We start from the raw sequence: 268077 nt of genomic DNA on the forward strand, positions 1-268077 counted from the left end.
ACGTAGCCCTAGTTGGCTAGGTCTCCGGATGCATCTGTATTTTATTGTGAAGCGCAAATAAAGACGTCTGATTTTGGGAGTAAAAGTAACAATAATAAACGTAAACCACAATAATAAAGCAGTTCTCATGAAAGAGCTAAAAGACGATAATAATGAATCGTTATGAGTCAGCTGATTATTTTCTGAGTCTCATGTTTTACATTCAGTTTCAATTTAATCTCAGTTTAATTCAATTCAGTTTTGTTTATATAGCACCAAATCACAATAGCGGCCATCTGCTGCAACCAGTTGGGGGTGACTGGAGGAAAACTGGATAAAAGTTACAATTAAAGTCATTTTTATTTGCAGAATACAGATTTCAGCAGCTTTAAGATTAGATTTTCTCATTAAATGATTAATTAATATTGGTGGTCCTGAATTCAAACAACTGCCAAAACAATTGGCAGGACAGCATTAATTGGACAGCTGCATTAAAAAATGGCATTTTTGTTTGAAGTCCACATCACACTGTTAGTCTGCTACTTGTACTCTGTTGTCTCTGACAGGGCTTTGGTTCCCACAGTTATTGATCTGCCAGCTTCACTTTCCATCGGCGGTGCTTTCCTCCCCTTCCATTGTCAAACTACACGGACTCTCTTCATCACTGTGCTTCATCACATGCATTTAGTTTTCCTCTCTTTCCCCACCTTCACAGACAAAAAACAAACCCCAGCAATGTTCACGCATGTCTGGCATGTCAAACGACAGCCCAGCTGAATTCCCACCCTGCTTTTCCTGAGCCCGTTGGTCCGTTTTGACAGGGATCTAGTCTTTGCTGGCGCTCACCTCGATGTGCGGTTTTAGCGAAGACGAAAAGCTTGAAACTTCAAACACCGCCCGTCTCTGACGCAGCGATAAAACCAGGCTGATGAAAGAGTAGCGCTTCAGAGAAGGAGGAGGTGAGGAGCTTAACTTGGGGGATTTAGCAGCTCTGTCTCTCACTTCCTGCGTTTTGTCGAACACGGTGTAGACTTCACGGCTGATTGTTGAGGGAAAGTAATGACACTTGTCTTTGATCAGTGGAAAACGTTAATGCAGATGTGAATAAAGGTGAGTTAGAAGTGGAAACATTTATTTAAACCTCATTAGATTACCAAAGAATGCTTTCAGTAAATAAATAAATGAATAAAACACGAACTAAATAAAAAGTCGATTCTGCTGTACAATGTGAAAGAGGTGTCTGCTGTCCCCATCTGAGCTACATATAAAAGTGTTTACTACCACCATCTACTGTTCACATGGAGGAGCTGACTTTCAACCACCGCATCCACGTGGCTCAACCAGGAATATGAACTTTGATTGAGGGCACAACATTATGTTCAGAGCGGGAAAAAAAACATTAGATCCAAAATGAATTCACTGTAAACACACAAAGTAACACAACAGTACACAGTTAAAATGGAGTCCTCAGCATTTTCTACTTTTAACTCAATATTTATAGTCAAATGTATGGTTTGAATGTTTGCACCATTAACCAGAATCCTGCATTTAAATTGTTTTCTTTCAGTCGACTCCAGCTTGGTGCTTTGCAGTGACTTGGTGCCGTGATAGAGCAGGACCGGTTACAGAGCTGTCTGCAGGGAGTGGATGCTATTTTCTTGTGAGGGAGTGCTATGTTTCCAGGAGCATCCGCTCAGAAAGTTCTCATCATTTAAAGACAAAGTAAATAGTTAGTCCATTACAACAGTGCCTTATAAAGTGCTGTTCTTAAAAGTTTAGGCAGACACACTTTGGATCCTGCATGGAGGGTGTGTTATTTAAAGGTGCTATTTGTAGCATCCAGCAGATGCAGAAACCGTGCTGTTGAGGCTTCATTGGCTGCTTGCTGTTTTTAATCACCATGTTCTCTTACTGTATATAGAATGCAGAAAGCTGCAAGCTTGCACAAAAGATAGCAAATGCAGCACTTGAAATGATCTTTGTAGCAGGAATTGTGAGGTTAGTAGTATTTTCTTACTAGAAAGACTTTTTTATGTGTTACTGTGCATTTGCATTCACTAAAAGTTATTTTTTTATTTGAAACAAATGTGTTGCAAAATTGAATTAATTAATTTAAAAAGACAGACAGAGCAGATAGATGCTCAGCAGCACTCACTATATTCATTTCAGTGAGTCACTGCTGCTCAGAGGATCTCTTTGTCATGGCCTCCCGTCCCCTGAGAGCCCTTTAACTCTGGCCTCATCAGAGTCCCACAGAGACCTCTCTGTCAGTCACCCAGACACCGACCTCTGATTGGATCAAAGATTGATTACATCCTATTCATGCACCGGCATCGTTGGAGGACAGAAACGCATGCACCCCTGGTCAATGGGGCCTTGTAATCAGTGCCAATGCAGCGATAACATGATGCCGTTGTGGTTGAAAATGGAAAAAAAAAATCACTCAGCTGTTTCCCGCAAAGTCAAGATCAAAATCTGCCACGTCCTCAGCGCATACAAAGTTAATTGCCGAGGGAGGATTTGGTTTCTGAGAGCTTTTTGTGACTTCCAATCAGCCTTTGATTCATCTCTTGCAAATGCAGTGAAAAGCGTCCCATAACCCTAATCCTCATTAATCTTAAAACACATAATATTTCATGTGCACGCCACAAGATCGATGCTCATTTAGTCAAAAACTCACTGATTTCATTTGACTACTTAAAGTCTTATTTTCATGAAAGCAGAGACTCGAAAGTGACAATGTGTTTAATGTCAGCGGTGACGAAGCGCTGCGAGCCTGATAACTTTGACAATATGAAAAAGATTCAGCAGGAGGATATTTTAATGGTAAAATCCCTGCAGCCATCTGTTGGAGTAATGAAATGGCCGGCGCTGGCAGAAGATCTGGATGACCTCTCACCAACCACACCCAGCATATGCTGCGCTGTCGAGTCGAAGTCACAACCTCTCCGCTGCTGATGACCATCAGCAACCTCATAATCATCAAAACCTCATCTGTTACATTCATAAATCCCACAATGATCTGGATTTTCAAGGATTTGCGAAACAGAGCGCACCATATGCTGCCATTGTGCACAAGCACGGTCTCGTGAACAAAAACGGGAGGGGGGAATTAATTAAAACTGCGCTTTGCTGGTGGGATTTTTTTAAGACCTGCAAATATCACAGGAAAAAAACAAATGTGCCCTGCCTGATCTCGGTTTTTATTCCAGGAGGTATTAGAGTTGGCCATCCTCAAGTGCTTAGACTTGCTGTACCCGAGCTTCTAATTCTGCTTGCATTGTGAGATTAACAAACTCAATTCCTTGCCGAATAATGTGAGCAAAGCGTGATCGTCACTTACCAAACCTCCTACCACTCTCACAACTGCGACTCTGCGATACTACAAACGCATGCAAGACTTTAAGTAATTCTGAATGCTAGCTTTAAAGTGCTAATGAGGCGGATATTAGTGATGTAGTGCAAATCTGTTTGCAATTTTAAGGGAGGGTTTGTTTGACTTTTTCTGGTGGCATCCTTGGTCTGTGTGAGAAGCACCAAGTTAGGCCGAGACGCTGTTGCACCAAGCAGAGGCAGTTTCAAGGATTACTGTCGGGGTGGAAAAGAGGCAATTAATCTCTGTCTTCAAAATGGAATACAGCTGAGCTTCAAGGCCTTTAGGATCTCTTGGAAAACGATAAGCCTCTGTTTACTAATTTTCCCTTGCGGTGATGTCAATGCTTTGTGCAACTCTGCGGCAGATTTCCAACTGTGCATGTGCAAGTGTGCAATTGTGAGTTAGTTAAAAGCAGGTTTAGTGAATCATTTTTAAAATCAGACATGCATGAGAGCATCGGTGTTTGTTTGATTTTCTTTTGCTCATTTTCAGTTACAGCCAGTTCCCGAGCGGCTGCAGCATCCAGGCTGCTATCAGTTTGAACAGGATGTTTGATCAGAACTAAGCTCTGCTGACATTTGATTTTTTTTTCCCCAAACATACATCCCTGTCCCCCTCTTGGTTGTCAGGTCAAAGCCAGAACACCTCATAATGTCTGCATGAGGTGTTAAACAAACACAGTGCCTGGAAAACTGTGCTACGCATGTCCACAACAGAGCTTTAGAGGGCTGTTTTTTTATTTCACAGATTGTGGTCTGTACTTGAAATCTGCCGTCAGGGAGGTCAGGGGAGTTTCCAGAAATTTACCTGCCTGACGCCAATGAGCAAAAAAAAAAGAAAGAAAAAGAAACAACAAAAACAAATGTAGCTGTACATCATTTCCCTTCTGGCTGCAGAATTCAGCCTGATCAGACCTGGCACAACAAGCATCTTTACCTTCAGGAACTCTACAGCAGCTTTCTCCATCTGTCTGTGCAGATATCACTCTCCATCTGCCTGAAAACACCAGTGACAACAGGAACAAACATGAAAATATGTAGCTTGAGCTTAAACTTGTTTTTCTTGTCTCAATAAGAACAATAATATTGTTTTTAAACAAAACAACACTATACAATGTACTCATTTTAATGAGACTGAAATCAGACAATAAAATCCTGCAGCATATCTATGGAAACACTTCCAAGGGCTAACACATTTGCAAAGTGTTAATTGCAAATATAGCTCATTTGCAATTAACTGAGGTAAAAATTGGAAAATACAGGCAAAATTAATAAAAGGCCTACAGTCAACTAAACACTGGAAATACACTTTAGCTAAGTGGGAACAGGTTTATGGAGACACTACTCAGAGATACTGCTTACAAGAAATGTAGTCAGGTTTAAGTGATGTTGTCTGAAATTAAAGAGTTAGAGGCAGGAAAAAGGAAACTAGTCAAACTGGATGAATGACTAACGGAAAAAGTAAGAAAATTGAGAAACATATGAATGGTTCATTCCATTTATTCAATTTATTTTTATTTATATAGTGACAAATCACAACAACAGTCGCCTCAAGGCGCTTTATTTTGTAAGGTAGACCCTACAATAATGCATACAGAGAAAAACCCAACAATCATACGACCTCCTATGAGCAAGCGCTCTGGCGACAGTGGGAAGGAAAAACTCCCTTTAAACAGGAAGAAACCTCCAGCAGAACCAGGCTCAGGGAGGGGCGGGGCCATCTGCTGCAACCGGTTGGGGTGAGAGAAGGAAGAGAGGATGAAAGACCTGCTGTGGAAGAGAGACAGAGATGAATAACAAGTATGATTCAGTGCAGAGAGGTCTATTAACACATAGTGAGTTATTATCATTATTATTATTATTATTATTATTATAAGTAGCAAATTTGGGGGATTTGTCACTTCGTGGGCGTGTACTGTGCTATTATTATTATTGCTGTTGTTCCATAGTATAGTGGTTAACACATTTCCCTCATACAGAACAAAATTCCTGAATCACGACCAGGAGAAAGTCTTCATGCAATCTGTTGTGGTGACCCCTCCCTTGTGAATAAAGAAGCAGGCAAAATCAGGGTTTTATTTTATTACTTGTATTAATTATGATGTTATTATTAAAATCTAACGAGTGGTTTCCAAACTCCAGTTTTTAAGCCTCAGGTTTAGCGTTTCACTCTCAGTATTGTTTTTTCTATTTATTTATTTTAACCAAAGATTATTGGTGCCGGTTGGCTCTGACTAAAAAAGTGTGGACACTGCAAATTTATAAAAGCATGATTAAAAAAATAACATCACACTGTATTGAAGAAGACTAAACTGAACTCATAAGGAAAGCCTTTGCTGTGGTTATATATCAAGTGTAGAGGATGGTCATTTTCTTGATTATTTCTATGTGCTTGGAGCTTTTTGACTGTTTGCTGGCTGTTAGAAAGAATGCACATTCATTCCCATGAGGGACTTCCTCATTTGCCTTCACTTTTAAGACCCAGAAACCACATCCATATTGTAAATGCAGTGCAGCAGCACTAAAGTCCTACAAACCAAGAGATGAGAAAAGCAGCTTCTTATGAGTACAAAGTTAAACTGTCAGTTGAAACACTAAGCAGAGGTAGAAAATGAACTTTCTTACCTTACAGCCAATAATGATAGGTAGCTACCCTGAGAAGATATATTTTTTTAATTATTTTATTCAATATTCTTATTAAAAGCAACATCAAACAATGAATAATTAAAGTGTGAATAAATTGTGCAGGCTCAGTCTCTCACATCTAGATTAATAATGGATGTTTCACAGTGGCGAACAAATAAACTGAGTCCTTTGTGGATCTAATCTAAGTAAATCGATGTGATGAATTTAAACTTTGCATGACAATAAAAAATGCACGACACCACGCTTAGAAAAGTCAGAGCAACCAGCGACACATGTACAGATATCTTTGCAAGAAAATTATTTTAATTTTGGTTGAACAAGGTGTCCTAATCCCGCACTGTAAGTAACTCTCCATTGCAAATCAGAGATCAAATTTACTTTTATTCCGTTCATTTCCTCCGTCCCTTTCTCCTTTGCTGTCTTTCACTGATAAGCTCCCCTCACCGCTGAACACAATGGCTCCATTGTACCAAACCACAGAGCTGATAATGTTTCGTGACATTAAGGGCAATGATTTTAGTTCTTATTCAGAGAGACGTTTTGATTGGAATGTAGACTCACAAAGAGCGCCATAATATTCAATGCTTTCAGAAATTAAGGAATCCAATATTAAAGACAATCGCCACTGACTCCCAGAGTATTTTATTAGCCTATATGTCAGGATATGTTTGGTTTCCAGATAGCAAAAATAGAGACTAAGTAATACAGCCGTAACATTAGAGAAGACTCCTTTAATGATGAGCTCTTTGCGCTCATATATTTGGGGAGCACATATTAAATCAATACGCGGAGCTTTCTGAAAACTTGAATTTGAATCCTACCCCGGCAATCTATCTATAGCAGCAGAAAGTCTGAGAATTCCCAATGTCATTTACTTCCTCTGAAGTAAAAACTCAATTGTTTTCTCCCTCTTTTTATGTATAATAATATTCATATTCCCCCGAACGCTGACCCGCGAAAAAGGGGCCATTTCAGAGCTGTCAGTGCAATGTCTTTATCTTCACTCTCCAAATGCTGGGGTCAGCCAAGACTTGACGCTCTGCAGACAATTCTTCCAAAGACCTAATGTGATTAATGGGTGTCACTTAAGAAGGGTGGGGTGAGGTTTGGGGGGGAAGAAAGTAATTCAAAAGAGATTGTTGCTGAAGAAAAGGTGCAGTGCCGGCAGTTCATCAGCGAGAATTTAGCCCCCCTGGCTGTAGCCGTGTGCTGTTAAACGAAATGTTCAATGTCACTTTCAGATGTTTAATATAGTTGTTTAAAATAACCTTGAAACGAGGTGTGGCCTAACAGTTTGCCACGAGCGATAGGCATGTTTGACAGTATTTACCTGGTCGCATGCATTCTTGTGCAATGTGTTACCTGCATTTGCTGGTGTGCTTGAAGCCGGTGGGAAGACTTGTAAAAGCTGTGGAGTCAGTTTCCTGTGACTGCTACCTGTCCTCGTGCTCCTCGTTCATTCTGCTGACTTTTCCATTAACGTCTCTGGAAACTGAAAGTGTAAAGTGGGACATCCAAAGGCCTGCTTGACACATGCTGTTAAGCATTTGTTTATCTCGTTTCTACATAAAGTCAGATCATATTCACAGCTGGAGCTGGATTTCTTAGTCAGTTGTTTAAAAAAAGCAGCTTGTGACAAATGTCAGTTCCTCTCCTCCTGTTGTCATCACTTGAAACTTGTTTTCTGAAGTATGTAGCTTATCAAAATGCCCACCTGTTTCATGCATCTGTTTCTTGGTGGGATCTGCATGCAGAAGCTTATGTGTGCTTAGGCAGATCTTTTGTGGAGATAAAAACATCAGATGCGACTGGTCTTCAATGCAGATTCTTCAATATGAATCGGGGTGTTACTTAGTGCATGTTAATATCAGTCAGAGCCATTTTTCAGCATAGGCAAGCTTTCCTATGCCAAAGAATTGTTTCGTATTTAGTTTCAGATGAGTGTTCTGTCGCATTCAAATGAAAAAGGGAACACTATTGATACCTGATATAATGTAATACTAGTACAGGGTGGGCCATTTCTATGGATACACCGTAATAACGTGGGAATGGTAATATTAAAGTCCTGTTTGTGGCACATTAGTATATGTGAGGGGGCAAACTCCTCAAGATGGGTGGTGACCATGGTGGCCAGTTAGAAGTCGGCCATCTTGGATACAACTTTTGTTTTTTCAGTAGGAAGAGGGCCATGTGACACATCAAACTTATTGGTAATGTCACAAGAAAAACAATGGTGTGCTTGGTTTCAACGTAACTTTATTCTTTCATGAGTTATTTACAAGTTTCTGACCACTTATAAAATGTGTTCAATGTGCAGCCCATTGTGTTGGATTGTCAATGCAACCCTCTTCTCCCACTCTTCACACTCTGATAGCAACACCGCAGGAGAAATGCCAGCACAGGCATCCAGTATCCGTAGTTTCAGGTGCTGCACATCTCGTATCTTCACACCATAGACAATTGCCTTCAGATGACCCCAAAGATAAAAGTCTAAGGGGGTCAGATCGGGAGACCCTCGGGGCCATTCAACTGGCCCACGACGACCAATCCACTTTCCAGGAAACTGTTCATCTAGGAATGCTCGGACCTGGCACCCATAATGTGGTGGTGCACCATCTTGCTGGAAAAACTCAGGGAACGTGCCAGCTTCAGTGCATAAAGAGGGAAACACATCATCATGTAGCAATTTCACATATCCAGTGGCCTTGAGGTTTCCATTGATGAAGAATGGACCCACTATCGTTGTACCCCATATACCACACCAAACCATCACTTCTGTTGTTCCAACAGTCTTGGAGGGATCCATCCAATGTGGGTTAGTGTCAGACCAATAGCGGTGGTTTTGTTTGTTAACTTCACCATTCACATAAAAGTTTGCCTCATCACTGAACAAAATCTTCCAATTTTTGTTTTGCCCATTCTGCAAATTCTGTGCGCCGATCTGGGTCATCCTCGTTGAGATGCTGCAGTAGCTGGAGTTTGTAAGGGTCTTGCTGAATGAAGCTAGGACAGCCACTGATGTTTCTTCATTAGTGACAGTTTTCTTGCATCCACATTTTGGCAAATCCAACACTGAACCAGTTTCATGAAACTTAGCAAGCAGGTTGCTGACTGTAGCATGGGAGATGGGTGGTCTCGTAGGGGGTCTTGCATTGAAATCTGCTCCAATGACCCGGTTACTGCGTTCACCAGATATCAACATGATTTCGATCCGCTCCTCACGTGTTAACCTCTTCGACATGTCAATAGCTGTGAACAAAGAGAAACTTGTAAATAACTCACGAAAGAACAAAGCTACGTTGAAACCAAGCACACCATTGTTTTTCTTGTGACATTACTAATAAGTTTGATGTGTCACATGGCCCTCTTGTATCCAAGATGGCCGACTTTTAAATGGCCATCATGGTCACCACCCATCTTGAGGAGTTTGCCCCTCACATATACTAATGTGCCACAAACAGGACTTTAATATCACCAACCGTTCCCATGTTATTACGGTGTATCCATATAAATGGCCCACCCTGTATATAAGTTAGTACAATTGTCATTCCAATCTAAATTGTAATTCTTACCTTGAATCTGTTATTTAGGACACATGCAGTAAAAATAATAACATTGTAGTGGGTGACTTTGTCTCCACACCTAAACAGAATAATGAAAATAGTCAAGGGTTAAAGTGAGACCCAGTTGCAATAGCTCAGCATAGAGAAAGTATCACAACAATATTTTCTAATGTGAGCTCCGTCTTTCTGGATTTACACAGCTGAATTCAACAACATGTAAGCAGATGTTTCACACGCTACCTTGGCTGATTTCCATCCCCTACACTGACAGTGTATTATACTGTCTTTATACTAGACACAATAAAGTCGGTATAAAGGCTGAACTTAATCTTTGCTACACTTGATGTAACCTAACTGTGATCACAGTACTGCAAGCTAACTGCCCAGAATTTTGATGCAACATTTGATCACTGGATTTTTGGTCAGTGTTCACTGGAACCTAAAAACACAGTTCAAAGAATTTTAAGAATTGTTGCTTTGCCACAGAATATGTTTCAAAAACGGATTTTACTTGTTAGATTCAGATGATGCAGGCACGCACTTTAACAACTTGTGAACTGCTGAAACAGTTAGGAACCACTTACTGTGCACATGTGTCAACACAACAACAAGATGGGCTAATATATTTCCCCTTTTTTAATGCTGATTGGCTCTATGGGGGCAGTACTACTACTCCATCTTTCAGATTTAAGCATTCTCATACAAATTTTTATTCAGATTTCTTGGAGTGCCCTGTTGATTTGACATTTAATTGGTTGCTATCCTTTTCTTGTGTTTGCACTCTTGTGTTTTTGGTCTTTTTGGAAGCTTAGAAATTTAATATCATTGGCATTGTTACTCCTGAAATGTCCTTCCCACCATTATATGTGCTTTTTAATATCTTCTTTGTGGCAATTCTTGGATGTTAATGCTATTATGTAGATGAAAGGACAATTCGGGTAACTTAACACATGGTTAAATGTGCTGAATCACCTTGTTGGGGTTGGTATCACCTTCCGGTTTTGGAGGGCTGATCTCACATATTTGTGAGCATCTTTTAAGAAACTTTGAATTTTAAAACATGTTTCAAGGCTTTAATAATCTTACTGTAATGGTCGTAGCATATGTATGTGTGTCTATTCCCTACTAGACACAAAAAAACCTAAAACTGCCGCCATGATTGTCAACATCTATGAGATTTGAGAATTATTTTTCCAGCATTCAGATCCTTACAAATTATATTATGTGTAGTACCTGAAATTCACCCGTGCATTCCTGCGAATCTGTCAGTTATCTTCGCATTTGACGTCCGTTTAACGTACGTGCTTTTAGCTCATGTTATGTTTTACAATGACCAAAGATTTATAATTTGTCAAGAATGTGTGAACTTGTATTTGTTATTGATTTCACTGATAACGCTGCTTAATCACCATGCATGTTTCCAAGGAAAATAACAGACAACAATTGCACACACAGGCTTGGCACAGCAATTGCACTGTACACAGTGATCACATGGCAGTTCAGGCAGCTTTAAAATTTGCAGTTTGCGGGTGGAGCTGTCTCACAAGGTATGATTCTGGATACAGGATTTGATTTGTTTTTCTTTTTCTTGTTGTAATCAAAATGGCAAAAGCAATAAAATGTTTATGTTTCATGGTTTGCATAGCATCTCTTATTAAAAAATTCAGTACCCTTACTGTTGGGGGTGACTAGAATATGTGTCATGCATCTCTAATAACTGTTCAACAAACAGTGACGCTAATAGTGACCGTAATGCTACCTTTGTCTTATCCAATAAATATGTAGCTTGCAAAGATGTAGAAAAAAATATATGTGTAATATATATACACATACATATGTGTATATGAACAGCTATTTCTGGCAGCTGACTATATAAAGTGATATAATGAAGATGAAAAGAATAACAAGGTAAATTTACATACATGTCTGTTTTCATAGATGAGCAAAGTGAATAAGTGCCACAGGCCTGCAAAACTACATGCAGGGTAATGAAACTAAAGAGTGTGTAAAGCTCCCTGCAACAGAACACATTGCAGGATAAATATGGAAGCTAAGCAGTTGTATTTTCTTAATGCTGTAAAATACAGATGTCATAAAGTTTGTCCCTAAATTGCCAAATTTATCTGTAGATCTAAAAGTTAGAAAAGATAAGAGGTACTGCGATTCTCTATCACAGCAAACCTACTTTGCATTTGCAACATAAAAGCAGAAATGCATATCTTACACATTACAGCCTGTTTACACGCTCTCACATGCTCATTATTTGCACAGTGCGGATGCGACACACAATACGCGAGTGCAGCCTGACTTATAAGTGCTGCTGGATTAGAGTCTGAGGAGCAAACCGGCTGTGGAAGGGAGATGAAGGTGTGTGTGAGTCTCCCAGTCGCTCGCCTTGTGAGGAGCCTGAGCACCTGATAAGGCCACAGCCACCTAATCCTCCCCACCTTCACTACTACCATCCCATGCCTGTAAAAAACATCAGTAAAGCTTAAAGTCAATACTCACCCTGAGACTGATGATAGGCCTCCCTAGGCTTCCAGTTCCACTATGTCAACTGGGAGGGTTGATAAGCTGGTTAACTTGGTCTCACTAAATTCCTGCTATTTCCATCAAGCAGCATCATTGTTTAATGCGACACATTTAAAACCACAATATTCTGGGTCCTGTTTGTTTCCTCTTTTTGAAAAGCCATCGAAGGGTGTGAGATTGAGACGAAAAATGTCACAACTTGAAGGCAACAATGCAAAGTGAACGCTCCAAACAATGCTCGAAAAACTGGTAACACATAAAAGCATGCACTGAAAAAAACGGCACATATTTTTCAGACAGGGCTGTTGTACCGTGGGCTGAAGACTTCCTGAGAGCCGTAGCAGCTTTCATTTCTCCTGCAGAGATGTCTCAAGGCTAAAACACTCCTCAATGTTGACACAAACTGTTTCTCAACTGAGAGTTAAGAAAAACAACTGGTAATTACAGCATTTTGATTAGAGCACAACACATGTATTACCATGGAGACAACCTTACCTGAACACCGAGCGAGTGTGCTATATTAATTATTCTAATAATGAATACAGCTACAAAAAAAGAGAGAGAAGGCAATCACAGGTGGTGGATGAGAAGAACTCAACTGTCTCTTAATTGTAAGACAGTCATATTCCAGCAAATATTCATATACATATATATACACACACAAATCAAAAGTGCAGAAAATGAATGTGTCTGAGCAATGTACTGATTGGCCTCCTTATCTTAGATTGCAGGTGCCTGATTTGATGATGGAAAAAAGAGGAGCCGTTGCCACGTGTTTGCTGTAATCACAATTTAAATCTAACTCTTTAATCCATAGATATGACATCAAACTAATGCCAAGTGTTTGGCAAAATACGTCTCATAAGTAAACACAGAAATACTGGAACATTCCATTATATGTTTGGTGTGATTTTTTTACGTAAGCAGATATTTTTTGTGCCCTGATTTAACCTTGACTTACATGTCATGAATGGGTTTTTTTTTTCCTTTGCAGTAGTCAGTCTTAAGTTTCCTGTATTTTGGATATATAGCAATTATACCCCCATCACCTCTGTGGACTCATTCCGCTTCCTGGGTACCACCATCACCCAGGACCTGAAGTGGGAGCCCACCATCACCTCCGTCATCAAGAAAGCCCAGCAGAGGATGTACTTCCTGAGGCAGCTGAAGAAATTCAACCTGCCAACACGGACGATGATGCAATTCTACACTGCAATCATCGAGTCCATCCTCACCTCCTCCATCACCGTGTGGTACGCTGGAGCCACTATCAGGGACAAACAGAGACTGCAGCGTGTTGTGCGCTCTGCTGAGAAGGTGATTGGCTGCAGACTCCCATCTCTGCAGGACCTGTACACCTCCAGGACACTGCGGCGTGCAGCCCGGATCTCAGCTGACCCTTCTCACCCTGGACACAGTCTGTTTGACCTGCTCCCCTCAGGCAGGAGGCTCCGGTCCATTCGCACCAGAACCTCTCGCCATAAGAACAGTTTCTTCCCCTCTGCTGTTGGACACATGAACAATAACCACATGATTGTCCCCGCCACTAACACATGACCCTACGCTGTGTCACTGCATCATTTCATGTTTGGCACTGATCACCACCTGCACTCATGTATATATCTTTCTACGTAGCACTCATAATTCTTATTCTCATGTATATATCTCATGTATATCTCATGCACATATCTTTCTTTCTACATAGCACTTTAATTCTTATTGTCTGCACTGAAGCACCGCAGCAATTTCCTAATGTTGTAAACCTCAACATCTGGCAATAAACCCATTCTGATTCTCTGATTCTGATTCTGATCTGATAAAACTGAATTGAATTAAATTAACATTTAGAAAAACTGGATGTTCTCCAGGCATGGAGGGTGATCTAAGATGCATTATGGGAAATGTATTTTGGATAATTCGTCTACCAAAAAAAATATCAAGATATCTAAGCTTCCTCTACTTCCCCCATCTTTTAAAAAATTGTCTAAGAGAGGAAGTTTAATCTCAAAACCATTGTGAGTGCCCTTTGAGTGAATTATAGTTATTACATGTTTTTATAAACCTTATTAGGCCAGCTCTTGAGATTGATATGAGTAAATCTGAGGTAATTAATTAAACATGTTCTCAGCTTATTTCCACTTAAGTTTAAAATTAATTAATGGCTTAGTTGACAGAAACAAATATTTCTTCCTAGTAGCTTCTTTAAAAAGAACCGTGTTTTATAATACTATAAATTTAGCTTTACTTTTAAGTTCACTTTCAAGCAAAAAGGTACAGTCTGTAAAATCTCACGACCAGAGATGGGCAGTAACGCGTTACTTGTAACGCGTTACTTGTAACGCGTTACTGTAATCCGATTACTTTTTTCAAGTAACGAGTAAAGTAAGGGATTACTATTGTAAAAACGGTAATTAGATTACCGTTACTTTCCCGTAGGAACGCTGCGTTACTGCGTTACTAAAACCGTGATTTTTTTGCGAGAACGTCTCATGACAGTGACAAGCGAGTGCCACGTTGGTGACAACAGCTGTGTGCAGATCAACAATGGATAATATACCGAGTGCGGGAGAGAGTATGAGCGTGCAGCGTTTAAATCGTGGAAGTACTGACCTTACTTTGAGTTTGATTGCATAAAAAGTGACAAAAACATTAGCGTCCATTGTGCGTGGGAAGAAAACTTCTTTTTACAGCGAAGAAAAACCCCTAAACTTCCGAGCAAGCACCGAGTGCGCTACGACGTAATGGGAAACTCACAGAGAAACTCGTGGATTCTTCCACTGACCGCTGCGGCACACCTGCACCAGGGTAAACCTCCGCCTACCCTGCTCCTGCTTTACAGGTGAAAATAGAGCAAAAGGACTGCTAGTCTTTGATGTTATTTATTTTCTGCTGTGTTTTACTTGCATCTGTTTGAAAGAGTGAGTGTAAACACACACAAAAAAATTATGTGCTGGAATGTGCAGAAAATAGGTTTAAATGTTAAACTAATTTATTCAAGTCAGAGAATGTTGCATATAATTAAATTTTTGCTTGATGCATAAAGTTAAAAGATTAAAACTAATAAAACAAGTTTTAAAAGGGGACCTTTCCATTTGATTACATTTTGTATGATGGATTATGTAGAAAAAGTAGAATTGGGCAGAAAGAGCTATCGCTTTATTACTTATTCAGGTTGTAAATCGTGTTTTTAAAAAGTAACTAAGTAACTAAGTAACTATGAGAGGTAAAACTTGAGGGGGTAGGGACAAATAAGTAAATACTTCAGCCTACTCCTTTTCAAACAAATAATGGAATGATATTTTGTAATGATTGTGAAGGCACATGTTTGAAATGTTTGAAATAAAAATGAACTGAACTGAACTGAACTGAACTAGGTAATTAATTACTTTTTTCAAGTAACTTGACCAACACTGCTCACGACTAGATAGACTCAATACTTGAAATGTGCAATTCACTTGTATTTTTATTTTTATTCCTATTTATTCTATTTATCCCCTTCGTATATTTTATTTATATTGTCTCTGTATTTATATATATATATAATTCAAATTCAAATTCAAATTTTATTTGTCACGTACACAGTCATACACAGTACGATATGTAGTGAAATGCTTGGACAACTGCTCGTGACCTAAAGAAAACAAAAAAGGAAAAGGCTATGAATAAGATAGGAAATAAATATGAAAAATTAAAAAGGGTAAATTTAACTAGGAAGGAATAGAATATAAATTAAGGTTAAAAATGAAATAACTGTACAACACAAATTAGAATGAAGGGTAAATTTAACTGGGAAGAATAAGATAAAGATAAATATATAAATTAAAGTTGAAAATAAAATAACTGTACAACAAAATACACAATACACAATATAGAACTATATAAGAATGTATGAAGAAATCTAAATATAAATAAATATATACACAATAACAGCAGCTGTACAAGTATTAACCGGAAATGAAGAATATAGTGACCAGTGTTGTGCAAAACCAAAGTCCAGAAAGTCCAGTGTGTGTGTAAGAACTGTATGTGTGGGTCAGTACTGTGTGGTGGTGTGATTGAGAGACCGTATCGCCTGCGGGAAGAAGCTCCTCCTCAGTCTCTCTGTGTTGGTCTTCAGGGAGCGGAATCGCTTTCCTGACCTCAACAGAGAGAACAGTCTGTTGTTGGGATGGCTGAGGTCCTTCACGATCTTCCTGGCCTTGGTCCAGCACCGCCTGCTGTAGATTGAGTGCAGGTCAGGGAGCTCGGAGCGGATGGTGCGCTCAGCTGACCGCACAACCCTCTGTAGAGCTCGTCTGTCCTGCATGGTGCTGTTCCCGAACCAGGTTAAGATGTTTCCCGCCAGGATGCTCTCTATGGTGCACGAGTAAAAGTTCCTGAGCACCTTGGAGGGCAGTTGGAAGTCTCTCAAGCGTCTGAGGTGGTAGAGACGCTGTCGGGCCTTTTTCACCACGGTGTTGATGTGACAGGACCATGACAGGTCCTGCGTGATGTGAACTCCGAGGTATTTGAAGCTGTCCACTCTCTCCACTGGGCACTCGTTGATGACGGGGGTCTGGTAGTTCCTCTCCTGCTTAGTGCTGAAGTCCACTATCAGCTCCTTTGTCTTACTGACGTTTAGAAGGAGGTTGTTCCTCTGGCACCAGTTCTCCAGATTCCTAATCTCCTTCAGGTAGGCCGTCTCGTTGTTATCAGAGATCAGGCCCACCACGACGGTGTCGTCAGCAAACTTGATGATGGTGGTGGAGCTGGTAGTGGCCACACAGTCATATGTGTACAAAGAGTACAGCAGGGGGCTCAGAACACACCCCTGGGGGGCTCCAGTGCTGAGAGTGGTGGAGGCTGAGACATGTCCGCCCATCCTTACTGCCTGTGGTCTGCCAGTTAGGAAGTTGGAGATCCACTGACACATAGATGAGCTGAGTCCCAGATGCTCCAGCTTGGTGGTGAGTGTGGCGGGAATTATGGTATTAAATGCAGAGCTATAGTCTATGAAGAGCATTTTAACATAATTCCCCCTTCTAGTGTCCAAGTGAGTGAGTGATGTGTGGAGGAGATGAGAGATGGCATCGTCTGTGGAACGATTTGGACGGTAAGCGAACTGTAGTGGGTCCAGTGTGTCTGGTAGTGAAGAAATGATGAAGTCTCTGACCAGGCGTTCAAAGCACTTCATCACTACTGAGGTGAGGGCTACAGGGCGATAGTCATTGAGAGAAGCAGGGTGGGGTTTCTTCGGGACAGGAACAATGATGGACTCTTTGAAGCATGTGGGGATCACCGACTGAGATAAAGAGATGTTGAATATCTCAGTGAACACAGGAGCTAGCTGGTATGCGCAGTCTCTTAGGATACGACCTGGGATGCCGTCTGGTCCTGCTGCTTTCCTGGTGTTCACTCTCTTGAAGGCTCTCCTTACTTCATGCTCGGAGATGACGAGCACGTTTCCGGTGCTGGCAGTATCTTCCTGTCTGCAGCCGTTAGCGCCGCTAACACTAGCATTGTTGGAGACCTTAGCTGCAGCCTCGAAGCGAGCATAGAAAGTGTTCAGCTCATCTGCCAGAGTCACGGCCGCGTTCGTCATACCGGTTGTTGGTGCTTTATAGTCCGTTATTGTCCTTAGTCCCCGCCACAGGCTCCTAGAGTCACTCTGTTGGAGTTGTGACTCTAGTTTCCTCCCGTAGCGCTGCTTCGCCTCTTTCACCGCCCTCCGCACGTTATATGACGCGGCTTTGTACGGGTCCATGTCCCCTGTCATGAGTCCCGTGTTGTAGGCAGCGGTGCGGGATCTCAGAGCGTCGCGGATGGTTTTATCCACCCACGGCTTCTGGTTGGGAAACGTTGTGATAGTCTTTGTCTCCACGGTATCATCCGCTAGTTTCCCGATGAATCCCACAACCGCTTCCGTAAACACGTTGACGTCATCGTCGGAGCTGTTTCTGAACATGCCCCAGTCTGCGTCATCGAGTGCGTCCTGTAACGCGGCCACCGATTGATCCGTCCAGCGCGCGACCTTCCTCTGAACCGGAACTTCCTGTTTCAGCCTTTGTTTGTATTTTGGCATGAGGAAGATGGCGGCGTGATCAGATTTGCCAAACGGGGGGCGGGATTGTGCCTTGTAGCCGTCCTTGACCGTAGTGTAGCAGTGGTCCAGTGTCCTTTCACCCCTGGTGGGGCAGGTGATGTGTTGATAAAAGTTCGGCGCTGCGCGTTTGAGGTTGGCGCTATTAAAGTCCCCCGTCACAATAAGCGCAGCGTCCCGGTGTTGTGTCTGGTGCTGTGTGAGTGCCTCATGCAGCTCGCATAAGGCGGTGACCGTGTCCGCTTGTGGTGGAATATAAACGGCACTTACAATGACCGATGTAAATTCCCGAGGTAGATAAAAAGGACGACACATGATGGACAGTAGTTCCAGATTTGGTGTGCAGGAGCGTGTGAGAGGAACAACGTTCGCACTGTTGCACCAGTTGTTGTTCACCATTAAACACACGCCGCCTCCCCTTGACTTCCCCGAGTCCCGTGTCCTGTCCATGCGGTGAACCGAGAAGAACTCGGCCGGCTGGATGGCGTGGTCCGGCACCGCTGGGTTCAGCCATGTCTCGGTGAAGCAGAGGAGATTGCAGTCCCGAATGTCTCTCTGGAACTTTATCCTGGCCCTGAGGTCGTCAAGCTTGTTCTCCAGTGACTGGACGTTGGCGAGCAGGATGCTAGGCAGAGGTGTGCGGTGTGCACGAGCTCTCAGCCTGTTCCTGACGCCGGCTCGCTTCCCTCTAGGCCGCCGCCGCTTCCCTTTGTTCTCCCTCGAGATCTCACTCGGCCAGCTCGGATCCGGAGTTAAAAACTTCGAATTGTGAGTACATTGTATACCAATAGAAACAAGAGTGTCACTGTCATACCTAATGTACCCAATGGTGATGATTTTGCCGATTTAGAAACGCTGAAAACTAACTTAAAAAACAAAGACAAAGAAAAAGTGGTCGGAGCAGTCGTGACGGCAGCCGACCTCACCGGCGCCATCTTATATGTGTGTGTGTGTGTGTATTATATATATATATATATATATATATATATATATATATATATATATATATATATATATATATATATATATATAATATTCTGTAACTCTGTAACTTCTGTCGGTGCTGTGCTGTGCTTTTTTGGAAATCGAATTTCCCAGAGGAACCCACCCGAGGGATTAATAAAGTTCTATCTAATCTAATCTAATCTAGATGTCAGTAGATTGTAGATTGTAGTCAACTGAGCTGTGTACCCCTCCCAATTCAAGTGCATAATCCTAGTTATAGTGCCTACTGCAGAACAAACAACTCTGGGCGCCATTCATCTTTAGTGAGTGTAAGCTGTCAGTTCACTGTTAACATCAGCTGTAAGTATGTTTCCACGCCTATTTGCTCTGAACGAGGCTGTAAATCTTTGTGAAAGGACTCTGATACCAGTTGAAAACTCAGTGAAGAACACTTCTGTTCTATAGCAAAACTGAGGTGATTTTTAAAGGATAACCTTGCCAAAATTAGGAACTGTTAGGCTTTTTAAGCTGCTGTTAGCAACTGTTAGTTGCAGTGTTATCAGAGCTAGCCTCTGTTAGCTGCTGTTTTTGTTCATGTTAGCCTCTTTTAGCTGCTGTTTATGTTCATGTTAGCCTCTTTTAGCTGCTGTTTTTGTTTATGTTAGCCTCTATTAGCTGCTGTTTTTGTTCATGTTAGCCTCTTTTAGCTGCTGTTTATGTTCATTTTAGCCTCTTTTAGCTGCTGTTTTTGTTCATGTTAGCCTCTTTTAGCTACTGTTTATGTTAATGTTAGCCTCTTTTAGCTACTGTTTATGTTAATGTTAGCCTCTTTTAGCTGCTGTTTTTGTTCATGATAGCCTATTTTAGCTGATGTTTTTGTTCATGTTAGCCTCTGTTAGCTGCTATTTTTGTTCACGTTAGCCTCTTTTAGATGCTGTTTTTGCCAGTGTTAGCCTCTGTTAGCCATTGTTTGTGAAACTGTAAAGTGGCTCTAACATTGCTGAACTCAGATACTTGGTGAATAAACTCATATGAGTATGTAATTAACCTATTTAATTAACCTATCAGAGAGAAAGTGTGATTTTTAGGACACTCAAGCCCAACATTAGGTGAGATAATATTAGCTTATAACCAACTGTTGTGGTTCTTTAGCTGGATTGCTGTCAGCTATTCAGAGATGGAGAGGTCACTGACAAGAAGTAATTCTTGCAATATTAAGAATAAATAAATATGTTTTTGCGTGTTTTTGTGTGTTAGAGACTGACTTCAGTTCAAGAGGTGAGGCTTAAGGTGAGTAGGAAATTAAATACCCTTAAAAGAAGGATTTCCTGTACCTTTAAAATTTCTCCTGAATATCTGGGAACATGTGTGTGTGTGTGTGTGTGTGTGTGTGTGTGTGTGTGTGTGTGTGTGTGTGTGCGCGCGTGTTTCAATAGAACAGTGTAAACAGTTTTATAGATACAGAACAGTCAATTAATGGAGATAAATAATCAGATAAATTTAATAATATTGTCTCCTGCTGCTTGTATTTTAACATTTATGTCATAGATACAACCTTTAAAAAAGTAATTGTTACTGATATCTAACGGATTTTATCTTTTTTACAATCTATCGGGCTCAATTCTCACCAATCAAGTAGACTACAGTTAAAGAAACATGTTGCTATATAGTGTTTGTAGAGCACTGAGGTAGTACAGCCATAGGTACTGTTGAACATAAAGATAACCAGGTTAGTTAGTGGTTCTTTGCATCCATCACTTACTGACCTTGCTGTGCATGTGTGTCTGTGCACACACACTTTCCTCTAACCTGTACCTCCACCCCACTCAGCCAGTTTGCTGTTATCTGTGTATTTTCCAGCCCCCCCGCCAGCACACCTTCATTACTGCCCCAGATAGTGGCATTGGCAACTTGTCACTTATATTGATTTCTCTTAAACTGCAATTTACATGGATATTTGTGGGCGTCCTGAGGGCAGACTGCAGCCTGGCGGACGGCCCCGGCACCCTCGCTCTCGTTCTTTCTCTCTCTCTCTTTCTCCCTGCCCCTGAGGCTGGGAGGAAATGTTTCCACCCAACAACAAAGCCTCAAAGTGACTTTTCAATCTGACATCAGCAAACGTGTCATGCTGGTTCTTCAGCAAAAGCACTGCTTTTTCTTTTTCTTATCATAAAAACTAAAACGGCTGGGGCCCTGTGAAGGTAAAGGGGGTCTTTTGGGGGGAAAAATCAAGGCAACAGCAGGCTATGTTTTGTTAGGTATTAAATATCACTCTCTTTTATTTATTCACCAACTGTAAAAAAAAAAAAAAAGAAAAGAAAAAAGAAACAGCTGTACAAGCTTAATGCATTCTTGATTAGGGCTTAACAAACCTGCATTTATTCCGAGCTCCTGAATGTGTCTGGCAGTACCATAGCGCCTCCTCCCAACGCACACCTGACCTTCTGCTGCAGAGGCCGGGGGAATAAAACAATTACCTGCAGCTAGGTAAACCACAAATGCTTTGTGAAAGCCTTCACACCGCGCTTTCACACAATAATGCCAAAATGTCACAATCTTCAAACTTTACGAATACAACACACCGTTAAGAGTTTTTGCCATGTGTGATGAAGGTCACCTGCAAAAGTCAAAACAGGATTTTCAGAATAAAATACGTTTCGTAAGACCTACGTGAAAAAAAAAAAGTCCGTTAAAGATGCCTTTGAAAAGACAGCTGAGCAATGCGTCTGAGAATAATCTTCCTCCATGGACATCTATGACTTCAGACCACAGAGAGGGAATTTATTTCAGAACATTAATCCCACAAGAAGATTGCAAATCCTAAATCCTGCAAGACAAACACAACTGTACAAGGAGAGAAAGGAGAAGCACTCATCTCATTCTGCATCCCTGTCTCTCCTTTGAGCCTCAAGTTAGTGGTGACTGGGTTTGCAGCAGGCAGTATATGAAGCAGAAGACCACATTTGGTACTTTGGTGATGGTAAACGTCCTATCCTTGCCTGACCTTTGACCCCTTCCCCTCCCTGAGAAGAACACAGTTCCCCTGCCATGTAAAAAAAAAAGTGAAGTAAAAAAGTGGAATGAGACGAAACGTTTTTAAAACAGCACTGGGTGAAGAAGGGGTGTGAGCTGGTGGGTGTCGCTGGTGATGTCACACCTCCCAGACAGCCAGGATTGGACCCTAATTAGAAAACTCGGCAGCAAATAGATAGGCGTCCTGCATGATTGAATTCAAAGTGGCTGATGCCAAAATTTCTGCAGAGGCGCGGCAAAAACTGGCTGAGAGGAGCGAAGCAGCCGGGATCAGTGCTGCTGAGAGCTGCCACGCTGCGCTGCGAACACAGTCTCTCTATGAGCTGGAGGCGAGCTGGAGTTTCTGAGGTGATACAGGAACAGCGAGACGCGAAGCTCCTCTCCCTGGTTTGAAGGGATAAAAAAGAAGAAGAGCCGAAAATATAGTCCGAGTGTTCGTCAAAGCCGAGGACGCAGCGCAATCAGAGAGCAACGGAGGCTGACGCCAGACAAGTACAAAGGAGAATCGAGCCGCCGAGTTCAAGTTATCCCTGCGCCTCGCTCCAAAGGTCTGCGCTGATGGCATCCGTACTTGGAAACAACAGCCGCGCGTCGGGGGCTCAGGGCGGCCAGGTGAAATGCAAGCTGAGAAGGAGGAGGAGGAGGCGATCCAAGAGAAAAGGTAAAAGCAAACAGAAAGAACGGAAAAGAAACTTTAGACCACTTGTTTCCTTTTTCCTTTTTTCTTCTTTTTTTGGCTTTCTCTCCAGAGGTCGTGCGCACCTTGGCGGAGCATCGGAGCGCACAGGCGGCAGCCCGGTGGAGCCTGCACCTCGCTGCTGCTCCTGCTCCGATAACGGCGGCTTTGGATAATAGTGCATATTTGAAATGTGACTGAAGAAAAAAAAAACGTGATCTCTGTTTAGGAGGAGACGGCGGCTTTAAATCGCCTTTCTCGTGTAAAGTTTAGTTGCCGCTGCGTGCGTCGTCCTCGCAGAGCCTTCGTTGTGTCTTATACCTAATGAATGAAAGTATTATTTCGCTCTTATGGAGCTTTAAACGTGCTCTCCGGTAGACAGAACGGCTGCTGTCAATATTTAACACTGATTTCTTCATTTGTTTGTTTTTTTAAGCAGCGCATACACATGAATCCTGTCCTCACTGATTTCTTCCATAATTTCAGTTAGATTGCCACATCAGTTCTTGTCAGTAAGTTTAAATATTCAAAATGTAGCATAATTAAAGAGCATCCTCCTCCACGCTGGAAAACACTGCAAAATCCCAATAATTCACATTTTTTTTGTCCTTTTCCTTTTTTTCCCCTGTTGTCTCATCTAAACAGAATTTTCACCCATTAGAGGCTTAAAACTGCACTGCTGTACTGCTACACAGAGAAGCCTCAAGTTTAGGACTCAGTTATGGGCCTGCAACAGGGAGACAAAAGGAGCAGGGACCTACAATTATTTTATCTGGCCCTTCAAAATAATATTTCTTTGTTTTTTTTGTCTTGATATTTTTTATTTGTGCCTGTTTCTAATTCTAAGCTTCCAGCCTCCTTTTTTGGAGCTTCTAATGAAGAAATCAGTGGATTAACAATTGGAGACAAACTGTAAAACAGCCAATTATATGTGTAATGAAAACAGAAAAGCATGCTGATTTCCAGTGACTGAAACATAATAACAGTGAGGATTTTTTTTCCTAAGGCTCAGCGCCTGTCCCTGCAGCCGTGCTGTAATGGATGCTGACGGGGGTTCATGGTAAACAAATCCCTTGTGTGTTTTAAATGCCCTGCATCCTCTCTGCCAGTGACACTCTTACCTTTGTGAAATATTATGTATATGATGCAAAAAAATTAAATAAATAAAAATAATACAATTCACAGCACTCTGGCTGATGAAACATTTCCACCTCAGCACCTCTCACTTTGAGACTTTGCATTCCTGCTTTTTTAAAAAAAGAAAAAAAACAAGAAAAGTGGTCACAAGTGAAAACGCAGCATTGCTCGCTGCTAAAATTAATCCGTGATTGCTGAGTAATTTTATCCCAACTTCCTTCATGCTGCACTTCACAGAGGGAAAAGAGCTGCAAAGTGACATTTTGAAAGATCAAGAAAGGAGCTATTATTGATATGTCAGGGAATGCTTTGATTCTTTAGAAGAAGAAAAATAAAAACCTCGCCGGTTATTTCCTCAGGTATTCTTATTTGGCTAATTAATACTGAACTGAATCACCGAGCACTTGTTTGCTCTGGCACAGGCCTCAAACTCTTTGCTTTTTGTTCACCTCCTCTTTTTCTGCCATCTCCATAAAAAAGGAGGAGGAAGATTTAAGCAATATTTATTTTTATTTATTTATACGCATAACAGATGATAACACGACCGTTTGTGTTGTTTATGCTTGAAGACACTGACGTGCCACCCCATTGCATTGTGGAATATGGATGAACGCTCGGAGCGTGTTGACGTATCCGACTGCAATTGAATGCATAACGAGCTTTCATAAACACTTTGCACTTGTCATCAAACTACAAAACAGACAACTGCATCTCATTTCCATAACCTCTTGATTTTTAATAGCCCAAGTAATTGAGACAAGGGAGACAATACATAAAATATAGTGCTGAGGCAAATGTATTTACATAATGGAAAACGACAGAATTGGTTCCACAACATTAAGCATTGCATATGAGTATCACACAAGCGCGCGCGCACATTAGCTGACAGGCCCTCGCTGCGTGTATTTCCGAGCAGCTAATTTATCAGCTCTGCTGATTCATTCTGATAACACGGGACATTAGGGGCCAGTTCAGGGGCCGGCTGTAAATGAACTGTGGCTTCGGGACGCGCTGATGGCCGCTGACTCTTCTGCTCTTCCTGTCTTGACGCTTGTATTCAAATTTAAACGTTTCATAAAACTGTCAAAATAAAAGCCCAGTGTCAGACTGAAGGGTTCCAGCTTCCATTTTTTTTTAACCGATCATCGTCATCTTTCATCTCAAATGCCAGCCGAGCATCATCTCGAGATTTCCACACAATTATGTGTATAGACTTTAAGGAAAATAAATCAATAAATCAATAAATCACTGAGGGATTATTTGGTTGCATTTGTGGCTTAATCCCTTGAAAAGGCTGCAGATTATTTGTAGATGGACTAAAACCTGCGTGTGTATTCAAAAGGTTCTAAGCAGATTCAGCAACTTCGATTAATTTCTTTTTCCATCAGACTCCTTTTTTTGTTTTTCTTTTTTGGGTGTGTTTGCTCATTTCTTTTGGATGGGCAGGATAAATAAGTAAAGAGTGAAGATTACAGCCTGGGGATGTATTTGCTAACATCTTTTTAGCAGGCGGCCCTCACTGCTCCTGCTCAGATTTCCTAAAAATCACACACCTTACTGAATCCATCAGCTGCTTTTTCAGCTGCTGTTTGACAGCCGCCGCCTCCTCAGAGTGTTCTGGTTCCAGCACTCCTGTCAGCTCGGTGTTGTGCAGATGTACACCTCACTCGCTGTTTTTTTTTGTTTTTTTTGCTGTTCTTTAAGCACAGTGTGAGCAGAGTTATCCCCCTCAGATGGACTCGTGGACACACAGAGGATCTGCCTCTTAATTAGTCACAGCCGTGAGCTCTGTGTCCCTAAAGGGACGTCAGTTGCACAAATACAGTCGTGCACATCTGGGTGAATGATGCACTCCCCTGATTTTTGACAAATCTGCCTGTAGATTCCCGCCTGTCAGTCATCTGTACGACGTGACCTTGTTAAACCGCGGCATATGTGCAGCATATTCTTGCTCTTTTATCCACAGTGTGCCTTTCTTACAGACAAAAATAAGCACCGCCGAGATTTATTGGCCAACATTATTTTTTTTTACAGCCACACTTATCACCCTGCACTCTCAGTACAGTATATCAGCGTATCATCAAGAGCGCCGAGGGGGGAAATGTGAAAAACACAGAGTGTAACATAATTTATATAGCAATTACTGCTTACGCTCTGCTTCCTGGTGAGCTGGCGACGGCGACAGACGGGTCGAGTGTGGGCTGCCGTGGCGGCGGTGAAAGTTGAGGTGGAGGGATGCGAGGGTTTACACGCATTTGAACATCTCCGTTCTGGAGAGGCGCAAGTAAACATTAGCTCGGCGGCTGGGTCAATCAACATAAAACACCCTCTCCCCCCACTCTCCCACCCACCCAGTGATCCTCTGTGACTATCTGACATCTCACCAAGCAGAGGGAGGGAAGAGTGAGTGGAATTCCTGGCTGTACCGTATCATCCCGCTTCCCTCTCAGCGCTAACGGTGGTGATAGAGGCGCCGCTGAGTTGAGGGGCAGAGGTCAAGAAGAGGGGGCACAGACTCAGAGCAGACTGTCCTTTACGATTTCACAAATTTGAAGAACTTTGCATCTGCACTGGTTTAATCAGCCAGGTATCTGTGCAGACCAGTAATATTACTGTCTGCTAGTGCTAGTCACTGATGCTACTGGAAGAAAACCAAACATTCTTGTATTGGAATGTATTTCGGAATGACCAAAATAGCTCTGAGATTAAAGAAGATGTGTTGCAGCCTGTCGGAGAGAACAAGCTGTGTTTTCACAGTTGTGATAGAAGCGTTAGCAGTATTTGAAGATTCATAGACGGTATACAAAATGCACACAAAACAGCCTTTGCTTTAATTGAATTACGTAACCACACTAGCCCACTGTCTGTCAGTGTTGTTTGTCTTAGATATAGTACCTTTACCTGTTTTGCCTTTATTGCTTTGTAGGAAACACGATTCTTCGTAGCTGTTATTTGCTGCACTGTCCTTTAAGGTCTTTACTGCTTATGACTGATCACTTGGAGCTTTTTTGTTGACTTGTGTTCATGCTAAACCTCGTACACCTTGCAAATCTTCCAGATTTGGCTTTGAACTTCATATACTTTGGAGACTCTGTTTGCAACTCTTCATTTTTTATGCGTTGTTTACATCTTGCCGCTAATTCCAGCTGCACGGACACGTGTTGAATGTCATGTCCATTTTTCTCCTGTCATTTGCTGTTTGCCTCCCTACCAACATCTGTCAAATAAGCCCCACCCCTTCCACCCCCACCCATAACAAAACTGCAAGTTTTTTCTTTTTTAAGCAGCATATAAATTATAGAAAAAGCAAGTATATATAAATCGAAGGTTCCTTTTAAATAGAATCCAGGATGCTCATGCTGTCTTTGAGAATAAAAAATAAAAAAGCTCAATGTGAGTAATAATAGAAGAAAAAGAAAAAACAGTCGTAATGCTCAATAGTAAATCTGGCTAAAAAAATGATTACATTTAAGTTGGAATAGTGAAAGTGGTCCAAGCATGCCGAGTCTGCAGTGATGTGTGAGAGACCTTTAAGGACGATGACAGTGTTTTAATCAGCATTCATTCAGATCATTGTTTAATGTTAGCGTAACTGTCCCCGTCATGCACACATGCATTGTAACAGTTGCAGTATGGTCTCTGCATTGGCCTACATTCACATGCAGAATCCACTGATAAATAAACTCACTCTGCGGTAACACAGAGAGGACCTGAGCCAATGCACACCTTGCACCAGTTTCCTGGTGTAGGGTCATTGTCATCAGGAGTGGGAAGGTTTCTGGTTGAGGAATGCAGTTATTGGTGCTTGGTTTCCATGTTGGGATAGCCCAATGTCACACAGTGTGTGTGTGTGTGTGCGTGTGTGTGTGTGTGTGTGTGTGTGTGTGTGTGTGTGTGTGTGTGTGTGAAAGAGAGAGAGAGAGGTTTGTTTCACAGATGAAAAGCACTAGTTTTATTCCTGAAACACTTCTGTCACATTTGTTTGTGTTTGTGCTGATAACTGCATTAAGAGCTGCAACAGAAACACCGCTGGCATTTATGAGGTTAATGAAGGTCAGTGCCGATGGAAGCGGCGCCGTGTTCTGCGGTGTGCGCACGCATGGCTCTGTGAATTTACAGGCACTTCCTGATTAAGGGTAGCGGCGGAGGAGTCTGCGGTTTAGGACACGGCGTCCTCTAGCTGACTGAGCGTTTAGCTGGTGGGCGGAGGAGGGGGCTGGGGAAAAAAAAGGTTATTACTACTCATTGTGGTCTCTTGAGGACAGCTGATAAAATGACCAAGGAAAAGGAATAGCACAACTTTAGCACATTAGCATAATTAGTAATTATCTGGTAATAGTCCCTGTTGGCTTTTTTGGAGCTCGGCAGTGAGAAATTGTACTTAAAGTTCAGGGCCAGAAAACAAATTTCATGGCGAAATGTCTCAATAACACGCGGAGTGCAAGAGCTGCCTCAGTCAGCCTGCGGAGAGAATGAATCAGAACAAGTATCAAAAGCACAGATGCAGATTTAAAAAATGCAGAAGGTGACACTTAAGTTAATTAGCCTGTTGTTTGATGACTCCCACAGTTGGAAAGATAAGGGTATTACTCATTGCAAATACCTTGTTGCACTTGTTGCCATGACAACAAAAACACAGTTTAATTGAGTTAGTCATGTGTTACGCTTCATCAGCCTGTCCACAAGAGCTTTCACAACAATGACTACTTTGGTGGAGACATTTGAGAGCTGGTTACACTGCATGCCACTAATGCGCGTGTGCCGCTCTGATGGAAATTGCGCTCCAGAGTGATGCCTCTGTGTGTGTTAATTTGTTTGCGTGCACGCGTGTGTGTGTGTTCTTGTCGCCTGTGTGCCCGGTACATGTCGCCGTTCGCGGGGAGCTGTCAGTCTTCATAAACACAGATGTGGCACGGCAACTCGGCGGCATTATCGCTTCCCGTCAGTGTGTGTGCGTCTGCAGTCCACAAAACAACGCAACATGAGAGAGCCTGTTGTGTAAAAGAGAGTTTGGATGTCTCGTAGCAACTGTCAAGCAAGTTTTTGTTGTTGTTGTTGCTGCTGCTGCTGTTGGGCTGATGCCAGATGTGAGCAACAGCCGAGCAATAGTGTAACTATTGTGTATGTTTTGAGATGCACGTTAGATCGATGAGAGAGCTTTTAACAAGGGAACATGTGCGATGCTTTGGGAGCAACAAGCTGGTGATTTGTTTATCCAGTAAGAGTAGGGATTACAATTTAAAGGAACAATTCAGACATCTTTTTTTTCCACTGTGTGTGTGTATGTGTGCTTTGAATGTTTTTTTTTATGTTTTTGTTGAGTCAATATTCATTTTGGCTGCAAACTAAAGACAAAACGCTGCCATGGTTTCCCAAGGCACAGCGCGATATTGTTAAGCATCTTGTTTTTCCTAACCAGAAATCCAAAAACCGAAGGCATTTAGATCGTACAATAATGCAGAATGAAAAAAGGGTCACAGTTTTAAACATTTGATCGTTTGTTTTCTGTCTCTGCTTTCAGGCAGTTTCCGTTTCTTTGCCGTTAACATGACGGCAGGTCTTATTTTTCTGTCTTCAGATGGACCTTGTAGAGTTTGCAGCTGAGAACAAGACAAAAAAAAAAGAAAAATGAAAAAGGGGGAAATTTTATTGACCTTCCTACCTTTGAAATCATCCTGATACCAGTTTCATTTATATCATGAACCAAAACCACATATATATAAATATATTTAATTTTCAGCTTGTTTACATGGTAATAATTTGGTTTTTAAAAAATATTTAGCATTTTTGTTGCATTGATATTTAAGATAAAGAATACTATCTCATCTTTCCTACTTAAGGTTTTAGAGGAACAGTAACTAACATTAGCTTTTTCATCCAATACAACATGTAGATGAGGTGTATTCTTCATGCAGCTGGTATCTCTAACAACCTTCACAGTTATATGGAAAGCTGTTTTTATCACCTCCTCTCATCTTATCTGGATTGTGGCAGCTGGACTGTATAGAAGGGTTTTAGTGTGAAGACAGAGCTGTAAAATGCAAAGAAATTGCATTTCTAATAGCAAAATTACGCACTCGATTTACTCCAAATGTCAACCAAAATGCACTTTTCATGCTTGTTCTTACATTGTGACTGCCAAAGTCAAACAGAAACAGAGCTGTAGTGTGGTTACATTTCACTAAACTGAGTCTGGTAATTCTGAACTAGATTCGCTCACCTAAAAATTTCAAGTTTTTAATTCATGGCAGTGGATTTTTTGTGTCTTATCATCGCTGTTATTATTATTTTATCATGCCATCAAGACTAGCTCTCACATCTAATGCGAAGTCCTGCCAATAGTGTGGAAGCACCCCACACATCATGGTGGCAAAACATTTCTCCAGTTTATGATCCTAATTAGCTCTAACTGTGCCATCATCCCTGAGTCATCATGCCTGGAGAGAGGCCAGATCATTTGACGGTCCACAGTTTCACGCTTTCTTCATCCCTCCTCTCCCTTTCTTCCTTTCTTTCATGTCTTTTCCTTTCAGTTTCTGTCTCCCTCTCTCTCTCCCTCTTCCCTGAAGCACACACACTGTTATTGTTGTCCTCCAGCTTCATGTGCGTATTCACAGCACGGTAGCTGCTGCTATGAAAAGGGAAATATTTCATAAGCAGAAAATAGCTGAAGAAGGTGCTAGGATATGGGCTCCAAAAAAAGCTTTGTGCTGTTTTACCAACTCGGTCCAAAATACAGCAAGTCAGCCTTGAAATGTGTTCGCTCGCCATTCGAGTGCATTTGGATATTAAAACTCACAAACACGTGAATGGCCTTTGTCAGCATCTGATCAGCTGGCAAAGCGTGCGCTGCTGGCACCTCTCGCCTTATGTCATGCTTCAGCCACACAACAGCACAACTGCCTCGTGTGCTTTGCTGACATAGCAAAGTTAACACTGATACCCCGCCTCATATGGAATAATGAAATTGGATGAAGCAGCTTAGCCGCTTGCCGTCCCTCCTCTAGCCATCAGACTCGGTGCCTATTTGAGATAACGTTAATGAAGGAGACTTTAGCCAAGAATAGACACGTCTTACTGCTGGAGTGGTGGGGGGGTGGGGGAAGAGGGGTGGGGCACTAACGGCATTTATTTCCATTAATAAGATGGAGCGTTTTACAAGAGAACCTCTCCTGAGGGCTCTCTCCGGAGGTCGGAGAGAAAGCTACACCTTTTAACAACCTCCAAAAGAGTTCTCAGTGTGCGGAGAGATGTTGTTGCATGGCCTGTTCTCTAAGAAACTTGTCCTAACCTTGCTTCACCAATTTGGGCTGAGGTGGTGACTACAATCACTGCTTTTCATCATTTGTAGGTTTTTGTTGTGGGTGTTAGCAGCTTGGGAAGGCAAAGTCTGAATTTTCTTAGAGAGCTAGCATGAAATATTTTCCAGTTCTTCTGCTCTTGACCACTGTATGATTTACCACTTGAAACTGCTGATTTTAGATATCAATAAACAAAGCTAGCTTCTTGATTCTAGTTTGTATTTATCAGTTTTGCTGTAGCTAGCTAAGCTAACTAGCATTAACTTCATGATGTTGCTGAAAAAATGTTACAGACTGTCAGGTTTTAATGTTAATGGGTGCAAAGAATGAAGGGCTGTAAGAAAGATGTCAAAAACGCACTTGCTGACCTTGTACACAGTGTTGTGCTAAAACACTGAATCTAAAGCTAATAGGTGGTCAGTAGTTTTGGCCATGCTAGCTGAAACAGGAGACTGTTGGAATTTATAGCTGTGTAGAAGCAAACTACTTTACTTTAACGCACGGTTACGCTCGAGCTTTATTATTTATACACTGCAGGATTTAAAGGTAGCTGACGCCATCTTGGATGATGAATGTGGCCGATAGCGCAGAACTGCAAACAGTCTGTAATTCATTTAAAACTAGTCCAAGATGATAACTTAAGACAAAGTGCAGTTTTAGCCTGGACCTTGGATGTAGTAAGCTGCTAATCTGGATGAGCATTTTTAAACTTAAACAGTGTGATCCCTTTAATACGATCATGGTTGGTTTTTTTGTTCCGTTATCTGTTTTTGTAATAACCCGAGGATGATGCCATGCATCCTTATTGGATTAGTGCATTATATGATAAGTGGTAAGCATTATGGGAAATGCTGTAGTAGCGAGGCCTGAATGATTAGCTCAGTCACTGTGCCTGTGTACAGAATATTTTCTACCACTGATATTTTTTACTTCTCTCTGCATGAGGGGTCAAGAGTGTTTTTACACTCCTTCCTCACTATGTAAATACATCTGATAGCAGTTGATTCATAGTAAATGATAAATACGCTCTTTTTGCAGTGAATATTAGATCCCTGTAGCTGATGGAATTGCTTAATGGCAGATTAGGAGCACTGATAATGATGAGCGCATATGCGAATATCCTCGCCGCTTCATTATTCTGCTCACATGCAAGCATTAAATAACATTTTTCCCCCTCTTTGCCCTACAGTAAATCCCTCTCCCATCCATCGATTCCAGGATCCTTTAGGGGCCCCTTCTAGGAGAGACCGACAGGCTTATCTTGCAAATCCTTTAAAAGGTATTTAGAAAAAAATCTTTCCCTGCATTAAGTGTGTCTGATGTTGCATCGCCGCAGGGTTGGCCGAGTTAGTTTTAGACCTGCAGGCTGATCGGTGCGATATGCAAAATGATGTTTTTTCCAAGTTTCCTAACAGTCACATGCTGTGTAGTTTATTTTTCCTTCTTGCTGCCCCGATTTTGATTTGTACAGCTTGAAGTGGTGGAGCGTAATAGATGTGTTTGCATTTGCCCGAAAAACTTAGAGTTCCAATCACTCATCCATTACCTTTGATAGCTCAGAGAGTATTTGGCTTTGCCCAGATAAGGCCTGAGTATACATCCAGTCAGATTCAGTTGAATTGTTTGTACACACACGGCGCTTTGGCATTGGTCTGCTTGGATGGGCTTTGGCGTGATGGAGAATTTCATCCCCACCCCCTCCGCTACCTCACTGACAGTGGCGCTTTGGGGCCGGAGCTGTTGGTGAAGGGTGTGTGGCACCTCAGGCTACAAATGTTGCCTTGCGTAAAGGACAAAAAGAGAGGATATCTGCGGGTTAAGAGTGCCTCAAATGTTGGCCCACATGGACCTACATACCCACCATTCTATATTTAGACATAATAGACATAAGGTATACTCTGTAAGTCACTGAAAGCAGCAGTAAAACCAGTAAAAAACGCCTTTATCGTACAGCTGCTTTTCCAGTCTTTTTCTCGAATTAATGATGAAAAGAAACAGTTCATTTATTAAAAATCTTTTAGTCCTGTACTTATTTGTCTCTTTTTAAAACCATGGCATGTTCAAATAGTCGTGCATCAGCGGTCCCCAACCTTTTTTGGTTGGGTCGGTTTATGTCCAACAATATTTTCACGGACCAGCTTTTAAGGTGTCGTGGATAAATACAACAAAATAACACAGAGGAAAAGACCCAGGGAAACCGAGATAACAATAAAAATTATTTTTAAAAAAATAGCAATAAAAACCCTGAAAACCATAAATTTCATACCTGAGCCTCAACTCTAGCAGCCTGGTACCAAACGACTCACGGACCGGTACCAGTCCATGGCCCGGAGGTTGGGGACCGCTGATCTAGGTGAGGTAAAGTAATAAATTGCTTAATCTGTAATCATTTATGTAATATGATTAGAAATAAGATTTTTTAAAACTATACCAGAAAAAATATTTACTAAAATAACAGTAGTGGAAAAAAACGCTGTCTTCCTTTTTAGACTCACTTATACAGTGTGGTTGTGTTGTTTCTGTGCAGATTGCCCCATTTTAAAGTTAAAGGAATATAAAGTGAAACACTGTGATCTATCAAAAGGTACTGGTTATGTAGGCTGGGTCCCTCATCTTCAAACCAGAAACACTTACAGCCAGTGTAAAACAACTAGAAAAGTGAGGATGTTGATGAACCTGCCATATGCTGGATTGTATGCCATCCATGCTTTGTTCCACCTGGTCTCATACCTGCTATTGAACTGTGACACACTGGAGCTGGGATAAACTGTGATAACTTTGCACCTACCTGATCCTCTCCTCTTCTTCATCTCGCCAGTTGCTTGTTTGGTGTCTCATGTGTGTGTGTCGCACTCCTCGTGTTCTCTTCATTCTCTCATTCACCTGAGCCCCATGCCTGCTGTTCATAGTACTGTTTATTGATTTATTCTCAGAACACGATCAAGAGACATAGATTAGGTAAAAGTTAAATATGAATGCTTTATTAAAAGTCTAAATAGTCATCATCATTATTCCATATAGGCTAAACAGTCACACAACACAGTCTGCAACTCTATCGGATGCTTGCTGGGCAAATATTCAGTGCAACAACAGATGTACATCAATCAGGATGCGATCGCTGTTTATTATTTACTGCAGTGTAATCAGTGGATTCTATGATATCTCCGTCGGATAGCATCTATCTTTACACTCTCATCCCTTCCTCTGTTGCTCTTGTTTCTCTTTCAGGTTTTCTTTTCCTCTCGCTCTCTCTGTCTCTCTCTGTGGAATACATGTTTGATTCGCCAAATCCGTTGCAGAGATGCTTCAGGGGAAAACAAATTAGACCGATGGGGCTGAAACCCATTTTAGGAGAGCAAAAAATTCTGATCTATATATCTGCTGATGTTCTTTATTCATCTTTTTCCATCCATGTTTTTGACATCTTATCCGAGCAGGGTTGCGGTGGGGCCAGAATCAAACCCAACTGACGTCATGCAAGAGGCGAGGTAGACCCTAAACAGCTCCCTCCCACTCCATCACAGATCTAACACCAAGATTCAGACACCCTTTAATACCCACATCCACAGCTGAAAATGAAGAATCGTATTTAATTGTCTTATTGGTGCATGTTTGGAGCTGCTCTGCTGTATGGAGCCACTGTGCTCAAAAGACTGTGGCGATTACACCGTTTCTAAATCACTTGACGCATCATTTTTCAGATATGATCAAGAAAACAGTTTATTTTATCAGTGCGTAACAAAGAACATATAGTATAGTTGTCATTGTCCAATATATAATTAGATATTTGTAAATGTACTTTAGTTAAGGCCTAATTACCAAAGACAAATATGGAACCACTTAAAATCTATTACTCGCTGGTATCTCAAGGAGTGAGATAATCAATTGATTTGCTGCCATCAGAAAAGGCTATTAGTTTCCAAGCATTAAAGACATTTGAGACAACGTTATAAATTCTGAGTATTTCTTTTTTTTTTTTCCAAATACGCCACTCAAAAGAATTTCCAATGAATTAAAGAAAAAATGAATATACATTTGAAGATGTCAGCAGCATCATTACTGTGTGTGTGTGTGTATATATATACAGGGTGGGCCATTTATATGGATACACCGTAATAACATGGGAATGGTTGGTGATATTAAAGTCCTGTTTGTGGCACATTAGTATATGTGAGGGGGCAAACTCCTCAAGATGGGTGGTGACCATGGTGGCCATTTAGAAGTCGGCCATCTTGGATACAGCTTTTGTTTTTTCAATAGGAAGAGGGCCATGTGACACATCAAACTTATTGGTAATGTCACAAGAAAAACAATGGTGTGCTTGGTTTCAACGTAACTTTATTCTTTCATGAGTTATTTACAAGTTTCTCTTTGTTCACAGCCATTGACATGTCAAAGAGGTTAACACATGAGGAGCGGATCGAAATTGTGTTGATATCTGGTAAACGCAGTAACCGGGTCATTGCAGCAGATTTCAATGCAAGACACCCTACGAGACCACCCATCTCCCATGCTACAGTTAGCAAACTACTTGCTAAGTTTCATGAAACTGGTTCAGTGTTGGATTTGCCAAAATGTGGATGCAAGAAAACTGCCACTAATGAAGAAACATCAGTGGCTGTCCTAGCTTCATTCAGCAAGAGCTCACAGCGTAGCACTCCCCGCATGTCACTGGAGAGTGGCATTAGTCGAACATCCCTTCGGCAGATATTAGCTACTCACAAATGGCTCCCTTACAAACTCCAGCTACTGCAGCATCTCAACGAGGATGATCCAGATCGGCGCACAGAATTTGCAGAATGGACAAAACAAAAATTGGAACAGGACCCTCAGTTCACGCAGAAGATTTTGTTCAGTGATGAGGCAAACTTTTATGTGAATGGTGAAGTTAACAAACAAAACCACCGCTATTGGTCTGACACTAACCCACATTGGATGGATCCCTCCAAGACTGTTGGAACAACAAAAGTGATGGTTTGGTGTGGTATATGGGGTACAACGATAGTGGGTCCATTCTTCATCAATGGAAACCTCAAGGCCACTGGATATGTGAAATTGCTACATGATGATGTGTTTCCCTCTTTATGCACTGAAGCTGGCACGTTCCCTGAGTTTTTCCAGCAAGATGGTGCACCACCACATTATGGGTGCCAGGTCCGAGCATTCCTAGATGAACAGTTTCCTGGAAAGTGGATTGGTCGTCGTGGGCCAGTTGAATGGCCCCCAAGGTCTCCCGATCTGACCCCCTTAGACTTTTATCTTTGGGGTCATCTGAAGGCAATTGTCTATGGTGTGAAGATACGAGATGTGCAGCACCTGAAACTACGGATGCTGGATGCCTGTGCTGGCATTTCTCCTGCGGTGTTGCTATCAGAGTGTGAAGAGTGGGAGAAGAGGGTTGCATTGACAATCCAACACAATGGGCTGCACATTGAACACATTTTATAAGTGGTCAGAAACTCATGAAAGAATAAAGTTACATTGAAACCAAGCACACCATTGTTTTTCTTGTGACATTACCAATAAGTTTGATGTGTCACATGGCCCTCTTCCTACTGAAAAAACAAAAGTTGTATCCAAGATGGCCAATTTCTAAATGGCCACCATGGTCACCACCCATCTTGAGGAGTTTGCCCCCTCACATATACTAATGTGCCACAAACAGGACTTTAATATCACCAACCATTCCCACGTTATTACGGTGTATCCATATAAATGGCCCACTTTTTTAAATTATCTATCGATCTATCTATCGATCTATCGATCGATAGATAATTTTAAAAAGTGAGCCTCAGAGGGTTAAAAGATGTGGCTCTGAAGCAGTAATGTCTGTGTATGATGCTTTTTCATAAATAGCATACCTCGTGACAAAAATGTTTGAGAACTCCTAAGCTAAGAGAGCTAAGATAGCTAAGGTAGCTAGCTATCTAGCGATAGAAGCCTCTTCTTTACTTTGAGCTTGTAGATGAGGCAGTGGCTTTGTCAGTGCTTGACTCATTAGCTGCTGTAACTATAAAGAATACCTCTTTCCTTCATATCTTCACCTTGCCTGTTAAAGCTTCTTCCACAGCCAGAAATTTTATCTTTGGTAATTAGCCTAGCTACCACCAGATGGTAACAATCCTTACAAACAGTTTCTTTTGTGATGAGCACTCCAAAGGGGAACAAACTAACCTACATTTCTTACAATGGCACCGTTAGGCTAATGAGTCGGGTTTCAATATCCGTTTACTTCAAATGCACCGCGGTATTGAAGTTCAGTATGCTCCCTATTAATACCTGCGGATACAGATGATGACAGGGTTGAAAATAATTTGCAGCACGAAGCAGATCAGATGATGAGTCAACAGAGGCAATGGAACTGCAGCATTGCTTTTGAACTCTGAACAGCACATACTGCATGCCTCCAACAGTGAGTTAAACGTATCATTAAGTTCAAATTAGGCCCTGTGCTTTCAGGAATACACATAATTGCCTAAATGTCCAGATATAATTCTTGAAATCAGACTCGTCATCTGTTGTGCTTTCACATCACAGTCATGTCCTTGTCACTAAAGCGACAGGCTCTGCACCGATTCAAACTGGTGCAGCAGTAAACTCACGCGGCCTGTTGGTTTGCAGCGGAAAGGGAGAGTGGCAACTTGGTTTAATGATAATAGCTCTGACGATAGCGGTGATAATCCTCCTGCTATTCTTGCTGACTGCAGAGAGCCCGCGCTTTGTTCTCCGCTCCCCCTATTAGCGTGATGGAGGTTCATTTTAATTTGAATGGACCATCAGTTGGATAACGGTAGAATCGCTCGCCCGTGTGTGAGTGCAGACTTGTGTGTAAGAGAAATCGAGCATGGAGAGAAATATGTGCACACGATAGAATGCAGGCACATGCATGTATGTACACACAGTGTGCGCTGTCAAACAAAGACGCAATAATAGAGAAGGACCCGCGGGTCAGTGTGGCGACCTTGCTGGGCTGCAGGTGCTATTATCTTCCTGGCACCTGTTCCGGGAGAGTTCTTCCTCAATGTCTGCCACAGCTGAGGCTTGAAACACTAAGATGGCAGACAAAGGCTGCAGTGAGCAGAAACATTATATTTCTTATGCTGCTTTTGATAGATGCTGAAAGGAAACTGTACATGTTCGACACATTTTTAGCACAGTTCTTTAAATAATTTAGTGAGAGATTTCAAGGGGAACTATTTTACATGTATAAGTATACATATATTTATTGGTGTTCTGTGTTTAAAGCAGTATTTCCCAATATTTTAGATGTAAAAAAAAACCCAGCAGAGCTAAAAAAAAGAGTGCATTAAATAATCAGCTAAAGACTAATCAGCTGTTTATATTTTTTCGCATGTATATATATGTGTATATATATAGGAGAACTGATGTGTGATTCTAGGTTTGTTGTCATGTACACCAGCGGTCCCCAACCCCCAGGCCACGGACCGGTACCAGTCCATGAGTCGTTTGGTAGCGAGCCGCAAGAGTTGAGGCTCGGGTGTGAAATTTATGGTTTTCAGGGTTTTCATCATTAACTCGATTTCTCTGGGTCTTTTCCCGTGTAGTTGTGTCTTATTTTGAAAGTAATATTCATGCGTTACCATATCGACCAGAGAGCATTGTTACTCTCAATGTTGTTGGCGCATTTCAGGAGGACGCTGCTAATAAAGTTACACAGTTTCTGTCTTGGTCCTATCATTTTATTTTGTTGTATTTATCCATGACACCTTAAAGGCTGGTCCGTGAAAACATTGTCTGACATTGAACCGGTCCGTGGCGTAAAAAAGGTTGGGGACCGCTGATGCACATTACTGAAGAACCCAGAGAACTTCTATTAGAATGTTCTAGATTCCTGAGAATTCTGAAAGAAAGGCAAAATCTGATTAACATATAGCTTAAGGGTCAATTAAAAGCTAAAGCTATGGCAATTAATGTTAGTCTTTAGCGTCCTAAAAATCACATTCATCCCCACATTACATTCCCACATCATATGAGAGTGTCTGAGCTCAAAAGCATTAGACCCACTGTGAAGACATGTTTAGAAACACTGACTAGCAGCAGCTAACACCACCAAACACATCAGCGCTTACTGACGGAATCGCCACAGTGTCCTTGTCATCAGACAGAAGTGAGATTCACTGAATCATCTATTTGTATTACAGCTCGTAGGACTCCCCGATGACTAAAGGATTATCTGCTGGAGGCAATCTGGACACAGTTCATAATTTTAGTCAACACTGCGAAGTGTGACCTCACTTTGTAGGTATGTGACTTAAAAAGAAGAGAGCAGCTTGTGAGCACAGGGTCAACCAAGAGGAGAGGAGCGGGCGCGCTGGAGGCCTGGACTCGCTACTGTAGTCTGATCACTTTACTTCAGTCGGATGCTATTAAGACTTTGCATGATTTTTGGGTTGATCGTAGCTTTATTCTACATTAATGCTCTCAGCTGCTGTATTGGAGATGCACGCGCTGTATGTGCTGTATGCACGAGTGTGAGCAGTAAAACTGTAAGCCGGCAGAGTCACTGAGACAGATTGCTCTTCTTATTTGACCCTGAGTTTGTACAAGTTCCCTGTGGCACTGTTAGAGTTTGTACAGTCGTAGCCTGGTGGTGAATGGGCAGACAGTATAAACAAGGCTCAGCCCTGGCTCTCTGTGTGGGTAGTTTGTCATAGCTGTGACTTCAGGGCTATCTAAATAGCAGCAAGCGGGCGCGTTCATCATCACATTCATCCTTAGCAGGGTGAGAGATGGATGCCCTACCCGTCCACCAGGTCATGAGTTATCACTCACCAGGGGCTGCTGGTTCATACAAAGGTCAAAGGACCATTTGTCTTCAGGCAAGTATGCCTTTCTGGTGCATGCAAACACACACACACACATGTGCTTCTATTCACAGCTACAATCACTTACCTGGGAATTTATTTATTTATTTTTTAAATGATATTTTTTATTTTGCTCACTACTTTATGATTACTTACTAATGAATAATCTGGGGATTTGCATTTAAAGAAAAATTCTGTGTTGCAATATGTATAATCATTTGTTTATATATTTTGCTGGGAGGTGGATGAGCATTATTGTGTCTACAAGCTAAATATGAAAGTGCAACTGCAGATGCACACCATTGTAGTAAAAACGTACTAAAATGAGTAAAATCTGGCAAATTTCACAACTGCATTTAGATTTATATTATCTTTGTTCATGAGAAATACTCAGGCCCATCCATCCATTTTCCAAGCTGTGAAAGGTTTGAGGCAGGTGCACCCGAACAGGTCCATAATTTTGAAACATTTTGAGGAATTTAGTTATTAGTTGACGTGGTTCCCCGCTTTCAGGGACCTATGTGAGAAAATTGATAGGACTCACTTATTCAGTAAATGTATTGTTACTGAATATATTGTTGCCTGCTCCCAGCTGGTAGCTTAGTGAGTAATTGAAACAGAGAAATTAAAAACAGAATTAGATGCCCTAAACTTCACTTTGATATTTAAAACCCTGTTATATACAAATTGAATGAATAAAATGTGATAAGCTTCAGAAGCGCTGGCTGACAGATTTAGCAAAGTTAGCATACCCAGTTTGCAGTCTCCCAGTTCTATATATTATTGGCAATTTGAAAAGTTTTCCTGAGTGTATTTTGCGCTGAATATGACATGAGTTAGAGCTCCAGTACACGCTAGGCTAATGAGCTGCTGGCTGTAGCTTTACATTTATCAGTATTTGTGTAACTCACAGCAACGAAAGCAAAGCAATCCACCGGTATCTACAAATACTAGCAACTTAACTGTATGAGATAATTATATAATTGGAAAGGTCAGACAAAATCAGCTTGCCTGGATCTAAAACACAGTCTAGTAATCTCCACCTCTCTGAGTCAGTTTGTAAGGTATGTAGGTAAGCTATGCAGTCACTGGCGTGTTTTTGTCGTTGTTATTTCACATATTTTGTGCTAATTGAAAACTCATTCACTGCTCATTCACAGAGAGCCTCAAATTAAACCAGCGCTTTTTAAAATGACCGTTAGAGTGCAGTCCTTTTAAATGTGTAATAACAACAGCACCGACACTGTGGTATATTCCACTGTAGTAAATGAAAATATGCTCCAGCAGAAATTTCCAAAACATAATCACACAAAACAGATTAGCTTTCACCGTCACCCTCAGACCTTGTGGCTGGGGTTGGAGTGGTGTTATGTAATGAGTCAGAGGGCATATGGATTGGATCTCTGTTAAAACTAGAGAATGCATTATCATTAGTGTGTCTACAGTAAAGAACCAGCCAACCCTGAATAGATCCATTGTCTTTCATTTCCACTCATTCGTCTCCTGTAATAAAGACTGGTTTGCTGCTAGCAAGAATTTACCTTTTTAACAGGAGACTCTTTTCTCAGCCACTGACATCACCTGTTTAGATAAGACGGAATAACATGAAACTTTAATGATCCCTGTGGGGAAATGGGAGTGTTACAGCTGCAGCTGGTAATAATGGAGACACTGAAGGAAAATAGAATTATCATGTGAATACAGCAGAGTGGGGAAAATTAAATGAGCCCAGACCAGCAATCTCAATATTAAACATGTTCAATTGGCACATATTACAACAACAAGAGCACACTTTTAATTATTGCATTATAATGGGGAGAAAAACAACAACAACCGCTCGCTGAATCACACCAAAAAGAAAGCGCTGCGTGGTAGAGGAAATTTAGCAAAGATTGTAAAAAAAGTTACTCTTCACATTGCAAACATCTGCATGAATGGTAAACAGGTTTATTTTAAGAAATGCATTTCGCTGACCAGCATTTATTATCTAGAGGTGTTTCTAATTCTCAGATCTAAAACTTTATGAATATATTAACGTGACATATGAAACGTTGCATCATTTAGCTTGAGAATGTGTACAGCAGGTTTATAATAATGTCTCTGTACTCCGGTTTTTGGATTCTGTAGAAAGAGAATTATAATCCTGAGATATTTATTGATAAAAGGTTCTAATGTCTCTGTGTGGCTACATTTTAATGTAATTATTATCCTTAAAAGTATGCACAAACACACAAAAAAGTGGCATTTATTGTTATCACTTGGCTATAGGTCATGTATTTGGCTGTAATAATGCGAGCTTCTCCTCAAACAGCTCCGGCTGAGGCCTGAAGTCCTCCACACACCTGCTCGTCGCTGACCCACTCTCCTGCCAGCCCCGTAATCCGATCCTTGTTGGCTGTGCTCTTGGCCAAACTGCAGCGCTACCCATTATCTTGCACTAAGCAGGTGCTGAGACGCATCGCTCCTTGATCACAATGTAGATCTGCGCAGAGCGCACGTGGAGTAATCCATTTTTCAATTTGGTCTCCTGCCTGGGATGAATTAACAGATGTCGATTGATTTTCCTTCCCGTGTAACTGTGAGCGTTGTTTACGCCCGGCAGCCAGGGCGTTATACCTGAGAGCCATGGGCGGAGCACACGTTATAATTAGCGCTCTTTATATCCCAGCGGCATCTGGCTGTTACTTTGACGTGTTTACTTTTCTACCCTCTCTGTTAAAACGAATTAAGCTCTCCTCTATAAATGATGGTTTTATCTATATTGTATCAGGTGTATAACATGTGAACGAACAGCATCACTCCTCATTTGCTCTTCTTTTACTGAAAGGCCTAATCACTCTAACAAAGACTACACGTCACTCCTCGTACCCTGGAGACTCAGTCTCGACTTGACGCGCCCCCTAGCGTTTTCACAGCCGTCGTTGTTCACCAGCTGGTTATTATTACTAAAAATACGCTTATAAAACTGGTGTAGCCTGGCACCATCACCCACTAATGACGGGAGTCAAGTGGCGCGCGGCAGATATGCCCTCACATGCGCGCTGTCACAAGCCATTTAATTGAAGTTGAGGAAATGGGAGCCGGCGTTGTTTTGCTCCAAGCCCACCCTCTACCCCCTTAACCCCACCTCACAGTCCCCCCCTTCCTCCCCCCAAGTCGTTATGCTGTCTTTATTGCCATCATCTCAGTGATCATGATAGCGATGATCCGATATTATCTTCACTAAGGTCGCTGTTCAGGGTTGTTTATTCTCTCTTCAGTCTTAGGTAGGAAAAGAAAAAACCATAAAGCGTTCACATGAGGTGAACAAGGAATGCTGCATTGATTTTTACAAGTGTCAAACAAACGGTAAAGCCTTGGCTGTGAATCTCAGGTGACTTTAAATATTTATGACTAAATGAGGATCAACTTGTTTTTGAAACTTTTTAACACTCTCCCTTACAGCGTGTGGGTGCGGTTTGATTTGATTGACAATAAACACCACGAGCAAAACAACAAAAACAACAAAACAGCATATTTCAACACATTTAGATCCAAAGATTGCTCAACTCTGACTGGTGCTGGGAAGCATCCCCACTGAGCTCTTCCCACTTCAGGCTAGTCAGAAAAAAACAATTTAATAAAAGTCTGTTTTTTGAAATAACCGATCGTGTTTTGGAGAAAATAAAAGTGAGGAACCTTTGTCATTGTCAAGGGGTAAGGCTAAATCACTGCACAGCTAATTTGCATAATTAGTTCTTAACAGGTTTTGATGTTTTTCCTTCCTTCTTCTTTCACCTGTTGCACACTTCAGTTTCTCTTGACTAGTGTTGTGCAAGTTACTTGGGAAAAGTAGTTAGTTACTTATTAGTGATTACTCATTTTCAATAGTAATCCCGTTACATTACTCATTACTTATTTGCAAAAGTAATTAGTTACTTATTACTTAGTTACTTTTTAAAAACATGATGCACAACCTGACTAGGTAATGAAGCAATGCACCTTTCAGTCAAATTCTATTTTTCATGCACAATCCAAACTGAATCAAATGGAAAGCCTCTTTTTAAAAATTGTTTTGATTTTACGCACATTGCATTAAACAAAAATTACATTATATGCAACAGTCTTTGACTTGAAGAAATTCTTTAACATTTAAACCTATTTTCTGCAGATTCCAGCATATAAACTAAAAGTTTTTCTGTTTACACTCACTCTTTCAAATAGATGCAAGTAAAACATAGCAGAAAACAAATAAAACTAAAGATTCAGCAACACTAAGTCCTGTCGCTCTTCCAGTTGTTACCGTGCTATTTCCGAATGATTTTCTTAACAATATTTCCCATTAACTTAACAGGCATTTAATTATGCATTATGTATATATATGTACATAAATGTAATTTTTTTTTCACCAGCGAAAATTGACTGATGGGCAGTCCACTTGCTCTTATTTTGACAGTTTAGTCACAGCTAACTAGCTAGCCCCAGCTGTTCCCTTCTTGTGTTTCCCCATTCGCTGCCTTGCTGGACAGGTTGTTATTCTGGCAGTCCTCAATATCAATTGCTGCTTCTCCCAGAAAAACATCTTGTCATCTCAGGCATTCTCTAACTCTACCATCTTAGTCTGCAGCTGGCTGCTGTAATCTTTATTCTGCTGTGGAGAACTGCTTCAAGCTCTAACCAGAGCCTGCAGCTGGTGGAGAAATGGTTCGTGTGTGGCGCTGCCGACCTCACCAAAGCTGCAGAGCAGGAGTTTATCAGCAGGATGGGACTCATTCGAGAGGCCGCTGATTATATTACTCAGCTATTTATTCATCTCAGTGTACATAACTTGTAAACCCCAAATGCTCCTTTCACGGTGCTCGCTGTGGTTACAGCCATCCTGCCCAGCCCTGCCCCAGCCTGTCCCTGCCCCTCGCTGCTGCACCAAATATAATTTAAATCTATGGGAAACACTGATTGAGGTTTAACTCCTTCCAAAGCAGCACACTGCATGCTTCTTTCAGTTACAATCAGACCGCAATCTTACAAGAAAACGTTCCTTTCACCACCACCGGTGGGAGGTCAGAGGTCGCTATCAGCTAAAGAACTACAGCCCCAGACTTGCCACTGATGGAATGTTTTGTTCAAGGGCGCGTGCCAGAATGGCTGTTGGAGCTTGGATCTCACTACTTTCCACCACAGCAGCCAGAAAGCGCACAAATGTCCCATAAAGCAAAGCCATTGTCCTGAGAATCCCACCTGCCTTTCAAGTGCTTAGCCATCCATGTCTGTGAGCATGTATCCCACTCCAGCACTGGGTACCTGGGTGTGCTACCTCCATGTCGAAGTATACTGCAAAGAAAAAAAAGACAGAGTCCAGAGAGGGTCTACCGGGAGGCAGGAGGAAAGTGGAGCAGAGCTGGGTCACACATGGAGATGGCGAAAGGGGGAGCTGAGACCAGATGATAGATTGGAAAATGAGGGTGATTCCCAGAGAAATGTGTGTGTTTCCGTTCATGTGTGGGAAATAACAGGCGGGAGTAAATGAAATGAGCACGTGGACGTTTTATGTGTCTATGATGAGGCAGGACAGCTGCCAGGGCTGGTGTCCCCAACTTGGAGGTCAGCAGCAGGTGTCACACCTGAGCAACCAGAGGGTAAATGCTGAAGTAGCAGGTGTGAGGGAAAGAAATGGAGAGACGGTGAAAGGCGGGCGAGGATGGATGATTGAGCTGAGGGAGAGTAGAGGGGTTAAGCACCGGGGTGACGAGCTCTCCCAGTTTAGAGAGTGACAATTTGATGGATGAATGAGGGGGCTGGAGGAGAGGAACTGAAGCTAAGGAAACAGTCTAGTTGTGTAGCACTGATTGTTTGGATGGGCAGGTGACTGTGTTTTCTTCTTAACTCAGTTAAGATATCGTTTGGTTTTGATACGTTTTACACTCCGGATCCATGAAGACGGCAGTCATGAGAGGAAGAACGGCAGGATCACGTGTGCTTCTCGAGGTCCATGGAGTGCAGTTACACAGAACAATAAAGACAGCATGGGTGCGAACTGACTGTGCTAAACACTGCCCCTTTACCGACACGAGGAGGTGGAGTGGCTGAGCCGGATCGAGATGAGAAGCCTTCTTTGTTCTTCCCTGTCGTCTCTCTCATATGAGTCGATGCTGTGGCCAGAAACCAGAAGGGGACGGCGAGATTATGTTTGGCTGATTTGAGGCCAATTGCTGGTTTCGCCTAAGCATCAGATGAGCAAGGAGGAGTGGATGTCAAAGAGATGCGAGCATCAGTGATTATTAGAGGGTTGGGAGGGCAATAGAGGGAGAAGACTAAAGTGCCTCCTTGCTGCGTCTCAGCTTGAATGCGACAGACACAATCTCTCCCACACGTGCTCGGCCTGGCGGCTGGGCTGGGTGTTATGGGTCTTTGGCAATGCCTGTGGTCCCCCTCTGAAAGTCTGCTGTGGCTGCTGTTGTTGTGACAGCGTGTCAAAATTAACACTCACAGCCACAGCTGTAACTGCTGAACATGTTGAAAGCACAAAGCATTGAACTCACTGCTATTTATTGCTCTCTGGCCTACTGTCAGCTCTGGGAATTTTTTGTTATAGAGTATAGCTCAGAAATCTGCAGTGTGCTGTGTGTGTTGGCAAGTCTCTGTTTCAGCAGAATAGGGCTTTGAAGACTCATTAGATGTGGCTAATCTGAATAACTTGTAAGGTGTTATAATAGACATTTTAGTTTTGGGTTTAAGAAGATCAAACTAACCTTGTTTTTTTATTTTATTTAATATAGAAAAACAACATTGTACTTATATACTGATTAGTGTGCAATTATCTTGCAACAAAGTAAAATATTCTCATAACTCAGAATTAATCTTTTAAAAATAAAGAAAAGCAGGTGCCAGTTTGTGGAAGCTGGCATGTTGCCTGCCATCTTGAAGTCAAGTTAAGATGGACATCAGCATTTTATGGATATGACTAGAGACCGGCGGTATATGTAGTACTTAGAAGAGGAGCTGTAGGCGTTAATGTGCAGTGGAGGCAGATTTTAATTTGTATTTGTACCTATCCTCTCAGAATGGGTCCGCTTCACCAAAGAAACGAGAACAGGAAGGAAATAAAACACGACCCCTTTCCCCCTCACCTCAAACTTCATCTGGTAATAAGCTAACTGGTAATAAGCTAATTATACCAGCTAATGCTAGGCTTGAGTGTCCTAAAAGTCACACTTTCCCTCTGATAAACATTGTGAAGTTTCACTAATGCGGACTAGCAGCAGCTTAAAGCAGCTAACAGGTTCAAGATATGCTCAAGAATTCACCTCAGTATTGCTGTTATCGGTCAGAAGTTAGCTTCTCTGACTCAGCGACCCATATGGAAGTCCATTCGCTACGTTTTCCGGCTTCCTCCGCACATAGGCGCGTCTTTTCAGGTAAGAGGTAAACAGTCGACTCACAGCTTACCCAATTAGCAAGAAAGGTCTGGGGCTGATCTGATTGGTGTCTGGGTAGACTCACTACAGACAAACAGCAGGCCAGAGTGTGGGGGTAAAAACGTAAAATGCTGCGAAATTTTCAGTTGACACATATCTGTTTTTTATTTCTGTTATCAACACTTAAGTCTAAGGGTTTCTATAATTCAAATATGTTTAAAAAAATAATGTGTACAAAACGGTTTTTTAATATAACCAGTAGTAGAAGCACATCAGCTAGCGATGACCATTATGGGGTATATTTTAAATGTAATTTTTTTTAATCTTTCTTGGCTAAAACTCTTTTGTCTTACAGCATCAGTAGCTGTGATTATGCACTTGAATTTAGAGGAGTAAGACAACAGAATCCAACTGACCCCTAATCTGCAATATACTGACATCTAGTGGTGAGATTTTACACGCCGTAGCTTTAATCCTCTGCTTAGTTCAACTCGAAGCACAAAAAAGAAAAGATCCAGGTCCATGTTCACGCTCACAAATGATTACAGTTGAAGCAAGAGCAGTAAGCATTACGACAGACTGACAGATAACCGAGTGACTCATCGTGGATCATCCGCGCTACATGCAGAAACTCATATTATAGTGACTGACAGGAGTCGAACTAGTTTCCTGAACATTATCCAGTGTTTCCCCACAGATATGAATTCTATTTGTGGCACGAGTGAGGAGTCTGCATATGCAGGTGTTTTTATGAGAAAATTATTAAATAATATCAAATAAATGTAATATCTTATGCTTCTGTGCAAATATGAGTTGGCCTGCTTTGTAACAAAAAAAAAGAATAGAGGAATAAGCAGTGTCTTCTCCTGTATCGTCTAATTTGGTGGTCGAATTCCAAGTCTAGCATCTTTGAGTGCAGTTAGTGAAGGTATGCCTCGTTCTGCTCTGCAGCTACAGGATTTAAAAGTCAGCTGAAGGATATCAAGAAGTGAAGTAATGGTGCTGTGAGAGAAACACTGGCACATGGATTATCCACTTGTAAATGTTTTTTTCAAACAATTAAAAAATACTTTACTTGTTACTGAAAATACTTGGTAGCTATTATTACTATAAAACTATTGTTTTATGCTTGGGCAGCCAACCCAGTTAGTGTCTACAGTTTGAGTGGGAAACAATCATAGACTTCTTAAATCTTCTAAAGTGTGACATGAATAACTAAATGATTTCAAAATTGATACTCAAGACACGGACACCTGTGCAGACACATCCACATCAATCTGGAAATAAACAGAAAACTATAAAAACACCAAAACACTTTGTGAAACAGGATCGTATCCAGGGCACGATGAGGAAGACCAAAGTTGGCCACACCTTCAAAAGATCAATCCATTAAGCGTTGATCACTAATAGACCGAAAGTCTGAGGTATTTCTCTTACTCCACACCTGATAAAGGAGATGAACCACCGTGTGTATGCTGCCATTTAAGAAAAAGGGGGAAAAGGACATTATTCTTTTTGCTTGACGTATTAAGCTGATATTGCTAAGACCTGTAATAAGAAATTTTGTATTAACTCTGACATGAATGCAAACTACAAGAATCCTCGTGAGTAGCCCCATAATTTTGGTAGCTAACCAAGACCCCAGCCAGTCCACAGCAGTTTCACTGACAACTTTCGGACTAGCCTAGATTTGCAGTTACCTTATACCTAACCAAGCGGGTCTTTACATTGACTTTAGACTATGGCTTTGTCTTTTCACATGGCTACTACATCAGACAGTTCATTACATTAGTGATTAAAGTTTGTGACTTTTTACCATGGCGAGACAGAGGGAGTCAGAGTTGGACTCACTGTTTAACACAGTGCTCTTCCCCTCATTCTAAAAGATCTAAACGTTGGATTGGCTCATCATTGGACTGATATTTTGTCATGTGACTGTTGCATCATTAAACACTTCTCCGAGGATGCTGTTCTGCAGTTGATGCCAACCTCTAACCTCCCTGCTGAAGCTTCCCCTTCAGGCATCAAGAACAAATCCCTGCCATCTTTTATTTCCAAGCAGAATGCAGTCATGGCCCCCCCATGTAGAGCCGTAGCACTGCTCTGCCCTTCCTCTGCTATCTAAGTAAGCTGTTATATCAGTAAACACCGTGCTGTTCATGTCAGGTGTGTGCTCCACTTCCTAAAGAGAGGGTATGTCTCCTCTTTGTAACATAACAAAGTGCTGTCTGCTGCATATGCTGTATTTTTAATTCAACAAGGGCGGTTTGGAAGCCTTGTAGCATGTCACACGCTAGCAGCTCGCAGTGGCGTTCCCCTGACGCTGACAGAGAAATCAAACGTAAAATGGAGCACCGGAGCGAGTGAGCGGCGATACAGAGCAGATGTTTGCAAGGAATGTTGACTTTTTGTTTGGCCCTCATCTTTGACGCTGCCATCCTCCGGTAAAGCGAGTGACGGAAGAGAAGAGAATAAAGGGAGTGCGGGGGTGAAAGGAAACAACGCGGAGTGAAAGGGAAAAGCGGCGCTGTTGGTAGAACTAAGTGGAAGAAGTGTTGGCAGGCGGGATGTTCGATGGCAGGAAAGTGGGACAGCTACACAGCTGTGCTTTGGCGTCGAGGGACCCCCCGAGATTGGTGTCACTGTATTTCATTGTCAGGGAGAAGACGGGGAGCGAAACACTAGAGACGCTGTGATGTGCAGACAGAGGAGGAGGATCTGGAGGAGGCAGAAAAAAAATGAAAGTAAAAAAGTGAGACAGACCCTGGAGCAGCTGCTCTTATATTGCCTGATGGTGCAGAATAGAGGCAAGAAAAAAAGAGGCTTGTGTTGGCAGTCGGGGGGCAGGTAAACAGAGCCACCTCCTCTTCACACGGGGAGAACTGATGCCTGGTTCAATTGCGGGGTGACCCGGCGGCTGCACCCTGTCATTTAAACTCCAGAGACGAAAACAACATTTCCCATGATTCAGCCGCTGCTCGATAGGAGCGGTGCTGACATCTTTAAGATCGGCTTGACAGTTTTGCTTGCCACCTCACAATAAATGGCCCTTTTGAGTTATATAACACCCGCTGAGATCTGTAAGAATTTACGATCAGCCATTATTTCATCCTCACAGGGTGATAAATAGGGTGATAAATTCCTGTGGCTGAAGTCGCTGAGGGGTCAGGCCCTTTTCATGTTAGCTATTTCATGTTTATTTTGCACTGAGTTATCTGTCAAGGTGAAGTGGCTGAGTAATGCCCCCAAAGTCAGATAGCGAGGATAGCAAAAGTCCAACAACTCAGCAAAACTGGCTTTCCCCCGTAGCCTCTGTGGGGAAATCTCGCCTTTTCGTCGTCTGGGCCGAACCGAGGTCTTCAGTTGGAAAAAAAAAACATCCGCCGTTGATCGATGTCTTATCACTCCAACGGCCACTAAAAGTAACAGCTCGAAGGAGTAAATGTGGTGCCATTGTGGCCATGATTGCTTGCTGTGGCACTTGTGTCACAGTCAGAGTCACTCTCAGAGGCTCAGACAGAGTGAATGATGGCAGGTCTGATTCACACCACCAGCCTCTGTGCTTGTATATATGGGACAGCTGAGGTGAAGGCAGATAAACCGTACCCTGAGAGGGAGAGGAGATCTCGTCCCTGCATGTTTCAGTTTCAATCGTTGCTCTTGTTTGGGATCCTACAGTTGGATCCTTTCTTACAGCCCAGCACTAGAAGTGCTCTTCAAGTTCCTCAAAGATAAAAAAAAAGCCTCCTCTGTCATAAAATAAAAAAGAAAGGTAGGCAGAAAACACAAAACAACAACAGATGAATAGGGGAAAAACAACCCATCCCTCCTTTTTTTGCCCTCGGTTCTTAGCACACTGCTGGTAAACAGCGCGTGAACAAGCGGGCTGCAATTTTGAACGCAGCTTTATTTTCCTCCGTTTATTTAAGCCCAAAATGGGTCCTGATGGAGTCATCAGCCCCCACTCGCCAGCTAATGGTTTAATTATGTCCATCTGGAGGAGGCTGGGAAGGCGAGCTCGCCTTACTCTCCAGTCATTCCTCTGGTAATTTGTCTTCCCCCGCACCCACTGACTGCCGTGCTGATGGCACCGAGATGCGGCGAAGCATTCTGGTGGAGGATCAGCCTTCTACCTCCCACCCAAAACTTCCGTCTGATACTTCTTGTACCTCTTTGGGGCACAGCGAGACCCCGCAATCTCTGTTACACTATGTGATCCCTGACCTTCTTGAAACCAATTCTCCTAAAAGCATGTTTGCACTCGGATGATGTTTTATATGAACAGAGTTAGAATCCTCAGTGATGTAGCTACGGACACTTACCGTTCATGTGAGTTACTGCTTTCTTTTTGCATAATAAAGTGATAATCTCTTCTACTTTTGGGCTAATGCAAGAACTTTTTGCTACTCTCCACAGCCAGTCGATACAGTTCAGCAGTTACCAAATCTCCTGTGGTTGTGGAAAGAAAACTGAATTTGGAAAAGGAAATGTGCATTGATTTTCGTTCTTGTTTTTAAAGTTTTTTTGTGACTGATCTAAGGAACCTGGGTATTCAGGTTTAAAAAAGCAGCTGCTATTTCTTGGGCCTTTTTTAAACAATGTACAGTTGATGGATTTGTGGATTAATTCACCTTCATCTTGAAAAAAACAAATCTCTACTCAAACCAGACTCTGGGTTTACTGAATTCAGTATGGTAAATGGCCTGTATTTGTATAGCGCTTTTACTAGTCCCTAAGGACCCCAAAGCATTTTACACATCCAGTCACACACACATTCACACACTGGTGATGGCAAGCTACATTGAAGCCACAACCACCACAGACCACTGACAGAGGCGAGGCTGCCAGGCACTGGCCCTCTGACCACCACCAGTAGGCAACGGGTGAAGTGTCTTGCCCAAGGACACAATGACCGAGACTGTCGGAGCCAGGGGTCGAACCGGCAACCTTCCGATTACAAGGCGAACTCCCAACTCTTGAGCCATGATCGCCCCGCGATGGAGTAAGTAGTCGGATGGGCTCATTGGTTGTCTTCCTCAAGAGTTAGGTGAGAATATATAATCTCTCCTGGCCAACAGCACGAGGTTAGTTTAGCTTGGCACAAACTGCAATCTGCCGTGACCTAACCCACTGATTTCTGAAGTCAACATTTTGAAAATTCAATGTTAGCATTTTGCACCGCTAACTTTATGGAGGGGGAATAAGCTGTAGAGAACAAATTCCTTTTTTGTACTATCCATCCATCCATCCATTCGCTTCGGCTTATCCTTTTTCAGGGTCGCGGGGGGCGCAGGAGCCTATCCCAGCTGTCTTAGGGTGAGAGGCGGAGTATACCCTGGACAGGTCGCCAGTCTGTCGCAGGGCTAACACATAGACATAGACAACCATTCACGCTCACATTCACTCCCACATTCACACCGATGGGCAATTTAGAGTTTCCACTTAACCTATCCCCACTACTAGTCTGTAAAAATGCTTTTCATGTAGCTAAGGAGTCGGCTGTGATTGCTAAACTTTTCGAGACAGCCTCAAGTGGCCATTAGCAGAACTGCAATGATCCGTTACGGTTTTACGAGGGGTTTTGGCCGGGTGCTGCGACGTTCTGTCTCGTCACCATCGTGTACTTAATCCAGCTCAATTCACAAAAGTCTAGCACAAAACAAAAAGAGCAGTGCTAATCTTTGCAGGAAACAGAACATATGGGAGCTGTATAATTGCTCATTTAGAATTTGATAGATGAGTGATCTATGTTTAAGTGCTTGATAGTTCTTTATAGAAACTCTATAAAGAACTGTATGAATCAATGATAGTCACTTTTGCCTATTAGATAAAGAAAGGACTGTACGTACCTATAAACTTTACATACATTCAAAGTCAGTGTTTTATTATCAAGAAATCCACATTAACTGTTTGACGACTGAGTTTTGAGCAAATTTAATGGCGACCAGAGGAAGTAGTACCGAAAACAACACTGATATGACAACATATTGGCCCTTTGAAATACTGTGAAAATACTAAATACAAAGACTATTAGACTTTCCTCTTCTTCTTTTTCTCACTGAGATCTTAACCACTGACCCTGAACTCCATTCCCTCAAGTCTCGAGTGCTCTTAGATCACATTTCATGGCTGATTTGTACATAATGATGTTGTCTCGACTAAGAAGTTGGCTGAGCCTTATGGCTTTGTTAGTTTGCAGGGCGAACATCATTACTTAGTCGGGGTATTGTTACGAGCAGACTAAGCTGTATTCCCCTGCCAGGAAGATGACATTGAATTACATGTTGAAGAATTGGGTCAATAAAAAGCGTCAGTGGCAACAGTGAGTGCGTCTGTGTTGTGAGCCACTCTCTCTGGGCGTGTACTGCCTCAACTTTATTAAATTTACATGAATGTGTAATATGTTTGATTTAAAAGAAGAAAGTCTGCCATGATTCCAGTTGTGTCTTTTTCTTTTGTGATGGTTCATCTCGGCTGAAAATTCTGGGTCACATTGTCTCATTCAGATGGTTCATTTGAAGCGCCAGGTATTATTGCTACCGTCTTCTCGGCAGTGCGTGCAGAAATGGCTCATTCCTTTTGCAAGCTGAATTTAACATTTGAATAGAGGCCTGTTCTGCACAGATGACCTAGTTGCCTTTTTACCCCTGAAAGCACACAGTTCTGAATGTGAAGGTCGCACTGACGCATGGACGTAATATGCTGTAAGGGCACAAAAGTAAAAAAGCTACAGGTAGGGGCTCATGTGTTTTATCAGCTCCTTTGAATAAAAGGAAAGTGAATGCTCATACTTTAACTCTCCTTATCTGTTTTTCTCAGTGAAAACCTATTTTTCCTCAGATCTTCAGCTCTGTTTGTTGACTCCAGTGAGCGGGCACCAAAGCCCAAAGCACTTTCCATCTGATCTTGCCCATGTGCATTAACGTGGAGGATGTATCATTAGTGGATAGGGATAGGTTTTCATTAATAGTTAAGAGCAGAGATGTTGTTCCAGCTCTTGAACTGCTTTTACCTTCACTGGCACCTCAAAGAACGAATTTTCTGTCTGACATTGCCGCCGATCAAACACTGTCAACCGGCAGTGTGAGCCTTTGAACGTTCAAATCCTTTTCCTTTGCCTTCTGACAGAAGACGATGACTTTGATTTTGAGTGTTGCTCTATCTTAACAGAAAAGCCTCACTAATTAAATAACATTGTTAACCACATTGAGCAATTTAGACCACGCTGTCATCCCTACCCACACCTTCTGCTGTTATCTGCTTACATTCGGATCGCTTTTATTTCCCTGCAGTTATTTAACTTCAAAAAAGTGAGTCGATGTTGTTAGCATCTGCTTGTGCATTTAGGTATTTTTTATGTTGGCCATCACAGACATTTGGTGTTTTAAACTCTGAGCTGAAGCTTCAGGTAAATATAAAAAGAGCAAAGAGCAAATAGTTTTGGGGATTAGTAGATGAAGATACAGGGATGCAAAAAGGGAAAGAGTTTAAGGTGTGTGTGTGTGTGTGTGTGTGTGTGTTGGGGGGGGGGGGGGGGGGGCACTGTAAGATGGCAGCCATGGGGGAATGGTATCGGGCTCAATTATGACGGGCAGTGGAGCGATGCTCAGGAGCAGATGAGCTGAGAGCCAGTCCCGTCGGAAAAGTCAGCCGCAGATAGCTGATAATCCCCGGGATGGACCGGGGACAATCTGGTCACAGATGGAGCCGTCCCATAGTCAGGTGTGACAGTGACTGCTGGTAGCGATGCACCAAATAACAGTGCAGCATGAAAATGCAACAATTGTTGAAGATTCTTGTTGGGTACGAAGAGGAGAAGGTGGCGTTACTGTGGCTAAAGGATCCTTCACAATGCCCTGATATTATGTATGCGATGGACCGCACTTTGCTGACCCACTTCTTCATCTTGTAGCTACGCAGTGGCACCAGATGTTCCGCAAAATATGTACAGTATGTACGTTACTCCTCGCGTTTGTGAAGATGGCAGTAATTCACAAAGAACTTAATTGTAGTGGACTCAAACTCTGTGTCTTTTCCTGTTCAACCTAATCACTCAAACATTCAGCATCCCTCAGGTGTATACTTGTAGCTTGTGCGTTGGTTAAATTCTCCATTTCTCTGCATAGCCAAAGAAATGCTAACTAAGGACCATAAATCCATAAAGTTGGGTGGACCACTGCCCAACGTGCTGAAGTGTTCACAGGTTAAACATATGATAACTTTCTAATTCAGTTCAGTTCAGTTTTATTTATATTCCTCCAAATTGTAACAGCAGTCACCTTAAGGCACTTTATACTGTAACCCTAGAATAATATGATGATGACCCATTTTCGAGCAAGCTCTCAGGAACGGCGGGAAGGAAAAACTCCCCTTTGACGGGATCTATGTTGGAACCAGTCATTGTGAACAGTTGAGGATGAGAGTTTTGGAACTTTTGGAACAGGAGAAGTTTGCATACATGTATCGCTGCAACGCAGGGTTTACAAAGGGACAAAACTTATGTTTGTGTCCCTTTGTAAGTGTCTCATCTAACTGTACTAAGTGTCTCCTTGACTCGCACAAGCTCGGGCCAAGGTTTTGAAGTGAATTTCTTTCTTTCAGAGGTGACGATCAAAGTACTTTACGTTCTGTATTGTTACCATCCACGCTGTTTGTTTTCAGTCTTCTTAACTGCTATTAATGGAGCATTACTGAGCTTGTTGACTTATTACCACCCCTCTATGTATTCCATTGGGAGTCTCGTTGTAGCTGTATAAAGCACATAAGAATAGAGACTCACTTGTTCAAAACAATGCTCCATAGTGCTGAAGGTAAAAAAAAAAACCTTCCTCGTAGGACGGTAGTAAACTCAGGGGATCTAATGAAACTGAAATGCCAAATGCTACATCATTGCTCATTGTGATCACTTCTAAGATAATGTAGGGAAGTGCTGGCTTGTAGTGTACCTGCACAATAGCATTAAAAAGAAGAGAAAAGACGATAACTGTGCACAGTTTCAGATTATCTATGAATGGAGACGTTGATCAGGTTGCATTCAGCTTTACATGCGAAAACTGTCAAATAGTGACAAAAGAGAACATCTAATGAGGAGACTAGTCTTGGTGTGACTTCTTGATTGTTGGTTTGATAAGTTACAGATCGTGGTCAACGCTAAGCCCGATCCCTAAAAATCAATGCGTCAATTTTCAGTTGAAGATCCCAGACTTGACTCTGATTCTTCAATTTGACTGACAAAATGTTGATTGGTGTCTGATGCGGAGGGTGCTGGAGGAGTGGGAGGTTGTTTGAGATACTACCTGACCGTCCAACATTCAGCTGGGACAGACTTTGCTGAGCGTCTTTCAGATTTGACAGTGTTTCTGCTTGCAAAATTGTCAGTGGCATTGCACAATGTGACCACCTTCTGTCAGTGAAAATGAAAGATATCCAGGTCACAGCTGACAGTCTGCCACCAGGGGAAAGATGAAAAAAGTGGCTGCATCTCAATCTGATTTGGTGCCATGCTGAGGCATGTTTGTATCTATAGAGCAGGAGGCGCTTTGGAATAAAGAAACAGAAGGATCCATGTTTCCATTAGCAGGAAGTAGACGCCTTTTTGACCTTTTCATTACCTTTGAAAAGAACATGGGTCCAGGAATTGCTTCACCAGATACACTTCTGACAAATCATACTTGTGCTGTGCAAACCTGATGTCTCTTGAGCAAAGGAAGCAACATGCTTTAGTCAGAATAAATTCTGTGTCACACTGCCTGAAGCAGCAAAATAAAACGTTGTGTTCATTGATGTTTTTTCCCCCAGACATGAATCAAAAAGCTGTTCTTAAGAGAAAAATCGAGCACCAAACATCGATAGAAAATGTCATTTAGGAGAGGTACTTGTGATAAAAACTGTTTCAACACCACATCAAACACTAACACCTGTGATAAATAGAAAAAGACTTGCTTAGGGATGCCCCAAACTATGAGGTGACTTTTTGTGAAGGCTAATATTCATGACTAGTGTGCTCATTTTTCTGCTCACATGTAAATGAAATTTTCAAATAACTCTGGAAGATTTTGACTGGCATGTTATAGCAGACAGAAGCGATGGTGTGCAACTAAATGCCACACGAAATAAGGTAATAAAATGTCAAGTATCTTCACTTGTAAAAGCAACTCTATATTTCATTTAAATGCATTTTTTTATCTCTAACATTCACAACAGGGGTCATCTATGGGGAATTAAGTTGTATTGAATTGACATTTCTGCAAGGCGCATTGTATTGACAGGCTAACACATGTAAGTAATAGCTATAGAAATACATTTGGAATAAGAAGTGCGGTAGCAATAATTGAAATCCAGTCGGGAGCGGGGATGAGGTAAGGGTTTTTTGAGTGTGGGTAGTAAGACGTATTGCATCATACAAGTGCTTTCCTGAGCTGTTAAAGGCCACAGTTAGACCCTTGTAAGAGGGCTTTATTTTCTTGTTTCTAGAAGGAACATTGCTTTTCTTTGGCTTGCTGAATTAATGAGCTACAGTAGTAACAGTCTGAGAAATCAAAGGCTAGTCTGCTGACTTAGCCCCTGAGGACAAAAGCTAATATTTTAGGGCTTCTGCTGTAGCGAGTGGATAACAACTTGTGTTGCATTTATGCATTGCTGTTAACAAATGCAGGTAATTAAAAAAGAAGACATTAATAAAATTAGATAATGACTAATGGTTTTGCAATGGTGTTAAAGCAAATGCATTTACTCGGACTGTTCATGTGCATGTAACCATAGTCTGCACATGTGTAACTGGTCAGTAGAAATCAGACAAGCTGACAGCTTTCTTACAGATTCTGCATATTAATAAGAGAATATGAATAGCTGGAACAGTGGTGCTAAATGTTATTTACATTTTTTCATAATGGAAAGGGTAGCACACAGGAAACAGCATTTGTTATTGCCAGGCCTGCATTGTGTTTTGAAATTCATCATTGCGTATTTATTGGTGACTCAAACAAAATTCGGTTGTAGACCGTTAAGTCACGCATGAGCAACGTTCGTTTAACGTGACGCGACACAAAGCAAACTGAGAACATAGCATCACATTCACAGGGGATAAAACAAACATGATAAAAAGGGAAAAAGTTTAAACTTATGGTAAGATTTTAATAGTTGCTGCATGATGTTCATGCATGTTCATTAATCAAAGGTTAATTTAATGTGAATAACCAGGTACAATGGGTGAGGACGGTTGCTATTTCTCTATAAAGTAGCAAAAATCATCCTCTTTGCTGTATAAGTAGACAGTGAGTGCAACATAGCAGATTATCTTGATCACTACAAACTGCAAAGATCAGTTTTACTGCAAAACAGTTTAAGCAATTAAAGAACGAGGTAAAAATCACTGTTCTGAATCTCTGCCAAAAGCTTTAACAGCTTTACAGGATCTCCTATATCTTCCAAAAAATGACACTTTCTCTGCGCTCTTCACAACAGATGTTACTAAATACCCACAGATCTCACTCTGATCATGTGGCTCATCAACATTCTGCATGGCAACAAAGAAAATGAGTGTTGAACAGATCTGCTACCTGGCATGCTTTAAACACAGTGCAAACATTAGCTTTCTGGGGACTTCCACTGTAGGTGTGTGTGTTTGTGTGTGTGTGTTATCATCATACAGAGCTGGGGTGCCTCATCAGAACACAGATGCGCCCTGATTAAGGGCGAGCACAGCAATGACAGAACTGCATTAGTGTGATGTATGTGTTGTTAGCCAGCAAGCAGCTAATTCCAAATTTAACACCTGATTCACACAATGCAGTCACACCTGAGTGCAAGCCAAGATTTACTACCCTTGTCAGACCACTGATGGCTTTTATAAGTAATTTTTCGGACTCCCCGATTCATTCTCTCTCGGCGTCGCTGATAATGAATTATGATTCTGGGCAAAGATTCAGCTTAAAAGTGAAATTATAGTCATTTGGAAACTAGGTTGGCGTCAGAGTCACTTCGCTAGAGGGAAAGCCCCCTTAACTCCGCCACACACCCGTGAGGTTTCTTGAAACCGTTTTAAAAGACAAATTTATCTTCGTTTCAGAACATGCAGAATGAATGGGCCACTTTTGTACGTGGCGCCGTGTGCCCCAAAACTGGAACTGCTGAAGTGACGTTTAGCAGTGAACTGCTTTTCTTAGAGTTCCTCGCACATTAAATCTCAGATATCGGGCTGACATTAGTGACAAAGACTTTTGTGTTTAATACCCATTTGCTGCGATTCATGATGACAGTGTGCGAGGTCCTCGTGATGGAAAACAAGGGTACGATTCATGTTAGGCACCGCAGGCTTTTGTCTGCTGACAACCTGTGTGATTTTGAACAGGTGTATGCTCTGCCTTGTCCCATCTGGCCTTGGTATAATTCCCAACCTGCTATTTGTCCCATTTTAGTCCCCCTCACAGTGGAGCACCAATGTGTTTGTGTGTGTCATTGTTTGTGTGGCCTGTGTGTACGGTTGTGGTTCCAGGTCAAGCTGGTGCTGTATAATCACGGTTATGTCAGCAGCTTGTCCGCTCATCACGGCACAAGGATAGCAGCCTTTGACATTGAGCATCCCCCGTGCCCCTCACCCTCACCCTTCCCTCCATCTCTACACACAAACACTCACACTATCAGGGTTATTATACAGTAATGGATGTGGAATTAAAGCAGTGGCCTTACTATTACAAAAGTCTCACAGATGACCAAAGGGGACCTGGTTCAAGGTCTGTGGAGCCCAGTGATGCCTCAGATGAGCTTGCAGGGGAGATGTGCACACGCTCTTATCATTGGCATTGTGGGGGCTTCAACCAGAAGATCTGATTTCAGCTGGTTAATGTTAGTACAGCAGCCGTTGTAGCAGGGTTTGTGCTGGTGGCTGGCAGACTACGTGGGGGTGAATTGATACAATGTAATGTTGCATTTTATTCATGTGGCACTATCCACTCAGGCTGCAGAAGGAGAGAGGGGTTAAACGGAGTTAAACGTTGTGTACCAGTGAGAGAGCGTCAAAACATCTTGAATCAGTATTAGGGTTGTCAAGAAAATCGATACTCAGACATTAATGCTGAAATAAATATAATAACAACAGCGTTGATAGAGTGAGTCGATTTCGGACACATTCAGAACTGGGCAGGTCACTGGCTGTGCAGAGCAACGGGGGGGGAAACATAACTGAACTGAGGCGAGAGTCCAAGTGGAGCAAATGAGGAGGGAAATCCAGAGCAGAGCAGCCGAATCAGACAAGTTTCAGACCGGAAAAGCAGAGCTGAGGATGTAAAGAGCTGCAGACGGATGTGGACAAGATGATAAACTTTAGTTACTTCGGGTTTGTGGGATTTCAGTTACAGTATGAACGTCATACTATATTCAGTATGAAAGAAAACCAGTGATAATGATGATAGGGTCACCAGGAAGGTGTAGTCAGAAAATGTACGGGTATCCCTACAGTTCTATCCGGTCTTTAAGTGATGATGTGACGAATCCTGCTTCCAGGTGCAAATTACTCTACGTTTATTAAGGCTGTTGTGTATTTAACATGTTTTAATGCTTTGTATCTTGTTCTATTTTAAAGCTCAGTTTTTAAAACCTTATCATGTATCTACAGCCCAGCCCATGCAGCAGCAGTATATGAATGACTAGGGTCCAGACACGGCTAATGACGTCAGACCTAAAGACCAGTTATAACTCAACACCTTTTAAGATCTGAAGTATCTGGATCAGGAAAGGTATATAATTTATATTTACTCTGTTAATGTATCTTTAAAGACTATGGTGCCATTAAAAAAAACTTTAAAACTGGCTAGCATGTTAGCATAAATAGAAGTAATCAAACAGATAATATGAGAACTAAAGTGAAGTAGGGATGTAAAGCTCTGGATGTGCATCTGTGCTAATAGGAATTGCTACAGTGCATCTCTGCTCATTTGGGTGTGTGTGTGTGTGTGTGTGTGTGTGTGTGTGTGTGTGCGTGTGTGTGTGTGTGTGGTTGCGTTTCATTTGAGGCTGGTCTGATTGAGTGTGCAGCTGCATGTCACTTGATTACCCACCCAAACAAACACACACTCTAAAAGTTGTGTCTGTGCCTGTTTTTGTGACAGAATTTGTTAGCCTACATTTGTGTGTAAAGTGGCTGTGCGTGCGTGGGTGCGAGCACACGCGTTTATGTGGGTGTGTGTGAGGATTTGCCTGAGGACAGCAGTCATGCTCCATTAATTAGCACAGCAACCTGCTGACTTTCAAGTGGCAGTGGCAAAATTAACCCTGCATCGCTGAAAGACCCCAGAAAAAGCCTCTGTTATTCTAGCCTTGATTACCACTCCTAGTGGTTTCTTTGCACGGACGTGCCTACATTTCTACATGCAGACTGCACGCGTGAACATGTGTGTCTGTGGACACATCTGTGTGTTTGTCATGCCATCAGATATCTCTCAACAGGCTTCCCTGCTGAGTGCCCATCAGATTGGAAAATGCAATCATAACAAAGTGGCAGCTAAACGGATTTTTTTTTCTCAAGAGGAGGAGGGTTGGGGGGATGTGAAATAAACAGATTTCCGGTACATGCATACACAGGAGAATGTTAAATACATTAATATTTTCAGATTCTGAGGTGGAAGTGGATTGCTTTTTAGCTAAGACACCTACAGTTTCTTGCAGTATCTAGCTCACAGATTAGCCCTAAGTTGATGAGTGAAGTAGAAACATAAGGGTCAGCTCTCAGGTCATGACTTCTCATATTTACCAGTGATGGTTTTGAAGTACCGCGCTCTGTTCCCCTCTCTCCTTCCTCCCAGCATTTGGGCGACTAAAAGTCTTGCGAGATGTCAACCTGCATTATGGCGCCCTCCCACACCTCCCTCTGGTACAATTACTGACTGTCAGGACCCAGAACAGGACCCAGCGGCTGGTCCCTGTTCGCCACACATACAGACACACACGCACACATACTGAGGCTTGCACTCCCACCCCCCTTTTGGGGGAAAGAGAATGCCAACAGCATCAAAGGTAAAAATGTAAAAAGGAAAAGACTTGCGTATGAAACAGCTTCTCTCAGAGAGCTTTGGCTGCTCTCATTGTTTGTCCTCTAATTTAAATGCCTCTCTGTGGGGGAACCAAGTGGTTTAATGGTGATTTTCAGCTCATTGACTCTTCGAAGAGATTTTTGTGGGTTTAAGAAAAATTAAAGCCACGCTATAATTTTTAAAAGTAGAAAGAAATCATGTGCAGTGCATTAATTCTAATGGCCACCAGGGGGCAATACCTTTGGATGCCAAGAATTTGGATTTAGTTAAGTCTGACAGAAAATATCCCTCACTTATTTAATAACTTATTATTATTCAGTATAGCATATAGATAACAAATCAGGTTTTGGTTTAGGGCGGGTCTTCTCTGTGACGTTACTATTGTTAAAGCACACAGGATCCTTGGTTTCTTAGCAACCACCGTCATGAATTGTGACATCGGTTTAAAAAAAGTGAAAAATAGATTGGTCAGACATCTGCTTACCCAATTCACGGTCATGTTGGGGCTCGAGCCTCTCCAGCTGCCACAGAGTGAAAGAGCGGGACACACCCTGGATTCTGTCGCAGAGTTAACACAGAGAGTCGGACAATCGTTGACGCACACATTCACACCCACAGACAGAATAGAAAACCTTTGCAGGCATGGGTGAACATGCAAACTCTACACAGCAACCATTCGAGCGACTATGCTCTCGCTGTGACGCGACCGTGCTAACACAGAACCATCGTTCTGCACTAGATTGAATACTGGGATCCAGAATTGTCACAGTATTTTTTCATTTTCACGAAAAGATTCAGAATTAATAATTTTTTTAATAACACTTTTATAAATCTAGCACTGAGAAAGCAAAACAGTTAAGACATTAAAACCAGCAAAAAATATGAAATCTGCTAAACAGTTAATTTGGTAACATTCAGTTTGTCATCTGTTGCCAGTTTGTTGTTCTCTCTGTTCTTTCTGTGTCTGACATGGGTCTATTAAACACTGGTTGTCAGAAGGTGTTTCTCGGGATGTTGCTCCCTGAGCCAAGGCGTGCTGATAAGCGTTTAATCTCGCTGTGTCTGAGGCACTTTAGGATTACAGGTAGCAAATGGACGGTTTGTGTACATAAAAAAACAGATTCTCATTTTCCAATAGAAGTCTGTGAATATAAAAACATAGCGTGTGCTCAGCGCTTCCATGAGCGTCGGTGTTTGTCTGGCGTCTGCTGTCATCACTGTGGCCCTTCGGTGAGTGGCGGTGACAGTTGAGCTGGCCTGGATGCTGTCACATGTCCTTCTCTGTCCACTCAGAGTTAGGGGACGCACCTCGCTATTGTCAGCTTCTATTACCTCTTTGAAAACACATCACTCTCTCACACACACTATCCTCAGAGCATGCACATACAATATATGCTTCACATTAACACACTAAAAAACATGCTCTATCTCCCAGAGCTTCATGCCAGTGGCATTTATAGCTTTGCTTCAATCCTTGTAGTATCATAGACTTTCATGCAGACAAACACACGCACATATAAATACTTCCAGGGGGACCTGGTGACCTTCCCTGTCTCCCCTCTCCTGCCCCTGTCCATGTTAAGTGTCAGCTCTCCTATGTCATCCCGCCTTCAGCGTCAGCTCCCTCAAGGCTGGATCAGAACTACCGTACTCGGGCCAGGAAAAGAAATCCCTGCCAGGGCTCCAGCCACCACCATAGCGCATTTACCTCTTTCCTCTCAGAGAGCAGCCCCAGTAGCCTACCCGTAAATTGTCTTTATTTTCAAACACCAAGGAAGAAGACACCCCGAGAGAGACGAGACTGTGCCTGGAACGGTGATTGAAACAACCAGGGGGTGTGCTCGCTTGTCGCCTGAGCTCATTTCAAGACATTTGGCATTCTGAGTTAGCGCCACAGATCAGGCTCGCCTCTGGTGAAATATAAAATGTTGCCTTGTCTCACAGTGACAGCAGCGTTGTCACAAGCAGACTCGGGAGAAAGTCAATAAGACTGTCGAGTTTTTCACAGGCCCTGCCAGTCATCAGATTTGAGCAGCGAGCTTTCTTTTTTAGCTTTAAATCCAAATCGCTTTCTGATTTGGCAGGTTTGTTTTGATCTAAGTTAGAGTTCAGTGTTTTCTCATTTTGAACTATCACGACTTGTGAGCATGTGTCTGTGATGTGTGCAGCGAGTATGTGTTATCGCAACATGGAGCTCTGCAATGTCTGGCATCCAATTTCCACACACACATGTACAGCCACCTCCTCGTGTCCAGGGTTTTCACTTCTCCAATTCAGTAACTCTTCAGCTGTGTCTTTTATTGGATCCACAGCTTTTCTGTGAATGATGTTCTCACCTGTTCTAAAGACTCGATGGATTTTATTATAAGCCAAGTAATTATTATGCTGAAGCACTATGTATGGGATTGTTGTTGCTTGTGCAGGAGGAAATCCGGTCTTTTCTTGGCTTTCTAATCTAATCTGCACATGTCAGCATGGCGAGCTAACAAGCTTAAATCTAAACCCAAGTATTACTGCAAAAGCAAGGCAGCATTATGAAGTTAAATTATGTGCAGTTATGGTAATTTAAAGTAATTTAAATGTTTTCTCACATTTGCCAAGTAAAATTTCTGCCAGACACATCACTCATGCTTTCCTTAAAAGCCTTTATTCTTCTGATTCTGTAAATCAGCAGTCCAAAACCTTTTTTGCGCCACGGACCGGTTTATGTCCAACAATATTTTCACGGACCGGCCTGTAAGGTGTCACGGATAAATACAACAAAATAAAACCAGTACTGGTACCAAAAAAAGGAAGATTTATTCATAACACATGGGAAAAGACCCAGGGAAACCGAGTTAATGATACAAACGATAAAAAAAAGAAACCCTGAGAAACCATAAATTTCACACTCAACTCTCGCGGCCCGGTACCAAACGACTCACGGGCCGATACCGGTCCATGGCCCGGGGGTTGGAGAGCGCTGTTGTAAATGAAAATATTGCTAAGCTAAGCCAGAGACAATAGTCCTGGATCCAGTAACTTGTGATGAATAGCCAGTCAGCTCCATGTGTATTTTAACTAGGTTTTTGTGGCCTCTCTGAAGCATGGGTGAACAGAAAAACACGCTGAACTGTTCTTATTTCATACCTCTCCAAAAACCAGTACGTCAATCGGTGTGGACTGTGTGGGGCATCCCCTCCCTTGTAGATCAGTAGGACTGGATCCAATATCAGCCGCAGCTGTTGTGCACCACGTTGACAGTTCTGCCTGATATATAGCTAGCTGCTTGTTACTACGAATGTAAAGAGTTGATTTGAAATTGCTCAAATTCAAAGTGTCAGTATAAATATTGCAAAAACATAACTTATCCCCGTTAATTTGACAGGTGAAAATGATGGAAGTCAGGCTGCAAATGTGTTTGTTGTGCATAAATACAGATGTTTCAGTGTTATTTTAGAATAAGTAATGTCCCGTATACTGTCGCTACAGGTACGACGTGCTTGTCATAAGTTTGTTGGGATTTGTTACAGCAACTGAGCGCTGCCAGACGCATTTCTGGACAACAGTCTCAGCAACGCAACAATAAGAGCAGCCTGTCTAATTGCTGGTACACTCAAATATTTTGTGCCATTCCAGCTTTGTCAGGGAAGAATCAATATGTTGTGATTTAAACTCGCTCAAGCTGCCGTACCTCCCAGCAGATCCGACACCTGTTTGACAGGCTCTCAGCTGGCCATTTACCGCATTAGTATAAGCAAGTCCAATTAATTTTTATGTAATGAAAAAAGATGGAGTAGCAAAATCAAAGAAAGAGAGAGACAGAGGGAGATTTGTTTCGAGGGAAAATATCTAAACAGAGATTTGCCAATCCGGCTAATAGTATCTTCATCTAGTAGTGTTTTGTCAGTCATCAGCCATTGCTTCACTTAATCATCAGTGATTTGGCTGATAAAAGCGAGTTTTGATGATTTGATAACAAATTATATCGGATGCGGGGGGAAAGGGAGGGAGAGCGACCCGTGCCGAGGAAAGATGTTGGCGGGGGGAAAAAGAAAAAGAAGTACCCCTCAGAGCGACACCACAATAATTAGCATAGCGGGTGAGAGAGGCGCAGTGCGGGAGAGATAATCATAGCGCCTTAATGTCTGCTGAATGCTATTAATCAGCAGCATTACCCATAGTGCCCTGGCTTTTCTGCACAGTTATCTCACGGTGCGGGGGTGATGATGAGCCTCCCCTCTTGATCCAGAGCCATGTCGGGCGGTGTGTGGAAGTGTGTTTGAAGTGTGTGGTCTCTGGTTCCTATATTTAATATATGAACGTTTCTTCCTTGAATTTCAACCTGTATATCATATCTGCTTTCTCTTCCACACACAAACACACAAGTCCCAGAGGTCCTGAGTATCTTGCAGTAGCAGACAGGCATTACTTTCTAATCTGGGTAAGTGACCCAGCGCCGCAGCACGCGTCGATCTGTTCTCCCACAGTGCGTGTCTCTGAATGGGTTTAATGGACCCGTGGTTCACCGGAGGTTAGAGTAACACGGGACTTTTTGTGACCGGGAGGGAATCAGAAGTGAAACCGGGCGAGCAGGAACATGTTTTCTCGTTTGTAATAACCTTCTTTCGACGTGCCTTGTTTACTCATTCTGTATTTAGCATTTTCCTACGTTTCCCAGGGTTCTTTTCAGCAGCCTCGGAGGACTCGTTCAAGTGTCTGTTTTTCAAAAGTAAGAGGTAAAGCGTAAAAGGATGTCACGAGTTTTTTACTGTCTTCGAGCTGCGCTGAATTGAAGTCTATAGAGGCTGCTGTCACCGGGAAACTTGACATCCTCTTCTATAATATATTGTTCCCATTGTCATTGTTTGTCAGTGCTAAACAGTGGAGTAGGAGGAAACCCTTGCTCTTTGATTTCAAGGGACTGACATCAGTATGTGGCAATCAAGTCTGACGTGTTATGATCCCTAAAACATTTTGTGAGATCATTCTCCGTTACCGTGTTTGTATTCGACATGTGCCCTGTTTTCTGGGCTCAACCAAACATTTGCAGACAAACAGAAAGGAAAGCGGTTACTGTTGAATGTACACCTTTGGCTTTCATCCACCAGTACCATCATTTTCACACAAACAAAATCCTGAGTGGAAATGGAAGAAACGTACAAAAGAGAGTATATTTTTTATGCCGGGTTGAAGTGGAAAAGGTGACATATCAGTAAAGAGAGGGGAAGATAGGCAAAGATAGGAAGATATTTCTAAAGCCTGCCTCTTCTGCTCTACAGATAAAGCTTCGAGTTCATGCTTCCACTTTATCTGAAAGCCCAAATAATAAAAATATGTCTGGCTCATTGATTAAAAAGCACAAGTGCCATTACTGGGTAAAGTTTGGGTTTGAATTCAGAGTAATAGTTACCTCATTGAGAAGGTATCTGTTTTTACCCAATCGGACAGAGTCCTTTGGATGAGTGTGAGTTGTGATAATAAGTTACACAGTAAATACTGCTCAACTGTGCATGTTATTGTTTTCTTTAGGCGTCCATGCTAATGTTAGCATTTGGCTCTAAATAGGGTAAAGATGCAAGTGTGACTGTAGACACCTAAGAAACTCTCTATTCGTTGGTCACAAGTAGAGACTCCTGGCTCTGGTTGCTTCAGAGGTCAGAGCTGAGGTAAATTTAACTCCGTACCTGTCCGCTTCACTAACGCAACAATTACAGTACGGAGCATTTGTTGGAGGCCACGGCGCAATCAAAATTATAGCAAGTGTGTGTAATGGTCTTGTTTTCTTCAAAGACAGGGACCAGGTTTGCAACCGCTTTCAGTCAGTCTTCAAAACTATTCTGGTGCAAGTGGCAATAAGATGGAGTCAGTGTTCTTACATCCAAACCGTTTATGATAACAGGACAATTCCCTGTGACAAATAGGTAAAAATAACATATCTGCTGCTGCCTGTTGAAAATCTGTTACACAGAACACAGAAGTTAACATTAAACAGAAATACAGATTGACTACTACATTCACAGTCCAGCCAGAACCTCTTCTACAAATAGTGAAGTAGTTGTTGCAAGGCAGTGAATTAACTGTAAAATGAGGTAGGCGCTCCAAAACTTTGTTTCATCCAGTTGAGTCAAGTCCCCCTGCTGCAAAGAGACGCATCACAGACGAGGTGTGTTTGTTGGTGTGGACTGATCTCAGTTGATTGAATTGGTTGTTGGTTGAATTAGTTGGGCGTTACTTGCAAACATTCACCAATCTGTCTGAGAGTGATTACAGTCAGTCTGAGTCTGACCACAGTTGTTTGGAGATCGATTCCCTTCCACAAGGCAACCTGTGCAATCACCTTGCGATTTAAAAGTGGTTATCCAGAGGTTGAGGGTGTTGCTCAACCACTGGATGATAAGTTGGTCGCTGCATTTTCTCCCAATCAGTCGCTTAATGCAAAAACAAAATAAAACATGGAATTTAATCACTGAAGGGAAACCACCTTTTTTACTCATGTGTCAATCCAGTCTTTAAGTGATGAAGTGATGAACCCTGCTTCCGGGTCCAAACTACTCTGCCTTTAATAAGGCTGTTGTGTGTTTAACACGTTTTAATGCTCGACAAGCCCCTAAAAACAGTCAGTGATCACTGTCGGCCTCTCTCGGTTTTTATTACCGCTATTCATCAGCAGCACGTTTTAAAACTCAGTTTTTAAAACCTTACAATGTAACTACAGCCCAGCCCAGGCAGCAGTATATTAATGACTAGCCTCGTATTGTGGATGGATTATCTCAGTTGTTCTCCTGACTGAAGTTTGGTCCATTTACTGCATCCTGCCATGCGATTGCATTTGTCTCTAACTATCAGGAACCCTCACGTTAACTTTTATCGAGTGAAAAAAAGTTAGCTTTTATCCTCCAGCTTCACTGTTTTAATTATGCTAACATAGCTGTGTCGCTAGCGATCACGTAGCACATCATTATTCAACAGCTAGCCAAATTTCCCTACCCTACAAACGTCACTGCTGTTTAGTTTTCTGCCTTCATTTATGTTGGAAGTGATAGCAGAGCTGTACGTTTTAATTTTTTCAGAAATCTCTCAGTCAGAACATGGTATATAATGTTTAGCTGGAAACTAGCGAGCTAACTTCCTGCTAAAGTCTAACTCCGTTAAATTTAATAAATTCTGTTTTCATGAATGCCTGGATGTTAAACTCAATTGTTACACCTGGTAGAGCAGCCACACCGATCCTTTTATTAAAGATGAAAGAATTTAGACAGTTTGTAACTCTCGGTGATGCCACAGTGTTCGTGTTGACTTTGGACCTAAAGCGGAGTTTGGACCCCGAAACGGCTGATGACGTCAAACTTAAAGACCGGATTAGTCAAAATGGCTGTTTTGCCAGTTATTGCTACATGTTACATTTTATCGATATTCCCTCGTTGTTTCTAGCCTCTAATTGTGTATCTCTTTAGTCTTGGTTGCCATTGATGGTGCTGTAGCTGTTTGTACTTTTTCATCTGTAGTATTCAGACAAATGCTTCAAAAACACATAAAAAACATGAATGCAGGTGGAGGTAATAAAATACCATCATTCCAGTATTTCGATTACATCATCACAAAAAGGTAGCAGACAGTCACTGAATCATATACATTTGAGATATTTGCTTAAAACCGTGCACAATGTTTATAATTTAATATTGACAAGCATCGCCCCACTGGTTTTTGTCTTTTTCGTCACCTGTTTTACCCTTCGCTTGCCTCCGCCCTCTCCCCGCCCGGTTCCATTTCTAGCCGTCAGGGAATCCTGCAGTGCATCTAGGCCGATCCACCTCTACACATCATTTATCACTATAAACATTGCTCATTGCTCCAAGCAAATATGTTTATTGTTGTCATTCACTCATAGGCCATTTATTTAATGTGTTTTCTCTCTCTCTCCTTTCACTCTCCACATCTGCGTTCATTGTGCGGCGCGAGTGTATTGTGAGGAAATCAAACGCATATTTAACGATAATGGACTGATGTGCGAGTGAATGGAGGGAGATTGGAACAGAACAGCGTGCTGGAAAATCAGATCCCAACATCTCCAAGGTACAAACATAATAGGAAGTCAAAAAGAATGCCTTTGCGCCTCAGCTGTTGTGAATTCTCCTTTTGTCAGTCAGGGCCCGGCCATCTCTGTCATTGTTCCGCTTTTTAGAGAAGCAATTGGATTTTTTTTTTCTCAGTGGGTTTTTCTCCCCTTGTGCGTGGCAGACTTAATTAGGACATTTCTGAGTGATTTATTCACAAAAGGACACTGGCTGTACCTTTGACCAGCTCGTTTTGAATAGAAGTGGACAATGCCAGCCAGAAATTGCTAATGGCAATTTATGAAAAATAAGCAATCAAGCTGCTGGGCAGTGATATATCAGAATGAATTCCAGCTGTAGATGAAGTGAAACCTGTTGGTTTGTGTCTTTCTGGTTTTCCAAAATGCATTATTGACTAATGAAGCCTGAGCTTTATGGGAAAGTAGACTTTGCAGAACCGACAAGAGGGACGAAGAAAAGGTTGCATGGAGTCACACAGGTTTATTTCCTCTGCAGGATCATACAGTAAACAGTGAAATGATTGATACTGTGCACACGTGCTTGCACATACTTGTACTCATTCCCTAAAATGACAGATTGCCCTTTACCTCATCAAACTGCAAATACTCAATCATGCTAACTAAGGTAATGCAAGCTTTTATGGCATTTAGCTAACACATGCACACACACACACACACACACACACACACACGTGTATATATATACACACACACACATTTGCACAGCTATCTTCACAAAGGGAAAAGGTCAGCATTTTAATGGCTTTCCTCCCCGTGGTAATCGCCTTTTTGGTTAGCTGTGCAAAGTAAATGAAAAGATGTCGACCAATGTGTGGGGTTAACCTATGCTGCTCCGTTTCAATAAGTGACGTGCTATTAGCCTCACCCTCCACTGCGAACTCCGTGAAGCCGGCTAATCCACTGACTCATTTTGCTGCACATCAGCGAGCGCTGGGGGAGGGGATTTCCCCGTTAAACACTGCATCACCATTGTCTCAACATGACTCCTTGCCACCATATGGTTGAAGAGCTTGGAGAGTTTAGGAGGGGGAAGATCAAGTTCATCTATCCATCTCTGGACATGGAGTCAGCCCATTATGATTTGCTTCCATCATTATACATATATAGCTGCGCCAGAGGGACAAGTTTGGCTTATTGCAAATTGGTGTAAACATTTCAGGAGACGGTCGAAACAAAAGAAGCTGAGATATTTAGCTTGTTTGGACTTTTATGCGAGAATTAAATCCTGGACTTGCAGCTAATTAATCTATGATTTAAAATTAAAACTTGACATTTAGGAGAATATACATAATTCTTTGAGCAGAGATAGATGAGAAGATTAATTTCCAACATGTCCTTCATGTCCTCGTGGCATTACGGTAAATATAGAGCTACCACCAGCATAACTATTGGACTCAGAGAGAAATTGCTAGCCTACTTTTCTTTTTTTTGTACCTTTTCTCCATGTTTCTAGTCTAATCTCATTTCCTGGTGTTAGTCATCTCAATTGCTGGCGTCGTAGACGTCAGATGAAATAACCACAATAAGTTGCAGAATTTCCCTGATATTCCACGGTCTCTGGACCCTTTCACACTTCTACTCTCTGTCCTGTGCTTACTCCATTTTAGTAGTGCAGCTTATGGTTAGCACTACATGATTCTGCTTCTTCTGGTGTAGGTAAGGCATTTATTCTGTGTGCCTGTATTCTAACAGAAAGCACAAATACATCACAAGATGTGCAGATAAAACAGAAATTACTTCCCCTTAGCATAAAATCCTTAAATATTTGGGAAATACCATTTACTCAAGATTTGCAAGAAGGCCTACTTCTAAGGAAACTATGCACACTTTATTGAATTTATATGACTTTAGTTGTGTCCTGTTGAGCTCATCACACATTGAAAAGGCTGACTGAACTAAATGTCTTTGCATTTTTGAAGTCAAAGGAACTGGCATTTCATGCTGCCAGCAAATGCAGCTAATTACAGTCTGGATTCCTTCATTCCTTCATAGAAAAGTCTGGGTTTTACCAGACAAACAAGGGAAAATTAATTCCCCAAATTTGCATTCAGGTCTCTACATGGAAAGGGGGGTGGGAAGCTAATAGGAGTAAACAGAATAAGGCGAGTCCTCTGAATGTAGTAAAGTGCAGCATTGCTCCCCTCTTGCTGCAGATGAAGCCCTCCTGATTGGTTTAAGAATACACGCTTGCACAGATAATAAGCATAAACCCATGTGGAAAAATTTCACAAAGTCCACAAGGGTGCCCTTCAGGGAGGAGAGAGGAGTGACAGAAGAGTCCGGAGTCAATGTTGTTTCCACACTCGCCGGCTCGCGTCACGTCCTAATCCTTCCCCCTGGAACCCAGGCAGCGTTAAACTAGCTGAAATGAGTGCCATGCAGGGAGTAAATGGAGGGAGACGGCCATCCACAATGGCCCTGGAAAGTAGCTGCTCTTGTAAACGGGAGGATTAGAGGAAAAGAAATCCTCCTCTCCTTGTGTAGGCGTACCCACAGAGACAAAGCCCGGTGTTTACACTCTTTTTCTGCACGTATAGCCCTCCAACCCCGGGTCTGCTGTGTGATCAGCCGAGCGTAGTTGGAGCGAACACTAGGAGATGAGCTGCTCATTCCACCTCATTCTGGGTGGAATATACTGTACCTTAGTTGTTTTTATCCAGCAGCATGGCTCTGGTTACTGGGTAGGTGGGGCAGTTGACCCTTTCATCAAAACAGAATTGATAAAATTTTGTGCAGACCTTCAGTGGACACAGAGAATAAATATTCCTTATTTTCCATCTGCTCCTGTGAGAACATTGTTGTTTTTTGAATCCATGATCACCAGATGATGAATTGAAATGACAAATCCGATTGGCAGTATTGTCATGTTTGATTAGATATCCTTGTGATTATTTATGGATTCTAACATTGGTTTAAAGCAAGTCTGTCCATTTATTTGGGACAGGGCCGGCGTAGGTTCAGACTCAGCGAAACCTAAATCTTACGTTATGCATTCACTGCATTTATTTCTGTGTATCAACTCGTCAGATTGTTAACAAATTGCTGGCAACTTGAGTGCAGTTCTTGCTAAGCAGCACCCATCAGACAGGCTGTGACTAATCACTCAGCCATCGTGTGTCCCTATCACATTAACACTTTAAAGTGAGCTCATTAAACGGTGGCCCTCGAGGTCTCGGTGTACACGCCGGTACCGGCAGCCTGCCATTTGCATTCCACACCTGACCCCGCTGTGATTTGGAAAACAGGCTTTCCAGGGAACGTGGACAGGCATGACTGGAGAAAACAGAGCAGCCCCATCACCTCTGCCTTGCTAGCCACCGTCCCCCCATGCCACCGCCCCGGGCAACATTTTACGCCGCTCAGCTCCTTTCCGTCTTGCTCTGTTGCACTTTGCCCTCTTTTTTTCTTTTTAAGAACTTTGTTCCCTGAATTCGTCCACCTCCCGTCTCTTCTTTTAATGTCAATTTTTCCAATCTGTATCCCGGAACTGCGTCGTCCCGGCTCTTTTGTCATTCTCTTATGAAACAAATGGTGCTGCAGTTTAAATGCACAATGTGATGTGTTTTTTTTCCCTCCCAAATGGATAGAATTCAAGGCAGGTGAATGGAGAAAAGGCTTCATTGTAGTATGCCAGCCATTATAGTGGGCACCTGATGATCTATTTAGAGATCTACGCAGCTAACGAGCATTCATTTTCATATCCTGCAATCTCTGATGACACATAAATAACAGTGCATTTCATTATGCAAATATCGGGCAGAAAAAAGGTGTGGGCTAGGAACCGTGGGTGGGATTGCACCTTGTGTTCGTGTGTCCGTGTGTCAGACTGCAGACCGTGTTCGCTTGATGGAGCCATTCAGTCTCATAGACATGCCCCCAGAAATAATGTCTGCTAATGTCAGTGTTCGTCCGAGGTGTCTGCGGTGGCATGCCGGGCGCCCTCCGTTCACTCCCCATTTTCCTGTATGACAAACAGCCATAAAGCCTCATACTCAAATTGAAAATGATAAACATGCAGCAAACAGTTTTTCTCAATCAAAACAGGGCTTTGTAGTCTAATCAGTGATGCTCCTCAAACATTGTCAAAGATTGCCTTCCAAATGTTCAGAGTAACAAAGTATAGTGGAGCGAAACGCAGAGCACATGTTCATTAATAACAAGTCTTTGGTGTAAATAGGGAAGCTAATCAGACAAACCTCGCCTTATGAGGTAATCAGCAGAGATATACCTGTGTGTGTGTGCGTATGGGTGCGTTTGTCTATGTGTGATCGTGCTCCCAGGTAATTATAGCAGACAGCTGCCATGGCATCCTGGATCAGTCCCACGTCAACAAGCCGCAAACACACTCTGATGTGTGCGCACACACAAACACGCACAAAATAGGTCCCACATCAACGTGGCGTCATTATTAGCGGGCTGATGCCCAGATTTGTGTCATTTTATTCAGAGTCACAGATAAGCCCAGGAAAATTGTGTCTGCGAAGCATCCGGAGCGGCTCGTGCACAGACGAGATGCATCTGCCTTGCAACACGGGAGAAGGAGCTGCTGCTGAGATAGCGCAGAGACAATGATTTCAAACGTTGTTGCAAAGATAGAGATGGCGTTATGCAAAAGCAAGCCCTGCCTAAGACAGAAGACAGGGATGCCGGTCAGTCTCACCCAGCTGACAGAGGCTGAGTGCAGTTCTCCATATTTAGCCACTCTTCTTTCCACACCTGATCTTTTCCTTGATGTACCCTGATCTGTCAAACCCTTTCCTCCCTCCTTCCTCTCTGCTGTCTGTCGGTCTCGCTCTCCCTCTCTCTCTAGTCTGTGCTGTGTTCGCCAGGCATGGTGTGGTATCATGCCTGCATGCATCATGAACCCGCTAACAAATTAGATAGAGTAGCCACTCCGCTTCCCCTCTCACTCAGCTGTCAAGTGGAGCCACTGAAGCATTCACGCTCCTCTCCTCTCCACTTCCATCTATCCATCCAGTCATCCCCCCATCTCACCATCCAGCGTTCCTCTTCCCGCCACACTTCTGTGCCTCCCCCCACCCCCACCCCCCGCATGCTATACCTGCACACCCATAAGGGCTGCAGGTATAGTGTATGATCTCCCTCCCCTTTGTCATTCCTCTTCATCTATCCATCCCTCTATCCATCCTTCTCCCATTACTTCATCTTCCACCCTGCCCAGATCTCCACCTTTGCACACAAGCACATGAAGAAAGTATCTCTGTGCTTTAAAAGCCTGCTATGTTGTCCAACTGAGCTGAAAGAAACAAAAAAACTAAACTGTTATATATATATTTTTTTAAAAGAATACTATTCAACTTACTATGATCAGTCAATAAATGCTAGATAAGTAAAGCAGGTAGTGTGATACTCCGGGAAAAGGAGCACAAATCAGCTCATGAGGAAATAGAAGCAGCTTTAAACAGTGGACAGAACCCACTGTTTCTATAAGAGGAAGAATCGAGGTATGTTTTGACATCATGACTACAATTACAATAACTATAACTGTATTTACATTCATGATATTCACGATATGAAAAAAGTAAAATAAACAAATACATACCTATTGCGGATCGTTAATCGAAAGCCAATCTAAAGACGCAAGTTTTACATTTGTTTTCAAAGATTTCGACACATGCGGCTGCTCTCATGTCCTCTGTCAGTCAGAGCAGAAAAGCTAAAAGCTGTTTCCCTACAGGTTATTTTTCTGCACTTTGGAACAACTAGAAGATTTGTGCCAAAGGACTTAAAGGGTTGTACAGGTTCACACCCTGTAAGCGTGTGACACATATATACCGGAGCAGGACAAGACCACTGAACTAACAGGAAACAGGACGAGCCTCCTGCTGGTTCTACTAAGCTGTTGATCATTTATTGCATGTTGTGGTGGATCAGATAGCAGAGAATTGTTATAGTCCAGCCTCATTATAATAAAACTCTGGATTAGTTTCACTCAAAGAGAGAAAAGGTCACTTTTTAGGAGTATTCACTGGACCTAAAACTAGTTTATGTGTTTAAAAAGTCAGTTTAAATAGACATTGCGTGAAGTATGCATATTTTTTTAAAAACCACACCAAATCATTAAACAGCATCTAAAATCTCCTCACCACATGCTAGACTTTACAGTAAAGTCACTGAACACTCACTTTGCTCAGGCCAGTGTGCAACTGCCTGCATGCAATCTTCACACTTCTGTCGCTTTTCATACGCCCAGGCGAATGCAACATCACAAAATCTTCTGCATGAGACTGTCTGAAACAGAGTCTTGTTACCACCATGACTGAGATTTTTCTTTCAGAAAAGGTGTCAACTTTTCTCCCTTTAGACATGAAAGGGGGGACGGAGATTTATACAAACTAGTCGGTTTCATATCACCGCCTTCGCCTTTAGAGCGTTCAGGAGGTTATGGTAGTGCACCATGGCACAGGAATCCTCATTGCTAATTCTCCCAAGAATTTAGGACTTGATGTGATGAATGGCATTGGTTTTGATGTATTAATGCGGCACAGAGTGAAAGATGCAAGCACTTTCAGAGTGCTTCAACTTGTACAACTTGTATTACTCGATACCTACTAAGTTGGTTGCATTAAAGTTTGGCCAGTTTACTCAGATATGTATCAAGTTTGCCCAGGATACATCAAATGATTGAACACGAATGTCAGGTAGAACTAAATTGACTTCCCCACTGATCATCCATAGTTTTTGGCTTAAACAGACCCCCAGCAGCTCATCTTGGGGTGACTTAATTATCTTTTTAGGGATTTCACCTCCGATGGAGCAGATATGTAGGCAGTGAGCTTGTTTGGTAGATGTCTAATCTGACAGGGATCACTAAACACACTGAGCCCAGCCAGTCTGTCCTGAGGAGCAAGACATAGCAGTGATTAATAGGCTGACAGTGTAGCTCTGACCTCTGAAGGTTGCAAGGTTGTTTCCTGTTTGACTAGCCACATGGCACGCTTATTCATAACCAGATACGCGCACACATAAACTGCTGAATGCATCAATGCCTGTGTGTGCATCAGCTCTGCTCAGACAATATTATTTTATTTACTGGCACCTCAAGAGTTTGAAGTGTTTGAGAGCCTCGGTTTTACGTTGACTTTCACTAGCATGTCACAGCGTCATAATACGGTCCCGGCTAAATGGCATGACATAGCCTACTTGGAACTGAAACTGTACCGTATTTCAAAGACAGGCGCATCTTTTCTGCTTAGAGAAGATGGGTACGATGAAGGCCAGACTCTTCTTCCATAACTCATATGACTGGAGCCTTCTGGTCTGAGTGATCATATCCAACACTTTCCTCAAGCCTTCCTGCCTTTGTTGGCAGCCAAATAGACCCCACCCCCCACATACCTTTGATATCAAAGGTGATCTTCTTCCTTACCGCCTCTTTAAAGGAGAAGCTCCATTAATATGCATTGCCTTCCACTAGAGAGCGAGTCTTCCTCTCTAAGGTGTTTGTGGGTAGAGTGGGATGGGTCGTGACGTGCAAAGCCGGGAACAGAATGGGAAAGATGGTTATGCTATCTCCCTGAGAAGTGTGTTTTACTACATGAGCTGGAGGCTCAGATAACTGTATTTGCTTTAATTCCGATCCAGTATTGGTTTTTGAGTATTTTTAATGTGGTAGTTTGTTGGCATCCCAGTCACAAGAACTTCTCTCAAACAAACAACAACAAAAAACTGGCGCTACAGTAGTAAAGATTAAGTTCTATTCAGAGTCGCTTTGAAAAGGGTCCCTAACCCTGTAAATGTCAGCAATATATCTACAGTGCATGTTAAATACAAAGCAGTCAGTGGCAGATTATAGTTTGCCCTAAGGGATATAGACACAGAGATGGCAGTTTAATACAGCCTAAGGGCCTCCCTATGTGCAGACGCCTAGAGGGATCATACCGAAGTTGCACTACTTTATGTGCAGCGGAGGCAAAAGGCAGAGTTGCTGTCATAAGCACAGTGAGAGCATGACTGGTCTTCTACGGCTGCGTTATATCAGCATTTTAAAACCCTCAAACCGCAGAGAATAAGCCACAGAAATAAGCATGCTGTATTTAAAACCTTCAACCCCCCAAATATTCTGAATATTCATTCAGTAGACAGACTAAGGCAATTATCTTCATCCCTTTTAAGAGAAAATGTATAGTAAAATTTCAATAAAATGTTTCAGTAAATTGCTTCACATCTATAAACCATATCAATCAAATGTCATAAAATTTTTTAAAAGTAGTATAATTTTAGCTTTTTTAATATGAAAGACTATCATTAAATTAAGATCTGAGTACATCGGATGCTATTTTTGCTATGCTTATCCGTTCTAAATTATGTTTTTTTTCTTTGTTTTTTATGTGTGGAGCTTTGTTTTGTTTTTGGTGTTTTTGCCTTGACAAGGCAGCAGTCGCTGTGAGTTGATGAGTTAAGACTATAACACTGTGCCACTCCAGAACTACACAAGATGAACAGTTTTTAAAAACCTTGTATGTAGCATTAGCATCAGATAGCAAAAAAGCTATTTAGCATAAAAGTTCAATTAGTTTTAGATTATTTAGATTACTTTTGAGCCATGTAATCTCTAAATTAGTGGAAATAGTCCACAATAACAACTTTTTATTGTTTGCTAATAAACATGATCTGGCTTAATAAAATTAGCAAGATATCTAATACCCAGATCTTGCTAACTGCTAAATGGTTGCTAACTGCTTTAGCAGACAAACAAATCAAATTAGCTCCAATTTGTTTTTGCTTATTGTAATGTCCATTTCTGAAATTCACAATAACATTTTTTAAAAATAGTGAATGGCAATTTATTGTAAATTTGTGATCTTTTCAGCTCTTTTAAACCCATGTCACTCACAGTAAAAAGACTTGATTAGATAGGACTTGATTAGATAGGCATTATCTGTCTTTAAGATTGACTTTTGAGTTCTTCTCTTTAATCAGATTCTGTCACATGGAAATGATCTCCATTCAAAAGCAGTTTGATATAAAAAATAAATGTTAGAAACTTAATAGTCACAATCCGTCTTCCTGCTTATTCCACTGCATTGCGTAAAAATGCAATTTAGAAATAGTTTGTAACAGCGGTCAACTTAACGACCAAATTAAATACAGTAGTGACTAAAACCCTCCACACAGAAGCTGAGAGGTGTGAAAATTGTTGACTGTTAATGTGTGTGACCGCCGAAGACCTCACTTCTTCAGCCCTGCTGAGCGAAGTAAATACGTTTGACACTGGCAGGCCCAGGATCTCGTAAATTGCCCAGTGTTCCCTGTTGTCCCAAGATGGCCGAACCCGTTCTGTACTGAGCTGCAGCTGCAGGTAGTAATTACTGATTAGGCTGTGGAAAGTGGGGACAAATGCACTGTATAATCATAGAGCCCGTCGACAGTGGGAGCCCTTCACAATGGCTTGTAATTAACAAGATAATTGGTGAGAGATGGCAAAGATTCCTTGAGTTCTTCCTTATTTGCATGTCATTTTGCGCAGAGTTCTTTATGACTTCTTTTTTCATCTGTGAAGGGTGAGTCGCTAATGATACTGTGTCCTACTGCGTGACTCGCTCGCGTTGCGGATTCAAACTGGGTGCGTGCAGCCAAAGAGGGAAGTAAAACAGCATGTGTGGTGTGCACCTGTACACTCGCGAGATCCGATATTTGTTTTTGTGAAGTCATTTTCTGCACAAGTGCTATTTACACAGCCTCTCATCATATTTATATGCAACGCATGATCATGCAGCAAGCCTTTTAAGCCTTACTTTATCCTCGAAGAAAGCCCTTTAAGGCTGTTTCAACATCAGAGTTCCTTCTTTTAGCCCCTGAGGACGCCTTTCCATATGCATTCATTAGTGTTATTCTTACAATAACTCCAGTAATGAGTGCTCAGGCGGCTTCCTTTTCGAATACCGTTCACTACATCACACACTCAGATAGGAAGATGTTTATCACTCCTTTTCCAATTATATTTCTCCAGATTAAGGTGTCGCCGTGGCACTTGTTTCCTTGACAACACTGTCGTTATTTCACCCTTCCAAGTACCGTAAATCTGAGCGGATATGAAAACTCTTGTGCTTCCCCCCCCCCAGCACCCCAGTTAGCCACACTGGCGCTGTCTGTTCGACCTCTCAAGCCCACTCCATGGGGTTCTTTTATGAGTGACTTAGATGGGCAGGGTGCTCGATGCTTGATTTTCCTCTTACTCACTCTTCCTCTTATTGTGAGCTTGAAGGGGCTCCCTGTTGAATTTCATATGGGGCACTGGCTGTTAATATGTTGGATTAAAACAATCGTAGATGCCAGGAACAAACACAATGTTTATTGGATTTTGTCTCATTGAAATTGGAAGAGAAAGAGGAGGAGGGGGTAGAATCCACCTCAGTAAATTGATGAAGCATGAAGGGTGTTAATAATGTATAAGGTTTTTAAAAAAATCAATCACGAAAATGTGCGCAGTTGGAAGTGGGAGGGGGGCAGAATGGCACAGAACAGAGTGTATTTGACAGGTGACATGATTCCTTTTCGTGTAATTGATTTGCTTTGCCATTTGTTTCCCCATTTTTTCATCTTTTGTGGAACATGGGAGGCAGCGAGTGTGATAGATGAACCTGGGAGAGTTCATTTTTCCCCCCTGCGCACCGCCATGTAGCCTCCAGTGCATCGAACAGTGGTGCTCTGCTGTGCAGGTTATGGCAGCGTAGTAATGTTTGCCACTTACTATAACATGTCTATAAATCTATGTGGATTTCCACTTTGCATGCTTTTTTCTTCCCCAAAAGATGATGCAGGTATGGAAATAGAAAATGGTCTTACGAGTTTGACTGTATTCATTTATGTCAGCTTTTATTGTCAACACTGAGGAAAGTTACTTAAAGAGAAACTTGTTACATTGTAGTTATTGTCTTTTAGACTGCAGCGTTACCTTATGAGAAAGTAACACAGCAGAACACTTTAGTGCTACAGTACCGTAAATTTGCTTTTCAATTCCTGGTGTAAATTTTTGCCTAGAGAGAAGCCGACTGTATATCTGCCTTTGCTCACTGCACGGTGAGGTGGTATTAGTGGCAAATGTTAAATTTTTAATATGTACGGGGTCTTGTTCACAAGTGACGGGAGAAGGGAGCGGGAGATCGACAGATGGATTGGTGCTGTACCGATCTGTTGTGATGAAGAGACAGCTAAGTATAAAAGCGAAGCTCTCAATTTACCGGTCGATCTACGCCCCTACCCTCACATATGGTCACGAGCTGTGGGTAGTGACAGAAAGCACGAGGTTGCGGATACAAACGGCGGAAATGGGCTTCCTCCGAAGGGTGGCTGGCCTCTCACTTAGAGATAGGATGAGATGTTCGGCCATCCAGGAGGGGCTCAGAGTAGAGCCGCTGCTTCTCCACATCGAAAGGAGCCCTGAGATGGTCAACTTAGGCACGCTGCTCAGGCCGTGAACAGAGTTATTTTAAAACCCTCTGGAGTCAACAAATCAGATAAAAGTTGATGTAAAGGGAGGTGGAAGGGAGCTAAAATGAACTGTGAGTCCAAACCTGATGTAGTAAAGTCCAAGAACAGTACAGCATTTAAAAAAACTGAGCAGGGATTGCATTGGGTAATCTGAAAAATGTAACTGATAAGATGTTATGATACTTGCTAGTGGAGCAAATAAGTATTATAGCATGTCAAAAAAGAGTGCTAATAACTGTTTTCCTGCTTTTCTTAATGTTTTTCATGCTTTTCCTGATGTTAACCTGGCTCAGGTAAGACTTTTTTATCATTCCGTACATGCTCTACACATTTTATTATGCTTTTTATCGCATCCCGTGCTTGTTACTGACCTTCCACTGAAATGCCCAGACACCTGACTCATAACCTCTGCCTCATGTTGTCTCACAACACCTGCATCCTCGTGCATTTGTCAGCTCTTTAGAGTGATGAACCCATAAAGTATCCATGTATCCGTCCGAGAGACGTGTATAATGCTTCAGTTAGCATGCGCTTTCTGACTCGAGCATCATCCTCAAGGTTGGTCTCACTTGACGTTGAACCATCGTCTCAGACACCGGCACGCCTCTTCTCTCACCTCACTTTCTGAGAAAAACGTTTGTGCCGAGTGTAGCGGCTGCAGCTGCGGCGCGCACACCCGGAGCTTTAAACAGAGCGAGCACTTTGACAATTAAGGCTGAAATAGCACAATGGCAATTGCTCACACCCATTGTAATTCTGTTTCGTCAAACTGCACGCCTTTAGGTGAGAGCCTTGCTGTCTTTGATTTCTCACTTTCAGTCAATGTTTTTTTTCTTCCTCTCTTCCTTTCGTCTGCTTTATTTTCCTCCAGAATACTCATTCAATTTTTACTGCGGTATGAGACTGTGAACAGCTTGCAGGGCGGGAGCGCAGTAATTACCACGGTTATGTCAGGCGAAGCTGAGGAACGTAGCCTGGGGAGGAGAAAGGCCACTGTGTAGTGATGGCCCCCCGAAATTAATGGAGAATTGGAAATGAATCAATAGCTAATGAAAATGTGTGTTCACTCTATTACTGCTTTTATGACGGCTGCAGCCTCGGGCGGGGCGCTTTGTCACCCGACTACACAGAGAGTGGTGGCACCCGTGTGTGTCTCTCATCATATTCGTCTCTCTTTTCTCATTTCTCTGTGATGCTTTTGCATCTTTGAACCTCTTCTCTTGTGCTTCTTGCTTTCGGTCCCCGTGTTCTTTTTTGGCCTCAAATTAATGGAAGTATGAAAAAGCTTCGTTTAAAATGCGAAAGAAAGACACGGTTGCTTGGTGGATGTCAAATGTTAAAGATGTTTGGTTCTTGTCTCTGAACTCCATAGTATTCTTCTGTAATAACCGACTGTTAGCCAAACCTCGCTGTTAATGGTGACAGCCATGATTATTAGTTCATGAATCTGTGTTGACACATGTGATGCAGGCTTCACTGTCAACTGTTATCACCAAGATTTCTTCTTCTTCCAAAATGGCCCTTAAAGGACTGTCATTCAATACATAAATCTTACAAAAATAATACAAGTTGACTGAAAAAAGGTATTGGTCACGTTTTTGGGGCCTTAACACTTGATGTAACAGATGTAACCGTATGCCATAACCTTCCACATCAGTCATTGTAGAGGTGCATCGACCCAACGTGTAGTTACATTTCTCACGTCAGGTTACGTGGAAGTTACAGCGTAGAATTCCATCTGAAGCATAATTTGAAGGCTACCTTAAGTAAAAGATAGTCTTCATTAGGAGCTGCTGGGGTTGGGGTGGCATGAAGACATCCGATAGCTACACGGTGACTGGAGTTTCAAATCTCATCTCTGACCACTTAGATATTAAACAACCTATAAAGGTTGGGAAACGATCATGGTAAATACAAGTTAAACACATGTAAGAAAGCTCGATTCTTTAGATTTCTAAATAGATCCGCTCCTCTTATAGGTGATGCCACCAGTGCAGATGTTGCACAGTTACTCGCATAGATGTTAGAGGTCGCTTCACTTGGTAAAGTTTTTATATACTGGAGTAACACCTTGGATTAATGATCCATCTGGCTTAAGACTGAAGCTAAGGGCAAAGCGTCCTAGGCTGAAAGCTCATGATTAGTGTAGTAATGACCCAAGACGCAATGAGCTTGGAGACGGTGGATGGGCAAAAGTTTGCCAATCTTGTGTCAAAGTTCAGCTCGTTTTCCTATTAAATATCAATCACTATTATTAGTTTCACATTAAATTTAGTCTCTTTGTGTTACTGCTTATGACCTCATCTCTGTACTGAAATGAATGTGGGTGTGGAGAGAAGCTGCATGGAGCCATTGTCATCTCAGAATGAGAGAAAAAGTACAAAAGAGCCTCTCTGATCTTATGGCTTCTTCCCATTTTAGCTGCTTAGCATATATTTGTCCACTTCTGTTGTTTCTTGTTGCTGAAATAGAGCGTCTCCTACTGCTGTAATATGTGTTCCTTCTCTTCTTGCTAGAAGTGGGACATAAACACAGCACAGGTGAGCGAGGGAGCCCTGTTTGGGTCACACGGGACATCTTATAGTGGGTGGATAGCACCACCTTAACAACCACATATTAACATTGGTACATTAAATGTTACAGGAAAAACAATTTATAGGCAGAAGGAAATGTGACTTTAGTTGCCATGTTAGCTTACTTAAATATAATGAAAGATGGGAAAGGTTGCTGAAGGAGACTTTTTCTAATGTAACCTACAGCAGCACTGTGTAACGTTGCTAACTAATGATATACAATCATAGTGCTGCTGTTGGTGTGGCTTTTAGACATGCTGTAGCGAGGATTTAATCTCATACTGGGATAAAAGTAGCAAATAGACAATACTATTATCCTTTTGACATTTGAGCTGTTTTTAAGGTATCATCAGAGGGGAAAAAGAGAAAAACATGACATGTCTGACTTCATTGGCCAATGAGACTGTCGAGGAAGAAAAAGAGAGACGTGAGGAGAGGAGGGGAACCTTTTATGTCACTTATCCAGGTTGTACAGGGACACAGAGCTCAGTGCACATTAGTTGACTGCTCCCCCAGGATTCACAGATCATTTCTCTTCCCTGACATGGTACATGCAGCACTGCCAAGGGGTGCCTGACAGTGCGTGACATTGTGTGTGTGTATGTGTGTGTCTGCGTGTTGCACCGGGGCCCAAACCTCCACCCATCAGCACCTCCTGCAGACTGCAAACCCTCAGGGCCCCCCGCCATTCAAGTTGACTGCCTCTCTTTGTTAACAGGCTGTATGATACTGCAGATAAACACAAACTACATCTCCACAAGGTTGCCTTGGACACCATCAACTGAATCAGCTTCAGGACCTTATCTTATTATCCCACAGCAATGTCGATTGTACGTCAGTACAGAACAACAACGACTCGTTGTTTTATGTTCGGCCAGACAATTAAATCCCAGTGAAAGGCAGTTCACTTTCCCAACACTGTTTGCTGTTTATTCAAATTCATTTAAAAGTAATCAATCTATTAAATAACTAGAAATCCATCCCTGTTTGCTTCAGTACCTTTCAGCTTTCTGGTGCTGCTGCTTCCTGCTGGAAATCTCATTCTTCAAAGTAGTCAATCTGTCAACCGCGCGCTGTTGTTTCATTACAAGCTTTGAGTGTTTTCCCCTCGTTGTCGAACCTAAACAGTAATAAACAGCTGTTTTTGTGCCGTGTTATCTGTGATTGATAGAATACAGTAGTGAGTCATGAAAGCCCGTACGTGCGAGTTTCGCAAAGAGCGCCAGTCTTGTTGGTGTTTTCTGAAGCAAAAATAATCTTATTCACAGGAGATGATTGCAATAAATGTAGACTCACTCTGTGTTATTTGCTTATGGTGCATGAATTCATTTCAAATGTGTTATGGGCAAATTAAGAAAGGCTTAATTATTAGCTAATATTGTGGCCCTGTCTTGTAGGAGTTCTTTTACAATGTTCACTTTCCTGAATTTAGTGTTGTTCAAACATAGGGACACATGGGAATGGAGGGGAGTTTAGAGGGGATTCCAGCTTAAGAATAATCGGGAATAATGCTAGAAGGACCATTTTTCTTAGCAATAAATTCCACAGTTATCCTTGTGATTTCTCTTTTCTATTTGTTTATTTTAAATAAGAGTGCAGGATTTCAAAGGCTGTAGTCAGCTGTCACTGGACTTGTTCGTGTAAAAGCATAAATATATTGAAGCATGGCAATTCTGACGTTCGCACTCAAAGCTGAAAGCGTTAAATATGAAGGTTGACAGAATCATAAATGCAAATAGCTTTTTGCAAACTTTAGGCTCTTCTTTGTTTGCTTGAACAAATGCAGCTATATGGACGGCTTCTCTGAATTGGTGTCAGTCAGTGTTGTGTGAGTAAGCATAAATGTTCAACATGACTGACCAAAGAATTTCAAACTAGCTGAGAACGCCCACACTCTGGACTCTATCAGTTGTGAGTTAGTGCAGATGTGATTTGGCCCTACAGAGCTATGGTACAAAACTCTAACATTTACGGGGTAAACATTTCTTTTTTTCTTCATTATGTTTTTGACATTATCTTTCTTTCTTTTCTTTTTACTGGATTTTGATTGTTATAAAATACCTTTTTTTAGCTTCATCACAGCACCACACCATGATGCAGTGTTTGTCATTTTCATTTCGTGCATCATACAAACAGCAGGAGAGAATTTCTAGCAACAGTCACCGTCGACCACTAGCTCCTAGTTGTCATCATTGGAGTTATTATTGCCCTTTATTCTCAACTAGCCAGTCACAATACATTAGGAGAATTCTAGGACTTTGTTTTCATTTAACTCTGAAATAATGTTTTTTCCAAAAGCAGGTACAAATAATGATTTATTTCACATGTAAATGCTAGAGCCTGGCTGGTATAAGATTTTTTAGACCGATTCTGATATTTGGTGATCTAAAATATAAAATCTAATATTTCAAATTACCAAATTAAGATGTAGTTGTGTTTGCTGTGTTACCTCTTTGTTTGAAAAATGGTCTAATCAGCGATTCTGTTGTCTCCCTCGGTGTTCACTTTGTTGGGGCTGTTAGAAATCACTGAAGGACAATTAAGCTGAATCCAGAATATGAATGACTGAACAAACCCAAATGGAGAGCTTGTCTAAATACAACTTCTATTTAATGGACCTATGAGAACCTCTACTACAAAGCATTGTAAAACACTACTCCAGAGTAAACAGCCCACTCTTACCTATCCGTATTCCCTTTTCGGTGTTTTGTACTTGGTGTGGCGTAAGGGAAAGTTTGCTCCATTAGTATTCTGGCCAGCCTGCCAGACCAGAGGAGTCAAAGCACCTCTGGGGTCAAGAGTCCCTCGAGTGATGAAATTAACCATTCGCTAATGTTCCTAGAGAGAGAGACAGACAGACAGAGAGAGAGAGAGAGGGGGAAGGAGTTAGCTTGCCTTATCATGCCACAGAAACCTGCAATCATCCTTAGAGGCAGATTAGTGAGCGGACCGGTGAGCCTGTGAATATCCTTCAGTGCCTGTGCAGGTGGCCTCCCATACCAAGTACAGCACATTAATCCAGTCAGTTAACAAATAAGCAGCCTGGCTAATAGAGGCCTGCCAGAAGCATTTGTTTCCACCATCATGGTGTGTGTTGGGGGGGCGGGGGCTTGTTTAATTTTCTCCTGCTTTGGAGAGAGAAGCAGAAGGGGAAGAGGGAGAGATGGTGGGGATTAAATGAGGTATAGGATGGCAGGGATTGAGGGGAAGGAGTGAGGTAGCTGAAAAAGTGCCCAGCTTGGCAAGCGTGCCGGTAGGTTTAGTATCGTCAGCAGTATCGCTCAGCCTGCTGGCTTGTTGTCAGTCAAAAGTGATGTTAAGAGACCTGCAAATAATGCGTTTAAAAAGAGCTCACAAGAATTCTCAGCAGTAACTCGCTATTTGTACTCCAGAGATTACAAACGGTCCCATGGCGTGTGGATTTTGCACGCACGCATTCACGTGTTCAAACAAAGTGAAACTACTCTGAAGTATTCACAACCTTTAGCCTTCACGAGTCAGAACTCAGTCAATGCCGAGCACACAGACACGAAATGTACAAACATCCACAAATCATCTCAGAAATCTAAGGGGGAAAATACTCTGCACGACTTGTTTGAGAATCCTCGCATTTTCAAGTTTTCTTAAAGCGTTGCTTGCAGATGCGTCCTTGGATACTCTGCAGGTAGAACGCCGATAGATGATTCAACAATAGGGTCAGCTTTTTAAAAATTTTAACAAATACAGGCTTAGGTGAAGCCGTAACTGTAGCTAATATAACAGTCGCTTTTTGATCCACCATTAGGTTTATGGCTTCCTGTACTCTACTGGTTCTCAACAGCAACCAAAAACATAGGTAACATATGTGGACGTCATGATAACTAACTAAAATACTTTGTGTCTTGCTACACTTTAATATAAAGAGTCAGAAAAGGGATGAGCAGTTCTTTCACTGTTAAATACAAAGATCTGAAAAGGTAAGTGATCGTGTCAGTATTATTACCAGGTTGGGGGCTATAAAATTACCCACACGCAATGAGACCACAATCACATATCTGTGCATAAATGTTAATACTGACTACTAGACTCGATTGTACCTGCTCTATAAAGCTGCTCAGCTTCGTGAGTGATCGGTGATTTATTTGTGGACGTCTCCAGCATTGCACTGTTTCCTCCCCTGAGGATTGTCCCTCTACTTCCTCCTAGTCCAGGGGCAGCTGTGCTCCCTAATGGGCCCGCTGACATGCGTGCCGCTGTAATGATCACCTCCAGGAAGTCCTCTCTTGCTTTGTCTCAATGACTGAATCAATAACAGGCCCGCCGTTGCCGCCCAGGTGACCATTTTCATCAGAAATTTCCGTCTCTGTTTTGGATGAAAGGCTCCAACTGGCCGCTAAGGGCCTCTTCTCTGTTCCTCTGGTTTCTCTCTGCCTTCCTCCCCAACAAATCGTCAGAACCGGCGGCGGCTTCCTTGAAGTCGTTTTTTTTCCGAGCGTTTCATTTGAAGTATGCAAAGAGACCAGCATCTGTCTGAATGAGCAGCTAAACGTCAGATTGAATAGAACCAAGCGCACTGCAGCAAAGGCTCATATTACTATTCATGCCTGGGGGTATCTTCTGCTTCTGATGGTGCAATATTGCTCTTCTAATCGCTTTAGCTCAATAGTTAAATTGTTTTAATTCATTTTACAGCTTTCTAAAGGCAATTCAAGCTAATTTGCTTAAACTACTATGTTCGATTACTGTAAACCTCCTCGGCAAAGACAAACTGTGAGTGCATTGTAACACTTAGTTTCCAGTGCACAGTAGGCACTTTCTTTGTTTTTGAGTTGTATTCCCATAATCCTTTTCGGAAATGTCGGCCCAAGCTATTTGAGCAATTAGTTGTGAGTTGGTCATTGATTAGTAATTTCTTTCGGGGCCAAAGCGGGCTGGTTAGCAGGGCTCTCGTAAATCCCCTTGTCTTCATCAAGCCTTATTTCCAACTAATGAGGTCTATTAGATTACAACTCTACCTCACACGTTTAACAAAGGATTAAATTGGCAGGCCTCTACAGGGAATATGTTTTTATAGTACTCCCATAATGAGTGAAAGTTAAGGAAATGGGAAGCGCTAAGCAGGAATAAGTCATTGGACATGCTGAACTAGGCCGGGAGGGCCCGAGCGCTTAAAGAGGCGCGTAATGCTGTCGGATAGCTCCTAAATGAAAGTGACGTGACGGCGCTAATGAGAAGGCTTCGCATTACGTGTGACTCCTGCCTGGGGGAAACATTACAGCTGACTTAATGAGAGGAGATATTGTACACAGGCACTTTTGTAGTTGAGCAATGAGACCGCCAGCCTTGCTGCTGAGGTACAAGCCGCCGCAGCGAGCAAGTGGTTTGTTAACGGGCCTGACAGGCTGAGCTACGGGGAGAGCGCTGGATAAATGCTCATTGCTGAGACTGTGGTGCGGGTGCAGGTTGAAAGATCTGAGACCTGAAAACAGTCAGATTCATAAATATCTGTCTTAAGTGACTTGTCTGTGCCCAGAAGAGAACTCAGATCTCATCATAATCAGGGTAAAAGACATTAAGGCAGCCTAAATCTAGGCCCTAACCCAAAGGATGTTGGCTGTTATCGATATTTGGTGATTTAAGAAGTTGATATATTGGCTGATTTTTTACCAAACATTTATCATGTGTATACATGTATTAGACTTTATTAAGTTAACATGGAAATGCTGTTTAAAAATGATCTTGTTTTATCGTTATAGCCATGGATTATAACCAGGGGTGCACATAAGTGGTCCGCATGTGCGCATTCGCTGTCAAAATAAAAGACGCCCACCAGATAAGAAGTTGCAACGTCTGTTTGCGTCCCAATAAAAGGCAGTGTTTTTGTCCACTAGAGTGGGATTTTCACAGCATATTCTGCACCACATCTCTGTGCGTTCATCATTTGTTTGAACCCAGCTCACCTCCTGCAACCACTTTTCCGAGAATACGTGCTTCTTTTGCGGTTCGGACTCCTTCTGACATTTCTTTGGAGGTGGAGGAACACCAAAGTAATTGCTTAAAGGAGCTTGCTTCTTCGACATCTTTAAGACATCTACTAAACAAATGTCTGTCCTCCTCCAGAAAATTTTATGTACGCAAAAGAGATTGCAACTTCTTATCTGGTGCACGTCTTTTATTTGGACAGCGAATGTGCACCTGCAGACCACTTATGTGCACCCCTGATTATAACTGTTGTTGATAACATTCCAATGATATGGTGCCAACAGGGAAGTTGCAGAGTGCCCCCTTCTTCCATTGCTTCGTTACTTTTTTTAAGGCCCTGCCAATGTGGTGAGGCCTAACCTAAATAGACAGTACTACTCTGTCAAGTGCTTCACATTTCTACCTTGCCCTAGCGTTTCTGGAGAACCCAGCATGCCTACACAACTATTCATTTTTTATTGAACTTTTTATGCAGTTCGTTATTAAATAACAAAGATTTGTGGAATTATTTCCAAAGTATCTTCCCTTTTGTTTACTGCCTAAAACTTTTGCATAGCACGCTTAACCCAGAAAAGAATGAAAGGGCCAGGATAAACTAGAAATCAGTATTGTAAGATATTAGAACTGTTGTCTTTAAGTACTAATTAAGATCACTTTTTAGGAGTGGGTATAAAGCTCAAACATTTTACCTGCATGTTGTACGTCATGCATGCACATAGATGATGTAAATAACATGGCGTGCCCTCTAAAGAGTCTAGTGATTGATTATACAGGGAGTGCAGAATTATTAGGCAAGTGTCACGGCGACGGATGGCCGGTACTGAATAGGACTCAGGTGCAGAAACCCAGAGCGGAGACAGTAGATGATTTAACAGTTTATTACGGTTAAGTGCAAGGGGGAAAAAAAGGGAAACGTGGCAAAGACAGAAAATGACGAGACGTGGAGCCTTGGTGTGGCGTGCCCAGGGGAACGTGGCTAGGGCGAGGGAACGAGGCCTGAGAAGTGGAACGGAGCTGAGTGGGGAACAGTCACACTGAGGGGAGAGGATATAGGAGTTAGGCAGGTAGTGAAGGCAGCTCAGAAGTGGCCAGTATAAGAGCAGCAATTCTTACTTGCAGTTAGGGACCTGGAGTGTTTGAGAGGGGGACGATGAAGATCCAGGGGAGGCTGAGTGGCGTGGAAAGGCTGACCTGAGATCCGGGGCTCCAGATGGAGTGTGATGGCAGGAGGGCAGGCAGGTGAGGCACAGAGGGATTTCCAAAATGATCACTAGGTATCCCGAGTCCGGAGGTGGAGTGAGCCAGGGTGGGTACAGCAACTGTAGCACAAAAGAGTCTTTGTTAGTAAGATAAATCACAGCGAGAATTTGAAACACAAGACCTGTTACCAACATGGGTTGATGACGAACTGGCAGTGAGTGAACATCGATGTGTGGTTTAAATCCCTCTGGCTTGATAGCCTGCAATAGGCTCCAGGTGTGCAGGAGCTGGAGTTGGCCCTGCCCAGGGGCGGATCCCAGGTCAGTTCAGGAGCCTAATGGAAACTCCAGCCACCCACCGTAGACCATGACAGTAAGTTGTATTTTTGAGGAATAATTTTATTATTGAACAACAACCATGTTCTCAATGAACCCAAAAAACTCATTAATATCAAAGCTGAATGTTTTTGGAAGTAGTTTTTAGTTTGTTTTTAGTTTTAGCTATTTTAGGGGGATATCTGTGTGTGCAGGTGACTATTACTGTGCATAATTATTAGGCAACTTAACAAAAACAAATATATACCCATTTCAATTATTTATTTTTACCAGTGAAACCAATATAACATCTCCACATTCACAAATATACGTTTCTGACATTCAAAAACAAAACAAAAACAAATCAGCGACCAATATAGCCACCTTTCTTTGCAAGGACACTCAAAAGCCTGCCATCCATGGATTCTGTCAGTGTTTTGATCTGTTCACCATCAACATTGCGTGCAGCAGCAACCACAGCCTCCCAGACACTGTTCAGAGAGGTGTACTGTTTTCCCTCCTTGTAAATCTCACATTTGATGATGGACCACAGGTTCTCAATGGGGTTCAGATCAGGTGAACAAGGTGGCCATGTCATTAGTTTGTCTTCTTTTATACCCTTTCTTGCCAGCCACGCTGTGGAGTACTTGGACGTGTGTGATGGAGCATTGTCCTGCATGAAAATCATGTTTTTCTTGAAGGATGCAGACTTCTTCCTGTACCACTGCTTGAAGAAGGTGGCTTCCAGAAACTGGCAGTAGGACTGGGAGTTGAGCTTGACTCCATCCTCAACCCGAAAAGGCCCCACAAGCTCATCTTTGATGATACCAGCCCAAACCAGTACTCCACCTCCACCTTGCTGGCGTCTGAGTCGGACTGGAGCTCTCTGCCCTTTACCAATCCAGCCACGGGCCCATCCATCTGGCCCATCAAGACTCACTCTCATTTCATCAGTCCATAAAACCTTAGAAAAACCAGTCTTGAGATATTTCTTGGCCCAGTCTTGACGTTTCAGCTTGTGTGTCTTGTTCAGTGGTGTCGTCTTTCAGCCTTTCTTACCTTGGCCATGTCTCTGAGTATTGCACACCTTGTGCTTTTGGGCACTCCAGTGATGTTGCAGCTCTGAAATATGGCCAAACTGGTGGCAAGTGGCATCTTGGCAGCTGCACGCTTGACTTTTCTCAGTTCATGGGCAGTTATTTTGCGCCTTGGTTTTTCCACACACTTCTTGCGACCCTGTTGACTATTTTGAATGAAACGCTTGATTGTTCGATGATCACGCTTCAGAAGCTTTGCAATTTTGAGACTGCTGCATCCCTCTGCAAGATATCTCACTATTTTTGACTTTTCTGAGCCTGTCAAGTCCTTCTTTTGACCCAAAGCAAAGGACGTTGCCTAATAATTATGCACACCTGATATAGGGTGTTGATGTCATTAGACCACACCCCTTCTCATTGCAGAGATGCACATCACCTAATATGCTTAATTGGTAGTAGGCTTTCGAGCCTATACAGCTTGGAGTAAGACAACATGCATGAAGAGGATGATGTGGACAAAATACTCATTTGCCTAATAATTCTGCACTCCCTGTATTGTGTGACGTTTAGTGTCTTTTCATCTCATAAACAATTTTAAAACTGGATAATATAAGGAAGGGAGCAGAGATCATTTAATATTGATCACTTCTGTTGTTGATCTGTACATCCAGCAGTAGTTTGGTCAGTAGGTTTGCAGTGCTGTGATGCTCCGTGTTAGAACTGAAGCTAAAGAAAAAAGAAAGTCTGAGCGCTGATACTGAAAACATCCCAATCAGTGAAAAAGAATTAGATTATCATTATTAATTACAGGGCTCTTGTTCAGATTTAATTTATGGGCTGTCATTTTATTTTGTTTACTCAAAACGACATGTAGCTTTTTTAAATTTAATTTCGGGTGGGTTTTTAAAATATACAACAATTTAAAAGTTAATAGCCATAAATGTGGTCACAGTCATCAGCACTCAAGGGGTGATCTGGTAAGGATGAGTGCATAGACACACTCATCCTTATGAGTGGGTCCAGATCTTTGTGCTGTGGTGCTGTACTTGTACTTTCTTTATATACCAGCAGCCACTTCAGCTGCTACAAAACAGATAAAACTCTGTGTTTCTTACACGCTGACTTTATTTAGAGAGCAAATCTCCCTTACTTTAAAAAAGTTAAGTTTCTGCTTGCCATCTAGCCCTGGCGCGATGACTGGGTGCCTTGATATTATTCAGTTACCTCTCCAGATCGCCTCATGCCCCACGGTTGGACAGACTCCAACTCGACTGTCTTAGGCAGTAGCTGGCAACAACACATCTATTTCTGCTCTGGAGATCTGCCGTGACCTAGAGCACCGCTCTAACCAGAACCTACAGCAGGCGAAGAAGTGGTTCATGCGTCGCTACACCGAGCTCACCGAGCCCCGGTGAGCTCGGAGAAGAACAAGCGCAGCCGTTGCCAACTGCAGTCCCAAGACTGTGGAGGTGAAGTATGTCCGCAAGACAAGATGCTCAATGAAGACGCAGATAAAGAGGAACTACTCATCAATTAAATGCCATGTGTATTATTTTATACTTTATTATAAAAAAACAAAAATACATTCAGTGGCAAATGACAGAGATTTTAAAATCGGCCTGTTGTGCCTTTCCTTCTTGTTAAGCATGTAATGGCTACAGTTTAAGTAATATCAGGCTTCAATCTGCACTAAGCGCCTAGTTTTAGACTGTTTTTTTCTTTTCATGGCCTATTTTGATATCAGCGAAAGGGAACATTTCTCATATGGTCGTCTCAATCAGAAAAAAGTTTACAAGGAGATGAATTAAACCGGCCTTTCTTTCATGAACCACTGGATGTCTTAAAGGTACAGTTAGTAATTTTTTGAGGTTATTTTAAAAAAGGGAAAATCCTTAAAGTTTATTGTACTCATAAATTTATACATTGATTACACACATTAGTGTGTAATTACATCTTCCAACATTTTGATGAGTTCTCATAAACTCAGAATGAATCCATTAAAAAAGGATCGGAGCAGGCGCCGGTTTGTGGAACCTTATATATTTCCCCTCCATATTTGAATACATTGGCCAGGAAGGATGTTTTCCTTTCATTAACTGCATTTTATGTAAATTCTATGGGTAGAGACCGGTGACGTACGTAGCACACCAAAAACAGAGAGGAGAACTCTCAGGTGCTTGCGTGCTGTGGAGGGACATTTAAATTCGTGCCTGCACCCTCACGCTCAACATATGAAGGTTCATATCTATGTTTTATCACAGGAGACGGGGTCCCGTTCAGGGAAGAAACAAAAACGTTAAGGAAAGACCAGGATCTTAATAAAACGTCACCTTAAGCTTCGTCTCCTGACCTAAAGTTGGGACTCTAACACACTAAAATGTACATAAACATATTTGTATTACAATAACTACAGGAGGCTAACAGCAGCTAACAACAACAAAAACAGAAGAACTTATCAAAAGAAATAATTAAGTGCTGTAGGTCTAAACTTATTTTTTAAATCTCTTTTGGTTGACTAAAACATGTTTGTCCTATAGCAGCCACTGTAGCTAGAATCATGCACTTGAACTGGGAGCGGTAAAAAAACAGAACTCAGTTGACCACAGTCTGCACTCTACTGTCATGTAGTGGTAAAAGTTTTACGACTGTAACTTTAAAGTCTTGTGAAACCTGAAAAATCTGCTTTTAATGCATAAGATGCATATGGTTTATTTTGAGATGTGAGTCTTGCTCATTTAGCTTGGTTCAGGAATGAAAATGCAGAGGTGAATATGAGCATGTGGTGGGGCGTGGTCCGCGGTGGATGCCGTGCAGGTGCGTCCACCCTCCCTGCACGGCATCCTTAATCCTTAATCCTTAATCATCCTTAAAACACGGGGACTCAGGGGTGGGTGGGTGTCGTGGTGTGATGCAAGTCAATAAAATGGCTCAAAATTATGATCCCTGGACCCGTCGTGTCTCATTCACACCACAGAGCATAAATAGGTCCTCTTTAAATCTCTGTAGGTCTCTTTCCATAAGTGTGAGAATTGCAGTGATGTTCCAGTGAAGCCTTAGCACATGGTTGTTGTATTTAGTATTTTTAGTATTTATTTATTTATTGTCATTGTCAAGAACAATGAAATTGCGTTTGGGGCTTCCATACAACCCAAAAAAAGAAGAAAATAATAAATACCCCTTAAAACCCAAGTGTACATATTTAACCCAGTGTGACTCCAATGCAATAAGACAATCCTTAGCAATAATGTTCGTAGAAATTCAGACAAAGACCTGAGAAACATGACAAAATACAACAATGCACCCATTCAATATTATTGTACTGTGAGATATGATATCAGATATGATAGTTATCTATTTAAGAAAGAGGGGGGGGCAGGAGGGGGAAGAGAATAAAGATATGATGCACCAATGCAGACCAGTTCATTGCTATTAAGAAGTTGGATATGGTTATTGTCCGTGAGAGGGGGGCAGAGAGTTCAGGAGCCTCACAGCCTGTGGATACAGGCTGTTGGCCAGTCTGGATGTTCTGGCCTGCATAGACCTGTACCTTCTCCCTGAGGGCAGCAGATGGAAAAGGTGGCGCGCAGGGTGATGTTGGTCCCGCAGGATACTGTGCACCCTCCTCAGACAGCGAGTGGGGAAGATATTACTGATCTCTGGCAGACTTGTTCCAATAATTCTGCCAGCTTCTTTCACCACCCGCTGGAGTGCTTGCTGATCGGCCTTGGTGCAGCTGGGGAACCACACTAGAAATCCATACGTCAGAACGCTGCTGATGGCACAGTTGTAGAAGTTCAACATCAGAGATCTGGGAATGTGTGCGCTCCGCAGTCTCCTCAGGTAGTAGAGGCGCTGTTGGGCCTTCCGTACAACTGAGGTGATATGGTTGCCCCAGGACAGGTCCTCGGTCACAGTTACCCCCAAGAATTTAAAACTGCTCACCCTCTCCACCGCCTCACTGCCAATGAAGAGAGGCAGATGGTTGTTATGGCCCCTCTTCCGGAAATCTACAATGATCTCCTTGGTCTTTTTGGTGTTTAAGACCAAGTTATTGTCGTGGCACCATGACTCTAGTTGTTGCACCTCTGTCCTATAGTTTGTCTCATCATTGTTGGATATAAGTCCGAGCACTGTAGTGTCATCTGCAAACTTAACAATGAGATTGGACGCGCAGGAGGAAATACAGTCATGGGTGAAGAGAGTGTATAGCAGAGGGCTCAGAACACACCCCTGAGGGGCACCGGTGTTGACCACAAGGGTGGAAGAGGTGTTCTTACCCACTCTGACACTCTGTCTACGGTTAGTGAGGAAGTCCACAATCCAGTTGCACAGAGAGGAGTTAAGTCCCAGTTGGTGGAGTTTGGGACGGAGTTTGTATGGCCGGATGGTATTAAAAGCCGAGCTGTAGTCTACAAAGAGGAGCCGTGCATAGGTGTTCCTGTGTTCCAAGTGCTTCAGTAATGTGTGCAGCACTGTGGCGATCGCATCCTCGGTTGACCGGTTCTCCCTGTATGCAAACTGGTGAGAGTCCAGGGATGGTGGAAAAGCAGCTCTGATGTGTTTAATGACCAGTCTCTCCAGGCATTTGGCGGGAATGGGGGTGAGTGCCACAGGTCTGAAATCGTTCAGACATGTGACATTTGACTGTTTTGGGATGGGAACGATGGTTGCTGCTTTGAAACAGGATGGTACCAGTGAACAGGACAACGAGGTGTTATATATGCAGTCATGTACAGCGTGTTGACATCCTGCTCACTGAGCTCCGGTCAGGCGTCAGTTGTTGTGTGGGTGAGTGATGCACCTCCTGCGTTTATTGACTGGAAAAGCAGAGACGAGGGGAAAAGAGGGTCACCGAGAGGTGTGTGTGTGGAAGGGGGGTACAATCGTCTGTCCAACTCTCCACAAGACACAAGTCACACCTCATTAGGAGGTAGTGGAAAAGAGAACAGCAGTTATGTCTGCCGTGAAAGCACCGTCTCACACACACATAAACACAGACACGCTCGCACACAGACACTTCTACCCCAATTACCCCTATCTTGTCCCTCGAGCTGACGGACTGAGTTATGCTGACAGGCACCCCTCTAGAAAGTAGGGGGAGAAAGTCAAAAAGAGAGGGAGGGCAGGCAGGACAGGAGAAGGGGAAAAGTGATGGAGGAGTGAAAGCTGGGGGAGTTCAGAAAGGGGAGGAGAACAGAGGCGAGAGAATAGACAGAAGGTGGGGGTGGGGGCGTCACGCGGCATGAGGCAGAATGAAACATGTCTCCCTGTCACCTGCCACACACTGGAAATGGATGGGCCCGCAATCTTGCAATCAGCGACTTATCTCTGCGGCCTGGAGGGGGAAAAAAGGTGGGCAAAAAGAAGAGAAGGAGGCAAGAAAAAAATGGTTGAGAGGAGTTTCTTCTGCTGCAAACTCACAGTAATTTGTTACAATTTCTAAAGACAAATATGACAGGGTGGAATTACTCTGCCACTACGGAGGCAGTCATTTGCAAATGCCATAAAGTGCAGGTATAAATCTCCTACCTGGATCCACTTAATCTCTGACTTCTGGGCTCTTCGGTGGCAGCTGTGTAGTCATGTGTTCACAGCAGAAGCCTTCTCAGTTCTCATATTTTAAAAAGTATTGTACAGTAGTGATGGAAGCGGCTGGTACACTGTGGTGACTAATGCTTTCTGTTGATACTGAAAATAAGTCGAAAGCTTTGGAGGCCACGAAATGATGCCGACAGATCTCCAGCAATCAATGCAAGGACTATTCATGCACCCAGAGGAGGCTCCTAAGAGCATCTTCAGCTCTTAGGAAGAAAGGCAGGAGAAGGTAAGGATAGACAGTTATATTCAAAGAGCAGAGCTGTAATACAGACACACTTCCCATGTCAAAGCTCTTATGTATAACTTCCAAATGATATGACAGAGCACTTCAATTCAATTTTATTTTTATAGCGCCAAATCACAACAGTTACCTCAAGGTACTTGATATTGTAAGGTACCTACAATAATGCAGAGAATATCCCAACCATCAGATGACGCCCTATGAGCAAGCACTTGGCGAAAACGGGAAGGAAAAACTCCCTTCTTAACAGTAAGAGACCTCCAGGTGATCCAGGCCCAGGGAGAGGTACTGTGAGGGGAGGGAGAAAGAACAAAATATTCCCTGTGTAAGAGATAAATAATAACAAATGATTAAATGCAGAATGGTGCATAAACACAAGGAGAGTGAAAAGAGGTGAGTGAAAAAGAAACAGTGCATCATGGAAGGCCCCAGCAGCTTAGATCTATCCGGTCTTTAAGTGATAACGTGATGAATCCTGCTTCCAGGTCCAAACTACCCTGCCTTTAATAAGGCTGTTGTGTTTTTAACATGTTTTAATGCTTTGTATCTTGTTCTAGTTAATCTCAAACAGCCCCTAAAAACAGTCAGTGATCACTGTCGGCCTCTCTCGGCTTTTGTTACCGCTACTCATTTTAAAGCTCCGTTTTTAAAACCTTACGATGTAACTACAGCCCAGCCCATGCAGCAGTATATTAATGACTAGCCTTGTATTGTGGATGGATTATCTCAGTTGTTCTCCTGACTGAAGTTTGGTTTGTTTACAGCATCCTGCCATGCGATTGCATTTGTCTCTAACCATCGGGAACCCTCACTTTAACTTTTATTGAGTGGAAAAAAGTTAGTGTTCATCCTCCAGCTTCACTGTTTATATTATGCTAACATAGCTGTGTCGCTAGCGATCACATAGCACATCATTATATACCAGCTAGCCCAACTTCAGTAACCCTATAAACGTCACTGCTGTTTAGTTTTCTGTCTTCATTTATATTGGAAGTGATAAGAAAGCTGTACGTTTTAATTTGTTTCAGAAATCTCTCAGTCAGGACATGCTATATTATATTTAGATGGAAACTAGCGAGCTAACTTCCTGCTAACTTCTAACTCCATTAAACTTCATAAATTCTGTTTTCATGGATGCCTGGATACTAAACTTAATTAATACACCTATAGAGCAAGTAGAGCAACAACGCGGATCATTTTATTAGAGATGAAAGAATTTAGACAGTTTGTAACTCTCAGTGATGCCGCAGTGTTTGTTTGCCTTTGGGACCTGCAGCAAAGTTTGGGTCCAGTCACAGCTAATGACGTCAGACTTCAATACCGGATTGCATCATAACTAAGGGAGGATTCAGGGTCACCTGATCCAGCCCTAACTATAAGCTTTATCAAAGTGGAAAGTTTAACCCTAATCCAAACTGGGAACTGGTTCCACAGAAGAGCGGCCTGAAAGCTGAAGGCTCTGCCTCCCATTCTACTTTTAAATGTTCGAGGTCTGAGAGTGAAGTGCTCTTTGATATGTGCTATGAGGTCCTTAAGATAAGATGAGGACTTTAAATTCGTTCTGGACTTAACAGTGAGCCAATGAGGAGAGACGCCGAAATGGGACAAATAGGCTCTCTCTTTGTTGTCCCTGTCTACACTCTCACTGAAGGTAAAGAAGTCTTGAACTTCATTAATCGTGTGATTTTATCAGTGTAAGAGACAGACTTTCAGTTTTGTTATAAAGTGGCTTGAGTTGGACTTGGGTATGCCATTGTTTAAGAAGTAGAGAAATCCCCACTCAGCACTGATTACAGTTAGTTTTTCTAGCACTCATCATCATCAGCGCTATGGAAAAGACACCTGCATTCATTCGTTTGTCGCTAAGTTTTTCTTCTCTCGCCCGCAGTTAAGCAATTGGCAGCGCTCGTGTTGAAATCGTTAGCCGTCTGCAGTCATGTTGTAGTAAACATCTGACGTGCGGCTAGACAAAATACGAGAGTGCAGGTGCGTGCTCCCATTCGAGGCATTAACAACAGCAACGAGAGATGATCACACAGTGCGCATTATTATTAGCGCGCCAGACAGTGAGTGATGAGTCCAGTCACTGCCTTAATTTATGTGTTGCTACTTCGTCTTGTCACCGCTGTTCAGCTCCAAGGATTTTACTTCCACCTCGAGGAAGGCGGGGAGGAGTGAGGCTGAGAGCGAGGCAGGGAGAGTGAGGGGAAAAAAATAACACTGGAAATGTGACTGTAATGCAGCTCGCGAGTGCAAGCGTGGATTTTCTACTTCCTCTCTGACCAAATCCCACCATTTCAGGAGATTAACCTCGGCATGCGATAAATGTTCGACTTCTTCTTCCCCTCCAATTTCCTTGGAGCTAGAAACTCCAGAAGCCAGCACGGCATGTAAGATAAAAAATGATCACCTAATTCACTCAAGCACAAAATACAATTCGGGAGAGAGGAGGAAAAAGCAGGCAGAAGGGAGAAAGACAGGAAAAGGGAGTGTGTCACCAGTGCACTACCTCACATCCACCGCTTAGAATTCACCTCAATCAATTATTATTAAATGAAGCACTTATTCAAACAGACCTGTGCATAGCAAATAGGTTGCAGGACTGTGATTGTCTGTGGAATTTCTTCTTTTTCTCTTATCCTGTGGGATTAATCGTATTGTTCAGCTCTCCCCGCTCCCCATAGTGCACCTCACATGGCAGCTGTGCTCAAATGCTGTTGATTGCTGAAGGTGCCCTCTGCAGATTGCCGCTGCCACCAAGCCATTTAAATAGAGTTGTTAATAAAATGTAGCGATGATTGCCTTTCACGTCCCCCACATTTCTGGTTTGGCAGACGGCTGGTACAGGGCGAACGTAGGATTTGAGCTAACTCTCAAACTGGGCCTAAATGGTAATGATAAACTGAGATTAAAATTCTGTCCTGACTTGCACTCATTTGGTCGAGTTTGTAATTACCAAAAGAAAAACTTTATCGCTGCCTTACATTTTCGGATGTGCTTTAGTCAAGACTACTACTCTTGGATGTTGACCTTCACTGGATGGCTTTGTTCAGAGTTTGACGCTGTAAGCTGCATTTAGGTTGAAAGTCTCTTTGGAAGCCAAGCGCGGACAAACAAGTAGCTACCACAAGGGTGGTGTACATGCATCATTAACCGTAGGCGAGATCTTCTATATGATTATCACCTCCACCAACAGGGATTTGGGTTTTTTAGCATTCTGTGTGTAAACACTACAGCTCGAAACCCTGAGTACGGCTGATTAATAATCCATTACAATTTGGCTTATATCCACCTTCAGGGTCAACTTTTATTTATTGGTTAAAATTTAACAAAAAGCTTTATAATATAGGGACTATGATTCTTATAAGTGTGGTGTGTGTTGTCAACATATAGAAAGCACTGTATAAATATTTACAAGTTAAAGGTTAAAGTGTGACAAGACCATGTTGGCATGGGAAACGTTTTATATGTTACAGTAGCAGGTTATAACCATTTAAATACCACTTTGAGTTTATTTATGCAATATATTTATTGCTGCACAGCGAAATGAATGCTACACATGTACTATATCCACATAAGTAAAATATAATTGTATTCAAAATGACAGAGATCGACAGACAGACAGATTGCTGCTGCGGTCCGTCGTGGTGAAGACAGAGCTGAGCGTAAAAGCAAAGCTCTCAATTTACCGGCCCCTCACCTATGGTCACGAGCTGTGGGTAGTGACCGAAAGAACGAGATCGCGGATAGAAGCGGCAGAAATGAGCTTCCTCCGAAGGGTGGCTGGTATCTCCCTTAGAGATAGGGTGAGAAGTTCAGCCATTCAGGAGAGTAGAGCCGCTGCTGCTCCACATCGAAAGGAGCCAGTTGAGGTGGTTCGGGCATCTGACAAGGATGCTCCCTGGGCGCCTCCTGGTTTAGGTGTTCTGGGCATGTCCCACCAGGAGGAGGCCCCGGGGGAGACCTAGGACACGCTGGAGAGATTATATCTCTCGGGTGGCCTGGGAACGCCTTGTTGTTCCCCCAGACAAGCTGGAGGAGGTGGTTGGGGAGAGGGAGGTCTGGGCTTCTCTGCTTAGGCTGCTGCCCCATGACCCGGCCCCGGATAAGCGGAAGAAGATGGATAAATGGATTGTGTCTAGTACAATAAAATAAGTTTCTACAGGGCAAATAAAGCCTACACTTGTTTTCAGTGTACTACAAACCTCTCAAAGACACAAAGAAAACAAAAAGAATATATAATATTGTTCCCTTAAAAGTAAATGCTGCCCTGAGAGGGAGCTGCCTTGGCGGAGATTTGCTCTCTGAGTCCTGCTTGTTTATCTTATGAATAAAAAACCTATTTTTAAGCATCTCTTCCATGCTGTAAGTGAACTTTTGCAATAAATGTAAACTTTCTTGTAATATCTTGTAATCATTACTCAAAGCAGAGTATTTCTGTACAATTGCATTTCCTTAGTGACACATTGCTGTTCTTCAAACGAGTAACATTTAAAAAAAAACCTGACAGTGGTGGTATTTGTGATTTGATTGATCCATTATCTTTGTGGACAGGCATTTTTGAGAAGCATTGATGCAAAGCAGCTACAAAGAAACATGAAAACTGCTGCCAAGAGATTCAAATCAACTGTGTGTAGCTAGAAAAGAAGCCTCAAGGACATTCAAACAACTACGGTCTACAAGCAACATCTTCTCGTTGGGATTCTGGTCACTAATATTTGCTCGATAACAAATCTTTATCCTAACTCGATGATTAGTTGAGCTGGAATATTTGAATATTTTAAATATTTTGGTTTAGCCTGAATGTGCCAGCGTTCTATCGCTGCTGGCAGTCGGCCTCCGAGCTTCATCTCAAACCTCGCCGGGGCAGTTTATTACATCAAGATGTCATCCAAGACATTTTTATCAGCCAAAATTTGCCTCTAATGAGCCATTAAATCTTGGATGTGTTTCTTCACCAACTCTCGCCTTTATTTTAGTGCCGCTCATCGTGTAACTGGCAAAACAAGTTTTATTTACTCCAATCATCCTGAAACCAAACGGCTGTTGTTAATATAGTAAGTAGAGCTCTGTGCATCTACCACAAAACAAAGGAGCTTTCAGATATGAATATGTAAATATTTGTGATTAGCAGAAAATCACTTCATATGGAGGCGAAGAGTGAAGCAATCACATTTTTCTTTCTGGCTTTGCTTGGCCAATATACCTCCTACACAACTGAATAATGCATATGGACAAGTGTTGGACTAATTAATGTCCACCAACCTTCCTCCACCATCAAATAGGCTTCCCCTGACACCACCAGCTAATGAGCCCACTGGTGACGCAGCCACCAGCGCTCTGTTATGGAGGAGGTGAGCAGTAGTGCGTGGGTGGATCATGATGGTGATTAGAACCAGAGGGTCAAGAGGGCTCTTTGACTTGTTATCAATACCCACGAGTTAGGATATCGTGCTACAGCAGTGCTTCGCGTACCCACAGGTTCACACACAGTGCCAGTGGGCACAAGCGTTTGAGTATTAACAGAGGTGGGAAATCCATAAAGTCTCCATCTTGTTGGCAGAGCTTGTTTGTCTGTCCCTGCAGAGTGTTGAACGGATGCCACGGCTGTGTCCGCCTGCATCCTTGTGATAAAACGAGGGAAAAATTACACAGGCTAGACCAGACACTAACATATTCATTAGTGAGGAATGACTGACTGGGCTGGTTGAAATGTCACTGGGCCAAAAGTCTCCCAGGACTAATGGCACTCTAACGTCTGCATAGAGTTGTAACACCCTGAAGATTTTTGGCTTTCCTCATCAAATGACCGCTAAATTGAAGATTTTCCTACCATTTTCTCGAAGACACCTGTCCCTGTGAAGAACCTTACACTTGTTTCTTTTCTCTGTGAGTGAAGAGCTCTAGTTTATCTCTTCTCCTTCGCTCTCTGTTTCACTGCATGTATATGGGTTGAGAGGTTAACCGAGCAGAGCGGTGCAGAGAACAAACACTCTGAAGATACTATGTAGCGTCGATGCTAACAGCTTTCTTGTTGATAACAGCGTCCTTAAGTAACCTGATGATATATTGGAGAGAAATTCTAAACTTTCATTTCTTCCAGCTTCTACTGTGAGCATTTGCTGCATTTAGTCAAAGAGAAATTAAATAAACAAACACACACTGATGAAAATAAGCATGACTTGGAGCCAAAAATAACAGTCGAGGATCTGCCACCTGTTTTCGGACAGTTTATTTCAAGTGGGAGATTACAGATTCCTGCGAAAGACACCCACACGTCCCACTTGTAATTACCACATAAAGGCTGACCTGAACGATTTCCCAGGTAGCAGCTGGTATTTTTAGTGAATAACATCATGGATTACATTCTAAGAGGACAGCTGTAATTTGTTTAAGAATGTCAACTTAATTCAGTGATGTGAAGAATTTGTGAAGTTAAAGCTGGAGAGAAGCACTGCTGGTCCTCCAGGAGCCCCGGCTACGCGTTGGAAACAGCTTTTGCAAATAGTCCGGGTTATGAAGTGTCAGGAGCCGTGATGAATAACTCTAATGATCACGCGTGTGTTCTGGGTCACGGCAGTGAAAAGCGGTCAGAGTAGAACAGAATGCAACATGGCAACAACTTGCCGACACCACTGCGGAGGGGTAAAAGCCACACAGGCCGTTCGTGTTAATACACCTGACAAAACAGTCCGTCACTGATGGAACGCTAAAAGCTCTTCTGAGGAAAGCCAGACGGGGGGCTTTTTCTCTCACGCAGGTGACTGCCGACTGACCGGCCCTGTCGGCTCCAATCACGTTGCCGTCTGCGCCACGCTGTTCCTCAAACGCTCAAACCGAGCAAGGCTTTTCTCTCGCCACCTTTCTCTTCCCCTGTTGTTTTATTCATGGGGCTCAGGGTTCATTTGCCAAGTCCTCTGTTGTAGATTTAAGAAGACAAACAGTGCTGCAAATCCACCAGAACAGTTTTAGACTAAATGACATTTTGCTTTGCCGCCTGGCTAATCGTAAAGAAAACAGTGGCAGATCAGCGCTTAAACCTCGTGTCTTCGGGCAGATATCATGCTCGGTATCATGGAGGAATCCTTTGAAGTGTTTGCTGTCTTCCAGAGGGCCCTCAGAGGAAACGCTTCCCTCTTTCGCACACAAACACAATCAGACACACGTATGCGTGCTTTTACACACAAGCGCTCGCCCTGAGAGTTAGTTAATGGTAGGGAAGGCATTAAACAACACGCTCCTCTGTGTATTACCGGTTGCATTATCAGTGGCGGCGCTGGCGAGGAACCCTTTGGCGCTTTAGGACCGCTGCGCTCGTGTCTCAGCAGCAGGATTACCTGGGAGAGCTAATAACGCTTATTAGCCAAGCACAAGTACACAGTGTTCTACATGTGCATGTGCACGCGCGACCGCAGCAACAGGGGTGGCTGTAAAAGTATATTTGTCAGGTTGGTGCGCACACATGAGCATGGATACAGTAAAAAGATGTGTGTGAAGTACAGGACACATGAACATGTTGTGTAGCTGCAGGCAAGAGGCTATAAAAACATATTAGAAAGGAAGACTCCTGCCAGGAAGAAAGCTAACAATGATGGTGGAGGGGAGGTAGGGGGGAGAACTGTGGGATGGCCTGCTTATCTTTGGGTGAGACTCAACGATCCAGATTTAGAACGAGGTACGGCTCCAAGAAGTGATATTAAAAATTGTTTTTTAGTCATAGACGGCCAATTAGTTGCTACATCTTGAGTCACATCTGAATGGGTGCCATGCGCCTACTCTTAGTTGCATATTTAGCCTTAAAGACAGATCGCGTACCAAAAAAGAAGTCTGAAAATACCCCGCCAAAAGCCTGCCTGTGCCAACATTGTGTGAGTGCTGGAAGGCACTGGCAGCCGCACTTTATGTTGTCATACTTATAAATGAATTCATAAAGAAGCTCACCAGTACGCGCTAAGTTAAATGGGTTTTATTCCTTTTGCTTGTGCCCCACAGTCAGTCCAGGCCTTCCTTACACTTAAAGTCACGCTGATGGCTGAGCGTACGCTTTCGGTTGTGCTTCTTCACCTGCAGCCGTGTCTTTGTCAGGGGCAGCGGAGAGCATCTCAGTCCTGCCTCCCTCTGCCTGCCTCTGACTCACAACTTTCTTCCTCCTGTTGTTTGTCTGTGGGTGCTCCAAACTTAGCAGTCTCATGGCGGTCGCGCATGAAGTGTCCAATAAAGAGATACAATGCGGGGAAGGCTGACATGCTGTCAGTAGCCAGCTGTTTGCTAGAGTGTGTCTATGTGTCATAGTTGTTTTGACAGTGACATCGAACACTCGCATGTTTCCAAACTATTTGCCTCCATCCATCCGAGCAGCCATCTATTCATCCATCCATCTCTTCATCACTGTTATTTAATGAGATGGCATCAACACATCAAGGTTCATTGGCTGTGTGCAGACAAACCCAGATTTAATTAGGCGCCACCACCGAAATGCTTGCCCTCAACAGCGAACGCGCTGGCTTCACAAAATAATGACACATTTACATTTAACCATCTAACCTATTTCTAATTAGTCAGTTGGGTTTTATTTTGTTTTTTTTATGCTGGCAGAAAGTTCAGCAAAATGACAAACAGATGTATTGCCAATTATCGTGCATTCTGAACACCTCATTATTCCTTCATTTGTTTTTTAACCGTCATCTACCTACTTTTTTAGCTCTCTAATTTGTACAAGCGAGCTTGTGTAAGCAAGCCGAGAGTCAGAGCTGGCACAACCTGAATGTGGCTCCTTGTGTCTCGACTGGCTCGGCAGTTGCCCCTCTAGCCAGTTGAAATCAATGGGAGCAGTGGGCAACTGTGGCTCTGTGTGGAGCAGATGGCAGAAGAATGGCCCTTCCTCCTACTGTGGCACGCTCGGTTACATACAAATGGGTCAGCTCTCATCGCTGGTCACATAATATCATGAAGCCAGCGGCTCAGTGGGGTTGTGCCACGGGGGAGAAACGGTCTCTATAAGCATGTTTTCCTCAGATCTTGAGTTGGATGACAAATTGCGTGATAAATACTTGAAATACAAACAGTGACAGCTGGTGTCAAGTCCTCTTGGTGTAGTATAGTGAGTATCATAGCCAAATAATACCAACAAATACAATCCAAAGATACTGAGAGGGGGGCTCAAAGCAGCTACAGCCACACTGACTGCAGTTTAGGATGAAGTAAACTCAGTAAAATGTACATATTATAATCTAATTATAATAAAGTAATTCTTTTTCAGTATTTCGAGTATTTCTACAGGTTCCAGTCTTTATGCTAAGCTAAGCTAAGTCAAAAAATAGATATATGAGAAATTTATTTTTTATTTTTTTCAATTATCCAGCTGTCTGTCTCCATGTCTGGCGATATAGTAAGGTATATATAATGGAAAAAGACTATCCTGGCCAAGCTACAGTGTGCTAATGACTTTATATATAGCCCTCATTGTAAGCTAAGCTATTTGCCTCCCAGATATGGCTACATGTTTTGTAAAATACATCTTGTCATCTAACTCCTGGGAAATGGTTGAACTACTTGTTCAAAGGAGGACTGGCGAGTACTACATTTAGCAGGAAGTTGTGTCAAATGTCTGTGGTATGCTGTGCGCGCTATAGTATTTCTGTAGAACTTATGATTTATTTATAATCAGTCTTTATTCCTATCCAGCTGAAGCATACCCAGGTAGTGTCCAACATCTTTCATTCATTCACAACTCCTTCCTCTCTATTCAGGGACTTCTATATAGAGAATATACAGTAGTAGTAAAAAATGCAAAAGTTGACTGAAACCTATTTTCCCATTTCAAGCTTGCATCTTGTTTAAAGTAGCACGTATTATTCCAAGAGCACGTTCCCAAATTAGTAAGAGTTTTTGCTGTGGTGCACTGTGGTTTGTCCTCTCATCAGTCTGTCATTTTTCCTCTGGAACAATCTTATCTTAAGCTCGGGTAAGCACTCCGGGGTAGCTGTGCACTCCTTTCTGAAAAGTATTGCAGAATAGTTGGTGCACACTATGTGAGTAATTCTTTATATTAGGGTAGTACTGCAAAATGGTGAATTCACTTTGTAGGTCACTATAGTGAGAAGTGAGTGATTCCTGCTGTAGCCCTAGAGAAGTTAAATTAATTGCAGGGGTCGCTGGGATTAATTAGACCACTTACAGGTGTATTCGGGCTATTTTTAGAGTAACAGAGTTAAGCTGTTTCACATTGCAGTAACATAACTCCCAGATTGTAGTATCTGATATTGATACTACCTCCAGTGGAAGAAAACTGATTAAAAGAAATTGTTGGTTATTACTGCAGATTAACTTCTGCTTAGATATTAACCGAGTTTTCTTAGGCTGCTATAAATTCATATGAATTCATGTTAAATGTAATATTTTTCTATCTTGGACTATCCTGTAGACTCTGTTGTCAATCCACATGAATATTGCATAATGAAGTAGAGGAGTGTTTTATATGTCCGCTGATGATTTTTTGCCCTTCTACCAGAGGTAGGTCTTAATTGCTTAACATGCGTGATGGTGTCAGCCTCACAGTGGTGGATGGATGGATGCCAGCATGACTCTGTCACATATTCACCCTCATGTTTTTCTCTGAGTGGAGGTGTATTATTTACTCTTTCTCTTGTCTTCCTCATCCCTCACTTACTTACTCCGAGTTCCTCTGCCTTCAGTCGTTCCCTATCTGTGTTTCCCCGTGCTGGTTTCTCTCAGCGCATCTCTACATTTCTCTTACTTTTCTCCGTTCGCTTTCCTCCTGCTCGTCTGTGCAGTCGATTGTCTGCCGGAGCAACATGTGGCAGGTGGTGAGAGGAAAAAGCAACTGTGAAGACGAAAGAAAGCTCACTGACAAAAGCTCCTTCCCCCGAGCTTGCTTGTAGCTGCAAAAAAATACATCAATTACCTCAATGATTGAATGATGTTAGCACAACTCTGAGGATGTTGCCTCTGTCGAGATGAATGGCGCAGCTCGGCTCAGTGTAGATTTCTGTGTCGACTTGTGTTTGTTTTGCGCGTGCAGCCTCGCCATCAGTAATTATAGCACTGTGTCGCTATCTGGCTTGGCCTGCCAATCAAATCATGAGAGAGTTATGTACTGCAACGCTGCAACATCTGCGTGGCAGCGGTCTATGTATCTGACTCTTAGTACGGATTCCAGGAGCTCCAATTTCGCCACAGAAATAAGCTGGCAACTATGTCAGCAGAATGAGGACAATAGCATAACTGTTCTTTTTGACAACACACAATTAGGTCCATATATTTTTGGACGGTGACACAATTTTTGTTATTTTAGGTGTGCACCAAAATATATTGAAGTTTCTATTGGACGATGAATATGGGCTTCAAATACAGAATTTCAGCTTTAATTGGAGAGGGTCGAGATAAATGTTGCATTACTGGGAAGCTGTTGCTGTGTGAACATGTGGTCAAAGGAGCTTTTAGTGTAAGTTGAATGGGTCATCCTTAGGTCATCTATCAGTGAGTTAGCAGGAACTTTTGGAGTGGGGGAAAAAGAAACATGGTTAAGGTCAGTAACTTAAAAAGGCCCTTATGTACATAAAGGACGGCACTGGTGGATGATTGTGGGATCCTTTCCATGATTAAGGAAAAACTTTGGACAGATGAAACTAAGCTCAAGACTGGAGTAAGTTTAGAACAGCTCCTATCTGAAACCCAAACGCTTATATCATCATCCGTAAAGCAGTGTGATGGATAAGTATGCATTGTTTCCAGTCGCACAGGGTCAGTAGCATTTGTTGGTGATGTCCTAGAAGAACTGTATAGAGATACTTTCTGCTCACATGTAGTCAAGTTGACTGAGCAGCGCTTCCCAGTACAGTCGGATAGTGACCCACAACATTCTGCAAAAGCAACACAGGACTTGTTGAAGGAAGTGGAAAAAAGCCAGTCGCTTCATGCCAGCTTGGTGGACTGCTTGCTAAACATAAAACTCAAAGCAGGAAGACAGATTTGGTGTCTCATTTGCTTCTACAGTTTAGGCAGTCGGAGTATTATGAATAGCATTTTATTTACTTTATTAAATTTATTATTATTATTGTCCAACTCCCTTTTGGGCACTAAAAATAGAGGACTGTGTATAATAATGAATATTATTTCTCTTCTGGTAAGGTAACATGTTTATTCATCTCCTCATTTTAAGTCTCCACATTCATTATAAACCCCACCAGTGCCAACAAAACATGTCATATTCTGCACTAATAGCATAGTTTCATTTTAATCCTGATTTTCTAAAAAGCTTTTGATTACTTTGGTCATTCATTGGTTCTCGTGTCAGGTTTGTTTCACAGATGGTGGCATAGATTTTTATATCAGAGTTTGAGAAACCTTGTTATAGTTTTAATTAATTGATGTGTAGGAATGGGGAAAAATCTCATTCTTGGCCTGCGGTACCACATCTATCACCAAACAAGTGAGGTCCAAGGCTGCAATGTTACTACAGATGTAAACCACATCTGGCCAGGGCTGTATGATCTGTATGGCAAGCATTAGAGAAGGCTGTTCATCTTTGCAGTGCACACTTCTGCTTGTGCGTGTGTGCGTGTGTTTTTAGCTAAGAAACCTTTGTCTGTCAGTGCCTTGTGGCATGTTCTTGCCTTCTCTCAATTTGTCTGTGTGTCAGTCCCTCCTGTTTCCCTCTTATCTTTATTTGCATATCTTTAGGTCTGCATCTTTAGATCATCTCTGAGTCTAGTATCTTGTCATCTCTTATTCTGCTGGCTTATGTTCCTTGAGTACCGTCCTTTGTGAGGTTGAATGCTAAGTAGCTCTTTTCACCCAGAGGCTGGAAGGCTTGGGAGACATGTCATAACTGGATATTAAAAGTTTCAGGTTAGGTTAGCATTGTGAAGAGAACGTCTGTAGATATATGACAGACTTTGTGCTTTAAGTGGCAGTCGATTTTTAGCCAGTTCAGTGTCATGTCGCTTTTGATACACAAAATTAATGGCAATTTTTCATGGTAATCACCTGAATTATTTTTTTACTTTAGGTGTGTTTATGTTTAATTCATAAAGGACTAAAAAATCAAGTTCAAGTTTTAAAAAAGTCCTGAATTGACCGTATCCACTGTGCACCGTCTCCCAATGCAAATGCAGAAATAGCCATGGACCAAAAGAAACAAAATTTTTAGAAGACATTTAAAAAAGCCATTCGTGTCTCAGATAACTCTCTTCCACTCTCTTCCTCACCTCAACTAGTATAAGAACTGGTTCATACCTTAAGTTTATAAAGCTCATGCAGTATTAGCCGTGGATCGCTGTGTACATACGGTATATAACAGACTTTGAATGTACCAAAGCTTATTTCATCAATCCAACGTTCTGTGAATGTCTTCTTATGGTTTTCTGCTCAACCCGCACCTGCTATGAAATCTGTAATTGATTTTAGTAAAAGAAAGCACAGCAGATCTTTAAATTTTTCCGGTAATTTAGTTTGTTTAGCATAAAATCTTTTAGCATAACTAAGAGTTTGAACTTGATATTCACTGTACAAATACTTGCATGCTTTTATAGCTTCATAAAGCCTCTGGCATGGTTCTATAAGATTACTGCTTGATGAGTGAACTAAATGTTAATTATGATGATGAATGATAATAGTTTGTTTTTTAAGTTTAAATATTTAAGTCCCAGTTGACCAAGTATCAAAATGTAAAAAGATAATTTAAAGGTTCTTAAAAGCCTCAACAAGAGCCCTGTGGGGTTTAACCGTTGGCAGTTGCAGTTTGTGGTAGTTGGACAAGTTAATAGTAACAAAGAAGCAATTTAAAAAGAAAAGATTAACACATTTTATTGGCTACAATCGTACAACTGTCCTTGATATCCAGGGATGCTCAGGGTTGTTTAGAGGTTGCCTGACAGACCTTACTTTACCTTTAGCGTTTCTCCCAAGTATCGAAGTTTGACAGGTACAGGGATGTTTACAGCAAGAAAAATCATGAAATGACCGCAGCCTTCAGCCACTGGGTCTCCATGAGATAAACCTCATTATTTCATAGACAGCCACATTGTTTGCCAGAGACATATAGGCCTACTTTTAGCCAGAGAATGACATTTTGCTGTTCTCTGGCGTTATCAATGTGCTAAACGTTGATAAGGAAAACATGCATTAGGATGCCGACACACAAGGTAATGATAACCTATGCCAATCCTAATAGACTGTCAGAAATCTTGATTGAAATCTCCCGCTTTTGCCTGCTCTAAAAAGCCAATCAGCATGCCTATGTTTTCCTAACATCTTAGATCTATTCTCCCTTTTCTAGTGCTTGCTTTTTAGGGTATGGATATTTGTTTTGGAGCATGTGTATACCAGGCATAAAACAGTGTTGTGTTGACTGTAATGGTCATAGAGATGTGAGGAGAGTGTAACCTCTGCAGTTTTCATTAGTTTGTCTATGTCAAAAGATCCTGTAATGAAGCATAATGAAACCTTTGAAGGCTCATTAGCATCATATAAGCATACTAATGCAAGATCATTATCATCAATAATGAACGTACTGTATGAAGAGCATGCATTCGAAGCATTAGTATAATTGCATACAGAGGACTAGTTGTTAAATATCATGTGCTGCTTTGCTCTAAGTCAGACAAGAAAAAGAAAGCCATCCATGTCTGAACAGTAACTATGAACCTATAGCATCAACTTAGCTTAACTTTAGCTTTGCTAGCTTGGCTCTGCTAACAGAATAAAAATAAATACCTTTGGAATCATCGTATAAAGCTTGTTTGGAAACATACGACAAACATACAAAAACTGAACATTTAGTTTTAACATTTACATGACAGATTACTGTTTGACCATTTCCAGGTGCTTCAGCATATCCAGGGTTAGCCGTATTACAGCCTCTAAGCTAATATTAGCACAGCTCTGAGCAAGGAAATCTTTCCAATATGTATACACCCAAAACTTTAGTGTTTTACATTAATTAATTAAGTGCAATTTGTGTATGTTAGTGAGGTATTGTGTCTAAAGTACTGAGTTTTAAATGTGCTTGTAGTTTGGACAGCTGTTTTCAATTCCAGCCTCACTTCTTAGCTAACAGCACACTAGCTTTGAAGTAAAAAGCTAAAAGAAATCTAAAATGTAATTAAAAGGAGGCTCTAGTTTTGCTCTTAATTTGTCAAAAGCAATTCTGACAGTATCACTGACACAAGATAAAGGCTATATACACATATCAGTATGTTAATTGGCCAGTGGTTAATGACACACGAATATGCTTATAAAGCCCACAGCTACTTATATGTATTCAAAGTAATTTCCTGCTGGTAATGTTATCTGTTCTTTTCATGGACTTATAACCTGTTTTAATCTATCACAACAGTGTCTCATAAAGCATAGTTTTTTTCATGCTGCCATTCATGTCAACTTCTTTTGTTTCTCTTCTCTCTCTTTGTCTTTGCTGCTGCTGACTCGGTGAAGCAGGTAAGATTGTTATTACGCTCTCTCCTTTATGCTCCCCCCCCCAGTATATAGTACATTCATATGCCTGTGTAGGTGTGCAAGTGCATGTACATTTCCATGTGTGTGTGGCAGAGATGGGTTTAGCTGAGATGAGTAAAGCTAGGTCACATGCTGTCTCTGGTGGAGCTGATATTGCTCTGGCTGTGGGGGGCTTACAGGGGGCAATGCTTGCAAGTGAAAGAATTGTGACGCACACACCAGACACACACATCCAGTAGCAGATGCTGATCGGCACACCCGCTGCTGAGGAGTTACAACTGGATGATTCCCATGTAACGTACTGTAGCTTAGTGCAAGTGGGGTGGTGGTCTGACAGACTTGTTACTAGAGCTAAGCCTGACCAGATTTGACCAGTGTCTTTGCAATAATTACCCTCTTAAAACCTGCTATTGTAAAACATATAATCACTCTAACTTTCCTGCCCAGTTGTCGTTGGAAAACCAATGGGAGAATTTGTTCCATCGCTTCTCATCTTTCCATAATGACATTAGAGAAAAAAATCCAACAGATAAGACAGTCAATAAACAAATGATTTTATTTAGTCCACATATTAAACATCAGTCAAAATCCTTTATATTAATATTAACCAGTTTTAATTACTGTAATACTTTTACAGCTGAAATTAATTGATAGTTAAGCTCAGCTTTTTGTTACCATAGCCCCTGTGATGTCACTCATTCGTCAGCCATGTCTTTTGCCAGTGCAGTCTCACCCCTTTGGTCATTGCAGTCTTTCCCAGTTGCACATGCTTGACTCTTCTTCTCACGTCTTAGTCCTTCACACCAGAGATAAAGAAGTAGAAGAGAGGAGGGAAAAGACATTTAGCAAAAAGAAACTACTTCACCTCCGAGCCATCATTTTAAAACTATGTCATATGACATTTGCATCATAAATAGCTTTGTTATAGCCGGACGGCTGTGTTCTATGGTTTCAGATCTTTCTGTTCAAGGACACTTTAAATCTGGTCTTTAAGTTTGACGTCATCAGCCGTTTCCGGGTCCAAACTCTGCTTTAGGTCCCAAAGTCAAACGAACACTGTGGCAGAGAGACTTACAAACAGTCTAAATTCTTTCATCTGTAATAAAATGATCAGCGTTGTTGCTCTACCAGGCGTAACAATTACGTTTAACATCCAGGCATCCATGAAAACAGAATTTATTAAGTTTAGTGGTTGGAAGTTAGCAGGGAGTTAGCTCGCTAGTTTCCACCTAAATATGATACACCATGTTCCATGAGGGATTTCTAAAACATTAAAATGTACAGCTCTGTTATGACTTCCAACATAAATGAAGACAGAACACTAAAAGCAGTGACATGTGTAGGGTTACTAAAGTTGGGCTATCGAATGATGTTACATGGTGGCTCGCTACACAGCTATGTTAGCATAATATAAACACAGTGAAGCTGGAGGATGAACGCTAACTTGTTTCCACGCGATAAAAGTTAACGTGAGGGTTCCCGATGGTTAGGGACCAATGCAATCGCATGGCAGAATGCTGTAAATGGACCAAACTTCAGTCAGGAGAACAACTGACATAATCCATCCACAATACAAGGTTAGTCATTAATTTACTGCTGCATGGGCTGGGCTGTAGTTACATCGTAAGGTTTTAAAAACTGAGCTTTAAAAAATGCTGCCGATGAATAGCGATAATAAAAACGGAGAGAGACCAACAGTGATCACTGACTGTTTTTAGGGGCTTGTTCAAGATACAAAGCATTAAAACATGTTAAAAACACAAACAGCTTTAATAAATGAAGAGTAGTTTGGACCCAGAAGCAGGGTTAATACGTCATCTCTTAACAACTGGGTAAATTAAACAGGTGACAGAATGTAGAAATATATATATATAAACAAAATATATGGAAACACACATTGCCTTTAAGGTTACATCAGGTCGGTCATCCAATGTAAAAACTGCCAAATCAAGCACGTGGGGGCTACTCGCTGTGGCGCCCCCTTGTGACAAGAGAGCAGCTAAAAGTAGTTTTTATATTTTTTTAAAAATCGTCATCAACCGAGACACTGATAGATACCTTAGAGAATTTAAGATATTCTTACTGTTCATCATTTTTACCATAAAATGACACGGCAGTCATCCTAAATATTAATATCGCTGCTGAATGTTTATGCTTGAATTTTTCTGGATGCAGAAGTCAGCTAAAAGGAAAATACTGCACAGCTGCGTCCTGATTAAGGCAGCACTGTGAAAACTCATTTCTCTGTTGTAATAAATGTAATATCAGTTCTTATATTATTTCTTCTTTATTACTGTGTACAATGCGTCCACCCCCTCCCTCCATCCCCCCCAAAGTCCTCAAACTATGGTTATAAGATAAGCACAGAGCCCAGTCACCTCACCAAGTCTTTTTATATTGTTCATACTGTATATAATTTTATATATTAGCTGTTATAATATTAGTGACACGAGATGAAGCAGGTGAAGGGGGAAAAAAAGATTAAGACTGCATTCCACAGCGGGAAAGGTGCAACAATAGTCCTTTTCACATGAAAAGCAGAGGAAGGAAAAGGAGCGAGAGGCGTTCTGTGAATATGCAATATTGAGTGTGTGTGTCCTCCCCCCTCCCCATTTTTTTTTCTTTTTTTCCCCACATGCCTGCTTTGTGGAGCTGTCAAATTTCAATTTAAAAACTGGTTCTCTGTGTTGTAACATTATTCCCCACCATAATAGAAAAGGCAACCTGAGGTTACAATCAAATTCCACATGCAGGCGAAGAGTTTTAAATGAGTGGCTGCTATTTCCTAAATGGTAAAGACAGAGACAAAAAAGGGGGGGAGGGGGAAAAAAGCATTTCTGTATTATTTTGTAGCCTTTGTTTTGGCGAAGTTGTCTGAAGGTTGTGCACTGAGAAGGACCTTAATTAAGATTTCGTTGCCTGGGGCTCTTTTTGCAAGCTGTAGTACACGGAGAACGCGGGGAGAGCCAGATACAGATCACTGGCTATCCGGGTCAAGTCACATGATTAGCAGAAAACACTAACATTTTCACCACAGCCACCCTTTTGACTTAGCAATCAAATTTCTCGGAGACAGACGGAGGCGAGCGAAGTAATTCGACGCCAGCCGCAGCGTCGCTGAGCTTTTAGCTTGGAGTGACCTTTAATTTGAAAAATGCGAAGAGGTCGCGTTATAGCCTTTCAGTGACGTGGACGTGTTTGTTTTTGTATAAAAGGTGCCAACAGAGGAGAAAAAAACCTCACATATTTATTGATTGAACTTCTCAGAGAAATGTTTGTTTTTGCCGTGATCGCTTGACCACAGCCCGAGCGGAGAGTTTTGCCTCACTTCCTGCCAAGCTCATTTTCATGTTCGCATGGCGGGCCTACTGGGCGCTGTGGTTTTGCTGTTGTGTCCAGGGCAAAACATTCACACCCTCCACAACTGCAGGTTAATATAGCCAGTGACTGACAGCTGGATCACAGCATTGATTGAATCCAGAGTCTCTTTATTTTGCAGCCCCCCTCCCCTCTCTTTGTGTCTGTCTCCTGCATCCACTTCCTCCTCGCTCGCTCCCCTTCCTGTTTGTTTGAGTTTGAAATTCAGGCTGGTTATTACACGAAGAGGAGAGAAGGTTATTGCCTGGTGCGAGGGGAGGGGTGGGGTGCGTTGAGTTAATAGTGGCCACCTTTGGAGCAGCTCGTCTGTCTCTCTCTTGAGACTTCTCGCATCCCCAGTCTTACAACCTCTGCGCACTCGCATGAAGACTCGGGGTTGTCTCCTGCAGGTCCCTCTGTGGTTACTAACGTCAGCTGATCGGAATGAGCACAATATCAACATGACGCAGGGAATTCGTGTGCTTTTCCTTACTTAACTCTTTTTTCTCTCTCTCTAGTTCACCACTTGTTTTGGGTTTCCTCTGTAGATTTTAACAGCTTGCTCAGATTCAAAAGACAAGGAGCGGCATGTAAGAGAATTAGCTTCTAATTCATTACCACATTGCCTTCTTGGAGTGAGTGTAAGTTACACCAGCGTGGGGTTTTTTGTGTCTTTTTTTTGCTATATTGTCTAAAGCTTCTGCAAATGCAGATATAATGGGATGAAACAAAAAATAGTGAGTATGTAAGATAAGATAAGATAAGATAACCTTTATTAGTCCCACACGTGGGAAATTTGTTTTGTCACAGCAGGAAGTGGACAGTGCAAAAGTTATGACGCAAAAATTAGAATACAATAAGAATAAATACAGTACACAGCTGTACAGAATAGAATAAAATAATATACTATATACAGTAGAATAAAATAGAATAAAAATATACAATAAGATAAAAATAGAATACGAATGCTATATACAACTGAGTAAAAATACAACGATGCCAGAAAGGATTATTGCACTTAGTGTTATTGCACATGTGTGGATGTGTGTGTTTGTTCAGTTAAAGTCTTTGTTGTGGAGTCTGACAGCAGTGGGGAGGAAAGACCTGCGAAATCTCTCCGTCCCACACCGTGGGTGCCGCAGTCTCCCACTGAAGGAGCTGCTCAGTGCTGTCACAGTCTGCTGCATGGGGTGGGAGACGTTGTCCAACAGGGATGACAGCTTAGCCGCCGTTCTCCTGTCACTCACCACCTCCACTGGGTCCAGAGGGCATCCTAGAACAGAGCTGGCCCTTCGGATCACCCTGTTCAGTCTCTTCCTGTCCCCAGCAGAGATGCTGCCGCCCCAGCAGACCACACCATAAAAGATAGCAGAAGCCACCACAGAGTCATAGAAGGTCTTCAGGAGTGGGAGGGAGGGGACTGGCTGAGCCTAGAAGAGACCGCTATTAGCCGTTAATTCTGAAACAAATTATGCAATTAGCTCTGGCATCAGGATGTAGGCCATGAGAGAGGACAGCGTAACCTTCATTTGATCTGTTCTGCGGCGAGCCAGCAAGAGTGAGGGAGGGAGAGAGAGAGACCCATTTAATAGGAAAATTTCTTTTGCCTGAGCAAAGCGTTAACAGTATCCATAAGTGCCACTTTGGCTTCCCTTTGAGTGCTTTCTTCTTCCTATTTATGGAGGGATTTTCATAATGTGTGAGTGTGTTTTTTTTCTTTTTGAGGAATACTCATGTCCTTAAAACAAAGAGGTAATTTGTCTGTGCGTATGAGATAATATTGTCTGGGGAGTCGTACGATTTGCTGCCCCTGCCTGACTGTGAAGCAGAGGGAAGGTGTTGATTTCAGTGTGTGTGTGTGTGTGTGTGTGTGTGTGTGTGTGTGTGTGTGTGTGTGTGTGTGTGTGTGAGTGTGTGTGCGTGGCTCCGTCAATAAAGGTCTCAAACAGCAGCAGAACCGATCGTAGCTCTGCTTAAGCGCTGGCCTGCCTCTCGCTGAGGATTGGTCTTTAACGTAACACAATCAAATTTGTCCACAGTGAGGAAGTCATTAATTCTAAGTGGACCATTCATTTAACATTGTTAGGAGGCAGAGAGGCAAGAGTCCCTCGGCATTAGCGATGTATGTAACTCCAAAGAAGCTTCGTCACAGCAGACAGTTACTGGATTACGGTTCAGTTTTACGAGCGTTCACGGTGAAAAAAACAACAACAACAAAACGATGCTAATAAAGACAACTTTCCACAGAGATGCTGTATGTAACTGTTTTTTAAATTTCCCCTTGTTGCTTTTCTCACTGATCTAATAACTCAAATGAGCAAAGCGTGTGTGTTTTAAATCCAATCACCTGTTGATAAATCCTAATTTTCTTTCACTCTGTCAATTATGAAAACGATCAATATTAGCTTTTTTCACTGAGACTTAAATTCAGCCAGATCTGGTTTACAACATTCAATTCAATTCAGTTTTTTTATACAGCACCAAATCATAACAGCAGTCCCTTCATGGCACTTTTTATTGTAAGGTAGACCCTACAATAATACATACAGAGAAAAACCCAGCAATCATATGACCCCCTATGAGCAAGCACCTTGGTGACAGTGGGAAGAAAAAAATCCCTTTTAACAGGAAGAAACCTCCAGCAGAACCAGGCTCAGGGAGGGGCGGGGCCATCTGCTGCGACTGGTTGGGGTGAGATGTTAGGGTTTGATTGTCAAATGTAACATATTTGCATTTTTAGACCTCTACATTATCAATGTGATTTTTTTTTTTCCTAACCCCCAAAAATGCAATAAATTGCACAGAAATGCCAAATTTAGAAAATCCATCCATTCTCTTCCGCTTATCCAATTCAGGGTCATGGGGTGGAGGGCTGGAGCCTATCCCAGCTGTCTTAGGGTGGGAGGTGGGGTACACCCTGGACAGGTCGCCAGTCTGTCGCAGGGCTAACACATAGAGACACAGACAACCATTCACACTCACATTCACACCTATGGGCAATTTTGAGTTATCAGTTCACCTAACTCCACTAACTGCATTTCTTTGGACTGTGGGAGGACGCCGGAGTACCTTGGAGAACCGACGCAAACATGAGGAGAACATGCAAACTCCTCACAGAAAGACCCCGGCCTGATGGTGGAGATTTCATAGTTCAGACTGTATTCACCCTGAACCGTTGCATAGTGGACATTTAGTTTATTATCCATACAGCTGCTTTCAGAACTCATCTCGTATTTACTCTGCTTGAAGCAGAATTGTTGGTAGCTCATCCGTTGTTACCTGTAGTGTGCTAGCAGGATTAGCCTTAGTAACTGTGGTACTTACCTATTTTTATCCAACTTATATTAGTGCTCACAGAGAGCCTCGCCCACACTAAAGGGGAAAACAGTTCACAGCTGTCTGTTAACTTTGTATTGCTACCTCCTTGACAATCTTCATTCGATCATGTAATATTATGTAGAAATTTGCATAATGTGTGATTTTTTTTAACAATTCAGTCAAAAATCAACTTTATTGAAGAAGAAAGTTTTAAGTAGATGCGCACCAAAAGTCCCAACACATGTAATGTTAATAATACACAACTAAACAAGTTATTTTAGCTAACTAGTGATGCAACTAGCATCGCTCCCTGCGCCAAATGCGGCATCCTTCTGCTGGTTGAAGTTTGGTTGCTGGTCCCTGCTTCCTCACCTACATATCCAAATACCTGTTATACACACCAGCACACCATTGACTTGATGACTCATTGATTTTCTGCCTCTGTAGGTACTGTAAATGCCGTGTGCCACTACAGCCATAATGTAATGTGACAAAAAGGTAGAAAGTAAATCTTGAATTTTACTGTGACAAGAAGTTGTTGCTGTGTGGCTACACTCATGCAGCCATACTTGTTACCGTGGTTACCAGATGATTGCGGCATCAATATATGACACTTTTTTGAGCTTTATAAATCAATACAGATTTCTTGGTATTTGTTAAAATAAAGTATTTGAATAAATATTTTCTTATCGTTTATTAAGTTTATATTTGTTCGACTCAGATAAGATATTGACACTTAATTTCTCAGTGACCAAAACAAAAATCTGCCTCTCTGTGGATTTTCAACCAAAATGCATGAAAAATTCATATCAGGTTTCTTTTCCTTTCTTTTTGTTCCCCCTTTGTTTGCTTTCTCCCTCAAGCCCGAGCGTAGTAACGATTTCACGTTTTCTAAAAGCTGAGTGTGACGTCGGTTTGGAGTAACGATTTGGGACGTTATCAGCGCAGACCAGGAGAGTAAACAGCAGCACTATCTCCAAAAGGTTAGCCATATGTTAAAGCAGTAGCATGGGAGGTGAGGGAGAACAGCTGCCCACGCCCGCTCCCACCATCCCCCTCTGCAAGCTGACAGCTCGCACACAAAACTACACACGCTTTGCTTGTGTGTTAAAAATAATACATATGTGCTCAAATGTAGCTTTCAGACAGACAGGTGCTCGGAGTCATCTGCAATGTGAAGCGTGTTTGAGGATGACCGTGGACTCTCCATGCGAAAATGGCAGACACACATGTGGGCGAGACATCTGGAAAGCTAAGCAGACCAGTGATCAAAATCAAGCCAATGTGTAAACAAAACAAGGCGGCTATGCAGTATTAGCTGGCCAGCTGTCAAGATGAAACTTGTGTAAATTAGTCTCTTTCTTGCCATTTCCATTTATTTATTTATTTGTCAGACAGCGGAAGGCATATTAACAATACACTAAACAGAGAGCAGATTTAATGGTCGTTTTTATACCCTGTGCTGGGACGCGGCGTGGGCGACGGGGAGCACTTTTTGTGCAATGATAATATAATAATCACACAGACTTTGCACAAAATGAATACTACGTATAATTACTGCAGAGTTGCATGTGTGTATAATCATACTGTTATCATGGCATTGTCTTTCATGTCCAATGTTTTCACAGATGATTATCTAATTGGCATACAATTTCACACAGTGGAAAGCTCAAAGACTCCTATTATGCACCACTGCTTAATTAAAGTCGCTTTTCGCACTCATGAAATCCTGTCACAAAACCCTTTTCACCATTCCTACATGCAGTCCTCTCACGCATAATTGTATTATGGAATGCGTTACATTGTCCCGCTTTAATTCGCCGCCCACGGCTTACAAATTGCAAAACAAAGACTCGATTGCACGGGAGTTTTGCTTTATGACGGCGCAGACTCGGTGATTATTTCCTCGATAGGCTGAAACTCATCCCATCGACTCGTACATCAAAAGTCAGGAGGCGAAGCCTAAACTGTAGATCTGGAAATCATGCAAGTCCCTTCAGAGGACAAAGCTGTGCTGTGCTTTTTGAATTGAACATTTTGTAACAGCACTTCATTCTGAAACTAGAGGAAACAGAGCTGTGTGGACTTTGATTGCTCAAACGTCAAACTGATCAAAGTTTTCTTCCTAATATTTAATAATTTGCAGAAATGGTGGACCCTGCTTGTAACAATGCTGAACGGCTTTAATATGTATTTGTGCTCGGTTTTGTTAAACTTTCATGGATTACAACTTTAAGATGATAATTTACTAGAAGATCAAAGGAACTCCTTTTTAATTGTACTCCAGATAGAAAATCTAGCTGCAGCTTAGATTTTCCACGCTCCTACATGGAATGACATTTGGGTTGTTTTGGGGGTTTTTTTATGCAAAAGAAAGTAGATTAAACATCCTTGTTGGAATTCTTTCCGAGTTACTTTTAGGCTGTTTTGGATGCTGACAGAAAAGAAAAAAAAGTCCCCCAAGAAAGCAGACTCCACCTCTATGCCAATTATCTGATCCTGTCTCCAGCACTCGAGCGAGCAGCAGATAATGTAACAGCTTTGCCTCTGTATTCCTGCTCCATCACCACTGCCGACACTATCCACTGCAAAGCGCGCATCTGGCACCTCCGCATTCACCACTTAGCTAAATTACATTACTTCTAGCCTAGCGCCTCTAACAAGGTGCTCTGTGTATTTCGCTAGCTGGGAAAACAGAAAGGGAACACGGCAAGAGACAAAGAAGTAGAGTAGCTAACACGGTGTTAACAATTGCTCAGTGAGTTCCTCTGCTTCCCATTACACACACTTTGCACCTTTTAACCTTGTTAGCGGGCCACGGCAGCACGCCGCCCCAGAATGCTTGTTCCGTAATTAAGGGTGGCTCAGGTGCTAGATTTATGGAGATTTGCAGGCCTGTGATTAAAATTGAAATTTAATTCTGGTAATCTGGCAGAGGTGAAGGAAGAGGAATATTGAATGGGAAAGGGGGAGGAGGGAAGGACGGTTTGGGTGGTTGGCTAGCCACGTATCAGTGGGAGATACTTCACACAGGCTGTTCAAACATGGACTTAAAACAGGCTTATCTCCCAAAAGGTTAATGAGGAGCGGCTGGCTGCGCTTGTTACAAACGCACAACAGAGGTCTCATCTTCCACTGCACGGCGGCGCGTCAGTCACAGAAGTACTCGCATGCATATACACACACACGCACAAACACACACATATGCTGGATAAGCTGCAGGCATCACAAGCCCGCAGCCTCACTGACAGAATTCTCGTTTCCAATAACATCCTCAGACGACTTAATTACTTTTCCTTTTGATGCAGCTCACAAGAATAAGCGGACTATAGATGGAATCTCTCTTTTATCCATCCGTGTGTGTGTGTGTCTCTCTCTCCTTCCTCAGTGATAACTGATAATTTAGTTGTGGCATTTCAGATGGCTGGCCACGACTCTGAAGTCCATTTCCCCGAGCTGTAATGCAGCTTATTGACTACGCTGCTCACAGGGCAGGTTTGGTGACATAGGCAGCTTTGTTGGCCCTGCGGTGGAAAAAAAAAGCATCTAAATGAAGCCGGAGGAAACACTTTTGTGCTTTTGTGTCTCTGTGCATGGTGTCACAGGAAAGAAAAATGCAATAAAAAGAAACAAAACAAGGCAAGTAGAAGAAAAAAAGGTCTTTTGTACAGAGGCCCATACACACACTCATTTTTTGAATGGCTCAAAGAGAAAGTGCCCTTTGCCTTTTGTGCTTTTCCTTTGTTATCTAACTCCTGGCCAAAGTGAAAGTGTGCCGCTACGTGATGGAGAAATGTTCCATTTCACCTCGTGGTGCTCCATTTACCATTTTGAACTAACCCTTTTATTCCCCCTGTGCATATGCTTTTCATTCCATTGTTGGCCCCTAAAAATGAATATAGGCTTTGACACTCGTTCCCGGCCTGTAAATCATGCGTATCCTGGACGAGCACACACTGCAGATTTATGTTGATGCCACAGAGGTGCATTGTAAATGCAGCCGTGTGAGGCTCAGTGTGTGGATGCCCACCTTGTTTTTCACCTGCAGGGAAGCTAGCGGTTGCTCTATCTTATCAGCGCATGGTGGTGTTTAGGCCTGGCAGGGGGTGTTTATGAGCGTGTTTGTGTGTGTGAGCGAGTGAAGTAAGGGTTCTCTGTATAGTTACAGACAAATGCATATTTTTTGTACTTTATTTTGTAAAAATTATATTATTTTAACTTAATTTAGATTCATTTTAAATGCAAATCCATTGCATCAAAAACATGTTTGTTTATTTATGTTAGTTCCACATTTTAACATATTTGCTCCTTTGCTGTTTAGAATAGAAGGTGGATTCCACTCTCACAATAATAAGCTTTATTTATACATCACTTTAAAAACACCTTGCTAAGGACTTCGCAATGAAAGCATATAGACAGTAATATATGAAAGAATAAATAAGAGACCACATCAGATAAAAATAAGTATATAAAAATGTGCTTTCAGAAGTGATTTGAAGGAAGTCACGGATTCTGCCTTATCTCCTCAGGCAGGTCGCTCCAGAGCCAAGGGTCCCTGATGGCAAAAGCATGATCACCTTTAGATTTAAGCCTCGGCTTTGGAACAGCCCCACCTGAGGATCTGAGCCTTTGAACTGGCTCATTAGGGGGCAACATTTCTGCTATGTAGCTTGGGGCCAAACCCCAACATGCTTTTAAAGCGATCAGTAGAATCTTAAAATCAATTTTAAATCATACAGGGAGCCAGTGGAGGGAAGCCGGGATTTGGGCGATGTGAGACCGTCTGCTGAAACCAGTAAGAAGCTGAGCAGCTGCGTTGTGAACTGGCTAAGTTTAGTGAGGCGTTGACTTTTTTGCTAATGCTAATAAAAGGTGGGAGTTGAGGAAATAAATGCATGAACAACTTTTTCCAGGTTGGAATGTGAGAGACTTTGCTTCCTGACTCCTGAATGGAGATCTAGAGGAGAAATGTGTGAAGATAAAGATAGTGGTGGTCCTGCTTCTCCCCCTTTTCCCCCTAAGAACCAATCAACACCCAAAATTGGAAACACAATAACCTGTCATGTTGTTGCACTGACATATGCACAACTGTTTCAGAAGCTGTCATGTTGTGAAACTCAGCACATGTTTGGTAAGTGAATTGCTGATTTTTCCCAAAGCTGTGAAGAGTTTTTACTTCATTTGACTGCAGAAGCAGTATATTCAGTTTTTATGTCCCAGTTACTGTTGAACTTTTACTAATGGCCTCTGTCTTCTTCATTTAGACAGAGGCTTCAAAGCAACTGCTCAGATTCGATTCAAGATGGCTGCCAAAGAGACTTGTTTTCCTTCCCTTCTCTTTTGCAACAGGCTTCAGCTTAATAAGAGACCGAGCGAACTCTCATTGATGTGTTTTGTTGGTCTGAATAATTAGATTTCTGATTCAGAGCTGTTGCCTTGATTGGAATTTTTTGTCTCTAACAGTTGATAAATATCACTGATAAAATAACAGTAACTAGGATTTTGAACCTCGTATTACATCTCAGGCAATGTGAGCTAAAACGGGTAGGAACTAAATAGTGTTGTTTTAAGAGAGATTTTAAAAGTAAAGGAGAGAAAAACGAACAAAAGTAGCATCCTTGATGTCAACACGTTTCAAGGCTAACTTAAATAGTGTGATCTGCTTTGTCAAAAGCTGTGATTTGGTCTAAAATGTGTACTGCAGAGCTCGCTCTCTTATTAGCTGCTGAAAGGACGTTTGCGGTTACCTTCAGGGCAGTTTTTGTGACGTTTAAAGATCCAAAATGTGACTTCTTTTAAAAAAATGTGGGGGAAATGTGAGTTTATAAAACAAAGAACAGTTGTATCAGGATTTTTTTTTTCACTTAAAAGGGCATTTTGAGAAAATGGCACAGCCATTACAACTCATTAAAATGCTGAAACATCTGTCAGAGGGAATTCATCAGTTTGAATGTGGCTGATTTCATGTGGGATATGATATCAGATAAAAAGCAAATTGATAATGATTCAAAATTGTCAAAATAACAACTAATACTATGGTCTGTGTGTAGAAAAAAAATTGAGGGTAAAGTTTTTAAAAGTTAACTAAGTGCTAAAATGTTCATGCATCAGATTTTTTTTTAAAGATTGGTAGCATTAACGTTCTGGCATCTCATCTGGTTGCTATTACTAAATACACTATATGGACAAAAGTATTTGTTTGTAGCTCTTAATGTTTAAATTTGGGTGTTTTCAGTCCCATTGTGTATAAAATCCAGCTCCTCGCCGTGCACTCTGCCTTTACAAGTGGTTGTGAAAGAACGGCTGGTTCTAAAGAGCTCACTGAATTGTCTGTGAAGGTTCTCAGTCTTCCAGGTCATCATAGTCTAAAGACATGCAGACGCTTTTCCTTCCAAGCTTCATAGACAGCTCACTGAATTCCAGTGCAGTGTCCTAGATATTCCACAATCAGCTGTAAGTGTGATTGTAAAGTGCGAGTGTTTAGGAACCACAGTGGCTCACACCCCGTACAGAGCGGGTTCACCAAGTACATAACCTCAATCAGAGTTCAGACTCCTCTCACATTAACATCAGCAGAGGCTGTGTGTGCTGAGAGCTTCATAGCAGTGCTTTCTACTGCCGAGCAGGTCCTGTGAGCATGATGTGGCCCAGGTGGTCCAGTACTTTTGTCCATATTTAACCTGAGCATTTTATCAGTCTTTGATCTTTTGTGCTATTTAAACTTTACTGTTTGTTACTACTCACACATATGTTCATTCAGTCGAACCAGCAGTTGTAAATAGTCATATTTACTAATATGCGCCACTATTTCTTTCCATCTATCCTCTTCTACTCATACTATGTGAGGGTCGCAGGGGGGGCTCGAGCTTATCCCAGCTACCCAGGGAATCTGATCCCACTAACTGGATGTTTTTGGACTGTGGGAGGAAGCTGGAGTACCCAGAGAGAACCCACACAAACATGGGGAGAACATGCAAATTGCACCCCGGGCTGATGGTGGAATCAAACTCAGGACCTTCCTGCTGTGAGGCAACAGTGCTAATCACTGCACCACCGTGTTGCCCGTTTTTCAGCCAGCAGCATGTGGCACGGGTGCGTGCACTCGGGGCTGCTGAGCCCTCGGGAGCCCGTGTAGGGCCCCAATGTAGGTGAGGCAACGATTTCTTTAAATTGAATTTAAAAAATAAAAAAAAAGAACCTGGCCCTGAATGGTGATGTTAATGTGACCTTGCTCATTGCAGTGTGCTGTTACAACTTCACTTTCTCAAGTATGACCACTAACCTATGGCACTGCACACTTGCAGCTGCTTCAGGAAATGGGTTTGTGTGCATGTGAGTCAGTCTCCAGGACTTGGTTTTGCTCTGACTGCATCAGCGGGAGTGGTAGTGCTGGCAGCACGGCGTCTCTCCGGCCGGGTGGGTGTCAGCCACAGAGATGAATAACCCTCTGCTCTCAGCCCACTAAGTAATCCAGCCAATGATGAATTGCTGCTCTCACTGACACCCAAATTGGAATCATTGGGTCCGGGAGCAAAAAACTGGGCGAAAAAAAGACAAAAAACAGAGGGCCTCTGGCAGCGGCGTCTAGTCATCTGTTACCGTGTCGCTCCTTGAGGCCGCACCAGGTATTCCCCTCCCCTCTGTGTGCTCAAGGCCTTCAATAAATAGAAAAGACAAAGAACCTTTCAGAAATGTGTCACGCTGATATCCTTCCGCATCGAAAGGGTGGCACCATCTCCCTTCTGTTTAGTTGTTGGATTGTTATGTGTCCAAGGCCCTTTCGAAGTGAAGAAAATGGTCACTTTAAAGGAATCTATGACCATCTAAATGTTGTTGTTTTTAAGTAAATAGATTTTGAGCTTTTACTGTAACATCCAAAAGTCTGTGTTTACGTCCTTCTGCCCTTTTCGCCTACATTCTACTAGCTGCTGAGTCTGTTGGCGGCGCATGTAAAACAAATCCCCCAACACAAGAAATGACTTAATGAACTTAATGAGGTTTTCTAATTACAGAGGGAAGTTAGCCCATGTCAAATGGGCCTTTTCTGCCTTCCTTGACATGGATTAAGAGCCAGGCTATTAAATCCAGCCCTACTTTATAACACAATCAGTCATATCTGCTGTAATTCTGGCCTACATTTTGACGCATTTGAATAGAATGAAGTTTGTATTTCAAGAGTAGACTAAAGAAGCCTGAGGCAGGAAATGAACCTCCTCTTGAAACCTTCTCAGGGACGGTGAGTGGGGAATAAAACAGGAACAGGATTGTGTTAGTGCCTAAATTATAAAGGCCGCTCCCCTCAGATGAAAAGGTTTGATATATGTTATTACTCTGTGTTATATCAAACTTAGGAGTTTGGACTTCTGCCATTAATTTCTCTACAAATCTTCTTTATTCTTTAGTTGTTGGTTTTTTGCATTGATGCCTTTTCGGGTTTTTTTTCCCTCTCTCTTCATTCTCCCTGCCTGTCTCTTCAACCGGTCCATGGCAGGGAAGATGATTTACTTTGTCATCATTAACACATCAAAAGAGCCAAGTGTGTATTTCAAAGTCATCTGATAACTGATACTCTTTAATGGCGCACTGGAACAGTAATTAATTTCAAAAACATCCCATTTATTTGTTCTGGAAGTGAGCGCTCCCGCCAAAGCGGCATAAATCCTGTCTGTTGCTGCAGCTCAAATTAATTTACGTGTTGCGTCTCCTTGCATCTTTTGAGAATTTAATTATCTCAGCAAACAGGCTCTGGGAGTGTTGAATATACATTCTATCGGCGAAGTTGTACTGGAGCCAGTGCAGCATACAGACATGTTGTTTCATTCTGACTCTCTACGCCTCCTCCCGGGTCATTCCAGGCGTCTGCTTGCCGCAAACATGGAGACGAAACTTTAAAAAGAAAAGAACAGATGTAGCAGTGATAATAGTATTGAGCGTATTGCAGAGGCAGACTGTGAAAGCCACCCAGCAGGGCTGTCTATTCGAGAAGATTCGAGCGTCCCTGTTAGCACGGTTGATCCAAGTCGGTCCAGAACCGTCGGTGCTCGGGATTTTTGGGAAGCTTTTTTGAGAGCTTTTGAAAAATGGGAGCAAACCCACTTACATGACAGTCACCCTGTGATAAATGACAGACGGATACACACCAGTGATCACACGGTGACAGCCAGGGCTGACCTGCCTTGACCCTAGCACGGCTCGTCAGTTGACATTCAGAAAGGAGAACACTGCCGTTGCTATCTTTGCTGTCAGAGCCGAGGCTTTGAAGGTATTTATATATCTTAGAATAATGGACTGATCATGCTGGGATAAGGTAAATTGCTTCAGCTACCAGGTGTGCATGTTTGATTTTTGGGCTGTTTGGCAATCTGACATGAGACTTTTACATTTTGTAAATATAAGATCTTAAATTCCATTAAAGTGATGCTTAATAAGCTTTAACTCTAAAGGTACCGGGTCAGATTAAAAACAGTGGAACATCACTACATGTTATAAACTGTATTTAAAAGATGGACCTAGCTACAGCGATGTTACACATTGGTTTGTGGACTCTGCATTGATTACTGTCACTGTGTTTTGTTCTGTTTTTGTTTCTAAAAAGCAGTTGTGAGTGTTAAGTCTGTTTTGCACAACTAATAAGTATGTATACATTAGAGGTGGGACTCAACAGATACCCCATCATATGATATTACTGCGATTTTTAACATTTTGTGATATGCTAGGTATTGCAAGGACATTTATTGCTATTTGCCACCTATTTCAACAGCAAACAATGTCTTGAAAGTTAAACTGTGTTAGTATCTGTTTCATCCAATAAGATACAGTTTTCTCACTTCAGTTATTTTTTGCAGTAAAATATAATTGTCCAGCAAACCAACACTGTCACTAAAACCTGCCATAGATGGAGTCAGTCTGATATCAGTCTGATATCACTCTGCAACTGAATGAGGTGACGCTGGCAATTTGATGCAATCTGTTTGTGATAATAACACAATCAGTTTTGAACAGTTGTTGAATATACTGTTGCTGTCTACATAGATGAAAATTCACATTAAAGGGAAATTATGAGAAACTATTACATTTGCTCTCAGCAACCTTCCTGTTTTATAGGAAAGTAACCAGAATACAATCAGCTGGCAGCCGGTTTGCAGAAAGGTTGTGCTATCACTTTGCGATCAGAAGAGACTGTGGGAAACCTCCAAGCTCTGAGCAACCATTTAGTCACCGCAAGCTGCAGAGGTCGCAAAATGTGTAAATCACCAGGCAGCAAGCAAGTTGCTGTCCTACATTTAATAGTAGGACTGAGCTATTAGCTTGCATTGACTTAGGAGGAAGCTTTTTTAAGCTAGGTGTGTCCAGCTTTGAGCCGATATAATGCAAGTTTGTCCGGCTGTATCTCAGTATGGTGGTGCACGAGATGAGCAAGGTTGCCAGGTTCACAAGTTTTAATTTGATTTGTGTTTATGTAAATGGGGTAGTGCTATAGCGCGGGGGTTAGCACTGTTGCCTCACAGCAACAACATCCTGCTTTTGAATCCACTGGCCAGCTTTGGCCTTTCTGTGCACATGTTCTGTGTGTGGCTGCATGGGTTCTCCGACTTCCAAAGGCATACAGTGTTAATAGGTAACTCAAAAATTGGGTGTAGGTTTAAATGGTTGTCTGTGGCTCTGTGTTAGCCCTGTGGTAGACTGGTGACTTGTCCAGGTGTTCCCCTTGTGATGCAACCTTAAATAAACAGGTGAAAGAAAATGGATGTTTTTTATCTACATGGTATTTTTAGGTTTGATTTGGAGCAAAGGAATAAAGCTTGACTAGACTCGTCTAAATTGATAAACATATGTATATATATATATATATATATTTATAAATCGAAAGATGCTCCCTCTCGCACACTGGGAAAGATATTTCAGGATGCTTCTCACATGAATTTTTAACTCCAAATCAAACAGAATGGAAGTCATCAACTTTTAAGTCGAGTTAGCAATACGCTGCGCTCCTACTCATTTTCTTTTATTGCTTATTGATTTTGCCTTTCTATTGGGTGGAAGACACTCCAGCGTGTTTCTGTAAACAAGTACGTTTCCTGTAGGCCCATTTTCTTCATCAAAGGGCAACTCGCATGTGAAATCAGCTTTGACTGATTTACTGCAGTTGAAATATGGCAATAACAGAGTTACAGCTCCCTGTCATCTTTGTTTTGACAGACGAGGCTGGCACAGAACACACCGGCACATACAAACAGGCGGACAAACAGATACACATTTATGCACACAAAGTCAGCATGAGTCGTTGGGGATTTTCTCACAAATCGGCCCCCTAAAGGGAAAGAGGCCGGCATAAATCAGCTGGTGTCAGGGCTACAGACACCCACGGCTCCTTATCACCACGCGCAGGTGGACACACTCACAGATTGATAGGCAGATAGTCGGTCTGACAGGCAGGGCGACAGGCAGCCAGGTGGAGAAGCTTACAGAAGCAGGGCGCACAGGGTGGAGGCAGGCAGAGGGAGAGCAAAGGCATCAATACTGATCACAAATCTCAGACTTGATTCTGAGTTACTGATTCTCATTTTAAAATGTTTTCCATCCATAACCTTTAACTACAGCTAACACAAATACAGCCTACAACCAGTTCAGTTTTTTTAAACCTTTAAAACAATTCCAGGAGCTGCTCAAATCAAAAACAAGTAAGAGTTCCTCAGTTGCGTTCCTCAACTGGTAAGGTATTCACCCACGAGGTAACTGGTAATTGGGGCTGTAAAGCAGCTCCATGCTTTGCAGGTGAGCCTGTGGGGAGAATATGCCACTAAGATCCCCATCAGATGTTCTGTTGGCTTCTTCCTCATGGGTGAGATGAAATACAATAATCACAGGGCTTTTCTAAACCTTCCAAATATTATTCTACTAAAGCTATTTCACACATTCTGCTCCATTTCCAGTGATTATACACAGGGTTGGTGTTCATCACGTGGTTCATGCAGCAGTTTGGCCACTTAGGAGGAAACAGCAGCCATCCTACTGCTGTTCCTGGGAGCTGATGTAAAGGTTTTTTATTTGTTCCTCCATCCTGATGGCAGGTTTACTGGAGTTTGGATTTCAGACATACACTAAAATGTTGCAGTTAGTCTCTGGTGGCTGCTGGTTTCACTTGATCCAAATGAAGTCCAGGAGTTATTGGAAAATGTTTTCTATCAGATGGACATATTATAGTGTTACTGATGAGTAACAGCCCAAGGCCAGACCTGCACACTTCCGGAAAAGTCAGCATACTTACTAGCTGTCCACCATATGCCCACTTGGAATTAAAGATGAACAGAAACACCTGAATGTCATGTACTAGTTGCTTCTGTTGCAGAGGTTTACGATTCTTCAAATTCAATAAAGAGCCCTGCAGAGCTGCAAATGGGGTGGGTAAGATTTTTTAACTGCTTTTTTCCTTTTTTAAAAGAAGGACGTGGAACACGCTGCAGTGTTTCTGCTCTTTTTCATGTTCGTGCCATAGATCTGCCCCGTGCTGGGAGAAGGCACGCAAGTCTTGATATGTAAAGAACGTGTTTGCAGTGGATTGAAACTGAGTAAAACTCTAACTTTCAGAGTTCTACACGCCTCTGTTTTTGTTACAATACTACAGGCCTTCTCTCTGCTTAGCTAGAGAACTGCACAAACACTAAAAGCATCCATCATAACGCACATCAAGTTAGTGGAACACCAGAAAACAAGCAAACAAAAAACAATGTTGCAGAATGTAACATTAAATAGTTAGAGTAGTTATAAATAGTATAACTATATAAAAGATAAGAAAACATTAGCAACAGAACGTACAAGGCATAAAAAAAGCACATAACATAAAGATTAGAGTGAGACTGTAAAATGTCAATTTAAAAATGACAGAGTCATAAAAATAAAAGCGCTTCAGAATTATAAGACATTAAATATTGAATAATCACTGATGGGGGACAGGTTGTAGCAAAAGGTCAGCTATGCTTATATCGAGGGATGAAGGCAAAATGTGACTAAAACGATGCATAGATGCAAGTACAGGCTGGGAGGATACAGCACTCTCCTCTCTTTGATCCCTGTTGCTGTGTGGATGTAAACAGACAAAGGCTTGTATTACTGTCAGGGAGGATTTGGTGCACACTGTATCATGCAAAGCTATGTTGGGTAGCAGTGCAAAACTCCATTTGTTTCCACCCATCAGAGTCTACTGCAGCAATACTAAGCTGGTGTTCCATTTCATGGGCTTGTCTGTTTTGGGTCATGGACCAGAAGCGAAATGCTTTGCCTACACAGAGAGCGGATAACATCTCTGATCCCATTATTTACTCTGTTGAGGACTTACACATTCCCTGGCTTTTTCTTTTGGGAAAACCGCTTAAAGCTGGTTACACGAGGCAGAATTATTGCCAGAGTCTCTTTCTAGTAGTCACAAAACAAGCACAGTCTCGGAATGATTAAATGTGCGGCATCTCCCAGAAATAGCAGATTTCCACTTTTTAAAGAACGTGGAAATCACAGAGGTGTTTCACAGTAGACATTTCAGGGGAGAAAGAAATGCGAGTTTGATGACTTCTCATGCACAAAAATACCTTCTTTTTTTTAATTTTATTAGAGGCTTTGGAGTCACGGTCTCCTAGCAACCTTGCTTGGTGTCAAGGAGGTCCATCTGTGGACAATAATAATGAGTAATAGCTGCAGAAGTAAAAGTCAGGTACATGAAGATATATTTTCAGTGAAGGTATAGGTCAGTTGAACCACACAAGCAAATAAAATAAACCAACGTAAGGCAGCAGAATGTTTTTGAAATGTAGCGTCATTCAAGCTTAAAGCATCAATGCAAAAAATATATAGTTTAGTATCTAAAGGTCTTTAAACAGATGTGTAAAATTTGTGCCAATATTTGAATCATTTTCAAGGCTGTTCACAACGATCGCTGGATGAATGTGAACTTGTTTTTTCCACTAGTGTGTTGTAGCTGAAAACGTGCACTGGTACTGAATGTATACTGAAATGGAAATAGTAAAACAGTACTACTTTACCTCAGACACACAGTTAGATGCTGCTCCAGGTTAATAATCTCTCTGAGGTGATTTCTGTGCCTCCTAAGATGTTGTCCCAACTCTGCCAACAAGAGTTCAAACTGCCCCAATGACATCCTCAAATATGTGCAAAAGCAGTCATAATAAAGCTGCAGCTCTTTTATCAAACCATGAAATTTCCCATAATTTCCAGTTCGTCCTTTTCTTGTTTAATAATCAGGACCAGCTGATCAGATCATGACTTGAGCTGAACTTCATTACGTTCATAGTGTTTTTGGGGTTTTTTAAGGATGTGTATGCACACTGTACGCTCATCAACACTGACTTTGGGCTTCACTCGGCCCTCGGAGGTGTTGGCGCGCTGTTTAACTCACTGTATCGTCGCATCATGTCTTCTGTCTAAGTGGGCTATTACAACTGCTGACAAGTAAATAACATTGACACCACGAGGCAGCATGCTCCTGGGAGATATTAGGTCGTGATATTCTTGTAGATATTACTTTGACACCACCACTATTTCTGCAGCCGAAGCACATGCTCAGTGGCGGTGGCACTCCCCAACAGCATCAGTCTCCCTTCCCAAAAGGGGAAAAATCAGCCTGGTCTCTGACGTTCCCACAATACCACCCACAAGACCCACCTTGCAAAGACCTTGAAATGCCAAAAGCTCAGTGTATATAGGGGAATAACAATGATCATCTTCAAATATGTAATTCAGACACATACATTTGAGTCTTGCATCTGTTCTGGCTTAATTAAATATTGACAATGATGCCGTCATTCTGTTTTTTGTTTTGTTTTTTGACCTTTCTCTTGCAACGAGAGACTGTGGGCAGGAAATCTACCTACACTCACACAAACATTACACATTACATTTCACTGCAGCTTCCCGCATTGCTGCCATCCAGCATTTAGGGAACTATTGTGGAGGCCCTTCTGAAAATAGATCAGCCTGCATCAAAAAGATGAAACGGAAATGAGCAGAAACACCAGTCTCCCCACCACGAGTCAGGTGTGCTGCACACTTCAAAGTCAAAGGGAGTCGTGAATGCGGCACAAATGAAGCCTCCGGTACGCCGATTCAAACTTCCACATCTCGATAATGACCTCACTCTCCTACACCATTACTCATCATTCATTGAGCTCCGGCTGAGGTGGGAAGGTAGCGCTGGCTGGTGGATTCAAGGCTGGCAGAAGGTGATGGGGGGCGGGAGCGCCACGTGAGTTAAAAGCAATTGGGAGCAATTTGAATACAACTTAATAATCTCTTTTATTTTCTTGTGACGTTTGCCTCTCTTCTCTGTTTGCCTTAAGGAGCTCTTTTCATATTTAACCTAAATATACTGTGATTGCGGCTCGAGACTTCAGTTTGGTGTTACTCAAGCACAGATTTTCAGTCTCAATGCTTCATCTTAGCCTGCAAAGATGATAAGCTCTTTTTTAAGATCTAACTATGCATATATAACCATGAATAAATGGACAAATTTAGTCAAAAGCAAGGTCTTAGCCTGTTTCTTTGCACGAGTAGCTGTTAGTTTGCAGACCAAAAGCAGGTGGATCATCGAGAATTTTCACATAGCAGGTTTGTGAGTTTTCATTTAGTTTAAGCTATCTGTGAACTCTTCTGGAAACAATCCATATCGATGAGAAAGCTTCTGGTCTGATCTCCCGATGTCAATCAGAAGCACTGCATTAAAAAAATTAAAAGAAGATGTTATTTTCCTGTAAACACTCACAGATTTAACTGATTTCCATCAGTTAATGGTGGTTTAAAGACTGTGAAGCCGACAATCACAGGTTCCTCAAAGTGTCACAAACTATCCCTTTGTGAACAGTGCAGGGGAGGGGGGACCCAGTAAAAACACCCATGCAGCCACACAGTGGGTAGGTGTTGGTGAACTGTGGGGTTGTGTGGGCAGGGCAACCCTACACTTACCACTGGATATGACCACACAGGCCCCACAGCAGTTTTGCCCTTTGTTGCCCCTATATGGGGTTTCTGTTGGCAAGCCCACTCTAGGCTACCTCTAAGAAAACTCACGTGGACTCTAAATATGCTAGGCCATGTGGTGTCCATAGAAGGTTTGCTTTTCTGGGTTTTTTGTGGGGCACTCATGGTTGGTTTGCCAACAGAGAACCCTTATTGGACCCATGCTGGTTATTGTCATGATGGTAGGCTTGCCTGTAGAAACCCCATATAGGAAAAGCAAAGGGCAAAACTGCTGTGGGCCCTGTGTAGGATAGGTGTGGGTTTGCCCTGCCTACACAGTCTCACAGTTCATCAACACCAACACCATGGGCCCGCACAGGCATGTTTGCTGGTACATTATTTATAATAAGTAAACAACCAATGTGGCTATTATTTAGAAAGATGACTGGTAAAATACAAAGCTAAACTGGATCTTGCCTTTTCAAAGACAGACCAACATGATTGATTAGATTTAAACATTTGTTGCCCCTTTTCTGGATTGAGTGGCTCCATGGTTTGAGCCCGGTGCTACCTGCTGTGGTAACCCCTTGTGAATATTTTTATTTTAATAATTATTTATTTTTAGCAACATACTGGTAAATGGTAAATGGACTGGTTCTTATATACTGATTTTATACTCTAATTGCACTTTATGTAACATCCCTCATTCTCCCATTTACACCCACTTCAAGCACTTATGCTTCCTATCCAACATTAAGAACTTGAGGTTGGTATCTTGCCCAAGGATCTTTGGCATGCAGATTGTAGCAGCCAGGATTCAAACCACCATCCACCTGCTCTGCCTCCTGAGCTACAGCCCCTCCATTCTGGTCCCAGGTTTGTTGTAGCGAAGTCTCCTTGAGAAAAGCGTAATTGTTGGTGATGTTAAATTTGCAGCACAACAGCACAGTGGAATCTGTATATCTGTAGAGCTCGATGGATACAGGATTTTTGAGACTGATGCAGATATTTGTTGATTTAAATATTAAAACTAGCGTGCTGTGGGGTTTATTTCACTAACAGTGTATCCAACAAATCTGTCTTTCAATTTTGGTGAGTCATCCCTAATGCATGCTTGTAATATTTGGTAACTTCAGCACTTCCCGATCTCATTCAAATATGTCCAGCTGTCAAAAATCTGACGCAGAGGCTTCAAATGAGCCACGTCCATCTTTTATATACAGTATGTTGTTCTTTAACCTTCTGCTACAGAAAACTGAGTATCTCTGTTTCAGCTGTTGGTCAGCAAAAGAAGCTATTAGAAGACGTTGCCTCGAGTTTCAGTGCGCTTTCTTGGTAATTTACTGTGATGTTTAATTTACATAATTATTGGCTGATTAATTGATAATATAAGTTGCAGTAATTGTTTTGTTATGTAAATAAAGAAGCAGCTTTTGAAGTTGTTAAGTATTTCCTGTCGCAGCTTAGCTCAGAAAGCGAACTAAAGAACCTCTCCTCTGTGGCTCGTGACCTTTGCTTCACGTCAGGAGGACATCACTGTAAATCTGAGGGAGAGTTACGGTTTTAAAGCCCGGCGATGCTGAAGATACTCGGCTTCAGTACATGAGGACAGAGAGCACTAAGGATTATGTTTCATGACGACACAAGTACATACATCTCAATGGCACCAAATCAAAGAAAGACAGCAAAAACCTTTTAGCATGTCTGCGTGCCACATTACACCACTCCATTATTCAGCACGCTTCCTAAGAACTGGTCTCAGTTCAAGAACTGAATATATCTCCCCTTGTTCTCTTCATTTCTGCTTGACTGTACATCCATTTCATGTGAAGGCTTTCATTTCTTTTCTTTTTAAACCAGCTGTGCATTAAACCAGCTGCACAATGATGTTTGCATGAATGCCACACACAAATCATTTGTTGGAATTAAGCATGTTTTCTCTCCAGAGCCTCTAAATGCTCCAAACAGTGAACAATGTGCGTTTCTACAGTGTATGGGGGATTTTTACCTTAATGTCTCAATTTAGATTTTACAACACTACGAATGCGAGTAATCTCGTACGCTTCCTCCGTCTACAAAGCATACAATCTCTTCGGGTTGTGCCGATTCATAAAAACCCCTACATTTCAGTCCTTTGAATTACAGGAAATCACATTTCCCTACTCTGCCTGCTCATGTCATTTTCAGCCTTCTCTACATGAATTTTGGCAAATTGGAAAATATTTTTAAGTTACCCAGACCTAGATTGAGCTAACCCAAGCCTTAAAGGAAGAAGACGGAGCTTTTCCCTTTCCAATTTATGTACATATAAAAGTGATATTTCTAAGATACTGAGTGCCCTAAAATTTTATAAATCTCTTTGCAGGCAGCATTGCCACCGCTTCATCCTCCCCTGCAACATTAATGTCATTCAGAAGTAGCCAAGGAAAGTGCTTGTCGTCAGATAACAGTGTTTTTTCTTCTTCTCCCTGAAAAATAGATTTCCATTTACATTTCATTCAAAAGCTCCAACATGTCCAGCCTCTTCTCCAGTCTTCATTTCTGCGTTTATCCTATTTGGTGTAAAAACATCACCAAAACTGTGCGCCAACGCTACCTTCCATATTTCGAGTTCTCCAGGAACTAAATATGGACTGTGTGCACTCTTTCCAATAGCATTCCCAGTAGGATCAGTGCTAGGTGACTATGACGTCACTTGACGTTAACAGGGACCAACTAACAAATGACCAGACTGAGGCTAATTTTCAAGCCTGAATACATCAGCATCAAACAGCTGTTTAACTGAATGTAGAGCATAGAATGAGAAAGTTGATATTATGAGCTGTAAAAAACATCGGTCCAGACTAGGGCTGGGCGATATATCGAGTTTTTAAATATATCGATATATTTTTATACGAGATATGATATGTGACAATATTGTTTATATTGATATAGTCTATGTTACGTTAATTATAAGTACTAATTATGCTTGTGGGGCCGCAAGTTTGCCTCTCTTTCGTCCACTTGTGTCTCTATGCAAACCTTACTCTGCCTCGCCTCTCCTTCACTGAACACAACTCCCCCTCGCCCATCGCTTCACCTGCAGGCAACGACCGTACGGTGTGTGTATGAGGACCACAAATGGCACCTGTAAGAGACGTGGTTACAAAGAGGATTTCAAACTCAGTCAGTAGAACTCGGGAACAGAGCAGCTGTGAAATCTGTCTTTGTTATTGTGCTCAGCGTCTTTTAGTTTACATTTTGACTGCACAGTTGTGAGCTTTTTGTTATGCCGAAATACAACATTGTTTTATTTTATTTATGGAGCATGATTTTAATAAATGCTGCTAATTTATTTCTGAGTAATTTCTTCATGTGCATCTAAGCTGTATGTTAATAAAAGTGCCTGTGAGAGATTTGGGACACAGCTTTGACTAAGAACTCTCTTTTTGTTCTTACTTTATGGCTTTAAAAATAATATCGAGGTATATAGCTTATATCGGCATCCAGCTAAAGAATATCGATATATGAATTTAGTCCAGACCTTCTGAGTTTCTGTTGAAAAAATGAAGTTTAGAAATGGAAAGAAAACTTGGAGAGAGAAAGAAGGAACTTTAAGAAATCTGAGATTTCAGTGTCTCAAATTTTGTGTGACATGAAGTTGACCTTTCGCCAAGTGCCTTCACTGAACAGCTATTGCCCAATCATGGCTTAGTAGCCCCATGTTAGTAAGACATGTTAGGCCTGTAGTTGCCCCTCCCTGAGCCTGGTTCTGCCAGAGGTTTCTTCTTATTAAAAAAGCTTTTTTTTTTCTTTCCCACTGTTACCAAGTGCTTGCTGATAGGGGGTCGTCTCTGTATTATTGTGGGGTCTTTGCCTTACAATGTAAAGTGTCTATAGGTCACTGTTATTGTGATTTAGTGCTATACACATGAAATTGCATCTTTAACCACCAGAATATGCATGTAGCAACTGTTCCATTAAGTTATACCTTAACGCATTTTAAACCCTGGACTTTATTAACACAGACATGTCTTAAAAAGTTTCTTTTCCTGTTCAAAACTTCCTGCATGCTCTAAATATTGGAAGCAGCACGTCCCCTGCGCCTGCGTCCCCACTAAAATTTGCACCTGCACTTCTGAGTATGTGCCATTGGAGAAAGGAAAATTCGCCAGACATGACAACAGCATCTCAGTCAATTATCACTCAGATTGGTCTTCCTATAGTCACACCCACAGTTAGCACTTCTGAGCTCTTCAAATTCTCTTTTTTATGGGTACTGAGATCTGCTTTAAAGCAAAAACTTGCAGACTCTCCATACTCTTTCTATTTCCCCTTCCCCACCTTGCACCCAGAGGGAGTGTGTGTGCGCGTTGGTGTGTGTGCGTGCGTGTGTGTGTGTGAGAGAGTCCCGAGTGGCCAACCAGCCAGGCTGCCTGAAACTTCTGACTAGCCATGTTCTTCAAACATCATGCCGCAACCAAAGCATGGCAGGATGACAGATCGTCCCTTCAATATATAGTGACAAACAAATTAGTGCAAAGATGCTTCTCGCTGCATACCAGATGTGTTGGGCTCTGTGGTATGGAACAGCCGATGAAAAACTGTCCACGTCCCATCTGTGCTTTGCCGCGACCATCGGTGCAGCAATTTGTGCTGAACAAAGTAGTGCAAACAGCCAGCCTGATTATATGTGTCATAATGTGAGGCATAAAAACAGTGGCGGGGGAGGATCACACAGGACGGGGCAGGGTGCAGGTGACTAAACAGGACGCGGAGGGGACAGGTGAGGGAAGAAGGGAAAGCGAATAGAAGCAGGAAAAACAAATTTATTTTAGATCTCCATACAGATAAATTGTGTTTCATATGAAGTTGCAACCAAAAGTCAGACTCCTTTCAGCTATTTTTCTCCCTCACAGCTTCCCTCCGCTCAGAGTGTTGCTTTTCGGCTCCAGCTGCCGTCCAGGCTTGAGCTGGTGACTGCAGGGGTTTGACACGAGCAGGCCAATTTGTGTCTAACCTCACACCTACCTATTGACACCCACACACCCTGAGATTGGAGACCACATGCGGGGGTCACATCACCGTCTTGAGTGCCGTGTCAGTGCAACACGTTTTTGCTCTCTCTCCCGAGCGCGGCGACAGGCCAGAGTTTCGGCTCTGAGTAAACGAATGTGATGAAAGCGGAGAGACAAGGCTTCTCAAGTCGAGCTGGAGAATGCTTTGCATCGGCGCCGATGACAGCGAGCCCACGCGGCTCGCTGACAGAAAGAAGGATAACTGTAGGAGGGAGATGAGCACCAGCACACTGAGAGGCAGAGACATTCCTGACCTGCTTAGTGTCATTACGCCGCAGACTTATCTCGCCTGCTCTGCCTTGTAAATACACTTGAGTGCTTGTTATCAAACGAGCGGGGCGACAAACCTCATCCAGGTTTGAGTCTCCGGCTCTCTCCGCTCGCTCGTAAATGAGTCATTCTCATGGATGACAGCCTACATTAATATTCAGTTATGGAAGGAAGCGAGTGCGCATTAAATCCGACACTTATCAGGTGGCGATCGTGATCCGTGTAGAAGTTTTTAAGCGAAAAAAAAAGATTTGCCTGTTTGCTTTTAATTGCCGAGATGTATTCACAGGAACAGACTCTTGACTGCATGTAGGATTCATTCAGCTTCTTGCTGCCACTGCTCGATCTCAAGGCCACACTGACATTTCAGCTGGAGCCAAGTTCATTTTTAGGATGATTTGTTGCTCACGTGTTTTATACACTTGGCTGTTTTCATAAAGGCCTTTCCAGCACTCTAAGTTACTATTGTTACGATGTTGCTATTTTAGCGCTAAAAGCTTTTGCAGTCAAACTGAATGGCATCCAAAAGCAGCGTACTTGGTCTTCACAGCGCGGGATCCAAAGTGAAAAATTTATATATTTTTTCTTACATCGAAAATGCACACTTCACACAGTTCGCATTTGAGAAATGACATTAAAAGGCTTTTATCAGGAGGGTGCTCTCCAGCTGTATCCCTGCACTGAAAGCAAGCACGGCTCTCAGAGGTGAGTGCTTGAGGAGCTGTGAGCGTGAGTGTTAGGCGGTGGCGTGATCATAAGCCTTCCCCCCCACGCCGTACCATTCCACCGTCTGCCGGGTCTCTACGACAGCCGTCACACACTCTGAGCAGGCTCCTGCAATGACACTCGAGCGTGGCGAGTCGCCTCTGAGGAGCAGAGGAGTGTGTTCTGTGTCTCGCTGTCAAAATGGAAGAGCAAATGTAAAAAAATGTAAAAAGTGAGAGAGAAAGAGATAACGGCATCAGATTTTGCCATGTGCCACAATATGATTAAACAGTCCGCTGGAGTTCTTCTCCACAGTGTTGTATTCTGCGCCACCTTAGTTTCAACCTGCCAGCGCTGATCATGAATTTTCAGGTTCAGCCGAATCTTATCTTTTCTTACATGCACAGAAGTGTTGGTCAGCAGGCCCCCACTGTTTAAGTATTTGCACCCATTAAGAAGCTACATAAGAAGATGGAAGACCAGAAAAGGCACATTTCAGTTTCTGTTCTCTCTGATCAAGCAGTAAAAGGAAAGTACTGCTCTTTTCCTCGTGTTATAAGAAATGTGACAAAAACAGACTGGAGACAATTGTGTTTAGCTTCTGTTAGCTTTCCTCACTGTCTAGATTTCTAAATTATTCTCTCAAGCAAGCTTTGCAAAGCAAGAGCTGTGACCATGACTGTATGACAGAAAGCTGTAAAGTGTTTATGGGGGTTTGATTCCGAGTCATTAGAGCTAAAACCAAAGAAATGCCTGTTGGTACACCAGAAATTAGTAGAAGTGGGGTCAGAAGTTACCGTGGTTACACCGTGTTTTGATTTTTTCTGAAATACTCTTACTTACTATAAGATGAGCTAATTGCTAAACATAGCATAAAGGCAGGAGACGTGGTGAAACGACCAACCTGCTAATGCCTCATTTGCTTGTTAAGAATGAGGTTTTTAGCCATTTCTAGGTTCAAATGCTGTTAGCGCCCAAGAAACAAACAAGCTCAGAGGCGCCATTTAAAGCTAAAATCAGCCCAGATTCTTTCAGCTTCATTAAATTGACGAGTGGAGCTAATACTCAATGTTAAGTTGGGTAACTAGTTGGCAAAGTATCTCATGTTGATGCTGTTAGGACATCATTGTAATAACATTGTTATTCTCCAAGATCAGCAACTGACCAGTGACATTATCTGAGCATTCAGTTAGCATTAGCCAAGAAGTTAGCCAGTGCTTTTAAAAACTCACTAATAAACCAACATGATAAGCTAAATTGGGCTAACAGCAAACCCAACTTGATAATATAGTTATTATATTTTACAAGTTAGTAAAGAAAATACATTAACAAGAGTTAATTATCCAAAGAGTCATAACAACATAATTGATTAGCGCCAATGTTGATCCTGGACCAATAAGATGCACCAGCTAGCTGATGTTCTAAAAACAAAACTGTGATATATACTTTGGATGGAAACAAAGAGTGAAAATACACTGGACGGAGATCAGGAGCACATGACTGGAAAAAGACGCCGAAAATGACAAGAACTCACCTGAGGTAACATCTGAAATGAGCTCGTCCACAACATGGAGGTTAGCCTTTTAATATGAGGCTGTGTGGTTTGGATTACATGCCTGGATGAAGATTTGATCCTAAGCTTAACGTCCGCACTGAAATCTTAGTCAGCCAGGGGACGATTCTTTTCTGAAGTGCTAAAATTTGGTGTCCAGGGACACTGAGAGTTAATAAGAACAGCTTAAAGCCCAAAGGTGGAGGCTCCTTCCTTAAAAAGAAGCAAACTCAGGAGACTTGGGAACAGGTGTATCATTTGCTGGCCTACTGATGCAGATTTATCTGCTAGATCCTTATAAGGAGTCATGTTGCAGATATTTCAAGTTTTTTCCCTCCTAATTAATTCTATTTTTTATCTTCTTACTTGTTGTAATTATCATAGGAGGCGAAGTTAGACACTAATTGCAAACAAATCAAATGAGAAAAGTGCAAGATTATGAAGAATTCCACACAAGTTTAATCAGTCTAAGTCTCAAAGGTTGTCTCGCGCACACGCAGCTTTTAACATGATTAAATGAAAAGTAATACCTGCCAACCTCAGTCACTAATGAGAACCAGAAATTGGAGTTAACAAAACAGAACGTGATACATCCGCCTAAAACACAAAGTGATAATTCCCACTAGCAGCGCATTGTTCAAGTTGTTCAAACTGAACATAGCGTAGCTGCAAAACAACCGGTGACCATGTATCTTTGATGATCGTGAAGATGTATAGGTGATAAAGGTCACATTAATCTGTAAAACGGCATAACATCTGCTCAAAAAGACAACAAAATGACACGCAGCGTGTAGCAAAGGGTGTCTACAGTGAAGCCTGCCCTTGGCATGCATGCATGTCCAGGGGAGCAAATGTAAAGCAGATGGCCTGGCTACTTTGTCCTCATTGCTGCTAATCAGGTGCTAAATATCCATCAGTGTGTGCTAAAGCGTCCCCCTACTCTTTTTGTTTTTTACTCCCATTTTCATAGCATACTGTACATGCCTTTTTTTCTTTTTTGTCCTCCACTCTCAACTCACTGAACATCACCAGCGATTAAAACACCTCTTTCTAACACAGAAGTTCACGCACATTTGTGTTGACAGGTCGGTGATACCTGAGCGTGAAGAAAAAAAGCCCATATCCTGTGAGTGGTCAATGCTAGGAGCTTTCTACAGCCGAGTGTTTTTACTCCACAGGAAATAAGCGCGGAGCTCAACGCGAGAGAAATCATATGAGGAATGTAGACACTGAGCACAGAGGCTAAATAACACATCCAGTCACATTACAGCTGTTTGATTATTCAGAAAATCTACTGTGGGTGGGGACCACAGCAGTGTTGGTGTTATTTATGGTTGTGCTGTTGGAGTTACTGTATGTTGCTAAAGCCCATTTTTTATGTCTGTCAAACAGCAAAAACACAATATGAAAGCAGCCTCTGCATGTTTCCCCTTAGATGTTTGACTGATGTGTGTACAGAGGCCCGCAGACGCATAGCACAAAGCCTTTCCCGCATGTGTGGACAACACAGGCACACTCGTGTATTGTGTCATTGCGCTATAAATGACTCTTCATCCTCGGCGAACGTGAAGCAGTCGTTTTGAGTAAAATGTAACAGAAATGAAAATCAAAGGTTTATTTATTCAAATAATTGATCATTAAAGAAAATGTGCTTGGTGTAAACTGAATGTAAACCAATCAAGTGCATTACATTAGATTTCACATTTTACTAACGTGCCAACATTAAAAGGACATTTTACATTGAATCAGTTCACTTAAAGTCAGCATTTTGTGAGTGTGTCATGAGACATCACTAACAGTCAGAAAGGATGTTTTTAATAATATTCTGGTGTTTTTTTATTGTAGATTTTTTAAAATATTTTTTAAGTTTAATATTGCAGGTTGTGATTAAAGTTCCATAATTAGCAGAAAATACAGTCAAATTATAATTTATGTCCAGCGCATATAGATTTTCAACATTGCCTGTGACTGAATGGAAACACCAACAGTTTGACCTGGTAAAACTCATGCAATACTATACAAAGGTTTTCTTTTGCTTCATTGAGCCAGATTTTATTTATTTATTTATTTTTAAGTGGCATTGAGCAATAGTTCCCCAGGCTTTCTGAATCTCTTTCAAAGTTTTTCTTTGGACATTGGCTGCTTTTTCTCTCATTTCCATTCCAGTCCTTTGCCAGACCATTTTCAGAGGGATGTTATTTTGGTTCGTTTCCATGTCAAGCCACTTAACACTAACCTTTTGACTCATCCAAGCATAAAATGATACCTAACTAAAGCGTGAATCAGTGTTTTGCCTACACATAAAAGACAACTTTCACATTTTCAATTGTATTTTTGGCACTTTGTTACCAGCATCCTGTTTCCATTTCTTTAGCTGACTCTATGACAAGTGACAAAGTTTGACAGGTATAAAATTATATGCTTTGCACCAACAAGGTGTTTCCCAAAGAGGCATTAGCTGAAAACTTGGCACATGTCAGCATGATGTGGCCTTAAAAATGTAAGAAAACTGGACAAGTGGAGGACGAAAGATGGACAAAAAAGTTGTCTTCGGCAGATAAAAGCCATGTCCTTCAGAAATAAGAAAACATCCAGCAAAGACCTGAGAAATGCGTCTGGCTGTACTGATTTCTTATCGGAAACGGTGTCAGGTGGCTGTCAAGAATCTATTATTATGGAAAGGAAACAGGGAAAAAGGCTGAAGTACACCAAATTACACAAAAAGTAGACTCAGCCGCAATAACCTCTAGAAGTATGAATTTAAGAAGGACTGAGTTTCAAATAATGAAAACTTTCTGTTAGTGGACTCAAATCACGCGTACGGGCAGGGAGCAAATCATTTTTAATTGAAGACATAAAGAAAAATGTAGGTAGATTCCAGGATATACAACCTGAAATCAGTCAGAAAAATAAAAACAAGCAGGGAGGCAACGAGATGACCTGACAAAGATGAAGGGAAAGACACAGGTGGAACATTCAGACAAACAAGGAGTGCAGGACGGGACGAGGGAAAGGATGAAAGCATGTGAGAAAACCAGCTTTCAAAGTAAAACAGGAAGTTACAACAAACAGCAGCTGAGACATGACAACAAGGGGCAACATTATTGTACTACACTATATTATTATAATATTGCTGTGTTCCATTAACCTTGGCTATAAAACTTATACTATGCATCTGTATGTGCCAATAGAGTGGTTACCTGAGCAGCTGCTCAGTATACTGCCTTTGGACTTGAACTGTGTTTTCAGCGTTTTTGCTGAGTCCGAGCTTTGAGTTGCTATGAAGAGTAACACTGTACATGATGGCAGAAAGGCGGGGAAAGTAGAAGCGAAGCCAAATCAGCAGATATGAAATAGACGGTAACACTTTCTGGTGAATTACTCCTCCAATCAGGAGAGATCTGTGACATCCTTTATTAGATGTTGCCTCTATTCCAGACCTTTTAGCCACCGGTAAATGCAGGATAAAATTCATTTGGAGGGGCCAAACCTATGAAAGAGCTTATATTGCTTTTATTAAGCAAACATAAGAATAATTCTGCTTCCAACACTTCATCCACTGGGCTCCTCAGTCCTGAAACACATTCGGTGGCAAAAGAAGTGGTGATGCAACACAGTGGTAAAGATGCCCCTGTCCCAGTTTTTTTGAAGCTCTTTGTGACATCAAATTCAAAGCTTTCGTTTTCAAATCAAATTTCTCAGTTGCGTTTCTTTGTGTTGTTTTCAGTCAAACACAGATTCTGCATGATTTACAGATCGTCAGTTTCTGCTTTGATTTACGTTTAACACTGCGTCCAAACTTCTTTAGAGACAAGCTTGTAAAGAAACAATACAGCCTCTCATTTATTGGCTCAGTGGATTCAGTATTAAGAAGAGTTTGAGAGAAAAATACAGAAAGAGAAAGAGAGAAAGTCAAACAGAGAGTGAGAGTCAATGATTTCCCCCAGCACCTGTTTCACTAGTAAATGGTAGTGTCTCCTGTCGCTCATCTGACCCATTCGTTATGCTGAGCCATGGGGAAATCTGATTGGGCTCATTACCCTCTCCTCAGAACTGATTCAGGAAGTGCGAGGAGAGAAAGAGAGGGCCTGTTCGGCGGCTCATTGTGAATGGAAACCATCATCAGGGTTGTCACTATCAGGAACGTCTGGCCATCTGCCAAGGCTCTCCCTATCTAACCTGGCTCTCCTCCACCTCCCAGCCTTTCCACGGTGGAAACAAATGAGTGTCGTCTCCTCTCGCTGTGTCCTGGTGCAGTGGGGGATGGACGTAGTGAGCTGAGACTATTGGCATGCATTGTCTCATTCATTCAGGCCCACTGCTGAATAAGAAGGGATGGATGAAAGATACCGTGAAGGGCATGTAAGGTAACGGGGTTCACATCTGCGGAGGTGATCGGTGATACGTTTGATGAACTTCGCAGCAGACGGGATTTTTCCTCTTAGCTTTGAGGTGAAGCTTTGACAGGGAAGGTTGCACATTCACCTTATTTGCCCCGATATACTGGACGGGTATAATCGGTGTATAATTTGGAAACATGAAGCTGGCCTCACAGTCAGCCTCAATCTCATATCAGTGCTAACTAACAGAAGAAGAGTATTTATGCTGCTTTAAGAGCGATTTCTGTTAAAGAAGCTTTCAGGTGGTCTCGGCAATCTGGCCTCCATATGGACTTCCTGAAGCATTAACTTAAAACTGCGCAAATTAATTTGTTATCAGCAGTGAAAATCTGCTATATTTCTGGGAAAATCAGTAGCACTACAAGCTGTAAATCACCGAGGGAAAAAAATGCCTCTTATGTTACACGGAGCTCACTTATAAATCAGAGAATAGTGCACTTGTGCTGGCGCTTCATGAACCTTTGAAAACACAGTCAGAGGTGGCATTTCAGAGATGACCTCTAAACTGTGCTGCTTACTGCTGCACAGTTGATTCAACATCAGAGTTATTGAAACCACAGTGATATTTTCTATTCAATAGCTACTTCCTGAGACATTTGAAGTGAACACTGCTCCACTGAAAGTGAAAAGAATTGTTTTGGAAGGTTGTGTGAAATTATACAGACTGGAGGAGCTCTGTAGACAAAAACCTCTATTCTGACTGTGAATGTTCAAATAAAAAGCCTTTGAATGCAGAATAAAAGGGTCTGTGCAGGCTTTCATAAAGCCTGGTGATAAGTCCAGCACATTAGGAAGCAGGGAGGACAGTGCATTGAATCTGCTTCCTCCTTACATCATTAACTGCATAGGGATGATATTTCATCTGTCAGTGTGTGTGATTTTAGCGTTTTAGTCAACACACAAATATTTCAACATCGCGATGGCCAGAGGATAAAGCCAATCGAGATGTGATTACCTAACATTTCATCGAGTGCTATCATCAGGTCATTATAAATAGAATTTTAATTTTACTTACATGCCGTTAGGTCTCATTTACTCTTTGGATGATAATGCTATTGCATCACATTAGCATTAATTGGAAATAAACTAGCAGGTTTTTCCCTGATTTGTTTGGAGGGGAAAAATAAAATATATTTTCTTGCTTTTTTATCAACATGACTGCAGCTGAAGAAAATAAAGATTTACACTGTAAGTAAAAGATGCCCTATTTATTGGTTATTGGTTGGCTAGACAAAAAGGTTGAGTTAGAAAGGATGTGCAGCAGGTTAGGGGGAATAAGGAAAGGGATGGAAGTGAGCTGCCAGGCAGGAGGGGAAAAGGAAGTCCAGAGAGAAGATTCATGGATGTATGGAAGGAGAACATGCAGAGGGTGAAGAACAAGAGAAAAAGAAGAAAAGATTTCACCCACTGGTTGGTTGGCTAGCGTTTTAAATATCTGGAGAAGAAGATTGGGGTGGTCACAGGCAGTATAAAAGATCTCCCGGGTCTGTAAAATAAAGCCAATGGAAAGTGCCTTAAACTTGCATTATTATGAATGTTCACCAGGGGGCGATACCTGTAGCTCCAACCCTCAGCGTTGGCTTTTATAAACAGTCAGGTATTCATTGCAATTCTGACTGTATAAAACGCTAAGTCCATTTTAACATTTTAGTTCAATTAAACTAACATAATGAGGATACCAATCTCATTCCCGACACATAAAATACGGACGATTTGTCATGTTCCGAGGCAACCCATAAGAGCGCGGAAGGTTACCTTCTCCATGATACGTGCCGGACGCTCCCAGTGGTAACACACGTTTCCCTAACCTTATTCCTAACCTTGACTACAGTCTTAATCATATTACATGGCGTTATCCAAAGCGATTCATGTTGAGAAAGTAAAAGAAATGTACATGTGTAGATTCATTCCAAACGGTTCTCATGTTTCCTGACGTTTCCGAACACATAACCTAGAAATGTGTTGGGTGGCCGAAAGCGTAACATACCTTCAATTTGTCACATGACATAATCTGTTACACTTTGGCATGAGAACGTTAACAACTTGCCCATCACAAGTTGTTAGCCAAGATCACGTGGTTTCACAGTCTGACACATCCCTCACCTGGTACATCCGGTTTCAAACACCTCATCTCCTGACTTAATGACAGGATTTCACGTCCCAGCGGGTGAGGTCACAGTTGCTTTATCAGTCCTTTGAACCATCTATAAATGTGACTCAAAAGAAGTTTGTCCCTTAATAAAACTAATAATAACTATGATGGTAAAATTGGGTTGCAATGGCCTTTAACCCTCTCAGGCTCAAATTAAACTTTTTGTTGCTAATGCACAACCAAGTCCTGCAGTGGTACTTCTGAGTAATAACAACTAATAAAATATGTATGTGGGGTAATCAGGTTGTTAGTTTGTAACTGTTGCAAATTGGCAACGCCTGCCTCGAGAGGGTTAAAACCCCATCTACATGTAAGAACAACTGAACTGTGGATTTCATTTTAGGAAATGTAATCAAGCTGTGATACCTGTATTGTAGCCACTTGTCAGTGACAGTGATTAAAGCATATCCTGCTTTATTGCCTATTTAAGTGAACCCACAGTTTACAAAGTGAACATCATGCTGTATTAAGGACGATTTCAAACTGCTAATTGTAAACATAAACTAATTAGGAAAACATATATGCAGGTCATCGATCAACTAAGCCATAATAAGCATTTTCTCTTTAGTCAGACTTCATTTTACAAGCCAAAGATTTTCCTCCTAAAGAATGCTGGGTTAGTGCATTTATCACTGGCAGACCTGGATCCTACAATCACAGCACAGTATTAACAGCTGCCGTCTCCTCTCCATTGTAAACCTCCAGATTTGAGCGCTCCGAATGTCAGCCTCGTATTTCTAAAGGAGGATGCACTTTCGTATGTCAGAGTGGCTCTCGATTTTCAGTCTGTTTATGCAAAGCCTTGGTGTCTCATTGCCCAGTGGGGCTTTTCACTTGGCAATAGCTGATGAGTGGGTTGTTAAGACCCCTTGGTGGAACAGGATTATCAAATATAGATTACAGGCGTTTGGGGCCCCAGTGTGAAAGCTCGGGCTCCTGAGTGTTAATTGCTGGCCTCGCTGTGCTCTCCAATTTCATGCTTGAAGTGAACATTTGTCTTTCACGCTACAAAGGCGCCGGAGACATTTGTGTGTAAATGCAAGAATGAGCTAAGATATGCTGTACCAGCCAACAGACCCTTAAAAACACTAATTTTTCCACATTTATAAATACAGCAGACAGTCGTATGTGTGTCTGTGTGTGTGTGTTTTCTTACTGTAAATGGGGCTTTAGGGGGTTTAAAAACAATATAGACTGATTTGAAAATGGCCTGTATAATGACACTGGCCAAGGGAGTCATTTAGGCCCAAATTGCTGCCTGTGTTGGGCTTCGGTCCGTAATTAGGTCAGAATGCAAATGCCTGTATTGTGATGTTGGCCCACGAGGACTAGCACAGCTCCAGCCTCAGTGTTTAGAGTGTAACCATGTGTGTCAGAGTGACTCATTGAGCCCCGCTAGTGCTGTTGAGCTGCGAGAAGAGAAAGAGCACTGGGGGCCGAGCTCATTCACAACCTTGTGCTCTTATCAAAATGTGTTTACTGCACTGTAATGCTGCGTCCCATTTAGGCAGCATTTAGCAACGTTAAACTGTTGCGGCCCCGGGCCTGAATGCTGGGGTGGAGACACAAAGGGCCTGGGATGCATCGTGACCTCTGGCTCACCCTCTAACCCTGCACACACTGACATCCATTCATTCTGCCTTTATTTCTCCCTCTTCATCACCTCATTGTACTTTTTGTACAGCCCTGTCTTTCCTCCCGTCCTGATGCCTCTCCCTTACATTTGTCTTCTATTGATCATTAGGTGGTGTTGAGAAGAGAGGGGAGGTTTAATTAAGGAGCCAGACTGGTCTGTCAATTCTGCTCAGCGCTGCATGGAGTGCACTAGACCAAGCAATGGCTCTAATAGGGCTTCATACAGTAAACAACACGCACACCTGGACAGCAGCGGGCCCCAGGGAGGAACAGGAGAGCGCTGTGGTAGATAAAGAGAGTTTAGCATCATAGGTGTGGCGCATGAGTGTGGAAGATTTCAAATGGTTAAAATGCCTGAAAATGAAAGAAGAATCGAAGAAGAGACGTTGGTTATTTTGCATTTTGGGTTTAATTAATTGAGCCGTTTTTCACTGTGACTTGAATCTCACATGCCACATTACATGAAAATTGTAGCACTGACAGCAAAGTGAAGATTGCTTATCGGTGTGATCCAGCAGACAGTAGCAAACCTGACAATATTAGATAAAAAATCTTGTTATTATCCCTCATGAGGGCGCGCAAGAAAAATCAAATGCCTTGTCACAGTTCTGCGATTCTGAGCAGTGCTGACACAATTATTGCGACTACTACGACTACTACTGATATGGAAAAAAAAATCTGCGGGCAGGTTTTGTATGGCGCAGACACGAGTGGTTAATTTGTCTTGCTAGTTTTAAAATCTTCGTTGTATCACTGATTATAGTCAGATGACAAAAACTTGGTTGCTTATAAATGGAGACTGTAACATGGCGTTCACAGAGGGATGGGGAAATGAGCATAATGTGTATGAAAATCAAAAGAATGGGGATTTATAATACATAAGCATATACATGTTAGTTATTGCTGTATGCGTGTTTGTATATGTGCATATAGTCCTTCTGACTGGCCCACTTGTTAAGCGGGTATGGACGAGGATTAGGGCCACTGGACAAAAAGGAGGGGTCCTTTGGATTTGAATTATTACTTAAAATTATTACTAAAAAACCCCAAAATATTATATATGCTATATGTGGTGCATAATGTTGACAGTACTGGAAACAAAAGAGCTTTGCTAAACTATATCATGAGCAAATATTTAATTATAACTTGCATTATTTTCTTTTTGCTAAACGGTCTGTTGGATATACTAATACTGACAAATCTGTAACAGGCCAACCAATATATCGATCTGGGTCTGATTACAGTGGCCTGAAACAGCGTTCATAATTAAGCCTAATGATTTTAGATGTGTGAATGAGAGACTAGATTGCATGACTTTTTTTGGCATATTTGGACACAACAGCTTACACATATTATTAGAGTAACGGCTCAAGAAGTCCTTTCCTGCCCACAGCTGTGATATTGTCCTGTCTAAAATCTGAACGGACCACTTTGATTTAGAAAGCTGCTTTGTTGCGTCTAATGTTGCATTTTCTCTGGCGACGCCGCTGATTCTGCAGACGTGAATATTTTCCTTTAAGCCCCATGGTGACTTTTGTGAATGAAGCAGCAAAATAGGACAGTCCACAAAACAGCAAACGTTGTAGTGTGAGTCACAGTGGACGAATGTGTGGATTTTTACTTGACCACGTGCGTGTGTGTGCACTGCGCTCCATGCATGGGTGACAGGCTTGTGTGCATAGTTCTGCTCGCTTATGCTTCATCTCTGGCCCCGTGTTGGGGCCGATGATGATCCGCGGCTTTAATCGATAAAACTATCAAAACATCTCCTCCGCTGCCCTGTTGTTGACTCTGCGTGTCTCTTGTCTCCCCTCCAGAGAAAGTCAGTATGCTGTCGGCATTGATCGCTCCCTTCAAGTACATAAGCCCTGGGACCAGCAGCACAGAGGACGAGGACAGTTTAAGTAAGCTGCTGCGTCTTTTTCCTTCTCTCTGTCAGTGCACACGCTACCTCTCTCAGTGGCAGGCCTAATATGGAAATGATCTCTCTGTCGCCCCGCATAATTAATTATTTGGCAGATGAGCTCTTTGGTTACACACTGGTGTCAGCTTGCACGTTAAAATTCTGTATTCCTTTAAAAGCGAGCGATTAAATATTAAATCCGAGTGTTCGTGATAATTAAGTCATTAGATAGGTAACTGCATGCCTGCATACGCTATCATCTAGACCTACAATCTGCCCACCAATGAATGGCTCCCATGCCACCATTAACATTCTTCTGGCAGGATCTGAACACCCTGTTTTTGTTCATTTCCCATCAGAAATGCAATACGCCACCACTACCCCGTAACTAGGTTTGAAGAGCGTATCACAGCTGTTCAGACTTTGCTCTCACAGAGGATAAGAAGTGTGAAATAAAGCGGGCTGCAGACATTTCTCTCATCCTTTTCTCAGAATGCCTGCCACTCAACGAGATCCCCACCCCCTATTACAAATAGGATTGATGCTTTGCATTGGCCGCGGGGACCAGTGTTTCCCCACTTGTGACACAGATTCAGAACTAATTTGGAGGCAGATTACAGGATGATTTGGCAGATAACATCGCCATTTTAGGGGATTTGTAGTTGGGGTTTTAAAATACTTAAATATGATAGAGCCCCGAGGTATGAAGTGGGCTCGGCTCAGGGAGACGATTGCAGACGTGTTCATTACCATTTCATTGTGTATCGAGTGGCTCAATCTGCCTTGAGAGATTTTTCTTGATTCGTCTTGTTCAGTCAGGATAAACGTGCCTCTTTTCACTCTTGTGTTTTGACTATTTTCTTATCACTTGCAATGACATTGTTTTTCCTTTTATCGCAGGCACCAGCAGTGCAGAGGTGAAGGAAAACCGCAATATTGGTAACTTAGAGGATCGCTCCATAGGGCCCGGGGAGTGTCAGTCAACAAGAAGCGGGAGTTCTGGTCTGAAGAGGAAACGGCCACTGGAGGAAGACAATAACGGGCACCTGTGTCAACTCCGTCTGATCTATAAGAAACTGTCCTGGTCTGAGGCTCCAAAGAACGCGCTGGTACAGCTGAATGAGCTGCGGCCCGGCCTGCAGTACCGGATGGTGTCTCAGACGGGCCCTGTCCACGCTCCCGTCTTCTCCATCGCTGTGGAAGTCAACGGGCTGACCTTTGAGGGCACAGGCCCCACGAAGAAGAAAGCCAAGATGAGGGCCGCAGAGCTGGCCCTCAAGTCCTTCATCCAGTTCCCCAATGCTCCTCAGGCCCACCTAGCCATGGGAAACATTTCAAACCCTTCAGCCGACTTCACCTCAGACCAGGCCGACTTCCCCGACACGCTCTTTAAGGAGTTTGAGTCTTCGTCGTGCTCCGACCGCCTCTCGCTCTGCAACTCGGAAACCGAAAGCGAGTTGCTTTCCAGCGAGCTGCTCAGACACGGGCGGTTGCTGCGCCACACCTTGGACCTGATGGTGCAGGCGCAGCAGAGGCTCGGTGGAATTGTCCAAGAGTCCGAGGCCCCTAAGAGCCCCGTGGCTGTGCTCAATGAGCTGCGGCCGGGCTTGCGCTACGCCTGTCTTTCGGAGCGAGCCGAAGGCCGACGACTGCGCAGCTTTGTGATGGCTGTGCGTGTGGACGGGCGGATTTTCGAGGGCTATGGCCGCAGCAAGAAGCTGGCCAAGAATCAGGCAGCCCAGTATGCTCTTCAGGCCCTCTTCAACATCAGGACGGCCCCCGAGGGGAGAACAGGTCTCAAAGCCAGCAGGCAGAGTTGTCCTCATTTACCCCAGGTGAGTGCAGACACATCCCCAGCGCCTGTCTTTTGCTAAGCTTCTTTGGCAGACACTCCACTTCCAACAGGGGCCTGTAATGACCAAAACAGCAGGCGTGCGGTGAAAATCCAAACACCTTCCAACAAGTAATTAAGGAGGAAAGGAGATAGGAGCTAAAGAGAGCCCGATTCAAGCAGAAATAAAGAAATGTGTGAGCAAGCTGACATTTATCTGTTGTCCAAAATAGGTCTTACAGCAAAAGTTAAAGATGCGCCATTTTTTTTTGCACATCTGCTCATGGGTGTGTGCTCTGCGAAGCCTTCATCTAGGGTAAACAAATATCTGTTTGTTGGCCTGTTTAATAGAAAAGCATGTAAATGAAGCTAATTATTGTCCCCGTGCCTCTGACACATGAGAAATCTTCGTCACAAACCCAAATGAGGTTTTTTTCTCCTTTTTTTCGTCAGTCTTATGTGTTTGCAGAGCTGTAATTGGGTGAGTTTTGTAATTTTGCAAAATCTCCTGTTTCCTCATGTGTGGCATCACAGTGTCTACAAACATTAATTCAATCTGTTGCCCAAAGGAAATAGAAAAGCAAAGAGCAAATCGACAAACAAACCACTGAGACCAATCCCATGCTCATTTACCCAAATATGTAAATAGCAATCAGAGCGAGGAAACTAGTTTGTGAGAAACTTGAGGAAATTGGAGAGCCTAAAGACACGGTGGCTGGATCGGCTGGCACTTGTTGACAGCCATTTAAAACTCCATTGCAGCTGCAGGACTTTATCTCAAGTAAAACTGCCCTGAGTAGATAGTCACACTGATTTTCATTGTTTACTACTGTTTGCATAGCGAGGAACTCTGCAGCCAAGCTGTCCAGGTCACCCCAGCAGAAAGAACATGTAAAACCACCGTCTCGAGGTCTTGAATTGAAAAAATTAAGCTGTTCACATCCAAAGCGTCGTCTCCCTAAAGGCTTCCCTTGAAGACTTTTGTGTCGACACACAACGCGCCCTGTAGGGTATGTGTTGTGTTAATATTCTTCCCTAGCCTTGAAGAAATAAACTGGCAAAAGTGTCCTTCCCCAGAGCCCAACATCAACCCAACAAACCTGCACATGTTTGCCTGGGAGAAACTTTCTTTTTCTCCCCACTGCCACGGTGTCTAAAAGGATTTTAAGAGGATTTGCCGCACCCGTTTAGTTCCAGAAAGCACTCGCTTGTGGAATTTCTTGAAAGTCAGCTGTGCCGTCTGCCAGGCTCGAGAAACGTTTTATTTTCATTGGCGTTGAAGGACAAAGGCGTTAACATAATATTCATGCGTGCGTGAATAAACATGTGGCCAGGCGTGTGTTCATGGATATATAATGTGTTACATGTTGCGTAACCTTAATGCAAAGCCCTCCGGCTCTTATACGCTCTCACTCACATTTGAGTCAGTCTTCTTGCCAAACACTGATTGCACAGGCAGTGGTTGACTACACTGCAGATGTGACACGTAATGTGGGGGTGGTTGCCAGCTGTAGCCTGAGGGTAGAGCAAACGTTATGGTGGTATGCCAAATTATGTTGTGCCAGCTCAGGCTGTTCTCTTTCTTCAGAATTCCCTTTAGCTACCTGTTGCAGAACACAGCTTGGATGCATAGATGTTTTCTGTGTATCATTAACCCTCATCCAGACTTTAGAAAAGAGTCAGAAAACCTAGTCATGGTTCATAACCCTTAACTAAGTTTACTGCCTAACCCTAACCCGAAACAGGACTGTGGTGACTTGGTTGTTGTTGGTAACCTTCTTCTCAGAGTTGTTGCATCCAGTTGCACGTGTATATTTTTAGATAAGGTCAAACTTGACATGCATAGATGAGAACAAGTGCAGCCAGTGGAAGTCTGCCTGACTGTATATAAAAGATGGACATAGCTCCAGTTTGTCGAGTTCTGTATTTTTGGCCGCTGCCGCCTGACTACATGACTGATATCATATGATAACTTGTCAGTTGCACCATTTAGCATCCATTCTAATCTAAATATGATGGTAATTTACACAATCAGCATTGGTTTGTTTTAAATAAGACTTGAAACTAGCCTTAAGAGAAGCAGCTTGTTAGGAAACTGTCTTCTTTGTATACTTCTCTTTGTAACCAGAGTGCAGTACATGCTTCCTGCTGGCCAATAGAAAAAGCATAGGTCTAAAGGGGAATTTGTTGTTTAGTGACGGTAGCCCACTGTGGCCCACTCTTGCTTGTGCTATTGTTGGTCAGTCAGAGTGAAGTTCACACAGAGCAAAGTGAAACCAAGTGTTAAAAACAACAAAAAGTGAACTATCTGTGCTATCTGCTATATTTTTAATCTTTAGTGTTTGTTTCACTGTTTCCCAGTGAACTTTTCTGTTGTTCTGCTCTTTGTTCCCGCCCACTTGTCAAACAGTCAGCATTTGGCGTCCAGCCACACACAGTTGGGATTCTGGAGGACTGCATAGAAGCACATCTCTGGTGGGTGAAAGCCCTTCTATGCTCTCTAATAGAAACATGCACAGTATGCAGCATGAAGCGCTTCTCCACTGGCGTCATGTTTCAGACCCTAGACCTGAAACCCACGGGAACTAAAGCTAACCTGTTTCAGACTGAAGCTAACCTGAGAAGCTCTTTTAAGAGTCAGCATCATATAACTCAGGAGGACGGGGTATAGCATCAAGTTTTTAAAGCTGTGCTACATCAGGAACCTAACCCAAGTGCCCAATTACTGGTCATAGTATTGCCTCTACTTAAAAGCAGTGGGTCATCTTCATGGTAGCAAAGACTTTTGTGTTTTGAAAGACATCTTACAACAACTAATGTCTAGCAGTGAGTGAAAGGAACAGTAAGAGACGTCCCCTTTTTCTTTTTGAAAAATGAATTTGGGAACACAAAGAAGTGACAACACTTAAATACAATGATTTTGACAGTGAAACGAAGGAATCCATGGCTGGCCACCTATTCAGGATACTGTATTAATTCAAAAGAGTGGAACAAATGAGTGAGGGCTTGCAGAAGGCCTTCGAGCTGGACTGAGCTGGTAACTCCAGAATGCGTCTAAATGAAATATTTAAACGCACCAGAACCACATGGTTCTGTATTCCTCTCAGACCTTTCCGTCTTCACGTAAATGTACTAAGGGATATAAGAGGGAGACTGACAAGGCACGAATCTGAGTGCAGAACCACATACAACAGATTCTCTTGCAGTAACAGCCTGCACCGTCCTCCATCCCTCCCACACTCACGTGTCTGGGAACTCACTTTAACAATCACAGCAGAAATGAGGCATCGGGCCACTGTCTGCTTGGCATTAAAGAGCTATTTATCTTCCAGCGAGGACTTTCATTTTCCGTTCCTTCATTTAACCTTTATTTATCGAGGGAAATCAAACGAGAATGTATTCTGCCGAGATATCTCGCCTTATATTCGCTTCGCTCCTCTTACTCAGCGCTCAGAGACTCGGTACCATCGCAGGCTCGGGTTGAGAGCTAGCCGCCTTGCTCAACAGCACATTCACGGTCGCAGTTTAGGGAATGGGGGTAACCTTAACAGTTTAAGGATTTAAACATAGTAGCCTTCTTGTCTCAATTTAAGGAGCTGCACAAGAGGGTTGCAGAAGAACATACGGCATTTCCTTCGAATATGTGAGAAAAGCAACAGAAAGTAACTAAACCGACTCTATATTTTTAATAAAATGTCGCGAAATATATGATTTCTATAACCCTGTACAAAAGGGCTTGTGCACTGCAGTGTTTTCTCATCATTTTATATTCAAATAGCAATATTTTTTAATCAGTTGTGCTGTGGTAACAATAGCAGTTGCTCTGGTTATCTTTAGGGAGTGTGTTTTTATAAAGGGTGGAGCCTAAACATAACCATAAATAATAATAATAATAATAAAAGAGAAATATGAAGAAACAAGAGAAATAAGACTTGTTGTCTTTTCACTGAACTCTCTTCTCTCCTCATAGATTTTCTATACAGTCCCTGAACTCAAGGTTACATCAGCTTCTAGGAACATAATTGTTCATCTTCATTATTAATCAATCAGCAGGAAGTTGTTCTTGAATCCTATCCGCCGTGCTCGAGTTACAGGAAAATGTCTTTGCCTTATTACAGCCTGCACAGTGAAGTGAGAAAGTGCTAGAATAATTCTGACACCCATTTTACCAAGTGGAATGATTACCCCACTGTTCAGGCCTTGATTGGCCACTTAATCTCCACTCGCCGTCACAACGCACTGCGGTGTTGCCAAGTCAACTGAGCTCAAGATTTGTGTGCAGCCGTGGGAAGGCTGGGAGTCAGCAGGTCCGCGTACGGGAAGGACAGTAGGGAGGTCAGTGGTCAGGATGCTGCGCTCTGCCACCTCGGATTAAGCTCCATTTGAATAGAGAAATCTGTTTAGTGGCAGGAGCGGCTGAAAATTTGGGTTAATGGATGAGCTGAGGCATGAAAAGCCTGCAGCTTTTCAAAAATTAAGTTCTTCTCTCTTTTGACTGCAAATAGCGTAACAGGATATTTTAATTGCTCGTCGCATTAGCCGAGATCAAATGTGACTGCAGTTTGTCTTTTATTTTCTTGCTTTCAGCTTGATTTGATTTAGTTATCTGTAAGTGTGGAGCACCACAGATAGGGAAGGATACAGACTGGTCAAGTGGAGTCATTTCCCCGCCTCCCCCACGGCAAATTGAATATGATTTCAGACACGTGAAGGTGACCCCTGTCAGCCGTTGAGCCTCTCGCAGATTGTTTTCTTTGTCTAATCTCTCCCACTTCTAATCTGTCTCAATATAAACAGCTGTGACAGGCTGATCATTAATTAATATTGCCACAACAAATTAGCGACAGCGATCGCCCGGCCAAACACCCCGTCTAAGATAGAAATCCACCGATTTGTGCAGAGAGGAGGGGGGGAGAGGGAGAAGGTGTGAACAACACATTAGAGAGGAGTTGATTAACAGCTTTGGGGACCTTGCAGATAGTGTTACTGCCTCAGCATGTGGACAGCGTAGTGACAGCCACAGCAGCAGACTGTACTCGCTCTGTGATTATCGCCACAAGTGGCACAGTGCAAACAGCCTGATAAAACATCTGCATTTATCACTACCTACTGATTCAGATTAGATGTCTTTCACAGTTGCAGGGTGTTTATTCGAGAAAGTGTACAAGCGTCATCAGGCGTCGTCCAGCAAATGTTTTCGTTTAAGTTTATCAAAATGAGCTAATCTGCAGTATGAAGGCTCAGACAAAGGGTGAAAAATACCAGCTTAATGTCATTTGTTTATTCGAGTTTTTGGTGATTTTATTTTTGCTGTACTTTAAAGACAAGCAAACATTATTTTATCATAAAAATAACTCATATATGATCTTTATGATGATATTTAGCCAGTGCAGAAAAACAGATGAGTGAGTTTTCAACAGGACGATGGCCGGACGAAGGCAATACCAATATTTTGCTGATATATTGGACTATTGTCCATATCACGTTAGTTGCAGCTATTTCAAAATGTGGTAAAAATAACAAATGGACTGCTTCTATCTAATCCAATGCTTCTCTTGTTTTGCTGCTACTTCTGCTCCCTTTTGGAGTCGTCACACTGCTTCAGCTGCCTCAGCCTAGCTTCCTTCTATCTTCCGTCCTCTCCACATGTCCAAACCATCTCAACGTTGCCTCTCTAGCTTTGTCTGCAAACTGCTCAACCTGAGCTTGTCCCTCTGATTTACTCATTTCTAATCCTGTCCGTCCAAGTCGATCCAAATTAAAAAATCTTAGCATCTTTAACTCTTCCACCTCCAGCAAGAAAACGAAAGAGGTCATAGAGGTTTAAAGGAGAAGTAAATAGAAGAAATGATAAAGCTAGTACCCAAACTGTCACATTCATCTGAGTTTCCTAATTTAGCTTTAAACTATGTGCTCACTGTGACTCTGTGCACACAATTTTGTCATGTAGTGATGGCTCATAAGGCAGTTTTAAGGTTTTACCTCTATTGTCAGAGCTGAATGCATGATACCATGCAGCTATCGTGGGCTTTGAATGTCATGCTAGTTTAGGGTTTTTTTGATTTCCTTGAAATCTCCTTTTTCCAGGGTGGAATGATTGTACAACATCTTTAACAACTTTGTGCACACGTTTGATATTACTTTGGATTTTCTCTAATTCACAAAGGGTTAAAAGTACACATGCACCCCCTACACCTTCCTCTTCTTAGATCTTCACTGAGTTGTGAAATGTATGTGAATAATATGTATGTTGTATACCTTTGATTAAAGAAAATCCCAAATAAATTCAAACTTGTGGACCAAATTCTTGTTTTTTAAAGTCGTTAAAGATGTTTCCTGTATGATCATTCCACCTGGGAAAAACAACAATTTAAAGAAATAATTAAAAGCCTAAATTACCACAATCTTCATGCACATGAAGAGTGTGTTAACTTCAGACTTCTCTAAGGATTTGCTTTTATGCACGTCTTGAGGCTGCAATCGAAAAGCCTATTCAGATGCCAAAAGACCCATTTTATTAAATGTGCAAATCCTGATGATATTTGAAATAATATGACGAAAAAGTCACAGTACTCGTAGAATCACCATCATTAGACTGACGTAGAGACATTTTTTACAAAATAAAAGTTTAAGAAAGTTTTAAACTGATCTCTGAACATCGAGAAACTACAGAATAGAAAGAAGCTTAAATTTAAAGGAGTCCAGTCACGTAGACCAGTGTTTCCCAACCACTGTCCCGTGGCACATAGGTGTGCCGTGAGAAATGATCAGGTGTGCCGTGGAAGATTATCTGGACCTGATTAGCACTCTCAGCGATCTGCGTAAGTAACGAGCAGAACAATTACATTCTCTTCCACTAGAGGGCAGTACAACTACCTGCTCTAACTAAATGGGTTGCCAACTGCCAGTAAAACAGAAGAAGAAATTACATAATAGTCATGCTATGAGACAACACGTAATAGCTACAGATAAATATCTGAAAAGAAAAAAGAAGTCAGTCTGAGCTGAGTACTGAGTCTAACCCAGGTAAAGGTCCTAGCAAGAGTAGTGGTCAGAAGAAAGCAAAAAAGGTACACTGGGGACAAACCGAGTCTATTCCACTACAGGGAGTGCAGAATTATTAGGCAAATGAGTATTTTGTCCACATCATCCTCTTCATGCATGTTGTCTTACTCCAAGCTGTATAGGCTCGAAAGCCTACTACCAATTAAGCATATTAGGTGATGTGCATCTCTGTAATGAGAAGGGGTGTGGTCTAATGACATCAACACCCTACATCAGGTGTGCATAATTATTAGGCAACGTCCTTTCCTTTGGCAAAATGGGTCAAAAGAAGGACTTGACAGGCTCAGAAAAGTCAAAAATAGTGAGATATCTTGCAGAGGGATGCAGCAGTCTCAAAATTGCAAAGCTTCTGAAGCGTGATCATCGAACAATCAAGTGTTTCATTCAAAATAGTCAACAGGGTCGCAAGAAGCGTGTGGAAAAACCAAGGTGCAAAATAACTGCCCATGAACTGAGAAAAGTCAAGCGTGCAGCTGCCAAGATGCCACTTGCCACCAGTTTGGCCATATTTCAGAGCTGCAACATCACTGGAGTGCCCAAAAGCACAAGGTGTGCAATACTCAGAGACATGGCCAAGGTAAGAAAGGCTGAAAGACGACCACCACTGAACAAGACACACAAGCTGAAACGTCAAGACTGGGCCAAGAAATATCTCAAGACTGGTTTTTCTAAGGTTTTATGGACTGATGAAATGAGAGTGAGTCTTGATGGGCCAGATGGATGGGCCCGTGGCTGGATTGGTAAAGGGCAGAGAGCTCCAGTCCGACGCCAGCAAGGTGGAGGTGGAGTACTGGTTTGGGCTGGTATCATCAAAGATGAGCTTGTGGGGCCTTTTCGGGTTGAGGATGGAGTCAAGCTCAACTCCCAGTCCTACTGCCAGTTTCTGGAAGACACCTTCTTCAAGCAGTGGTACAGGAAGAAGTCTGCATCCTTCAAGAAAAACATGATTTTCATGCAGGACAATGCTCCATCACACGCGTCCAAGTACTCCACAGCGTGGCTGGCAAGAAAGGGTATAAAAGAAGAAAAACTAATGACATGGCCTCCTTGTTCACCTGATCTGAACCCCATTGAGAACCTGTGGTCCATCATCAAATGTGAGATTTACAAGGAGGGAAAACAGTACACCTCTCTGAACAGTGTCTGGGAGGCTGTGGTTGCTGCTGCACGCAATGTTGATGGTGAACAGATCAAAACACTGACAGAATCCATGGATGGCAGGCTTTTGAGTGTCCTTGCAAAGAAAGGTGGCTATATTGGTCGCTGATTTGTTTTTGTTTTGTTTTCGAATGTCAGAAATGTATATTTGTGAATGTGGAGATGTTCTATTGGTTTCACTGGTAAAAATAAATAATTGAAATGGGTATATATTTGTTTTTTGTTAAGTTGCCTAATAATTATGCACAGTAATAGTCACCTGCACACACAGATATCCCCCTAAAATAGCTAAAACTAAAAACAAACTAAAAACTACTTCCAAAAACATTCAGCTTGAATATTAATGAGTTTTTTGGGTTCATTGAGAACATGGTTGTTGTTCAATAATAAAATTATTCCTCAAAAATACAACTTGCCTAATAATTCTGCACTCCCTGTATATCTGGTGCGCAGGGAAAAATTATCATTGTGGTTTTTGTGACATTTTTGTTTGGTGATTTTTCTAATGTGAAATATGTGCCGTGGCTCCAAAAGGTTGGGAAACACTGTCTTAGACTACCATGGACGGGATACCTCAGAAATTCCACAGACAACAGAATAAAACCTTTTCTATTCTACTCTACTGAAACATTTATAGAAGAGAAAACTTGCTAGATGCTGTTACTGTTACTGTTTTCTAGAACCTCACAGATAACTGTAAGTCTTTAAAAACACATTTTAAAGACACCTCATGAAGAGTTCTGGTTACAGAGGATCAAGTATTGTTTGTCTCTGTTGCTCTTATTATTTTGCTCACACATAAAGCATTAATTTCTGTTGTATGTATCATTAGAAATCATTTCTTTTAAACTCTACATCTGTAGATCATATGGCAATAACCTGAGTATAATACTGTCAGGGCATAAACTATGCACATTGCCATGAACTCCATGGAGCAGTAGTTCTTGTTGTGTTTTAAACCAAATTTGAGCTTAAACTGCTGTAAAGCAGATCTGACCCTATGCACCTCCACAAGGTGTCTCATTACAATTTGTCATATGAGTGCAAAAAGCTGCTTTCTGCTTTTAGACTGTCTGCGTGCCCTTTTACCAACCACTTAGCTCATCATTTGGTATTTAAAGAAAAAGCAGCAAGGGAGAGTGGAGATTTGTGTGTGAAATTACCAAACAATAATGTTCCCCCATCTGAATGTGAGCCCCTGTACGTGGAAAGGTTAGAATCATCCCAATCTGCCTAATATGTATGCAAAATATGACCTATGAGGCTGCAGGCTGTTCAATCTAATGTACCGCGTCAGCATGCAGCTTTGAGGGAAAATCCCTTAGCAGGGAAGAATTGAAATGGGGTTGGTCGGGTCAAGTCACCTCGCACATACAGTAAAACACCCCTGTAATCTATTCCAAAGAAGCGTGGCGCTGCTGTGTGCACCTCCGCTTGCCCTACAGTATCCTGAGTCGCTGCTACCAAGTCTTCATTCTTTGTGACAATCCTCCAGTCCTCGCTTTCCTCCATTCTCCCTCCTCCTTTTCCCTGCACAGCCCATAGCTGTGAGCCAGAGCACAGCTATAATCATTTCTGAGGAACCTCTCACACTTCATTAAAAGCATAATCAAGTTCATTACAATTTCATAGGCGTTCAGGTAGCAAATGGCTTCTGATAAATCACGACTATTGGTCCTGTGTGGCTGGCATGTGTAGGTTTATCTCTGGTTCTCAGGCAGGGGGAGACGGGTAGAGGAGGGAGGAGGTGAGGGGTCTGTATGTCTGGCCTTTAAATGACCTTCCAGCTTGGAGCAGTGGACCGTTCTGTCATACGCGCTGAACGGCGACACGTGAACGGCCAACATTAGCATGCATCGTGGCTGGGAGATGTAATTTCTCATGAAGCCAGTGGGGTAACGTACAGTGAGGAGATCAACAGATGCAGCATCAAAGGATCGTGTAAAAACTCCCCGACACTGAGTGATTCGTGTCAATCTGAGCTGGCGTGGATGGTGATGTGTGACATCTAACAATCTACAGTATACTAACTTCCACGTCCTCGGGCCTCGGCCATAATCAGAGTGACTGTGCATTAGCAGGTTTAGCTGGGACGGTGCGCTCATTATTTTAAGACCCAGAGACTGTGTAGCGAGGATGTTTCTGATTGGTTACAAACATCACTACTATTTCTAACATGTGTATTGCAGAAATCACCAGGACATCTTTGTCTTACTCAGTACCCACTTGTGCACTTACTTTATTAGTTGTTTCTCGAAAACAAGATGGCGAACAATAACACTGCAAATACATTGTTGTGAACACGGGGACTCGAGAACAGCTGTTGTTGTTTTTTCTGAGGCGCTTGCTCTCAGCTCATTCTCAGGGTAAAGCTAAGCAGTGGAAGAACTGCTGTAAATACAGTGTTCAGACTTGACCCTTCCTTCATGACTCAAAGAGCCGTGATGGTCGAGCAAGCTAGAGGAGTGAATGAGGAGAGGGAGGGAAAAAGCAATGAATCATTGTTGTAGAGCACAAACACCTCGTTCGTATAAGAGACTTGACACTTCTTATAGTCCAATCTGTCTGTGATCTATTTTTACTTTCTGCTGGGAAAAATGTTGCACCACATTTATGTGAGAACGTTACTGATTTTGCAAATAAAATGCACAGTTTCTAAAATATTATGCTTTATTCCATGTTAAACTACCTAAACGTATAGGAGCAGAGTGTAGCTGCTGCTGTAAAATTGTTACGTTTATTTTTTCATGTGTAAATCATTAAAAAAACATTTAAAATGTGTCAGTTTTCTTTCTTTTTTTTCTTCTTAAAGTTTGAGGTTTGGACTGTCATGTGATAGTGAGCTCTAGGGAAACAGTTACTTACAGACAAACAAGCAACTGATTATTCGTTGGTACAGGATCATCCTGGAATAATTGTCCTGGAATAATGTCAATTTGAATGTATTTTTATTATTTGAATATAAAGAAGAGAAAAAAGCAGCTCGAACTGGAAGGGAAGTTCAGACAGACTGTGGGATGCAGGATCCAGCACATGTGGGAGAAACCGCCATTAAACTTTAATAATCTGTAGTACATGCTACAATATCTGTCAGTCTGACACAAATAGAGAATTGAACAAGAGGAAAAAAATATAATCGGAAAAACGCAGGGAGCTGTTTTTTTTCACAGAGCTATTAACCCGTTACTATAATCTATTTGCAGCTATGTGTGTCATAGTTTTTAACATCATATCAGCTTACCTTCTGCACCATAATAATCTAGATATTGTCTAGAAAATAGTCTTGAGTGTGACATGTGTGTGTTTGTTCAAATAATAGAATCAGCCCTGGGACCAAAACAAAATGTCCAAAATATTGTTGCTGCAGAAAATGATAGACATCCCTTGACAGTGATTGTCCCTCGTCGACTACTCACACGCCTGGATGGTCACTGGGACCCTCTGGGCCTTCTAAATCTCCGTAGATGTTTTCCCGAGTGGTTTTCCAAACTCTGTTCCATAGTTTACTCGTGCTGTTGCCGTGGTCTGCTTGAGTTTACGGTGGATGCACCTCCTGTTATGTTAACATGCTCAGCTGTGCAATAGATTTTGAATGCTTCGACTCAACGATAAAGTGTAATGAAAATGTAATTAAACAGCAATATAATAATAATAAACACACTATTCGCCAAACTGCAACCTCCAGGGCCAATGATGAAGCCAAAGCACAAGTGCCAAACATTGCAGTTCCTCTAGTGGCCACTTGAGGCTGCTGTCAAAGGTGAGTCAATCCACATGCACTCCCATTTTAAAAACCCCAACTTTACAGCTTTACAAAGCATCTATGCAACAGGTACAAAGTGGTTTTGGCCTCTATGCACAGTTTTCCTCTTAATAACAACCTTTAAAAAAAGTGTTTATCCTGGACTTTGTATTTGGCTGATTTGTTTGACAGGTGTTCTGGCTTCTGTCAGACCCTGAGTTAATAAACCAGACTCCACTGTGTTTGGGCTGTTGGTGCCTTTCAGAGCATTTTTAAATGAATTATCTGACATGTGTTATAGCTCGCTGTGCGGTACAGACCATCCAAGAAGGCTGTAATCCAGTTTCAGTGAGTGAAATTCTAGCGTTTCATTAATCAGTTGGCAAACAGCGGTTGATTTCTGTGCCTGTGTACCATACCTGTGCAGTTTATGGACGCAACTTCCTGACCATATGATAACTGTCCAATCCACCTTGTCCACTTTTGGTTCCCACAAAACAAGGTACTGGTGGCAGCGACCATCTTTTATGCTGTCCATTGTATTTACATGTTCACATGTCGTCATTCTCTCGCTTAATCCTAAATGGTTCATTATTATGACTATTTGCTTATGATTTTATGCAACATATAAGACCAAAGGTAGGAGTCAGTTAGGTTATCTTAGCATAAAGATGGTAAAACAGCTCGAGTGGTTCTGGTCAATGTTTTGATCATCATTTCCAGAAGTCCCCAACCATTTCGATTACTATTGTAAACATATAACTTTGCATTAGTATTAGTCTGCTGCTACACCTTCATAATTAATAAATAAGACCATAAAAGAGTTTGGGAAGAGCATAATTAGTAGAATACTGTGAAAAAGGGTAGAAAGAGTCATGCATTTGTTTTTCTTGAATAAAAGTGTGTGCGGGGAGGGAGCAAAAGCAAAACATCTGTTACCTGTGCCCTGCTCTTTGGGACTGTAATGTGCCTCTCATGGGGAAGACAAAATAGGAGAGGCTGGAATGAGGTATGACAATGCGTGTATGTGGTGAAGGAGGGGTAAAAACCGAGCTGGCAGGGGGAAAGGATGAGAGGGAGGCAGTGGGGGTGTGGGAGGTGAGAATGGATGGAGTGCAGTGGGGGGAAAGAGAGAAAAACCTCAGCGGAACAAAAGACCTTCAGGATTAATTAGGCGTCAGATTGGTTGCAGGGCACAGTGGGGGGAGAAAGGGAGAGAGTGGGTGAGAGATGGGGGGGGAGAAAGAAAGAGTTTAGCATTCTGGGAAGACCTCATGTCCTCAGACCTCATATTTCAGCCTGTCTGCCCACGAGTATACAACAGCCAGCTAGTTAAGGCCTGCGCTGTGCCTGGAACCACTGTCCACTGAGTTATGGATGGAGCCCCTGCTCCATCTTCATGTATTTTTATGTTATCCCCCTGGGCAATAAGATGAAACACAGAGGTCATATATGTTCCTCGTAATGTTTACGTGATGGGTTGCACAGCCCCGTGTTAGAATGTGTGGATATTTTAAATGTAACCAGGTGTGCATGTGTGCGCGTGTGAAATTGCAGGGGGAAAGGTGAAGCATTATTCACTCCATATAGCAGCATTTCTTTCTGCCCCTTTGCGATAGCTGAGCCCTGCCAGATTAGCAAAGTATGAATACGCAAAATAAAGGCGGCTGAACTCTTACTGAACTTCATACTTTCTCTGCTATCATCAAATGGCTCTTTTCTTCCTCCCTTTTTTCATAACAATTGCTTTTAGAAATGCTGAACTGCTGATTCGAGTCACAGACATCACCTCTAAATTTGTGAGGCGGCCTGTTAATACCAGCTTCCATTGTCATTGTCACAGAGGGATGTTTCGGGGGCGACCTTTGATGGCACTTCCTCCCCTCCGATACAGGAAGCGCTGAACTCTGCATACAGATGACAGACAGGGTTGCCGTGAGTCATGACATCTTTGCCCGATTCATCTCCCCGTAAAGCACTTAGCAGATCAAATACGAGCCATTCTGGAGGCTAGAGCAAATCATGCCCTTACAACATTTGTACCAATCATTCGCACTATCACAGAGGTGGATTGTACAGCTTCAACATATCTCAGCGGTGTGAACTTTCGAACAAAGTCTTCTGTCTAGATGGGCTGATCAGCCATTCGATTGGCTGCACAGTAGAGTGATAAAGCTTTGACAGATTGCGTTATACAGAAACAAAATCCATGGCTCACAGCATGAATGGTTATCATATACTTTAGTCAGGAGCTGAAAGGGAAAGTTTAAAGCTTTTAGTCTGAGAAAAACTTTGACTTTGCTGCACTTATCCATCACATTGGCTAAAAAAGGATGAAAAACTAATAGCACTCGCATACTTGTCCTCAAGTTGCATAAAACTTTAAGAAAGCGCACAATCTGACTTTTAATACTTTCCTACCCTTTAGCACCTGGTAGTACGTCAGCAGGTACATAACAAATCCATTCTCATTGCCCTGTCTCTTGTCTCTGCATCCTGGCTGTATTTCAGGGCCTCTATTGCAGGATGATGAACACGCACCACTCCTGCTGATGGAGAAATGAAACGCCACGGTTGCCGGCAGACGCATATGGTTTGACTCGGAGAGCTTTTAGCACAAAAGCGATAAACAAAAAAATGGCTTAGCTTAAAGCAGTGGTGCCATATGATGTGACATCCTTCTTTTTGAGAATGATTCACCTCAGCTCACATGCTTAAAGAGACTTGCATGCTGACAGCTTCCTGCATCTTGCTTTATCACCTTTATTATCACTTTTCTGCACTCCCTCCTGCTTTAAGAATTGTAAAATATTATTACTTCTCTTTTTATCATCAATGATGAGTTCTGGACACATTTTTTAGAACCCTTTAAGAAAAAGTAGTAATACCACAATATGAAAAAAACCCACTACACCATCCATCCTCTTCCGTTTATCGTTATCAGGGTTGCAGATGGAGTCTCTGCCAGCTACTATATGCCAAGAGGCGTTATTGTGCAGAAAAATGTTATATGGGTCAGAATTAATACAGATATTTAAGGCTGAGATCATTTGAAATATTAAATTCTGTTAGATCTACAGTAATGCATCATATTTAGTAGCATAAGTCTGTAGTGTGGCTGTCCTGTGGAGATCGCTTCAAATATATATTTGTAATGAGCTCAGAACAATGGGCCTATGCATTAAAAAAGAAAAGAAAGAAAAAAGGCTGCCGACCTCTTAACTTGTCCAGCTCAAGCCATTGCTAACAGGACATGGACTCGTCCGTGAAACTGAGAGACGCTACAGACGGCAGTGGATTCAGAGGCAAGCTTCAAGAAACAATAGCCAGCTGTGGCCACAAGATGGCAGTAATTTGAAGAATAGCGCAACAGGCACTAAGAAAAGCTTCAGTGACATAACAACACTGAAATACAAAGAGAGGGATCGGTTTAATTTTAGTTTATATTGATGTCGATATTTATTTCACTGGAGAAGCAATGATCGCCTTGCTTGCCCGGCAGAATCTTGCTGGTAGCCGTACACCAGACAGGCTATAACAGCGAACTTGTTAAAAACAGTAAAAGCACCGACACAAAGGGAGAAAAATGGATAAAAGGGAAATAATATGAAGGACTGGGTGGATTTTAGCATAGAATTTTGCTTGTGCTTGAACACTCCTACACATTGTTCCAAATAAAATAATATGTGTTACACCGTTGCTATCTCAGCTCCACTGGCTTCCTATTGAATTCAGTCCATTTTAAGATCCTGGTCTTGACTTATAGAGCTTTGCATGGACTGGCACCAGCCTACATCTCTGGTATGCTACAGCCCATTGTCCCTAGCAGGTCCCTGAGGTCATCTGAGCAGGGCTTACTTGTTATGAAACAAACTAAGATGAGAACTAAGGGTGACAGAGCTTGTACCACTGTGGCCCTGTGGATTTTCATGGCATATTCTGCACCATTTGTTTGAAGCCAGCTCACCTCCTGCAACCACTTTTCTGAGAATACGTGCTTCTTTTGTGGTTCGGACTCCTTCTGACATTTCTTTGGAGGTGGAGGAACACCAAAGTAACTGCTTACAGGAGCTTTCTTCTTCAACATCTTTAAGAGCTCTAAACAAATGTCTGTCCTCCTCCAGAGAATCGTATGTACGCAAACACGCGTTGCAACTTCTTATCTGGTGCGCGTCTTTTATTTTGACAGCGAATGCGCACCTGTGGACCACTTATGTGCACCCCTGTATGTAAATAAAAAGAAAACTATTTATTTATTTAAAATATAGTGTAGGCTAATGTGTTAGCAGTGCTCAGAGCCTTTCACTGTAGAGTTTAAAAAGAAGCAACGTTATTAATAAAGTTGTCACATGCTACAACATAGAAATAGAAATCTGTTTTTCCTAAGAAATAGTAAAGCTACTGCACTTGGTTAGAAACACAGCACAAGAGCCACCCGGCACATCTCATTATGTTATGTTGTAGTAATAAATACATGTCAGAGAATTGAAACAGAGACCAACACAGCAAAATGACTTGTTTATCTGAGAAAAGCTCATTCTGACTGTTAAATATATTCTAATGTGATAATTTAACCAATATGGGCATAAAAAAAATGAAAAATACCTTCAAAAAATTAAAATGTTTCTCTTTTTTTGTGTTTCAGTGATGCCCTCCACTGTGTTATATTTCCTCTAACTTTTAATAGACATTTTACATTTTCCCCCACTATTGCTTTGCTGTCATCCAGGGACACGTATATATGCACTATACATCCTCTGCACCCCTTACTCGTTTCTCCCACCTTCTTTCTCGTTTGCTTCCCTTACAACAGGGGTGCCCAATCCCGGTCCTCGAGAGCTACCGTCCTGCAGCTTTTAGATGCATCCCTACTCCAACACAGCTGAATCAAATGGTTTGATTACCTCTTCAGCGTGCCATCGTGTTTGGCAAAGGCCTGATAACAAGCCATTCATTTGATTCAGCTGTGTTGGAGTAGGGATGCATCTAAAAGCTGCAGGACGGTAGCTCTCGAGGACCGGGATTGGGCACCCCTGCCTTACAACAACCCCAAGCACCGTCTCCTCTGAACCACTTTATAGAAACACAGTTACAGCTTTGGCTTGTTTAGATGTGGCAGCTACTTCCCACAAAGAGCCCGACTCTCCAGCATAGCTGACATTCGGTGCTTTCTCTCAGTACTGTTAACATAACCGCCGGTTATGAGCTTGAAGCTTTTACGTTTTGTGAAGGTAGAGAAACGGTGATCTCGCCGTCTAAAGGTGAAACGCTCATTTGACTCCATTTCTTTTCATGCTCAAGCTTCACCTTGACTCCTTTACACATCAACAACACAAGTTGCATAAGCTGCAGGGAGGACAAAGAGCATTTAAATCGAGGAATAAAGAAAATAGCTTGTTAACTCTCCTGTGCAGCATCTGGAAGCTTGACACGCATTCATTAGAAAGAGTGTCTAATGCATCAGAGTTCAGAGCGGTAGTGTGTAATTTAACACTTTCAAAAGGAAGCATAGGCTTAAAAGTAAAACACACACAATAGGTATAGCACTTCAATGTTCTTTGCTGTTTTTTTTTCCTCCTCAGTTCGATATTGACTCTCCTTTCAGTCTATTGTCATGCCTTTCCCGCTCTCTCTGTTGGCCTTCTGCAGGAGCTTATGAACGCTGTGTATGCACACGACTCGTGTGTGTCTGTGTGTGTGTGCGTGCACTTGAAAGGTCTGGTGGAAAGGAAAGAAAAGGTGACAAAAGAGAGCATGTGCATTTGTTACAGTCTATCTGGTGTTCTGCTTACTCTGCAAACGCCACCTGATGGATTTTTAGTAAATGTTAAAAGAGCAGGGGCCACAGACTGATTTCTCTGGCACGCTCAAAAGGCTTTCTCATGCGGTTATTTGCATTCATTTCATCCGCAGGCAGTGAAGTGCATATTATATTGTGTCGCCCCAGCTCTGTGTATGTGTGTGTGCGCGAACGTAGCGCTTGGCGGTGAGAAGGATCATGCACTGTTTAAGCCTCTTCTGTCAGAGGATGTTTGTTAGAACCCACATTCATCAGTGCAGAAAAGAGCAGCGCTGTTTTCTCCAAAGGGCAGGTGTAAACATATAGCCACTGTCTCGAGGATAAACATACTGTATCACTGCTGGGTGAAAACCTCACATCTCTGAAATGTCAGCTGAACAGCTCTGTTTGACATACATGCATTCAGTCTGCTGAAAGTAGGTCCTCCACAGAGGAATGGTTCAGTCCCTGCTGAAACGGACAATCAGTGAATTTTTGTTTGATGTGCTCTCACACAATGCACCAGACAGCGCACAGGGTCGCCGTGCACAACCCTGCATTCAGAGGGAAACTGACCAGCTCGGATCTAAGGACAGTCTCAAAGGTTTTCAATGGTTTATGTATTTATTTTGTGTCAGTCACAATCTTGATCAATGTTTTAGACCAATATTTGCTTTTATCTGGGCCTCTTCTCACATTATGTATAAACCTTGCATTCTTCTAGAAAAATTAGTTCACCTCTGTGTTTTAAATTTCTTGTCCTATTTCTACAGCCATCTTTAAGAGAGCCACAGCTTTTATATGACTTCAGCATGATGGGTTCAAGCTGTTTAATAGAAATTGTGTTAAACGTGTAATTAATAGAAGAAAAAAAACTACCATGGGGGAAATAAAATCTAAGCAAAACCATGTCCGGCAAAAAGAAAATAGGCCTTGCATGACATGTTCGTTTGTTTTTATCCTCATTTGTAATCTAATTCAGCGGTCCCCAACCTTTTTTGCGCCACGGACCGGTTTATGCCCGACAATATTTTCATGGACCGGCCTTTAAGGTGTCAACAAAACAAAATAAAACTAGTACCGGTACCAAAAAAAAGAAAATTTATTCATAACACACGTGAAAAGACCCAGGAAAACCGAGTAAACGATACAAACGATAACAAAATAACACTGAAAACCGATAAAAACCCTGAAAACCACACATTTCACACCTGAGCCTCAACTCTCGCGGCCCGGTACCAAACGACTTACGGACCGGTACCGGTCCGAGGCCCGGGGGTTGGGACCGCTGATCTAATTCATGAAAAATTGGCAAACCAGTCACAAATCCAAATAGTTTAACTAACTCAAAATGGTAAATGGCCTGTATTTATATAGCGCTTTTACTAGTCCCTAAGGACCCCAAAGCGCTTTACACATTCAGTCATCCACCCATTCACACACACATTCACACACTGGTGATGGCAAGCTACATTGTAGCCACAGCCACCCTGGGGCGCACTGACAGAGGCGAGGCTGCCGGACACTGGCGCCACCGGGCCCTCTGACCACCACCAGTAGGCAACGGGTGAAGTGTCTTGCCCAAGGACACAACGACCAAGGCTGTCCAAGCCGGGGCTCGAACCGGCAACCTTCCGATTACAAGGCGAACTCCCAACTCTTGAGCCACGATCGCCCCCTCCTCCCAGTTGTTCGTGCTCAGAGGCAAACTAGACTAACACAAAACATCAAAACCCCAGTATTCTCTTTTCAGAAACACTGTATGTTACAATTTGTTGTAATTGCTACTTTCAGTACCAATGCACAAAGTGAAACCTTGACGTACCAAATTCGATCAAAAGGTTAGTGTTTATTATAAAAGCGTTCTTTCCTCAACCTCACGCAGGGATTCACACCAACTCTTGAACCCATAGTTTCTGCCACAGTCATAATCAACCATGCTGTATTTCCATCAGTGTTACAGTGTAACCCATCACTCAGAAAATGAAGTATTTTTCAAATACTTCATTTTAAAAACCAGATGAACTAACGAGGACAAACTGTTATTTGACCTCAGACAAAAAAATAGTTTACCATTTATAAGAAGTGGAGATTTACCAGTTACAAACTTAAAGTACAGCGCAAAGTCAGCAAATGTTGCGAGAACACTATCAAATCTCTTTAAGTACTTTCAAAGACCACATCGTGACGCAAAGCTGCTAAAAGACCCCACAGACCCAGAGTGAAGCTCAAGATGAGTGTATGTTGATCCTTACTAAACAGCCAGAACTTGAAGATAACACATGGACAGATTGAGAGGGTTGTAGTATAGAGGAGATGCAGTAGGCGTCATTTTTTCACCCACTTTCCTCAGCTTTGTGCAATATCTAAATATTTTTACAGAAAGATATTGAGTATGTCATCCTTGTTAGAAACGGTTGTGCTGATATGTGGGCGTCTGCAGGCTAATGCAAAAATAAATATCAAGTAGTTGTAAAATAAGTAAAGCATTACAGTCCAGAATTTGCAGAGTCATGCACCATTATTAACTTATTTTTCCATTTTTGCTGTCATGAAATTCTAGCCACACACAAGGCCCATTAAGTCAAGACAAAGTTACCTGTCCTAACCAGTTCCATTATTTTTTACCAATTTCCCTCATGTCAGTGAGGCGCCCCAAACCAACACAACACTGACATTTACCCATGATCCCTTGTTGACTGTTAGGGATTCAGAAAGAGCACCCAGAGCTATGAATCAAATGTCAGCCGTGGCGCTGTGGTGGAAGCGTATCAATATCTGATGATGTATGGCTGGCTCTAGGGCCCTTTTGGCCACAGCAGCACCCACAGCCATGATGCAGAGTCTGGTCCACACTTAGTCATCACCAGCAGAGGGAAGGCCTCTGGATAAATGACTCCTTCAGAAGCAAATGGACTCGCCACAATGCAAAAGAAAATACAGCTGCATAAGTTAAACAGTCTTGCTCTCAGTCATCAAACTTGTTCTGCTTCAGACACAAACAAAGGCAGACAAAGGGAGCTGATATTTATTTCCAGTGCGTGCCCTGCTACACTCCATTCAATGGTTCAGCGTTGCTGCGCAGAAGCACGTGATGTTTTTCGTCACTCGAGTCAGCATGTTGTTGTATTTATGTAAATTAGTAAGTTTTGTATTGCTATTAGCAGCACATTGTACCCTTGACAGAACATTATGTTAGACATTGCTTGACAGGGGGGACAGACAAGCCTCTGAAAGCACCAGTGTTTCCCCTCGTCTTCGCCTCTAATCTCCAAGCCAAGAGGAAAAGCGGCGCTTGGCAACAGATGTTCACGGGCACCGTTCAAAGGGTGGCGCTGAGGTTTGAAGTCTCGCTGATTGCCAGGGTCGAGACCACCAAAAAAAGCCACAGCGGTATCTTCAAGAGCAGCAGAGATGGAGGCGCGGCCGCCGCGTCTGGGCTGAGGCCGACACAATCGGCCACCCTTTGGAGGGAGCCATCGCAGTGCTTCAGAGGAGCCATTCCACTCTTTTAAGACATGAAAGCCAATTCTAGAGTCTCCCTTCCCTCTGAAACGTTTTAACGCCGTTGCTGCAGTCTCTCCACCTGTCGAAAAAGCAAACAGTTTTCCTGGATTTATTATTTCTGTGGCTTCGCTCTGTCTGGCATAAAATATTACTGATTCCAGACAGAAAAGCTCTGTTGGGAGATGGAGAATAGAGTTGGACTGATAAATCCGTGAGCTGACACGTCATATCAATATATGACTTTTATTAAAAAAGTCAGTGTCCCACACCTCTGTTACGATAGAGTCCATCTCTGACCACAGCAGGTGAATATTATTTTGCTGTGATTATTTTCTTCTATCAGATATGTGGCTTCAGAGATGCTCCTAGTGGGCGAAGGTCATATTAACAGAGAGTGAAGCCTGCACTGCTCCTCAGCCTGGTTTTTAATCCACATTTGTCTAAATGCTGATTCACAAAGGCATGAAGAGAACGGCCATTTTTGCTGACTTCATCAAGGATCTCCCTCCAGGTTTCCAGCCAGGTGTATTTGTTGCATTTGACATAATCACCCTGCAGCAGGTCAGCTGACATAAATATCCATGCCAGTTTGTTATGTGTCTGAGGCTGTGATTTGCTTTTTCCTTAGCTGAAGAGCTGCATTGAGCTTCTGCACTGATTGGCACTTAGAGCCAAACAAAGGTGCATCAGTGAAATATGCTAGACTGAAATAAATCTGTATTGTCCCTTAAATTTAACAAAAAATAGGTTGTAGATACAAACAGCATCAGGGAGCATTAAGAGGTAGGGCTGTTCGATATGACGATATATCGGATGACGATATGAAAACATCTATCGTTTCATATTATACGCTATCGTTTCGCGTTACAAAATAAACTGTTTACGGCAATATTTTTTCATCGTTTTGATGGTCACTGTAGTGGCTGTATTAATTTCTTAAAGTTCTCTCTTTCTCTTATATTTAAAATAGCCACACTTTTACGCATTTTAGCAGCAGTGACGGTAAAACCATCACGTGGCTCCGCCGTCTGCATGTATATTTTCGAACTGCATTGTTGCTGATGTCTGATTGTTAGCAGACATTCCAGCATATGATTGCCAAGGTAACCCTCAAATGTATTTACCACTTAGTTGCTTTAACTGCTAAACTCAATTTTTCAGCAAAATTTGCCAGTGGGTATTGCTCCCATCATCACCTGAAGTCTCTGAATTTCAGTGACATTCAAAGGTCTGGAGTCGCCACTTGACACTTCCCCCAACAAAGTTGAGTATAAAGTTTTCCTCCTGGTGCTCTGAGTCGACGTCACTTCAGTTCTGAAAACAAAGTAAGAGCTGAAGACTTGATACAGATGAAATTTGAATACTTTTCCCAACAGGAACAGCAACATATTCTAGCTTAGCTTTATAGCATTACGTCACCTGTGATGTGTAACCAGCGCCTCAAACGGTAAATATACTTCCTATAGTTTGTGCATTTTAGTCCACAGTTAAACGTGGAAGAGAGTAATTTTTTCACCCTCAGTGGTCAGCCTCTTGGCTAGTATCAGAAGAGGAAAGAGCACAAATAAGCTTCAGCTAGCAAAAGAGTATGGAAAGGTCGATGCTAGCAAGCTAGCTAACAACACCAGGTTTTCATCAAGTACTGACATTGTGGATGTTGTTTGGTGTTTATGTGTAAAAAAAAATTTGCATCTTTAGTATAAAAGTTTATAAATGGTCACATAATGCAGTGGTTTGTGCAAAAGTCTAATGTTGGATCGTTTTTTCTGGGGATTTGAGGTAATGGGACTGTGTCAAACTTCACACATTACGTGAATTAAATGTATCGCGTACTACATGTAGGTTTAATAATGGAAGTATCCGTATTGTGGAATATGACGTCTTATTTGAATACGTTAAAAGCTTTTCAATGCTAGGAAAGGAATCCTGTAATTTTAGCTCCCAACATTTAGCCCTAGTTGTTGTACAGATCTTTCTGATTCATTCTCTCAGTCGAAACACAGCAGCAATTAACCCAGAAGTCTCTTACACATGAAGTCCCTCAGGATTAATAACTATTGATTTTTTTAAGTGACAGTTGCAATTGGTAAGCGCTTAATTGAGATTGTGACTGCAAAGTGTCTCTGGGGCAGTAGACTGTCCACTGCTGCTTCCGTTATTCGTTACTACACACATATAAAACTTGGAGCAAAGAGGTCGCTCTCTCTCCGTCTCTCTCTCCGTCTCTCTGTTAAATCATGGGCAAATTAATGGGAGTTGTGTGAACAGCCCTCGGGGGCCTCTGGAGTGGCTTCCTCCTCCTCCATCCTCCCTTAGTCAACAATGTACTGTAGATGATAGACTCTTGTTAAATCCTCATGGCTGACCCTCTCATTTCCTCCTCCGTCTCCATACAGAATCTTTTCCTCTCTCTCTCCACCCTTCTCTCCATCTCTCTCGGGGGTGGGTCATGTTATCTTTTCACAGGAGTCCCTCTGCTGGCCTTTGGTGCATAATGTATAAAGCCGCTGGTGTGTGTTTTACACTGTGCCTGACATTATTAAGTCGTTTTAGGCATATCGCTGCTTTTATCTCCAGCGTGGAGGTTAATCAGAGGGGATTTATACCGAGACGACTTAGGCGCGCTCCATCTGTTGTCACCGTGAACCTTTTATTTATTTCTTTTTTCTCTTGCTCCCTGTGATCTCCTCTGCCCTGTGCATATTTTAAAGACAAATTCAGGAAGAGCATGTTAACTCGTCTGTGAGCTGTAAGGTGAAACAGAAGTGCCATAAAATATCTGTCAAACACCACAAAGGTCTTTTTGAGGCATTAAGACTCTGAAAATGCGACATAATTGCATGTAAAGTTTTCTTCTGAGGTTTATTACTGTAATCTAACCAAATGAATAAGCGTAATTAATGTAATTAAGCTGTGATGTGAATTATTATATAGAAAGGTTTTAGATTGTGGCAGATGCTAACCCACATTTGCAAGACTTAGGCTTTCGTTTTTTTTATCAGGCACACTCTGCTGCTGTTTATTCATTATTTGTTGCTGCTTGTACCTCTCTGCTCACCACATAGGGTAATTTGACAGGAGAGAAACAATTCTCCATGACCATCGCTGAACTGTAAAATCACCACAGACTGCAGTTTTGTTTTGTCAACTTTCACCTGCCCTCTTCCTTCTCTTCATCAGTAATTACTAATAACTGGATACAAAATGAGACGGTGCATGTTCTCCCGCTACCTGTCCACAGTCCAAGGACATGTATGTCAGGTTAACTGGATGGTTAAGTGGAAGATAATGAATAAACTGATACAAAGCGGTTAATATTCATACCAAATTGTGGCATTTCAGGGGCAGAAAGACAAAGATTTATAGGATGAAAAAAAGAAGGAATTTCTTATTTAAAAAATAAATAAATAATATGTTCAGTACATGCACATGCATTATAATCAAGTGTATGTTGAATTTTCTCAAGTCTTGAGTCTGATTTCGTGATTATCCTTTACATAAAGACATTTCTATAAGCTGATGCAGTAAAGGTAACAGCATCATCTCACTCTTTGGTTGCACAGAAGAGGAAATAACTATTTAGAAAGTGCTGGTTTAAAAAAAAACAAAGCTTATTGAGGGACCTGGCAACCATTGTTTCCAGATTACAACCACACAAAACATAGAGCCACAGATGGGCCGAGCCCTGATAGCATCTATGTTGTATCTGGCTGAGCTTGTTTGATCAGATGAAGAGAATTAAGATTGATAATGAGTTTCAGAGACAGTCGTGCGTAGCATCTGCCCTTGTTGGTTATGATTCAGTAGCTTCAGCTCGATCTGGCTTGAATGCTGGGGTTTCATTTCCCAAATTAATGTTTGGATTTAGGCTTAAGTGCATTAGTAACTTTGAACAGATGTAACCAATCAGGAGACATATGAAGTTTAGCTTTTACCAAAGGTTGGAAAACACTATTTAATTTTATGACAACATGACAAACTTGTTGGGAGTTTGAAGGGTGAACATGTGTATTCAGCTCAATTCAGCTTTATTTATATAGCACTAAATCACAACAACAGGTGCTTGAGGACCTTGTAGATGAGGATATTCTTTTAGAAGCAGGAAAAGCCTTGTTCTGACATGCAGTGTTTTAAAACGATGACAGTGCTTGAAATGCTGTCCAGAAATGACCAAGTGACAAGCTGCTGTAGCTGTGACTCTAAGATGATTCACGTTCCTGAGTGTCAAAATCGCACAGTTGCTTATTGGTGCTTGGCCTGAGATGGGCGATTGTGTCTCTGCTTGGACTGAAATATATTTTATATTTCCATAGTGGGATTTAGTCTCTGGGGACCAGAAGATGGTGAGATCGTTTTAAGAACATATGAAGATGACCTCCTTGTGAAGCTCAAGGTCATTAGGATTCATCAGGACATTGAATGTTTGTACCAAATTTAATGGCAATCCATCCAGTAGCTGTCAGAATACTTCACTCTGAATATCAGAGGGAGTCAGCAGGATAACTTCCCTGCCTCTGCAAATGTCTGTGTCCATCAAGTATGTTCTTAAAATATATAAATAATTGTTTGATATGTGTGTGTGGTGGTGCTTGGCAGGGTTAACTAAAGTCACTAGGATATAAACCCTAGGGACCATGAGAAACTTTAAAAAATCCCGAAAAGCCAAAAAAAAGACACCGTTCACATCAAACTGTACATCAACTGTACACATTTTCCTCTGGGCAGCAGTGCTGTTAATGCATCTGGATCTAGCATCTAGCCTTCTTTTATCTACAGTGGAACCAGATGGCACTTTCCTAATACATAAAAAATGCTGCAATAGTGTCTCTTTATTAAAAGGCACTTATTCCTGCACAGTGATAAGGTTTATTGTTGTAGTTCAGTAGAAATAAAACAGTTACTCATTGATGCTCTTCACAGGGTGTGTGCATGATTTCTGCAGAGATCTCTACAACCAATACCTCCCAACCTAGCCAGGTAAATGAAGAGCGCTGTAGGCCAGATCAAATTTGTTGGGGTTTTTTTGGTGGAATGAACTGTCCCTTTAAGACTGGATCCACATGGACATTTGTTTCATCCAGTGATCTGTCGGCATCCAAAGTGGCGGACCATCCAGTGAATCCACAGGCTTACGTTATCGTCCTCAGAGACACGCCGGGTCTGTGGCTTAAAATCCCATTGTACATATATTCTAAGTGGTCGCTTGCCCTTGTCGTGAATTTGGCTGTACAGGAGGGATGGATCGTTACACTGTAACACAGGGATTGATTGCAGCGCCAAGTGGAGAACATCAAAGCCATAATGAAACACTTCTATGTTTAGCATCATTTCTAGAAAGCGGTGCCCTTGTTTTTTTGGATGAGGTTATCATTTTTGTGGTAGCTCATCCTTGACTCTGATCCTTGCCACATGCACCAAGCTCGTCGTCGTGGTTCCCACCTTTTCAAGCCTAATGAGGAATCTCTGCTTGAGCTCTGCTTTGCTGCTGGAAACCTGTGGTGCAGCATTGCATCTTCCCCCTATCTCTCACCCACACCGGGGAAAGACGGAGAGGAGCGCTGTGGCAAAGACAGATCAAATGCACCATCTCTGTCATTCTCTCTCACTCTCTCTGGTGCTCCTTCATCTGCCTTTGTTCTCTCTTGCTAACATCAAGCATGTGGTTTGAAAGGGAAAAAGCCTCTTGTTATGATGACGACGGCCGCATGGTGCAGCCCGGCTGCCTGATCTGACTGACAAGGCCCCGCTGTTCAGGCAGAAAGTTTGACACACACACAAAGTGAAATCTGTTCCATGGGCTGCAGGGCCATCTGGCCATAGCGCAGGAAAAGGTTAGATCTGGTTAGAGGCGAGGTGCAAAAGTGTTTCACAGCGTTCCCCAAATTTTACACAGTTCAAGTCCTGCAGGTTGCACTTTGTCGCTGTCACGTGGCACAACCACATCTCTCACTGTCATCAAAAGGCAAGACAGCAGAGCGACCGCTGAAAGGAGATCTGAGAAGTGACATATGAGTTTTGTTTTGATTTTCCTCTTATGATACAGATCGAGAGGCCAGCAAGAGAAGGAGCAGAAAGATTTAGGAGCGAGAGCGATGCCTTACATCATATGGAGAACAAACAAGAGGGAAATCTGTCTCACCGTGAGAAGTCGGGCTTTTTTGAGAACCTAAAAAGCCCCCAGAGGCAGCGTTTCCGCCAAATGAATAGATATCCATTTTCAAAAGCCTCATGCTCGGCGGCAGGCGAGGGATGGGGAGAAGGGAGGCAGGGCTGATGGTGGAGGCACAGGGTGTGTGGGTGGTGGTGGTGGAGGTGGGCAGGGGGGATATCTAGGCAGAGGGCAGACACTATTAAAACTCAGGAGAATGAATTGTTAAATACCTCTATAAAGAAATATAAGACATGGCCCCATTTTTATGCAGCCTGGGCTGCTCTGCAGGCGGGTGATAAGGTGTGAGGGTGGTGGGTTGAAGTGTGTGTGTGTGTGTGTGTGTGTGTGTGTGTGTGTGTGTGTGTGTGTGTGTGTGTGTGTTACCCCGAGGGTGGGGTAAAAATCATGCAGTGATGTTCATGGAGGAGTGACACACATGGACACACACACACACACATCATGGCTGCTTCAGTTTCACCAGATTAACTGAGGATGTGCAGAAACATACGGGCAGCGTTACCGAGGGCCTTAAACACAATCACTGATGAAGCTGGAGTTTCCCGTCAGTATTTCCATTTGGGGGCCGTAGTGCTAAACAATAAATGACACAGTTGAACTTTTTTTTTCCTGTCGCGCACACACAGGCACACACGCCATCGCCCCTGCCAGCACGCGCAGACTTCTAGGTCAAGCAGCAGTGGAGAAAAATTTCCTGTTGACATTTTGTGTTTCTGGCACAATATTGACTTCAGAGGAAAGGCAGCAGGACGACTGTTGGTGAATTTCCACATTACCTTGGAGGAAGACGCCAAACTGTTTACGTGCACGAACAGACGGGGGGCGGTGAGGGGTGAATGGTTGGATGGACAGATAAAAAATATGACAGCAGTGTATTGAAAATTCTTACCTACAGACCAGAGACCTGCAGATATGCTTCTTACTGTTGTCTCAGTGTCTTTGTTTTGGTTGTGTGACTTAAGAAAGCTGTGATAAATAATCTTTTGACAGTAAGAGTTTAAATGCATTCACGTCAAATGATGTAGCACTACAGGGAGTGCAGAATTATTAGGCAAATGAGTATTTTGTCCACATCATCCTCTTCATGCATGTTGTCTTACTCCAAGCTGTATAGGCTCGAAAGCCTACTACCAATTAAGCATATTAGGTGATGTGCATCTCTGTAATGAGAAGGGGTGTGGTCTAATGACATCAACACCCTATATCAGGTGTGCATAATTATTAGGCAACGTCCTTTCCTTTGGCAAAATGGGTCAAAAGAAGGACTTGACAGGCTCAGAAAAGTCAAAAATAGTGAGATATCTTGCAGAGGGATGCAGCAGTCTCAAAATTGCAAAGCTTCTGAAGCGTGATCATCGAACAATCAAGCGTTTCATTCAAAATAGTCAACAGGGTCGCAAGAAGCGTGTGGAAAAACCAAGGCAACTGCCCATGAACTGAGAAAAGTCAAGCGTGCAGCTGCCAAGATGCCACTTGCCACCAGTTTGGCCATATTTCAGAGCTGCAACATCACTGGAGTGCCCAAAAGCACAAGGTGTGCAATACTCAGAGACATGGCCAAGGTAAGAAAGGCTGAAAGACGACCACCACTGAACAAGACACACAAGCTGAAACGTCAAGACTGGGCCAAGAAATATCTCAAGACTGATTTTTCTAAAGTTTTATGGACTGATGAAATGAGAGTGAGTCTTGATGGGCCAGATGGATGGGCCCGTGGCTGGATTGGTAAAGGGCAGAGAGCTCCAGTCCGACTCAGACGCCAGCAAGGTGGAGGTGGAGTACTGGTTTGGGCTGGTATCATCAAAGATGAGCTTGTGGGGCCTTTTCGGGTTGAGGATGGAGTCAAGCTCAACTCCCAGTCCTACTGCCAGTTTCTGGAAGACACCTTCTTCAAGCAGTGGTACAGGAAGAAGTCTGCATCCTTCAAGAAAAACATGATTTTCATGCAGGACAATGCTCCATCACACGCGTCCAAGTACTCCACAGCGTGGCTGGCAAGAAAGGGTATAAAAGAAGAAAAACTAATGACATGGCCACCTTGTTCACCTGATCTGAACCCCATTGAGAACCTGTGGTCCATCATCAAATGTGAGATTTACAAGGAGGGAAAACAGTACACCTCTCTGAACAGTGTCTGGGAGGCTGTGGTTGCTGCTGCACGCAATGTTGACGGTGAACAGATCAAAACACTGACAGAATCCATGGATGGCAGGCTTTTGAGTGTCCTTGCAAAGAAAGGTGGCTATATTGGTCGCTGATTTGTTTTTGTTTTGTTTTCGAATGTCAGAAATGTATATTTGTGAATGTGGAGATGTTCTATTGGTTTCACTGGTAAAAATAAATAATTGAAATGGGTATATATTTGTTTTTGTTAAGTTGCCTAATAATTATGCACAGTAATAGTCACCTGCACACACAGATATCCCCCTAAAATAGCTAAAACTAAAAACTACTTCCAAAAACATTCAGCTTGAATATTAATGAGTTTTTTGGGTTCATTGAGAACATGGTTGTTGTTCAATAATAAAATTATTCCTCAAAAATACAACTTGCCTAATAATTCTGCACTCCCTGTGTATTGCACTGAATTATTACACCGTTATGTTACTGTTTATGCTTTATCTGTAGCATGCTTCTTGTTTCCAACCAAACAGCAGCTAGCTAGTTAGCAGAGGGGTACTTTTATCTTTAGCTGCTAGATTCTAACTGAAGAGACGATTGGTTGCTTGAATGCTGATGTTGTAGTCATGAGGAATATGCACCACAGTTGGTCGTATATCTGGCTACAGTATTTTTACAGGGATCCATGCTAAGAGGAGATGGCGGTTAATTACTTCTTGCTTTAAAATTTGATTTCTAAAAGCAGATTTTTTTTTATGGAAACAAGATAAATAAAGTTGAAATGATTGTGTTTTTCCATGTGTTGTTGTTTTTTCTTTAGCCCATTCAAAAACACCCATAACTGGGCCCTAACTCCCAAACGGATGCTCCCATATCTCCCACATAGACAGCATCAAATCTATTTTGATGTCTCAACATGAACATTTTCAACATTTCACTCTTGATGTTTTGAAGCCAGCTATAAAGCAACTTATCAATCGGTGGTTTTTAGCAAATGAGCATGAAACTTATTAGTTATAGTTACAACAGAGGCTCAACGTTTTACCTGAAATGTGTGTCTGAGCCTATAAACTCATAAGGAAAGTCTATACAGAGAACAAGTCCAAGGTAGGACTTAAACAGTCTTTTTAAGTCTTTCCAACCACAACTATCGCCCCCTGGTGGCTATTAAAAGAATGTAGGTTTAGGCACTTTTGCACTGGGTGCACTTTTCAGACCACGTCCATCTTTTGCACTGTCCGTGGCCCTTTTTGATGAGTTTCAAGTTTGATGAATAATATGTTAAATAATCGCGTTCTCAGTTCTGACCAGAATAATTGCTTTAAACAGCAGAGGCAGAACTACATTTTTGTATATAACCACCTACAAATATGTAGAATCACATGTATTTAAGCATGTCAGTGCTTGACTGGTTGCTAGAGGGTTGCCAAATGTTGCTAACTGATGTAGTTACAAACAGGCTTGAGTGCGACTTGGATTTCAGTCAGACCAGACAGAGTCAGAGGTCACTGTTTCTTTCTAATTTTGCTTTAATTTTGCTAATTTCAGCTCCCCCTGATTTGAGCTGATTGTGCTATTACGGCAGTAAATTTCATCGTGCGCAGCTGCAGATGTTACTAAATAACCGCCGTTGCTTGTTTTCTCCACCCTCGGGATGCCCGGAGGAATTGCCAAGTAAATTGGTCAGAACTAATGCGGCAAAGACACCAGGTGGGCTGAGCAACACAACAGCCACTACAGCAGTTTCCTGAGGTGCATTCAGAGTGCAGTTTATATCAGTTACCTGAGACAGAGTTTGAATACCAAATTCCCAAACGTAGCTGTAGAGGAGCGGCGCTAACCTTGATGTTGATCCGAAAGCAAGCCAGCCGGTCCTCCTTCTCGCTGTGCGGCAGGCCGATGTTCTCCCTGACCGAGGAGTGAGATCCTTGGCCCCGTTTTTCTGCCACATTAGGCCCACACTAAAGGTGGCACTCAACTCCCCCACTGAGGAATGAGTGTGCGTATATGAGTGTGTGTATGTGTGTGTCAATGTGAGGGAAATGATAGGGGGACACCGTACAGACAGAGGTATGTATTTAGATATTTGATAATATAAACAGAGAAAAGAGAATGCAGGAAGGGAGCTGAGGCCTTTTTTTCTTTTCAGTCGGGTGATGCAGATTAGGTTCATGATTATGCTGTTTCCATGTGGAAATTATAGGTTCTGAATCACAGTCGGCACATCACTGCCCTCTATCACAGACCAACCTGAGAGACAGAGTTAGCAGGAGGAGGAAAAAGGAAGAGAGGAAAGGAATGAAAAAGCAAGGAGGTAAAAAGATGAGACGAGAATGAGGAAAGACGACTCGACAGAGAGAGAGAGTGACAGAGATGAGAGGAGAGAGAGTTAAAGGAGAGGTGGAGGAGGAGGAAGAAGCAGGAGGGAGGGACAAAAAGCTGGGCTGTTTGCCAGGGTCTATTCCACCTTTGCTCTCCGGGCCTTTCCGAGCTGCCACGTTCTCTCACCTCTGTAATGTCATCAATGAAAAGGCCTTTAGGAGGGATGGAGGACTTGACTCTGGGTTCAGAATGTGCCCGACACCAGCTGACGCTGCCAAGCCAAGCAGGATTCTGTTCAAATTAATTGGATGTCACTTTCAGGAGCAAGAACCAAGGCAGGGTTTTTTTTCCCCACAGGTTTTGTTACTGCGTGTAGAATCAGAACATTTTGCAGGACTCGTGGCAGAGCGAGGATGGTTTTCTCTTGGTAATCTTCTACATACTAGGGATTATTTTAACTGTGGAATTTTAATTATAAACTCAGAATAAATTGACAGAAATGTTGCCAAATATTACAAAATTATCATTAAATTTCCTTGTCTTTGGGCAAAAATCTATGTGATTTATACTTTTGCTGGTTTTACTCGACATTTAATGAATAACAACTATCCACACTTTGCTCTAACTTTGTGTTTTTTAAAGGACAACATCCACATTTTATAGAAGGCAAAGCAAATGACTGGGTAACAAAAACAATTGAGGCTCTTTGTGTTCATATGAAATTATATGTTTAGTTAATTTTTCAAGCATATTATTAAAAAAAACAAAGCAACACATTGTTACCAGGTTGTTCTTTATTTCCTTATTGCTGTAGAAACTTGTTATTCTGACATGTGAGATTTATGCTTTTTATTTTACACCCTCTACAGGTCATTCACTACACAACAGGTGTTCCACCCGTTACAGGTATCAAATTTAGACTGTCAGTGTCAGGTTTACTAAACAGGACAAAATAGCTTGTTAGCAGCACTCCCAAATAACGCTCGTAGGTGCGATTATCTTTACGGGCGATTAATAAATTTACACAAATTATGTGTTTGTTAGTTGTTACACATTATTATGTCTTTTGCAAAAGTGGTGGAAGAGTAAACTAAAAACAGAATTTCACTGTCACCGCGTAACATCTAACAGGTTTTAATGGAGTCATTCATTCGTCCCTCCTTTGTAAACTTTGATGGTTTTACAGCAACAGCTGTTAATATTGTTGTACAGTTAATATAGTTATAATTGTAGATATTCGTAACTATGTAACTATATGGTTATAGTTATTCATATTAACGATAAAGTGAAAGAAAAAGACTGAGTGTCCAAGTCCATCTGCTGTGCTGACATAAAAATACATTAGTGAGTATCAGCTGTTTCCTATTAACAACAGCACAAAAGGTTGGATTTTTTTAACAGGGAAACTAATTACTGTTATTCCACACATGCTGCAGGTCACTGAGTAGGGCTGTGCGTATTAAAGGTGCAGACTGTTAGTTTAAAAATGGATTAAAGCTACTTACAGTAAATGTGTCTGTTTAAGACCTTGAAAAATGATCTGAAGCGACTGATAAAATGAAGAAAGTGAAGAAATCTCCTCTATAGCTTTATGCTGTGATGTAGAGCAGCTGTCCTCAACCTTTTTTGCAACACGGACCGGTTTATGTCTGACAATATTTTCACGAATCGGCTTTTAAGGTGTCACGGATAAATACAACAAAATAAAACCAGTACCGGTACCAAAAAAGAAGAAGATTTATTCATAACACACGGGAAAAGACCCAGGGAAACCGAGTTAACGATAAAAATGATTTTAAAAAAAATAACGATAAAAACCGATAAAAACCCTGAAAACCATAAATTTCACCCCTGAGCCTCAACTCTCGCGGTTGGGGAGCGCTGTTGTAGAGAGATGAACTGAAGCTGGGGTATGGCAAAGCTGCTTGTACCAGAGCAAAGCTGTTGTTCTGGTCAGTCTGTATTCCTGTTATTTATGGCCGCAGGCTCTGGATAGCGACCTCAAGAATAAGGCTACGTTCACACTGCAGGCGAAAGCGCATCAAATCCGACTTTTTTGACCCTATGCAACAATATATCCGATCATGGTGTGACAGTGTGAACAGCACAAATCCGATATTTTCAAATCCGACCTGGGTCACTTTCGTATGTGGTACTGAATCCAATACATATCTGATGTTTCAGAAAGCGACTGCTTTATATATATGTCGCATTAAATCCGTCTTTTACGTCACTGACACAAGACAGACGCCAATTATAAGCGCCCGAGAAGATATCGTGAACGCTTCCTGGCCATCCCGTGTAGATGTCAGTGAAACTGTTGGGAAGACAACGTGAACATTTTATTTGTACTGTATAATCTGTAGATTCTGCAACTATCCTTTGAAGCACCGCTCCTCTAAAACAGCAATAAGGATCATTATTAGGCCATATGTAAATAACAAAATGACTTTATAACTTAAAGCAAAATTGGGAAACGTAAAGTCCGAAACAAGTCTTTATATTAACGGCCATCAGTCAAACAATACTGTTTGGTCTGTGTCTAAACAAAGAGCGCTGTGTGTGACGTCTTCTTTTGTGCATGCGGGTTCACACTAGAGCGCGTTTGCTGTCACATTTTATTTGTAGTGTGAACAAGCAGACATAAAAATCGGATTTGATCAAAAAATCGGAATTGCAGCCTAAGATCCCAGACTAGAGCCACTACTCCTCCACATCAGGAGCCAGCTGAGGTGGTTCAAGTATCTGGGTAGGATGCCTCCTAGGTGAGGTGTTTCCAGCATGTCCTAATGGGAGGAGGACATGCAAACCCAGGACACACTGAAGGGATTACATCTCTCAGCTGACTTGGGAATGGCTTGGTGTCCCCTCATCAGCTGGGGTGGGTGGCTGGGGAGAAGAAGGGCTGCCCTGTAGATCAGACCCGGATAAGCAACAGAAAATGGTTGGATATCTATCAGAATGTGGATGCTACCCTTGCTATGTGTTTGTCCAACATGAAAGAAAGGCCAGAGATGTTATTCTTCTTTTTTAACGACTCTATAATTCTGACCTTCTGCTGCTCGTGTTGTAAACCAAGCAGTTGTGTTGGCTGAAACTCTTGGCAAACGGCCATGATGGAGTCCAGAAGATGCCAGTTTTCTTTTGGACTGGAGGCACAGTCCAAAATGTTGTGCAGTTGTTCCAGTAGATCATCATGAGGGTTGACTGTGTGCAATATTTGGCAGTGCAGACTGTCTAGAGTAATATAAGATGAATTGTAAATGCACTGGCACTTTTCTACTCGAGCACTCAAAGGTCTTTATACAGCATGTCTTATTCGAGTGTCTTCTATCTAACATACACATGTGTTCATACTCCAATGAATGCATCAGAGACCAATTTGGGTTTAGTATCTTGCCTAAGGATACTTAGGATACATGCAGGAGCAGCCAGGGATCCAAGCACCAACCTCTGGATAGGTACAGTACCTCCTTGCACCTTTAAAACTGTCTTGAATTGAAAAAAGAGGCATTTTTGTATACCTGTTTATTCACTTCTGACACATGTAAAACATTATTGTCATAGTCCATGTCCCAAACTGTTTATTTGGTTTTGAGCTGTCTCGTGAAGAGTTTCTTGGCTTTAAAATGTCTTTTGGCATGACAAAGCAAAATATGCCTTATAACTATATTTCAGAGGTGAATCTGGAATGAGGATGTTTACTGATCATTGCCGCTGACCGTAAAACCGAAAACTGGCAGCAATGCCGAGTAACAGTGAAGTGTTAGCCAAGCATCAAGTAAATAGTGGTAGAGGAAATGTGTCTTTTCTTGTCTTCGTTGCCTGTTGTTAAAAATAAGGAGACTCGCCTCAGTTTTGACCTGTCACCCAACCGTTAGCTGAGAACCTCTGTGCTAAGTTATTGACCGTGATGACTTTTCACTGCTCCTTCCTGTTCTACTCGCCGAAAAAGCTTCGGGCTGACACCGGTGTCAAAGCACCAATATGCCCGTGTCCATACATACACACCCACACGCCACCCACCGCAACACAAGCTGTGAGCACCTCCACCACCAGTTCCTACTGTGAGAGTATTTCACAGCCTTGACGAGGGCTATAATGTGCAATATGCTCATTCATTTGCTCTCCTCGCCTTTTTTTCTGTTTGCCCTTAATCTCTCTGCTCCTCTCTCACTCTGTACGTCTGTTACTGTGGCATCTGTTGATGTCCTTTTAGCCACTGTGGGCTTCAATCTGTCCAAAAGGCCCACTCCACTGCCACTCTGTTGCCATCTTCCAGTGATCCGTTTGCGCTCTACAGTTGGCGTGGAGACTGCTTGGAGACTAAGCCCTTAATTACTACTCGAGTAAAGAGCATTAAAAATTCCAAAGGGTGCGAAAACCGTGCCCATGTCTCGGCAAACATCTGGTGAACAGTGTGGATTTAGTGGATGTCTGGTGAGAAGTGTTGAGTCGGAGGTGGAGGGGTAAATGTACATAGAGAGCACAGTTTTATTTCATACTTTGCATTTTATCTCCAGTAAATCAGCATCAGTAATGTCGGTCAGACCGAGAAGCAAAAACAGCAAGTTTTTAGAGGCGCTCCAAATGGCAGATGGTGGAGGAAATGAGAACTGAAAAATGGTGTCCAGCACGATCGTGCACTCCAGTGAAGTCAGACAGGAAACAATGGGGTCTGGGACAAGTGGCTTTTATTTTGGGATATGCTGGCAGAAACGATAATGAGTACATGACAGCATATAGCCAACTCTTCTGCTGTTAAAGTTAATGGCTGCTCAATGAAAACTTTACATTTGCATCACAATTGCAACACTGCTTTGTCAGATCATGTAAGCGGGAAGGTTAAGTAGGGAAGAGCTTAACAAAATGTGCATGTTGTGTCTCTTTAACAACCAGACGAGGATATACAGATTAAATGCATCATCTAAGATCTAAAACACTCATGGCTATCAGGTATCATTGATTTAATAATACTGTGTGTAGAGCTTTCCAGCTGAAACCTTTCAATAATAATCAAGTTGCTGTGTGCTACTGTTGGAAATCTTTTTTTTATACCGATGCCTCGAGCATTTCGATGATCTCTATGCACTCATAGCTAAACAGGTAAGTTGGCTTTTAGGATAATCTCCCTAAACCTCACTCTGTTTACCTGAACAGGTTAACCAAGTGCAGCAAATTTAAACCCGGGTAGTCGGTCTCCACAGATTGTGTCCAGTAGAAATTAAGGGAGCGATTGTGTTTTTCAGGACTTTGCTGATTCAATATTCCACTTGGTGAGGGAGAAGTACCGGTCGCTGGTGGGCGGCTGCAGTCCTGTGCACGCTCGGCACAAATCCCTGGCAGGCATCGTAATGACCCGAGGTATGGCAAATTTCATTGACTTTTATATATCACTTTGAATTATTGAAGTGGTGCAATATAAATTGAGACAGTAAGGTGGGGGGGAGTGAGTGAGTGAGTGAAGGAGGGAGAACAAGGAAGAGATGGGGAAGGGACTGTCTGTAGGTTGAGAAAGAAATGACAAACTGAGGGTGGGAAGAGGGAGAAAGTTTCCACTCCATGCTGTACCTTGCACCCTTACATGAGAGTATACCTTCCTGATGAATTATTGACTGCTTAGAATCTCTGAGGAGAATGAGACATGGTAGTGAGTGTCAGTCATCCTCACTGCATACTGGACTTTCAGTGCTCATGGAGCTTTGACAGGAGTTCCAGATGTCACAGTGGGAATTTTAACTAGATCACCTTAATCTGAAACCTGACGGAGTGACTCAGTGAAGGAACAGTAAGTAGGAGGAGGCTTCAATCTGCTTTTCTCCTAAAGTGTGAAACAATGAGTTCCATTTCTAGACATTTACATGACTACATCTTTGTCTTACAGGAGTGCTGTTTGTTGTAGTCGATCGGGGCCTCCCACACACAGACGTGTGTTATTTCTGCTTCAGCATATTCCACACGCATTCCACATCACTTATAATAATTCTATAGAGTTGCATGGCACACATCCACGCCAGGATGATCTCGCATTAAGTTTATACGAAGTAAGCTGTCAGGTTTCTAAATCTGTTTTTTATAAGCAGGGGTGCACAAAAGTGGTTCGCAGGTGCGCATTCGCTGTCAAAATAAAAGATGCTCACCACATTAGAAGTTGCAACGCGCGTTTGCGTACATAAGATTCTCTGGAGGAGGACAGACATTTGTTTAGAACTTAAAGATGTCGAAGAAGCAAGCTCCTTTAAGCAATTACTTTGGTGTTCCTCCACCTCCAAAGAAATGTCAGAAGAAGTCCGAACCGCAAAAGAAGCGCGTGTTCTCGGAAAAGTGGTTGCAGGAAGTGAGCTGGCTTCAAACAAATGATGAACGCACAGAGATGTGGTGCAGAATATGCCGTGAAAATCCCACTCTAGCGGACAAAAACACTGCCTTTTATATGTACGCAAACGCACGTTGCAACTTCATATCTGGCGCATGTCTTTTATTTTAACAGCAAATGCGCACCTGCGGACCACTTATGTGCACCCCTGTTTATAAGAGAAACTGCGTGTTGGGTCTAAACTCAGACCCCGCTGTATCCAGGACTTATTCCCATGAAAGAAAAGCAAGGCAACAGTGTTCGATCGATTTCTTGCGCAAGGGAGGCCTCTCGTCTGTGACCAGCACGTTGAAATGACCACACTGGTGGCCTCCTCTCGCCGCCTTTTATTGACAAACTTCAAACAATAGTTTACAAAACACCTCCCCTTGCAACCCCCTTTGGTTACAAAGACAAGGCACTGTATGTAAGTGTGTGTGTGTGGGTGTTATGTGAGAATGTGTGTGTGTGTGTGTGTGTGTGTGTGTGTGTGTGTGTGTGTGTGTGTGTGTGTTTGTTTGATCAAAGGGTCATAAAACCTAAAAGCAGGAACAACATCCTTGGTCATAAAGAGGGTAGTCTTCCCCCACACCCAATGTATGGTTTACCAAAGATAACACAGTGAAACCATACAAAGGGTAGGAAGCTCTACCAAACATCAAACAGATCTTCAAGTTAGGATGTATCTACAATAAAACCTCCCCCAGCACAGAGTGGCTGGAGAGGTGGTCAGGATCAAAGGAATGGCTTTGATCCTACTGCTTAAACTAAGACTGTACAAATTTAAGAAACACAATGGCAACATTCAACAATTAGACTTAACATTTCCCTCCTTTTTGTCATTGTTCTTAAATTTCAACTTATGCACCCTTTGTTTAGACAGTGTCAGTGTAGATTTCATTCATGCACAGTAAACTACATCCTATACATAAGCAAATCAGTATCAACAGTTCAAAAACAGGAATTAATATCTTCAAAAGAAGATGCCACCAAGGACCAGACAGTAACCAAGCTATCCAGCCTTGTGGCGGATCTACTCCTGTCGTGCAATTCATTATGTATTTCTTCAAGTAAACAACTGAATGTCAAAGGTCAAACAAGAAGAATCATCATTCTCAAAAATCATATGTCTCTACAATCCAACTGTATACAGACATAGGTATTTAAACGCATCAGTTGACTTTATTGTTTGTCCATGTGGCTCTCAGCTAACTTCAAAGCTGCAGCCTGGTCAACACCCTTCTTTATGACTCCTATCAACCCCCCAAATCTTTTCACTGTAGGCATCCTGTGGGGGTTAGAGTCAACTTGTGAATTATCTGCATTTACAACTCTTCTCCTGTCCTGTTGTCACCACAGAAAAAGCTTTGTAAAGGAAATTGGATCCAGCTGTTTTGATCTTCTTGGCTCAAAACCTCAAGTGTTCATGATGTAAATGTAGACAAAAGGCTTCTCTGTTTACATCCTTCTTGCAGAAGACAAAAGAATAAGTGATGTTACCATGTTCCATGGTTAATCTCCAACTTGGGCTAATCCATTGTCCTTCGTACACATAGGCAATTGGCCTGTTTCCAGTTCGTTTAACTGTATAATGTCCTGCAACAAGTCATATTCTTTGAGTCAGACGAGCAGGTCTGTCTCACCAGAGCAGTTCACCTTCCCAGCTACTGGTGAATCAACCTTCCATTCAGGTTATGAGGAATTGGAAAGTTGAAAAGTTGGCAGTGTTCCTGGATGTGTTGCTAAAGCAACCAAACAAACTGTCTCGCTCCAAGTGATGCTATCCGGTTGTGTTCTTAAACTGCCACCAGTAGTTGGTTGAAAACCCATGCGGGTACTGGGTGTGATTTGCTCTGTCCCAATGCGCTCCTGTCATCCCACTCAGGGTCCACAGGCACAAGAAGATGCACAGCACATTCCCAGCCATTCTGATGAGTACCTGTGGCTCAGTTGGTTTCTTCACCGGATTGAGACGAGGGGCCCTGGAGGCTTTCCCCCCCTTTGTTCCCGGTCTTCCTGCCACTTACTCCGAGCTGGCCTGGATGTGTGTCACCTTCTTGCAGTGCGCTTGATGTATCCAAGTGTTCCTTCCAGCAATCTTCACTGCTGTGGTCGTCGTCAGCAGCATCCGATATGGACCTTCCCACCATGGACTGGACCAGCACTTCCTCTCCATGGCCTTATCATCATCCAATCTCCAGACTTCAGGCTCTGCTCCTGCGAAGAAACAGAATCATCTGGCAGATCATTTGTTCTCATGACTACTTTACTTTTAAACATTTTCAAGCATCTAATCTGCTAATATGCTCTCTCTTCTGCTTTTCTATCATCACTACAGAAGACAAAGTCTTAAATTTAAAACAACTTCACATTCGCAACCAACTGTAGATCATAAGAGTAATAAAGTATTCAGCATCACAGAGACAAGTATCATTGCAGGTTTATTCTAAACTCATTAAACTCCTACGTTTTCCCATAATTTATTCCAAATTATTTAACATCTCAATGTTATTCCACATTGTAATCAGTGAACTTCACTTATAGGCCATCAAAGCCTCATCTGAACATGGATGCACCACTTGCATAGGTTTAATACTTGTAAATAAACAGCTAATCACACAAATCACTGCAACAATAATAGTAAACATTGTTTAATGTTACTTCTGGACCCCACCTCTTGACGCATGGACACTCTCATGCGTCAACTCACCAAACCTGGATCCCTGCCTTAAAAACTGGCTCCACCAGGAGCCTGCATACTCACCATCATGGCCTGGAAAACAAGATCTGGAAGTAAAATTAAACTTCACACTTATAAACAAGTATATCACAAGGGTAACAAGCATTCAGCATCAGCAAGACAAGTGTCATGTGCAGGTTTTCTCAAATCATTAAATCACTATTGTTACCATAATTCGCCTCAAACATGGATCATCCCATGTGCTCAGTTAACATTAATGTAATCGGTGACTTCCCTTAAGCAAAGTCACTCCACTCATATATTATTATGGGTCCAAAAGTGGCCAGCAAATGAGCCCATAATAAACTATTCCATAAATATCGTAATCTCTTATTTGTTTTACTCATGTCACTTGTCCACTTCTGCTGAATGCTACATGCACTCTTAAAGAAAACAAAACCTGAAATAAAGAAACAAACATCCACCAGTTGTTCTGCTAAAAACCACATCATCAAATCACATGAAAAACTGCAATGCTGTAAGAAAAAATGCAAATGTTAGCGCTGCGCAGGTGTGTACACACTTTCTCACAGTAACTTCTGTGAGTACCACAAGCCCATGAATAACACACCTCTGATAGATTCACAAACATAAAAATGGCATTTAAAAGGTTAAACCATCACGCAACCTCAGATGTTGCTATCATCTTTCTGCTCCTGTAACAGAGACACACACAGAGATACATCCACACCTTTGTCAAGTGGGGGTTGACTTCACACAATGGTGTTAAGTCAGTCAGTCAGTTCCCGATTTATTTTAAAATTCTTACTCATTCACTCAGTGATTCCTTCTTTTGCTAATTGTGGAAATTATCGTCGCATTCGTTTCCACGCTCAGCAAAACAACGTCATTTCAAAAAGAAAAATAATTTAGACTGGATTTCCTCGTTGAATCCTTTTGGACAGGAATTTGTTTCCTGATTGTCCCAAATAAGAGCCCATTTTAATTTTGGGGAAGCTCACTTTGCAACAGTTTTCTCGACAACGCTTCGATTCTAATCGTGCAGATCTGCTCAACAGAGATCATCAAACAAAACTTTCAGTGCACCATGAAAGTAACAAAATAAAAGAAAGAAAATAAAAGAAATCAAAGAAAATAAAGGAAAGATAGGCCTTGTTTAAATCATGACACGTGTTCTTCATGCCAGGGGGATAAATCGTAACAAAAGACAAATCAAACAGCCAGTTTAATCTCAAACATTCATCCAATCAGCCATACACACAACATACAGCATAACCCTGTTGTCTTAGCACATAATAAGTTTTAGTTCTCATGTAACTAAATGTGTGCCATGGTAAAACTTCTTCACACACCAGAAACTCACAATCAGCTCACTCAACTCACTCATTCAAGACCTCTCATCAGCATTCTGTTTCCTCCTCTATGATGCAACCATCTGTCCTCCTATAATATTCAGTCCACTAGTCTATGTATCACTTTCATCTTACTAGTGACTTGGACAAGATGACAAACAGAATCTCATGCTTAAGATGCTGTCTGGTCTCATGAGTATCATTGTATGTGTATATGCATGTGGGGTTAGTATGGTTAATGCATTTTCAGTATGTTTTTGTGTTCATCTCTCACCACACTTCCATTATTCTCATCACTGCTTAAAACAACACACATCTCTCTGTTTTTTTTCTTTAACTGTACTTTTCTCCAAAACAGAAAATAGCATTACAGCTGTTTCAGACTGAGAAACACCAAACACTCTTCGTGCCATCATTCATCCACACAACTATTTTATTTCTTTTTGTCCACTGGGCAGGTGACCTGCAGAATCACGTCTGCCCCAGCTGGATACCTTTCACACACACCATGACGTCAGACACTCTCACACTCGCGGAATTGATCAGGAGAAAAACTTTCTTCATCTTTTCTGTCTCCTCTCTTGCCTAGTCTGTCTTGGACTCAATGCTGCTCCTAATATGCCTCTAATCTCTCCTCCACTTCTACCTCTGCTCTCTCACGCTCTTCTCTGACTCTACTTTCTGCTAACATTCTTGCTCTTCCTAATGCTTTTCTATGGTGTTGTTCTAGAGTAGTTGCAGTGGATTGAGCTGTAGTTTCATCCTCAGGTTTCACAACTACTGCTTGCAATATTGCTCTTTTAACATTCTGTGCTTCTCTCCTCTTCTGAGCCTGCTCCAGCCACAACTTAGCAACTGCTAACTGCAATTCCTTCCTCTGCTTCGCTTTACCTGTTTTACCTGCTACACTTACAGCTATTCTTTCTACCAGCATTTTACACTGAACTTCCACTAATGTCCCTTCAAATCCACATTTCTTATACCAACAACCTACATACTGCGTGCTGCCTGGTAAAACTTTCTGCATAAATTTTACATCTCCTTCTAAGGCAGACTTACACATTTTATTCTCCATTACAAGACAACAATCAGCCACACTCACGCAGACCACGTCTGGCCCGCACACACACAACATAGGCCTATTGCTTGCGTCTGCACGCACAGCTAGCGCTCTCTGTTGAAAACTCTCAAACGCCCCATATGGCGGAGAATTCAACCTTCGGACACTCTCCAACGCCCCAAATGGCGGAGATTCCGGACTCTGAACCTAGGTTCTCTCCACGCCCCAAATGGCGGAGAAGCCTGCGTCTCTCTCACGCGGCTAGCGCGCTCCCGGACTCACGTTTAACGCACAGCCCGTAGCCGCTCTCTATTGTTTTGGGTCCACGTGCGCTCTCGTGACCAGCGCTCCCCGGGACTCAAACGTTTCACGCAGAATCACGGTGACGCGTTTCTAGGATCCCACATTCATTCACACGGTTATAGAGACACTCTCTAAGGCCTTCTGTACTCACTGTTTGTTTACGTTCATGGGAAGAGTCTCTGGATCCCGTCAATCGTCATCCATCCCGAGGGGAGGTCAGGCGCAAACTTCCCGGCCTGGTGGCAAGCCAAAAACACCAGGGCTTTACGTCAATCATCCCAGACGTTGCGGTGGCGTCCTCTCCCTCTCCTCGGTGGATGCAATGTGTTAGGCTCCGGCTCCGAAGGACCAAAAAATGTTGGGTCTAAACTCAGACCCCGCTGTATCCAGGACTTATTCCCATGAAAGAAAAGCAAGGCAACAGTGTTCGATCGATTTCTTGCGCAAGGGAGGCCTCTCGTCTGTGACCAGCACGTTGAAATGACCACACTGGTGGCCTCCTCTCGCCGCCTTTTATTGACAAACTTCAAACAATAGTTTACAAAACACCTCCCCTTGCAACCCCCTTTGGTTACAAAGACAAGGCACTGTATGTAAGTGTGTGTGTGTGGGTGTTATGTGAGAATGTGTGTGTGTGTGTGTGTGTGTGTGTGTGTTTGATCAAAGGGTCATAAAACCTAAAAGCAGGAACAACATCCTTGGTCATAAAGAGGGTAGTCTTCCCCCACACCCAATGTATGGTTTACCAAAGATAACACAGTGAAACCATACAAAGGGTAGGAAGCTCTACCAAACATCAAACAGATCTTCAAGTTAGGATGTATCTACAATAAAACCTCCCCCAGCACAGAGTGGCTGGAGAGGTGGTCAGGATCAAAGGAATGGCTTTGATCCTACTGCTTAAACTAAGACTGTACAAATTTAAGAAACACAATGGCAACATTCAACAATTAGACTTAACACTGCGTTACATAAATGTAAGGTTAATCGCACCAAAGACCTTTGTCTTGAACGTTCCTAGCTGTTATCTGATGGTGTGCATTTCTGCTGTTAGCTTGTGTGTCATTGTCTGTTACTGAAAATTGTTGTTGGGATATGCTAGCTTTAGCTGTTAGCTGTTGCTGTTAAGGCCCCATTTCATTTATGCTAACCTTGTTAGCATTATTCTTACAAGGTTAGTATTCTCCTGAACAGTAGGTGTCTCCACTCATACTAAACCTCCACATCCTCCACACAGGAGGAGAAGTCGTTAAAACCCGTCAAAACTCAGCAGCAGCACAACAACTCCCACCTCTGGCTTGTGACCAATGTTCCCTCTAAGCTGCGTTCGTGCGTACTGCTGGCACGGTCTCTGCGCAGAAAAAATCTGCGTTGCGCACAAAAAAAAGTTCTAACCTGAATTGAAATGAAAGTAAATACGTTAACAATTCTGTTTTGCAGTGTTAGTCAGTAAGTGACTGGCTGCTCCAGTGTGGGATTAGAACGATGCCACTTTATCCCATAGTCCAGCCAATCACGTGATTCACATTCACGCATATGCGCAGCTAATCCACGTCGTTGACAGGCTATGACAGCGTCCTTATGTGCCAACACCGGTGTTTTAGCTAGCAAAGCGGCGTGGCTGATGTGGAGTGAAGCCACGTTAATGACAATGTGGACAACCATTGGAGATGTGAGCAGGACAGACGGAACAATTGACGGAAAAAGTGTGGACTTCATACCAGTTCTTAAATTGTGTTGATAGGCCACGTAAAACCAGATTTGTGATAAAAAATATATGCAGTGTTTGTTTTTCTTCCTCAATACTGTCTTGTTTATATTTACTGCGGGGAGAAACGGTAAAAACAGCGTTTTATAAGAAAAAAACGCTCGAAAGCACTCTCCGCCTGTGAGCAAACATGAAACCAAAACACCCCCCACCCTTTCCCATTGGTCGAAAAATGTACCATGTCGACCAATCAAAACATGGCATTTAGTTGTTAAGAGACGGGAGGAAGTTATAGGAGTGACGGCGTGTTTTGAGATGTGAGAGATTTGCGACGTTTAGCGCAAATCTTGTGTAGTTAGTGTGTAGTGTAGTCAATAGTTTTGTTGTGTGTGTCAGAACAATGAGGCGACTGCTGAGTGTTACAGGTGTTACAGCAATGACACATCTCCTGTTGTCAGGCCTGCAGGTATCAGGCTGTTGTTCTCCTTCATCTCATAGTGGACAGAAATTATTTTTTGGAGTGGCACAAATAATTTGTGTGGCATCAAATTTGATGCAGAACAGCTGATTGTTCTGTAAATAGTTTGAAATGTTTATTTAAAAAACGCCTCGGCTGCATTTTTAGGTAAGCAGCTGCAAAAAACTGTTTGTTGTTTGCAAAACTCAGTAACTTTTTTGAAGAAGTAACTATATAATTAATTGCCCAACATTGGTCTTTATATACTGTATTTTGCAGACAGAGAGTTACAGGACTCTCCCAGACCACAGACTCAGACTCATAATACAGGTCAGAGCTTTATAAAAGAAAAAAGAAAAAGAAAGTTGTGTTTTCAAAATTGGAGTTCGAGTTATTTTTACTTCCAGTAGTGTTAACATACTACACAGGTCACGAACAAGATTTATTTAAATTTTCACTGTAAGTGGGCTAAAGCAGTTAATTAAAAGTAGTCTAACATAAATGCTGTAATTTGATTATTTTAATAAACCATGTAACTTGGATGGATTCGATGCTGGCGTGACCACAGTGCACACGTCTGCTGTTGCTCACAGTGGTCCAAGGGACCGCTCAGGGAGTTTGTGTGTTCGCTCAGACACATGAAAAATTAGAGGGAACATTGCTTTTGACCACAGATGTGATGTAAATTTAATGTCAGTAGCTAGCTGGCTAGCTAGCTAGGTAGCTAGCTAGTGTTTTTTCAGTCAGACAGGAGATTTTGAAACACCAGGGAAGCTGACCAGTTTATCACTGAGACCTTTTGTTCATTGGTACCCTAGAAAGACCTCACAATAGATAAGATGAAGGCTGAAAGGCTTTTGGTTAGCTTTTTTCTGCACACAGGACAGTGTCTGTACAGCTAACCTTTTCATCCGTTATCATTCCAAACACACACACAAGATCGTTAAACAACCTTTGTGTAACAATTCAATTTAAACTTTGTTAACCTTTTTTATTTAAAGGTGGAAAATTCTGAATTTCCATTATACAGTCTGAGAGCAGGGTAAGACAACCTAACCCAGGGGTCGGCAACCTTTCTGATGGCGAGTGCCATTTAAAATTTCCTCAGAAGTCAGTGTGCCATATGATTGCATTAGCAAAAGATTTAATAACGCTCTATATGAACAGTTACACAATATATAGAACCACTTTATAGAATTATATTTGTTTGCAGATGTAGGCAGCTATCAGTGAATAGTTATCAGCTATTTTGAAACAAAAAAAGACACTTTTTATCCATAACAAGAACAGCAAATGAACTGTACAACAGAAAACACAAATGCTATTTATGGTCTCCTCACAACAATGATAAGCAAAATAAACTGGGCCAATATGGCATATCTGTTAATACAGAGATACACATGTTAATGGGATCTCTGGTCTCCCATTCAGAAACACAGGTCTCCAAGTGTCCAGCATTCAGAGGGCTACCTGAGGACTCATGTGAGAGAAAATCTGCTCACACAGATATGTAGAGCCAAATACAGTTCATAAACAGTTCATAACTTCCCTTCAACTCATTCATGTCACCTAAAAGGTAAACCTGTTTCTCCATCACCTGTTCAGCTCTGATGATTCAGTAAGGACATCTCCTGGTTTCATCTTCATGTTTCCCTCTCACCAGGTATACAAACTGACATCCTGACCAGCAGCATTACAGCTGTGGCTCCAGCAAACACCAGCTGATACTAGAAATTAATATTAAATAAATTCTAACAACAGCTGATCAAGCTTAAATGTGCTGCTGTTGTTTAGTGCGACATCCGCCGGTTTCCTCTTTCTGGCGCAAAGTGGGCGATAAACAAACAAGAGAGAAAAGCCGATCAGCTGATCATTGATCAGTTTCATGATTAAAGTAGCAACAGGAGAGGGAGGGGGAGAGAATGAGAGAAGAAGAGGCAGCTGTGCAGCGTAACGACAGAATAAATCCACCTTTGTTTCTTTTTCCATTCTAGCTGAAGTACGGACAAACTGCGTCCCTTCTCAGCTCAACACGAAACGCATAATATTTTCTCTGAATACGAGACGATTCTGTCTTTTTACGGGACGGTTGGCAACTCTACTAACCTTATGAATAAAAAGTTCACTATCAGTAACATCATAGCACCCACCCAGCTGTATAGAAACTCCGTCATGCTAGCTCACGCAGTACGAGTTATTGTAACTGACTGTGAAAAGTCAGCACAACGAAAATAAACTCCACCTAAACTTGGTTTATATCTGACCCAGATAGACTGCAGCTCATAACTTCTTACCTGAAGTTCAGTTCACCTGACACTCAGACCGGCGGCTGCCTCGGGTCTCTCCTCGTCCTGCCTCCCCTCTCCCTCATCCACCTGCTGGCCTCCACCACTTGTTAATTTTACTGAATCTGTGGAAGCTCCGCCATAGCCACCACCAAACAACTGAGTTATTTTTACACATCAGCCAGCATCTGGCCAATCCACCACCTTTCATTGTTTATACCGTTACAAAAATCATCGGCCCATCAAGCAAATGCCCGGTATGACCGATGGCCAGTCCAGCTATGGTCGTGCCATCAGTTAACCCTTCGCGTGCCAACAGGGTTGCCGACCTCTGACCTAACCTAACCTGTAACAGACTCTGTTTTCTGTTTTGTTTTGGGGTGTTTTTTATCATTTAAAGATAAAAAATCATAAAAAAAAGTAATGGATCAATTATTAACTTAAAAAAAAAAGAATGAGCCAAATTTTGACATTTTTCTTCACATATCAGTAAATAAAACAATAACCTCCACCCCAAGAAATGAAAGGCACACGTAAACTGAGATAAATAACTTATGCAGCAATGCTATGTGAGAAGATATATAGTAAAAGTCATGGTACGAAACACAGGGCCTTCGCTCTCTCTGGGATCTACTGTAATATAAAAAATGACCACACACACACACAGACACACACAGGTGTCTTATCTGGCTCTGTGGCTGCAGGCTGTGGGGGTGCAGGGGTCAGCGAGAAGGGATTGGTATCTCAACTGTCTTTGGAGTGCAGCAGCTCATCAGTTTAGACTAAAGTGAGGCCGGCGCTCGTCCTGACCTAATCCAAACCCTCTCCTCTCCCTCCCAGTAATTGCTTCTGTTTGTTTATTAATAGCACACATTATCTTCAAAGATCCAGACATAGGGCTGCCGAGTATTCGCAGTAAGGCGGCGGCGGCAGCAGTGTGGTGGCCAGAATCCGTGCAGTCAGACACCAAACTTGACAGGAACACTGGGGAGTCCTGTTCTGCACCCCGCCCTCCTTTTCTGCCACTCTCCATGTCTCCGTGGCTTTTGCCTCGAGAATATTAATCAAGGTCCGTCTTTTAACCATAGACAGAGAGCGAACCCTCCTCCCCCGCCCTTGCAGGAGTCCCACCGAGACATTTGAGCTTCAACCTGAGTGAGATTAGCCTCACCACCAGGCTGAGAGTTGTGAGACGACTACCAAAGTAAAGTGCCAGAACGCATCGTCAGAAAGTGTGGAAAATCTCATTTGAATCAATCTGAATCGCATCAGCTGTCTGGTGATGGTAAACAGTGCTCATAGAAAGATGCTAAAAAAGAAGCACACCCTTTTCCTCCTTTCTTCTTTCTTCAAATTTGTTTGTTGGGATGGAGTGAGAAAGCCGTCCTCCGAGGCTTACCCCAGGGACCGAGAGAAGAGACGATAACAAAGGGTTTCAAGCAAGTTAATTACAAGTGTAAGTTAAGCTATGGTTCGAAGTCTCCGCATCCATTTTCAAATAAGGATTTCTCTACTCCTAATCTGGTTTTATGGATGTTGCAAATTTTAACATTTAACAATCACGTCCGACAACAGAGCAGAGATGCACGCGGGATTTGTTGCGGCAGCGAGAATTTGAGAGCTCCAGCAGCATTCCACAAAGACAGCCTTATATGTTGAGAGCGATTTCCTGTTAAAGCTAATAAAGATTCAACAGGGTGCGTTCTCTACTCTTGCCAAGTTGTGTGTGTGCGTGTTTTTTCCTTTTCCTCTCCCCTGCTGCTGAGCATTTTCAGAGATTTGCTGCGATTCAGACGACACGGTTTGGATGACATTCAGCGTAATCACCCAACATCTTGTGATGAAAGAACACATGATAGATAGGATTCATGAAGCACAACCTAAATGGCATATAAATGAGTTGACTAAAAGTTGACCTTGAGAGCTTAGTCTGCTTCAGAAAAAAATGTTTTAACGTCTGCGTTATGGTGCTCAGAGATAATGGGTGGCTTATTAAGAAACATTTTCCCTGTTTTATAACCATAGAGAATAAAGGGATTCTGATAATCGCTTTCCAGTGTCTTTGAGTTGCAGCTGGCATGTATAATAATGGATCATTGCAAAGTTCACGGTCATGTCACTCCCTGTGGTTTCTTATAGTTATTGCCTGTAAAGTATCCTCAGCAATTTGTGCTCACTTTTCACTTCAAACATGTAATAGCTTTCTTTGTTGAAGTCTTATATTTCCGGGAATAATTCACAGCAGCTCGCTGACAGTCGGTTTAAGTTTCAGCAGGTTTATTTAGGAACTCCAGCAGACGAGTATTCAGATCCTGTACTCTACAGCACTTTACAAACCCTCTGTTACAGAGAAACTGAAGTTTTTCCTTTAAATGTTTTAATTGAACTAAAAGTACAGATTGATTTTTGATACTTTCTGTTGATGACAAAGTTTTCATTATATTTCATTGTCACTTTTGCTTACTTGCATTTCTTACAAAGCGATTATTGATTAGTCGACTCTCTAGGATAAGAACATTTTTCCACTGAAATCAACTTGGCTTTACTTTAATCCATTCATCCAACAAGAAATCTGCTCAGTCATTGTAGGGGAGAATAAACCAGTATAGGGACAGTATTTAAATCACCACATTTCTGTACGTACTTCCTTAAACTACCTATTAAGTGTGCAATAAACACTCCTGATTACTGGTTTATCAAAAAGCACTGGCCTCAGACCAGAACTTGCATTAGGATTGGGACAAGGTGTAATAAGAACATTTCTTTTACAAATAAATTAGTTAGAACAGTTTGGAAGAGCCATTTATTTTAGCTGCAGGATATCAGCAAATTAGCTTCTTAATTCATTAAACTATCATATTAACGTTTAAATAAGGGTTAATCTGGCCTCGATGGTTCATCGGTTAGAGTGAAAGCACAAACTTTAAAACTCTCTGTTGCGCAATTAGAGGTGTTGATGCAATGTAAAAGATTTTTAGATTTCAAATTAGATGATAGCATTTTAAATTCTGGGAATGGCTGCAATAAATCATGTCCTGCTTTAACACCTGTTTCAAGCTAACTTACAAAGTTAACATCATACTACTTTAAATGAGATTGAATGGTCTTAATTATTAGTTTTAAAAGTATTATTGAGGTCAAAGATGAAACAGGAAGTAGGGTCATTTTCCTATTGTCGTTTTGCACATTGGACATTGTTTTTGCTACACTTGCCCAGTTTAAAAGAATTAAGAATTAAAATGATCTGAATATTGTGAACTGAAAGAAGGACTATTCATTAAACTAAGTGCCTAAAAATGTTTAAACTGGATGCATAAAAGACAACCTGACAAAGAATGAATGACAGCAGACCACATAAATACGCACAACATTGATTAGGAAGTGGAAACACACGGGGAACACAGCTGATGCAAATTAACATGACGCCACATGGGAAGCAAAACTAAACACACTGAACACGGAACACAAGACTTTCAAAATAAAACAGAAAACATGGAGACATAAACTGGGAAGAGACACATGCACAGAAACACAGACACAAAGAGGACAAAGACATACTGAAACACACAAGGGGGCGAGGGAGACTAACACCGGGGACATTACACACTTGCACACTGAAGACACGACACTATAACTAACATAGTGGGGAAAACAGACATGGGAGGAACCTAAACAGACAAGAACTAAATAGGGAAACAGAACTCAATATCAACAGAACTGACTGAAGCCTAAAGTATACAAACAAGAACGTCATAATTCAAAAAGGCATGAAACTCAAAATGCTGGAAGAAAAGAAACAGCCCATGACAGAACCAGTGTAATAGATGTGAGGAGGAAGTCAGAACGTTTAACTCATTCAATGTACTTTTAAAATAAAAGTTTTCAAATCAGGTGGTTAACACATTTAAAAGTGGAGTGTGATTGAATTTTTAGTTTTTGTCTTTATTTTATTTATCTTTAATTATTTTCTTTGGTAGAAGAACTTTTCGTTGACCCAATTTCAACGGCTTCTACTCCTGAACCAGCGCTGATGTGGGCGTTTGTCTGTATCGTTTAGGAGAATACTGCAGGGGGTAATCATACCATCAGAGCTGTGTACTTTTAAACTCCTCTAAAACAATGAACAAACATTACGCTAACCACCTGTCACATCTTACTTCTCCTGGTGTTATTAGCTACAGTACAGCAGCTCCCTGAGTATTCGAGCCCATACCAAATGAAATCTCCAAAATCACAATGTTGATGGAAAAAAATGATGCTTAAAGGAATATTTTCTTCATTGTTGGTCTGCCAATCAAGCTGGACTCAACTGGAGTCAGGCACATGCTACTTATTCCGCCTCATAGCAACAAAAGTGCCAAAGCTAAAAAAACAAAAACGCTTTGCCTCCAACACACTCTGGATTTTCAGCTGGCAGAAAACACTTTGGTGTACGGAAAAGTCTATATCGCAGCTCTGCACCTATACGCTGAGTGAAACTGCAAGCTTGTTTTTTTCCCCGTGTGTGTCACTGTTGGCGCCGATGACCTGACTGAACCACGCTGTTTTCCAGTCTCTTTTAAACACAGTCCTGCCCTCGTAAAGCAAAATGTGAATTTAGTGAAGATGTGCCATCTAAGAGCCTAAACAACTGCCCCGCAGTCTGCCGCAGTGCTGTGTAATGTAGTGTGATGCAGCCTGGTGGTGAGGGGCCATTTTTCCAACATGGAGACAGACCCAAGTGGAATGGACCATATTGTAGGTTGAAAGTAATGCAGCATTAAGCATAAACACTCAGGAAGTGCATACAGTAGCTTTTTGATAAATGTGTTGACTTACTTTGAGATGTAAGAATAAAACAACCTGGTTCAGCATAAAAAAGTGCCTCACTTTTGATTTCCTTTTGTGGCGAAAGAGCTCCTGCTCATTGGAGACTGTAAGCTCTGTCTCTTTAGTCTTTACTTCAGATACAGTAGAAGAACTTAATGTTCTGCTTTGTTGAAGGAGGCACCGGCCAAAGTGGCCCAAACAAGCAGTTAATGGTGCACAATTTGCATGTGCAGGACAGTTTTGTGGCACACTCGAAGTCACGAGGTCATTAGGAAAAGGAACATTTTAGTCACGGGTACTGACACCAATCAAGACCAATGAAATTAACTCACTTTAACAGCACTCGAGCCATTTTGTGACACACGAAGCAGTGATATGCCACACAGCTGACCACAGTGTTCAGTCAAATAAGTTAAACTGCCCAACTTGACCTCAAATGACGCCAGTAATAATCGTGAATATGATTTGTCTGGGTGCCAATTACTTGAATATGAGTGCAATTTTCCCGCACTTTGACCTGGCAGGCCTGCGCACATTCCCTTTAATTCTTGACAGGGAAATTGCACTGCTTTGCTTGATTATTACCACTCCTCCTACCTCACTTTTTCCTCCATGTAGGCTAAGTCAGGTTCAGGAGCAGTAATCACAATACCATTAAAAAAACATACCTGTATGTACCGAGGGCTTTGCAGAAGGGAGGGGGGGGGGGGGGGGGAGTCTAAGCTCTATGTGGCGTCAAAACGTTTGTTTACCTTCTGGGTTGCTATAGTGAGGCGGTGTTTTCCAGTTAAAGGGCTCTGACAGGCACTGACTAGTGTAGTGCAGCTGCTATAATGAGCAGTTCCAGGTCTCGCTCTGATGTACATGCTTTTTGAAAGTGCTGTTATCCCGAGGTGTGACATCTTTGAATCCCCAGTAATCAACAGATGTATTTGTGTGAAGCCTCAGGCCTTTGACTCTACTCTACCTCGATCCTTTCGACCATCTCTTTTTGTACTTGTGAGATGCAGCTGATTATTCCTGGTTTAAAAACAGCATACTGCCTGTGGGCTCTCTGCCTGCCTCTCCCACTTTCTCTCTCCCTCTCTTTCATTCATTTCTCGTCCTCCCCCTCCTCTTCTTTCTCCTGCAAACTGAAGGCAACCTCAGTGCCAATTTCATGGGAGGGTAGCAAGCAGTGCTGCAGAAATTATCCACTGCAAAATTGATCTAAACAATCGCAAAGTGGAACGGCAAGGAAAAGCAGGAGAATGAAATTGGGAGAGTCTGTTACCTTTTTGAACTTGCTTTATCACTGAGAAAGGGTTGGACTGCATTGCTTACAGGGAATGTCAATGGCTGAACTCACAATACTGTTTTTCTTAGGATTGTACAGTCTTCATACTGTACTGGAATAGTGCAGAATTTTAAACCTACCTTTTTCAAGGAAAACTGAGATATGATTACATCAAATTGCACAGGATTATGTGTTTCTGAAACTACACACACCAAATTATGTTAATGACCAGTTTACACAAAAGAGCTTGTTTTTTGTGAGCAGTAAACTGAACAGGCGTCATTGTCTTTTTATCTCTGAGCAGCTGAAATATACACTGATCAGGCATAGCTTTTTGTGCTGGTCCCCCTTTTGTCACCAAAACAGCCCTGATCCATCGAGGCATGGACTCCAATGCAACCCTAAAAGTGTATTGTGGAATCTAATTTTTAAGTTATGGAAGTGGACTTAAAGTATCATCCCACAGATGCTTGACTGGTTTGAGATCTGGGGAATTTGTAGGCCAAGCCAACACTTCAGACTCGTTGTGCTCCTCAAACCATTCCTGAACCATTTTTGCTTCGAGGCAGGGTGCATTATCCTGCTGAAAGACGCCACAGCCATCAGAGAATACCGTTTCCATGAAAGTGTGTGCACGGTTTGCAGCAATACTTAGGTAGGTGGTGCGTGTCAAAGTAACATCAACATGGTTGGCAGGACCCAAAGTTTTCCAGCAGAACATTGCCCAAAGCATCACACCTCTGCTGAGTTGCCATCTTCCCATAGTCTGGCATCTTGGTGCCAGGTGTTCCCCAGGTAATTTGTCAAGCCAGGAAAACTTCCTCTGTTGCTCATGTCCAGTTCTCACATGTCCATTCTTGGCATTGTTCCGCAGGGGACGGGGTCAGCAACCCGATATCCCACCCACTAACAGGTGGCATCATGAAGAGATAATCAGTGTTATTCACTTCACCTGTCAGTGATCGTAATGTTATGCCTTCTCAGTGTATATATGACCATCACTGGCCCAAATGCAATCGTAATAAAAAATGACTCACCATAAGAGTCGAGGAAACAGAAGCTCCCATAACGAACTCAGTTTAAAGAGTTCTTTGTGATGTTGAACAGGTCCTTACTTAAACTAACCAGTGTGTTAAGCCTAGTGAAATATTTAGCTCCCAAAGAGCCACATATTCTGTAGAAGCTGGTGGAGACCAAAAAATAAGCAATAAACAGAGTAAATATTGGACTTATTCACATGGCCCAGTGAATAATGCTGCTAAGTATCTGTTAGTTGCATAAATAAACAGCTGTTTACCTAAGACCTCAAATGTGCTAACCTAAAATGTGATAATATGTCAACAATGACTTTAGAACTTGTTTTGCTTCCAAGAAAATGTTATAAATATATTGAAAACTGTGGCTACTGCCACGGATAGTAGATACAAATAAAAAAAGCTCATTCAACGATATTTAAATACATTGTTTTAATGCATTCAGTTTTTAAGCCAAATACTTATTTTCAGGTATTCTACTTTCAAGAGTAAAAGTTTAATTTTACCCTAGATTTTTCCTTTCGTCTTTACTGGTCTATTTTTTCTATAACTGCCCACCCCCCCCCCCCCCCCCCCCCCACACACACACACACACACACTCATGCACCCTCCTCTCCCGTTCAGCCTTTCTTTTTTCCTCCCCTGCCCTCCTTCCTTCTCCTCATCACTGAAGGTGTCAGGACTCTAACGCTGCAGTGCCATCTGGGCCGAGGCTGATAAAAGCTCATGTGCCGGTCCGGCGATGCCTGCAGGTCTGCCAGAAGCCAGCGAAGCCTGACTTTCAGAGGCGATGGGAGAGATTTGTGGCAGAAAGGAAGGAATGGCAAGCCGTGAACGTGCTGATCCAGCGCCCCCCACCCCCACTTGCCCTCCTCCCCCATTCCTCTGCACCACCTCTGTCTATCTGTCAGTCAGTCACATGGCCCTGCACTGGCCTGAATCCTTACTTAGGAAAAGGCTCCTTTTTTGTTCAAGGAAAACCAACATGAGACAGGATGGCTTTTTGATCTCTCTTGTGGCTATTGGGAATTCTGTTTGGGTGACCTCTCTTTTGTGCCATATTATCCCAAACAGAGTGAGTTAGAATATGAATCTTCCACCATACTGTTAATTTTAGATAAGACCATGCTGTCGCTTTTTAGCACTTTTAAAACCAGACTTCCTTGCTGTCTGGACTGCTAACCTGCAAACTCCATTTCTATAAAAACACTGACAGATGTAGCTGCTTGTTTTGAAAATGTACTTGCTAGCTAGGTAGATTTTAATGTTTTTAGCCGCTACATATTTACAAGTGGTATCATCATGCTAGACAGCATAGGGATGCAGCAGTGAAACATCTGAATTGGCCATATCATTGCTGTTACTGGTTTATCAGTAAATAAGAGGGCATGTACGGGAAGCACACCTACTCTGTTTTGTTCTCTGTCAACATGATGACTTGCACAACAAGCTAATGTTGTTGCAGTGACCCAATGATAGCTTAACATCAATGCAAATGAGTAGGAAACAGGAATGATAAGACTGAAATGTCTTTTTCAGTTTGCAGCTTGCTAACCAGGGAAGATGCCGTGCTTTATGCCCTTTTTACAGTGCAGATTTCTAAAGGGTGGGTATGTAAAGATTAAAACTTTGTTGTTAATAGTTTCTGTAGTGACTAGTCTTCCTTGATTTCGTCTGTAGGAGCCTTGTAGGCTCTGTGGATGTGCATGTGTCCTTTGTGATTGGTTTTCTTTGCTGGCAAATTGCCACAGAGGAACTCTATTATTTAGTCTCGTCATTTGTCATCTTTCAGGGCAAATAGGATTTATTTTTCTATTCTTTTTTTGCTTTTTTAATTGATAATCATTGGGCGATTAAAGGAAACCATGCAGGGCACTCTTTTGCTTTGTCAGATCAAAGCAGAGATGTGCATGTTCGACCGTTTTTTTCTTAATAATGATAAAATGCCTCCTACGGATCGAAAGGTGAGAAAGGACATGCTGTTGATATTAAGGGTTACTATTAAGCTTATTGATTGAGGAATCAATGTAGTCAATGGAACGTATGACAACCGCAATAATGTGAGCATTTGTCTGTATTTGTTCAACAGGCCTGGACCTGAGACACGCCCAGGTGGTGGCGTTATCTACTGGCACCAAGTGCATCAACGGAGAGTATCTGAGTGATCAGGGACAAGTAGTCAATGACTGTCACGCTGAAGTCACAGCCCGACGAGCCTTGCTACGCTTCCTCTACTCCCAACTTGAACTCTTCGTGAGGTAAAAGCTTTATCTTCTGCTGTATCTTTAAAGCACACAGACATTTCCTGAGCACCGCATGTGCACATGCTACAGCTTTGAAATCTTTCAGCACCTGACACGGCCAGATAACATTTGCTGTCACTAGTTAGTTGGTTAACTTTAGCTTTTTTGCTGATCATTACACCGACTTAGAGAAAACTTCTGTTTCATCTTGAAAGTTGAATTTTTACCTTTGTAGGAGTTTGACCCACTGATTGCTGAATGTAAAATGATAATCAGCCTGTGAAATCATCTCTCTAGATCCAGGTGATTAAACCGAACGGTTCAAGCGAGACTTGAATTATTCAAAGTTTCATCATAAATCAAAGTCGATGTTAGTGTGCTTTTAAATGCAGCTGCAGAGCTGAGTTCATGGAGGCTGCAGCGCATTTAACACAGTGGTGCAATAAGTACACTTTAACTATTTGGATGAACATAAAAAAATCATGGAAAGAATTTCCACGTGATTAAATTGCTTTATTTTAGCATTATGTAATTCCGATATTCCAACTTAACTGAGTTGGATCAGCTAAATTAATTAATGATGAATAAACGTATTTAATGCAGTGGAGTCCAACTTAATTTAATTTAATTGATTCAACCCATGCAAAATACATTAGTCCAACAAAGGTATTTGATGCAATAAATCCAATTTAATGGATTTGGGACACAGCTCTCACTCCATCCACCCTTTTCCACTTGTCCTTATCAGGGTCGCGGGGGTGCAGGAGGTGGGGCACAACCTGGACTGGTCACCAGTCTATTGCGGGGAGAAAGTATATAGTACAACTATTAACACTCACATCTATGGGCAATTTAGAATCATTAACCTAACCTCACTAACTGCATGTACCCAGAGAGACACGAATACAGGGATAACATGCAAACTCCACCCAGAAGGCCGTGGCCAGTTTGTGGATTTGAACTCAGGACTAGGTGGTGCTAACCACCACACCACCAAGCTGTCACTCCATACGTAAAAAACAGTAGGAAAGCTATGATTACAGGGTTTTATACAGAATTTTCTTCATGTTTTGGTCCTTGACAGGTTAGGCCACAATAAAGAGCAATAGCATACACCTGGTGTGTGTATGCTTGATTCTCCTGTGGTTTGAAATGTCACATGATCTCACGAGTCCAGGCACCTAACAACTCCTACTAGATTGCATCACATGATCTCACTAGAATAAATTTAACTAGTGTTAAGATGTTAAATGTCATGCAGAGTGTACATAATTTAATTACATTCACCATAGAAACATAAAATTATTTTGAAAGCAGAATAAATGTAAATGTAGCAACTGTCCAATTTCACTTTCTTGAGTGTACTCGAGTGAAAAGTAGAAATGCAAAAAAGACAAACAAGTGTTCAAAATTCCTTCTTCTGAGACTCCTGGTTACACAATTTCACCGAATGGGAAACTTTGAGTCAAGAACCACAGTAACTATTTCACAACTTCTTTTCCACACCTAGTTTCACAGTTATTGAAACCTCCTTGGAACTCAACACCCAGAGCTTTACAAGTGTTTTTACATCTTTGCCCCAGTTTATGCCTTGATAACTTTATACTGGGCATTTACAGAGTTTTTTTGTTAAGTTTCAGGACTTTTTATTTTTCCTGCCATGCAGTCTGAATGCAGGAACAGCATATATAAGGGTTTCTAAAATGTATCCAAGCCTTTCGAGACTCATCTAGAGGATAATATTGAGTGGCACAAAAAAGGGTCTGAATGTCTAAAATCACTTTGTAATTGTGGGATTTTAGACAAAGACTGATTTACAGGTTTTATCCATTTAAAACTGCATCTACAACAAACCAAAATAAAACAAAGCCTGAATTCTTTATGAAGAATTTATATGCTTCATCGAGTATAAAGTAGTAGCAACGTCTCTGCAAAGTGCACGAGGAAATATCTTACATTCTCGCAGTGACTTCACTTTAATCGCTAATTTAAACTCTTGCCAGCATGCTGCGTAGGCTTCACAAACTTGAGTTTCCAAGGCTCCTCTAACAGCTATAACAATGCATTACATTGCATTACTCATTACAGTATGCTTAACAGCATTACATGTTTTTGTTATGACCCCCCCTGCAGTGCCAAAGCATGCTCTCTCCTCTGCAATAAGCTCCATGGAAACAGCACCGCTTTGAGACTTTTCAATAATCAACGAGCCATATGTGCGCTGTTCTCTTCAGCTAACTAAGCATACTATCACACACTCAACCGGTTCAGCTCCGTGTCTCAGTGGCCTGTTTGTTTTTAGTGCTGTTTTATCTACTTTGTGGGCATTTGCTACCTGTACAGCGCGCGCTGGTGCACACAAACTCACCAAGCTTTTCACCAGTATCACGAGACAGCCCTGACGAGTTTTGACTCCTAACTGCCTCCAGTGCATGAGCATATATTATGTTTTTGTGCTCCCCCAGGAGCTCGATTGCAAGGCTGATGTATCAGATTAGTGGATAGAAGTCTAGATGGCTGAATGTCATATTTGCATACACAGCACTGACTTTTTGTCTTAGCACAATGCTGGATGGCAGGTAGGGAGACTTTGCAGCTGAGCAAAATGGCTAATGGGGAAGATAACTCATAATGAAACGACCAAACAAAATGCCAGAACTGCCATATTTACACTCAGTGAAAGGACATCAGAAACAGAGGAGAGGTTATATAAAGAGTGCGGTCGTGCTTTGCATTATGAGGGATAGTTTTTATATAGTACTGTATGTGAGTGATGACATCTTTATTCCTACACACAAGAAAAAAAATAGATGATTATTTCCTGTTTATAAGCATTTACCTGACTAACAGAAGGTGTTTTATAAACATAAACTGTCCTAAAACAATATTGGAACCTGCTGTTTTATCACTAATCTGTTTTCATTTAGAAAATGCTGCCATCTTTTCTTATGGATCAAGTATTTTAGAAATACTAGATTATTTCTATTTGATGCTACTTTATACTTGCTAGCCAGATGCTGATAATCAAATCTACTCAATTAGTTCATCATCAGCAACTGTCAAGCACGGCGGTGGAGGGGTAATGATTTGTGTTTATTTTAGCAATGGGACTTAGGCACCTTGCAGTCATTAAGATCAGCGGTGCCCAACCAGTTTAATGTCGGGCAATATTTTCACAGAACGGCCTTTAAGGTGTCACGGATAAACACAACAAAATAAAATGATACCACCAAGACAAAAATGTGGTATTTTGCAAATATAATAATAAACGTGAATTCAGTGTGTAATTGTGTAACTTTATTAGCAGCGTCCTCCTGAAATGCGCCAAAAACATTGAGAGGAACATCCTCTTCTCTGCCCCTTAATGCTCTCTGGTCGCTATGGTAACGTGTAAATATTTCTTTAGAAATACAATCATGTGAGAAAATTAGGACACCCTATGAAAGCCTGTAAATTTTAAAATACATTTGGACATATAGATATTTAATTTACATTTTAACGATACTGAGGCATCCAAATAATATAACTAAACAATTAAAAAATAAGAAAAGCCTTTTTAAAACTTTATGTGAAATGTAATTTAAAAAGAATGTGATTTCTGGTGAGGAATAAATTAGGAAACCCCCACATGTTATCGCACTTAAAATGGTTAAAATCACACACAGGTGTATCACGTCAGGTGCACATGATCAGTACATTGTTACCCAGCATTTTAAGGGAACCTTGCTCTATTTAAACCTCAGATTGAGTTTAGTGTGCTCCTGACTGTTGTTTTTGTTTTGTTTTGTTTTTTGCCTGTCCCGTTTGGTTCTTTTGCCATCAGAATTATTGTCTAAAGGCGAAGAAAGATGCCCAACGGATTTACTTTGCCAAATTGACCATCCCAGCCTTGCCGTAATGGTCTATTTGATTCACCTTTTATTGTTTATTTTGTATTTTTATTTTCACTTGCTAGATACGGGACAGACTTGAATGAGGAAAAGAAAAGGGAGAAAGAAAGGGGGGAAAAAAGAAAAAAAACAGCGGAGAAGAGGGACAGGGATAAAGGGCAAAAAACAAAAACCAACAAAATAAGCAGACAAAAATACAAATATCAATCACCTGGATCACCTGTTGAGAAAGAAAAAAGAAAACAAGCATTTAACAAGGGATAGACAACATCATGATGATCTATGGGAATATAACAGTAAATACTAAGTGTTAAACATTATTGTGCAGCACGTAATATTGACAGCGCACAGTGTGCTTTAAGGTAGGAGCCAAAAAGGGTGTAGTTTGTGTGTGTGAGCACCCATGTGTACACCTGTGAGCGTGAGCGCGCTTGTATTTAAAAGGTTCCTTCATGTAATGATCTGCTAGAGGGTGTGGGGGAGCCACAGCCCCGTCCTCCAGGACATGAAGCAGGTATGGAGGAGATCAAAACTCCAGACATCCAGAGGCCCCCAGAACACAAGAGACCAAGGAAGACCAACAGAGGGGCAGCCGCGCCACTGTCCCAGAAAGAGCTGAGGAGAGTCCCAGATGAGGGCTCACTCAGCAGCCGCGGAGCAGAAGCCAGGGGGAGTTGCAGTGACACGCCCGTGAGCTCCGCCGGCAGCCAGCTGTGCCTGAGTGACCGAGCCCCAGGCCGAGAGGCCGGGGGCACCCCACCTCCGAAGTGGCCCGAGCGAGCCCCAGGCTCCAGGCCCCGATAAGCAGCCACCAAGGAGTGAGCCGGTGTGTACCTGGGCGCCCACCCCTGGACACAAAGAACCACCAACGCACCGATGTCTGAGGGAGTCCGCCACTGGCAGGGGAAGTGGTGGTAGGGGGAGATAGGCCTCCAAACCTTGGAGGGCCTGAGATGTCCCCAGAGAGGTGGCGCCTGATACCCAACCTGACATATAGACACAGACATACAGGCACACACAGACACAAACATCCATTCCCACCCTCATGCTCTCATATGCACTTACTCAACACTCACCCAATGTGGAGACAGACATAAAGAGACGCTGTACACACGATCACACTCCCCAAGCGTACTCTACAAACCGGGTCTAGGTACCCTTGCCCCTGGAGGGGGAAACTGCACCCAGACCCAGGTGGTGTTACCCTTTTCCCTGCGGTGGGGAGAAGCAGACTGCCCCGACTCCGCAGCAGCAGGGAGGCCCCACACTCCAGACCGCAGTCGGACGGCCAACTCCTCCTCCCAGCCCCCCCGCTCCAGCAGGCCGCCAAGAACGGAGGTGTGAGAAGACTCCAAACCTCCCTCCGCCGCTCATATGTAGTGTTGATGCATGTGTGTTCTAAGGTGCATTTAAAACCCAGGAGGGCATGGAGCTACCTGCCAGAGAGCAGCAGGTAAGCGCACAGCTAGGGATGGGTATCGTTTAGGTTTTATCCGATACCGGTGCCAAATCGGTACTTTTGAAATGGTGCCGGTGCTCAAACGGTGCTCAAACCGGTGCTTAAAGAATGGAGAACACAAAATTGGTCCAAAAACCTCTCATGTTCAGCTGTTTTTTGTAAAAAGATAACAATGTTAGCCTTTTCTGCAGCTATGGGGCATATATGGTATCACTCTTGGCTGGAAGCAGTGCTTAAACAATGGAAAAAACACAAACTTTGTCCAAAAACCTCTCATGTTTAGCCGTTTCCCTCTTTTTCTTTGGTCATTTTAGCCTTTTTAGCCAGGGTGAAGGGAGTATCTGCCATCAAACAAGAAGACAGCAGCATGTAGCTATGATGATGTTTGCTAGTTCACCTTACATGCATTAATGTAATAACGTGGTTAGCCTACTCAACGTAAATTAGCTACTCACGCAGAGAAGAACGGCTGCTGCCATCATCATTCTCATCATTTCTGCTACACTGGCAGGGCTAGGGGCCAGGACTCTCCTCTTCGTGTTTTTGGGGGATGTTGCATAACAGGCAACCCACCCGCAGTAGATGTGCTCGGTGTGAGGTCTCGCAGCAAGCTATCAAATACGGCGCATTTCTCGGCTTTTAAAAAAAATGCTATGCGTCGCCAGGTGTTTCATCAGATTTGAGGTGTTACCTCCTTTGACAGTATCACAGTATCAGCTTAAAGCACTTGTTGCAGGCTGCTGAGTTTGCATATTTTGCTGTGAAGTACAGCCAGACTTTTAACCGCTTCGCCTTGGGCATTTTTAATCTGTAGCTCTGCTCTAACAGAACGTACGTACCTGGCCCCGCCTACTATCCTCGGAAACGTAAAATGATTGGCTAGAAGTGTATCACAGCTCAGGAAAAAAAAGCACCGAAATAAAGCACCGAAATGTGCGCTGCTTTTCGGTCTGGTTACTACCGTTTATGTCAGAACCAGTGCCATCATGGCACCGGACACCGGTACCCATCCCTACGCACAGCCCCCCCTGATAGCCCTCGATGTCTACATGTATTTAAAATTGAGAGGTGGGCAACAACGCCAGGGGTGAGGTGTACACCCTGATGGTAATTTGGAGTCTGTGTAGCGTGCCCACCCCCAAGATCCTATATGTATGTGTAATGAGAGTGTGAGTAATGTGAATGTCTAAGTTGTGAGATAAAATTGAGGCACAGGCAGCCAGAAGGGGACAGAGGGGGGAATGCCTCCCCTGCACCCTGGTGACACACCTTTACCCCAAGGCCCTGCATGTGTGGGTGATAGTGGTGCTCCTGACTGTTGACGTGTTGAATTGAGCGCCATGGTGAGATCTAAAGAGCTGTGTGATGCCCTCAGAAAGAAGATTGTGGCCGCTTATGAGTCTGGTAAGGGATTCAAAAACATCTCAAAAGAATTTGACATCAACCATTCCACCATCCGGAAAATTGTTTACAAGTGGAAGACATTCAAAACAACTGCCACCATGCCCAGGTCTGGCCGTCTAAGCATATTCACCCCCAGAGCAGACCGCAAGATGCTCAAAGAAGCCATCAAAAATCCTAAAATGTCATCACAGGAACTACAGCAGGCTCTGGCTACTGTCGATGTGAAAGTGCATGACTCTACTATCAGAAAGAGACTACACAAGTTTGACTTTCATGGGAGGTGTGCAAGGAGGAAACCTTTGCTCTCTAAGATAAACATTAAGGCAAGACCACGACTTCTGGAATAATGTTCTTTGGACGGATGAATCTAAAACTGAATTATTTGGGCACCAGAACAGTAGACATGTTTGGCATAACCAAATACAGCCTTCCAAGCAAAGAACCTTATACCAACTGTGAAGCATGGAGGTGGCAGTATCCTAGTTTGGGGATGCTTTGCTGCAGCAGCACCTGCAGCTCACCATCATAGAATCCATCATGAATCCAACTGTGTATTGGGGGGTGCTTGAAGAACATGTGAAACCATCTGTTAAAAAATTAAAGCTGAAGCGGAACTGGACACTGCAACATGACAATGACCCAAAGTATACCAGCAAATCCACCAAGAACTGGCTAAAAACTAAGTAGATAGTCCTGGAATGGTCAAAGCCCTGATCTTAATCCCATTGAGATGCTGTGGGGTGACTTGAAACAGACTGTACATGCAAGAAAACCCTCAAACGTCTCACAGCTGAAAGAATTCTGCATTGAGGAGTTGCCCAAACTTGCTTCTGATGTCAGAAACTGGTAAAAGGCTACAAAAGGTATCTCACTGAAGTTATATCAGCCAAAGGGGGCAACACTGGTTATTAGGGGGTAGGGTATCCTAACTTTTTCCTCCATTAAAATACACATTTTTGTTCATATCTTTTTTTTTTTGATGTGTAATTTTTTTTATTTTTGTTGTTTAATTGCAATTAAGTCACTTTCTTTTCCAGTAACACATGAAAACATGATTAGACATTGATATGTGAACATTTCTTAATAAAGAGCCGATTATTTAATGGGGTGTCCTAATTTTCTCACATGACTGTAAAACACACAACTACAACACGGGAAAAGACCCCGGGAAACCATAAAACCATAAATTTGACACCCGAGCCTCAACTCTTGCGGCCTGGTACCAAACGACTCACGGACCGCCGCCGGTCCATGGCCTGGGGGTTGGGGACCGCTGATTAAGATGGCCATAAACTCTTCTCTATGCCAGAGTATTCAGTTGTATTCACATGAGACAAATGTGAGGCTGTCTGTCCAGCAACTACAGCTTGGCTGAAATCGATGTCATACACGATAACAACCTCGAGCAAACCAGCAAATCTACAACAGAATAGCTGAAAAACAAAAGACTTAAATTTTTGAATATGTGTATGACAAACTTAAGAGAACAAACCTCAATAAACTGAAGCAACAGTGTAAATAAAGTGTAAAGAAGAACTTGCAGAAATTCCTGCACAGTAATGTGAGGATCTGCTAAACTCCGATTATCATTACTGCAAGTTATTGGTGCTAAAGGTGGTCCTACAAGCTACTGAAGCATAGAGTGCAGACACTAGAACATATGGACTACACATCAACCTTTCACAATCAGAATTGGTTATGATCATAGCTTGTTAGCTATACACGACTTCTACCAATGTTAGCCAAACAGTCCACCAGATACCTGGGACAGTTAGCACATATTACACAGAGCAACTAATTTTGTGATTTGAAACAGGAAGTGCTAAAGTCACATGATAAGGAAAGCTCCAGTCAATGGATGTTTGTTGTATAATTCCCCAAATATAGCGGTCCACAGTGGCTGCTGTGGCCATGTTGAGCTGCTGCTGCTGAACACAGTTTTGCAGTTTGCTTTGTGGGCTCCACTCCTGGGATCTCTTAGTTCGTCTATCTTTTTTAGCCCACTCGTGTTTTTCATGTTACATGAATTTTGTCTGAGTACATATAATCAGTGCCTATCTAACAACTTCCTGTTAATGGACTCAAACCCATGCTGTACTTTTTTTCATTTTCTGTACATTTGTTTTATATGAAATGATATTTACTTCGTTTGGCCTTCACAATGGCAGTGTCGTGACTCAAAGGTGTGTACTTGCCAACAGGTTAAACTCATTCCCCTGTTTGCTCTGACTATTATGGGCAGCAAGAGTAATGTCCGTCTGACAGAGGAGAATTGTCTGTGGTCAGAGAGAGGGCCAGTGTCCATCTCTGTCCATGTCAACTCACTTCATCATTGGAAAAGAAAAGTGCAGATCTGTGTCCTTTGCTGTGATAAATGCTTCTACCTTTCTCATCAATCTCCCTCCTCCTTGTTGTCTTTTCCCTTTTATGCTGCCAAAGTAAAAGGCCGGAGGACTGGGAGGAGTCGATATTTGTGCACCACAAAGAGTGCGGCTACAGGTTGAGAGACAACATCCATTTCCACATGTACATCAGCACCTCGCCGTGTGGAGACGGGAGGCTCAACTCTCCATACGAAATCACCGCTGACCGTAAGAAACCCTCCCTTTCTGTTTCCTTGTTTTCCATAAAGTCGACATCATTCAATGAATAAAACGCAGCTATTTTAATACACATATAATCCATTTTACTGCTGCCATTCTCTCAGTTTCTCAGACAGTGTCTTACGTTTATTAACCTTTATTTAACCAGGAAGATCCCATTGAGATTAAAAACCTCTTTTTCAAGGGAGACCTGGCCAAGATAGGCAGCAGCAGATGTCTCACAGTTACAGAAATTACTCAAACACAGGCAGCAACAACACACATGCAACAATAAGTGAAAGAATACAAATAAAATAAAAATAAAATTCAATAAAATTCAAATTAATAAAAAGTCAGTTAAAATGACAATCAATCTAATTGAAACAGTTGCATGTTATGGACTTGGCCTCAAGGATTCGTAGTTTAGATTTAAAATCACTTAATGAAATGAATTCAGTCATTTTCCATTCCTTCTGGAGTTTGTTCCAGGCCGAGGGTGCTAAATGGACAAAAGCTCTTTTACCAAGTTCAGTTCGGGCAAATGGAACAGAATTAATAAATAAATAAAATAAACAGTGTCTTACGTTATAAAGAGATCATTTTCTCTGGCAGACTTTCTGAAAGCCACCGCTCTCCTTGTATTATTTCACAAGAAGCTGCCATCCTTTTCATGTCACATTCTGTCTTTGGCCTCTTTTCAGTTGCACCGTGCTGACTAGATGACATTTTATTGCTTACCTACTGAATATAAATTGTATATTCATTTAGATGGTTTGCCCAGCAGTTTTCTGGTGGCCTACGAGTTCAGAAATGTAATCTGGTCCTTCGCTGACTGACGCTGCTTTTTTAAGCTCTGCGAGTACATGCTACAGCGCAGTGAAATTTTCATGAAACCAGCACTGACGGAAAGAAAGAAGGAGAAAGGCTGTCATTAGAGAGAGCTTTTATACTTTTTAGGCATTAAACCTTTTAAATGTAATTCTGTGCGCTCTCACAGATTACAAAATTACCGAGCACCTTTTCCTGACAGTTCTTAAACATTTCTGAGTTAGAAGTCGGCGCTTAAGTTTTAGCTGCTGTCAGATCAGCCGAGGAGGAGAGAGGAAAAGGAAGAGCGTGTCACTGTGGGGTTTAAAGTTCAAGAAAGGAAACCAAAACAGCGATTGCATATGTACATTTGGTCAGAGTGCAACGAAGGCGTATATATTGCTATAGAGTGTCACAGGGATGACACGCAGCGAGAGCTACAGCGGTACGGGGAGAACATGCAAACTGCACTCAGGCATGATCCAAACAGTAAGAAACATTTGACTTTAACTACCACTGTCAGCACCTGTGGAGGTCATGCTAGACTGCACGCCCACGCTAAACTAGGTGAAATTGTCTTAAATGGATCAAGGAACTTGCGCTCTTGCTAACAGTGTCAATAAAGCAAGGATTTCTCTGTCAGTTTGAATAAAATAAAATAGAAACTTTCAAAAGGGCATCGCTCCAGGGAGAAGGCTACCTCCTCCCTCCCAAAAATCACAGCCCACGCATTCATAAACAGTCCAGTCACGTGTTTGCTTCATTAGCAGTAAGGAAGCAGGCAGTTGCAAACTAATACGTTTAATTCCCTACTCCAAACTTTAAACTTGCATATCAGTAATGTTTTCTTGTTTATCTGCTTTTTCTGTTATACCTTTTGAAAGTACACAGCTTCATACACACAGATTGTAACAGCTGAGAGCTTTGCAACTCATGCAAACAATTCAACTCCTACTTAAGACGTGCTGTATATTTGCATGTAATGTATTTAAAGACATATTGGAAAACCCTCTTGACTGCTGAGAGATGAGATCTGCGACTTCAGTACTGGCAGACTGCATGACGCTGGCTGGCGTTGTGTAGTAAGAAATGATTTTGTAAAGTAGTAAAACTGCGATCGTGCGCATTATTCTTTCAGTGCACAGCAGCAGACACTTAATGAGGAAGCATCGGAGTCACCTGCGGACTAAAATCGAGTCAGGCGAGGGGACGGTGCCGGTGCGTTGCCGGGGACCCGCCCAGACCTGGGACGGTGTCCTTCAGGGTGAACATCTCATCACCATGTCCTGCACAGACAAGCTCACCAGGTCAGTGCGCTCACGTGTTCCCAACATTTCCTGCGCTTAAAGTCGCATTTTCTTGTGTGTGTCCAGAATAACACACACATATCCTGCATCCATTCTTTTTTTACATCCACCAAGGAGGTTGTGGTTTTGGTTGTGTTTGCATGCGCGCCATCATTCTGTCTGTAAACACGATAGATTGAAAAGTTTTGAATCAATTCCTGTAAAACCTTGTAGGCATGTCAAGTGGTGTCATGTTAACAAGCCAATCAAATTTGGTTTATATCCGCCAAAGTCTTCAAGATCAACTTAATGATTTATTTGTCAACAAAAAGCCTTATAACTTTGAAACTATGATTCTTACAAGTGGGTCACATTTGACCTCTGACCTCATTTTTTTCTTTCGACTTGGCTCCAAGTATTCTCAAGAAAAAGAGAATAATTAATTAGTTAGAAATATTCTGTACTATTATATAATTTAATGAGCTCAAGGAATTCATTTCCAGTTATTATACATACATAATGTTTGTGTAATCACTGTAAACAGCTGCCATGCTGTTCTTATCTGATTTTTACCTGCATTACAAACTTGTTCAAGTATGTTTCGAAAGAACAAAGAAAACAATTAATATATACAAAATACAATACTGTTGCCTTAAAAGTCCATTCTGGCCAGAGAGTGAGCTTCCTTGGCAGAGCTTTCCCTCGCTGCCCTCGCCCACTCTTGTTGAGATTAAGTAGGTTTGTCTCACAGGTTTTAGTTTTGACTTTTGGTGATAGATACACTTTTCAAAAATTGCTACTTTTGTTCAGTTCGCAGCTTTGACTCATAATTTGTTTTTATGCCTCATTTATTGAAATCATAATCGAATTATATGAGTGAGCACTGCAGTTATTACTGCATGGATTGTGCTCGTTTAAAAGAGAAAAGAAAAGATAAAAAAAACAGCTCACCCCCTTCACCCGGGAGATGTCTGGTCTACTTAAGAAATGAAAGCTAAAGTGATTGGTGGAAAGGTTAACCTTATTAGGAGATTAGCTTCCTTATGAGAAGGAAAGATCTCTGTTTAAATAAAGCACTTTTAGATGTGATGTAAGGAGAGGGTTCTCTGATATTTACCTAATGCATCAGTGTGTGTGTGTGGGATGGTGTGTTAACATGAGCTGTGCACAGTGAGAAATCTTTTGTAGTCCGGGGGGGGGTGACTATTGATTTCCCATATGTGACTTGAATAGCTAATCCCATACTAATGAATTAGTGTATTAATCACGGCTTTGTTTAGATCTGCAGTGCTGCCTGTTATTTAGCTAACGTATTAGTCATACAATCCTTTACACACTGTGGTGTATAGTTGGTAAAGGCTGCTATGACTAATATTCCAAACTCAAGGCTTCTGCAGCCCACTTTAGGGACAGAGAAACCTCTGTGGTCTGCCCAAACCCGTAATTACCCGTCTTCTGTTCTCACACTTGTAAAAACCAACAATAGGTGCTCGCTTTTTGTTGCTACTTCTCTTCGTTTTCATAGATTAATTTTGCTGTTGCTGTGAGCTGCTTGTTGATAATAATTAGCCATGAAAGACTTTTCTTTTGCCACCTTTTCAGTACCATTTCTCTAAAACTGATGAATTCTTCTGTCAGTTACAATTTCCAAACAATTAAGTGAAATAGAAAATAGACCTCATGTCAAAAACTGGTCAAATAAATGAAAATTAATGCACAATTAAAATGGTCTTCATTGTAAATATTAGATTACTCACCTAGCCCACCTGAAGTGTTGGTTCTGGACTGCAAATTTTAGCATTGATCTGATGCCAAGTAAATACAGGGCTACTATTGCCGATACCGATACCAGTACCGATACTTTAAAATGCCCAATTCCAAGACCAAGTTATGATTTATGCGATGTGTAATTTTCAATTTGAGCACAAAATGGCTGTGATGATTTTTACTTTCCGTAATAATAAGTTAAAACAATAAAACACACTTTTAGGCTTTTTATGTGTATTTGAGACCTAGGATGTAAATAAGCTTTTGATCAGATTTTGTTGTTTATCATGCTATAGCCTATAAATAAAATAGACATCAATCGTCAGTCAACACTGACACGTTTCATTAAACATGTTTGATGTAAATTTTTTCTTTTCTAAAAAAATATTTAATACAATTTATTGGGCTATGTACCTAAGATCTGATATCAATATCAGTATCGATACCAATACCAGTACTGCCCATCTCTGACCTGTAGTGCTGTCACAGCCCACTAGAGGGCAGCAGTTTACAGTTGAAAACTGTGGTTTTAATCACTTCTAATTCATTGATTTCTCTTATTCCTGGCACAACAGTGTTAGATTAAAACAGACTCAGTGACTCAGTAATATATGATGAGAGAGCAAAACTACTATAGAACCCATGTCCACATGTTGTCAGGCCAGTTTAGGACAGATGGCCACGATACATCAGGACAGCTTTACACTTCTGCCTCCAGCTTCACGCTGTCCTTGTGTGAAGAGTGGAGGCTTAAGTGTGGTCACACTGGAGGCTGCTACACATATTCAAAAAACGTAATAATGTTAAATATATTTCCAAATACATTGCAAATTTAAAGTGGTGAGGTGGTATTAGAGGTGATAAGTGATTATAATGATTCTAATAGTAAATAAATCTGTTATTATTATGGCTGTGCTCAGTTTCTGCTGCAACATTCAGATGGTGGGGTCAGAATTTTGCATAAACATCATGAAAGCATGGAGCCATCCTGTGCTGATGGTGGTGCAGTAGTGTGGGGATATTTGCCTCCTTTATACACCACCTGGATGGCCTGGCAGAGGCCACAGGCTAAAACACGTTGATCGGGTAATAAAGTCATTCTTCATACCACTAGTGGTGGAGCTTCGGCCTCTTTAGATTATTGCTCTTCCCCAGTGCACCTTGGAAGCAGGTGAAGTTGTGCCAGAAATTTCCTTTGTGCTTGCAGCAGGATAAAATGCTGTGTCACAAAGCTCAAATGTTCTTGAACATGACAGGCAGTTCATTGAGATCTCAGTCCAGCAGAGCGCCTTTTGGATGTGGGGGAGCAGGAGATTTGCTAAATGCATGTGCAGCTGAAGAATCTGCAAGCACCTGTGTGATGCTGTCAGGTCAACATGAACCAAAATCTCTGAGGAATGTTTCCAGCATCTTACTGAACCTAGGCCACGAAGAGGCTTTTGGTAGCCGAATAAGCTGTTTGGCATTGGCAGAGAAATTTGGCAAGTTTTTCATGGGAGCAACCAACAAATGCATTTCCCTTACAAATGTGGCACCATTTAAGGAAAAATAAACTTTCACACATGATAAGATTTATTGCCAAGAAGCATCGTTACAACAAAGTAATAATCGCTCAAACACAAATTTCTTTACTTTTTACATGTCACAAACAGTTGATTGTCTCCAGTAAAGCCATTCCTTCCCACTGAAATACTCCAGATTTGCTAGCACGGCTAAAAACATTCACCGCTGTACCGAGTAAAGAAATTCAACAATTGTAATTCTTCTCTTCTACACCTGACGTTCTCTGAAATATCTGAAATCAATTTTTAATATAGTCTCAGTTGTTCTGCCACGATTCTGCCTCAACAGGAGCCGAACCCGTGAATTTAGCTTAGTAAGCACCACGCTGTGCCAGCCGAGCCGTACAGGACTACAGCTGAGCCGCTGCTGCGCGCGCGTCACAGACACAGAGAGAAAGAGAGAGCGCACGAGCGGAGAGGTGAACCCTTCTCCTGTGTAGCCGCTGTTAATTTGACCAATTTGATTCAGTTGGCCAGGGGTGGAGATGGTGTGATTAAATCTACCCAGGTCACCAACAGGGGTGAAAGCAATTACTTTACAAAAAAATAGAGTGACGGGGGAGGGAGAAGGGACAACCCTGCTTTCCTCCCCCACCGCCCACCCGCTCACCACCTTCTTCACCACATCCCGCCCGGCCAGACAGCAGACGCGCTCTCACTGCTCCACAGCTTCCTCTTTCCTCTTTTTTTATATCGCTGTAAATGATCGGTGGCCATCGTTAAACTGAGTGGGTCACAGAGGGCCAGTTTATCAAGGTCAGGAGTGGAAGGTGGAAGTGAGAGGAGCTTAGAGCTACAGAGTGAACACACACACACACCAGCACACACTGCAATCTTAAAGCAATCCCCTGGATACTCTTTTTGTCCTCTGTCACGCTCATTTTGCAACCTCCCATTACTTTTTTATTCCCCTCCACTTCCTCCCACTTCCTGCACTTTATTATCGTTAGTTCAGCTTTTGACCAGAGGGGATATTAGGATCTTTGCTCTTATCATAAACACAGCTGATAACAGTGGCCGTTGCATCGCCCGCCGATTGTCGTCGTGTTTTCTTAAGGCCGGGGCCTCGGTGAAGATTCTTCACTAATATTTGATTCGAAGCCGACAGCTGGATTTAATTGAGGGGCCTAAATGGCTTTCATATAACGATGATGTTCTCCATTCCACCGCAGTTTTATGCAGATGAACACATTACTTTAATGGTCGGCGTTTACTGAGGGTGGGAGAGAGAGAGAAAGAGGAGGTCCTCTCCCTCTCCTCTCTCTAGATTCACACGCCCAAGCCAGATGGCTGTCTTTTCTTGCATGAGATTAGAAGATGTTTCTGATTCACGGTGTCGCTTTCTGGGTAAATTAATATTTCAGGCTAAAGTATTTTCTGTTTGGGCGTGCACGCGTTGCTTTTTGAACAAAATTCCTCCTCTCTGTTTGGGAAGGAAGGACAGATCTTGGTGACAGATTGCAGGTAAAGCAGAGGCGGGCGGGCTGCTGCTTTGTGAGCCCATTTAAGTGATTCCCAGAAAGCCGGTGATGTTAATTGACTGCTTGGGGAAGCAAAGGAAGCTGTAATGAGTGATTATTAAGCTGGGAAGGGGTGGTGGGGGGATGCGGGGTGTAATTGCATCCATGATAAGGAGACATTGATTAACAAAAAGAACAGTGATGTAAAAATTAGAAGCCTCCGATGTAACTCCAGCACAGCTCAGGTAAACAGCAGGATTCCTCCTCATTTATGAAGGGCAGGGATTATAATAAACACGCTAATTATCATTCCATATGTATAAATTAGCATCTGCTGCTGGCTACACTTTGAGGTGCCCACGTGGCCTGCGGGATTAGCCCCACAGTGATTTTGTGTCACTTGTGGCTCGCTAAACAAACCACAAGGAGATCCGCGTGCAGCGAGCAGTCGACTGAGGCTTTCCTGCAGCCCTGCAGTGTATTAACCTCCGTGGCACTGATGAATGCACACGTGGTAATGTGTTGTTCCAGGTAATGAATGCTGATGTACTGACCTTTGGCGGTGTTGTTGTTGGTGATGACGGTTTGTGTTTCTGGGGGAAGAGGACGTTTATGCGTGAAGAGCGTGTGTGGTCACTTGCTGCTATTCATCACGTCCCACATCGAGATAATGATCAAATTGTCTCCACCTGTCATCAAAGCTCTCACACCTGCCTCGTTGTCTCGTTTTCCCCACTTTGCCTCTCTCTATCCACCGCTCCACCCCTCCATCTCCTCCTTCTATTTCGTATCTTTGGCCAACTGTTGTGTTTCGTTTCTCCTTTCACCCACACACCTCATCCTACACTCACACCTTCGCCGACGTTTTCACGAATGCTGTTCCTTCCATCCTTTCTCCTCTCTTCCCTCCTTAACTTCTTCTCTCTTTTCTTCCTCCCACCTCCTCCCTACCCCTAGATGGAACATCCTTGGCCTGCAGGGGGCATTGCTGAGCCATTTTGTGGAACCAGTGTACCTGCATAGCATGACCGTTGGCAGCCTGCGTCACACGGGCCATCTGGGCAGAGTTCTGAACCAGCGTCAGGAGCGCCTGGGCCCACTGCCTGCCACATACAGACGCAACCAGCCCCTGCTCAGCGGTATGACCACAACATAATCAGCCACACAGCAACTCTGGGCAGTAGCTGTAAAATACACTCATAAATACACTCTATGCACTTTGGGAAGTCTCCACACAATAGAAAGTGACACAGTAAAAAAATCTTTTCAATATACTTTTACTTTTTGCTTCTGATGTAGCACATAAAGGTCTGAGGGTTTGTTTGTTTTTTTTGTCTGCTTTAAGTTTGGAGCTTCTTTGGGTGGCATTGCTTTAAACAGGTCCCAAATGTCAAGATTGTGATGTTCATTATAATTGAAAACTACATGGAAAAAAATACTTGATGTGGGGGATCTAATCCAATGTAGCCCACTGGATTTGGACTTTGCATTTTAAAATTTCAGTGTTAGCATTATAATAATAATAATAATGATAATAATAATAAAACATTTTATTTGAGGGCGCCTTTCTAAAACCCAAGGTCACCTTACAAAGAGAAAAAGACATCAATAAAACACTTGATTAAAATAGATTCAAATAAATTAAAATACAGAAACCAGCAAAATACAGCCACAAACAACAAAATTAAAAACACACACAAAAAAAACTACTATTTGCCAGCAAGTAAAATCTGTATTAAAGAGAGTAAGCCAGTTTAAACAAGTTGGCTTTGAGTTGTGATCTATATTTCTTAAGGCTGAAGGAAGTGAGTTCCTCTGTGACCCATAGTGATAAGACGAGCAGAAGGAACAACTCTGCTTGTCTCATGTTTCTATGGTGTATTGATAGTCATGTGCTTTTGTGCTGAGGTGTTTTTTCTTTTATCAAACTGTTCTCCCACTAGGAGCTCAGTCTGAGTGGAGTTTTTTTTTCTCCTCCTCTTACCTCATGTAGTGTATTTTCGTTGTTTTTTTCCTATCAGCCTACCTTCTGACATGTCTGCCCAATGTGATGTTTGTGTAAAGTTGGTCAGAAGGTTCCTTTGTGAGTGCGCATGCGCCATTAGCGTGCTGCCTGCTGTAACCCCTAATTTCCCTCGGGATGAATAAAGTATTCTGATTCTGATTCTGAAGATGAGTGGCAGATGAAGATCTGAGACAGCGGGAAACTGTAGTGATATGAAGCAGATCACAGAGATAAGGAGGGGCAAGGTTATGAATACACTTAAACGTGAGAACTAATATTTTAAAGTTTATCCTGGCTTCTATGGGCAACCAGTGAAGCTGTTGAAGAATTGGAGTTATATAGTCTCTTAGGGGAGTTACGAGTTATGACCCGAGCTGCAGAATTCTGAAGAAGTTGAAGTTTATGGAGGGACTTACTGGGGAGACCAAATAGGAGGGAGTTGCAATAATCGATCCGGGAAGTAATAAGACTATGGACAAGGATGGGGAATAGGGAATAAGGAAGGGATGAAGTCGGTTAATGTTACGTAAGTGAAAGTATGCAGACTGGGCTATGTAATTAATGTGAGACTGAAATGAGAGAGTACTGTCAAGTATGACACCCAAACTCTTTACCTGCGGGGAAGGAAGGATGGGGGATTTTCAATATTAATGGAGAAACTGTGAGATTTGGTTAAGGTAGAGGCTGTGCCAACGAGTAACACTTCTGTTTTATTACCGTTACGTTTGAGAAAATTGGAGGAGAACCAAGATCTGATCTCCATAAGACAGTTCAAGAGGGAGAAGGTGGAAGGGATGAATTAGGTTTGGAGGAAATGTAGAGCTGGGTGTCATCAGCATAACAATGAAAATTGATATTATATTTTCAAAATATTTGGCAAAGAGCGAGCATGTAGATAATGAATAAAAGAGGCCCTAATACTGAACCCTGGGGCACGCCAGCAGAAACAGGATAGAGACTTGAAGAGTGGGATTTAAATTGGATAAACTGACTGTCCTGTTAGGTGGGCTATGTTCAGCCTAGTGTTCTTGGGTTATGCCTGTAGTCCTCTCCACCTACACCCTGTCATCCATATACAGTCAGATCGTGTTTCAAAACCAGTGTTTTGTGGGCCAAAATGACAAAACCAAGGCTTCAAAATAATAGTCCATTAACTTTATTGATAACTTTAAAGTCTATGGTAGGATAAACATGTAGGTTCCTCTTTCAAGTGTAAGAGCAGAAGCTAGCTAGCTTGATTAGCAAAGTACATTCATAGCTCCCAAGTTATTCTGATATTACTTTGGATACTAAAAGTACATGTTTGAGTCTCCTGTAAAGAGATCTTCAATGTGGATTAACTCACTTTCGGAAACAACAGGTTGTTTCTTGGGAATACCCCTAAAATATCCTTAAACACAAGCACCAGCCTGTAGCCTACTCACCAAAACTGTTAAAACCCACTAAACATGTATTCTGTGCTTGGATCACTTTCAGCCTTTTCTGTATTTCCTCTTTTCAGCTTACAGTCTGCTTTCTATTCTCACCCTGCCTTCATATAGCGACTTACCCACACATGCTTAGAGATCTGCACTACATAAATGTCCTCGTGTACAGTACTCTGTTTTCACGTATTCTTTTTAAGGAATGTCAGCTACAGGCGCGATGCAACATAACAGATCATATGTTACACCCCCTTCTCACGCACACACAAACACACATTCTCGCACTCTTAGCAAACTCGTACACCACTTCTTCTCTACACTTACATTTTGCCAGTCAGACAAGCAAAAACTAAGAAGTTGTTTGGCGCGTCTGCTTCCAGGGCTCCGCTGAGACTCGAGGCTTGTGTTTGTAGTGAGGATGAATGCTGGAAGAGGATGTGAATGACACCCAACTGGTAGAAACTGCATCAGCCATCACTTCAGATCTAGGCCAGGCAGAGCCGCTGAGCGACAGGCACGCACAGAGATGTAGGACACATTTGGTTGTTAGGGATCACTGATATAAACAAAGAGAGTCACAGTCACTTACAGGGAAACACATTATATCATATCAACAGCTCTCTGTGGCTAACATCTCCATATCTACTATACATGGCTTTGCATGCTCTTCTTGAAGGGCGCAGGGGCTCTCTGGTTGCCTTGGTGGCGAAGATTTTCTGAAGCCCGTCCTTATCGAGATTGATAATTGTGCTGAAATGTCCTCTGGTGATGGTTGCTGGGATGAATTTATCACTGAACCCTCAGACCGCAGCCTCAGCGAGCATTTCTCATGATTTGGCTTTTTAAATGGAGTCATTTGAGTCTTTGCTTTTAGATATTACAAGCTGCGGTTAATATTTGGAAAATTGTGGTCAGGTTTGATCTTTTTGTTCATCGTTCTTCCTTATCCCGTTTTTTATCATAGCTGCAAAGAGTGTTTAATGACTGTTATAGGTTCTTTTTCCCACCAGTTAAATACTAATGCTGTCGAATGTCCTTTACGCCATTTCTTGAGGTTTCCTGCACATGCTCTGTCGTCCTCTCTAACAGTGATTGTGTGTTTTCTGTGTGTGTGTGTGTCTCAGACTGTCAGATCTTTGCACCTGCAGTACTATGAGTAGTTTATTGAAGGGTGAAGGCAGGGAGAGAGATGGACAGAGAGTGGAGATGGCCCTACGCCAAATCAATGTAATCACAGCCCTTATCGGACAGCCATTCAATCTGAGAGGGAGCTCGTACCGAGAGAGAGACAGGCTGAGGAAAACAAGGGGAGACAGCAAGGCAGGGCGGGAATAAAGAAACGCAGAGCTTCGCTCGCATTCAGATGTCTGCACGTGTATCGCCCCCTCCCATTCCTCTCATCTCCTCCGCCAGCCTTTCATTGCCTCTGATGAGCTCCCGGGCTATTGTGAGTCCAGGGTTATTTAAAAGCGACACCCCCAGAAGAAATTCCCGGGGATCGCAGGGCCCGTTCTTATCACACACAGCCAAAGCGGCTCCACCTGAACCCTGAGGGCCAAACGCATCGATGGACCGACTTGTCCTTCACTCCTCGTCCTGCTGTTGAGCGAACGCAAACTGTGGCGGGGCTTTGTTGTTTCGGGATAAGAGGAATCGGAACAACAGCAGATAAAGGAAACATTAATAATGTTCGTGCTCCACTTTTGGAGCTTTGCAGATAGATCGGTGCACATGCATGTTTTACAGCTACACCCTCTTTTCTCCACGTGTTGAAATTCTTATTTTAGCTTTTGCTGTTCTGAGGTCTGATACATATTTGCATTAAGATGATGTCACTGTGAGGAAAGTTACTTGAAAAATGTAATCAGTTACTCATTACATATTAACATCAAGTAATCATCGGCAGTCCATCAGTGGTGCTGTTAAACATTTGATCCTCCAGTCAATGAATGAATGAATGAATGAATGAATCAATCAATCAATCAATCAATCACAGATACTCCTGATCTCAGCTCATTATTTGCATAAAGCTCAGCTGTCTACAGTATCAATTTCTTCCATTCCATCTTCTCCACCACCATGGACAAGACCAAAGAGCTGTCGAAAGACATCAGTGACTGCAGATCTGCGCAGGCTGGACTGAGCTACAAGACCATCAGCAAGAAGTTTGGTAACAAGGTGACAACTCCTGGTGTGTTCATTCGGCAATGGAAGAAATTGAAAGATGATGGTTCATGGGATGATCATAAGAAAGGTGACAGATCCTCAGCTGAGACCCCAATCACCACGAACCACATTGGTAACCTACTGCACCATAATGGACTGAAATTTTGCAGTGCCTACAAGGTCCCCCTGCTTAAGTAGGCAAATGTACATACCCGTTTTAAGTTTGCCAGTAAACATCTAAATGAGAAGGCTTAGGAGAAATTGCAGGGATCAAATAAAACAAAATCAAGCTCTTTGACGTCAACTTGATGTCTCATTTTTAGAGGAAGGGAAATGCTGTGTGTGACCCAAAGAGCACCGTCCCCACAGTCAAGCAGGGAGGTGGAAACCTAATGCTTTGGGGCTGATTTTTTGCAAACTTTACCACACTAAGACGCCAATGAAGGTGGGCATGTACCATGGTTGGTCTTTTTGCAGGTCTTTAACCACACTGGAGGGGTTTCAAGCATGAATCCCTGTTTAAGGTCATGCATAAGTATCTCAATTGGATTTATGTCCAAACTTTGACTAGGCCACTCCAGCTGTTCGTAGTTTTCCCCAGTTTTCCTCCAGCCTTGATTTGCTGGAGTTCCAAAGTCCTAAAATGCCTTTGTAACCCTTTCCAGACTGACGCTGCTGTTCTTGAGTTGCTTTAGATTTTGGCATGTTGTGTTGACTTTTGAGATATTTTAGTCTACTTCGCTTTGACAAAGACTTTCTATTTAAAGGATTTCCTGATCCAACAGGTTAACGAGTGCTCAGGCCTGGGTGTGGCTAGTAAACTGAACTCAGCTTTCCAAAAAATGTGGTTAATCACAGTGAATTCATAAGTTAACAAGGGGGACTGTTACTTTTTCACATAGGGCAAATAGAGTTTGATAGCTTTTTTTCCCGTAATGAATGAAATCAATTTAAAATCTGCATTTTCCCTTTTCTTGGCTTACCTTTCTTTAAAATCTTGCCTTTAAATTATGTTTATAGAAAGTGTTTTAAAGGATTTGAGCCAGCAACTGTTCATTTATAATCCAGTCGTTGACACAGAAAATGAGTAAGTTCCTCTTTTCACATACCTGTTGCTTCACTTCTCCTCCACTTCTTCTCCACCCAACAAGGCACACATTTACAGCCCTGCAGTACTACAATAATGCAGGATAGATGCACTGTGTACACATGAACGCACAGCAGCCTCAGATATTAAGCTGCTCCTGTGTGTACTGTACAGTTCTGAATCCCATAACCAAAGGCTTTAATTCTGCCTTTTTCATGTCTGCCAAACACTTCCCAGAAGAGAAATTGATCAAGTCCTCAATGGAGGAAACATCAAATTGGCTATTACAGAAACAGAGGAGTCAAGCCCATTGAAGGGAAGAAATGAGCCATGAATGGAGCGAGAGGAGTGGGAAAAAAGCAGGATGGATAGGAGGGTCTTTTGTTCAAAGAGGTGCGTCTGCACAAGAGAGAAGAGATGGGTAATACATAAGAGACACGGAGGATTGTTACCGTGGCAGGCGATTCATTCCAGCTCCAAGGAGCAACAGAAAAGGAGAGGTGAGATTGGTAAATGGAAGAGTGAAGACAGGAAAATCAGTGTGGAAAAGGAGCAAATGATCTGCAGGCATGTATTGTGGTATTGTAGATCTGGTATTGTAATATAACAAGCTGTCTGTCAGGCGATGAGATCAGAAGCAACTGTTATTCAGCCGTCACAGAGACTCTGCCCGTTGATTTTCTATAAGGGGAGCCTTTAATGTTGCATGATGTAATAAATAACTCAAGCTGGAATCAAAGACAGCGATTCTTATAGCTGTGATTATTAATGCTCCAGTGTGCAGAATTTACAGGGCTCTATTCCTAGAAAAGTAATACAGCATTGATTTTATTTTTCATTAGCATATAATCGCCTCTAAGTACATCTCTTCTATCTACATAGGGAGTGGGCCCAGTATGCTTCTGTAGTAGTCCAGAAAAGCCTTCCAGTTCTTTAAAGGTAGCTTTACATAAAATACAGCAGTTATCAATGGATAACACATGATCTCAATTAGTGTACATACAAATATACAATCAAAATTTAGTTCTAGGAGGCATTTGTCCTATGTGATTTAACCACAGACTGCGTATGACAGATGGCTGAGGCACCCATTTGTTTGTGGACCAACAATGTGAGGTCTCGCATTTGGCATGTTGGCCTTTGTCATGTCGGTTTTTAGAGGCAGAATGTTTGGAGTACAAATTTATCAGCTACTACAAATTAGTTTAGTTCACATCTGTGAACTGTGTGGGTGCGTCGGTCAGACATGGATAAGTGCTAATTAAAATGGTAAATGGCCTGTATTTATATAGCGCTTTACTAGTCCCTAAGGACCCCAAAGCGCTTTACACATCCAGTCACCCACCCATTCATACACAGGTGATGGCAAGCTACATTGTAGCCACAGCCGCCCTGGGGCGCACTGACAGAGGCGAAGCTGCTGGACACTGCCACTACAGGCCCTCTGACCACCACCAGTAGGCAACAGGTGAAGTGTCTTGCCCAAGGACACAACGACCGAGACTGTCCAAGCCGGGGCTCGAACCAGCAACCTTCCGATTACAAGGCGAACTCCCAACTCTTGGGAAGAGTTAAATGGGAAGAGCAGGCTACAACAACAGCTGGTTATAAGCTAACATTATGCCAGCTCACATTAGACCCGAGTATCCTTTCCTTTTCTTTCCTTCTGATAAACATTTTTGTTTATATTGTCACATTGTAGGAGGATTTATTTGCTAAATGCCTCAGTCAAACTGTTACATCTACTTCCGAGAAAGTTTCATGAACGAACTGCAGCCAACGGCAGCAAAAACAACACTGCTACCTAACAACTCACTTCAGTATGACTGTCATCGATCAAAAGAGAGCTTCTCCGGCTCATTGACCTGTACCGGATCCTTTCAGAAAGTTTTACAGCCTCTTCCAGAGTAAATAAAGGTGGACACTTCTCACTCTGCATTGACAGCTGAGGTAAACAGCAGGCTGGAAGTGTTCCTTAGAACTGGATTTGATCGGTAGGCTGGTAGAAATATGCCGACTGGCCACAACTATTATGTGGAATAATCTAAATATAGTTTTGATCTCTTTTGGCTGACTGAAACATAGCAGCTAGGATTATGTACTTGAATTGGGAGGGGTACAAAAACAGAACTCAGTTAACCGCAATCTGCAATCTACTGACATCTAGTGGTGAGAATTTGACACCCTCTGCAAATCTTTAATACATGAGATAATTTAATGGTTAAGTTGTAAAGCAATCCACACCCGTACTGTGTGAAAGGCATATTAGCAATAGAGATCAAAATTTTTCTTGTACCAGGATTTAAATATAGTTATTTCTGCAGTAAAAATTGGCATTTTAACTTGGAAGTCTCTGGGGATTGACTTGCTTTTTGTACCCAGCCTCAAGTGGCCTTTTGAAGAAACGCAGAGTTTGGCACTCCATATTTGTTACATTTTCTGCCCCAGAAAGTGCCGCTTAGATTCAACATTTTCTCCTGCTTCAGGCTGTACAATCGGGTGCGAATCCAAACTCCTATGCAGCTTCTATGAAACGCCCACGCTGGCCTCTCAGGAACATTTTGCCTTGAGCCCTCATTTGCTCCTCACCCTGCTGTCAGCTCTGTTCCCACCACAGGCCCAGCACCTCTGCCAGCGCCTGTGTTCTCAGTGCAGGCAGCTAATTCTCTCCACGGAGGCCGTGTGATCGCCGCTCACCTCCACTTTCCATCTACCGCTGTCTCTCTTTCACTTTCCTCTGCTGATCACTTTGTGTGCTTTGCTGCGAGGCTAATTATTTCAAAAAGAAATGTAGAGAGTGGAGAACAGAGTGACAGTCCAGTGTAGGCAGCAGTCGATCTTAGAGTGTGGAGATGATATTTACAGCATAAAAAGACATTGCTTATGTGCTTCATTCCTTTTCCAACCTGCTCTCTAAAGGTGTATCAAAACTATAATACTTACATAGCCATCGTATCGTTTTTGTGCATCCCTGCAAACCTGTATGTCTTCCAGCCTCAGAGTGAGGCGAGGGTGGCAGAAGGTTAAACCAAATAACAAAGCAGAGGTTCAGAAAACATACAGATGCAAAATTTCACTCACAAAACCATGTGACATGTCATGATGTCATTTGTATCTTCTTGTCTTCCACATAGGCTTGAGCAGTGCCGATTATCAGCAGCCGGGGAAGGCGTCGTGTGTGAGCGTCAACTGGACGTTGGGTGACGCACAGTTGGAAGTGGTCAACACCGCAACTGGACGGAGACGAGACTCAGGGACACCCTCACGTCTCTGCAAGCACGCCCTGTTCACCCGCTGGAACAGACTGTACCGCAAGGTGAGGGAAGGCACCTGTGGCGAAGGTCAAGTGGCTGAGACCTTATGACACCAATTCACAACAACAGTCACCTCGAGGCCCTTTATATAGTAAATGCCCTACAAAATACAATATAATGTTAAAAAAAACAACAACAATCAGACAAACCCCCTATGACCAAGCACTTAGCAATCGTAGGAAGGAAAAACTCCCTTTTAACAGGAAGAAACCTCCACAGAGGGACCAGGATCAGGGAGGGGCGGGGCCATCTGCTGTAACCGAATGCAAAGAAGAAATACTTGCATGAGCCTGGGCCCATCGCAGCATAACTAAGGGGGATTCAGGGTCACCTGAGCCAGCCCTAACTATAAGCTTTATCTAAAAGGAAAGTTTCAAGCCTGATCTTAAAAGTAGAGAGGCTGTCTGTCTCCTGAATCCAAACTGGGAGCTGGTTTCACAGAGGAGGAGCCTGAAAGACGAAGGCTCTGCCTCCCATTCTACATTTAAATACCAGAGGAACCACAAGTAAGACTGCAGTCAGAGAGTGAAGTGCTCTACTAGCATAATAAGGTACTAGAAGGTCTTTAAGTTATGACGGGCTCGTTAACTACTTGACAAACACCACATCAGTCCAGATCAGTGACTCAGATCATCTGCCTAGCAGACAGCTCCTGCAGTGCAATAAAGCATTTCTTTGAGCCTTGATACAGTTAATACAGTGAGATATATATAAGCTACCTCAGGGTTGCTATGAAGACATAAATTAGCAATAAACACAAAAATAATTTTTCTTGTTTCAGTTTGAAACCTGTTTATTTCCTTTTGTAAAGTTGAGCGTTCACTCTCAGCTCGGGCCTCAAGTGGGTATTTGAGGAACTGCAGTGACCTCCAGATGAGCTTAGTTAACTCCAGTTTTATTCGATTCATCAGAATCACTGACTCTTTCTGCAGGACTTTCTCACAGCAAACATTTAGACTCGATGTTTTAGAGAAAACACCTAAACGGAACGCGGCGCCCGTCACACTAATAATTACACCGTTCTTTTGTTTGCTATGATGTGCGGAAATGTCTGCTGTGGATAAAGTTCCACCAATTGAAAAGTGAATTAAAAATAAACAAAACACTGCCCACATTGTATCTTTTAGTTCCCAGAAAAATATTACGATGTCCTATTTAATTAATATAAGGCTGAACAATAATCACATCTTACAAGTTTCAGCGCTCTGTGCCCTGCAAGTGCTCTCGTGCAGCAAAGCCAAAGGCATCGCTCAGTTATTGCTGGAAACAATATGGAATCCACTGCTATTAGGAATCCCGTGCGCACAGCCGCTACACACAAGCATTAACTACAGTGATGCATGCCAGCAGTCAAAAGGCACAGACACGCGTAGAAGCAGAGAGCTGTGTGCAGTGGAAATGTGGAATCTCCTCTCTGCCGTAGATACATTTGTCTGCCTGGCAACATCTGCTGTCTGTGCGGCTTATCAAAAAGCTGACAGCTCGGATCTTTACCCGCCGCACTCTCATTTCCATTCTGAAACTTTACGTAACAGACACTGCCTGCATCGCCAAATGGCGGCCGTTAAAGCATAATGACTATGAAACCATAATTATTTGGAGAAGTACTCGAGGAGGCCCCCACCCTAAGTGCTCCCTGCGCGCCGCATATAAGGGGCCACGCAAGAGCAGTCGCACTAATCTCCAAAACAAACTTTTGCTCTCTCCCTCTCTCTCTCCCCACTTGTCTCCCTGCCGATCTTCATTGCCCCCCCACCTCCCCCTTCCTCGTGACAATAGGAATGCACAAAAAGCACAGAGAATGTTCAATTGCTTGTGAAATTTAAATGGGCAGATTACACAGCTGTTGAAGCCCCCCTCCACCCTGCGCCTGCTCCCAGCCCCCACCCAAATGCATTTGTGCCGGCTCATTCGCTTTGTTTTGCTCGCTAAACCTTTCGCCCCTCTGCCCCGGCTTTATTTCTCGCTCTCTTTCTGTTCTCCATCCCCGTCTTCACGTCTGACTCCGCTCTTATCTGACTCTCAATTTCTCTCTTCTTGTGTTTGTTTCCCCTCTCCACCCATCACTTTCTCTCCCGGTCATCCGCGCCCTCTTCAGTTGGGGATCCACGCGTCCAGCTCGGCGGACCGCCAGCTCATGTACGGCGAGGCCAAGATGGCGGCGCGCCCTTACCAGACAGCGAAGCAGCAGTGGTTCAGGTCTCTGCAGGAAATGGGCCTCGGCACCTGGGTCAAAAAACCCCCAGAGCAGGAGCAGTTCCTGCTGTCGGACTGAGTGAGAGAGAGAGTGTGTGTGAGGGTGTGTTTGTTTAAGCATCTCTTTTTTTTAGGGTCCAATGAGTCTATGTTTCACAACCCAGTTTAACCTCTAAACTCAAGGCTGTCAGCCCAGCATGTGTGTGTGTGTCTGCATTTCATTCTCCACGTACACCCAGGACGGCAGGCGGAAGGTTGACTGGACGTCTGAAAAGAAACGGGACACGAGGGTGGAGTTGGTGTTCTTTAAGCACACAAACACACGAGTTTAAGCAAACACCCACCTAAATGTGACCCACCACCACCACCCCCAAGCTCTTCTGTGGCTGTCAGGGAAGGGTGGGGTAACCTTGAGCGGGGATGAAAGGCAGCCACTATCTTGTCATCAGCTATTTCCGGGCCCCAAGGCTCCCGCTGAGGAGTAGAGCCACGGGGGAGAGAGCGAGACAGACAGAAGCAGAGGGAAAAAAGAGAGGGAGAGGTCCTCGTCCAATTACCGGCCCTGTCAGAGTGACGGGTGATAGAGAAAGAGGAAGGGAAGAACGAGTGAGGAAAAAGAAGGACGGAGCGTCGCTTCAGAGCTCACCTTTCTCTCTCTTCCTCGTTCTATCTCTGTCCTCCTCCTCTTAACTCACCCTTTGACTCTCCGTCGCTCCCTCCTTTGCCCTCTTTTCTGTCTCCTCCCTTGCCTCCACCTCCTCGTCCTTCTCTCCTCACCTCTCCCCGCCACGCTTGGAGTTTAACATGACACGAGGACAGGTTAATACACCACCCTTTTTTTCCCCCATCCCTCCCTTCCTCTCATCTTCACCCCTCTGGGTAAAAAGAGAAAGCGAGGTACATAAACGCAGCCATTACAGCTTGCCCTGAGTGCGTGGAGTGATGGAGGAGAAGGGGGAGTGGTGTATTTACTCTCCTCCTTTTGTCTTTTGACCTGCCTGACCTGAGTTTTTGTTTTGTTTCGTTTTTTTCCACCTGGTTTCATGCCCGTTTCCACGCATCTTAATCGCTAATCTTGTCGCCACCGAGCAAGCTGTCATTCTGTGGTCATGACCACCTTGGAGTGAAGTTTGTTTTGTTTCTTTTTGTAAATTTGCACCTCACACTATTTTATGTCTTTGCATATTTCATGAACGCAGCATTTTACGTGATTTTTTTCCTTTTTTTGTCCTTTTAAATCAGTTAAATGTTTATAGTCTTCGTATTGCTCTGTCATTGCCGTTTTTGTCTCTAGTCAAGGTAGCGCTGCGGCCCAGTTCAGAGTAGTGAGAGTGACATCTAGTGGTCGCTCTTGTGTTTTGTCCTGCCCCTGCTGTGAGCCCCTGTCCTGGCAGCATTACAGTGTCACAGCTGGAGAGCTAAGCCTTTACTGGAGATCAGACGACTGGACACACGGGCGGCTTTACACAAAAACTGCATGTGGAAGAGTTTCTTCTTACATTTGAAATTTTAAAAAGCTGCAGAAGTGATTCTCCACATAAAAATGTGTTTAACAAAATGCTTAAAAACTGGGCAGTTTGCACTCAAACACACTGTGTGGCATCCCCTTTTACCTAATTATGCACCCCTGCCTGAGAGACCAGGCCTCAGGGTTTATGTTGCTCCCTAAACCTGGATTTATTATGATTGTATCCATAATGACATTATGATCACCTGTGCAGCACTGAGTGACTGGGTGTTGTTGTGATTGGACTTTGCGATGAAGATTAATAGCACTGGAGCTGCCGTCTATAGGTGACTCTTAGTGACCACCACCTCTGTGGAGTCACTGTATTCACATTCTTTCATTCATGCTGGCAGCCGTTGTTGTGAGCAGCATAATCGCCTTGTTAGATGTTTAAGAAGGAGGCCATTCATCCTTGCTGTTGTCCAAACGGTGAGAAAACGCAGACCGTCAGTCGCGCTTCCTGCAGGCCCCAGATGTGTGTTTACATGTTAGAGGAGGCAAAGTTACCGTAAGCTAGAAGAATGCACCGGGTTTTTTAAAAGTTTCTTGACAAAGTCTTAATATGAGTGGAAACTGTGTCATTGTGTATAAATCCAGCTTTAGTAATGGCAGTTTTAATAGATTCAACTTCATATGGACCTGTTACGCTCATTTCTGTATTTTTATTCTTGCTTTGCATTAGCCACACCATTCTATCTTTATCTTAAACTGGGACTAAGTGCAGCCCGTTGTTATCTGAAATAAGCCATTCTACCTCCTCTCCTGTTAAAGCTCCTTTTTGGAAATACCCTCTGCAGAACTGAAGCTGAATTTTCACCCCCAGGGGGCAGCGATTTCCCCCAGGCTGTGCTGAGGTGTTTCAGATGCATGCTGATGTTTAGCTTGTCCTTCTGGCTACACCCATATCCTCAAAATGCTCCAATCATAGGTAACTTCCTTCTCAAGTTATCACGTTAACAAGATTTTCAGAAAACTTGACCTCTGACCTTGACGTTGAGGTCGAAGTCATCCAGTTTTTAAGTGATGGCGTGATGAACCCTGCTTCCGGGCCCAAACTACTCTGGATTTAATAAGGCTGTTGTGCCTCTCTCGGTTTTTATTACTGCTAATCATTTTAAAGCGCAGTTTTCAAAACCTTATGATGCAACTACAGCCCAGCCCATGCAGCAGCAGTATGTGAATGTCTAGCCTCCTATTGATGGATTATCTCGGTGGTTCTCCTGACTGACGTTTGGTCCGTTTGCAGCATCCTGTTTGCAGCATCCTGTCATGTGATTGCATTTGTCCCTAACCACTGTGAACACTCACGTTAACTTTATCGAGTGGAAAAAAGTCCTCCGTTCGTTAGCGTTCATCCTCCAGATTCCCTGTTTGTATTCTGCTAACATAGCTGTGTCGCTAGCGATCACGTAGCATATCATTATATACCAGCTAGCACAACCCTACAAACATCACTTCTGTTTGCTTTCCTGCCTTCATTTATGTGGGAAGTGATAGCAGAGCTGTACGTCTTAATTTGTTTCAGAAATGTTCAGAATGTTCTGTCAGAACATGTTATATTATGTTTAGATGGAAACTAGCTAACTTCCTGCTAACTTTGAACTCCATTAAACTTCATAAATTCTGTTTTCATGGATGCCTGGATGTTAAACTTAATTGTTACGCCTGGTAGAGCAGGAACGCTGATCATTTTATTAGAGATGAAAGAATTTAGACAGTTTTTCAACTCTGAGTGATGCTGCAGTGATCGTTTGACTTCGGGACCTGCAGCAGAGTTTGGGCCCAGACACGGCTAATGACGTCAGACTTAAAGACCGGACTGAGATTCGAACTTGTCCAAGAATTTCAGCAGATACGGTCGGGTAGCAAGTGAAAATCATAGGTGACATCTTGTCTTCACAAAGTTGGGGGTCCATGTCGGCCAATGGGGTGACAACAATACTCAGTCATCAGCCTTTTACAGCTGCGGGGTAAGAAGAACGTGTAAAATGAAGGCTACATTTACTCATGACGCCTTCTTGTGGTACAAATCAGTTTCACACTAAAGTACAGCTCGGCCCTAGTTCGACTCCATTTAATGTCTCGTCTTAAGTTCAATTTGGAAGGTTTGAAACAGTTTTATACAAAGCGATGTTCAGGATATTGAGCCTCTGTGTGAAGCCTGGGTTTTTGGCTCACGGGGATTATTTACCCTGGTATTTAAAACTTTGGCCACGTTTAATACAACCATCAACCACTAGAAAAGTATCCACATCCATTACAGAAAAGCACAAGAGGTCCTCTTCGATGCGCTCACATTTGATGTAGCTAATGCAACATTGTTAATCCAAGCTAGGCTAATGGGAGTTTCAGTGAGAGCACTCCAGTTTTTAGACCTTACCTGTGCTAAAAAAAATGCAGCAGACTCAAATCTCGGATTTTGTGTAAACGCCGTCTGTGTGTCAGAACAGAGTTGGTCCTTCATCGCATCGTGCTGCACATTTGAATTTCTGAGAAGCCACATATTCAGACTTGCTTTGTCGACGTTTGTCATCGTTTCTGCACCATGTTCGATAGTGGCTTCATCAGCCATCACACAGATTTTCACACATTTATTTTCAGAGATATAATAAATATAGGCTGTGTCTGAATGGCAATATTCTACAAACAGTGTACATATGTAAAAAAAAAAATAGAAAAAGTATAAAAGACAAAGTTGACAAAGATGTGAAAGAGATTCTAAAATGTCTAATTAAGATGTAAATTAAAGTCTATGAAGAATTGCTGCTAAGGTCTGTAAATTGCACTTCAGTAACAAATACAAAGTGAATGTTTGTACTGTATATGTGAATAAAACCTCAAAATCTTGTAATTTTATTTTGGTCTTTGAAGTTTTTTTCTCGTCACATTTACTGTCAGTTTGATTGCAGGGTGAAAGAGAACGTTTGACCCGGTAGATGGAGAATATTTGGTCTATACTGAGCACTGATATTGGCCTGTTCACATTTTCTCATGGCCACCTTTTTGTGCCATCATATTCTGAGGCTCAGAGCATCCAGACTATTATTAAAGAGGCCTCCCTTCTCCTGCATCTCCCAGGGGAAATCCATGGGGAAATGGTTAATCTCTGTTAAGCTCAGTGGCAGGTGTCACACAGACCAGCCACCAAAAATTAGCCTGGAGGAAGGATCGAGTGAGGACGAAGAGGGGGGAGGTGCAGGGAGTTTAAGGCATGTCTCCTCAGTAGCTTCCACCCCTTCCCCTAAGGCCACGGAGTCGGCTGTGTGCTCAACAATATACATCGTAATTGACAATTTGCTCCAGCGGCTGGTCACAGCCAGCCAGCTCTAATCTAATGGACGAGGACGGAGAGGTGAAGGTCCACAGCATATTCTGACTCCCAGTTTCATGCTGCTTCTCAGTGAAATCTAGGAACCAGAACACATGATATTGTGTCATCATGTAGGGTTACACCAGTGGGGTATGGTCTACAACAGTTTCAGATTTAAAAAAAAAAGATTTTGTTTAAAATAGAAATAAAACATGTAATAAATCCTTAATTCTATTCAGGTAGACGGTAAATATTAAAAATGCACTGGGACAAAGACGTTCTCAGTTTCTGACAGATGGTTACAATATGTCAAAACTAAGTAGGGACAAGTGGCTCAAGATTAGCAGGAACATGTGAACTCGTTAAATCTGGGGAAAAACATGATGAACTAGTTTGGAGGGACATTACGCCTCCATCGGAGGCCGAAAGCTAACGGTAACATCATCCACTGAAACGTTGTTTAAGAAGAAACAAATATTACAGAGGAAACTGAACTTGTGAGCAGTGGAAACCGTGCAAACTTAATTTCTTCAAGTTGAACACTAGACCATAATAAGTGTCTGATCAGAGGTGTGGCAGAGTTTTAAGCTGTGTCTCATAGTAGTTTAGTGTACTGCAGATATGAATGTCTGCGAGCTATGTGGGAAACCAGTTTTTCGCACTTGCCTGTTTAGTTCAGAAAAACAATCTTCACAAAATGATGCCACTTTTATTTTTTCAAGTGTACATGTTATTGCCCAGACTTACTAAACCAGCCTCGCGACCTCAACCTTTAATTTCTGCAAAAATATGAAAGCTTCATATGAAAAATTTTAGTTTGTGTTATCCACAGACTTTATTTCAGGGATCAAATCAGAAAATCACTGATTTCAAGATGAGGGACCCACAAGCATAAAAATGCTCTTTTCCAGGTTTCCAATATTATTTACTTTGTTAAGGTGAACGTTGTCTTAACTCAGTAGATGAAAACATATTTATTTACGAACTGTGTGCTTCAGAGAGGCTGCCACATTGTTACTGGTTGGAGATATAATCATAACTTAAACCATTATAACTTGTTGAATTTTTAATCAAATCCCAAGCTTTTTTGCTTTGGTGTTATCACTGATAACATTTTCTGATTTCCATTAGCCTCCTGATTGGTTCTTTCTTTATATAGTTAAGGAGGTGGTGTCTGGGCATCCTGAGCCAAGCCCCTTGTTGAGCTGGGGAAGCAAAAGAAGCAGACGGATCCACTTTATGTTCTTGGACATTAGTGAAAAAGAGAAATAGAAGAAGTTGAACACTAAGAAATAAAGTAGCTGCATGCCTGCTCTGTGCATCGCTGTGGCTTCCACATGGCTTCCTTTAAGAATGAGTTAACAAGCAAATTAAAAGTCTCATTAAATCCACACACCTCTTAAATCTGTTCTCATCAACACCAGTTTTACATTGTTTTTCGAAGCTACCTGATGAATAAAGTGCGCCTTTCAAAAACACATCTGAAGTGAACAAAAGGGAACAAGGGACTTGTGTTTGAATAGGATGAAAAAGAGATGTGAGACTGGAAAAAGGAAATCACACGTTTTATTGGAAAGTGTCAAGAGAGCACGTACCCGTCACAATAAAGTATGCAAAGTAGATCACATAATGAAGTTTGAGGTGAATATGATTCGCTACAGTGAAGCAAAGCCCATCCACTCTATTTTTTTTTTACCCCTACAGCCTGGCACGCAATAATTTAATGTATCAATCCAAAATCATATTTCCTCCAGGTTGAAATTCATAAGCGGGGCACGAATCGGGCCGTGCCGTTCTACCTGCAGATTAAAATGACATTGATACCGGTGGGCGCCAAATTGAGTTCCCTGAATGAAACAGGAATAAAAATCCTATCTTTGCTGTGCTCGGGAACACAATTAGTTCTTTAACAAGCATTTGGAAAAGTGCACTGATGCTTGGATGGATAAGGCCCATGCACCGGGTTTTTTCTCCTCAATGCAATGTAAGGCATTTCAATAAGATTATTACACTTTCAGATTCATGCTACTTCAGAATGCATCCCGTTTGTGTTGTGGGTAGAAACAGCAGTGAAGTCTGAAGCCAGATTTTTCAGTAAGTCACCTTTATACACCGAGCTACAGCTACAGCAGTCACACAGGTACACAGAGTCTTTTGTGTGGGTTTTACAGCACTGAAGTCGATTAAACGTGTGAGAAACTACAGCATGACTTCATGTTTAAAATATTGCACAAGTGTAACAATTGAAGCTTCCTGGAATCCAGTTAAGCCTATTTCTAGGCAAGTCAGAAGTCAAACTGAGATTCAGTGTGTATTTCAAGTTATAGTCACTGATTTCAAAATGGAAGAAAACAAAAAAGAAAGACCCGGGCCGTGCCCGAGCACCAGAAACATCAAGTCAAGCTGGGTTATTGCTTCTGTTTTTGGATAAAGAGCGCTCCGTGCAGAGAGTAAAAGCGCCGCCAGCGACAAAGATGCAGGAAGTTATAGAAGACTGAGGGCTCAACACAAACTGCGAGAGCATGTTGACAGGAGCGCTACTGAAGCACAGAAATGACCTGACAAGTTCACTTAAGGATCACACAGTACAGCAACGCAGGGCTCAGGAGCTGGCAGCAAGCTAAAGAGGACGAGTCTATACCGAGCTTATGGACACCAGCAGCACGTAGGGAATACTGGAATATGATAATGCACAACACATTCCTGTTCACAGAGTCATTATTGCTATGCTCTTGACACTTTACATCCTCACAGAAAAGGCAGAAAAAAGCAACATGTTTAAAAAAAATAAAAATCCACTGTAAACACAGAACAAGGCAGAGTTACAGTTTCAACTATACTGGAAATATGGAGGCTGGCTGTGAAACTGAAAGCATCAAAGGTAACAGGCAAGGGAGCGAATCTCAATCTGTCAAAGGTTTCCCACAACGCCTCAGACGCCGTTTGAAGCGCTCACCGACTGGCCCGGCAGCCCGCTCGCTGCACAGGTGATATGACGGAGATTTGTGATATGTTCCGATAAGAAATCTTCCAAATATTTGACCAAAAGGATAAAATAAAATAAAAGAATCACAGAACTGTCTCTGCCAAACTGTAAGACACATTAGCTAACAACAACAACCTGCAACACAGGTCACTTTAAACAGGCCACAATATATTATTTACACATCGTATTCTACAAACGGTTCTATTCTCTTGTGACTTTACAAGTAACATTTGCAAACTGAGTTTATCTACATGCAAGAGCGACGATTCAGCAGTAACTAAACAACAGTGCCGTGATCGGCAGCCCCGCGGCACACGGGTCAGAAATATATAGAGGAGGCTGGGGGCGGACAGATCGGACGAGCCTTGTCACAATTCACGATCCATGCTAAATAAGTGAAGGGTCAGACGCAGAAGGTCGGCTGTGTGGCCTCGTACACGCGTGTTCAGATGACATGAAAAGGCTTTTATGTGAGAGTAACTGAGGAGCAATTACTGTCTGAACTTGGAGCTCACTGCTGGAAAGCTGCGAAGCACATGACAACCAAACTGCTCGACAGAGGAAACACGCGTGTGCGAGGCCGCGGGTTACAGTGCAGACGTGTGCTGCGCCGTCTATACACGGAGGGACTCTGATCACTTCTCCTGCAGCAGGGCGGGGATGTTGATGTTCCAGCCGATAGCCTGCCGGTCGAAGCCGCACGTGAACAGGTTGCACGACTGGTTTTCTTCATTCCACGCCGTGCAGCACACCATTCGCCTGTGACCCTGCACACACACACACACACACACACACACACACACACACACACACACACACGTTTTAGTTTATGGTAACTGATGCTAACAACCGCCTTCCCGTCCAGGTTATTCTGCTCTTACCATTCTGTTGCTGCGTGGAAGTCTGGCCAGCCTCACCCCGCTCATGTCAAACAGCCGTACTTGTCGATTGTCGTGTGGCAGAGCAATGATCTTCTGGTTGGCAGAGACGCTGATCCTGAAAGATCAGATGTAGTCGCACTTTAAACTGGAGCCAGAGTTTATCTGCTGGACCGACTCTATGTCAGTGATTTACTGAAAGAATAGAATTTAAATCTAGCCATGTCTGAAGCACATTTTCACTTTCTGTTTGCAGCACAATGATGACACTTACAATCTTGTCTGGTAAATGGTGGTGTGGTGCACTTTAAAGGAAGATGAAGATAAGGAACAATAACCATGTTAATACGAACATCTAACTGCCTTAACAGTACATACAATGCTTAACAAGTTTATTAGACCAGTGTTTCCCCACCACTGTCCTGCAGCACGGAAGATTATCGGGTTCCACCTGATTAGCACTCTAACAATTACATTCTCTTCCACTAGAGGGCACTACAACTACCTGCTGAAGAAGATGAAGATGAAGAAAAACAATTACAAAATAGTCATGCTGTGAGACGACACAGCGCATAATAGCAATAGATCAGTGGTTCCTGGGTTTGATCGAACCCCAGGGGTTTGGTGAGTCGGTCTCAGGGGTTCGGCAGAGCCTCCGCCGTGATATGCACGCCTCATTTTGTGCACCAGTAAAAAACATATGTATGTCTTGAATTTGAAAGAAATCCTATTTTATTTTTCACTAAAGAGGGGTTCAGTGAATGCGCGTATGAAACTGGTGGGGTTCGGTACCTCCAACAAGGTTAAGAACCACTGCAATAGATAGTTATTTGAAACGAAAAAGTAGTCAGTCTGACCTGGTTCCTGGAGAAAAGCATGAGTAGAAGAAAGCACAAAAAGGTACACTGGGGACAAACCGAGCCAATTCCACTATATCTGGTGCGTGGGGAAAAATGATCAATATGCTTTTTGTGACATTTTTGTTTGGTCGTGTGCGGTGTGATTTTTCTAATGTGAAATATGTGCCGTGGCTCCAAAAGGTTGGGAAACACTGTTTTAGATCCCCAGTCACTAATAGAAAACACAAGTATTTAAAAAAAAAAAAAAAAAGTATGCCAGAACCCTCTGGAAGGCACACAGTCTTTGCAGACTGCTAAGGATCTGACATCCAATCAATATGCAATCAATTATATAACTCTAAGCATATATGAGTATATATTTCTAAGCATAAATGACAATCCAACAATATAAACCTAACACTGGACTCCTCTGAGAAGTCCAAAATTAATTAAGTGCAACATTCATCCATCTATCCATTCTGCCGCTTATCCAGGTTCAGGTCACAGCGGTCTAAGCAGGGAAGTTCAGAATTCCCTCACCCTCTCTTCCAGCTCAGACCAGAGGTCTCCTACCAGCAGGACATGCCCGAAACAACGTGCCAAGGATGCATCTGGAACCATCCTGCTTAAACCACCTCAACTGGCGCTATTCGATGTGGAGGAGCAGCACCTCTACTATAAGTCCTTCTCAAATGATCTGTAAGGGAAAGCCCAGCCACCCTTTGAATCAAACTAATTTCCATCACTTGCATCTGCGACCTCACTCAAGAACATTCAATAACTAAAATTTTTTTTTCCTATTCAGGAATGCAAGTGAATAACTGTAATTTGACATTTAATCAAAAATAACAGTGCGCTATATTATTTTTTTCAGCTTTAAAAAAAGAAACCCAGTGAATTTCAAATTTCATGGATAACAACAGTAATTACATTTTAGCATTAAAAATATCATTTTGACTAAAGAGCTTGCGCATGCTGGTAATTACAAGTATTGGTAGTTACCATCACTTCTAATTTAGAGCAGCGGTTGCATAAACCGTACAGCGGGTGGTTTTCCAATACATTTGTTAAGCATAAAGTATAAAGAAAAGTATAATACACAAAGAAAATTTGATGCCCAAAATGCTGACTTTAACTACATCAGCCTAAGTTAATTACTTGTAAAATTTTAATTCAATTTATACTTTATATTGAATAAATAAACCTCAAAGCAATCTACGACTTTAAATTAATTTATAGTGTTGACAACCACTGACAGAGCGCTCAACCAGCCAACATATCAATTTAACACCATAGTTTGTAACGTCCAGCACCGCGTGCTACAGTTTCTCTCCTCCTGTCACCTACCTGTTCACAGCTGAGTCAGTGCGGATGGTTGCTATAGGCGACCTCATGTTCTTCAGATCCCACACCTTGACAGTACGGTCATCACTTCCTGAAACCACATTGTCACCCACTGTGAACACCGCAGACGTCACCGTGCTGCAAGACAAACACACACGACAGCGTTACACACTTGTTACGCACGAAAGCGTGCAAGCAGCAAACGGAGGTGGTAATGAGCTACTGTATGGTTTTCTATTTCAGAGATCATAGTTGCACATCTCTACCAGTCACGGAAAGAAGAAAGTTTTCTGAGTGACAAGTTATTAGTCACCCCCTCCCACAGGGCAGTGCTATTATTGTTAATACATAAAAGATGACACGAGCCGCACACATGCGTCACGGTGATGTGCAGACACTTGGAGCCACAGAGGGTGTGTCAGGTACAACACTGTAAAGCTGACACTGTGTGCTTCTTCGTTTATGATGCGACTCTGCATTGTTAAAACCTTACAAAGTGTCATTTTGCCACTTGAAGTTGGCAGGATCTCACTCGTGCACAGAGGATGTCACAGAGATGCGGCAGTCGGGACAAAGTGAAGAGATAAATAATGACTTGGAAACATTCACACCAGCAAACGTGTTTGAGCCATCAGGATGCTGTGAACGATGATTTCCTCTCGATGCATTGGCATTTAGTCACATTTTCTTTCTCTCAGTTTACGATTAAATGTGATGAAACACATGCTCCGAAGTTTGGGAACATTATACATATAACATAATACATACAAGTGTAATACACGGTTGCTCCTGATGCATTCATCAGAGCGTGAACATTAGACAGAAGCACTTAGAAATGTAGAGCAAAGTGCTTGTATGAATGTATAAAGCTCTTTGAGTACTCAAGTAGAGTGCACGAGCACTATATAAGAACCAGTCCGTTTACCGCGTCCTCTCAGAGCCTTTTGAGGTAACCTCAAGTACCCATTACTTGCAGCACTTTCGATGTATGCTTGGGCACCCCTAAACTATACACAAGTGTTTTATTGTTATGGTTTTTTATCCAATACAACGGAGCCACACCAATACAGTATATATATATATATATAGATCCGCGATAACTCGTTAACATTTGACTTTATAGTGGAAATCTCCATGTGTTTGAAAACTTAAATGTTCTTTTGTCATATTGTTAACAAAAACAAATGTGTGCTCAAATTCAGGCAGTACTTTATTTAGTTGATCCTGTTGACAGGAATGTTTTGCACACTGGAGGCAGCAGTGCATACACCCATCCCTTCCTCCACCCCCCCTATATTCAGCCAGGCATGATTCCTCTTTAGGACTAAGGTCAGGCCTATCCATACATTTAACAGATCTTTAGCATTTTGAATCTATTCTACTCATTCATGGAGGTAAGTAAAACCAAAAGCCTGAATAGGCTTCCTCGTTCTTTATTAAGGTTCGTGTTGCCTTTACACACACACATACAGCACTATCTTGGGTTCTACATCCCATCTTTTTAGGTAAAACTGGCTTCCTGCTTAATTTAAATCGACATGGCATTAAGGGCTAATTAGCGGACTAAACTTTGTGCTATTAGGGAGGTTGCGGCTCAAAGAAACTGCTCTATCGTTACAGGCACCTTCTGACATTGCAGGGTACAACCCACCTGGGAATAAACGGAGAGCAGGGAGAGATAGCGAAGAGGAAAGATAGGAGGTGTGTTAGGTGGGAGGTGTGAGGGGAGTGTAATCAGACGAGATAATTGATTAAAAGGTTGATTAAGGTTAAAGGGTTTTTAGAATGGGTGTGAGGAAGGAGGGGAGTGTTCAGTAGTACTTAATGCTTTGCAGTGTCTCTGACAGCCAAGGTCGAGACTCTTTGTGAGACTTTGGGTGCTGGAGAAGAAGCGAGAGATGGCTGTTCACGGTTCGGCAGGATTTACACCAGCACTGAGCGTGCGAGTACAGGCTGCAGTATTCTCCTGAACAATAGGTGTCATGACTCATATAAGATGTGAAGAAAATGAGAACAATGCAAAACTTCCAACTTTTGACCAACTGTGATGATCTGAAACTCAAACTTGTTCTCACAAAGAAAACAGATCATTTCAATTTGATTTCTACAGCAACAAATCACAACAACAGTCACTTCACGGTGCGTTCCATTATAAGGTAAAGACCCTACAATACATCGTTTTATCTCGCTGTCACTCACTCGTGTGAAAGAGTGAATCTCGAGAAGGCAGAAAGCTGGTGCACAGCCACTCGGTGAGTGTTTTCTTGGGGATGTGCTTTTTCAAAACAGAAACTTTATGACAGCCTCATGTGATACGTTTAAGCGACATCACAGCCCAGGACACACCTGTAGCTTCAACATCTACAAAGAAAGCCCTTTGGACAGTTACAGCTAGTCTTCACGTGAAGCTTCGGCTCAATCTTCAAATGAAAATACTTCCCCGAAATATAAGACATTTTTAACAGCACTCTGAATGCCTTTGTGTTGCTGGGTTAAATTTTTTTGTGCATTATAAATGCAAATATCACATGAAAGCAGTGTGTAAAATGATCTGGCTAGACTTATTATAACAGTTTGTAAGACTCCTTTGTATTATTGACATTGATACCAAACTGCATGTTAATTTTTCTTACGTAAAACTGTTAAGTGGACTGGATTTCTGTTCTGGCACTGAGGCTTTGGTCTAAGCGACTGCATTTAAATGTATGGAAATCTCAAAGAACCTTAACATGTGCTCACTGTTGAGTGGGTGAGAGCATAAGCCTAAAATGTTAATGAAAATATTCAGGTAGCGACGACTAAGAGGTTTAAGAGCACTCTGTTATTTTGCCATGCTGCAGATCTGACAGTCGCTGAGAACCCGGTAAGTGCTGTTGTATTCCTCCAGAGACAGGATGTCACATCTGCATGCAGACACACACGAGCACACATACGTACAGAGTTGCATTTCTCCAAAACTGCAATCAGATGTCACCGAAAGCCGTCGACGGCAGCAGAGACCAACGTGACATGGCAGTCCGTCTGTAGAGCAAGTCCGCTGTCATTTCTCGTTTGCTCTCGGTCGTTTTGTTAGCTCACGCGCAGTTGTCATTACACTGCAATTACGGCGGGGGTGGCGGGACAGAGGGGGCGCACGGCACTTTTAGCTGCCAAGGTTCGCTGTCAGGGAGCGTTAGCTGTAATTGCCAGTGAAGACGGTGAAAACGAGAGGCTGTCTCCCCTCTAGCTCTCAACCTCGTCTGCCTATTAAACTATTCACACTCTACTCTCTCTGATGTTTCCACAGGAGGGACGCGGAGATTATGCCATTTATGCCACACCATTATGTCACGTTGGAGATCCTGGGAAATTAGTAGGAGGAATGGCAACCTGTTAGTGCTCTAAGGCACTGTTAAAACAAGGATACCTCACAAGTAGTAAAGTGGGGAAACTGTAAAAACACACACAGAGTCAATGAGCTTCTTTCCAGCGTCCAGTCCATTATGCTTTCCTACTCGCCCAAACATACAGCAAAAGCCATGAGTTGATAAACAGAATACGCCTGTCTCAACTCCTCTTCTGCTTACTACTCCTCCAAACCATTAAAGCGAGTATTTAGGACTTTTTAGCATATTTGTTGGACCGAAATCACCAAGATATCAACACTGAGATCTAATCAGATTCTGTGTCTTATTATGTTTCCAGGCACTTGGCAGCAGTGTCACCGTGTTCTTTATAAAGTAAACAACAGGACTAAATATATTTAATAATTACTGAGCAAAAGGCCGAGAATGGATTTGCAAGCATTTAACAAACTAAACCAATTAATTCATCTTTGAAGTCTACATTGTGTTACTTGTTTACATCTCAGCTAAATTAGTATTGTTGGGTTTTCAACTCACTGATGCACACCACATGAGTGAAAACATGACATCTGAAGACTTTAAAGTTGTGTTCTTCTGAGATGGGCATCGTCTTCCATTTATACATATTTACAAAACTAAACTATTAATCAGCAACTTGAAAAACAGCTCAGCTGCATTCTTATTTACATTGCGTGTGTCAAGTGGCAGAAATACTATTACAGACTAGGCTTTTTGCAGTCCTGTAATGAGCCTGCAGAAGTTTGGGGAATCATTATGTCTGCCTGAAGGTCTACTTGTTGCTTTAAATGCAGCGCCACAAAGAAAGTGGCCATTTGTGAAGGAAATAAGGATGGAGGGAAGGAAAGGAGGGGAGGAGGGCTGTTGTTAACTGTGAAACACTGGTGCTTAATCTCATTACAGCAATTGTCTATGGGAGAGAATTAGAGTGGGATCTGCGGGAATTATACATGTTGGGGTCGTACATAATGAGCTCTGCCATAATCCCCCCACTTGCAATCAAAGGCTGCCAGCCAGCCGGCACACGCATGTAGGCACACACACACACACACACACACACACTTGCACTTCTTGTGCCTTTTAAAGAGCACTGCCATTGAAAGCCACAGACAAGCCTGACAGTCATCGTTTTGAAATGAGCGGCTGCAATTGAGTGTTAACAGCGAGCGAAGTGCCAAATTACACAGAGTGGGGGGATTAACGCAGAAACGGACAGATAAATGAACGGGAAGAGGGAGGGAGAACGAGAGTCGAAGAGCAGAGAGGAGAAAGAGAAGCAAACTGTTGAAGTGAGGAGAAGTGCTCCGTAATGAATGAGAGGCAAGTGGAGGATTTGGCTTAGAGCAACAGGGTCTGTAAATTAATGTAAAAGGAAAAAGAAAATGTTGGAGGGATTTATGGAGGTGAGATGCTACAGCACCACCCTGTGGGCAAATTAAAGACTGCACCCACATTTAAGTATCTGTCAGGGAACCAGGAAGGAGGAGCGCGGGTGAGAGAGAAAGACTCACTCAGTGTGTCCCTGGAAGACGTTGACAGAGTGGATGGATGGGTCTCTGAAGTCCCACAGTCTGAAGGTGGTGTCTCTGGATGAAGTGACCACCAGCCGCTGGGTTGGGTGGGTACAGCAGTGAGTCAGCTCCTGGTCATGGCCTGAACACACACACACAGCACATTGTGTTGCATAAAATCACACCTTTTTAAGTAATCTCAACATAAAAAAAAAACAACAAAAACAACAGCGTGTGATTTTTACACGTCAGATTTTCTTTGGATTAAACCAGTGTAGGTGGAGCGTGGACAAGAAGGTGAAAAATATGAGGCTGAATGTGATTTCATGGAAAAGAAGAAAGCTTGTTGGTGCTATTGCACTGACCTTTTTAGTAAAATTCAACCTGGATCGTTTAGTATTAATAATGACTTTTTAAAAGTTGTAAGTTGGCAGCTTTTAAAAAAGAGTTTGAGAAACACTGAAAGAAGCAAGCTGGCTCCACAAACTACATGGATTTTATAATGCCTGTACCCAACATCAAACATCAGCATGGAGGAGAGGAAGGCACTCACATTGCTTAGTGATGACAACATTATCACCTGTCCAGCAGACAAGGGTAGGTGCACGGTTTTGCTAAACCAGAAAGACTATCATGAGAACATTTTGTCACTGCTCTATCACTCCAGCCGATCCAGGAGAAAAGGACAACTGCTGCCTGAGCAAAAACCTGTAGTGATCCCGTATGTGTCAGCAGCACTGGAACAGCTGAAACACATTTTCTCTAAACACCCTGTCTCTGTGGCTTTCAAACCCCAAAACACGCTGCACCAAAAACAGGTCAACCCCAAGGATCAGAACAGAGTAACACAGTGTACGCTGTTAAGTGCCAGGAGGATTGCCATAATTTATACATCGGGGAAACCAAACAACCTCTGGCTAAGCAGATGGAACAACACAGAAGAGCTACCTCGTCAGGCCAGGACTCTGCAGTCTATTTACACCTACAGGCGAGTGGACACTCTTTCAGTGATGAGGATGTACACATCCTGGACAGGGAGGAACGCTGGTTCGAGCGAGGAGTCAAGGAAAAGGGAAAGACCATCTCTGAATCAAGGAGGGGGCCTAAGGGTACATCTTTTACCATCCTACAATGCTGTGATTGCAGCCACTCCCCAACGCTCTGTGAATGGTACTCATGGTCATTGATCAGTGCTTGTTGATCAGTGGTTATGAAATTTTCCACATTAATGACTGACCTCACAGCCCATAGTTCATCAGTGGTGCTAGTTTCAGTCATTGTGCAAATGTACTGTTTATAAGGTTGGGAAAACCTGCAGCCAGCTGAGACTGAAGAAGTCACTTGGATGAGTGGTTTTTCCCACTGGAAACGCTACGTCCAGATGAACAGAATCAACTGTTTGGGATTTCCTTATCTGGATGAGTGAGCATGCCTCAAGATAAAATGTCTGTAGTTTCATATTTGAACTTTAATAACAGTCTGGTTAAACTGTAGAGTGTCATACAAAGTACACTAATGAGGAAGAAAAATAACAAAAACCCTGACTTCTGTTTACGACTCCTCTGCCATTACATACCAGTGAGCGTGTGAACCAGTTCAGAAGTCTCAACCTCGTACAGGTTGGCAGCACGATCCCAGGAAGCTGTCACCACTTGTCGGCCTCCCACTAACCAATCAGCTGCTATTACGACGCCCTGGTGGCTCTTGAGTGTTGCAGTAGCAACCCGGACCGTGGGCACTTCACAAGGGCCCTCGCCATCCACCTCGCCTTCCTCTCTGTCCGAAGAATCCTGGTCTTCATCGCACGGAGCCTGTGAAAGACGCAAAACAAAAGCTCAGTCGAGCTCCTGTCTTGTTTTGGTTTGATTCATTTGAGAGTAAAGTGACCTATTGTAGAAACACTGGGAAGAGAACAAGTTCAAAGCTACTCACACTGACATCTGGTGGTGGCTGTGGGGCTGGAAGCTGCACCATGTACCGCCAGATGTGAGCCGTCTGGTCCCCAGAGGCTGTGGAAAGTACAAATCAACAAAGAGCACAGCTCACATCTACACACGAGTGACTGCTGGAGGCAACAGATGCAGCAGAAAACGGTTGAAACGACGACAAGGAGAACAAACCTGTTGAAACAGATGCTATATTTAACGTAGTCGACTTGACAAGTCAAACATGCATTCAAATGCTTACCTGTGAGTGCCATCTGCTCTGTGGGGTGGAATTTGATGGAGTTGACTGTGCAAAGGGAACAATGAAGAGACGTCATCTAACAAGCCGTGTAAGCAAATGTTGACAGACAGTGTTACATCTAAGAATACGCTTCGAAATGCTTCTGCCATGAGCCAGTGTTTATTAACAAGAGATGTCGCACGACAGGCTGTACGTCACACTAAATATTGTTATAAGCACTCAGACAGGCTATTAAAACATTCTATTAGAAAAAATATAAACGATTTAGAATAATTTTTGTGTATGGACTTTGTGAATGTCTGTAGACAAATAAAGCTTTTGGCTGTGATTACCTGATCCTGCATGGCCAGCATACCTCAGCAGACATTTGCCCGTCTCTATACTCCACAGCAGCGCTGAGTGGTCTGTTAAGAGAGAGCAGGTATAAACAACATGCAGCCATTTCCATTTTTACAGTAACCAGCTAATGGTTTCACGCTGTATGATCCTGCCTTTATGTAATGGGCTGTATAGTCTGAGTGGATGTGGTAAGAAATTTCTGGATTGTTTAACGAGCTTCCTTAAAGATAAAACGAGGCCAACATGTTGTTTCTGAAGGACTGGTTTGGATAAATATTGATACTAAAACACTACTTGCGCTGCATCACCAGATGTAATCAATCATCTTAAGTATGTTCTCATTTTCTGCTAATTGCACCGAGGCATCACAATTAATTTGACAAAGATATAATGATGCAAATATTGCTTGCAGCACCTTTAGTCTTTGCTATTTATTCTTATTTAAAACTAGGGTGCCACATGCTGCCTGTGTGTACAACAAAGCTATCATGATTGATTTATATAGTCTGTGAAGGGACTTTTTTTTTCTACCTGCAGAGGCAGTGCCCAGCACCACTGGCTGAGTTCGGGTGACACTGAGGTCCCAGATCCCATCGCGATGGCCCACATACTCCTTGAGCAGCTGGCACAAAGCCCGGGAGCCGGTGGTGGCTTTGAAACTGGACACGATCTGAAGCGAGTGTGAGGGAGAGAAAAGTATAACGGTTTAACAGCACTCAGTTAAATTATTAAAAAATGTAAATGTAATTACACTGATTACAAAATATAAGAATATGTAGAGTTTAACTTGTAGTTCTCCTGTCTTACTGCACAGCTTCATTTAGGCTCCGTAAATACTGATATAACTCCTAGCCAACACCTGGCTACATACAGGTATTGCCAGTTAACTGTTACTCGTTGTCAAACACAGTAAAAGCTAATGTGTTGCTTGCCAGATTAGATCAAGGGTGTGTATCACAAAACAAGGTCACCTGGAAAGGCGTCTTCTTAGGAAATAGGTTAAGTCTCTTTGAGGTGTCATTAATCCTAACTGTACAGCTAAATGGCTCCAAAGCAATTTAACTTAAGGACATGGGAACAAAGCCAGCCTGACATTTCTCCCACATGATCATAATGACGGCAAAGGTTTTCATTAAAGAGATGAGCAATAAGAATAATAAGTCGTTTTTACTTTTGGTGATAATTATGTCAGAGATAAAAAAGGTTTTACTACAAACTGAAGTTCGATAACCAATTACAATGGAATATTAATTGTGCATGCTGTTTATGAATTCAGTTAATTACAAAAGCAACATTACAGCTTTATCGCGTACCTGTTTTATTTTTCAGCACAGACTACCTGTGCTGGTCACCCTCTGCATTGGCAGGTCGAGCCTTCCTTAACTTTTAACTGTTTTTAATGTTTATCAGTTTATAACCGCTCATGTTGAAAATGCCAAACACATTAAAAAGACTTCACTTTGTGGTAATTCTGTTTGTCTAATCACATTAGTTATATTATCGGGAAGTTATTTGAATATCTCTATACTGTGTTCCTCTATTTAAAGTTATACGTTTTCATTGTTAAATGTCAGCTTATCAGAATAATTTAAACTGGCTTTGTGATACAGACCCCAAGTGTGTTTGTACACTGCGACACTTTTATGTTTGCCATATTTGTGATTTCAGATTGCGCCACACTGCATGTCACTAGAGTATCAAATTATCGAGAGGACAGATTGTGATTGTCCTTGTAAACGACCGGTGCAACCTCTAAAAATAACTAGTGGTCTGATTGCACATGGACCCGTCACTGCAGGCTACCAGATAAACAAACTAAAGTGCAGTTTCACTTGTCACAGAGCTGTCACAGCCAGTACTTTACATGCTGCTGCAGACAGCTGACCACAGCAACAAGCTAACAACATTGCTAGACATTAGATGCAGCAGCAGCAAAGTATTTGGTTCATGAGTGCCAGACTGTGTTAATATAAACTCTTATTCTGTCCAGAGTGTTTATATTCACCTTGCGCTCTGATGCAACCTTACTATACACCTCCTGTTGTTAGAGCAAAATAGCAGACAAGATGAGTGAATAGCCCAGTCAATGTCAACCCCGTACAACACTGAAGCTATAGTTAGTCAGGATCATTAGTTTCAAGTCCCCTCCATCTTTCCAAAATTAGTTTTTGGTCATGTTTCTTAGCCAGCTGAGAGGTTAGTGGTATTGTACATAGCTGCTACTTCTGTCATGGGGTTAATTAAAGAAGCCTTTTCTTGATTCCCTCAATGCTCTTTTCACTGTGGCTATATTCAAGGTTTTTCTCTGCATTAAAAAAAGCAGAACAGCATTTTACTTAGAACACAAAAGAAGAGAAAAATGATTCTCCTATTACTGTAAATATAGAAATGGAAAAAAGATAAATATTTATTTTAGGTATTTTTCTATTTTACTAATTTTATCTGCACTCGTGTAATGTTTAGCTCACACCAGTTTCCTCTCCTCTGCTCTCACTGTGTGTGCATGAATGTGGAGAGGAGCAGAGCAAAGTAGGTGAAGTGAAGATAGAATATGGTAGTTTTTTCATTACAACAGATTTCGATCAGACAGAGATCAGCCCTGAACGTTTTAACCAGATGTAAAGATGCTAGAAGCTATACTGCTAGTGGCAGGGATGCTAGCTCGAGGGCATCAGCTGTCCTGCTGATGTTTCATCTGTAACCTGATGGCAAGTACAGATACAGGTTTCTACCAATTAGAGAGGAAACACTTCATCTAGCTTTATAAGACAAAAGGCAGCAATTTTTCAGATTAATGAAAAACCTGGTGTTATTTTTTTTCAAAATCTGAAATAGTTTTTGTAAAACTATCTGTTAATTTCAAAGGCAGAATAATAGTAATCATTACTAACAACATCTGTATGGGAAAGACAACAAAAAGAAGCTGAAAGCAGACCTGTCCAACATAAGCCAATGCGGGGGAACACTGATCAAAACAAAAACAAAAAAACAAATAAACAACACCCCCCCCCAAAAAAAAAAAAACAAAAAAAAAAAAAACACAAAACACTAATCACTGGTCAAGTTGCCAGTTAACTGTGGATAACATAAAATCTGAAAACAGGAAAAACAGCTAGCTGGCTCAGTCAAAACAAGGCATAATGTGCAGACAAAATCTTTTATATCAATTGTTTGAACTGTGCAAAAACTTAACTGTAAAAACAACAAAACTTTATGAAGGCAGGGATCGTGTGCCGGACTATTTTTTTAAGGCGACCAGCAGAAACTTGAAATTACTAGCACAAAAGTTCCACAGAAATCATTGTTGATAGATGTATTATGTTACCTTTCGGGCAATACAATGTTGCTTCCTCATTAGAAGTCTTTAGGCCTAGTCTTTGTGCTTAGCTAAGCTATCCAGCTACTAACGTCAGCTCCCCCCAAAATTGGGACTGCTTTTGATCTTCTCATCTAGCAAGAAGGTAAGTGTAGCCAACTGACACGGTGTTTGAAATAGCTGATGAAAAGTGACTCAAAGAATCGCCAAAGTAATGAAAGGCGATACAAAAAAGGATAAACAAATAAAATATAAAGTAACACTTTGTACATCTAACAAATGCAGCTTTGCCCAAATGACTTGAGTATGAGTGCAGAGCAGAGAAGGAGTCAAGTTCAGACTGCAGTTAAAGAGACATTCAAGCCACCACCGCCTCCCCCATGATGCTTAGTGGCAAACAGAGCATTCAGGAAGTTACCCATGAATCTCCGCCCCACAACTCCCATGTTGCCACACTGAAGTTGCGAGGTCCACCTAATTTGCCCTGGAAAGTGTACAAGCACTGTGTCAGAGAGTCAAGAGATTACAAAGGACAAAGTCATGGGAGATGACATTTTGTGGTAAATGCTGTAGTAAACACACGATTTCTTTTACCCCTGTGATTAAAATCTTCAATCATATCAGTGAATTATTTGTTTACCCACATTTTTTAAACAGATTATGATCTCCTCAGAGGAAGATTCTTCCTTCCTCTCACTCAGCATTACAGGGGCTTTCCACAGTCAGTTACTTCACACAGGCCTGAATCCCAAAAGCTCAAATATTTACACACATGACACGTCTTACGAGCTCTATTGAACGGGCTAACGTGGCTTGTGCCAGGTACCTTGCTGGTAGAGGCTTTGTAGGTCGTCTTCAGCTTCTGTGACAGTTGACTGGTGCTGTGGCTGGCTGTGTGACAGAGACACAAAGAACAATGAATGAAATTCATTACCCAGTGACAGAACTCTTGCTTGCTTTTATTCACTGCTGCAGTAACGGCCTCGTAAAGTGTCAAGATTTTAAAATAGCACACACCTTGACAATACAAAGCCTTGTTGAGCGTTTCTAGTTATACTATCTACACTGAACATTTATGCAGTGTAAATGTCCCCGTGTCCAGCAAGGACGGAGCTGTGAAAATACTGTCGAGAGCTCAGCTTCACAAAGTGTGATCACCAGTTAAACTGAGCTTATTTTAGAAATCCAGGCTGGCTTTAAGGATATTAGGTGTCATAACAGAGGGTTTACATAAGTCTGACCTATGTGAGTGTCTCACCCCAAGCAGTAATGAACATCGACCAGTTTACAGAACGTGTCATCATTGTTTGTGCAATTTTTATATGGCATCTTATAGTGATTCACAGATTTCAGTCACTTGCTAACTTGCTAACCTGGTGGCCAAAAACGATTACAAAACGTTACTCCATCACGACAGCCGATAGTGGACACTCAGTAGTACTGCAGGACTAAAGTGTTTGGGGGGTTTTCTCACCTTGCACTGCTGCCAGGTTAGAAGCTTACAGCTACATGTATTTTCATATGTATTCCAATCTCATGTCTTGTGGAAATTTACAGTGTAGGGTCAGAAAAGTTCCAATAACATGAATTTGTCACATTTGTCATACATCTAATGTCAGGTAAATTGTTCCAACAGTTTAACTGAGACACCACTGACAGCCGGGGCTGCTGAGAAGAAACAGGGACTGGTACGTTTGGCCTGTAAGGCAGGGTTAGTTAAAGCTTATTAGTGCATCTGATAGCACAGGAACCTTCTGGTATTTTCGATAAGTTAAACTTATAGACTTTCAAAGGGCCGCCATACTGTTTTTGGCCTCCAGGTGGGCATGTGCCTCAAGCTCTGAAGTCAAATGAAAACTATGGATGCTGCAGTGAAAATCGAGGCAACTGTTGGCATTGAAAACACATTTACTAAAAACAGGGATACACAGCCAGGCAGAGGGTTACTGGAGAGTATTTTCACCTTATGGAGGCTGCTGGATGCCCAAATAGTAAAATCCAAGTAAACATTAGCTCCTAGAAAATGTTCACTCACCCTGTACAAAGAAAAAACAGGTGGCTCATGCAAATGTGTAGCCATGCCATATAGCAGCCTGGTCAGCATATAGACACAACATAAACAAACACAGCTGGTACAAACATCTGCCATAAAAAGAAGTTTTAAAAAAAAGAAAAGAAATGATAAATTGTCTTTTTAGGCTGTGCAGGTAGAGTCTGCCTGTCTGAGAGAGCCGATAAAACATCTCAAATTAAACTTTGTTGCTTTCATTAACCTTCACTTTAATTCTTATTCATTACAGCATTTTTTTAAAGGTAGAAAATATCCGTGTCCTTCGCTATTTTATCTTGAATATTTTAAAGTTATTTTGGTATTATCTATAATTTTGTAAACATTTAGTTGCTTGTATCTTTGTACTTCTCTTCTTTTCGAATGCTATCGTATGTTTGAGTGATTTGGGGGCACATTTCCCTTCAATTTATGTTCCTGGACTCCTGGTAGTTTGGGTCCAAAATGTTTTTTGTGATACTTTTTGAGAAATGTCATGACATGGATGTGATGCAGAACACGAAAAGCTGGCTAGAGACAGAGTGGGAATGCCACTGTTTGTAATATCTCTCAGATCAATGCAGGAGAAATCAGTTTACTGAAAAGTCCCACACCCCTTTGTGGGTGTTACGGTGCCACTCAGCCGGCGAAATTCACCGCCTTTGTGATGCTGGCGACTCCTCTGTCTTCAGCCTGTGGCAATAACACTGTGTGGACTGTGATCAACAACTTCCTCGAGTTTTAATCAGCAGTTTAATCATTTACAAACGCCCTACAAGTCACCATTTATCTATCTGCATCGTGACTAAACCACAGTAACTCAAAGAACAAACACAGTTTGGCTTCCTAAAGGTAAAAATAAAAACAACTGCTCATATGTGTACAGCTGTTTTACGACAGTCTGTCACAAAGATGACACATAAGTAACATGCCAATTTAAATCTTTATGTTTATCAGCTCCCAGGGAGATTACTTCAGCCACCATGGGATGAGATATCCACTTTAAACACAATCAATATTTTCCATTTCAATTTCCAAAGACTTCTATTAACTGTACTCAGTGTAAATTACAGACTTAAATAGATTTGTGTTGGAAATTACGGACCTTTTGTTTTCAAGGCTCCCTTGGTGGGGTCTCCTCCCTCAACAGCCTGTCCATCTCCAGTCAGCCGCTCATTCAGTGATTCAATTTCCCGACGTACTGCAACGTAAGACAGCCATGACGTGTCAGTATTTAAACACTGAAAACGTCCACTCAGTAAATGAGCACTGATGCGTACACTGTCAGTTACTCACATTCAAGGTTTTCTATGTAGAGATTCTCAAACTCCCGTTCAATCTGACCAAACAGGTCAAGAAGATTGCTCCGCAAAGCGAGAGGCAGCTTGGAGTCCTGGACAGACAGAAAACAGAACCACACAGTAAGGTCATACACACGGCACGCTTCAAGGTCAGGAATGTAGAGCAGGAATTCGCTCCACATCCTCCTCAAGTGTGGCGTAACATAATGTAGCATAATGCTATGCCAAAAATGCAGAACTGTATAACAACAACATGTTCTGTTATTACAGTCGGAAGTGAAGTTTGTGACTCTTAAAGGTAAAACCTTTAACTGAACACACGTGTTTACGCGATTTAATCGGGCAGCAGATGAACTTGTGCGAACTCTTGGCCACAGTTTGAGCTACAGAGCTACAAGCTAAAAACAAATAACTACACAACAGGAGTGTCCAACCAGCCTCTACTAACTTACCTCCATGGTGCAGTCCTAGATGTACCCAGTTACCAGCTGACCGCCAATCTCCACCAGACTAGCATGTGAAGACACATAAAAGCTGCCATGAAAACACTAGATTCAGAAGGCTGCGTCTCACAGCTCCCTGAGCGCTGCTGCTCAGTCCTTCAGCCGTCCAAAAGACAACGATACCAAACACTTCACTTGTCACCCTTCAGCTGAGGCACGTGTTAAAAAAACCAACCGCTTGGCACAATGACGTTAGCCGCATGACC

The 268077-nt window shown here is 42.2% G+C and overlaps 2 protein-coding genes across 9 annotated transcripts in view; one reads left to right on the forward strand and one right to left on the reverse strand.

Annotated features, from left to right (window-relative positions):
- Nucleotides 1-19388: 19388 nt before the first annotated feature.
- Nucleotides 19389-243521, forward strand: adarb2 (adenosine deaminase RNA specific B2 (inactive)). 6 transcript variants are annotated; one of them, XM_082545992.1, is made up of 13 exons: nt 19389-19479; nt 20377-20397; nt 20980-22813; nt 32456-32545; nt 154670-154756; nt 155656-156590; nt 193699-193813; nt 213879-214047; nt 223225-223376; nt 225313-225481; nt 231207-231388; nt 240066-240247; nt 242344-243521. In XM_082545992.1, the coding sequence occupies exons 3-13, from the start codon at nt 22711-22713 to the stop codon at nt 242518-242520; spliced, it is 2361 nt and encodes a 786-aa protein (XP_082402118.1). In that variant the 5' UTR covers nt 19389-19479; nt 20377-20397; nt 20980-22710; the 3' UTR covers nt 242521-243521. The 6 variants fall into 6 exon arrangements, with proteins under 6 accessions (XP_082402118.1, XP_082402121.1, XP_082402122.1 ...); XM_082545995.1 differs by lacking the exon at nt 20980-22813; XM_082545991.1 differs by lacking the exons at nt 19389-19479; nt 20377-20397 and having other exon boundaries at nt 20420-22813.
- Nucleotides 243522-248806: 5285 nt separating this feature from the next.
- LOC309713981 (WD repeat-containing protein 37-like) overlaps nt 248807-268077 on the reverse strand; it is a 22519-nt gene continuing 3248 nt past the window's right edge. For all 3 annotated transcript variants that reach the window (XM_082546003.1, XM_082546004.1, XM_082546002.1), the window contains exons 3-14: nt 267364-267460; nt 267173-267268; nt 264847-264911; nt 261236-261374; nt 260698-260769; nt 260366-260410; nt 260111-260187; nt 259755-259989; nt 258179-258320; nt 253309-253443; nt 251126-251240; nt 248807-251011 (exon numbers count right to left, since the gene is read on the reverse strand). In XM_082546003.1, coding sequence (XP_082402129.1) covers nt 250880-251011; nt 251126-251240; nt 253309-253443; nt 258179-258320; nt 259755-259989; nt 260111-260187; nt 260366-260410; nt 260698-260769; nt 261236-261374; nt 264847-264911; nt 267173-267268; nt 267364-267460 — 1350 coding nt within the window. In that variant the 3' untranslated portion in view covers nt 248807-250879. The remainder of the gene's footprint in view (nt 251012-251125; nt 251241-253308; nt 253444-258178; nt 258321-259754; nt 259990-260110; nt 260188-260365; nt 260411-260697; nt 260770-261235; nt 261375-264846; nt 264912-267172; nt 267269-267363; nt 267461-268077) is intronic.

The sequence above is a fragment of the Aulonocara stuartgranti genome (genome assembly GCF_965226115.1).
Source record: "Aulonocara stuartgranti genome assembly, chromosome: 9".
Classification (NCBI taxonomy): Eukaryota; Metazoa; Chordata; class Actinopteri; order Cichliformes; family Cichlidae; genus Aulonocara; species Aulonocara stuartgranti.

What these genes read in the sequence shown, in the direction of transcription:
- adarb2 (XM_082545992.1), top strand. Translation starts at nt 22,711, where the DNA reads ATGGCATCCGTACTTGGAAACAACAGCCGCGCGTCGGGGGCTCAGGGC. An exon ending in GAGGCGATCCAAGAGAAAAG is followed by an intron (nt 22,814 to 32,455) that starts GTAAAAGCAAAC and finishes TTTGCCCTACAG; the next exon opens with TAAATCCCTCTCCCATCCAT. An exon ending in CAACTTGAACTCTTCGTGAG is followed by an intron (nt 214,048 to 223,224) that starts GTAAAAGCTTTA and finishes ATGCTGCCAAAG; the next exon opens with TAAAAGGCCGGAGGACTGGG.